Here is a 288,358-nt window from a genome sequence, read left to right on the forward strand (position 1 = left end):
ATCTCAGAAGCAGGGAAGCATTTCCACAAGCAGCAGCTGTCCCTGCTGGTGGTGTGTACATAACTAGAAAATAGGATCTGAACGTGTACTCGCCGACTCCGTAGTCTTTCCATGGGAGCATATCTGATACCTGCCACAGGCTGTAACCATTCCTACTGCAGACCTGAGACTTTGGTCTTGCAAATTCCTGTGTCATGTTGCCACATTAGAATTATGGCATTAAAATTGTGTTATTTTGTCAGGAGATGCCACACGTGTACATCTCATTTGCTCACTTGCAAAGGCACCTCTGTAGCACTGAAAGGACAATTACTTCTATAGCTTCTGAAGTACTGCAGCTAGTAAACAGGAACAGAACAAGCGTTTTGGTTTTCTATACAATGAAAAGCTTGAACTTGATTATATTAAAAATATAGAGGTCCTGCTGAATGTTTGGCTTGCATCCCAGCTGGTGGAAAGTGCAAAGAAGTGCTTTAGCTGCTTCAGCGTCAACTTGAAATTAATTTTCTCTCTCCCAGCTCCATCAGCCACTGAAGGTCATCTTATTTCATTCGTTCCTAAAGCATCCTGCATAATACAGAGTACATACACAGGGGTAAATGGGGTTTTCATTCACCGGGGAAATGATTTATAGCTATTTATAATGTAGTGTTGTAATTTATTATTTGAATACTCTTGCCTAGATTGAAAAAGTATCTGACAGTCAACTGGAACCAGCAGTTCCATTTTAATTCCACAGGGTAATAATTTTCTACTATTATAAAGCCTTATTCCAGTTATTATACATATTAGTTGGTGGGGTTTTTACAGCACCGCAACGAGAAACTTGCCAAGCAATAAATTCCATTGAAAGGTTTCTTTGTGTCTTTAGGAAAAGCTTACATGAGATACTTCCCTACTTACATGTAATAAAAAGAAATAATGAAGTACACAAGCACACAAGTAACCATTAACTTGTGCTATTGTGTATTTTAATGGTTTTATTATGGATAACTTTCCAAACTGTAGAGACTCAAACGAGTGCCTTTGCATTTCTCTGAATCTATCTTTTTAATTTACAGAAAACCTGATTCATACAGATTCTGGAATTAAATCATCACTCCAGCTGCTATGCTTTAAGTTTCCCAGACCTTTGTGAATCATTGTGTGGTTTTGAACAGCCTGGTTGTTGTGACATAAATATTTTTCTAATTGATCAAATATGTTTAGGTTTGGTTGGTTTGTATTTTTAACTAAAAAAATGTCATTTTTAGAAGGATTTCTTTAATTTTTAGGAAATGAGATTAATCATGTTTTTAAGGCACGATTTCCTTTTAATGTCTCAAACTAATTGAAGCACAGGAATTATTTTGATTTTTGTCTCAGACATTACAGCTTTGTTGAGCTTTGGATGTGTTTCTTCTAAGTCCTCCTTCAAAAGCTCCGGAGTTTTTACTGCTTGGCAGTTGTTAAGCTACCTGCCTCCTTGTTTATGTTCTAGGAAAGAGTTCAGGCCACTTATGTCTGAGATCAAAAAATAAAAATAAAAATCTGATGCATCGGAGTAGATAAGCAACAGGACAGAAAGCCAGATGTGGCAGTCATCAGAAGCAAAGCCACGTGTGTTAGCTTACAGCACAATTTGGAGCCTTTATGCATATTAATTCTAGGAGAGAAATGATGAGTGAATGCTGCCAGGTACTGCTTGGGCCAGGCAGGGCAGCCACAATGCAGCTGGGACTGGGCGTCCTTGGGAGCTGGAGATCTGAGAGATCTTACAAAAGGGGGGGGTCATATAATCCTATGCACCTTGTTCTCTAGTGACTAACTGCAAAAATTCCCGAGTGTCTAAGTTTCATTCAAATTTCTTGAGGACATAAAGCTAAACTGGATACAGAGACACCTTCATGTAGACGAACAATGTACAACCAGACCCTGGAGAAACAAGTAAAAAGCATCCATATAGGCTTTGTGCTTAGCCCAGATCAGCCTCAGAGCGGTGCTAAACGTGCCACTGTGGTGGCATGGCATCCAGGGTTTTTCCCGTGTTTGCAGAGCTTGCTGTGACAGAGGAGAAGTGCAGGGGCACCGGGGTGCTCGATGCTCATGCAGGAGGAGACCCCTGGGCTGCCAGCTCCTGGGACTGGGGCATCCTTAAACCTGTGTCCTGCATTTCTGGGCTGGTTGGTGCAAGCCTTTCTCTGTGACTGACTGCTGGTTGTCCTCCAGTGACATTTTTGTTGCCTCTTTTCTCTCTTTTCTCAGCTGCCATCCCAGCACTTTCCTTTGCAGCAGTTTCCCCTGCTGCCCTGTCTGGGTCTCCCTCCCGCTCCACCTCTGTAAGAAGTGCCCAAGAGAGGCAGGGAGCTGTTGGCTGGCTTCTGGGGATAGCACTTTTGGAGAGGGCTTGGTCCCCCAGGAGAGCTGCCATTCAAGGGTTGTCTGCAGGTGTGGGACACCCTTATTGTACCCTTCTGATTCCGTACAAGATATATGCCAAAGCCAGAAACTGCTAAGAGTTATAGCCGGCATCCCCTGCTAGGGCTGCAAAGGACACATAAATACACTGAGTGGCTGGGGCACTGGAGACCTCCGAGTTTATCCTGCTACCGTGTTTTCCCCGGTACTTTGACTGCTGGGTTCACACGTTGACACCAAATTGTGCTTTAAAATATATATATTCATTGTGGTTGTATAACTTTGTGACCGTAAGGGGAACCGCAGTCCTGTGGACCCAGTAATGCCACTTCTGCGAATGCTGCCAAAGAATCACCCCATTCAGCTTGGGGCCTGCTCTGTGGATTCTGATTATGCAGCTGCAGAATGTGGTATTTTCTTAACCTGCCACTGAATTTAGCATTTTTTTTTCCTGTGTAACTTGCTATTTTGCTGAAACCAGGTGCTTGACATTTTTCTGTCAGTCCTTTGGGGGGGTCAGGGTGGAGCAAGAAATCTTCCAGCAGCTGCTTCTTGTTTCAGACTGTTCTCTGGGGAACAGCTGATTGGATTACTGAAGAGATGGGGCTTGGCACTGGCATACCTGGCATGAGGGAAAGTCCTCGACAGTGCTGTGTGGGTGCGCCACTGCCGAGCAGATCCTGGTAAGAGGGAGAGGAAAAAAATAAAATACCGTCCTCAATCACTGAGTGGTTTCAGCCCAGTGTGAGCTGTTCAGTAACTTTGAGCTGTAAGTGAAGGAGTATTTGCCAGACATCGACTGATGCTCAATCTGGGCATCCTTTAGTGAATGGTGAACATTTGCCTAGTGGTGACAAACTTCCAGGCATCAGCAGGGTTCCAGGTTTGCTCCCCTGGCTTGGATGCGCACAGGACAGTCTCCTCGGGCTGCCATGTGCCTGGCATGGCACTGCTGCTGCTGCAGACATGGTGGTGTGGGAACAGCTTGTCAGTGGTGTAGGCATGGTGTCCTTTTGCAGACTTCACTCTGGAACCTGCTGAAAATGTCCTTCAGCCTTTTCACAAGAGCTCTGTCCTGTGGCCAAGCTCAAGCCCTCTGGCATGAGGTGCAGGAGGCACAGCCAGTCATAGCTGGACACTGCCAAGGGCAGCTATGACAGTTATTGTCATTTGTCTCCATTTATATTACAAGAGCAAAGTTGATGTTATTGCTGAATATCTTCCCAGGGACATGGCACATCATCCTTTAACCCAAACCGCCTGCCTCTCTTTTACCTTCGTGAGGCTGTACCCACACCTGCAGGACAGCAGCATTTCCTGAGCTTGGGGTTTGTGTATTAGACAGAATAGAGCCTTTCAAATAACCATACATTGCTCCTAGGGTGCCTTATTAAGCCCAACTAGTAACGGTTTGCAAATGAGAAGGGGTTTTTTTAGTTATTTTTTTGTTGTTCTCCCAAACCACCTTGGGACATTTTCAGGAGCTCACGTCTACCATGCCTGCATTGGCACACATTGGGAGTGCCTGTCCCCTGGCAGGGTGCCTGTCTCTCCCAGGAATCACGACAAGGCTGGGAAATGCAGCCCAGTGGGGCCACAGCCACAGTTACAGGGAATCAGGCTACTGCAGGTGACCTTTGGAAGCCACTGATTACAAGATCTTTGGATGGAGGAAAGCCCTCCGAAGGTGTCCTGCTCTTCTCTACGGCGTGTGCCTGAAGTGGAGTGTTCAGAGTGGCTGCCGGGTCTTGTGATTGTAGAAATCAGGCGATGTGCCCCACGGTCAGTGTTTGTGCAGCGTGAATGTGCCATGGATCTCACATGGGATGAGTTTGCACATTTACTTGTGGAAGCAAAGAGCCAACCGAGCTTCATTTAATTTTCCCCTACACTGCTGGGACGGCTTCATGTGCTGATGTACCCACCATGGCAGGGACAGGAGGAAGGCTGGGAGATGGTGCTGGGCTGGTGGGCATGCAGTGCTGGGGAGCCAGCCCATGGTGCTGCCCCACGCTGGATGGCTTCTGGCCCTTCACTGAAAGTCTGCAAGCACCTTGGTTGTCTTCATGTACACTTGGGCTGCTTTAATTTGACAGTTACTGAAATGTCACTGCTTTGTTTAAATCACTCTCAGGCATCTTAAGAATGTAATATTGGGATTTATCAAGCAGACTGATTATGTTAAGAAATGACAGTACACTTTTTTCCAGTTTTTAATGCTTTCTTGTAAAACTGAAAATATAAAACCAGCCGAGCAGATGAAGATCTTTATATACATGAGGTCTGTGATTAAAAAAATCCTTTTAGTTAAAAAAAAAAGGCAAAAAAAAAAAGAGATAAGAATTGACCAATGAGTTAAATGAAAACTGATTAAAGGGAACAACATTCTCAAATTGAAACATACTTTTCAGGAAAAAAACCAAACCCTTCTTTACAAGTTTATTATATAACTTACATTTACACTTTACTGAGAGAACTTACAAAACAAGCTGCTTGAAATGCTCCTCATTCCCTTAAAGCATGAATTTCAAAGTGCCACAGCAAAGGAACAGGTTCCAATATTATCTTATACAGACTATTCGTGTATAAAATGGTTTGGTAAATGTGAGGTGTTTATTTAAATGAGCACATATAGGGATACAGACTAAATAAAAGTACTTGAACAACACCTTTGTTATTACATACACAGTTATAGGTATATTAAAGGAAACAAGGTCAGCACTGCTCTTAGGTATCTGTATAGATGGAAGGAATGTGATTCAAGCAGTGATCAAAGGCGCCGTTTTGGAAGAATCCATTTTCATCAGTTCCGTTGGAGACCATGTCTTCAGATACACACTGTGCTTCAGAGATTGCATCATAGCCTGAAAGTGTGACAAGTTATATGGACATGATTTAGTACCACGGTACATATAAGGAAGGAAGCATAGTTTGAGGCCTGGGATTATACAGTACAGCACAGTATTAATGAAAAGACAATAGGGTTTACCATCAAAGCCTTACCCAGGAGATACACAAACTAATCTCCATGGGCATTTGTGTCATAGTAGATGAAACTCCCATTCATTTCTGCAGAAAGCTACCCATCTGCAAGTGCAGTGCAAGTATCAATGACTCTCTTGGGACTTTACAGTCATTATCTGAATAGGATGTCAAAACAATGAGTGGGCAAGGATCCTAGTTAAGTGTGCACTAGAAGTGATGTAGTCCTCTTGTTTTATGTGTTTTTCCTTTTAATGGCACTTAGGAAAAATGTTCCATGTGTCTCACAGCTGCTGTTAAGATCCAGTAGAAATCTGGATCCTACATTTATCGGATCCTCACATACTGCAGAAGTGAGGTCTGTGGAAGCATGTCTGGGTCAGGTCAGGCTCACAGGACACGTGGAAGGAGCTGCACACCACATTGTCAGCCCACCAAAGCCCACCGTACTGCTGGCTCCTCACCTGGCCGAGCTGGTTGGTGCTTTCCTGGCTACCAGAAAGCCACTATGGTGGGGAAGAATTTCTCTGTCCTTCTCCTTTTATAATGGAAAACTTCCACACCTGTAACGACCCTCCCTGAGCTGTCCATCCCTGTGGAAAGGAACAGGTTTGCTTGCTGTTGCTGCTTGCTACCTGGTGCTATGGCAGCTGGAGTGCCAGGCAGTCTGAAAAAATAAGTTTATTGCCTATCCCAAAGGACATGAAAATTTCCTATTATGCCCCACTATAACCTGGTTTTGCAACTGGCCAGTCAAGACTCACGTGCACATAGTCATTTTACTGCAGTCCAGCTCTGTCCTTCCCCCCTGCTGTGTTCACCCCTTGCCCTGCCCATCTCTTTTTTGTATCTATCCCTGTGCCCACACTTCTCACACCAGCCAAACCCTCCTGTCTGCCCCACGGCCCTGATGTCTGCCTGGGGACTAGGCAGCCTTCTCCTTTAACTGTTTTCTAACCCACCCCACTACCCCCTGCTCAAACTACTGCATGTAACATTGACCCCTTATGTTCATCCTTTAACCTACATATTCTGTTTTACCCTGTACCACCTGATTTGGCTTGGGTCTTTAGAAAAGTGTCTGTGTGAGCTTCACCGCACAGTTCTGACCCCTGCACACAGCCCACCTACCACAATTTTAATAATCGGCAGCAGCATTAAGTCAGCTGAGGCAACGCATGAAACAAGAGTCTTCTAGTTGAGAACATGCCTGTGAACTAAGTGCCTGATGTAGAAAATAAATCTCTTACAAATCACATTTGTGTGAATGGCAATGTGCGGGTGGCTGATCCTTGTGGTTAAAGCACTGGGACCTGGCTCCATCCTCTGCTTGGCGGAGGAGCTCTGTGGAGCCATTGGGAAATAACTGTTTTTCTGTGCCTCAGGTTCCCATCTGGAAAATGAGGCTCTTCATTCTCTTAGGCCTTTCTCTCATCTCTTCACACTGCCTAACGCTGCAGGAAAATGTGTCTAGGAATGGCTGAATAAAACACTGCAACAGGCTTAACTGAGGCCTCCAGGCTGTGCAGCACCACACCACCAGCAGTAATGGCAGATCCTGTAGTCTTATACAGCCAGTCCTGATTTCAGAAACAACCGTCGGCTCACTCCTTAGAATTTAATTATAGGTATTTTACTATTAGGTATGTTTTTATTATTTGAGACCAAATTATCTACTTATTTACATTTCTGCATTTTCCTATGACGTAGTAATTTACTGTTAGTTTACAGGTCAAATTCTGCTGTCTGCAGAAATCTGGCATGCAGCATATGTCCAAAGTCTCTGAAGACGAACTCAGCCTGTTTATCTGCCCTGTGCTGTGTCGGTCCAAGTGGAGTGACCAGTATTTTGATAAGTTTTGCGAGTGTTTATGTTATGCTAATTTCTGTTTGATGAGCTTGTATACAGGGTGGTTACACAACCACACATAGACAAAACCCAAGATAAGCATACACCCCAGAAATCATTATTAGATTCCAGATAGAGTAAACTATCCAAAGTCCTGAACAGAAAATAAAAATTTATTGACTGTTAATGTGATTCATGGAACAGCTGTTTGCCAGTCACATTTGGCATTCCTGTGAGATGAGATCTCATTTAATATTAATGGTGCTATAAAAGCCTAAAAAAAGTTAATGCGTAGCCTTGATGAATCTTGCAAACCTGAATGGTTCTATTTTACACATAAAAAGATGAGATAAGATTTATATATTTCATATATATTTATGTTTCAGTCTTTTAAGTATTTGCATACCTCAATAACCACTCTGAAAACAAAAATATTCCACAGAAACATTTCATAATAGTTTAGCCCCAGACAGAAAAATCAACTGTTGTTGAAGTTGGTGTCTTGCCATAGTATTATTCTTTGCTCCTACGATTTCTTTTGGAAAGTTTATTTAGTCTGTTCTTTAAATATTGCAGGCTGTCAATCTAAACTTGAAATTTGATGTTAACATGAAAAAAACTATGTTTTAGTAACATCAAACTTATGAATAACACAAAAGAATTCAAAGTTGAAGTTGAAACTTCATCTTAGACTTTTCCCTTGCGTTCATTACTGATGCATACACTTTCTCGTATGGAACAACAGACAAATGCATGTACGCTCTCTCGGAACAGAGTCTCCTTTAATACAAAACAAACAGGAAAGTCAACTCTAATTTTGTGGTCTGACTCAGGCCCCATTTCAAAAAGCATTTAAACATATGTTTTCACTATCGTTCTTAACCGAGATGCCCTCCTGAATTCAGACACGAAGAAATATTTCTTGGAGATACGTAAGTAAAGATTGCAGTAAATGGTAGCGTTTCACGGCTCTGACAACACTCACATTTTGCTTGATTTCAGTAATTCTGTCAATTCTTAACTGTGGTTTCAAAAGTAGAAAAAATGCTTTATAAAAATGAATTATTTGAAGTATTATAGTAATCCAGCTATTATTACTTGTTGCAAATTTTACATTACGTACATATGTAGGTAAATGGGAAAATGCAATTGCCATAAATATGCAACAACACAAACACAGAGGAATTCTCAAACGAATAGGAACTAACTAATATTTTTATCTGAATTTATCAGAGCAGCGCCTTTCCATTTTGTAAATGTCAGTATTGCAAAACAAAGCCATCCTTTTATTCTTACGTGGACAGGGAGTCCCTGCTGCTGCTGCTTTCTTCAGAGTTGTGTTAACTATCTTCTCAACTTTGATCTGATTATAAAAGCCTGCCTGCACATACCTGAAGAGGTGTACAGTGAATAGCCCACACAATACATGTGAGAAGTGTCTTGTTTGTCAGCGCTCCTGAAGGTATGTGTTGCCTATGACATCCAGTAGAACGAACGGAAACTTTGTCCATCAGTCAAATGCAGGAGGATAAAAGAAAATGAATTTGCTTTCCTTCTGTGATTTTTCTAGATGCAAATGAATTTCAGTGACTGAGTTTTTTATGCAAGCATATTTTTGTAATAACATTGACTATAAAATATGTTCTTTACCCCTCCTGCTAAAAATATCATATGAATAATTCTTTATAGGAGGAATAAATTACCTGTTGAAGCTAAAGGTGCATTGAGTATGTGATAGCCATTCTGTCTCAGAGGATTAAAGCAATGGGATTCCCCTGTTAGCACATCACTGGTGACAGACTGGTCCATTGTTCTGTAGCAGTCTCCATAGTGGAAACAGTTTTGTATTGAGTGAAAGCTGCCTTGGTAACCTGAAAACAGATATTGCACACACATTTTAACACTACTGCAATGGTATTAGCTCCATTTCTGTCACGGTATTTCATTACTATTGTGGGGGTTTTTAGCTCCTCGCTTTTAACTATGGAAAAATGATCATGCTATTCTGTAAGGCGTAATAATATAAAAGCTACATCAGACTCGGTCCCACAAGGTGCTGTGGACTGTGATCCCCATCAAGCAAAAATCTCAAGGATGTGCTTCATTTCAAGCAATAGATCAGCTGGACGCAGTCAACAGTCCACTTGTGTTCAAAGCTAAGTAGTAAGCACTCCACTGGATCAGGTCCAGGATGCTCAGCTCCTAAGGGAATGTGTCTATAATGAATTACTTTTAATTTAAATACAATAATGCAATATTTAAATGAACAACAGCACTGCTTTGTTTTCAATTGAGTAAAGTTTTTTCCCATCTATTGTGCATTATGTACTACTGGAGACAGGGCTATTTATTCCAAATACCTGTAAGAGTACCTTAAACCTCTCCTTTTGCAGACTGCTCTTATTTAAATGAAACCCCTTTCACTGAACACAGGGGGCCACAGTCTGCAAGTAAAACTGAACTAGAGGTGCAGGACTGACTCCAGACTGAATTCAGCTAGAGGCTTTTCTTGCTTCTGAAAAATGACAAACTAAATCTGTATGGTCTCTGGCTGCCTCGGCCACTCTGCTTTTGGGGCATGTTTGACATTTGTCCCACGCATACCCTACATTTATTATCTCCTGCCTTTTTTTAAAGTATTATATTACCAACCAACCAGCAGTCTGGGTTTTGCCAGCAGAAGTTGTGAATGAGAAGATATTTAACAGTAAAGGACAAATGAATTGCTGAGGAAGGAATTTTACAACTTACAAGTTTGTGCCAGCATCCTAAAAGAAAATGTTACTTGCTCCCATAAGGATGACCTCAAAGCACACCACAAGATTTACACCGACCATGGCCTGATTTAATTTTCTTCCTTCCTTCTGCCTCAACAACCTCTTCCTGATTCCAGGCACATTGCACACTAATTGCACATTCATATTAACAATCCCTTTTCCTACCTTCTGTGAAAGTCCCTTCTGAAATGATGCTCCTTCCCTTATATGCTACTGAAGTCAGCCAAGTCAGGCTTTAAGTTTAGTGGAATGTGCCATCCGGATTTTCCTCTAATTGCCAGAAAAAATATAGAACTGTTGTCTTTCTTCCCTCAGTCCTACTCAGACTGTAACATTTTCTAAGGATCTTCAACTGAGAAATCAGTACAGCTCCACTCACCAGTGGAAAACTTGACTTGCTGGGCCAGTTGTGCAGCTATTGAGTCTGTTTGTTTAGAAATGAAATACCTGTGCCTATCACCAGAGCGCCTGGGTGCCGAACAATGTGGAATTTGTCCCTGAGAAATCATGCAGTGTATAAGCTTTCTCCTGTGAAGCAAGATCTCCTGTCTTTTTCTACATTTTCCCTTTATTACCAAAGTTTGACCAAGTAAATAGTATCGGGCGAAACTCGGGGTCTGTCTGTTCAGTCTGGTCATGTTTTCTAAGGTGGTAATAAATAAGGCTAAGTGAGCCAATTCTTTAGTAGAAATGCAATGAACTCATCGAGCGGTGAAAGATTTGCTCTGAAGTTTCACAGTTTAATATGTGTTTTGGCAGAATTGCAAGGATTAGATGATTCATTTCTTGAGAACCTATGATCCTCCACCACAAAATACCTAAACTGTTGATATTCATGATTGGTGAAGTACTAATGGATGACTATATTAGATAAAGACACTATGCACACTGTACCAAAGCTGTTCATATTTGCTCCTATGTAGAAGGCGGCCCAGAAATTTGGAAAGCTGAGTATTAAATGATGCATGTCCTTCCTCGGAATAAATACACAGCCACCTCTATTTACTGCCTGGAGAGCCTGGCTCAAAAAACCAAAGAGCTCTTATGAGAGGCTGCAAAACCATCTTTTGATGTGGTTTTAGGTACAGTGCTTTATTGCTTAGCTTTTGATAATTATCCTGACTTTTCTGTTTACAAAACATGAACTCTTTGCTGTAAGCCTTCTAAAAATATATCCTTTTGACATGAGCAGTGAGAAAAAATGAGACACGGCATCAGATGAGGTATAACTGTTTGCAGAGAGCACATATATGCATTGCTAGAGAAGAAACTGAACCTTTTCCAGAATGTCTGCTATACACATCATTTCTAGGGAAGGCATGACGTGTATTTTCTCTGTCTGTGTAATTGCTGCCCTTTCGTCATGCTCCCAGCCTTGCCTTTGTTAAATCAATTAAATATCTTTATGATCTACTGGCTGGCACAGTGGCTTAGAAAATCAGAGAACAGCCAAGCATGACAGAACTGGATTGAAACTAGTTGGATCCAGGGTTTTCTCAAGACCTATGGGTAAAGGTTTCTTTTAAAGTCTTTTAAGTTACACTGTCTAGTTGCTCAGGAAAAAATACCTGAGGCGGAGAACTGCCTCAGAATCAAAAGTCTGGAAAAGAACTGCCATAAGCAGTCAAGTTCTCCTCTGGATTGCAGTACCTATCCCTCAGCATCTGAAAAGGCAGCGCAAAAAGTGATACTGGAACTATCCAATAAAGAAACGCTATGTAGGAAAATTTACTGTTATTGCACTGTTGTATTCACCAGGACCACATTTCTGCTAAGTGTTTCCCAAAATAATAGAAAGAAATACACCAGCCCTGTTCTAATGTGCATGCAGATGTGATAAATGCAGGTAGCAAACCAAAGAAAAAAGATGGCGTGAGGAAAGGAAAGGTTGCAATAGGAACACTGGTCAGGTAAAACAAACCATGCCACTAAAAACGGGACTTTTAAGCCGTCTGATCTGAGCTTCATAGAAACGACGAGACAGCAGGACCCTGTCTTTATAGAAGGCATTCTGTGTGTGTGGAAAAAGGCACAGGGATGGCTATGGGAGGAGTGGACTAAAAGGCAGGTAGCTGCTTCTTTGAGGATGAAAAGTGATGGAGAAAGGCAGAGACTCACAGTAGCTTTTGCAATTGCAAAAGGTGAGAAAGAGGTGGAGACTCAAGACAGCTCTTCTGCACAGACAACAGCACTGAAAAGAATCCTGAGTTAGACAGTGCCTGCTCTACCCCTTATGCAGGGATCTTAACACCAGATAGTTCACTGCCTGGTTGGAGACCTGTCAGCAAGCACTTGTGTTTCTCTTCTGTGTGTTTACATGACTCATCCTCAGAAAAACCTCTCACATGATTGCATGGAGGTTTCATGGGGAGTGACAGCGGCAGCAGTTTATCCAGGAGGACTCTGGCCTTACATCTGAAACACTAAAGAACTGCAGTTGCAGCTGGTGAACCTCATCTATAGTTCCACTACTAGGATGTATAGGAAAAATTTGGTTATGTTCCCTGCACTTAAACTGGGCATGAAACAACACTTGCGTAGGAACAATTGTGCTTTCAGTATTAAAAGCTGTATTTCACAACGTAGCGAGCTGACTGTTAATCCTGGAAGGTGGAAACGAGTCTTCAGTGACTGAAATTGCATGCCTCCAGGCTGAAGGACTGCAGGATCAGTAAGTTGCTATGTCAGTTAAGATTTTTATCATGACTTTTTATATATTTTCTATACTACTGCCCGCTGCTTCAGAGGCACAATCAGAGAGTTCCTTTTGGTACCAGGTAGGTTGGCTATTGCTGATGGCCTTCAGTAGCCTGGCATCCTCCAGAGGCCAGTCAGTCTGTTCCAGAGGATCTGAGCCCCATGCATCTTTTACACTATTAAAAAGGGAAAATTGGCAGCTTGTTTAAATGCTGAGTGTTCCCGAAAACCAAAATAATTAGACAAGAGACAGAAAGGGCATGTGAGTTAAAGCAACCAAAGGGCTTTTGTAACAACGGGCGCTCTGGCCAGATAAGGTTTCATTCACTTTACACAACCACAGGAAATGAAACTTGTTACTTGCAGGCAATACAACGTTTGATTTGCATGTGCAATACAAGTCCGAGCTTTACTGCATTTATACATTTTTAAAATGTGCAGTATGAAACAGAGGTGCTTTTGGTTCATGCCATTTAGTTGTGGTTCCTTTAGATTTTTTGAAATTCTTTACATAGAAAGTATTAGAAATTAAAATATAATTAAAATCCCATAGCCAATGGTTCCATTAACAACCACGGAGCATTTTTCATAAGTTCTTAAAAAAGATTCCCTTCAGTGGTTAAAATATGAAGTAAGCAAGAAGGATTGTCTGCTGCAAACATCCCTGCTCCTTCTAGGAGAGCAAAAGCGTAGCACCAATTTGGCAACAAGTGTTTCACCAATATTTTTTTTTCCACTTGGATTTGAGGTTTTCCTTCGGCTTTGATTTAAATCAAAAATTTTCTGAGGTTAATTTTCAAGTGAAGAATTTACTAAATGTCCTGTCAGTTTAAATGATCACTATTAAATGTTTTATGTACAGTAGATGTAGAAATATAACCATAATAAAGGAATAAACCGTGTTCCAAACATAACATTTAGTTAAAATTTTGCTTTGAAATAATTTGTGACAGAAAAGCTGCAGTTAGCCACTTCACACAGGGCACTGGCTGCCTCTGTTTCTCTAAGGTATGGCCTAGAAGTCTTCAAGCAGCTTTAAAATGAATGATGTAATGAACAAATAATTGGAATATGCCTATTAAATACCATCTTGTTATGCCATGCCATTTACATGTATGTGCAAATAAATCTCAGCTTTTCAAATTCCATAAAATTTCTGACAAGAAATCATGTCAGGTATAAATAACTACAGGATTTCATTGCCTGCAAAATTCTTTCGGCATGTAATAATTTCCATGTGATCTTATTACAACTAGGTTTAAACATATAAATAATGTCAGCGTATTCTTTCATTATCAATATTTCTGCTACCAGCTTGACGAAGCTTGCTGTCTTCTGAAAACTTCAGCTCCACAATGTTTATATGCTTCTATACAGACGCCAAGTTCTACAGCTAGACTTACATAGTGTGCCTATTTTCAGCAAAAATTCAAAACTCCTAAATTACTACAGATTCCATTAGAAAAATGTGCTATTAATGAACTGAGATGCAAAAAAGATGTAGAGCAAGTACAGCTGAGTACAGGTTACAGATCAATTGATTTCAAAGGCTGCTAATCAAAATTGATTTTTGAATGACCATTTCCATAATGAATTTATAATAATACTTCAACATTTGGCCAAAGTGGAAAAATATTGCTTTTTCAAAACCACATGACATAACACTTAGAAAGCAACAATTCATTCAAAAGGAAATGTGGTTTTCTTAAGGAATAAAGTCAATTTATTTAAGTGGTTCAAAACTTGTTCTGCCTATGCATTTGTTTCTGCCATAGTAATGAGCTGCTAAACTTTCCTCTTGTGGTTTGTAGTTATTTAGCTCATTATAGTAACATAATCATATATCATTATATGCTATCATAAATCTGCCACTTTTCCCTTACAGAGTTAATCTTTTTAAATTGAATAATCTGTTGAGCATCAGGTTGAGTTAGTTTTTCCTTCAGCACAAATCATTTAATATAATATGCTTTAGCTTTTTCAGACTAAGTCGGTCCAACCAAAGAGCAAAAATACTCCTTGGAGAATGAAGGGCAGAGGGAACGGTTGGGATACCGAACCCCATTAGAGCTGTGAATTGCTCACTGGGTTTGTGTTCAGCTCCTGTGCTTCAAACGTAGCCTTAGCATATATTGAGAGAAAGCAAACCTCCTATTTTGCCCACTGGTAAATTGATCACATGTGTTACTTTGCCAGCCAAAAAATGACCTTATACAAATGACAATACAGATGTGAAACGACTTTCAAAAAGCTGGTTATCTGCCTGTATAAACTTACACACTTGGTTATACTTGCAACCAGACAGATGTCCTGCACACTTCTTTATTGTGAATATTTACCACACTTAAGCAGCATACCATCTGGATTATAGAACATATTTCTTAAATACGCAAGCTCCTGTTACTGGAAGAATCGGTGATGATAATATCTTTTGCTAATTTATACCTCAAAAATTGCAGAAACATTAATTAGTTCCCACAGCAGAACTCCGGAATAGGTAAATAAGCTCCTGATTAAAAAGGCTGTGTAATTGAGAACAAAAAAATGTTTTAAATTAAGCAGTGGGACAGCTGCTTAGCTGCTCCCATTCCCGTCCTCAAATCCCACTGGCACACTATGGCTGTACAGAGTGCCTTTGCATATTATTATATAAAACCATACAGATGCCACACTTCCAAATAATAAATAGCAAAATATTTTTTCTTTGTCTAAGCTCGTGTCTAGTGTATCATTATCAGTGCATTGAGCAGGACATTGCCAAAGGGTGCTTCAGCCCGTGTATTTTGGGACTAGATGGCTCTTGCTTTGGCAGGGTCACTCTCTCTAAGCTGGTGGAAGGCTGGGGACCAGTCAGATGAGGTGCATAGCTAGTAGCCATCTACTGAAAAACTTAAATCAATGCAATAAATCGGCTGTTGTGATAGCTTTCCCCATTATGATAATGTATCACAGCATGAACTGGTCTGAAAATTTTGCTCTGTCTGTATATCAAGCCACTTTAAAAATTGGAGCTCCCATTAATATCCTGTCAATCCCTTAATAAGACAGAATTCAGAAAATGCAAAAACCGAAATAAATTATTTCTCCCCAACTAGGAATTAGCAACGGTAAAAAAATAAAAGGGGGGGGGGGGGGGGAAGGGTTACCTTGAGATCCTTGCTGTACAGACTGGTTTTGAAACTGAGCATAGGGTTTATTTGGTATTCCAGAAAATTGCTGCCCATTTGGTGACTGGCTGTGTGATGATGGAGAGCCGTGTTTCTGCAATAGGGAAGGTGGAACTAATGCTTTCAGGGGGCTGACAAGTGGAGAGATTATGTTGGGAGCAAGCCTAGAAAAAGAAAATAGAGAAAAACTTCACATATCACATCACAATATGGGAAAATGAAATACCCTATTTCCATAATGGCTGAACTATAGAAACATTTATTTTGCAGGTAGAAATTATATTGTAAAAAAAGAAAAATAACAATGCAGTGCTGCTTTCAGGTATCCATTAGGAGAAAAGGGAGTTAGAAAAGGATTTCTGTTCCTTTACACTGACTTCCTGTACTAGCCATAATGACAGGATCAAAGTTACACCACTCCTCACTAAGCAACTTAAACACAGCTCAGTTTTAATTTAAAATTTTGTGATACATGAAATACATGTCCAGAAAACAGAAGTGGAAAACAGAGTTAGAGTGAGTAAATGCAAGTAAATTGTTTAAGTGCCTTTGTAGCTATTACAGGGTAAAGCTTTACACTCAAGTTGCAGCCAAGAGAATGAAAAGTATTTGTTCCAGTTATTCCTCGTGTAGGATTTTTTTAGATTTAGACATACTGCTTCAACTGCAACAGATGGTACCGTCCTCTCAGAGAAAAAGCCTGAGTAAGTGTTTGCTTGTGGCGGCGCTGCTCAGTGCAAGACTGAGAAGTGAAGTGGTTGTACCTGAGAGATGGAAAATCCCCCCCCCGACGTCTGGGCCTGGGGCCAGCACAGAATGCGGGGGCAGTCCCGCTCGGGGAACAGACCCGGACCAGCACTCCCACAAGGAGCTGGAGCAGCTGAGGAGGAGCCTCACTAACCCACTTCCGTGAAGTCCCTGGGCATCCTCTGCCACCGGTGGAGCAGAGAAGCTTCAATGCTTCCTCCCTGCCACAACATGACCGTCCCACCAAGGGGTGGTACAGCAGCTGGCCCAGAAGGGACGAACCATTTGCCACAGAACTGTCTTTTGGCCATTTACAGCCAGAAAGATGGCACAGTGCAGAAGATGGGACCAAAAACCTGGCCATTCATGTACAAGCCTCTCTTAGAGCTGCATTAAACTAACTCTATAAACGAGTAAATAGGTAGAAGCTGGATCTTTTACCCTCCTATGGCAGCTGTGACAAGTGGCCTTTTGCTCCACAGCCCAGTGTTACACTGTCAATGTGTGGGCTGTGTGGGCCATATGTTTGTGGACCGTATGTTCACCATATACTCTCTGCTGCCTCTGGAGCTTCTGCTGAACACAAAAAGTGGTTCTTCGAGCAGCACTGGAACCTCCAGATGCTAGAAAAACCACCCGTCTGTCTGAGAGCCACCTTGCTGAAAATTCACAGCTACAGGTCCTGAGGTGCAGAAATAAAAATACCCCTGCAGGTTATAATACGTGTCACGTAGCTGGAAAAAAAATACTGAGCACAAACCATTGCAGGCGTACAAAGAGTCAACTAAAAACCAAATTAAATCTCTCACTGGTGTCTTCGTCTACTGCTGCACAAGCCGTTCAAACACCATAAACCATGATTTGCAATAGCAGTTCCTCGCCAGTTTACATGACTGCTTCTTGGAGCAGTTAGGATTAAACTTGGGGAGGGAGGCTATGCTTGACTTAGGGCTAAGCACTACATGGGAGCATTCAAGAGGTAAATATAGATGAACTGTGAATTAATGGTGACAACAGCTTAATCAAATTTAACATAAGAGGCAGAGGAACACTGCCAAAAGCTGTCACAGTGACGCTCTATTAAAAGGGACTTAAATAAATCAACCAGTCAAAGCCCATCCTATGCTGAAATAATTCCATCTCCCAAAGCAGGAAAATAAGGCATATAATACAAACCACAGAGACTCTGAATAAAACCAAACTAAACCAAAGAAATAAACCAGTATTGTTAAATGGGTGAAGGCAAAGATAATTTTCAAGTCAAATACGTAAGAACTGGAAAATAATTTTTTTGTGAGAAAGGTAACACCCCTCCAATAAGCGATAATCAGTAATATGTAAAATGAAGAGGACTAAAGTCGAATTTTAAGAGCCAATATGCAAAGAAAAAAAGATATTATCTGGTTGGTTGTTTTTTTTTTAAAGTGCATATTGAAAAGAGCTCAGTGCCAGAGCTGGGATGGCCCTTGCTCTACCCGAGGGGAAAGGCCTGGGGCTGCAGAGTGGACAAAGGGATGCGGGGAATGCAGGGGCCACCTGTGCCCTCTTCAGGGCAGAGACAGAAAATGCTCTCCGGAGTCTGAACTGCTGAAGAGCAGATGCTCGGGGGGGAAAAATACCGAGTTTATTTGCTAAGAAGCAGCTAAACGCCAAGGGCAGCTCCCATGTGGCTGTAGTTTTTCCTCAAAGGTCTCAGTAGAGAAATAGTTTAACACAAATGGGCTGTCGTGCAGCCCAGCTACAAGTTTTATCTTCTGCAAACGCTCTCAAATGCCTGTCTGTGGTGAACTATTGCATGAAGATGGGGCTGACACGATCTGCTGGGACCTGCAGAAAAGCCTTTGCTACGGTCTCTTCCGAGGCTGCAAGGGAACGCCGGCAAAGCACAACCACAAATTACAAAATGGTCACCAGCCCCTCCAAACGGCACACATGGAGACATTGTCCTCGGCATGCCAGAAATGCTATTAGAAGCCTGGAAATACTTCTATCTGAAAGGAGATTAAAAAGATTGCAGTTGTTTTCATTGGAAAGATAATAGCTAAAAGAGATCATGATAGTGACATTTATATGGATAATGACCACACACACATTTAAAAGAGAAACAAAAGATGTACTAAAAACTCCAAGGGCTGGATGAGCCAGAAACCACTCTGAATGAGGGAGGAAAATACTTCTGGTGAGCGAGAAACTCTGCAACTGCCTGTGCTGGGTTTCCTCTGCCTGCGCTTGTCTTCTGGCTACTGCTGGGAAATGCAGCACCCCATAGAGACCTGCCGGGCCGCTCTCTGTGGAAGGCTTTGTTAGAATGGTCAAGTAATTGCATTTTTCAATTCTATGCAAATATGTTGCACGTCAAACAAAAATGGTACATTTAAGGTGTCCAGCTGTGGGAATACTGAAAACCCCAGCTTCCCTACCCAGTTTAACTACTCCAAAAGGCTACTTAAATCTTAACCATGTGAGAAGAATTTGACAGTTTGAGACACTGGAACAGGTTGCCCAGAGAAGCTGTGGATGCCCCATCCCTGGAGGGGTTCAAGGCCAGGTTGGACGGGGCTTTGAGCAGCCTGGTCTAGTGGGAGGTGTCCCTGCCCAGGGCAGTGGGGTGGAACTAGATGATCTTTATGGTCCCTTCCAATTCTAACCATTCTATGATTGTTATTTTTAAAGCAGCGCTTCTACCCGTTCACACTCTTTTGCATTCCTGTTTTTCCTCTGTGCGAGCTCACCAGTCATGATAGCATTTGGGCCTTTGAAATGGCTGGTTAAGAGCAGGTGAGATTGCCCGTGGGATGCAGGAGGGGTGCGGAGGTGTGCGGGGCCCTGCTCCGGCTGGGAGAGCCGAGCTGCCAGCTTGCTGCTGCCACTCACCACCACTGTCATCATGCTGGAGCTCAGCAAACATAGCTGTCTGCAGGGAACCAGTATCCTAGCAGCCTGCAGCACGGGAACCTGAGCTGAAACCCTGGAAGCTCCATGTAACTCTTGACCATCACTGCCTCCTCTGCATGAACAGAGTTTTGCACAGTTGAGCAGGTCACTGTAAAAATCTACTATATTCTGCTCGGTCTCTCACAAACAGGGAATTTAACATGTTTCCTGTAAGTTAAAGCACAGTTTTAAGCTAGGGAAGAGCTTTGCTCATGAGAAAAATCTGGCTTTACTAGCATAAGCAGCCAACACGGCGATTTGTTTCCTTAAAATGGTCATCACAATGCCAGCTCGAGCTGGTCCCTAAAATACTGTTTTGTGTGTGTGTGTAAGCATGTGTGAATGTGCTCTGGCACGCTCAAGGAGAGTTTTTTCATCGGCGAACTGTCCAGTTCCCAGTGCCGTGTTTTTAATTTTCTCCTGAATATCTGCCTACTAATTAGGTTGCTGCGATACTCGGGTTGTTAACAGAGAGGAGGAATCATTCCTAATACAAATTAAATAGATAATGCATTAGCAGCAGCAGAGAGCTTAAAAGGAGATGCCTTCTGTATGGAAGAAGAAACACTAAACTACGTACACCAGGAACTCAGCTGGATACATTAAAAATTCCCAGGCAGTAGCTCAGGCATATATGTTTCAATAACTAATAGCCTGGACATTTCCTGTTAATACTCTCTACAACCACAGTTTGCTTTGGTTTGGATATTAATAATAAATATATACCTTGTATTTTACTTTAATTGTAACTTGTATAATTCGGTAAATTTGCAGGTCCTTTTGGGGCCTTTTAATATCTATCTGTGCCTATATATAGCTATATAGAGAGATATATAAATAAATACTCTTACACACATCTAAAAAAATCCTTATCCTTGCTTAATTCATTAAATTTGAGGGCTCCTGGCTATACTGAACATTTCTGCTCAGGAGCATAAATCTTTTTGCTATCTCCCTAACCTTGTGACAAAGCTAAGAAGAATCCACAGTTCTTGCAGATCGCTTGCACTGATGTAGTCTGACTGTCGGTATAATCTGCCCTGTCTTACAAGGATGCTTGATGGTAAAACACTTAGTAACTCAAACAACAACTTAACCCACTGCAAGGCTTTTACTACTCCATTATCAGAAACTGTATGTCCCTTACGTGAAAGGTAACCTGTTGACCATGCATATACCTTGCTCCTAGCCATTATCTGCTACAAACACTAATGAAGTTCTTAGCAAGCCCTCTCTGATTCCAGATTTCCAGTTGCGTACCAATGAAACTGCTATTGCGAAAATATGATGCAAGCAGGAAAGATTTTTCACCTGAAGATTCATTTTGGTGGCTTCAGACCTAATGGCAATAGGTGCTTCTCAAACCCTCTCATACAGAGAGATACGCACCAAAAGGGTCTCTTCCCTGCATGGGTTGGCTGGGTTTAAACTTAAGTACCTTTTGGGAACAGCACTGTTGTAGGAATAATGTACAACTTTCGTGAGCATTGATAACAGAAAGGGAACTATATGGTTGGATGCAGTAAGAATCTACTTATTAATGACCATATATTACAAGTGGTAAAAATAGAAGAGCTGTATTCAGTTTTCATGCATTAAGTTATTGTGGGAAACAGCTGAAGATATACTAGAATAGTACGACAGGGGTTTTTTTTACAAAGTAAAACTGCCAAAACTAGAAGCATGCCGATGAAAGAAGAGAATTTAAAACACAGTTTTTCCTATTACAAGGGTGCAATGGAGGAGCCAGCCTCCTCTCCACCCTGTCCAAGGCATGGGAGCAACAGGGCATGCACCACAGAGAGAAGCAGGTCAGCTTAAAACAAAAGGAACATTTTGCTCACACAGCATGCCCTGGCCTGTGGCATTCATAGCCACAGGAAGTCACAGAATCAAACAAAATACCTAGTTTTTTTAAAAGGGACCGAATAATTTAATGGCCAAAACCAACATTTCCATGCTAAGCGAGGGGTAATCAAATCTTGTGCTTCAGGATGTAAACTGATCGGCCAAGGAGGCAGAGAGGAATTCTCTCTCTTCACTCATCATACAACTTTGTATGATTGACCAGGTATTGCGGTTTTTTTTCAAATTCCCTTTGAAGCACCATGTGTAGGATGGCGCTGAAGACATTATAGTAGTCTTGAGGGACCTGTGATTTCAGGTGGAATTGCAAAGCTAATGTGTTCCTCTCCTGAGGATGCATCAGTGGACAATTAAGTAAAAGGACTAATCACAAAAATCTTGTTTGTGTAATACCTTAATCCACACAACCGACGGAAAACTATTGGAAGAACCGATCCTAACTCGGTAACATACCTTGTCTGTGGTACTGCACACGTTTCTCTACCATGCTAAACACTGTCTTAAAATACTCAGCTGCAGAGCCCTTCCTAAGGGAAGCTCTCGAAGTCAGACGGGATACTACCCATGAAGAGTCATTAAACCAAGCGTTAGACATAGACAATGAGCTAATTCTTCACCTCTAACGCAAAGCATTTGTCACTCCTATCAATGGGAACACTCAGAAATTGCAATCTTAACAGAAGGATTTTTTAAAAAAGAAAATTAAAAGTCAAAACAGAAGATAGCAGCCTGTCTTCTCTCTCATAAAGTACATAACTTTAGGAATTTCAAACAGAAATCCCAATAAGACTTCCACATAAATTTTCTTGTGATCATGTTTTAACAATATATTTTGGATGGTGAGAGTTCATATTAAATTCTAAGTAAGGCCTATGTGAGGGAACTGTCTAGGTATGCCACGACCTAGCAGTGATCTGCAGAAACGACATCTAACAGGATACAATTACCATTACCTTGGTTTAGAATTATTTATCCTGCCTCCACTTTCAGCCTCCCAAAGTAGGCAGTGGTGTATCAGAATCCGTGTATTTTCGCAATGCATACCAAATGTCTTGTTCCAGTATTATTGCAACATAAAGAACCAAAAAATAAATACATATCGACATTGATTTCTGAGCTTTCTGTCAAGACGTACGTTTCCTATATTCATCCACAGTACTTAGTCGGAGTAAGGAAGTTTCACACTTTGCTTTAGCCAGTCTTTGTTCAAAAGCAGTTCCTGGACAAATTAACAGAGTAAGACACTGTAAAGCCAGATTTTGAGCTCTTTTAAGATGAGCTTTTTCATGATCTCGTTCATCATCTCTTGACTGCCAAAAACTACACGCAGTATACTTAATTAGCAAATATTGAATGGAATTGAAAATTGAAAAATAATGAAAATAAATTTAAACTAAGATTCTTGACTAATAAGTGGGAATGAAGTGTTACCGCAAAATAGAAATATGTAATATAGGGATGTTTCCAATATGAAAACTGTCTGGGTTTTTTTTTTTTTTTTTTATGATGTGATGGCTTGATTGGCAGATTCCTCAGCTAGACAAAGAACCTCAACCCATATCCCATTGAGTTCAGTGGAAACAGGACCCAGTCCAGACTGGAAAACATCTGTCCTTTATCTCAAATAATTTTTTGTATATTTTGGGTTATAAGACCATTCTGTAATACAATTCTCATGCGTAGCATATCGCCATATCAAACAGTCTTGACTTTGAGAATTATGTTTAGCTCATGTTAATATGAAGAAAAGTATATAATAAAGCACTAGAGAAGTACAAAGCAGAGAAGCCCCATGCTTTCTCTTAAGTGACTCGTACAGTATTGCAGCAAGTTACAAAAACAGATTTTCCACGAAACCAGGTTCTACCATAAAATCCAGCATGCCGACCATTTCATTCATAAAATCTCTCCCCTAAGCATTATAGTTACTTATATTGTGAGAAAGTCCAATTCAGTTCCAGGACCTGGAGATTTTTTGTTTTTTCATGAAAAAAAAAAAAACACTGATTTTCATCTCTTCCCATAATATTAAAAATGATGTGTAAAGCTCTGCTAATCTGGTCTCTGGATAGCGCCCAATCTCTTGCCACGTGTTTCTGTTCTGGGTCTTGCCCTACGGGAATTTCTGTCAGCACATGCTCAGGAAACAGTTATACCGTTCACTTTTTTTTACTTTTTTTTTTTTTTGAGAAGGACTCTATCTGAAGTTTGGTGAACCTTTGCACTAATCACTGCCAGGTGCCTCTGGCTACGTTTCTGGAATGCAAAGAATCTTTTCCTTCTCTGCCTCTTTCTTCCTTTCTCCTCTCCCCCCCCCGCCCCGATATATAATAAATCCTTCATTGCAGATCAGCTTGCTGGGCATCATTGCATTTTATTACCCTCTTCTATAAACAATGAGCAAACAAGTTACTGGCCTGTGACACACTACCCTTCTTACAAGGCCTCAGTCTCTGCTCCGTGACTGCAGGACGTGACAGCGTGTTTCTGTTTGTCTCTTTTCTCACTGTGCTTGTGGCCAGGGTGAGTCCCTGGCTGCTGGTATGAAACTCAAGCTCTATTCCTGGCTCTGCTACTAATGTAACGGGTGACACACCTCTGTGTGTAACACCTTTAAAGTGTGGCAATGTCAGCCTTTTCCTATATTCTAGATAAATACAAGATACTATTTTTAATTCAGAATACTGCCTTGGATTAATGTAATCCAGTTCTGCATCTTCGCTCACCCACACTCTGAGCAGTGACAAGTGCCTGTACAACGAGCGCAGGAGCTAGTTAGCTCTGAGGAGTAAGAGGGGCTTCATAAACGTTATGGCGGACAATATCGATGGGACCTTTATTGTGGCTGAAGAGTCTTAGGTCATTTAATTGCTTTAGAATATTTGTAATAATACCAATCAACAGTGGTATGAAAGTAGCTTCAGGTTCAAAGTGACACAGGAGCCAAAGGAGTCCTTTCCTGGTACACTCAAAGGCTTTCTGTGTGGGCCTTCTCTTTAGGTACAGAGCGATTTACTGAAATACTCACAATCTTTTCTAACAAATACACATGCAAGTCTCAGTTGGGCATAAAAAGTAACTCGGTATTTTGTATTGCGTTTCATTACCTACACAAACTCACAAATGTACCTAAACACATTTTCTTCTATGTTAAGTGAACATCTCTACAATTGTTCCGACCTCGTATTGCAGTTTCTGCAGAGCATTTAAGTATAGTGATCATTATGAGAACGGTGCCAATCTAAAAGACACCTTTATTTATAGGGTTTGTTCAATGACCTCCTTTGAAATAAAGCTGATGGATCACTACAGTGGAAGGTGCTACATGTAAGGAAAATTTGAAAACTTATTATCGCTAACAATCTAGCAGGAAAATATATTTCCAAAGTAAAAAAAAAAAAATCCTTATTAATGTGGTCAAAGAAGTATCAAAACATATTTAAATACAGAGCACTGCCTTAGGTTCAAGTGATTGCCAGAAAGTCAATTACAAAGACATGCAATCACACACAGATATTGCCTCCTCAGGATTATCCAGCATGCCCTGCATGCTTGACTCATCTGTCTTATTTTAGTCATTCGAGGTCATTATTCCCTGGCACGTGTGCAGCAAGATGCTTCCAGGTGCAGGTCGATTCTGTACAGGTAGCTGATGCCTGCTTTCTTCAAGTTTACAGTCTAAAAGGTACTATACCAAATAGTGGGAAATGTGAGGATAACTTAACCGCTTGTTATACCATGATAAATTATTGTGTTTGGCGTATATGATTTACATGTAACTGCAGAAGTTTCACGTAAAAAGCAAAACAAAATTAAAACAAAATCAGCTTTACAAATGTTAAGCGTAAATTTAACTATAGCTAAAACCCAGTAATGGCTAAAATAATTAATATAATGCAGAAGAGCTGCAGTTGAATCCCCCTTAAATGGTTCCTGAGTTACGCTGACCAACTCCTTTCACCTCCCACCTTCCTGTAACTCTCTTGTTTCTTACTCTGAGGTCGTTTTGCTCACAGCGTCTCCTCTGGGCAGGCAACACAGCACGCACTTTGAGATGCACTGGTGAAGGCGCTCTAATGAATGTCAATCCAGCCCTTTTAGAAACACAAATGAAATACATGCCTACCTATTTCCGCTGATGGCCAAACAATATTTTACCCCATGATCACCCACTAAGTTATTCTTAACCGTTTATTGTTAAAGTAAGCCTATGCTAATGCTAGTTTTTCTTTAAGGGGGGGAAAAAACTGTATAAGCCTATCTGGACATGATTATAAATGAATTCTGATCACATTTTCTACAATGAGATAAATGACTAGGGATTTGAAACCAGATGCCTTTAATTACTGATTTTCTTTGTTACATGAACCTCAGCTCCGCACCTGTACATTGTTCTTTCTTTGGACAGATGTACTGATGCCCCTTTTGCGTGCTCAGATCCATAACACTGAGATAAATTATGATGGGTTCTTGGCTTCCTCCATTGAAAATGTTTTCAGCTGTCAGAGATATCTGTTTCTTGTTATTGGTTTTAGTGCTTTTGAAAGAAAGACTAAAACACTGACTTGTGTATTCTATTATAAATGAAGAGTATTCTCCAGTGGAATCCACAATGAATGAATGATCTATCTCCATGGTCCTAGGAAGCGTTACAAAAACTGTGTAGGTGTTTAGTTCTCCAGAGCACTTCTAGAGAGTAAAAGTTTGCTTCCTACAAAGATTCTAGCAACATGCCAGTTACTACTCAATTTATTTATGTGAGCTCACAAACTTAAAGATTAATAAAAATTAGACATAAGTAGTTAGACACCTAATTGTCACTGAAAGTAATGAGAATTAGGTACACAAATGTATTTTCCTATCTGGCCATGGATTCTGGCAGTTAAAGGAGATAGGAGGATTGAAAAGAATCTCCCTGGTTTCCTTTACTGGTTTGGGGGCAATTTCTTAAATCTTATCCCAGAAACAGTTACGCTCCAGAAGACTAACTGCTTGCAAACAACAATGAAACTCTTACCGCCATAATTTGAGTGTGGTCCCACCTGATGAGGAAGCACCCACCAGACTCTTTTATGCCATCATCAGCTACCAGCAAAGCTGAAGCCAAATCAGTCCCCCAGAGCAGAGATATGGGGTTGTTGGGGGGTGCTTTCTCCCAGCTCCGCAGCTCACTGCCAGCAGTCAGGGGACTGGGCCAGATTCTTCTTTGAAATGGAGGCACCTGTCAGGGTCCCGGCAATGTGTGTAACAGGGATGAAACGTGGGTACGAGCTGCCTTACAGTCTCTTATTGCCAAAGGATGGCAGGGTATCAGTACAAATGAAAGTCCAGCACACAAGATTTTACCCTACATATTTGTTTCCAAGCTTAGAAGTATCAAGAATTTCAAATCTAGTGTTCCCTGGTTGAGCAAGAAGGGAGGCTCTGTGTAGCTTGTGTTATTTTAGGTAGAGAGAAAGGAAGGACTAAATATTTAATAGAGGTCTGTGGTACTTGAATTAACAGATCCTTCTTAGCAAGTAAACAAAAATTCTAATGTTTAAGCAGCCTAACTAAAATGTCTCTTTTCATGTGATTGTTTTTAAGTCCTGTTTCTTGTGATTTGGAATGGGTAAGTGGCTCTTCAGGGGCGTCTGGAACATGGTTTGAACTGGCTGCAGTTAGCCGGTGAGAAGCCTGGGCAAAAGAGAGTTGTGTCAGCTCCTCCCTCTAACCCTGATTACTTAATCCTTTATATTAAAGGCTCACAAGACTGGTTTCGGAGTTCTCATTAATCATCACCTGTGGACATCACAGATGTCTTACTCCCACTAGTTCTTCATTTACTGTTGTGTTTACAGAGCAGAAATGACCTAAATTACCACAGGAATATAAAACACTAGTTTCACTTACCTTTCCCTTGGAGACGCATCGCCTTCCCAATAAAGTTATTATTTGTCAGTACCCCCAGCTTCTTTTGAGAACATAAGTGCTTTTTGTTATGGGTGACACAAGTGACAGAGGGCCTCACAGTCACACATAGAAGGACCGTGTTCAGGTCCTACAAAGTGACCTTGTTAGGTCATTAAGCTAAATTGGTGCAAATCCCTAACTTGGTGCCACCACTCAAACTCACTTAACTTTAGTCATGAGAGTTTCATTTAGGCTGATAATTTATCACACTAAATATTTTAAACTGAAATTTACAGAGATAGTTTACAAAAGAAACGAAGCACATTTTTAGATGGTTTAGATAATAACAGCTAAAAAATAGCAGAAAGAAAGACAAGTGCAAAATCCACATAAGATTAAATACTAAAAGCTGTTTTTCTGTCTTCATACTGCTACAAATCAAAACAGAGTATTTTTGCAATGGGCAAAATGAAACTGAGTTAGACATTATACATGGCATATGCTACCAGAAATGCTAAAATAACACTTTGCTACCTGAAATAAAACACAAATATATATTTAAACCTGGATCATGACAAGCCCACTTTCTGGATGCCAAAACATTTCTCAGTCACACACTTTTTAGTTTAATTAATATCAATATAAGTAAAATTTTTTGGTCGAGCATACACTTCATACCAGAATTTGAAAAAAAATACTCTCCATATTGTATAAAGCCAGTATAAATACATTTGGTAATGAAGTCAGATTTTGTTAGAACATTTTCAAGTGAATTAGATAATTTTGTCAAACTATTTAAATGTCTTAGCAAACCATTTGGGAAAATTGACTGCTGCACTTGGTATTGACTTTGGCAAAGGATGGTATAACATAGAGCTTTTTTTAAAAAAAAAAAAAGAAAAAGCCTTTAAATCAAATTCTGAATCTTATGTCAAACTTGAGTTGAATATTTGTACTCTGCATCATGTAGTTTTTGGCATCTTGCATATCTGATGACTCAGTAATTAGATTTCTTGATAGTAGTCATTTGGTTCGTTCCACAGACTTAAACTATGCAATGCAGTCTTGTCATTGTCCTGATTCACAGTATAGAAATTCTTCGCATTTACTTAAAAATTAATACTGAGACAGCTGACAAATGAGGCAAAACATTATATGTGTGCCAGAAAGCTGGAGCAGTTAATATGAAGAAAGGTAGTGTTAGGCATTTCTTTCCTATTGTAAACCATATATATTTTATATGAGTAATGGCATATTGCTATGAAGTGGCAAAAGTGTAACAGTTCTACAATTCAGTGACTCCAAGCATTAGATTATTAAGTGATTTTGCCCAGTTAAATGGATGAATGCTTTAAAAAAAACTGTGTTAAATGAAATTCAAGGACTATTAGTTCACACTAAGTTTCTGTACTTGCAATTAAAATGTCATGTATGGGCTTTATTTCAGCAGTCATTAATAATGTAAGCATAAACAATTGAAAAACAGCAAAAGGCTCTTGGACTGGGTATGACAGCGCTGAATACAGATTATTTTGAGTTTAGAAAATGGTATTTGAGATGCTGAAAAATTCCAAGTAATTATGTCATGAAACTAGATACCCTGTTTTAAAATAACTATTCAAAAATACATTCCACTCTCCATTTCCTGATGTTTGGTTCATGGTTAGAAATCTGTTATCATCTCACTTTTACATTTTGTCGTGGTGTTTCTGCAAAGACTTTACGTTACTTAAGTATACAAGCACTGAAATAATCAATCGGCACTGTTGTCTCCTCTGAGAAAGAATACCTGTTCCACTAGAACTGGGAACAGCAGAGACAATTCTGATGTAAACTTTGGCCTAAGCAAATGATCAAAACGTCTGTAGAAGGAGCTCAGTGAGAAACTTGCTTCACTCAGCACAGCATTTCTGCTGAAAAGAGAAGTGCTGTACTGTGGAATGGAGACACGAGGGGCAGCAAGGAGAATTCATCTGGGAGCTTCAGACCCCTCAAACTGGAAAACTGTCTGTTGCCCTCATTCTGGTCAAGTCTTTGCTTTCATTTCTTATTAACAGTACCAAAATGCAAAGTGCCTTAGAAACAAATCCTTCTCATAGTATATCCTCAGTTTATTTTGTTCATGGGAGTTTTTGCCTTAACTCCCCTAGGAAGCCCATCCTAGAACCAACTCGAAGAGGAAATAGCTGAGCAGTGCACCGGGCGGCAATGAGAGGAGAGGATTCTACTCCCCCAGGCTCAAGTAGCCCCATTCTGCAGGTAAAGAATAGCTCGTGGATTACCTTCATTTTGGACTGTCTGTCTCCATTCCTCCCGTTTGTGCTCACTGCCTTCTCTGCTACAGAAAACTTCATGATCATCTGGTATAACTTCCGCCTGAATCGGCATGCCCAGTGCCTCCTGTTGGCCATGACTGTGCCACGGGCATGAGTCTGCCAGCAGGAAGACAAGGTCGGGAATGTGGGTGGCAGGGCAGGGAAGGAGGAGGGCTGGGCACAGGCATCTGTGTGACAGGGACGGGATAAGTCTATTCCTATGAGGGGCAGATATGTGTCGTGCATTGGGAGGGAGCACTGGTACCTGCTACTGGCATAGGTCAGAAGAGATGGCTGAAGGAGGAACTGGGTATAGAAGCTAATCTCGCTACAGCTGTCGTCCCCCAGTTCAGAAGAAAAATTGAGTAATTTGTTCCTAATTGAATTTCCTTAATCAGATTGTTCTTCAACTACTACAGGTGTAATTTTCATTACTGTTCCCTTTCCATGTCACTTACACTCTGCCTCTGCTCTCGCTTAAAGCATACAATTAAAAACTTTCTGGGCTTTCTTTTCCCCATAGAAAAGAAGGGATGGGTCAGTCACTGGACTAGGATGGAAAAACTCTACATTCAATTGCTGTATTTGCTAAAGAACCCCAACATATTTTTAGGAAAAAAAAAAAATCTCTTAATCTCTCTGTATCCCAAGTTCCCATCAGTAAAGCAAAATCAGAGTCCCCTCCCTGTTGAAAGTGCTGGGAAGAAAAGCTGTAAGTTTGATGTTTAATTTGCATGAGTCTAGGCACCAAAAGAAATTCTGAGCAAAAAGATTAGAGCAGAATTTTGTGGCTTACAGAGATTCTTTATTGCTGAGAAGATGTTACGAGATCCTTGAGCAAACAGTGCTTTACAAATATCAGATACTGTAACAATGCAATGCAATCCATACTGTAGCAATGCAATCTATACCATCAGTGTGATAATATACTCTTCCCTGATGAGTATCTTACTGGTTAATGCCTGCTGCTGAGAGATGTATTACAGAAAATCTTATCAGAGAGCAAGGAAGTGAGAAAGCCTGCTGATCTGACACAAAGTCTTACTAAGGCAAATGCTGCCTTATTCCTGAGTGACTCATAGTTTGGGTTTTCACCCTTTGAGAGTTTTCTCATTTTAGCTGAGAAAAGTTCTCTCACTTATCCAAAGTGAAGTCATCAAGGAAGAATTTAAAAAAAAAAAAATTAAAATCTAAATGCAATTGCATTCTATGAAGAAAAAAAAATCTCAGTGTGTTTTGTTGAAGACAAGGACAAGGCCCTGAGCAACCTGATAGTAATGTCAAAGTTTGCTCTGCTTTGCACAGGGACACAACCTTCTGAGGTCCCTTCAAAACTAAATTATTCTATGATTACAAAACAAACAAAATTGCTTAGTTTGAGACAGTGTGTTTCATTCAAACAGCATTCACGCAAAGAAAAACAAACAATCATTCATTATCATGGCAGACAGAGGCCAAGCATGTTTCATACACATACCCTTCCCTAGCACTCTCCAGCGGCGACTGATGGTGATGTGGACTGGAAAGGGCAGAGTCGAGTGGATGGTGTCTTGAAGGGATGTCATGAGGAGGCGGCAATATACCTGGTGAGGGACCGTTATGGTTAGCGCTGGAACCACTGTACATGCCTGTGAACACACGTCATTTTGCAAAATAAAATAAGCAAGGGAAGAAGCATCCGAGTAAGTCCTTGAGAGTCCCCAACTCCTTCCCTATCCCGCACCCGACCCTGAGACACAAACACACAGCAGCCCCCTTCTGTTGGGGGAGTCATCCTGCCAGGGGAGTCCCCCATGCAGAGACCTAGTAGGTTAGGGAATACTGCTGTGCTTGGAATAGCACTCAGAGCAGCAGCAAGGTATTCTGACACATGTGTGCCCCCCCTCCCGCCCTCTCAGGTGGTCCATTTCTTCCTTGCTGTGACCGCAGACCTGTAAGCACTTCTCCTAGCAGCTGGCAGGACTTGGCAGGACTCTCACCCTGCCTTCACTATACTTCTGAGTGAGAACTCGCAGTGCTCGTTGCTTGCAGAATGATGGAGCTCATATTGACAGCAGAGTGGTACGTGACACCAACATCACATCAGACGCTGAACTCAGAGCACTGTGTTTCTGTGAGGGGGATCAGGATTTGGTTTTTTTTGTTATTCATTTAAAACTTTTTAACTTGACTTTCAATTAGTATGCTGCTGGACATTATAGACTATTTAAAACTCTCACATACTGATACAAATGAAACCCCAGTGAATTAAATGTGAAGAGGATTGAGGATAAATGTTTAACGAGACCATGAAAACAGAAGCTTTACAAGTACACAGAGGCTGAAGGACTGTTGATGCTCCTGTTTTTTAGGACTCCAGCTACTCTTCCCTACCATAGCTCTGGTGAGACCCCACCTGGAGTACTGTGTCCAGCTCTGGAGCCCCCACCACAGGAAAGTCATGGACCTGTAGGAGCAGGTCCAGGGAGGGCCTTGACACTGCCTTTTGGCATGAAGGCTGCACTGAGGGCAGTCATCTGCAACGAGAGGAGATCGCAGAAGTGCTCGCTGCCTGGCGTTGCGAACACTGTTTGCAAATACCACCCTATGGCAGAAGGGAAAAAGGACTGGCTCCTCATAAGTGCAATTCTTGGAAAAGTCTAGTCCTTTTCGCAGCTTCTCTGCCCTTCTCTTCCTCTTCTTAAAGTTTGCTTACAACACATCTCCCAGAGTTTTGGCCCACCAGGGCGTGCCTCCAGGGAATCTGCACCCAGAGGAGGACTAGAGCAGCCACTGTATTCTGAAGGCTGTGGAGAGCAAATGAAGTTTGCCAGCTCCCGCAGTGTCCAGCTATACAGCACTTAAGACCTCACACCCCCTCTGAGGTCTAGTTTCTTCACCTTCTCTCCTCCCGTAGCATTCACCTTTCCTTTCCCACTCATTGTGTGCAGAGCGACACGTTCAGGAAGAGCTGTGTGTCAGCTCTGCTTGGACGTGTCCCGTGTCATTGACAGGGTTCTGGATGGCACTGCTCCCAAACCCTCGCAGTGACATGGAACAAGCAGAAAGCATCATGAAAATCTGGAGCCGTGGGGAATGTGTGACAGCCCTCAGGGTGGATAAGACACGGCTGAATGTCAGCATCTGTTTCTGTGTGACTGAAGAGCAGAACCACTAAGGCAAGATTCCAGCCACCTTTGTCAGAGACTTCAGATGAGTCAAAAACCTCTCATGAACAATGACTCCTCAGCTGTTGACAGATCTAAAGCAACAAAAATGAACCACATCATCTCTGTCTCCGCTAGACAGAACATTTGTCAACCAGCCAGTGAAACCAACTTGCTTTCTGCACTGAAAACCAGACAGAAGGGGCTTTAAGTAGTCAGATGTTCGCAGGTTATGCTAGGATTTATTTGTCAAAGCCTCTTCTGATAACAGTAAGTCAGTAGCTAGGATGCTACATTGTGAAAATGTCATTTTTCTACTGGTGGCTTCAGTCCGTTTTATGACACAATAGTTTCCACCTCCCCCAAATCCTTGCTGTTCATACATTCATTATCAGGCTTGGAAGATGTGCCAAATACCAATTTGACCTTGACTGTACAGTGTCATTTCACACTTCAGCTGTATTTCCTACAACACACAGTTCAGGTATATTCGCAGCACAGCCTGGAGGAAACCGCTAAACATAAAAAGACGTGTTTATGCTCTCTAAGGCTAGTAGACTATTACTGGATCCTGTCAATAACTCGCCCAAAAAGCTCAAAACCCCTCAAAAGGTAGTTTTAGCAGTGTGGTGGCCAGTAGACACACTCATATGTTCTATCTTACAATTCCACCCTGAACAGTTCATGAATGTTTAAGAGGTCTCTCCTGGCCCCTTCCATACTGTCTCAGTTGCTGAGAATAGTTCAACTCTTTGCTTGGGGTGGATGAGAAAGACAGAGTAGCAGAGCACCTACCATCAGCCTGCTGCTCTGGAGAAGCAAGAAAATGTTAAAAAAGAACACCCCACACATCCATATGTCCAGGAGTTGAGTCCTGCATGATCCCATGCACTCAAACCCACCCCATTAGAAAACCAAATGAAACCAGAATCCCTGTCACCCTGAGTTTCTGCCCTGCCCAACTGCTGTGCAGGGGAGTTTGCCCAGCTGTGGTGGAACTACTAGAGTGGACACCCATTGCCCACTCTTGCGCTTGAAAAGATGTATTGCTGTGGATCTCCTCTGCTATTTAAAGTAGGGCTTATTCCAGCCACCCTGAGTTTATCCATCTTTTGACTTACTGATCACACCTTCTCCGGAAGAGGCCCCTGCTTGGAGCACATGTGTGCTGAGGCTTTTAGGGTTTGTTCATCAGTGAGTTTTCCTTTTCCTGCATCTTTATTTACCACATTGCCCTCACTCACGCTCAGTTTGACACGTGGCGTCTCTTGTTCCCCCAACCCCTCTTCCACACCACAGCTTGTGCTGCCTCACCCCAGGAGCCGCTGGCTCCCCAGGCACTGACACCCCCTCTCCGTGGCATTGCTAGATCAGCAGCTCACCGCAACATCGGCTGAAGCATGTCAGGGCAAACCCAGCCGTCCCCATGTCCTCTGGGACACTGACAAATGTGGCGCTACACGTGTGCTGCCTGCTGCCAAGCAGCGTGTGTCCCAGCTGAGCCCTGCCTGCCTCCCCCACAGTGGGAACACTAATTTTGGGTGCCACTCTCTGGTAACCAGCTGCCAGTATTCATGAAGACTTGTCAGAACGTAATTATCTCTGAGGCGTTTGTCAAATGTGGTTGAGTTTGGCTAATGGATTTAAAAAAATACTGTGGGGAAGGGGACTGACACACATGTGGACAGAGAGGCGAGCAAAATGATTACAGAAGCCTTGCTTCCCAAGGAAATGAGACTCGACCCGGGGTCCTGATTTGTAGTGTTTATCCCTCAGACATGGGGCTAGTGGGAGGAATGGGGGGAGCTGCAGGGCTGCTCTGGCATCAGACAGAGCGATGTGTGCTCCTGGGCCTGGTGATGAGGCTCTGAGACTGCACAGCCCACCATTTGGATGAGGGCTGCATCCGCCCCTGAAGCTTCTGGATAGTGAGAAAGCCGAAACGCGAGCCAACGTAGACAAAGAATCGACCCTATTGTTCACTTGCTTCACTTGCATGGGGTGTCTGCCTGCAATTAAAGAGTAGTTCAAGGGCCATGTGGCACACACAATGGGAGATGGGATTTACTACAAGATTCCATGTGAGTCTGCAATGAGACATTAGTCATTTCTGTTGAGTCACTGAGAACCAAATCGGTACTTACTTAACATTAAAAGCTATTTATCTTACACAGTGCAAAACAAGGGCACTCCAACAGAACATTAACTTTATTTCCTTCAGAGGGACAGACCTTTCTCTGGTCACGGGCACTCTGCAGGGTGTACTACACTGGGCACCATGAATGCTATCAGCTCTCAGCCATTTATGCTGCTACTGGAATTCATTTTGACTGTAAAAAGTTTGATATGCATGTTTTCATTCCAGACTTAAGACACTCAAAGTTTGGAGTTGCTGTCACTCCGATTCCATGATTATGGAATGGTATGTTCATGGGCGTTAAGCCCAAAGACGGTGCTTTTAGAAGGAAATAGTGGCAGTGACAGTTTATCAGGAAAGAGAGTGCAAACTGCTTTGTTCAGGGAAGCAGGAGGTATCTGCTGATATGAGGGTGTATAAGGTCCTGCCCACTGCCAAGTCCTAACAGAAAGGAAGAGTTGTCTGAGTGGAGAGAAATCCTGTCTTTGCTGCATGGATCCCTTTACCCAGGAGATCAGGTGCCTCTACAATGGAAGAAGTCAAGAGGGGAAGAGCAGTTGCTGTTTCAGCCTCAGTATCATTTTCAATACTTCTAAAATGTCTCTTCTTTTACAGTTTTTCTTTTTTTTCAGCAGTGAGCTGTAATATTCTGAGTACCTGAAGTCACACAGAAGCCTTTGGAGCTGTTATGAATGACTAATCCTGCAAGTGCAACCCCGTTCAGGACTGTGCACCTTGGGCCTCTTCACGCATTGACCATCTTAGCTTGTAAATATATGTCATCAATCAGTATTTTAAATGGCTTGGCCTTTAACCTTAACATCTGTTGCCAAAACGGTACTCTGAGCATCTGTGACTAGCAGCTTTTCTTTTCCCCAGCTTTATGCCAACTGAGACCAGAAAAACAATAATAAAACATTCCCAGAGAAAATGCCTGAGCGGAATTACCTGAGTGGAGATACTGCCTTTGTGGAGAGAGTGGTACCGGTTCGTAGGCACAGCTAGAGTTGAATGTGTGCAGCCATGAAGCATCTTAGTTATGAGGAGGGAAAAAGGAGGAAGATCTAAGCAAACAGTGGGTTCCTCTGCCTGCAAAACATTCTTTTGCTCACTGTCTTACTCATTCCCAAGCACAAACCTGCTTTGAAGTCAGCCACAAGGGATGGGAGCTTTTTTAATATTTCATTTTTTCTGTGATTGGCTTTCATCCCTGACATATTTAAAATGTGCTTTAACTTGGAGAAAGACAAAACCGAAACTCTCCAGGAATTCAAGTGATCCCTAAAGCCCAGTGCTCTGCACATTAATAATATGGTTTCTTTGGAAAAAAAAAAAAAACAAAAACCCAAAACAAAAAAAAAAGGAAAAACCCCCAAACTCAAAACAAAAACCCAAACCATGAACATTTTCATATTTTCAAGTGGAATCACGAGGACATCATATACTATATTTATCCATATATATCCTATATAGAGTATTATACCTGATTTCTCCAGAAATATTACCTCTGCTTATTTGAAAGAGCAAATGTGCAATCATTGCAGACTATAGGTGGCAGCAGGAATGTCCTTATGCTTCGGTTCTGTAGGGATCAGCACTTTAGCTTATATGCCCTAAATAATGACAGAGGAACAACTTTGCCTATGGAATTGTACTACACATAGTATGAAGCAAGTTCTGTTTCACTGCAAAACAGTCATTCAAATCTTGATTTATTTTCCCTGGCTTTTTTTATACTGTGCATGTGATGGGGTCTCATATAGGATGACCCGATGGAAGTATCAGGGAAGATTTACTACGTTTTTTACAACATCCTGGTGATGGATTGATATAATCAGCAAAGAAATCATATCAGAGAAAGCCAGTATTATTGATAGATAAAATCCTTAGTTTCACAAGAGGTTCTCAGAAATGACACTGAGAGGTTAGTTTATCTCTAAGTGAATAACTGTTTTCCTGTTTTATTTTTGTCACTTGAAACCTGAGGCTATTTCTGAGGTTCTTAAGTGCAGCCTGTTCTGAGGGAAATGTTGCTGGTCTTTCCTGTCCTGCCTGGAAGCGAGAGGCCAAGCCATGCTCCAGCTATGCCGGACTGGCAAGGGTGGAGAGCAGAGGCCACGTGCTGCCCTCACAGATGTTAAGAGTGCAGATGACAAAGGCAGAGGATGGAAATAATCCCCCCAACTCCCTTCAGCTTTCTGACACTTTTCGAGGAACAACATATAAACTGTGAGTGCAGATTCCCAGGGGAACAGTGTTAGAATGATCGGTTATTTCCCTTTCTACTCCATTCTGTTCACATTACATTCCAACATTTTATTGCAACTTGAACTAGAAAGGAGAACAGGAGATGTCAAGCAGGATGCATTTTTTGTTTTTAAGATTTGGAATGAGAAAAACACAGAAGATTCTTACCTAAGTAATTTTTAGTAATCTATTACTTTGCTCTTACGTGGCAAAATATATTATTAAAGTGCATCAGCTCTTCCCTTGGTGCAGGGGAACTAGCACCAGGCATTTTCGTTTCTAACCCAAATTTTCCATTGGATTTCTCTAAGCCTCAACAGAAACAAGCTAGGGTTTGTCTGGAAAGCTCACACTCAGTTACTAAATGACCATAGGAAGTCCCATCTAAACATGAGGAGGAGCTTCTTTACTTTGAGGGTGGCAGAGCCCTGGCACAGGCTGCCCAGAGAGGTGGTGGAGTCTCCGTCTCTGGGGTCACTCCAAACCCGCCTGGACGCGTTCCTGTGCAACCTGCTCTGGGTGACCCTGCTCTGGCAGGGGGTTGGACTAGATGATCTCCAGAGGTCCCTTCCAACCCTATGATTCTATGATTCTAAATCAATTTAAAACTTATTTAGAAATACCAAGTCAAGCCGCTCCTCCACAATGGAAGTGCATCTTAAATCAAGATAGATTTAGCTCTAAGCTAAATAATTTTATGAATAATTTGGGATTTTAATAGTGCTGGACATTTTCTAATATTGACCAAATTTGAAAATAGTCTTCAAAAATGGCAACCCTGCCTTTTTTTGTCTCACCTTGGCTCTGCTCTGCAATCTGAAGGCTTCCTCCTCTGAGGACAGGCTGAGAGAGTTGGGATTGTTCAGCCTGGAGAAGGCTCCAGGAGACCTTACTGTGGCCTTCCAGTACTTAAAAGGGGTTTATAAGAAAGACGGGGACGGACTTTTTAATGGGGACTTTGTGATAGGACAAGGGGTAATGGTTTTAAACTAAAAGAGGGAAGATTTAGACTAGATAAAATGAAGAAATTTTTTATAATGAGGGTGGTGAAACGCTGGCACAGGTTGCTCAGAGAGGTGGTCAATATTCCATTCCCAGAAACATTCCAGGTCAGGCTGGACGGGGCTCTGAGCAACCTGATCTGGTTGGAGATGTCCCTGTCCATGGCAGGGAGCCATGGATAGAGTCCATGACTAGACGGCCTTTAAAGGTCCCTTCCAACCCAAACTATTTTATGATTCAAACTGTCCTTCGCTCTGAGACATAGCATGTGGTATACCAGACTCCACATTCCTGCCCCCAAATTAGGAATAGTCTATCCAAAACTGGATTTAGTATGCATTATTATTTAAACAATTATAGAATGAAAAAGTGATTAATACTTGTTACATCTTTTTTTTCTGGATATTCTCTCCAGACTAGATACAGAATGTTGCCATATATCCATCCCATTTCTAATATGCAGCTGCCATTTAAAATCAATAAGATACTGAGATGAGTCATGACAGAGAATGACACAAGAAAACACAACAATGATGGCTTATAAATCAAGCGCATTGCATAATCTGGAGTTTTGTGTGCAGTAGTGGCTATACCATCCCACAATTAAACTGATGGCCTTTGAGAGTTCCTCTTCCTCTTTCTCTCTGCTGCCTAAACAAAGAAGCTGAGATCCCCGATTCAGGATCCTCTGCTGAGGTTCAAAAGTTGTGAATCTAGATCTTATTTTCAGCAGAAGGGAATGGAAACATCTTTTTCTCTTCCTATAAAATGTATAGAATAGTCTAAAGTCCCAGAAAGGGGCCAGCTCTTGTTCAAACCACAAGAAAGAAAGAAAAGACAGACAAGAAAGAATGAAAGAAAGATTAAATACTAGAAAAGAGAATTAAAACAACATGTTTGACATTTCAAATTCAAGCTTTTGCTCCATTCATACATCACCATATTATCTGCTATAATCACACAGCGCGTGACAATACACAGCCTCATCAACTTTCCTGCAGCTCCTGAAGAGCTGGAAAACCTTACTGCTGCGTGCCTTTGTCTTTGCTAGAGCGCTCATTTGGCTTTAGCAAAGCTCATGCACCTGCATTCTGCTGAAGCCAAGGCAAACTTTTTAAAAAAGAACAAATGGATAGAGGCTGACTTTCAGCAGGGCTGCTACCCCCTTCACGTGAAATTAATAGGAACTATTTGGCTGCCTGACTCTGAAAAAACAAGTCAGGCTTTAGCAAACAACTCACAAAATTATTTCATTTCGTTTGTTGGTTTGGGTGTTTTTTTTTTCATCTTCCATAGTGGCAAATCAGACCCGTAAGCTTTTCTGTTTTAAATCCTGTATTAGAAGAGACATTTAGCACCATACTTATTAGAAGTATTCTTACCTGTAATTAAATCATGATGACCTACAGATCTACCACATTTCCCATCCAAAATGTGTTGTGAAGATGTGTGGAGTTGTTGTATAGCTAAGCATTCACTTAGTACATCTTGTTCGATATCAGTACATGAATTTAGCTACAAGAGGAGGATAAAACAAACATAAAATAAAATGTCATTCTTAGGAACTTGGTGTAATTAAGGATGTCTCTATTACTTGGGTTTTTTTAATTAGAGATAATTCTGGTTTTCTTAAGTGCAGCAGTTAAGCGTGCTAATCTTAAATCAACAACAGTTTGCTTCAGAAAATAGTGTACGCTGTGTTTCTTCAAACCTTCCTCAGTAATTTAACTGCATATTTTCCGGCTTTCTGTAGTTTCTTGGGTTCTGTGGCAAAAGGATTGCATCACCTTATAGCCGTGACACGTGGAAAGACATTTGATAGGGACGGAAAAGCGTTTGTGCTTATCAGATTAGAACTGGTGGAATAATACGCTGTCAGTAATGTGTAAGAGGTATCACCGATATGTCAGCTGTTCTCCATGTAAATTAAAGCTCTGGCAAAAGTGTCCGAAGCAAACTCTTGAAAACCACAACGTCGATCATATTAAAAACAGCAGGAGAGGAGAATTAAGAAAGAAAAGCATTTCTAATTCTCTTTCAAACACGCTGATGTTGCCAAGCTTTTGTCATAATATAGTGCTCACATTACACAAACAGCCATCATATTCTATAGCCATTAATAAATAGTTATTGTCTTTACGTTTACAGTTTTGCATACCAATCTCCCCCAGGTTTGGTTATTCTAAATAAAAGGTCCAGGCAAACCTATTTAGAATTCTGCTATACAGCCATTTGTTGCTTCAAGATAAACATCTAACATTTGGATCACAAAGTGCATCTGCAGCCAATTAAACTTAAACTACTACTAAATTAACAGCTAACTTTCTCCTATTTTGTTCTTGTAAAGCCTTTCAGAACAACCAATTATTACCTCCGCAGTCATCTTCTAGGCTAGGAACTAAACATTCAGGATTCCTTTGATGTAAGTCTAAGTGCAGGCATTTTATTTTATATCAGAGATGGCACATTTTGGTAGCATATCTCAACCAAGACATGTGGGCAGAGCAGCCTGTTAATTTTTCTTTCTTGGCTAAGTCATTTCCAGTCAGAACTCCTGGGAAGCTGATACCAACAGACAACTGCCTTTGTGGAGTTATAACCAAAAATGAGCAAATGAGTATAAACAGTCTTTTCCCCCGTGGACTGTCACCGTTTCAATAACACTGAGATTTAATTAGTTGTGAAAGGGTGGGGGTTTTTTCCTATAATACGTTTAAGTGAAATATTGGGGGGATTTTATTATTTCTTTATGAGTCAGGTTGGCTTTCGTTCCTTTTAAGAGAGCCTGATCAAAATGCACTTTAAATCTGCTGCTTTTTCAGATGTCTTTTAAGTTCAAATTAAAAAGACACAGGATCAAGTATTCATAAAGTTATCACGGATAAATGAGACAGGAAATCTGAAGATGATTTCAAACCACTGGAGAAGTGCAGATTTAGACTGGTCTCCCAGATAAGGTGTGGGAGGCAAGGAACTAACATTATTTTAAAATGGAGTTGATAAGTCTATGGAGGGTATGTATATGCATGCAGGAACATTCCTCAAGCTAGGAGATTAAGAGATATGAAACCCTGGATATTTGACGTCTTGGTACATCCAAGCAGCTTGAGTTTGCAATTTATGTGTACTGCATTTGTCCTGTATTGATTCTACGCTTAAGGCCTCCCACGGCTCATGTAGGAAGTACTTTGTGCCCCTTAATGCAAAGTTTGGATTTAGGGTTTTTTCCCCATCTTCCTCCCTAGAACTAGAAATAGGCTTCAACAGGTGACAGAGTATAACAGTGGGGACTGTCCCTTTGTCCAGATGTAAAGGATGTTAACGTGTTAATGCATTTAGCCCAGTACACAGAGCTGAACAAATGATACCCATGTTTGGTATCAGGAAATAATTCCCTCCTTCCTCCTCCCAAGAAGTACCTCAGCAACCACAGGAAGGAAAGGGGGTGTGTGTGTGTGTTTCTCGCCTTTGGAATAGGGAGCATGGTTGCTTTCCACAATCGTGTGAGAATTTCATATAACAAAATCTTCCTGTCACAAAGATCTTGCTATTGCAAAAGATTTTGGTGCCACAATCAACCTCTTCCTGTGGCCAATTACTGCTATAGCTTTCTGACTAGTACTCTCATTAAGCTTGCTCTAGGGGAGTGTTGGGAATGTTGCGACCTGCAGTGTGGGAGGCAGGTGCGCGGCACACCCTGTGGAACCTTCTAGAGAGCTGTAGTGAAGCCACATGGCCTGATAAAACAAAATTGGTCTTGAAAAATAGGTGGTCCTTTCCAGTCTTGCCAGGCTAAATGAGAGTTCTGACTGGACCTAACCTCAATTCTGTGGGCATCTGGATGGGTGCCAGGTATGAATAGCGTTACTCCCAGGCACAATGTTTCTAGACTGACTATTTGAAATAGCGTGCACAACTCTGGACACTGATGTTCTAGAGACTGCTACTCAGATGGCATACACCTGATGCAGAGAACGGTTACAAGAAGAATTGGGGGACAGACAACTGTCCTTGGAAGGGGGAACATAGGTTCAGATTGGTGAATCTAGCCAAGTGAAAACTGTAGGGGATATAATTCAAACTGAGAAGTAGCAGGAGGGAAGGGGTGTAAGACAGGGGGCATGGCTGACACAAGGACAAGTCAGCATGAACTCATCACAGTTGTATTCAAGCAGGAAAATTAGGCCTCTTTGACATCCATCTCACTTCTCCATGGCTCATCCCAAATTCTGCAACTAAGATCGCCTGGGTTCTGCTATTGTCTCTTCTCTCTGCATGTTCCTCTCTTTGCTCTCCAGTACTTCTAGTTCTTACCTTTGACATTTTTGAAAACTAGCTGCTCCCTAAGCTCTATCTTGCCAGGCTGTCATTTCTGCTCTGTCCTCCATCCTTTACACATGCCTTGCTGTCTCATCCGTGGTGCTCTTGGCAGTGGCGAGGCAGCTGGGGGAAGACGTCATTGCTGCTTATTGAGCTAATCGTAATTGCTTGATAAGGCTTGCACTCCCTTCCTCTCCTGGGCCTGAAGTATGCTCATGGTCTGTTCTGTCACAGACCAGCTCTGTGGGGTCCCAATCAGCTTTTTACAAACTGTGTGTGCAAACGTGTAATAAACAAGTCTCTGATCCGGGGCTGGTGCCCATAAGTATCCCCATTTAATAATGAGTTCAGGATTTAGCCCACAGAAACCAAAATACTTATTTGAATCTAATAGTAGTGAAAACATAACTAGCAGTCTGGGTTTGGAATGATTTATAAATGCATTTAAAATACAAATGTGGTGGGGAAAGTGAGGGTTTTTCATTCTCATCTATTACAAGCGCTCCTTTCCTGACATTTCCATAGTATCCTGGCTTAGTTTCATTTGTGTTTTAGATGATCTGCCAACATGTATTTACTAGATGACTGCAGAGACTCAATGCGCTGGACGGGGCTTTGAGCAGCCTGGGCTGCTGGGAGGTGTCCCTGCCCATGGCAGCGGGGTTGGAACTAAATGATCTTTAAGGTCCCTTCCAACCCCAACCGTTCTATGATTCTATGATTCTGTGACATTTTGTGTGAATGACAGCAGAATTTGGGCTTGTGTATGAAAGATGAACAGGAAAGAAATGCTTGGAGAGAAAGTGTGGGGCAAACTGAAATGACAGGCTGGTAACCTGGAAAGGGTAAAACTATACAGTGGACTGGTTAACAACAATGATTAAAAACCAAATAGGAAATTAGCTCTACTTCAGTTTTCTTCTAGCGATATTGCAGAACAACTTGAGAATATTTGAGAATATATAAACTAAAGGTAAATTAAAAATAACTATATCAAGGAGGTCTGCAGATGTGTCACTTTTTGCCTAGTGGGTCTTACCTTCTTACGCACCTGTTGTTCTTTGGCTGAATGAGCTTTCACGTGTTTGCGCAGAGAGCTGGGGTCGGTGTAGCGTTTGGAGCAGCCAGGAATCTGACAGGCATAGGGTTTCTGTAAATGTGAGAAAAGGGAAAAGATTTCCTATTCCTCTGCATCTCTACAGTCAGCACACAGAGCTGAAGGATGGCCGTTTCTGTGAAACACAGTGTTAAGCCTGTGCTGTTTGCTCTGTTTGCTGTTTCCAGATTTGCTCTGTCTCTCTGTGTGCACAAGCCAGACGTGATGCAAACAGAATAACCGCACCGATTGCTCTGATTTGGCACTCCATGAGGCACTGAGAGCACTTGACATAACTATACTCTGGCACGTTGGATATTGATTCTGGGCTGAATTAAATGCTAATGGGACGTAACTGGATGGGTTTTGACAGCATTACTCTTTTCCTAGCCTTTACAGTAGGCAAATGATCATGAGATCACCCAGTATAATTATAAATATAGAAGCTCTGGGTTTGAGTTCTGATTTACATAGTTTTTACAACTGCTCCATATGCAGCAGAGCAAAACTTGTGGAATAGCACACATTTGTTTTCATTCATACCTTGTTCCCGTTTTGAATAACAGCAATATCTTTCTTTTTATAAGTCCTAACCAAACAGCCTGCATCAAACATTAACATCTGAGCAAATCAATACAGAAAGAAAAATCCACTATTGTCAATTTTGTTGGGAAGATCTTTCCAGCTGATTTTGGCATGCGGCAGAGCTTGCCACTTCTATATGGCACAGCATGCGCGCTCTTTCCTGGGAAAACCACCTGGATCTGGGCAGGCAGTTCTACTACACTCTTCTCACAGGAAAATAAAAAAAATAAATAAATAAGGATGTTCCAACTTCACCGCTGATTCTGGAGTCCCAATGACCGAAAGCCTCAGCAAGTTCTTCTCTTAGTTATGCCTACTCCCAACAAAGGAAACACTATCTCCCCGTTACAGTGCAGCCTCCAAATTAATGTGCAAGTATCAAGTTGAACAAAGGGACTCCAGCACTTGTTATTAACTAACCACTGACTTAAGTGATAGCAAAATAGTGCCGCACGTCAAAGCTCACAAAGTTTTAAAGATGAGTGGAACATTCCTTTTTTCTCTTTTTTCTTGCCTCATCTTTCAACATTACCTTTGCCTTCTCACTTGGACTAGTAAGTCCATTTGGTGTCTTCCCAAAGGTAGAAAACTGGTTTGTCATGACCTCAGTGTCACGTTCTTTAATCCCCTCAGTTTCAGAAAGTGGATGCACAAAAGCCAAAAAAACCCCACCGGTTTTGGGAGAAGTGACTGTGAGGTCCTTTAAACAATTTGCTGTGCTCCTGCAGGAGTGGTGACATACCCTTTGTACCACAAGGACAGATACGTTCCCTTTGTTCTCCTTCTACCTAGGAGAAGGATCTACTTCCAGATGATTTAGTAGAGACTTGATCAAACTAGCATACACCAGTAAGTCTCTGAAATGATTTACAGATTCTCCTTTTGGAGAAGATAAATGATGGAGTGACCTACATTGAGAAGCTTTAAAACCAATTCCAAATGCACTCAATAAGGAATACGCAGTCTATATAAACCCCTTTTCTTTCTGAATACCTCCAGAGGATAAGTATTGCTGCTCTGTCCAGCCAGCAGGAAATTTCTGAAGGAATAATAGAATCATTCACCAATTCATGACCTTACAGGCTAACACAGCACCTACCCAGAAAGTTACAGGGCGAAGCAGATTTATTGAGAGTGTCTGGAACACAGAGAACTGACACCTGAGGAAAAACTACGGAAAACTTTAACAAATCCCGTAGCAGAAAAAACTAGCAGAGTATTTTTCAAATCACCGATGTCATTCAAATTAGTGACAGAATCATTCAACTTCGTGATAGGGAAACTAGATGAAAATCTGACTACCCTTAAAAAGGTTCAAGGCTATTTGCTCTGACATTCCCGGCAGTTACTTTGCCCACTGAGCTAAGGCAACGTGCAGTCTTTACAGTAGCACCATCTCGTAGCTCTGTTATTTTTCACATTCACTTAAAGCACACAATACACTGAACTAAACCACCAGACTTCAATTAAACCAGGTGAGTGGAAGTTAGTTACTGTGTTGTAGGACCACAGAAACAGTTTTAAACAACCTGCAACAGAATAGCATGGAGGACGTTTTTAGACATTTAGGAAAGTCAGTAGAAAATTATTACTGTACCTTTTTCCTGATTTATGAGCATTTCAGACAATAAAGACAGAGATAAAGAGAGAAGAAAAGAAAATAGAAAGTTAAGAGACTTGTCTTCAATAATGCACAGATCAACAGATATAAGCATTTTTGCTTATTTTGGTAACTATTTCAATTCTCTTTCGAAACTAATAAATGGCATTCCACATGTGACTTTGGCTAATAAAAAATATATCTGTTAGATTCAAGCAGTTACATTTCAAAACTGTGCACCCAATTTAGTATATCCACTTTCAAAAGAGACGCATTTTAGAACTAATTACAAATTCAAATATCTCAGGTTGACTTTCAAATAAATAAAACATTGTTATTGTAAGTGTGCTTTGGTTTGGAAAATGTGACTGACTGGCTTTTCTTACTTGTTTGTTTTTGCAAGGCATAATGTACATTAGACATTCCTTAATGCTGCACTGTCTGAAATGTGTAACTGCTTAAAAAGTAAATATCAATTAAACTCAAAAGCTCTGCCCCATAAACACTTGGCCAAACGTTAAAACATATATTCACTTCTTTGCAAAAGACAAAGGAACAACTCTGCCTGTTATTCTTTACAAGCTTTACGCTGAGGACTTAACTGGTCTACAAAGTTGTCTACTTTCTTTCCCCATAATACGGTGATTTAATTTTATCAGAGCCTAAGACACTAGACAGGCTCCCATCTTCTCTGCAAGACAAGTGAGAGGACTTGTCGAGTTGAGCCAGAATCTACCCACTGTTCATAAAAAAAGAATTTGTTTCTTACGTGTAATTCTGATGGTGGATACTTAACAAATTTCCTACAGTTATAAGACAAATGTATTTTTACCTTTACAAAATTATGTCCAAAATTGAGATGTGTTTACCTTTCACTGAGATGTCTGAACTGCTTTTGCATTCATTCAGAACAGGCTTTGTTGAAGCAACACAGGATAGGAAGCAAGACAAAGACACATTTAGTACAGCAGCAATGACTCAGCTTTCACTCATACTATACCTTATTCTGCTGCCTCCTCTTACTGGAACAAGAACAATGGGAGAGTTTGCTGAGTAATTTATTCCTGAGAAACCTATTCTTGAGTAACTTATTGCTCAGCATGAGTAAGGCAGCTGAATTTGCCTTTCTGTGATCAAGACTCTTTCATTTCTCAAAGCACATACAATTCAAAACAAAAGTACAGTTGCCTATAGCTGAGTTTTCTGAGACGCTCCTTGTGAAAAGTCACCCTCCAGTTGCAGAACAGACTGTGTACAAGGACCACGCGAAAACTCAGTGCAACTCCCAGTATGAAATCATGCTTACGGTATCCAGGTGTGTTCGCTGATGCTTTGCCCGGTCGCTGGAGTTGCTGAAAGCTTTCTGGCAGCCAGGATGCTGACACAAGTATGGCTTCTCCCCAGTATGACTCCGGAGGTGAATCTTAAGGTTCTCAAGCCTAGAAAATGCCTTGTTGCACCCTTCAAACTGAAAAACGTCATAAAAAATCGTTGTAAAGTACTGTTAAATAAACCATGTGCAGCCACAATGAGAACAGTGTAAGAACCAAGTTGGACATGCAATAAATCAACTAACATTCAAACATCTGTTGAAATTTATGGATGAAACGTAACATTTTGTGCTCTTCATTTAATCTGTCACTGAAGACATGGTGTGTAGCTCAATAATAATACAAGGGTTATAAATATCTCACATGTTCTGTCTGAAATACTGAACGCTTAAAGACATGGTGTCAGAACAGAAAATTTAAAGAAAGAACAAGTGTTCTGATGAGTACGCTTAGATGTTAATTGGCACAGGAACCACTGTGAGCAATAACAATTAGCTGCTACAGACAGAGAGCAAGAGAAGCTATTTGTGGCGGGTTAGAACCTGGTTTCAGATGTCTGAAATACTATACACTGGAGCAGATGAGCACGGACTATTACAAGACCTGATCCATTTGAAGATCAATCCAAAGAACTCTGCTGTTATTCTGCACCCTTTTCTTTACTGGCCGCATCACACAGATCTGTTCTCAGCATTTATACAAGCAGTAACCTGAGCAACTCTGACTTCTTAAGCACCCGTTTCATTAGAGAAAACGCTGCATAGCATTCATAACAAAAGTCACTGTTTCAAATTAAATCTGAACAAATAAATAATTAACATTTCCAGCTACAAGGCCAAGGGAAGGGTGTTTTGCATTGCTCAGAGATAAGCTTCAGTGTTACAGATAACCAGTGACTGCAGGGGTGGCACCATCTCTGAGATGGGCTTTGGGAACTAACTCAGGTGAGCACAAACACATGCACATGCACATTTGTGCACCAGCAAGCCCATAAAATGCATTCAGATACTTGTGCAGGTGCACAAATACTTCCATGCACTCATACGTGTGGTGGTGGGCATATACTTTGCCCACTCTGCATTGTAGTTTCATGGCACTGCAGATCTTCTAGTGTCCCTATACAGATAAAACCCTGGCTCCTCTATGATTAAAGAGCTGCGCGTATTTGAGAAACACAACCCAGTTCACCTTCACCATCAACACTAACAACAATTTTGAAAGAAGGCAGGTGTGTCTTAAAACTGCTATTTCTGGAAGCCAGCTGTTTTTGTCCAATCCTTGCTCATAAAGAGTGAAATCCTGACCCTCACAAAATTAGTGAGTGCTTTGTCACTTCCTTCTGATGAGTCAGGATTTTGTTCAGCAGCTTTCCATTCACTACCTGTGATTCCCCAGATGGCATCACAGAAATCACAGTCTCGCCAATCTCTGTCGCAGTCTATTTGTTATGCACAGAGCCCTTATACACATCGGTGTGTGCAAACTTCTGACTCGGCTGCTGCATCCAAACTTCTGACTCGGCTGCTGCATCCAGCATCGCAGGCAGAGGGATGGGAAGGGAGAGCAAATGCAGATGGAGCCTAGAAGATGCTGTAAACTGGAGGCACCTGATCTCCTGGTGCCTGACAAAGGCAATTTTAACTACTGATGGACAAAGGTCCATCACATCCTGCTCAGACCAATGTGTTTTAAGCATCTCAACACAAAGTGATCTGGACTCTCCAGCTAGCACTTCATTTTGCAGGCTGGGTTCTGTCTTTGGGTGCAGATCCGCCGTGCACACTACAAATTAAGCACACCAATGCACTCCAACACACAGGCACCCACACCGAGGGTTTCCTGGCAAATTGCAAATTTCTGCCTACCACCCATACATAAAAGGATCGCTATAGGTTTTACTGCCTTAAATATTTTACTGCCCTGGAGAGATATTTAATCTGTCTGAATGGCATATATAGGTCTATGTGTGCAAACAACTATCTGATATGTCTATATTTCCATCTTTCCCCATCACAACTATCATGATAGATCCACAGTCACCTGGAGACATGCAGTCTATGTCTTCAGAAGTTTGTTTGGTCATGACTCTCCTCTGAACACTTCAGTTGGTGCAGGAAGCAGAGGGAGTTTTGGAAGTGACCAAGCCACCAAGGCTTAAAAAGAAACAAACTTTCTTCTTAATCATCACTACAAATCTGGCAAGGATTCAGAACAAAGGAATCTGAAATGTGCAAATATGCTGAAGTCCGTGAAAAATAAAGAGTTTGGCAAATCCACAGGTGTCATAAGACATTCCATAAGGCCAGTCTCTAGCAAACGGAGTGAATGTTCTGAGGCCCTTAAGATCATTTGCTTCCTCTGTTCCCCCGCATCCTCTCCCCTCCCCTCCCTTTATTCAGTCTCCTTTGATTACTGTTGTGTCCACAGTGTTGTATCATCCCCTTCGAACTAACATCCCCTTCATTTTCAGTTCAATAGACCAGCTTTTCTCAGTTTTACTCACCAATATTTAACCATGAGGGAGGGTGAGAATCAAATGCAGAGTCTGCAAAATTATTCTGCAGCTCAGCTGTGTGACCTCATTCACCTGAATCCCAGGTGAGGAGCAAGACCAAGCTTTTCCCTTCAGTTGTTCATGCTATCCCCCCATGTGTGCCATTCTTTCCCTCCTACCTGAGCGGACTCTCCCCTGACTCTGTTAGGAGTTCTTTCTACATGCTCCACTCCCCTCTCTAAAGGATTTTCTGGTTCTTGCATACAGGCATCAGAAAACCTAGCCCAGAAAGACATTATATAGCAATGTTCTTTGTTATTGGGTCTTTGGGACACTTTATACCCCGTCGGCACCAGAATCACTACAGTGGCACTCCACAAGATCCTCCTTGTCTCCGTGTCGTCTCAGGACTGGAAGACCTGTTAGATCACAGAAGTAATTTCTCAGTTATTCAGTCACGAATGGAGAATCTTGACCCTCAGAATGTTTTTCTAATGGATTACCAGTCTTCAGCTACATATCTACAGCCGAATGCAAAGTAGGAAAGTATGCAGAATAATCCGAACAAATTAAAGGTCCAGCTCCATTCTCATTGATGTCAGTAGCAAAAATTCCAGTGGCAAATGTCCTAAAACATCTAAACACAAGCTTAATTTAAAACACATGAAAGCACATATGTTTAAGAGCTTGCTGGATCGAGACTACAGGAAGAGAAGGTACAGGCCCTACCATAAATGCTCAGAGCTACAATGTAAGCAGCAACACTCAAACAAATATGGGGTTATTATCCTTTTACTGTGGTCAGCAGCCTTTTTTTGGTACTAACATATAATCCAAAGGTGTAATGCCTTCAGCAGTAAGGTTCCTCCATTACCACATATGCCTGGACTTTAAGGTCTTTTCTTATTTATATAATTATTTCTTAATTTGCATTACTTATATTATTCAGCTGGATAACAGATAGTGGGACAGTCACAATGCCGTGATAAATTCAGTCTAAACATGTAAGGTGGGAGAATACACCAGCAAAGAGAATGATATGACTCCAACGCTCATATTTTCAAGGAGGCAGGGTTACAAAAGGTAGGGTTGGCTGAAAAGGAAGAAAATCAACGGAAAAGGAGTAAGAACCTTGCTGGTAAGTGATAAGAAGAGGGGAAAGTGATGTACAAAGGTGAAGGGCCTGAGAGGGAGGGAGGAAAGGAGCTGGTGCAAAGAGCTGAGTGAGAAGCATGGGGCTGAGAGAAGCCACTCAGAGCTGCAGAAAGGTCTCCGCTTTTAAGGACTCCAAAACCTATTTAAGGACTCCAAAAACCTATTTCAATTTGGTTATTTCTTGCTGGATCTGCTAACTGTGTCCCTTGCAGTTTTTTCCTACAATTCCACATGTGGAAACAGCACTGCTTCCCTAAAGTGGAAGTGTCTCACCTGTACAGTTGTACAAGGACAAGACAACTTCAACTGGGTTACTGAGGAAACTTGTGTTAGGATGACTTCGTAAAGTAATTCTTGGGCTTCACTGCTACTCACCAACGCTTTTAACCCTTCCACCTACCCTCGCTACTTGGAGTGTATTTATATTTATATATACACAAAATAAAACCGCTCCTGGAGAAATGGGGCGCTCGTTCTCCTTTTCAAATAACGTCCAGGAAGATCCATCAATCCCACAAGTGTCTCAGCTTCAACTACAAAGAACAAATGTTCAATTTCTAAAGGGCTTTAGGATGGTAAGAGCTATTTGATCAACTGAGAAGGCTACTTACAGTATCTCCCAGACATCTGGCCCCAATCTGTCACTGCTTAATCCTACATCTTAAACATTTTGTTGCCGTTTGATGCTTGGGATAACTGTAACAAACTCTGCGTGATCCTCAAAGTCTGTAAATGTCAACAGAGCTCTTAAACAAGTTCATCAATAAAAATAATAATTATATTACAATTACTACTTTTGTCTTTTTTGTGAGATTGCTAATGGGGGCCTCAGACACTGCCATGCTACACACATCTGAGCACAGACACAAAACAATGCCACATGATTACAGTAAATAGAATGATGCAATTACTGGATTTTATAACTACTGCTGCTTTTAGAATAGGGCTTCTACCAGGAAAAAATATGTTGTACAAATTTACGGGACTAAATTAGTTCACTACCATATGGAAATACATATGTTATCTTTATTTTACTCTAAAATCTCGCTGGAGTGTAACTGCTGCAATATCATGCATTTAAAAGGCATATTTATGAAAACACTAAGTTATCTCACAGTGATCTAAACACATCACAATTTTCCTAACTAAACAATTTAACCTAATAACTGTAATTGCTTAATATGTTTTTTCTTTGCTTCCACATTATACTTCGAATGCACCTGAGAACGTTGCCATGCAGAAATAACAGCATATTCCTAAGAGGGTTTATATTATCAAATGTTTACCATTTTCATAAGCATATTTAATCACAGTCTTGTCTAGAATATCTGTCAGCGGTACAGATCAGAAGAAATAAACTAGAAACCAAACAGCTCAGACCATAAGGTGAAGCAATAACTGACATTTTCTTAGGAAATGAGTTATGACTGAAAAAAAGAAGCCTTCACAGTTGTAGTGCTAAATAGGTCCAGTGTGCCATTAGAGAAAGCTCATTAATATACACCTCTGCTCTCTGCTGCAAGATCAGTGAAACAAGCTGCCTTTTATTTATAGACCTAAAAGGGAAAGAGCAGGTCATATTGGCTGCTGACATCTCAGACAGCCTACAGATGGAAACCCCAAAACATTTCATTCCGAAGCATTTATTACTATCAATAGGAAATCTTATGTCTGGTCAAAACATCTACCAGCCTTATGAACATTGTGAAATGTTCTTTCTTCCCAACTGATTACAAAATTGGGAAAAATTTATTGAAAAACATGTTATGAGAAAAAGGATCCTGTGAGGATATGTATCCCTTCTGGAGGGGAGGAAATAGTCACAGCACTCTCTTTAAATAGCATCAATGTTTTACAGCACACTGAGTCTAATGTTGGGGACATGGCAGGAGGCACACAAGGCTCCAAACTCTTATGAATGTCAGTAACTTAAGCACATGAGTTGTTCCATCCAACACACGAAGCAAAATACCTGATTTGGTGCTTTGTGTTGTTTTTTTTTTTCTAGTGAACTCCTGATTGGATTAATTTTTAATTTTCTATTTTAGGTACAATATAAAGCGCTGATCCTGCAAATGCTTGCTCGTGAGTAACGTGACTCATGCAAGGAGTGTTATTAAACTCAACAGAACTGTTTGCATACATAAAAAGCAGGCCATAGGACTGAGCTCCCAACTGCCTAAAGAATATAGCCAGTTCATATAGCCAGCTTACAAATTTAAATTGTTAGAAGATGCCTTTTTCCCCTTGTGCTAGCAAAATAATGGAAGATACCCGTAACAGAAAAAGGACTTGCCAATTTCTATGTTGTTTCTTTTTTCTAAGTCTGATCAATTTACGTTTGCAAAGTGACATTTCTACATGATATTTCATTTGAGTCCTGGGAAAAATTGCTTATACTTGTTTCATGATTTATATTACAAAAAAAGCATTCAGGGCTTTCACCAGACTATGGTACAATTGCTGGTGTGTAGGAGAAAAAAAGATAAAAAGGTTCAGAACAGGAAAAACAAAACCTAGAAAAGTAAGCCACAGTATAAATGCAATACATCCTTCATGTTGTTGGGTTTTAGGGTAATAACAGCCAACCATTTGACATCAACACATTGTACACCAGCAGTTCATGTTTCTCTATGCTGTTCAACAGGTTGCGTATTTCCCGATTAACATGAAACTGGGAAATACTAATACACTGAAAATCCTGGAGGAGGCGTTTGATCAGCATACGTCATTGAATTAAACAAGACTTTGGGCTGTCTCTTTTATTTCAATGTTATGAATTTTATAAGCCCCTAAGTCTGCATTCCTGACCCCCCTATCTCTGGCAGTACTAGGAGTTATGGGTGCACGAGGAATGCAGGCCTGGCCCACGCACAGCGTAACAACAGACTCATTGAAATCATGAGGCTTTCAACAGCAACCAGCTCTGATTCTGCATGAGAGGTGATTTCCACACACAAATAGACTTCTCTGCCTGCAAAATCCAACCACCTGCCTGCCAGCATCCCCAGAGATGCGATTCCTCTGCTCTCACTGTAGCTGTCTAAAAAAAAAATGAACAGTCTCATTGTTTGAGCTCCCCGAATCCCTGGGGAGCAGCAGGTCTGCCCAGCATGAGGTAGGCAGCTCCGTGGGACGCATCCTGCTCTGGAGGTGCCTGTCCCTCTCCCCTGACTACACAGGCAGCCTACATTTGGCTCCTGGGTTTTGTTTTTTAAAGGTAGTTTTACCTGTGCTCCTGGGGAAATCTGGCATTAAATGTGAGTTTTGCTGATAATGTCTCAAGGTCTGCTACCATACCGAGCACAGGAGACCAGCTCAGGACAGGCACTGAATCTTAGCTTGTCCCTAAGTAGCACTGGCATGTTTTGGCTCTCAGAAGTCGCTCATGTAATTGTAAGTTATCACCTGTCAGAAAAGGGGTGAATGTCGTTCAAAGCCCTGAAATATTCATAATTTATTTCTTCTAATACTACGAGGTCAAGCACTTCAGTGAGCATTTCAGTGAGCAAACAGAGCTTTACATACGTACTCCAGCAAACCCCCAAAATAACCAGAAAACCATCAGAGCATACTATCATTTTCACAAGACCCCATTGCTAGCCTTAAAATTCTTTTTAGTAGTCTTCTTTAATCAAGTAGAGGGATAAACATTTGTCAAAATAGGGGTACTTGCATTTATTTACTGCAACATATGAGAATGAACCAGGGAAGTCGGGGATATCTTATTATCCGCAGCATGACAGCCACAAATTTTGCCATAAGGTTTTGCTAAATACGTAATTTGGAAACCAGAAAATTTTCAGAAACGTCATTACAGTTGGACTGAATGCAGTATTATGGCTTGCAGGCAAAAATAACATTGCATGGAGCAACAATTTAAAAAACAGAATGCAAAATTCATATGGTCATGTAATAAGCAAAGATGACACCCGTCCTGAAATCTACATGTCAGTCCCTTTATTTCCTCGTATGTAATTGGAAAACTATTATTTATTTGGGATTTTTTCAATAGCTTGCAAGCTATTCGAAATTAAAGGACATCACACAGTCCACAATTTGCTGCTCCGGTATCTGAAGACAGATCTGTTTATTTTGGGGACAGAATTAAGATTGAACAAAATCAATTAAAGACCCTCTCCAGCTGTGCCAGCGAAGAACCATAAATAAAATTAAAATGTTTCCCTCCAGTTCTTTTTTTTTAACAAAAAATATAGTTCACTACACATACTTCAAAACTGTTCCTCTGGATTGGCAAGTCATTGTCTTACCTCACTTTCCAAGGAAACATTTCAATTCCAGTTTGCATCTAACGTATCACCTATTTACACCTATCTCAGCTGAAACTTTACTGAAATCCTGTCCTACACTCTCGCCTGTATCATTGTATTCTGGTCCACATTTTAGTCACATCTTTAAATTACAGACTGCGCTGGGCGGCCAGTTACACTGCAAAGAGTTCTCTACAGAATGCACTTCCACTGACATGCAAGATGGAAGAGGCACTCAGGATTTACCTACAGGCATAAGAGTTTGCAAGTTTGGAGTGAAGAATTAATTCGCTTAAGGTAATGAACACAGATCCAGGACAAGGGGAGAATCCATTTATGTGGACTAAGCAGTTAAAAAATAAAATAAAATAAAGAGAGGACAACAGCAAGAACACACAAAAAAAGTAATTACAAAAAGAAAAAAAAACCTCCCCAAAACTTATGGCTGATTAGCATAGCGTAGCATCTTAAAAGGCCAAAATACCACATGTGTGGCATGTTACAAAAGAAGATTAAAATAAAAGAAAAAATATCCAGAGAACCATGAAGTCTCAAAACATCTGGAGTTTTATGGTAACAAGGAGGAAAAAATCAGAAACATAATTGAAAAAAGTCCACTGCGATACATTATTGTACAATGAAGCTTAATGGAATTGAAAGGAGAAGAGATGAAAAGGCAAAGTAAGGGAGGGGGGAAGAAATAAAAGAAACAAGAAAAGGCATTTATATTTTAAAGATGTCACTAAGGGTTTTTTATCCCAGTTATTAAAAATTACACACCCTGCTTCTGTAAGCTGTTCCTGTAACGTGTTGAGCGCTCTCATTCAGCGTAGGACATTCATGCCTGCTGGGGAATTCATCAACCCTTTTGTGCCCGGTGTAGGGGCACTTTTGGCTCCCGATTCTTTGAGGGACATCTGCAAAGAGAACGGCCGAGAAACTGCCTGCCCTGGTTTACATTCTGAATCCAATGGGAGATTTGAAGAGAGGCAGGACAAACATGTAAATTAAAAATGTTTGCTAAAAACAATGCACGCATTCAGGAATTAAGCAAACAATCTTAAGCTGTTATATTGGCATCAGACACTAGAATCAACTGTAATTGAAATAGTTTGAATGTATTCACTAACAAACATTTATATGGAAAAGTGAAATGAAAAACTTCCCTCTTTTTTTCATATTTTTCTCTTTTTTTAATGAACCAGTAAAGGAAGAGAAAGATCTGCACATAGTCCCGTCTGCCTTTGCACCGTGCCAACGGCCTGTCTATAAACAGGAAGGGTTTCCAATGCACCACAGGCCTGAACATCCTGGATTAGGTCTGTGCTGTCTGTCCCCGGTCACAGGAAGGTTTGAGACAAGTGTGTGTCAAACCCCGTCTGTAACAAATACGGTGTAATCTGGCTACAGTGAGTGTCCATCCTAACTTCCCACTCAACCTCCGGACTACGATTTTTATTTTTTTTAATCCTGGGAAACACATCTCATACCTTTGTCAAGACCAAGAAATAAATGTTTTACAGTCATAGATTGTCACATGTCATCGCAGCTAACAAAGTGGCTCCTGTCCTTGGCAGATCAAAGAGGGGAAGATCCTGTGGGTGAAAAATGATCTACAACTGGAAATTGCTGACGACAGCTAACTGAACTGGCCAACCACAATCAAATTCTCTCTTAGAAAAGACGAAAAATAGCAGCAAGGTAACTCTTCACCCACCTACCTGGTTTTTTGTTACAAATACCACTTTTTGTATGTGGTTCAACATACATCATTAGTTTTCCTCACAAAATCTGTTTCACAAAGTGAATAGCTTTATTGCTGGGGTTTCCTGTTTTAGATAGGGTGTATTTTTTATCTTAAAAGGCACTGCCCTTCTCATACTCTTCCTATATACCCTCTTTGTTTCCACATGCACATAATGGAATTTCTACCTCATATTGCTGTTTCTAGAGATCGGCTAAGAAGAATAAAAGGTTCCCTGCAAATTAACTAACTGCATTAAACATTCAACACCGGATGAATCTTTGCACAAAGTGGTAAGAAGGAAATTTCTCAAAGATTTTCCTTGGCATGGGAGTAGACAACTCGGTGTGATTTTCCATGCTCAGATAAGCTCCTGCTCTTTTCTATGCCATGTTGGGCCAATTTGATTATCCACAAATGAAGACTGAGGTTCAACCCATCATCCAAGAAGGACAAGGGATCTGCTAAGATGTGTGTGATTTGCCCAACATTTCCTTATGTGTGTAGAGCTGAGCTCTGGTAACGAGCCCTGTTGCTCGTTAGCTGCTGGTGAACCACCAGGAAAGAAAGATTGTGCAATGTGGTGGGAGCTTGTCATCCTTTCAGGGCTGGTTACTTTATCCTGCTTTCCCTCGTGCCCTGGTTGTGGAGTAGAACCTCAAGAGACATGCTTCCCTCCTTCCCCCACTGACCTGCTCCAGCCACACTACAACAGAATCCCACAGGGTGACTTTACACTGGGGAAAACTAGAGATGGAGAACATGGAGAACAATCATTATCTCTTTCTGAGAGAACAGGGTCTCTTCTCAACAAAGGAGGAACTTCTCCTCATTTTACCCAGTTGTTAACTTTAGTCCTGCAGTGTCTTTGTTTCATCTTGCTTGGCGATGTTCAATACATGAAGGAAAATGTTAGATGTATTCCTAGGAAAATGGCTTCAAGACGTCATCTGTTTTAAAGTAAGTCAGTTTTCTGGCTTTGCCAAAATCCAATCAGTGCCTAGGTGCTGCATTGTTGAAAGAGCCACGTTTTAGAGTTCGGAAACACAATTCTGTTCTTGCATTCTGTAAATGACTACCATGCTTCAGCTGAGCTCCAGCAACGGTCCTTGCCTAAGCTCCTTCTCTCTGGCAAATCCATTATTATGTGATGCCTTCCGTTAGAGGCTGAGCTCACTCCTGTTACCTCACATTTCCATGGGCTAAGTGCATGTCCTTCAAGAGGCACAGTGGCTGATGCACACCAACCTGTGAAGTGCCTGAGCCTCCAAAGGAGATGCTAAATCAAGGTTTTGCTAACAAACACCCCCAAGCCCGTTGCTACTTTTCACTCAAGGTGACTTAGTACGTCCTAGCACAATGAGCTACCCGCTCTAGTGTGGGTAGTTACCATCTTCACCAAACCCTGCTCCAGTTTTAAGTGGTGGAGTTGCCTTCTAAAGTCTATTGTGAAGATGAGTTTTCTGCTGAAGAGCAGACGGCGTGGCAGCAGTGCCAGGTCCCTTCATTCTCTATAGCACTGTGGGATCCTTTGGATAAAAGGCAGTATAGCAATGTTCTTTTCTGAATAGCACTTAATGTTTTCCCACAGTCTTATTGTTTACAGGGAGTTTAGCAAGTCACTTCACTAATTTAAAATAGATTGTATCCCACATGGGTGCATAACAATAACACATATTGGTGAATCATATGGCTTTCAAATGATATGTATGAAAAAGAAGTGCTACACATATTGTCTGAAATTTTATTGTGTGAAACCACAGCACTTAGCTCCCTACCAGCTGTGTCAACAATTCAGTGTAATAAACTAATACAATTGTAGAATAACAGCAAGGTTAGTTCTGAAAAATGAAAAGCCAAGATTAAAAAAAATATATGCTGCAATGAGAAAATGAATACAGATGAACACCATTTCAGGTGGGAACAAGCACTCTTGCAAATGATGCGACCTCACGAAATTTAGATTCTATGGTTATAGGTTGCCATTTAAAGCCTAAGAGGAAAAGAGATCATATGGATGAAATGATTTTTAAAAGGGAAGAAGAGCAGGTTTTGATATCTGAGGAAACCGGTGTGTTATGCTTAGACCGTAAAACCACTGCTGAAGCATCCTAACTTACTACAAACTACATGTACAGGGTCAGCTTTAGAATGAAAGGGGAGTAAGAATCTTTCCTGGACTTTGCTTCCTAGGTTCAGATCAGCCTCCTATCCCTGCCGACTCGTTCATACAAGTTACCCTACATACATGACGTAGCTCCCGAGGATGCTGCCAAAGGACATTCCTGACATACTTGACCAATAGCGGCCCATGTACAGGAACGGCTGAATGAACCAGGCTCAAATAACAAAGGGTTTACATTGAGCTGTCTCACATAATTTTTAATACGCTGCTAAATAAATAAATAAATAATGGAATAAAAGACATTTTCTAAAATAATATTTTGAGGGAAAACTGGAAATTGAACTCAACGGAAATAGGTTTTAAATTAAAATGTTGAACTGGAGCCCAGAAATGACAAGAAAATTAAATCTCTTTTTTTCCTGAACCCCAATAAAAAAGTCTTAAACACTCTCGGTAGACCACAGTTTTGAAAGAAATGAAATTATGTTATTGTCATGCATGATTATCCAACATTTAGAAGGTATCTGCAAGGTTTTCCTGAGAGTTGTACCTCCGTTCCATAACCTAGCAGGAAACCACAATCACTTCTGTACCTTACGTGAAGGACTTTGAAATGAAAGTGCCTCAAAATCAAATATAAGCAGCTTTCAACATGTGCGTTTAATCTTCCTAGGTTAAGAAACACCCTGTGGCCACCACACTAAAGAACTGAAAACGTAAATTGAAGAAATTATATCCATATGATTAAGTAAGATTCTTAAAGAGAAACATGTTGTCAAGTACTTCATTGAGAATAAAATGAAATGCAGTAAAATAGAAGCTATTTGGAATAAATCACTGACGCACATGCTTTCTATGCAAAATGGCAGCGTTCAGCTCTGAGTGGACATCTGGAGCAAATTAGCATTATGTTGAGAATAATATAAAATTAAAACATTTAGTTTCAGCTTCTAAAATTAAATATAAAATCGGAGACCAATGTTGTGTTGGACAGCTCGCCTTGTGACTCTGATAGCAAGAGTTTATTTTATTTTTAAAGTTGTTTATGCCTCCTACCACTGTTCTTGGAGCCCTGACACTCCCAGATACTATCTATGCAAACAGCACCAGGCAGAACCTCGTATCTGGAAATGTGCTGCCGAGTCCTGCATTGGAGGTTCAGAATGAGGACTCCAAGGCCAAGCGTGGGCCAAAACAGCTTGGGTAAAACAAGAGGAAATGACCCAAAACTATGGGCAGAACTCGGACCACACCCAAGCCAAACCTCCCAGGGCCTGAATACGTTTGATTTTTACATTTTCATTCTGACTCAGCACTTTCTGGTTCTGGAGAGCATCCAGGGTTGATGTGTTGAAGGTGCTGGGTGACTTTAAGCCCTTGTGGGGCCCCTCTAAAATATGCTGAGCTCTTCCTGGCAGCTGCTGCTGTAGCTACTCAATTCACATGAGATCTGTAGTGGCCAACTGGGAAGCTCTTCCAGCTCCTATTGAGGTGAGGGACAGAAGAGAAGACTCTGCTCCTGGTGGGACCTGCCCTATTTGTTTCAGGGACAGAGGCTGTGCAGGAGGCTACTGCACAGTTCCTTATTTCCAAGTTCAAAGAAAGCTTCTGTCGCTGTTCCTGTCTCTTCTGTGTGCTAACTCCAGGAAGACAACCAAGCATTTGTAATGCTCTTCCTCTCACTTCCTAGAGAGACTAACCACGATAATGGAAGCTGTAATTTGCTATAATCACTTTCCTCTACAACTGTCCTCTATAAAAACTCTGTCATGTGAAGAGAAGAGAAGCTGCCTTCAGCCTGGGCTTGCCACAACTGAGAACCTGGCCTGTCCACTTTGGTCCTGAAGCAGGAAAAAAGAGTGCTTCTGCTCCCTCAGGATGCCAGGCTCTGGTACTCACCAAGACCACAAACTTCAGGGGAGAACTAACTTTTCTCCTGGACATCTTTTTAGATGTCCCATTTTGGTGCTCTGCTCCACACAGCTTTACAGAAGTTACTGGCTTATAAAACCGTCCATCTCCAACTAGACAAAACAGCTACTAGCAATGACATTTCTGAAAAACGTCTGTAGCCAGAAGCCATTAGCATCCCTAGCACACTTTTCAACAACTGCTGCCTGCTTCAAGGAGGCATGCCAAGCACCCCTTACTGCTCCTGTCTGCCTGTGAGATCTACCTAAGGGATCACTTCTGATCTGCCAGCAGCCCTGAGACAGCTGGGTGCCTAGGAAGTGCTGAACTGGAAAGACACTGCAGTGCAATGGCTATCCCATGGAGCTCAGCTGGGGGAGATTTGGTGTTTTTCGAAGTTCTGCGATTGGGTGACCCTTAGTAAATCACTTCATCTCCTGTGCGTGGTTTAGTCCTTCATACCTGCTGAGTATTTGTACTGAAATGCCTACTGAGCAGGGACTGTGCAACATCAAGAGCCTCATGAGATGCTTTCAGAGCATCCTGAACTCATCAGTCACTGGTGTAAAGCCACGGAGCCAGGAGCAGTGCTCTGGAGAATCAGGCCTCCCAGCAGAAGATCAATAACCATAGCACTGGAGAGAATATCAGACACATAATCGTCCTCAGGTAGCTTGCTAATGCACCTTTATGCTTTGAAATACTCTCCTAGACATTTGAAAAAAAATAACGTCAAACAAGCAACCAACATTCACTTTATATAGCATAAAAATAAGCTCTTTATAATATGGTTTATCTCCTTTCTGATATATTTGGGAACATGCCAACCTTGCCACCTGTTCCTGGATTTCCTTTAAGGTAGCCCCGTCTTTCAACATGAAACCTAAATTGGATGTGCACAGACTTGCTTCTGCACTTTGCAATGTAAACACCTGCACATATGTTTTAAATAGTCTCACACCTCTATATGTAAAATTTCAGACACCTGTGAATTGGCTTTAAATAGCCCCACTGGGTTTTGTGGATGGAGAACAACTTCCAGGTGCAGATGAATAAGGTTATTTCAAGGGCACAGGCAATGTACAGCCTCCAGTCTGAGTACATACAATACTGCATTTCCAAATTTAAAGCAAGGCTTTAAACACTTGTCCTCTCTGTGACTCATTAACCATCTACAAAATGGGGATATAAATACATTTGTGTCTCTCTGGATTGTATTGAGCCTTCATTTGTTGGGGTTTAATTCTCTAAAGCACCTTGAGATCTTTGCGCTTCCGTGCACGCTGCGCGTGCACTTCACAAGCAAGAATAGTCTCAGTCTTGCTCTTCATACAGCTGCACAGGAAAGGCTAATTTCCATTGCTCTTAGGCTACACTGCTTTGTGATTCTTCTGGAGAGAACTTTCTTTCCATGTCTGTATTTTAACACTGAAAAGATTCTGTTGGTTTTTTTCCAATTCTGCCAGCACCTTCATTCACATCAGATCCTCACAGATGATTTCTTATTCCAAAATTTTGGCCTGCTTTGGCCCATCATCTACTCACACAGAATTCTGATAAACACTTCCATTATGCTTTTTACCCTATGTGAATAAAGGCTGGGAACTCTGAATTAATCTACAGTACGTCTTTTTAAATCCCTGCTTTTCCTCTTCTATTTCTTCTCCAGTCACCTCATAATTGAGAACAAAAAAAAGATGTTCAGTTTATTTTCCCATTTAAGAGATGAGTTCTGGAGAAAACTTGCTTTGATTTCATGGTGATCTATGTGACCACAGTGTATTCTTTGAAAAGAAGAATAAACTTTGGCATTTAATGAATGATTAGAACTCTTCCAAAAGCTATCATCATTTTTTTTAAAATGCTGTGTCTTTTTCTCCTTCCCCTGAAGAATGTCCAAAACAACCTCAACTTCCCATATGCAAACAAACACATATTTTAATGACAGTGAGGAAAGTTTTGCAGGGAGAATTAGCACCTTTTATTAAACCAATTAATACAGTTGAAAAAGACAGACAGGCTCTTGGCATAAAAGCCCTTCTTTGGATGTAAAACTCTCTGCAGACTGACCACAAAGAATTGTAGCCAGAGACTAAAGAAAAGATACGTGCATCAAATTTCCACGCTGCTTTATGAAGAGAACTCTAATGGGCAATGGGGTCTTTGTGGCATATCTACACTAGCCTGAACAAAGAGTGGCATGAGCTCACTTCTGCCTTTCAGAACTGATCATTAATTCAGACTCAGGCCACCACAGCTGGGCCAGCGAGCTTCCAGCTGTGGTGCAGGCCCGAGCAAGGGCACAGCCAAGCTTCCTAAATAGGCACTACGTAGTGCACAGGCCCAAGTAGTACATAGACCCAAGATGACCGTTGACACAGCCATTCTCTGGGGTGGAATGGGTATGCTTTGCCTTGAACAGAGGAGGCCACTTAAAGACAGCCTCTGCCTAGCCCTGCTCCACTTTCTTTTCTACTTTTTACCCTCGGGAGCAGGGAGGAGATTTTGTGGATCCCTCCTACTCCTCTCCCACTGGTTGCAATCCTGGAAATGCCAGGGCCCGTGGGAAAGGAGAGATGCAGCCCTTCTTTCTGTCCAATCCTGGATCAATGCTTTTTTGTAGAGAAAAAAAATGTCACATCCCTCCTTGTGAGCTTTCTGTGTTCTTTTCTCACTGCCAGAAGTGAGCATATGAAATAAGAACTCTTTAAATTTCATCTTGGAGGCTAGTGCCTTTTTAATTAGCCCCTAATTACAGAGAAGCTAAAGAGCAAACAGGTGAATATGTGATTGGAAAATGTATGCAAGGAAAATAAAAGGGGCACAAGTGGTGGACCTACTACTCTTGTCTGTTCTCATGATTTTTATGTACACATGACCTCACCAATTACATGATATGACATCAACAGTACAGCGCCATTCTCTGTGCGCTGAATGTCTTCAAAGCTTTCCTGGCCTGAGAAATTAATCTCTAAAACCAGTCACTAGTACGAGCCTTTTGCATAGCCTAAACCAGGGACTTCATATACAGTTGTGTTTCTTCCAAATAATGCAAAGCATAACAGGGTACGAGGTTACAGAGCCCTTGTATGTGTGACCACACACACAACTACTGATGCATGCATGCATTAAACAGCTCTCTTGAACTGCTGGGAAAACTATATTGCCCCCTTCAGTAGAGAATCTCTATAGAAAACTGCCTTAAAAGCTTGAGCTATTGGCTTGCAGTCTGTTACAGTAACACAGAGGACTTGGGTTCAAGACAGCACAAATACTATCCCTTGCTGAGATATCGCGCCTACAGGTATTCAAAACTATTCTTTAGCTATGTGACCCAGGCTTATCTGCCATTAAAACATAGCCAGACTGATGGACTCCTTAAGTTCAGAATGGCTCATCACCGTTAGAATGCCTTTTCCTAATCCTCACCAGGAGCCAGTACCTGTGTACAGCGAAATAATCCACCTCATCAATCTCCTGACATTTGCCAACCAAGCCAGGCAATTAAAAGACCTAGCCAGAACTCACAAGCTAAGGACAACCTAAGGGTTTCTATACACTTGAGGTGCAGGGTTAACTTCTGTGAGGCTTCTTTAGCCAAATGCAACAGGGTAGATGAAAATACTGATTTTGAAAAAGCTAGACTACTATTTTTTAAAATGATGGAAAAGGTGACTTCTTCAACGGCCTCTAAAATAAAGGTCTAAGAGAAAATATAATGGGATCTTTTCTTTGTCTGGGACAGAAGAACAAAAGGGCATGCAATGAAATTAAAAGACGGCAAATTTTAAACTGAGGAAAGGGAATAATTATTCACAGAACACGGAAGATTTCAGAGTTTGTTGCTGTGGGGAACTGGTGTGGAGAGGAAGTGAAATTTAGAAAACTTCTGGACTGATGCATGTGTAGCAAGACTATTCAAACCTGTCAAAGTTCAAGCAAACACTATCGAAAGGATACTAAGCCTCCTTCTTCTGGACTTACCACCACTCTCTACCATTTAGATGAGTACTATGTGACCACATCTGTCTATTCCAGTTTTCATACCTGTTGTAAAGCATTTGCTGCTGGCCACTGTCACCTGTTGTTACACTAGGTACCTGTTGTACTATTGCGTTTCCTACCCTCTGTTGGTGGGAGACAGCTTTAATGTTTTAAAGATCACAAACACCTCAAAGTCATGTTAACAGCCATTCTGGAAGGATGCCTCTTACCCACATTTAGACAAGAAACAGTCAGTGACACCCTCCTCATAAACACTGAGACAAAGAGGCCTTCCAGAAGATGAGTGAGCCCCCTCAGCTGTCCAAGACAGCTGGGGTACACTGCCACCACGTTCCTCCTTATTGACCATTAGGAGATCCTAGAGAACAATAAAATTAGGAGAGGTCCTGAGGAGGTAAGGCCTAAAAGGTAATGCTGGGCCTAACAGACACCATGCCAACAAGAAGCCACTGTGACCCTGTTGAACTGCTGGTGGCAGGACAAAATCTGAACTCAATTTGGTGGAGAAAATAAGGTTTGGAAGGACAAAGAAGATAATGATGACCTCTGGGAGAGCAAGAGCAAAGTCTGACTGGGTGGGAGGGCAGGGAAAGACAGGGTGTGGGAAGATAAAATCTAATGATTTCAGCTAAGCAAATGGAGCAGCCAAGTTTCAACACAGTCAACTGCAATCACTATCTTGCTTTCACTGTGGGGTCACCAAGAAAAACAGAGCAGCACAGAAGAGCAAGACGGGGAAGCAGAACAAATGCTGAGCAACCCGTGTGGCAGATTGTGCCCACTGAACTGAAAAGATTTTAAAATGACAGCACAGGATGGGCATGAAAGAAATGATAAAAAGGGTACAGGATGCTCCTTCTGCCTCTGAATCCTATTTACAGTGAATAACGCGTTATTGATTTTGACATGTGAACCGAGTTCTGCTTAGGATCAACCAAGTCCATGTACCTAAATATCCCATGTCAGGCAGCACAAAACATATCCCAGTTTTTTGTTATTTTGTTTGGTTCTCCATTGATATTTTTTACCATGACTAACACATGATTTTCCCTCCAAACTTACCATGACAAAATCACAGCTCTTAAACGTAAGAATACAGCCTGCAGGCTCTCTGAGTTAAAGCAAGCGCTGGCACAACAGCAGCATGGAGGACATACTCGGCCACAAAGGATCACGCCAGCAGATTACCACAGACACATTTGGGCACTCACCCTTAAAAGCCACACACACCAAACTTTGGCAAATAATGTCAATGACAATAGGAAATGACCCTTCATCAGGACACAGAAAAAATTTGGCCAACTGAGGAGAACCTCTAAGAGCACTGGGTGAAATCATCTTCTCCCCTAGGCTGGCCTTCTCTGCAAATCAGCCGAATCGTCGTCACACTGCAAGGCAAATAAATCAGATCAGTGAGTTCAAACCTTAACTAAGCTTGCAACCATTTCTTAGAGTCCTTTCCCCCTGCATTAAAATCAGTTTTCTCAGCATATAAAATGTTCTTGGCATACGACAGAAAAAAGAAAGGGTAAAGTATAGTCATGTAGTCGTGGCTGAAAGGGTACCTTCCCACAGCCGTATCTGCAAGGAATATTTTGTGTTATCTCTAGTTGCCTTGGAGACACTGTGCCAATCTGATGGGCCAGTCATGACCTCAGTTGTGACCTCTTAAACTGAACCACAAAAATGCAATGCATTTGGGCACTACAGGCTGTCCATCTAGCCTGTGATGGCACTACCCTGACTGCCGCTCTCTTCTCAATATCGCTGTGTGAATTTAGAATCATCCTTGCAATTTGAATTCCATCTTTCTCTCATTCAATGGCATGGTCCCGCATGGTGCCACAGTATGTTAAAAACTGACCAGACTGCAAAGAACAAGTGTTTGGTAGAGAGCTTAACTTCTCCAGAGAATCAAAAACAACACTCCAGGGGCAAATGAGAACAGAAAACCAAACCCAAGACCATTTTGGAGTTATTCTGTGATTCCACCAGTACAGATACCACACAGGCAGAATGCTGACCTCTTTCTGGAGAGCCATCAGCCCTCCAGAGCTGATGGCCACTGTCATCAGCTTGTCAGCCATCTCCTTTTCATCCAGGTCTGCTCTCAAAAACCTCAGTCTGGAAATGGCAGCATCTTACTCCAAATATCTGCTCCTTTTGCACAACAGCCACATTTTTCTTTCTGCCACCTGAGCTATTGGTTTCAGAATGGACTGATAATCAGCTGCAAGATGAGCCAGCTCACCCCATGGACCTCAAAGGCAGACAGGGCTCAACGGCAGCATCAGGCAGCTGTAGCTGCTGGTCTGATTTGACCAAGAGAACTTTCTTCACCGTGATGAAGAAACAGCTCAGAGTGAGTGTGCTGCCAAGTTTAATAGTAGGAAGAAATGATTTAGCTTTTACCAAAAGCATGTAATTATTGTATCCACTTGCAGGTTGTTTTTTTTTTTTTTTTTTTTTTTTTTTAGCAAAACAAGTTCTGTGAATCCTTTCTTGTTCAAACAGTCAAGTTACTCAGCTCTCCCATCTCAGACAGACAAGGATGAATTGGGAGCCAACTCACAGGACTGCTCTCTTCTCTTCTGTGTGTAAACCCACTGACAAATAGCCCAGCACAGGAACAGCACTGTAAAAAAAATGCAAAATCCACTGATCTGCAAACAATGTCAACAAAGCCAGGCTCTCACCACTTCACCTGGGATATTCTGCCTTTGTCCCCTTAAGTTGTGGGGTTGGACTATTAGTAAAAAGTTGACACAGCTGTCCCAGATGCAAACCTACTGGCACCTTCATCTGATACCTTAAAATGACACCAAGCAAACAAAACCAAAAAGTTTTTATGCCAAACAGAACAGTCCAGATCCAAATGCATGCTAACATTTTGGGGAGGATAGGAGATCTGGAGGCAGGGACCACAGTAAGTCAAAACTGTATTTGTTCTTGCTTTTAATGCCAGCTGAGAAGTTGTGGAAAACTGGTAAATTCTAAACCCTAGGCACAACATAATGGTGGCCAAATTTCATGCCCTTCCAATGCTGGGTAGGTGATCTAGGATATAAATGGCAATATAATAATGGTGACGATAAACAAGATAAAAACATGTAATTCTGCATAGTAAAGTCAAGTCATTATGACCCACTTTTTGCTGTTGGCCACTGTTCAATAAATGGCAATTTAGCCACGAAGGAGCTTTTTGCTATGCATCTGCCATCTGTCAGAAACAGTTCTCAATTGAAACATACAGTTACTGCCATTCTTTGATCTACTGGGGTGTGTGGGACTTTATATTCCGTTTGTGCGCGCAGCAACCCTAACTGGAAAAGTGTGTGCTCTTATAACACGAGGGCCATACGCTCTCTGTGATGCAGCACGCTGGTTCATTTATAATATTAACTGGTCTTTTATTTTGCTTTAATCCTTCAAATTGACACTACCAGCACGCAACATACATGATACACATTTCATCTGGTACCAATCCCCCCTCCCAAACCCCTCAACCCTAAGTAATCCAAAGGTTTACAATCTACTAAGGTTTTCAGGTGATAGAATCTGAATCAAATCCCTTTAGATTTTAGTAGAAAATTTGGATAATGATTTTAGAATTATTAAAAATAATCAGATTTTTTAAAAAACCTCCTTATTAAGATTTCTCATGTGTCCCCTTTTTCTCTACAACAACAAGTTCATTTGAGAAAGAAACCGAACTGGCTGAAGACAGTACAAGCAATTCTTCCATCAAATCCTCTTCCAGATGAACCTAAAACCACACCGCACTTTTTTAGTAGCTTTAAGTGTCCTTAAGAAAATCTAAGACTTTCATTTTTAAAAATTCTGTTTTCTTGTTCGTATTTTCCAAATTAACTTTGTTTTGTTTTGCTTTGAATGAAAATGTAGATTCTGGCAATCATGTCTGTGCCAAAGGACCTGGGAGCTGGCATAGGAATTTGGCCCATTGTATGGATACCTTTTAAGTGCCTGTCTCTGGTTTACTTATCTCACTTCCCTCTGACCTAGTAATTCCTATTTCAATACAAGTATTTAATGGATGTATGTGTAAAAGAGAGAAAGAGAGATGTACATATTTTTGAATCCAGCCCAGTATGAAGCAATCATTTTCAATTAGCATGTCCTTAGATGAATACAATAAGCCAGTGTTTTTCATTTCCAATTTGTTTTGTTCCGTGCAAAAGGAATTAAAGAGATAAAGGACATACAAAGACTGGTCCCAGATGCAGCTGTAAAGCAAGATTTATCAACTACTATGTCAGAAGTATCAGGCTGGCCACCATTCCTAAGGCATCAGATTCCCGTCTTTTAGTTGTATCAACTTTTCTGCTTTTAATTAACTATCGAACATCAGGCTGGTTACTTGAGATAGCATCAAAATGCGTAGCTCCACCCCAACACTGTTGTATGACTGCTAGATTTAGCGGCATACAAGAATCTATTTTAACCATCACAATTAAAGGAAAAAGAAGATGTACTAAATAAAGGCCTCTTTCCATTTCACTTCTAGAGGGAGAAACTTTAAAGGATTAGGTACTCAATATTGCATTTTACCAAATAATGCTGTTCTTACTCCAGTACACTGCAAAGCCATCCTATCTCTGCCCTCTCTGTGACGTTCCTTAACACTGGAAGTCACGCTCAGCACTTTTGTAGTTTTCTGTTAGATCAAATGTAACTTGCCTGAGCTGCACTGAACACAAGTCAACTGTATTTGTCACGTATACAAAGCATGACCAAAATCCACTGTAGGTGTGTTCATCGTGTGCCATCTCACTGGAACTCAGGGCCCAGTGTCACAAAGAAGACACTTTGGTACCAACACTGACTTAAGGAATTCTTGCCACTAATTTCTACCCGTTTTAACTCATTGCTACTTTGTTTTGCATGCCTTCAGTCCAGCCAAGACAAGTGTTTGCAGAGCCATGCTGTGAACCAGACCAGTGATTTTATCAGTGTCAAAAACTGAGAACTTTAATTTTAATCAGGGTCTGTTCAGTTCAAACTGCGGATCCCATAAACATAAATAATGGAAAGAAGAGAGCAACATTCAAACCCTGGTGCATGAATGAACAGCCAGGGGAGAGCTTTTTAAACCACGTTTGCTGCTGAAAGCCCATGCGCTGTGAAACTACATTTGAAGCAGCAATGGACTAGCCCAGCCAAGGTAGCAGGGCACTAATTGAAAGCATAGAGAATCACTTCCCAATCTCTTAAGTAAATACTATTTATAGAGTAAACCTGCAGCCCACTGTGATGATCTTATCCTTGCTTAGCTCTGTATGGTCTCTCCCTTGCTACCCTAAACTGCCAGCAGTGTCCATGCTCCACAAACAGTGTTTCACAGACAAGCAGCCTGACCTATGCCTTGGTGAAGCAATCTCTCACTTGTTGAAATAAAAGACTCTATACAAATATAAGTGATTATTAGCATTACATTTTCCATTCATTTTCAAGAGCTTACATTTTCACAAGTACATCGCATCCTATAGTCGGTGCACATGAGAAATGTCTGCTAAATTTTTAAAAAATATGTCTTGATAACGTTTATCATTCCATACAGTAACACAGAGGGAGAGAGAGCATTTCATTATCCTGACATAAATCTTTGCAGACAAACAGCATTCTGTGTGCCCCTAGTATTTGCTGACAAAATCTTTTAGTGCTGTCTTCTCAGCATCACCTAAAGAGCAAAGCCAAATTTCCAAAAGCCAAGAGGAAAAACAAATGTAAAGAGGGTCATGATTCATACTCTAAAAAACCAGAGTGCTCAGCCCTCCTGGCTCTGCCCTCTCCATGCAATAGTCCGTAACACTGGAACACACCTGTGCAGAATGTGTGCTTTTCTGTTAGAGCAAATGTAAGTTACGTGAACTGCAATGAACGAGTCACCTACACTTGTCACATATAGAAAGGCTGAGGTTTGCCCATGAAAATGAACCCTATCACCTTACCATAATTTCTCAAACACTAGGCCTATACCCACAGTGCTGTTTTAAGCAGCTGGTTTATATATGCAGGGTCACATAGAACATTGTATGAACATAGAACATGTAACATAGGGAACATCCACGCATTGCCCCCCTGCTGACCATCTCAGGTAAGAAGTGGCCAGAATACCCCTGCTTACACAGCTCAGTACTGAAATAGGGCAAGCCCTGTGAAGACCTGCAGCTGCTGCCTTCTTTCCACTGCTTCGTCGGGTGGGGAGAACATGAGAGGCCGGCAAAGGTAACTTCAAACATCCTCCCTTGACTGTGGGAACGAATCTCCTCAGCTTGACAGCTATTCTTGGGGTGGTGAAGGAAGTGGGAAGGCAGGCAGACAATGCCCAGTGGCTTTTGCCAGCTCCTGCGAGACAGCTGAGGCTGCACTGGAGTCTGTGTGAACCATGTTTTTTCTCAGTCTGGCTTACATTAACCTTTTCTTTCATGATTTCCGGATGCCTGTGCCTACCTGAACTGGATATTCCAGAAGAGAACAGACAAGTTCTTGGTAGGTAACTTTAGCTCTGGGTTAACTGAACTTTGGGCTGGCAAATTTCTAGTTTTGTTCTGTTTGTTAATAAAATAATAGAGGGGTAGTGTTAAAACAGTTGAGACTTGCATATAAATCTGCAGTTAAGTCTCTCCTGTGGCCAGATAGCGATCAATACTGCTAAGTAACTTCTACACATCCCTGTCCTCTCCTGTGTTATCTTAGAAGAGTGAACTAGGGATAACTGGCGTCAGAATTCCTCATGTCTCAAATCTCAAAGGTGTAAGTTTAGCCACCGGGCAATCTCAACTGTGTGTTAGCAGAATTGTGTGCCATTTAATTTCTTTGATTATAAAACAATAATTTCTCATCGCTCTCATTCACTATCCCTCTACACTCCCTCAACCCCTCGGCAATGACAGCCCCAGCCACACAATGCCCATTCTGTCTTACTTCTCTGCTTTTCTCTGCCTCTCCAGTGCTGCTTGGCCCTCCGTCCTCCAGCAGCTTCCTCCCAAAGAGAGCAGAGGAGCTGGGAGATGGCACAGAAATGGTACAGAGCATGGTGCAGTCTGTGAGAACGTTGCTGATTTTTTACGAAAGCAGTCATAGAAGGAAGGACAGACGCTCCTCGGTAGGACAGGCAAAGCCCAGTGAACTGCGCAGATCTGCCTGTGCCACATCACCCTCACCCCAGTAGCTGTGCTGCCACAAAATGCCCTTGTGCAGCAGCACTTACCACGCTGGCTCTCCAGGCCCCACGCACCGACACAAGGAACAGGGACATTTGCCCTGCTCAGCCGTTTTCCCTCCAGGAAAATGGTTTCTTGGCCAGTGCTTCCTGCCTGCCCTAGGTGTGAAGGCAGCGAGGCTGTGGGACATGGGTACATGTCCCACCACTGGGAAAGGAGGTGTCTGTAGAGCAGCACCCCATCGCCGCTTCCTGCTGCCAGCAGGTTTCAGACCCCCTTCCTTGGAGGCAGGTCACACAGGAGGCTGGGGAAGGAGGAGCAGGGCCCTAACAGAACACGCACCCTCATCTCTCCCTCCATGCTGCTCCTCCCTCCCATGGCATCTTTTCTCCAGCACACCAGTGCTAAGGGCTCAGTCTATACAATCTCCCTGCAGTAGCAGTCCGTGAGTGGAAGAAATAGCAAATGCGCTGATCGTTCCCAAATACATCTGTAGAGACTATGCCATCTGTAATTTATTACCTTTCAAGAAGAGCCTCTCTAATGTTAGCTATGCAAATTAGCATGGCAAATCCCGACACACACATACACAATCTGGAGAGTGAAGTCTGATCACACACAGTAGAGGACAGTTGCAATGGGATGCCAGAAGACTGTCAGTGTTCTGCCAAGAGAAACAGATATGGCAGTGGAGTAATTTGTCCACTTGATTTGCTGAAGCACTGTGACCACACACAGTCTAAAAATTCCTTTGCTTGGTCTTTTTGCTACGTACCTATATAGCCAAACTTTTTCTTTAGAAAAAGTATTCAAAGTTGTATCCCCAATAGCGCACTACGAATCTTGAATTAGCCAAGACAAATCTCAAAAGGGTGAGATCAGTCAGGGTGGGAGGTACAAGAAGTACAATTTTAAGCTTCATGAGAGTACAAATACCCTGCAATAGTAAAAACACCTTTTGAGATTGTAAAATTAATTTTTCTGTGCAAGGAGGAGAAGTTCAATATGACACCTTGCTACTGCGCTTCAATTTTGTGACATTCTACACAAAGAATTCAAGTATGACATAGGACTTATCTAGCAAGCCCAAGCCTGGTATCTCCATTACGACAGGTAAAGATACAACCAGCTTTTCAACAGGTCCAGTGAAAAGCCCAGGAGGTCCCAGCAGTTGAGTTAATGAAATGCCAACCTTCCCTCTTCCTTGACATTACCACAGTATGGATGCAAGATATTACAAAAGCATTCCAACTATGTTTTCAGAAGTGTATTTTGTCAAGAAAGATACTGCTTCACATTGGCTTAGATACTGAAAACCTAACCAACCACAAACACTTGCTCTTGCTTAGATCCAAAAGGTGTGCTCGGACATGGCAAGAAAGCATTCTTCCATATGTGCAACATCAACCTGCTCAGGCCCAAGTTCTCAAACATTAGTACGGATCATCTGCAAACGTGGACATGCATTTAGCGTATTTTTACTTAATAGGATTTAATACAGCAATGGCTTCAACCGTAACTGCAAAATTGTTTTCCTTCCTACCTGTATTCTCCAGAAGAGTAAGACAATACCTGAAAATCTGATCCACATCATCTCTGTTGTCTTTTGAAAGATGCATTAAATTGAATGGCCTGGCCCCAGTCACAATCAGTCCTGCTATATAGGGCTACATTAACTGCTTCGCTTTATCCTGCTTGATAGCCTTGATATCTCTATTTCAACTGTGTTTTTGTATCTGGAAAGCTGCACTGGCATTATTCAGGCTGAAAGATGCTATACGCTGTAAGTATAATTACTCAATATGCACAGTTGCCACTATTTAAACGTGAATTTCTTAACTAGTTTTAATTCTTTGTAATACTCAAAGGCACTAGTAGATGTTTAAAGCTATTTTGGGTCTAGAGAGTATTAAAAAAGCAAAAAAAAGTTTCTGAAACAATTAGATTTCTATTTCACTCGTCACTCTCTTGCAATCTGAAAACAGGCCCGTCAATAAACCAAATGTAGTTTAAATAAGAAAAGCAGTATGCTCTCAGGCTGGAACCCTGTGTGCCAAATTATAGCTTGCAGTAAATTTTTATGAGCAAGTTATAAACCCCTGAAAAATGGAGCTTACAACAGAAAAACTGGAAGAGCCATCACTGCAGCAGCCCTAACATATGCTGCTTGTTCTTGCCTGGTGAAGCTTCATCCCAGCTTAATCTCTTCCTCCTCTTCAACATCAATACGGCTTCCCAGAGTGACTGTGAAATCAGTAGCCATCTCTGAAACGGCCATATCTTCCATCTCCATTGCTGAACTCTTGGCACTGAAACACATTGCGTTATCCGTTGTGTCAGGCACCCTGCTCTACACTCTGATTTCTGTGGCTTATCCTAAGGGAACATCTCCCTTGCAGATTTGTGGTTTACCCTGTGAGGCTAAAGCCTACTCTTGGCCTCTCTCTTTCTACCTTGGCAGAGGAAATGTAGTTCTATTTCATGCACCAGTGACTGCTTATAGGGCTAATCTTGGGCTAGCGTTTTCAGAGCAAGGGGTCGGTGAACAAAAGTGGAGATTCAGGAGAAAGAGAATTCCAGAAGGAAGAAAAGCATAACAGAGAATAACAAAATAACAGATGAGTGTTCATTATGTAGTTATGTTGGCTGTTTCATGAACTTATCAATAGAAAAACTATAATGGGAATACACTAAATTTGACCACTAGGATTTTCACCTGAGTTGAATGGAGAACCTTGCCATTACAAATTTCTCGTGAAAACTGCAAAAACGAAAACTTGGGTTCCCAGCCACAGACTGAAACCAATGCAATTGACTTCGTTGGAACAATCTCTACTTACACAGCACGCGTAAGTATGAAAATACACCTCTAAACTGATCAAAAGCAAAGACGAACACAAGGGCAACACCACAGGCTGATGAGGAGAAAAAGTGCAGGGGGAAAGGCAGCTGGAACTGCTGATCTCATTCAGAAGTAGCATGCGGTCTGTTAGTTGATGTACTGACACAGAGATGGGTGAAAAATACATCAGACAAAACTACGCACACTTAACCAAGACACCTTCAAAGCCTGAAAAAGACCTATCTAATGGAAAAAAAAGGAACGGTGGTCACATAAATAATTCCCCTCACTGATACCTTGCATTTGTTGTGAGAACTGAGATTTTTAAGACCTGCAGTGGTCTGCTTTTTCTTTTTCCATCTCTGATTTAAAATTACATTTTCCTGAATCTGAAAATGTTCATATATTTTAGATTTTTCTAACTGTTTCTAAAAGGATTCCCATAAACTTTTAAGTATTCTGGGCTGTTTTCCCTTCCCCTTTTCCTCTTCTGTATTTTTCTTCTTACTGTCTGCTCCTTCTCCTTTTCCTTTTTTTCATTACTGAAAAAGGTCTGATGGGAGACAAAATGAAAAAAGCTGTATTTTGCATTGGGCAATCGGGATGTTTTTTGGTCAGGAAATGCTGAAGTTTTTCATGAAGCATAACTTGACTCTTTTGCCAGCTCCATTCTGTGACCTCCTTTTTCACAGAACGGAGACTTTCTACAACATCGCCCTGTTCTCATCAGGTTCAACAGCAAGTTGAACCATTTTTTTTTACTTTTCCTGTTATGCCACCACAATGAGCTGGTTTTATTCCCTCATATAGCATGGAATATATAGCTTAAGTGAAAACCAAACACAATTAATGGATTAATACCAACTGTCATGACTGTACTTCGAAACCTGTTTGACAAAAGTATAGTCACTGTCATGAAAAACTACCTCCTTCAAGACTTCTGTGGTCTCTCTGCTAACAAACACAATGACAGTTGTACGCGGTACAGCCTACAAGAGCACTCCCTCTTTTCTCATTGTCTCAGTACACGTCCATGATTTAATTACAGATTTTGGCTCTGCTTTGATTTCAGTTTATACTAATGATATTTGATTGACAGTAACTTAAGAAAAATCACAAACTTATGTTAAATTACCAGATTATTTATGTATTTTCTGCTGTACTGGTAACAATGACTTCAGTGAAACATATGGAACAGATAATGGGATATTTAGAAATCAGGAGTTTATAAGAAACTGGAAACAACTTGATATAAACCATTTAAAAACTATATTGTGCTTCATTAAAAAAGATATATATTTACCTAGTCTGTCTGGTATTACAGGAAACAAATAAGAGAGAGGTACTTGCAACTGTAATTGAAGTGACAACATATTTCATGGTAGCTGGAGATTTCAACTATCTCTAAAGGCTGGATTCACTTTAAAACTACACAGCCTACTCACATCACTGTCCAATTTCAAAACACACCTAATATTAAGAAGAGTTGGCAATATGTTCCTCAAGCCAGAAAAGTACTTTACGGCATTAAGGCACAGTTGATTTTGATTACCCTGTTGTTGAATGTCGCCCTTTAGGCACAGCTGCACAGCCCCAGGCCATCATTCCTCCAGTGAGCGAGGTAATACAGAGCTTCCACTGGCACGGGTTTGGCTGATCTAGTTTAGTATTGCAGTGCTGCTGAGTCAGTTCTGGTGCAGATGAGGGTATGACACGTTTCTACTTCTTCTCACCCTGTCTGGTGATCTTCACAATCGCTGTACCCGAATAGAGCTTCCCACAAACGCTGAGACTGTCCACAAAACACATCATGTCAACCTCCTCAACGACATCCTGTCCCCCTGGGCCGCAAAAGCAAAGAGATCACCAAGCACATGCTAATAGCAAACATGGTAGAAAGCCAATAGCAATTAAAGAGAGCACTAAAGTGGTGTGACAGAGGACTGATTAACACACTGCCAGACGCCAATTAAGGTGAAGCAATAACATGTTGGGAAGTTACATAATTAATAAATAGCTTGGGATAAATACAAAGTATTAAAAAGCAGTTTATGTGCTCTGTCATTTTTAATCACCACATTTACGAACAATTATGAATAACGATGCCTCACAACACTATGAAATAACAATACTGCTGTGGTACAGGCAAAGCAAAAGTAGCCCATCATTACTCCTGGCTGATAGAGATGTCAACAGATTCTACAAATTGCATTTTCCTTAAGTGGCATCGCCTACTCGCACTGCAATCCAATTTAAAAACATACCAAATAGGTATCGAGGATACGTTTCCCACAACAGTGCAGTTTAAGTGCGTTACTTGTGGCCACTTACAATCTCACTAGCAAAGCTGGTCTACAACTAGTCTCTAGAACTAATTCTCTGGGCTTTTTGCTAGCCAGTAGATAAATCCCCTCCACTTCCCAGTGAGAAACTCACACGCTCAACAAAGACTGACTTCTATTTGTAACCGTTGTTCTTCTTCTAGGAAGGCTGGGAGGAACAGTACTGGCGGAAAGGTGTCTTTACTATGTATTCCTGGGAGAAGACAAATCTTGCTCCTGGGTAGCTGGTAGGGAATATTTTATATTACTCCACAAATTATTTGATAAGATGAGACATTAAATAGCAATTAAATAGCCTTGGAGAGGGGTCGCACTGTGTAGCTCAAGACACAAACCTGCATTTGTGCTTGAAACCCCCAACGTGAATCCTCCCCACCACCTGTACACCACAGTACTGTGTGCGGCACTGGGCACAGCCGTGGGAAGGCACTAAAGACTCTGTGTCCTACCCTGTCAAGTTTGAACAGAAATAAACTCAGAGTTTATGACATGGGCCTAGTTCCTGGCTCCGTGAATACAAGGTACATTCCACTCTAATTATTCCTAATTGCCATGACTTAATGTGTAAATATTTGCAACACACGGATATAAAAGTGCTTCCATACTGTTAGCTACAGACACATTACCAGCTGCTAGCATGTTTTCTAAGCCTTTGCAGTTTCTCCAGATACAGGCCATGGAGCTTGGCTCCTCAGCTGACGTAAGCCCTTTGAAGTGAGGGGCCGTCTTGTTTTGTTGAGGTTTTCAACAGATAGTTGAATGGGAACCAGTGCAGTTCTGATGCCCCAGTTTGCACACACCATCTTCCCATAAATCTTTCTTTTATCCATTTGTTATTGTTTTCCACAGCTGTTGGACATCTATCATTGTGCAGCCTGAACCCCACCTACCCTAAATCTGCCTTTGCCCTATCCTGACTGCTCCCCTGGTACTTAATATTCTGCCTCTCCTCCGCCCTGGTTACACTGCTCTGGTTCTTCTAGTATATTAGAGAACTTAAATTGGCAAGATGAGGCCAGCTGACAGTAGGGTAGACATGACCCAAGTGTGTTCTTCTCAATTTAGTCCCTTTTCTTGGTAGAGCCAAACCTGCAGAGAGAGTCAAAGACAAATTCCAGGGTGGTCGGGGAGGGGGCTGAGCAGTGGGTGGCACTGGGAACAACTGGGACTTTGGCTGCCAGTTCCAGAAATTTCACAGGATGGTTCTGGAGGCAGCCGCCCAAAAGGCCAAGGCAAGCCTTTGGAACAGAGTCAGAAAAATGGATGATTCTTAAGGTTACCCTGCAATGTTGCAATCAAGTTTTCCATGTCCATCAGCCCTACACCTCAAGTGGGTGTGCCAGAGCAGTCTGGCAGCATGAATCCCTGTCTACAGAGGTCAGATTTATCGACTGAATGCAGCGATTGCCATCAGCCAACAAGCTCTCCTGAAGCTGTAATGATTCTTAGCCTCCTTCCACTTGGACCAGTAAATCGGAGCAGCTGAGACACTGTACGCAGACACAGTGCTGTAGCTCACTACCAAGTCCCCTGAGGCATCTTGGGCCATAATTTATACAGCTCTGAGTACTTTTATATTATATAGAACTGAGAGTTTGAAGGAAAACCAAACCAAATGAAACAAAGCAAATGCACATAATGAATAGCCTGAAAAATTAAAATAGCCTCAAAACTTGAAAAACCCAAACTGTCCCCCTAAATGACTCACATTAAAGAAGCTCCCTCATTTATTAGGCTAGAAGAATTGTAAAAATAAAGACAGATTTAAAGAAACAGCAAACTCTCAGGGGATTCATAGGTTACTCATTTTTTCTTTTAATTCTAATCTCTTAGGACATATTATACTGTAAAGCCACATAGCTGTCCCAAGGCAGGGGCTTTCACTACGGTGGTGACAAGGTAGCCTGTTCTTCCTCCTTTCTTTGGGGGTAGGGAAGGTACCACAAAGGGCTAGGTGTTGTCACCACCTAACAATCCGTTTTTTCTTTTCCATCCCCCAGGGCTAAATGCCTCTTTCCCAAGATCTGACACAGAACCTGTCCCACACCAGGCCCTTGCTAAGAGGCTGGAGGAAGGTGCAGCACAGGTCACAGGATGACTGAGGATGACAACAGCCTGAGTCATCCCCACTGAATCCTCTCCTTGTCCACTTCCACTGCAAAGAGCTCACCAGGTTTAGGCAAAGTTGAAATAATTTTCAACGAACGGCAACAGCAAACCCAAATTAGTGTAATAATGCAAGCTAATACACATACAGGTCATACTTCTGACAGATAATACAATGCACACACTCTCCTGTTAGTCTCTTTTATCCGTGCAATTTTCCCCAGCATTTTTCTGCAAGCCGAATGCGAGTTTCCTTCTGGGACTAACAGTCCTCAGCAAACTGAGTAATAAATAATAATAATAATAAATAAATTGCAAAAGCCCTGGAGCAGTCTGCTTAGTCATCTTATTAAGTGTTACCAACACTTTCACAGCGTTGAACAGGCCTTAGTCATTCACCCATTCCTGTAAAAGACACGGTTTTCTCATCACTAACCCTCTGCAAAAGTGCCAGAACGTCACGGCTGGAAAGGAATTGCTGTGAGCAGAGTAAGGAGCTCCCCTCTGACCTCTCCCACTGGCCGGACAGCAATTAAAGGTTGTTCTGCACTTTGGAAACTTGTTCTCTTAGTGTTGATTTTAACTATATGACAACATTTCATCATTTCTGATTATCAGTCTGCTCCCACAACAAAAATGGCTGCAGCTCTGTCTTTGGCTACAATAAAAGCAAGAGGAAGATGCTGGATATGAGCTGGTGAGGCACTGCAATTCATTTTTTTACAAAGTTGCTTTTAAATACGAGCAAAAGCATTTCTTATTTTATGCAAAATAAAGGGGGATATTATAATGACGAGGTAAAAAAGAAATCAAATAGTAACCCTCAAGGGTTTAAATTTCCAGGTGCTTTGAAGAGAATTTTCTTAACTGTTCCTTGAATTTTAGAGATTGAGTCACACGATCATGCTGTATCTGACCAGAAGTGTTAATCAGAATGAACAGTAACAGCCTATCACAATGGCAGTAAGTACATAAATATTATTTGACATACTTTTTCAATAATCTTATACGTGCTTTTTAACAAGCCTCCATAACACAGAGAACATATGAGCCCTGCTAGTATATACTGTACGGCAAGGTAGTTAAGAATATATTGCATTTATAAACTATCCACAACTTTATGAGTCTCTAGCTATAATTTCATCATAGCACAGTAATTGGAAAGTCTGCATAATTTTGGAAGGATATGTGTTTTAGTTAAAAGAACGCTATTATTGCTAATTGGATACCAAGCTTACATTGTAAATCAGAGCAAAGTATGGGCTCCTAATTACAAAAATTTTTGAAACAAGCACTGTATGTCTTTACATTATTTTTGGCTAACAAGTGACTTAAATAATTTTAGTGTTACAAAGTCCATAAATCTTGTCTTTAGCTGTGGCTGATGAAATGTTACAGGATAAGAATGTGTGCTCCCAAGGTAAATAGCTGGCTTGGCAGCCTCATCTCCTCCAGTGAATCAAGGTAAAGGGGTATGTAAGTGACTGGCACTGGCAGAGCTCCAAGCAGAAAAGGTAAAAAGTAGAAAACTGGTATTACCTTATGTAGCATGTTGCAGCTTAACACATTTTAAACAGGCTGGGCTCACTTTTTGGCATCTGGAGCTAAAAACTTACAGCCGTGTTCTTATGTGGAACGAACTTGTGTATTAGAATTTTACAACACCAGCAACAAGCTTTTATGAAGTTGTTAAGGTCCTGAATCCAGAGCTGTTATGCAAGGCTATTTTTAAAATTATTTTTTTCCAAACGGCTTTTCCTCCACATGCCCTGATCCACTCTTAGCACACCTGTGTCAGCGGAGACGGCACTCACCACTGAGCTGGGCGACAAACACCAACGGAAATCAATATGCTCCTTGGATACGATCCTTCATGAACTCGGCTGGGCTGACAGAAAGTGCCAAAAGCCTCAACTTCCTATCAAGAGTCTGTGGGAGTGGAGAACGTTCAACAGAAGCTATGATCCTCATGGGATCTGCCTGCTGAGCACACAGGGGCCAGGACATCTACCCCAATCCTGGAGCCAAGGCGCAGGAAGGTGGTTCATTATTCAGTGTTCGATTGTTCACCATGGCCTTAAAGATATGCTGCTTATCTCCATGATGGACAGAGTGAAAAGCCTTGTGCATTAAAAGGAGGCAACTTAAAAAACTGGGCCTCTTGGAACACGTAACGCGGCCCAGGAAGATCAACAACGCCAAGTCTAAAGCCTGTCTTTCAATCTCTCCCCATTGAAAGGAAATTCATGCCTATTTTTAAAGTCTGTTGTGAAGACAATAATGTACTACAAATCTCTGGAAATCCTTTTGATTTTTCCTTTTGATTTTCTATGTATGATATATATTTATTAAAAAAAAGTAATGTAGACTCAGCCATGTTGATGCTGTTCAAATGTCAGCCTGCATAGCATCAAGACAGAGGCCATGTGTTCCAGATTTAAAAGCTGTATTCACTTTTTGATATACCATTCAGCAAGGACTCACTGTCAGACAAACCTTCTAATCTGTTCAGCATGTTTCCACCTCTTCTTCTTCAGGGAATGGCTGTGCCAGGTTACCTGGTAATTTTAGTGTCTTAACAACCAGTTGGAGCAGAAGAGGTCTTTAACAGTCTCGGATAGCCTATGTATCCCATCTAGGCTGAAAAAGTCCCCAGGGTCTTGGAGTTCAGCAGCTCTGCAGGGTATATGCATTTAACCTTTCATCCTCGCCAGGTTATTAAAGTGAGTTCACCGAACTTGATTCCGGAAGAAAAAAACAGGAGCAGTGTGCTTGCACTGTTGCAGATGAGTAAGTACGGTCAAGTCCTGTTTTATGACTACCTTAATTCCTTTCCCATAAATTCACTAACCTCAAATCACAACTGTGAATGCCTCTGACAAACAAGACCTGTCTGCATGGGAGCAGAATATTGCAAGCTCCACTTGGCTTGTACCTGTTTGTTAATGCAGGACCTGAAAACTATTTCTGTCACAAGTTCAACCACAATCTTCTCCATCCACCACAGGGTTAACCCAAGTTCAGTCTTGCAGTGTAGATGACTCAAAACGTATGATTAAAACCATAGTGCTCCAGGCACATTGGCCATGGAAGCTGGCTTGTAGCCTTCTTGCCACCACCACACAGTAGCACAGCTGTATCCAAACTCTGTGTATCTAGGATGGTAAGAGATGAATGAGAGACAAAAATCAAACTGCACTGCCAGGCAGAGAGACTAAAGATGAGTTTCTCTGTGTTGATTTGACCACCTTGTTCAGGCTCAAGCCTTTACTATTCAAAATCAGCCTTTTAGGACCCTCCTGATAACCTAAGATACTGTGACAATACTGTTTCTCTCCCAGGGTGACTGGCTGAAGTACTACAGTGTGCGAAAAACTCTCTTACGGAGATTTTCCTCACTTTCAGGTTGGCAGGTGTTTCCCATTGACCAGAAGAACTCAGAATTGTTCTGGAACAGGAAACAAGTCCTTTGAGATCTGGAGTAAAATACCAACTGGAAACTTTTACCAGGGCAGGTGTGGCAGAAGCTTTAGACTAAATCATTAGCGTGTGATTGTTAAAGGAGAGAAAAAGGGGACGAAGTCAGATGTGGACATGTAGATTAGACAGGAGAACATGACTCATCCTCTTCTGGACAACTTAAGTTCTTAATCAGAAACTCCACTAGAGAATTCACCAACTTCAAGCAAGAACACATTCTTATGAAACTGAGCACAACATGTGCTCTTCGGAACACCAGAAACCCAGGACAGACCGGGCACATAGAAATGGGATGCAAACATACATAGTTCAAACCTCATTGTAAGGCAATCTGTAGCCACCTTACATCAGATGGGCAGATGGAAATGCTCTCTGAGAAGCTCTTGTCTCAGCAGCAAAGGAAAGATTTACTAAACCTGGCAAATAATCTTTCTACAGAGCACAACAGAATTTGTTGTACTAAAAACATACTCAGACACCCACATACTGCACCATCCAAACTTCACCTGCAATGCATTTTTTGAAACTTTCAGGTAACTGCATTTTACATTTTTATTTTTGTTCTGCCATTCTGAAAATCCTGATGTTTCTGTTTAATGTTGCTTGCAGTGAATCATTAATTTCAACTGAAACTGGGCCGAATTTTTCACCTAAATCCTTATTTAAACACCTTCAAAAGTAGGCTGTTTTTAAAGGTGCTGAGCACTTCACACCTTGGAAAAAATCAGTGCTCTTCCTTAGACACCATTTCTCTCTGGACTCAAGCTGACCGCATATTTCAGACAACTTGAAATACTTTGTTTTCAAGTAAAAATCTGTCCTCTTTCCCTTAGCACACTCTGACACATGATTCGCTGCTTGTTTCTTAACAGCCTTTTGGGGGCACAGAAATTACAATGTCTCCTCTGTCAGGATGAACTCGTTCCTTTTCTTACTGACCACCTGAGCACAGCAGTAAGGCTAGGTTCCAATTAAATTATCCAAAGAATTGCTTCAAGACCGGGGCAGGTGAGCAGCCCTGCACGCAAAAGAGCAGAGAAATAGCAGGAACTAAGAATTTGCGCAGGATATCCTGAGAGCACTGACCACTAACTCTGCTTTCAAAACAAAGTGAAACAGTCTGGTAAGAGTGCTTTAAAGCCAACTATTAGATTTCCCATGTGCATGTTGTATGCGCATGTTTTAGACTATCCCCAAGTAACACATGACATTCCCATTAGCTTTTGTTAACTTCTACATCAGAGTAAGCCAGAATCTTTGGAAGATTAACCTCTGTTCCTTCTAACTGTTCCTTAATTTTTATTAGAACAATTTTTAGGGTAGTTTTGTGGGCTTTCTTCTCCTTTGGATGGATACAGAAATTTCTCTGATGAAAGCTTCAGACTTTTTTAATTAAAAACAAAACAAAACAAAACAAAAAAAAGGCCCAAAACCCCAACCCTGTAAAATTATTTTCCTTAAAGAAACTGCCAAAACTCTAGGAATCAAATTACAGAACAGAAGCAGACGTCACAATTCCAGCTTTACTCTACCTACTCAGGGAACCTGAATGCCTCTCTGAGGTGATGAGTTGATGGGAAACAGCACAATTCTGTACTGAGGAGGGAATTTCTATTTGTATTTAATGATCTTGGTGAAAGCGAAGCTTATGAGCATATGTAATGGATTTCTCTGTTCTTAAAAGCTGGAAAATAATTCTTTTGCCTACTGATGAATAACTCCTACGCACAAACCTACAGCTATCTAAGAAAAAGACTGGGGCTTTCCATCTGTGGTCTGCAAAGTGTTAAGGTTAGCTATCTGCAAGGCTGCTGTAAAACATACTTACAAAAAGCTGATTACTAGTGGACATACATTTGCTATCCCAAAGTCTGCAATTCCACTCAACCATTTTTTAGAAATCTGCAAACTGGAAACTACTTCAGGGTCAGAGGGCCTGATTTTGGCCTTCTCCTTCACTTATGATACTGTTTCTGCTTTTTAAATTGACAGACATTCTTCATTCATTGTTTAAATGGTCATTGACTTCAGGAAAATAAGTCTCTGTTACACTCAATAACTGCTAACCCCATTTATCCAGCCAATAAATAATCCGTCACCCTCTCCCTCCTCCTCAACCCCTACATTATTATAGTGCAACATCTTGGCTCTACGCCTATTTAATCTTGGTAATAATGATCAAAACCAGAGCGCACAGATCTCAGTACCCTGATTAGGATCACCATCCAACTATACATAATGCACATACTTCATTAGAAAAAGAAGGTTCTGCCAGAGGTTGCCATATTCGATTGGAACTTTTACATTTCTCAGGATTTAATATTATCATCAGCAGTTTAGATCCCACTGGACTTTCGATGGTAAATGGGAAGTTTATTAGCTTTTTCCATTGTTAGAGGCAAATGAGGAAGTGGGTTTTTTTCCTTTTTGCATGAACTTATGTCAGGAATGATGACTCTAAAAAGTCATTAGACAGCAGAAAATGGAGGGTGATTGCAGTATAATACTTTACAACAGACAAGGCTCTGTTCCTGCTCCAGCAAATAAGAAATGTTGGAGGTCACATGCACTAAGAAAGAGGACAGTCCATATTTAATGTCTGGGTGATGTCTGTCTGAAGGTTTTTGTAGTATACATTATAGAGTCCACTCACAGAGGACATGACTCAATTCCTATCTGCGACAGTGGCCAAACATCTACTGACCAAAATCGTACAGGGTAAAGGTTTCATTTGTCAGTCTCATGCTATAAATAACCAGTCTCCAGGTGTACAGCCTAGTTTACCTCGGCAAGGAGAAGACGGCATACTGATTTATACAATCCAACTATCATCAACATGTCTTGCACCCTGATGTGCAACAACAGTTACCATTTAAACAATAATCCCCAACGTTTGGTCCCAAAACAGTGGATAAACAAAGGATTCACTGTAGTTATGTGCTGCTTACATTTTAAAGTAAATTCTACCTTCCAATATATGTGGGAAAGCCAGGAATTAATTTGGTTTTACTGCACACTTACTGGCTGATTCCTCTGCAGATGGTGATGTTGTCAGCTAGGAGAGCCTTTTTTCCACTGATGTGCTGCTACATAAAAAAAATGTAAGGCCCGAGGGGTTAAATGCAGTTGTTTAAAGGGAAAAATGTAAAGATATAGTTTTAAATAATGTTTTGCCATGGCTCTGCCTTAAGTTGATGAAAATCATCTTAGAGCCTTATTCTTTTTTGCAGGGAGTCAGTGTCAGTGAGGCTCAGAGCGTGGACAGAAATACCAAACCTCCAGCCTTGGCTGTAGACAGCTTGAGATTCCCAAGTTTGTGCTGACGTGTCTCTGCTTCATGGCCATTTTATAAAAAGAACCATTTTCCTTCCCAATAGGTTACGCTAAGGAAAGCAACCTGCCTTTCCTGAAACACCTCGGTTTGCAAGAGAGAGACTTCTGTACAGAAAGAAAATTCCAGGCAAATTTGACAGATGATTGCTGGTTGCAAAGATATTAAGTTCCTACTAGTTTTTATGAAAGTTGGCAGCTGAGTAGGAGAGAGACTGAAGAAAAGACGCCAATAGGAGACTATATTTTACTAGACATCAGAAAATCCTGACAGGCATTCAGCCTTGAGACAACCAAAGGAAAACAGGCTTAATTAACTCTGCTGTCCACCGACTTGTTTTCAGGTTAACTAATTTCTCTCCTCTACAGAATGCTAAAGAATCTCTTACTATAAAAATGTCTATAATATAGGACGATACTGTGCAAAGTGTTTCTGTCTATCTACTGTCTCTGCCCATAAAAGACATTAAGTCCTTTTGTCCAGCATGGACAATGATTGGGGGCTGGGCAGGAATTGAGGGAGGAGGGATTTGCCTGTGCATATGGGTTAAAAGACATTTAATGAATCACAGAAAATAATAGCTTTACACAGTAAAAGCATTCCCTCTCCCTGCTTCTCTCCCCCTACTTTTCCACATAAATTATGTGAACATATCATCAAAACATGATGATTTTTATTTTCATAAATGGGGCCATATGTCAGTTAAAACAGAAAATGTGTGCTGAACTGTGATGTGGGTTACATGATACGCTTTAATTGGATGTCACTTTAATGTAAACAGCTTTACATAAAGCTCAGCCTAAAAGAAAACTTTTTAAAATTGTCAAATATTAGTTGCTAAAACAATTCGATGTTGCATGAGTCTTTTGCATTGTCTAGTCAATCAAAAGATATCTGTCACAAAGGGGCTACGTTCCGATCTGACTTGCACCAAAGCAGTCACGGAGAATTTGCTAGAGGTTTTTAGAATAGGGAGCCAGGGACAAAAGATTTTTTTTGCATAAACAACTTTGCCTAAATTTTCCATGTAAGATTTTTTCTTTTTTATTGCAAATGTCATTTGTTCACCTAAACATTCAACAAGTGCAATTCACTTGTGGTCAAGTCTGTATGCCAACATCCCTTTTTGCAGTGGGAGAAATCTTAATCTGAAAAAAACCCCAAACAAACCCAAGTACTACACACACACTTATATAGGCGAAACAACCCACTTTCCCTCATACAACACACAACTTCGGGTACCCACATGGAAATAACCTCCATAACAACACATTACCGTAATAACGAACAGCTGAAAATAATGGGATTTTAAAAAAAAAAATTTAAAAACCAGCTTTGGTAATGCTGATAAAACATCAACCACTTATACTAGGAAACACTAACAAGTCAGTATTTGCTAGCAGATACCACAGGGTTACCACACTCAATTTCTGTGTATAAACATGGGGAAAAGCAGCCACATCTCACCTGCTGCTCTGGGGTAGCTGCTGGCAAAAGCTTATTCTTTGATGCCGCTGTGCTCTACTATTACAGCAATACTCACAATGGGACCTTTTGAATGATGCTGTCAAGTTGAATTCCAAGTGATGACTGATTCTTACTACCTTGCAATAAAACCCTCATATTTTAATATCAGATATGCAGCTGGATAGCACTTGCTACCTTTTAAAGTACTTCTACAAGTTGAATAAAACTGCTGACATCAACCCATATTCACAGTAAACCACTGATGGGTTTATCAAATATCTTTGATTTCTTTTAGCAATTAATCGGACCTGCAGGCACATACTGCTGTGTACACATGCTCTAATCCTAAATGTTACCCCTGACAATTAAGGCAGAATCCCATAGCATGGTTAGAAGCATCCCCTATAAGCTACCCCACCAGAATCCAAGGTCTGCTTTGTAGGAAAAATAACAGTTATCGTTTCTTACTTTGCAGCTTCCTACAGTAAGCCCACTGCACCTCAGAGCCATGGCAGGAGCCTCCATGATGCCATCTTAGGCCTGGACTTCTCTTAAAACAAAAAAAGCTGCATGCTTCTCTCCGAGAACCATCTAACACGCTTTGGAATTACATCTAGACCACCAACAAAGCTGTTGGAGAAAAAGAGGAGCGGCGTTATATTACAAAGCTTTTCCTTACAGTTCCTGTTACTAGTTATTGGACATCATTATGGCTTTTATAACGACGGCAGCGTAAATCAGCAGGCGAGGGCTGAATAGAATGTTCTATCCTTGTCTCCTGATGAAAATTCCTGTCCAAAGAAGGGATAAAATAATAAATTTGTTTTAAAGAATCACTTTTTTCCTCGGGTTTATTTTGGTTTAATTTAGCAGAATGCATAAAAGGAGGATTTAAAAAAAAATCCATAAAGCCAAGAAAACCACAAAATCCCCTTAAAAAATGAGATTTATGTTCAAGTTTGAAATGGCATAAACAGGCATTACAAACATCATCTCTGTTCCAATCAGAGTAATAAAAATTGTCTTACAAATTATAAGGCTATAAAAATGGAAGACGACTGTTTCTGCAGTCCAGTTGGCTGGCGCTAACTTCAGCATTTGGTGTTTGAATGTAAACAGCACTGCTGATTCTTCACGTGCTGCCTGTCACTTAGGCTTGCCACAACGTATGTAAGGAGGAAGCATGTCTGCGTGGCTGTAAAGCACTCGAGCTGACCCCGTACGCAATGCCAGGGGACAGAAACAACCAGAAAGACACTTCCAAAGCCATGTGCCTTTTGCACTGGCTGGTACTTAAGGGAAATTTACCCTCATCACAAGGAAAATTTAGGGGAAGTCGTTTTCAACCACATATTGTGGAATGAAAAAAATGTTTCAGAACCTTATTTTTCTGGCTGTACTGAAGCTGGCTTCCGCTATCTCAGCTCATAATCTACAAAAAAGGCATAACTTTCATAATAAAGCTGCTGTAGCTGCAGCAATGCAAACAGAAAAATCCAAACCGGAACGGCTTTTCTGCTTTGTATTGGGAAGACTTTGGATCTGCTGAGCAGGGCCAGGACAGCCCTGCACCCCTAGTGTACCCAGTTTGTTCCACATAAGCCTGTCTACGTATATTTATGCAGGACAGCCCAGCTGCCTGTGCAGCAGCACGCTGCCCTTTCTTACACCTCCCATCCCGCCCATTAGTCAGATGGATTATTTAAACAACAGCCTATTTACACCAGCAGAATATAAATCCCGTGCAAAAATGCTCACTGGGGTGGGCACTGCCCCGAGCAAAGTCTCACCAGGGATGGCTGTTGGACACAATATTTATCCCAGACACCCAGAGCCTGCAGCACTCATACCCACCCGGGGTCTGTCCCAGCAGTGGTGCCATGGCTCCTCAGAGGGGAGGGAGGCATTTTGTCTTTCTCCCTCTGGCATAGGCCTGGCAGGCCACAGCCCTGCGATTCTTTTAAATACCTTTTCAGCTAGGCAGTATGATCCAGTGTCCCATTGTCAGCAACTGCTAGGGATGTAAATCCCTCTCAAAATGAGCATTAGGGTCCAGTTCTGCAGTAGTTCCCATGAAAGGTTAATTCAGATGCTGCAAAATCAGCTCCTTACAGTTATCTCAGAAGTACAGGAGAAAACAGTACATATTGGACCTACAGCTATTCACTCCCTGCCGCCTACATTCAGCTGTAGCGTACAGAAGAGAATGAGCACATTAAGATGTTAAAGGTGCCTGGCAGCAGGTGAATGATTTAGCTGTGACTTGGTAACATGTTTTGCACAGGTGATGGGATTTTGTATGTAAAGCATGATCCTGGTTCAGGGAACATATATAACCTTCCTTTCTTGAAAAACCAGGCTGGCGAAGGGCAGTGGAGGGAGTATTCACACATACATGTACGTATATACTTACACATACATATATACACACATACATGCATGCACGCACACACACATATATATATATATATATAAGCTTTAAAACGTGCCCAGAATGAAATACAGTTGCCTAACGAAATTACTAAATTTTGTCTCCATTATAGCCGCGCTGTCAATCTACCACCAGGCATTCCATCTTTCATATAGAATTCGGTAAACATTTCAATCCAAATCTAAGACCCATAGCCAAGGTATCAGTAACAGTGACATATTATGAAACTTTCATTCCCTTTCCCCCTCCCCTTCCACCCCAGTAATAACTGTCAGGCGATCCTGGCAATTTCACAAGCATAGCAATGATTCAGCTGGCAGATTTCAGTGGATTATTGTGGCCAATTTGGAAAAACACTCTAATAAGCATTACTTTCCAGAAACCAATATAAATCTGGAAGAGGGGATTATTAAACCCAGGGAAACTATAACAAAAGACATTAACTGCATTTTTGGAAGGACCTTTTGAATTAAATTATTACCTGCTAGTTTATAAGGCAAATATATAGATAAAAACCACTACCGTGACAAGAATTTATTTATATTGGCCATATATACTGTAGGAAATTTATATATAAATATAATTTACACACAAACACTATGCTCATTTATGGCATTATATAAGCAATACATTGTGTTATATGTCCATATGTATATCTTCAGACAATTAGGATTAAGTTATTTACTCTCACATACACACATATGCACACAAGTGATGGTAAGTAAAACAAAAGATCAAAGGTAGAAAGTGAGCACAATGAATTATATGCCATCTGTTTGTGTATTTGTAAGTATATTTTAAGGTTTCTAGATAGTCTTACAAGAGAATACAGCAGTTTCTTAAAATGGGTCTACAGGACTTGGAAAGATTCTTGTAACTTGCTTCTCATTTGCTGCTTATGCTTAATATTTAAAAATCACCGGCCTGCTCCAAAGTCCATTGAAGTATATGAGGAGCTTTCTCTTGACATCAGTAAATGCTAGATCAGGCCATTAATGCAGAAAGATTAATCAGTGCCTCGAACTTTTGTGTCTTTGGGGATTGTGTGAGAACGATGGAACAACCACAAGCCATTTTGGAAGTTCAAACACTAGATGACTCAAGGATTCATCCCACTGTTGAATAACAGTTTTGAAAACAAAATAATGTATTCTTACAATAATATGATGTAACCTCTGATTTTCCTTTTTTCCCTGTTGTGAGACTGTCCACCTGTATATATGTTCTCATTTTGTCTGCATTCTCTTTCTATTTATCTTTCCAAACACATCATGAGTAGCTTTGGAAGTAAAGGAGAAACACTTTCCCTTCACAGTGAACTTCATTCCTGTTGGAGCCAGCGCTCTAGAAGGTTTAATAAGGCAGCAGGAATGTAGCGTGATGAGCAAATATTTAGATAGCACTGATCATATAGCCTAAAACTGGTCACAAAGACTGCATTTATTTTGATAACTCAAAAAAAGAGCTAGGTTTTTACACTCCATTATTATTAATGAACAGACCCGGAACAAACACACAAAGCCAAGCTCCAAAATAACTACTGCATAGGACACTGCTGCTAAAACCCGAAGTGCAAACCAAAGAGGTAATGAGATCAGAAATATCCAAACAAAACACACACAGGGACTGTGGCTGAGCCACAGGACTCCCACACAGCTACCTTTTGCCTTCCTGGAGGGGAAACAGAGCTTGTGTCTCAAACCCGAACACATTCAGCACCTCTCCTGTGCCAAACACCAGCCCCGTCTACCCCGTCTCTGGTCTTTCCAAGTCTGCATCCTACTACCACAGGGGTCTGAGAAATCTCTAAGCTTCTATAAATGCAAGTGCTCTTCACAGGTCCTTTCCTGTTCTCAACCAGCTCCCTCCAGAGAATGACCATTACAGAAGACAGGTGAAACTGGGGTATTTGAACGTTCTGCTGACCTTGGCAGTTGACAAGGTCTCCCCACACCAGCACGGGGGTGAGACTGCCCCTCATGGATGCTCACTTGTTCGTGATGCTGTGGCCACCTTGCAGGCCTGACTTTGACACCATCAGAAGCATGTTGAAGGGGATACAACTAACACATTGGCCTAAGCATCACTATCAGCTGTCAATTTTATTAATTCCTGAATTAACTAATACACTGTACTAATAAATAATGAATGGTCCTTTTTCCACTAATTCCTATCTTAATTTTTAATTTCCCGGATACCCCAAGACCCCAAATTAAAATGATCACTATATGGTAAAATTAAAATTCTGCATCCACCATGAAACAGAGAGGGCCAGATTTACAAAGGAAGAAAGAATAAAGGAATTGTCTCCCTTTCTTCTCCTTTTAGCACTACACATTGATACATGCAAGTAAGACATGCCCCCTCCACCCCCTCCAATCCCCAAAAGACAGGCAAGCATGAGTTGTTTGCTTAATTTGACAAACACTTGGCTTTTAGTGGGATATGACTGTCTGTAACAAAAGGCTCCGATGTCTTATACTGTTTTGCCCTAAACATCACTGTAATATGCAATTACCATAGAACTCACTGAGAAAAACAAAGCTCCCGGATGATTCATGTTGCATATTTTCCCTAAACCTGAGCTAAAAACTTTAAAGCCTCCCAAACTAAATCACCCTGTTTTCAAACACGTGGAGCAACCTAGGCAGAGCAGCATTCAGAGGTACTGTACAATGGAGCTGTGCGCAGTACAGCAAAGCCCAGGGAAAATCATCCACCTCTGCAGCAGAAGCACTCAACATCTTGTGAACTGGGGCTCGATTATTAAGCTTGTATCATTCCAGCCTTGGCTGTGCTCCCGCTTGTTTGCGGTCTATGGGAATTTTGCCCCTGCTTTCAGCGCAGCTGAATTTTGCCTTTAGGAATTGGCAGAGGCTTGAGATTTGCAGCTGGGAAGGCTCCATGCAGGTGCACAAAGGATGGAGACCCTGCTTTGCCTGGAGAGGCCACGGCTGAGGGCCACCACGCGGAAGCAGAGGTGTCTCTCCCTCCCGCCTTTGCATGGTCGCTGGCTGCTCGAGAGCGGGCAGGCCAAAGCAAAGCGCAGATGGGAGGGTGGGAGAGCAGCATTAGCTACAATCCCACCTACGAGTTGCAATGGCCACTTCACAGATGCTCCAGCGCATCCAACAACAGAGAGCTGCCTTCTCATCAGCAGACATTTCTACATATTTAGCAGAATAATCAGCCTCTTTGCTCTCAGCCTTTTCCACCAACCTCTCTTCCCCTCACATAAGCCCAACAACTTGATAGCTAAATGATGTGTCTATTATTTCTTTAATAACATTATGAAAAATTTATCAAAATTTATCAAAACCAGACTCGGGTCATGAATAAAGCCACTGTACACTGATAAATGTTGTAAAGAACAGGGAATCAGGATTTAAAGGCTTGCTGTTCTTTCATAGTCTAAATTAAAATCGGCTGCAATCAGTCCTGGAAACTGGACAGTCCAGCTACAGTTGTTTACTAGTAACTGTATTTAAGCTACGTTTGCCAGTATTCTATATTTACCATTTTCTTAAGTATACACTGGTGTCTTTGACTGCATGGAGGGACAGAGAGTTGAAACAATGACAACATTTCCAGTGCAACGTTGCAATCAAAAGCACTCAATTTAATATAGAGGTTTGATAGTTTGTTTTGTCTAAGGTGGCTATTTTGCACACTGTTTTTTTTGCTTGAAATGGTTCCTGGGCAAAGCACCATAGATTTAGAATGATACGCTGCCATGTTTTTAAGGAAAATATGGTTTTGTTTAGGCTACAATTAGATGCTTTCACAATTCGTCTCTGGCAAACTGAGACTGAAAACTCCAGAGTCAATTTGTTTAGTGTGAACTGAAGTAACATCTATCTTAGTTAAGAAACTTTTACAACAAAAGAGCCTTCATCATAGTAAGACCTAAGAGTTTTCTTTCTAAAAATGTAAGGCTGCAATGCAATTCTTAACGCACACCAATTCACAAGGCTACGAGCCATGTATTGTTTGGAAGCCACGGGGGTAAATCAAATTATCATGAATGACACTAATAATCCTACACTTGCCTGAACATAATGCACGTTATATAGTCTTGCCTTTAGGGACTATTTTTTTGTATATATAATTGGTATAAATGGCTCGCTCCCTCTCTTCTGTCGATTTTAAAAAGAAATGCACTCAGGTACAGAGCCTGCCTTTCCCAGGTTAATTATGTGAGCCCAATCGGCCATGCCTATCATGTGAGAAGTCCCCAGGTAATGCCTTGGAAAGACCTGAGTGCAATAAATGGAGTAGCATGTCATAAAATGCATATGACTACCCTCTACTGGATGGAGCTAGAGCAGCCGAGCTGTGTCAGTGGATCCTCAAAGCCATGACTTAATAGAAGTCCTTCCACACTGACTGGGATGGGTTTGGGTTTTCACAGAAGTGGATCTAAACGCAGTTGGCAAAGAGAATTCCTGGGCACTCAGGGTATGCTGTCCTTGGACAAAGCAAGCATTTCTGCTAAGTACAGGTCAATTATAAACACAACATACAAAAAAGCAAATGCTATATAATGAGAGAAGACAACCATCACAGACTTTCAAAAATCCAAATGGTTTCTTTGCCTTGCACTTTTCTTTCCCAGCAAAATCAGGCCAGATCCCAGCTGGTAAAAACTGGCAAACTTCCATTAGCCTGTGGGTCATTAACTCTGAAAAAAGGGCAGTTTCAAAACCAGTTTTGTATATAGTGTTAGTTTCTGTCAGTGTTGCTATAAACAATCAAAATTGAAAGTATTTGGGATGACTACAATACCCATTTCTTTCTCTTGCCATTCAGAGATGTGTTCCAACACAGATTTTCCTGAAACAATTTACACGTATCAGAGCCTATATCTGACAAGCTGAAATACTCAAAACAAGCTTTATCTACCTTCTACATTTGCACCACTGGTGTCACACAAGGATAGTCCTCTGTTGTCCATCTGTAACCGTTAGACAAATTCTTAATGGAGGTGCTTTCACATGCTAAAGCGAACAACTCATTTCAAAACGGCTGGTGCAAGTACTAAGAGCAAACAGAGAGCTGGTGTGCTCTGCACTTCCTGATCAGCAAACGCCTTTGCAAGGAATCTCAATCCATGCCAAATGTAAAACAGGAAGGCAGCATTATCATGCTTTTCATTATCTTTCTTTTCTGCCATGTCTACCGTGTTCAAAGATGCCAAAAACTTGACAAACATAAGCCCAGGTACGGATTTAGCAGAGGAGATGCCTAAAAAGGAGCTGGCTTCTTTCCCTCTCCCCAGGTTTTGCTTAGCATCCTCTGATTGTGATCCCGTATCTGGGCAGCTCCCACGTCCCCCTGTGCAGCTGTGCCCTGCACCCTTCCCCAGCCAGACACAGAGCAGTCCCTGGGGCTCTGGGACACTGAGCAAGGCACAACAAACAAGCTTGACCAAAAACTTGAATTTCACTGCCTGAATTTTGAGGAAGTTGTACCAGGAACCTGCATGTGAAGCTGATGTGTTCAACAGTCTTTATCTGCTCAATTGCACAGCAGAAATAAAATATCTATGCGTCATGGCACAGTCATTTCTGGCACAATGGTCTATGCGGTACATTAGCATTCACTGGAATCAATAGTGAAGCTTTCATTCATGGCGAGGAGAAACTTTTTGTTCTCTAAAGGTCAAATCTGGTAAGGGCAAAACAAAACAAAAGGTATCTTGGCAAACTGACTGCTCTAGCCACTGATCCCTGATTTCATACTTGCCAGTGTGCAAAGCAAGCATCCGTTTCTGAAACGGTCTGAGAAGGACAGGGGGGTCCACATCTCAGGGGACGCTGAGCACCACCTCTCTGCATGGTGACTATCCCCAGCAACATTGGGAGGACAAAATATACAAATAGTATCTTAAGAGTGCAGCCACCTGAAGGCTTAAACTGTACTCCTGTGCCTGCTAATGCAGTTCCTTCTCTTACGCCTCATGATGCAATCAGTCTTCACAGAATAGGAGAAATGCAGAATAAGACAGTGTAAATTCAAAATGATTCTCTACAATGTATTTTCCAGTTTTTCAGACAGTCTATCTTATATTAGTCGTACAGTTGGGCATCTTCTATTTGCACTACAAAATTATTCCACTTTAAAATATACTTTATTTTTGGAAACTTTTACTGAAAGATTAGCTTTAAATTTTCTTTTGCTTGATTTTGCCTGATACCCCTACTTATTCTCTAGTCTCTTCTAAACAATCCCTCCCTTTCCTGTTCTCCCCAGCCCTTGTTTAATTCCTTTAATCTTTCCTTAAAAGACCGTCTCTCTCTGCCCCCTTAATCATTTTTTAATTTCCCATCCTTTAGCCGAGTGCCAAAGATGCTAAAATGAGAAATGGATGCTTGCCATAAAGGAACAGAACTCCTGTAACTCCAAAACAGTTGAAATCATGAGAACTTGCAGGTCATTACCCCATTATGTGAACGGTATTTTTACAGCACTAGAAATGAAGTAATGCAGCTACAAATATTCGTGTTTTAAACTTGCTGTCATTCTAGTGGCCCAGCTACAACTTGCCTGAGATGTTCTGATGGAAGGTTAGGGGTATCACAGTCCACAGCGAAGAACTCCCATTCTTCACAAAGGTTCCTTCCACTCTGATCCCTTCAACTTTGCTCAGTGTTAAAAAGTCTTTCCTTTAAAAATTCCTAAATTTGCTGCTTTTCAATATCCATCTGTGAGGAGAGATGATGCAGAATCCCTCACCTGGCCTTTCCTGTGATGGTCACTGTGTATTTCCGACACCTCTCCCTCTAAATTCAGCGAAGTCTCTCCACACCTGGAAGTATTTCTGAATGCCTTCTTTCAAAATCTGAACAAAAATGGTCAATGACCATCTGAGATAACTTTGGCATATCATTTCAGCCCAGAAGTGTGACGTATACAAGAGGAGTTTGCCAATCTGAAGTGTAAAGCATGCAATTTAGCCGCTACCTGGCTAAAAGATTTACAGTGACTAAGCTAGTGTGCTCTGTGCGTCTGATGCATATGTTTGGTTTCTGTGTGTTTGCCGTCATCTTTTCACTCCTTGGCTTTGAAGACAAAGCACAAGCTCAAAATGTTCAGTTAGACCAAAGCATTGTAAACAGTGAACTCCGAGATCACCACAACCATGCAATTAAAAATGTCATTATGTTTGAGGATATGGAGGAAGATAAAAGCCTGTGAATAACTGTGATGCTTTTAAATATTTTCACATAATCTGCCTTTTTCTGCTCTCCCCATGTCTTCTCTGAGGAGTCAATTTATTGCATGGAGGCAAGTGGGCAGCGTGTCAAGCATTAGATGTGGTTTTGTTGAGAGCACCCCACACTGAGTCAGGTCTGCTGCTGTTTTTCTGTGAGTGCAAGCAAGTATCGCAAGGTAGATCTCTTGCCAGATCCCTTCTCCCTGCAGTACTAGAATGTGTTTTCAGGCATCACGACTTGTGCCGTTCCAGGAGTAGCCTCCTGGGCCTTGTTTGACGTGGAGACAGTGTGCTCGAGATCTACGGGGAACCGGGTTGAGACTGTATCTCTTCATAAGGGAAAGCAAAGCGATTCCTACAGCTGGCCAGTTCCTGCACAGAGGCAGACAAATCACAGAATCACAGAATGGTCAGGGTTGGAAGGGACCTCTGGAGATGACCTAGTCCAACCCCCTGCCAGCGCAGGGTCACCTAGATGAGGTTGCACAGGAACGCGTCCAGGCGGGTTCTGAATGTCTCCAGAGAAGGAGACTCCACCACCTCTCTGGGCAGCCTGTGCCAGGGCTCTGCCACCCTCAGAGTAAAGAAGTTCCTCCTCAGGTTTAGATGGAACTTCCTATGCTCGAGTTTGTGCCCATTACCTCTTGTCCTGTCACCAGGCACCACTGAAAAGAGCCCGGCCCCATCCTCCTGACACCCACCCTTTAAGTATTTATAAGCATTGATAAGATCCCCCCTCAGTCATCTTTTTCCAGACTAAAAAGACCCAAATTCTGCAGCCTTTCTTTCTTCATAAGAGAGATATTCCAGTCCCCTAATCATCTTCGTAGCCCTTTGCTGTACCCTCTCCAGCAGTTCCCTGTCCTTCTGGAACTGGGGAGCCCAGAACTGGACACAGGACTCCAGGTGCGGCCTCACCAGGGCAGAGTAGAGGGGGAGGATGACCTCCCTCGATCTGCTTGCCCCATACTTCTTGATGCACCCCAGGATGCCATTAGCCTTTTTGGCCACAAGGGCACACTGCTGTGAGGCTGTATCCATTTTGAAATCAGGGGCAAAAAGAGCAGGATTTGTTTCACATGACTTTGAAAAGATCCTGACGATGCACTTTTCTCAAAGGCACGGACATAAAGGTGTTCTGTGCCTCTGGGAGCACTGAAGGGATTATTGTAAGGTGACATGGTACCTGGGATCGCAGAGGCTGGGCTCACTGACCCAGATGGCCCTACCAGTTTTGCCTTGTGTTTTCCTTTTTGTAATACTCCATCTTCCTCGTGCTCTCGATGAAACAGAGTAAAATCATATCAACATGGACACAGCAGATTAGCTTTACAAGGTTCCCACCAGTCTGACATTCATCAGCTTTCTAATCTAATAGTAACACAATACCCTTTACAAGTACATGTTGAAGCAGCATGCTCTCAGTCTGAGGCCAAGGGCTGCAGGTTAAATTGATACCCAGGTCCTGCATTCTACCAGCCGCTGATTGATTAACGTTATTTTTCTGACATTCCCAGGGCCTGGCAGCCCTCCATGCAAGGGTTAAAGGAAAGTTGTAAGCAACGGTTCTAAAACACTTGGAAGAATCTCCTTGAATCAAAACCATTTCATAAAAGGCTCTCTGCCAGGCAATAAAATATTTTTGATGGACTCTTATTTTATCATTACCCATGTAAGAAAAATGTATTGCAAGAATCCCAACACAATTCAGGGAAGTAATCATTTGCAGATTTAGTAGGCATTCTCAATTGGCAAAAATGAAAGATTTATTGTAGGGATGATGAAACAAAGAGCAGTTGTGCAAACTTTACTGAGCTGGATTATGAGAACATGCTTTTTCCATTTCCCACTTTTAAATGCCTTGGATGCTGTTTCAAAAGAAAGATCAAGATCAATTATTTAACACTGCAGCTACACTGTACCTGAGTGTAGGATCTCTTCACACATGTTATCTGTACACAACAATAAAAGAAGGAGATCGAGGGAAGACACTGCTATAGACAACAAAAGCAGACTTTGAAATAAAACTCATATTGTTCCTTGATTCCAGGGATGTAAATAGAAAAGTCAGGCAATGACAAATGTCTGTGATGTACATGCACAGCTATTTGAAATGAAGCCCCTTTTGACTTACCCAAACACAGAAAATAAAGTTCACAGAGCACAGAATACTCTACAACGGTGACATTTTCTTTGAAAACCACTGTAGAGCTGACTAAAATTGCTGTCTTGCATACCCTTACGTGAATAAGGCTCTGAAGTAGAAGGGACCTTCTGGTCAGCAAAGGTGCATCACACCAACTTTAAGAAATAGATGGAAGGAAAAACACTTTAGGAAAAGGAGGTCTTTTTCTTGCCTTTTCTGCCAGGCACTCCATGCATGACTTCTGGCACTTTGTGGCCAAGCCATTCTGGGCTCACGTACTCTGGTGTAAATTCAGGGTTTCTTTACAATTACACCCGTGTAAACAGGGACAGAAAGTAGCAGAGTAATTTGTCTTAATTCAACTGTATCTGGAACTTGAGCACAAGAAATGCCATAGGCAGGCAAAAGCTTGAAAGAGCTTTGAGATTCTCAACAGAAGGAACCATCAGAGATGCAAAATAGCATTACGGATGCGTTATGTTATTGGCCTCACTACCTCGCTGTGATTATTCACCCTCACTGTGCACCAGAGAGATTTATTTCATTGTACTTGTGGGGAAATGGAGAACTAAGGTCAAAATTTCCAGAAGCGTTCATGGAATTTTAGTAACTCAGTTACACACTGTCTGTTACGAGAGAAAGAGGACCTCAACTTCAGAGGTGCCTTATTAGAGCAGGACACCTCCAAAATAAAGCTATCCAAAACCAGGTCCTGCTTTTGAAAATCTTGCTCGATGCGAGTTGTCAGATGCCAGAAGGTCAAGTTTTGATATATTTAGTTTAAATAGCACATTATTTTTTTACTAGGCCCACTGGACTACTCGCTAAACAAGTGAGTGAAGGTTTCAGAATCTGGCCCTTTGTGAAGCCCAGGCCGATATAAACACCCCGCGCTGTGGAACGATGGCTTTTTATTTCTCATCCGATTGTTAAAAGCTAACTGTTGCTGGTTTGCCCCGAAGTAACAAACAAATGCATCATATTTAGAACTGAGATCCAACTGCATAAATGACTGTATAAAGTTTTTAATGTGCACTAAATTCCTCTTTCTCCCCTGAGACTATACTATACAGCCTCTGTGCTGCTTGCAAATGCAGATTAACATTTTTATTAAATGACATATGTTTCACTAATACAGAGTATTAAAATGTATTGGCCTAATAAGAAACATTAATGAGTATATCGTTGGCACAGTTTTTAAACAATATTTAATTTTACTGCTTTTTAATTTGACCAAGCCTTCTGCCAGGTGATTGCAACTATTTTTCCTTCTTGGAGTTAATCGCTGTTCAGACAGGCTAAATCACGGAGAGTTCAGAACAACTCCATGCCATTTTTAATAATCCCCACAGAACACATACATAAAAATAAAACAAAGCCAAGCACTTAACCTCAAGAACACAATCACAAAGGCTTTGTGTAAAACTTTAGAACTTTCAAGCTCTCCACTTTCTAAATGACAAGGTTAATAATATTCAGATGAATTTAAAAAAAAATAATTGCAATTTCAGGGGGAAAAATATCTTCTCTCACTGCTACTAGATATTAGAAAACTGCAGACTGCCTTCAAATCACTGAATACAACCTTCTTTCCCAGTTCTTCTGGAGCAAACTCACCTTGACAAAATGATGCTGGACCCTGCAGAATTATAGTTTTAGGACCCGACTGCTGGACACATCTTTGAGGTACTCTTGAGGTGTATTAAGACATTCTTACAGGAAGCAGGTAGTTCCCAATTATATTTACTGCTCTGTAAAACTTATGACTAGAATGGAGAACGCATCTGACTAGCTGAGGGTGTATCACTTTTTCTTTACTACTGTGCAGATTCATATAGTGAAACTGATGGACAATTCGCTCCCAGACAGGATGCATAGTGAGAAAGAAATCTTGTCACACTTTTGCTACATGGGAAGTGGTGAGCTACAGAAATACTTAAGAGTTATTGCAACGCCAGTGCTTAGAGGTTGGAAAGCCTTTCCGTTTTTTTGCATCTTCAGATGTGATTATTTGATAGAATTCATTGATCTGCATGGCAAAGAAAGTGATCTTGTGGTGCAGCTGGAATGAATTGGGAGTTAAGAGGCTGCTTGCAAGATATCTTCAAAAGGTGATGCCCCATGAGAGGTTTATAGCTCTGTGCTGAGGCTGGGGTTTGAATAAATCTACATGTGGAGCATCACCCAGAGCCAGGCCACAGCAGAGCTGGAAATAATTCTGTGTCTTAAAATGGGAAAGAATCACTACTTACTGAGTTTTGTGGGACAAGAGGATAACGATAAAAACATGGTATCTAGATGTCATTTTTGTGTGCAAACTGGGCAAAGGGAAAGGAAAGGAGCCTAGGAGAAATTTTCCCAAAAGACCTGGGAGACAAACCTGGCAGCCAGACATCGTAGGTCACAACTAATAAATTTCATTTTTCTAAGCTGGGCATACTCTAGCCTATATTATGTGACAAAGAATATGAATGACTTTGCTCAGCATGGAGGAGTTCTGATACAACTACCTCTTCTGTGTGCCACAATGGTGCCAAGCAGCACAGTCACCGTGGAGAACCATTTCTAATACAAACACATTCCCTTCCTTTAAGATGCTCTCTGTCAATCAGACCACTGTCAGGTATTTTTCAAAAGCTCAGCGCATTTAGGATTCTGACAAATATCTGCTGCTTCGCAGGGAAGTGGATCATTTTCCTTCTACTCAAATCATGTCACAGTTGGAATTGTGGTAAAAAAAAAATATGTATTTCAGTAGCCAAATCAAAACATTGAAGAATGAAGAGAAGAGAAATCAGTCCAGGATGAGCTGAAATATAATTGTTTGGGGGACTGTGCTAAAAAAATAAAAACACTGAATAAATCAAATGGGGAGAGCTTTTAAGCAACAGAAAAGCATCTTTGCTTAACAGTTATTCATTCTGAAATGGAAAGTAAAAAAAGATGGGTTAAAATACGGAAACATTTCATTATTTCCAAAACAGTACACTATTTAGAAAATGTCAATAGTAACAAAAACCTCCAGTCCTGTTCCCTGTCTCCCCATCATTTTGTTTTCCAAATTGGAGGTGACCCAGATTCACTAATGGTTTTCTTCTCCAAACTCTGTTTTACAATGATATTACTGCTGATTGAAAAAACTGGCATGGAATACCTAGTAAAATGTCTAAAGTGGAACACGGAAATTAATATCCATCCTTGTGTCAGAAGGCTATCTGCTCCCTAAACCACTGTCTGCTTAGTCCTATCACCTTACCTTCAGTAGATACTAAGTATTATTAGTGAAAATTATCCAACACTGTGATTACCTTAACACTGGTAATTCATTGCATTATATTCCATGGCAGTGAATTTCATAGAGTGAGTTCCCACTTTGTTGTGGTGGTATTACTATTACTATCCCACTTTGTTTCTTATTTAAAAGACTGAACGAACAGCGATATCTACACACAGCGACCAGCCCTGTACAAATATGCCAGGAAAACTTCAGGATAATCATTGTTTAAACCAGCTCCCAAATTATTTAATAATTTATCAAGTCAAATGAAATAAAACCTTGTGGAATTACATGCTCTTCTAGGATAAAAAAGTATGTATTTGAAAGTCCCCTCAGTGGAAGTTCCATGCTATACCTCTAACTACCATATTCCATTTATCACATCTCTTCAGTGTCCTGTATAATATGTTTAAGGCACACAACTGAACTTGAAAACCGTTGTGGTTGCTGGCAGCAACAGTCGGAATTTATTTCATTTGTATTTATTTAGATTTATGTGAACAAAAAAACCCCGAGAGTATGCCAGCCAGACCTAACCCATACCAAACTGCTGGAAAATAACAAAAAAGGCAGCCAGCTCTGCTTGGTCAGAGCAGAATTCCATCTGGCCCAGCATTCTACACCTTTTCCTATCAACCTGACAAAACAGATGCACCTCACAGAATGACCTGAAGGTCAGCAATCCCAGGACCAGTTGATAATCCCTCAGGGAAAACCCTGGCAGCTACTCCGTCTGCAGCTCAGCTCAAGAAGGCAGGTCTCGGGGCCCTAAGGGCACCATACCATTGTGCTGTACCCTTGCGCTGTGAGCTGCAGATTTGCATTTCTGTCCTACTGCCCTGAAACATGGGACAGTCCCACCCACAGTGCAATCTGGGCCGTAATTTCTACATCTTTTGCTCTGCAAGATCTACTCCTGTGGACAGACAAGAGTTCAAAATCCCCAAGTGCCATCGAGTATGAGCTGACACGGTGCCAAGCCTAAAGCCATTTGCCAGCCTGCCCTCCAGTGCTAGGGCATGCTTCAACCCACTTGTACTGTCGTGTAATCTGTAGTGGTTTTTGTAAACAAACAAACATTGTATTTTCACAAAACCACTGAATTGCTGTCTGTTCCTCTGATCAGAGTGTTTTTAACGCTGCAGTTCCTTGACAGTATCGGGAAATGCCATCAGAGACCTAATAAAAAGAGAGATCTCTGGTGAGGCAGCTTTGATAGAATGGATGTTTCCTACTATTGACTTCAAAGGAAAGAAAGTGAGGCTAATATTATTGTTGTTTTTTTAAAGCACTCCTTTGGCATCAGTGCATGACACCCTCCACTCCAAAAGCTGAAAATATTTTCCAGACTTGCACAGCATTCCCTTGAGTCAGGCATGGAAACTTATTGTTTTGGTGAAGTAACTCAAAAGCACATAAGCTGGTGCATGCAGACCTATTTTCCCTGCAGATGCAGGATTGTCCCTTAGACTCATCTGTAGATGTAGCCTGTAGAGATCTCATTACTCACCATCCATTGCTAGACACATGCTCCCCACTGACCGCAGACAGCATAATACTTGCTATCTACTGGGAACGGAGATTCCACATGGGTTTCCTTAGCAGCAGAAGCAATAATACTAATCTGCTCAACAGGCCCCTTTCTCCTGTAATCGTGATAACCAGGTTGCTGCCCATGAAGTGTTACAAATGTAGCCGAGCCTTCTGATGAAAGTTTTCACAGGTTTATGACGTGTCAAACCACCTGCGTCAGAGATGTACAGTAAAAATAAGAGAAAGTTCAACCAGACCACTATCTTTTGCATAATCTGTACAAAAATCTGTTTCATAGGTAAATTGCAAGTAGTTAATTTGTGTCATGTAGTGATTTGAACACAAGATCTGCGCTGGAATGCTGGAATTGCCTAAAGATGCCTCTAGGCAAGTTACTTATCTTCTCTGTGTCTCAATTTCCCCATGTTTAATGCAGTGCCTATAATGTCTCACCCTTAGGGATTCAAAAGAACCGCCTACAAACAGCACAAGTGCTGAATTTCACTGTGTACAATACAGCACCCGAAGACACCATCAAGACTTTTCCCAAACGGACTATATTGCATATATACAAGAAAAAAAGATTCTGCTTCAAAGTCTTAACCATCTAGGCAAAACCACGATGTGACAGACAGGTCTAGAACACACTCAGGAGGCATCTGTTTCTTTGAAATACAAGAATTAGAGACACTAACAATGGTTATTATCACCATCCAGCTCCATTCATGGATATCACATACATTATGATACCTAGTTTCTAGAAACACTAATTGCATATGTAGAAATCGCATAAAGATAAATGTATTTACCTTGATCACGTCTGTGAAGGCCTGCAACATAGGTTCCCCAAGCATGTATGCACGCAGTGATGGGAACTTAATTTTCCACGCTTTATGAAGCCACAAGAGTGCAAGAGGGTAAACTAATAAGCCAAGTATGGATTTGTCCAAATCAAACAATTCTGGACAACTAAATGAGCAGCTCTATATTTACATTTGCAAGCAGAGGCTTAAACTGAGGATGCAATATCTGGAGATCAGCAGGGTTCTACCCACCAAAGTAGTGGAAGAACTTAAAGACAGCAAAAGATGCAGCTATGAGAAACTTTTTTTAAAAAAATAAAAAACATTTAAGCTTGCTAATTTTTGCTGTCTCAGACAATCAAAATTCCAATTGTCTGGGACATCAAATCTAAAGAAGCATGAAATTAATCTTCAGAAGTTAAAGTCTTAAAGGCATTGCATCATTATTTTTGTTGGATATATTTTTGATTATAATGCAGATGAACCCCAAATTTAATAAAACTAAAATAACATGAGTTAAGTATGAAACATAACAGGATATTGCAAAGAGATTAGGTAGTTTCCTTTAGACTACTTGCAGAGCCCAAGGAAAAACCAAACGGAGGGACACAATGACGAGAAGGCACCACTTAATTAGAATATTTAACTGAATATGAAAACAGAATACTCATAGTACCGGTTTTGGCAATGAAACACAGCGAGCAGAATATGGACTCGAAACGTCAGTAGTTCTCTACACCAGATACTGTTTTGCCTGTCGACTGTCTGTAGCAAAGAAAGAAGCAGGCTTGCTAAATTTAAACCAGCTGTAACGATGAGAGTGTTACAGTTGGACTGAAGGAAGCTTACCTCATGAAAGTATTGTGGAAACTGCTGTTGGAAAGATAATAAAAGGATTAACTGCAGTTTTAGTGAACCATTTACTTTTCAATCAAAATGTCTCATGTATTTCCTGTTCTCAAGTAGCTTGAATTCCAAAATTCCTTTGTCTATTACAGTACATAGTAGCAAAGCCTGTCATAAGAAATTAATAATTTTACATGGAAAAGTACTTTTATGTATGAGGGTGGGGTGCTGCTCACTGTTAGCTTCTCCTGAGCAGTTCAATACCTAGGCAGCCAGTAATCTCACAGAGAGGAACAAAATCAAGGGCTTAAAAAGAAAGTACAATGGGTAATTGTGAACAGTGAAAGAAAATCTCCACTACAAATACCCAGAGACGTAAAGTTACTTTAACGGGGCTACAGCAAAAACGAAACAAAATCTCAGACCTCTATAGACCGAGAATGAATTGCCTTCTTAATTTGCAGGAATAACAGCACAATTATTACCACATCAAAAGAAAAGCCATCATTTAAAATGACATGACATCACTGCACAATGAAACACTGCACAGCAACCCTTGTTTAAAGTGGAATGGAATTTGCTGGGCAAATAATCCCCACTTGATATTAATAACTTTAAGGAGCCGTGTTGCAGCTTTGGATCTTGTCCCTGCTAGATCAAGGTCTTTCCAGGGTAGAAAACTAAATTTGCAAAGACGACATATTTTTCATGTGCTCACTTGGATCCAGCTTTACTCCACACAGGATTCCAGGTTGTATCATTTAATATATGGATACCTCTGCTGACAGTGGAAGGCTCTTATTTTGGGAATAGAAGAGTTAACTGCAAGTTGTGCAATTTAAAGCTCCTAATTCTGATTGGGCCATTCCATGTATGGGAACAACTACAATATCTGCTCAAATAAAACAGATCTTTATGTACTTACATGCCAAGGCTATAGACATTGCTATAGACATGTGCTATAGACATTCTTGCATACTTGTACTTTTCTGCTAGCCGCCCCCGACACATGTGCCATGAAGGCTGTCTGCAGTATCACATGCAAAGGTTTTTCCAACCTATTCACAATGCTAAACCTTGAGATGTTATCAAAACCAGGTTCTTTAATGCAGATGAACATAATTGCAAGGAGGAAATTTTTAGCATTTGCTAAGATATTACATGATTTAACGTCTCTGGTTTATCCAGTTTCCTGTAGGAATGGGACTGTAACATTAGAAATCTGCTATACAATACCTGTCAAATACGCATTTTGCAGAAAAAGACAAAAGTCACCTCATCCTGGACTCTACTGAATCTTTCAGCATCATAGTAAAGCTAATCAGGGTTTCACATTTTAAGCATTTCTTTTAAAAAGTGTGAGATAAAAGTGGGAAGAATATTGATCTCATTCCAGATGATAAAAACACCAAAACCAAAAAGTAGGCTGAAATAAAATCTGTAAGTATGCTTTCACAGCTTACTTATATTTTTGCTTGGAAAGAAGCAATTAACTTGCATTATCCTTTGGTGATTTATGACCAAATAAAAGATATGGTCATATCGTTGTACTTGTGCAAATTGTGATTGAGCTACTTCTGGAAAAGAGCAAGTCAGTTCTTTCTCTCAAAGGAAAAAGAAACAGGTAAGTCTTAGAGCATTTCCATTTTATCGTGGACAATTTGATGGTGTTGTCTAAATATCTGCATTGTTTCCAGTATTACTTTAGGGAATACCCACCGAACGGTGCAGACATTAAGATAACGTTTTTCATTTATCCAATGGAAGTAAAAAGATAATCAGGATGACCACTTACAGAGAACATCTCTGTAAAAGATTTCAAATACAGTTGTTTTCTTCCTTCTCCTTTCCATAACCACTGCAGGCCAGCAAGCTTTTTCTTGAACAAATGAGAAAAAGGAAGCTTTTTATATAAACATTTTTTCCTATTCCTCCATAGAAAGCTACAGTTTGCCATGGAAAAGTTTGTCGTGATCTAACTTCCTTACAAGCATTTTCCATTATATCATTCTCTGATCAAAACAATAAAATAGACATATAGTCAAAAATTCTGCCTATCAAGAACCACAACCTGCGCCCATAACCATTCCCTTTGTACTTAGTGGTGCGTGTGTGCCTGTGTGTATGTGCATGCCTGCACACACGTGCACATGTGGGTGTTACAAATAAGATGTTCCAAATTTCATGGCCCAATTTGGAAGCTTATGTCAAACTTGTTTTGCTTCATCTGTTTCAGTCAGGGTCTTATATCATTGTTGTTTCAAACATGTGGAAAGCTTAATGGAAGTCATTAACTTTTATTTTAGTTTGGCCATATTGTCATCATGGTAGGCAGATGCAGAGATGGTGTTATTCCCAAGATCCTCTTTTTGGAACACTGAGGTTGTTTACATCTTCTTGATCAGAAGAGAACAATGGTTTTTACTTATTTTTAAAGCTCTGTTTTGCAAATTAAAAAAGCCCCTAACAACCTTTGAAAATGTAATTAAAGATATTCTCTTTATTCTTTTAACTGTTTAAAATCCTTAACAAATTTCTTTTTCTTTTCTAAACTACTATTTGAAACTTCTGCACTCACAACCCTATGGGTTATTGTTCAGCTGAAGGAATGAAAAGAATTTCATTAGATGTGTTTTATGTTTCTTGATTAAAAATGTCACCCGAGGCTCAGTGACTTGTTTTACGCTGAATGACTGCTGCGTGCTTTGATCATCACTTTATTAATGCTTTAATGAATATTAAAAAAAATAAAGCACTGTATTAGAAGTTAAGCTCTCGTATAAGGAAATTGAATCCCTTTTCCAAGAACTACAGTATTTCTTACTCAAACATTTCCTTCTAGATTAAGGTTTTCTCCGATTCCCCTTTAGCCTGCTGCAGACTAAGTTACAGGAAAGCACAATTATATTGGAATAAGATTGAAGAGAGGGCAAGAAAGAGACCAGAGTAGTATGTTTCTATTCAAACAAATATATTCCAGACTTACCATGCACTTGTTTGGTTTTTCTCCAGAATGAACCCTCATATGAATCAGCAGTTTGTAACGAGCATTGAAGGGTTTATATCGGCGGACACAGCCTGCCCAAAAGCAAGTGAAGTCCTCTCCTTTCCGCTGGTCAATGTGAGTCTTTTCTATGTGTCTGACCAGTTCGTCTTGTTGGTCGTAAGTGGCACTGCAGTCAATCCACCGACAGACCTGTTTGCCATTGCTGAGCTCCTGCTCATCCCCGTCGCTGGGCTGAAGGGACTTCGGAGACATGGAGGTGTGTAAGTGAGGCAGTGTCCCTTGAGTTTGGCTTAGTTGCTGGTGTAGATGGTAAGGGGGAGGCAGCCCCTGCTGATGTCGAAAAAGATCAGCAGTGGAGGAATAATCATCAGCTGGTTCTTGTTTTAAGAAACTCACCTTCTGGGTGCTGTGCGAGGTGTTTTGATGAGGAATGCTAGTGCCATTCATCATAAGGCTGAGGCTTCCATTCTCCTCGACTTGCTGCATTTGTATCTGCTCACAGTCACCTCTGTCACATTCAGCAGAAATAGGTACAAGACATGCTGGAGGGGAGGGAATACTGCAAGGGTTTCCAGGCTGAGAGCAAGACTGGGGCCGAGAGGATTTTTGAGCACTGTGATGACTGGTCTCCACAGGATGAGAGGAAATGCCAGCTGAATTAGTTCGCAGTCCATTCACACAGGTGACCAGTGACGTCTGTGATGTGCGGATGATAGCTGTAATATCAATTCCTTCAGCCGAAGACGGCACAACAGAGATGCATCTCTTCTTCAGGTTGCTTGTTTGTAGCCTGGCCGAGTGCTGAGGGGTGCCAAGTGACAAAGAACCCAGGGAGGAGCTATGTTCATTATTAAACAAGTAGGATGAAAGTGAATTTGTAAAGCTATTATTCATTAGGTCTATTTCAGGATGCAGACTACTGGAGGCTCTCAGCTCCATCCCCTCCGTAATCCTCCTATGTGTGGATGCCTCAGACAGAACCTTATAATCACTCGGGCATTCTTGTTTAATGTGCTGAGCTGGGTGACTTCCATTCAGGCATGGAGCAGCAGAATCTACTGAGTCTTGAAACCTTGGTGACCTGTAATACAGTTTTCATTAAGCATCGCTAACTACCACAGGATTTATGATTTTTGTACAAGAAACAACACTTGTTAAGCCCTGGAGAATGGAAGCACTTGCTCTCTGCTGAATATAGCCTGTCTAACGCAGCAATTACACCAAAAAAATCTGCAATGCTTCCTCTACAACCCTTGTAAAGGCAGCATCGTTTTACACAGGATTAATTTTACACACTGGGTTACGCACGGAACAGACAATCTCCCCTCCACTGCTACAGACTGTTCATCAATCACAATCTAGGTTTTCAATGCATAATAGATTGGGCAAAACAATAGCTGAGAATGAAGTTTGAGAGCTTTGGGCATTTTTGAATTATTCAAATATCGGCATTTTCCTCAGAGCACACTGGGAAAATGCCTTGGCTTCTTGTTCACACAAATCAAAAAAGGCTAGCTGAGCTTTGCTTACATGTCAGAGAGATGCTTTCCTTCACTGAATTAAAAAAGGAGCAAGATCAGTGTGGAAAAACGGCATACAAAGAAAGAACAGCTTGCTTTCCACCAGTGATCCGGAGTCGATGAGAGATCAGCTGAGTATTTGCTTCTAAGAGGTCTACAAAAGATAACTAAGAAAAGTTCACAACCAGGAGATTTAAACTGGCAGACTATGTATTCCTATTTCCATTTACCCTATTAAAGTCTACATGGGTCTGCAAATCAAAAGATTGTTCTGCAGAAGTGATTTTTAATCTTTTTTGATGTGTGCTGGATCCAGCCACTCAGGAAGCGGAACCCTGAGGAACCCCACATGGACATTTCAGAAAAACACTGCATCTAGGAAACATTTCCTCCTAACATTTTCTTCCAAGCAGTTAGCAATTGGTTTATGCCTTAAAATAAAACACTTTATCTCAGCTATAAACATTTACTGTGGATGATCCAACTGTGATTTTTTCTTAGGACCAGCGGGTGTTCCTTACATGTCCCTAAAGCGCGGTAGGGTTTAACTTATGGCTTCATCACGCAGTAATGTGCCAGACCCAGAAGAGGAAACAGTACATCTGTGTGCAGGAAAGCTGTACCTGGACTAATAAACCCTCCAGAGAGGTGCTCCATGGCTCTTATGCTGACATGTTCCACTTAAATGAATTTTATGCTTTTTTGATGCTAGCACCACAAAAGCTGAAAAAATCCCGGCCATTTGGCAACTTGTGTGTGACACCACAGCTAAGACAAATCTGACACATTTTAACGCATGGAACACATACGCATAAGGTATTTTGGACATATACATACATTAAACTGTGAAGCTGCTGAATAAATTGCATTTATTTTACGACTTGGATGATTTTATCACTATTATTTCTATTAATCCACCACTAACATTAAGATGGGAAGCTGGGACAACTTCTAACACTTCATTGGTAACAGCTCTCAAAGAACTACCAATTAGAAAAAAACCAAAACAACAACAAAAAGCTTCAAAAAGGCTTCCTTCCCATGAAATTAAAGTCAAAAATTACACCTGTCTAAGGCACGTAACTGTCAACACTGCATTCACTAGTGACAGGTTTCTAAGCTCCAACAGTTTGCAGCCAGTAGGGCTTGATATTAAAAAAAAATGTTAAGGTCATGAGAGGAAGTGAAATTCCCCACCATTCATTGCTACAGAACAATCAGATCTTGCATTTGCCACCAGAAGTTTAAAAAGACTACATTTAAAAAATTTAGAAGTTTCCATAATCCATTAGTTATAATTCCTCCCTTTAGATTTCCACAGTTGGTCTCAGGGTAAACTTAAAGCACCTGGTTTTGCAGATGGTAAATTTAAAAAAAAAAAAATTTAAGATTTTAAGATTTACAGAACCATGTGTCTGTAAAATATGTGGCATAGGCATACGTAAAAACCTTTTATTGCACATATTTGGGAAACCCTGCCCTGCTTGCTTGTAGCTTCATTGCTCAGTAGAAAGTGTGCTGGTTTACACTCATTCTGAGAAAGGTTTTATAGCATACCGTGCAGGCACAATATTTCCTATTACTTAGTTTCTTCTGTACAAGAACTCTTCTAAATAATTCCGTTTGTATCATAGTTCAGTGGTCCCAAAGCCTCAGGCTAAAGTAAACACAACACATTTCTTACATCATATAAAGCTAACCCAAGCCTTGCGTTTCAGCCTGTGATAATTGGTGTCATATTATTAAGCTTTACGTAAAGCTCCCATCTTTCCAGAAATCCACGTGAGGAGTTTAAGCTGGAGGGAGCGCAGAGTACCTGCAGGATGGATACAAACATCCCTGTCCTGGGAAACAATACATTCCCGAAACTCCCAGCAACATCAATCTGCATTTCCAGCACAAGATCGTACTCGGACTCAGGACTGTATTGCTCTGATGCTGCAGTGCAGAACATGAGACACACTAAAGAGGGGAGTTTTGAACCAAAAGGCAAGTTGGAATACCTTATTTCAAAAGCAAATGGGATGGAGGCCCTGAATTCATGCTTCCCATTGCCACAGCCGTGTCTTATCCATGCTCTGCCTACATAATGATAAGCCCAGGCTGCTCGTGCAGATCAGAAGCAAGCCTTTTCTGGGAGCTACAGTTTCCTCTGCAGCACTGTATATTTAAATACATTATATACCCTGTGTTAGCTAACTCTGCTGGGAGAATCTGGCATTCTTTCAATCTACCAATGTTTGAGTGTTGGGGCACTTCATGTCAAAGTTGCATTAATGCAAACTTTCTGTATTCCTGGCAGAATTTTGCCTTCACTGTTGTAGGGAAAGCCCTGCTCATTCCTCCCAGTCCTGGGGGGTGGGGGGAGAAGGGGCACACAAACAAAACTGCTAGGAAAGAGAGACAAGGTGTCTGGCATCCAACCTGCTGGGTGGCTCCTCTTATACCCACTGAGTATTTGCTCCCATAATGGCATCTTGCTGTTAAAGCCAGCGATTGGATTCCAGGCCTGATACACGCAGGCAATACTGGCTGTAAGGATTTCATAATCTCTGGACGGTAGCGAAATATAAATTCATATGAAATAAACAGCCAAGAGGTGAGCGAGAGGGACAAGGGATAGCAGAACAGTTTAAAGAGCACTGTGTGGACATGTGGATCAGCATGAGCAGCTCTGGGGGCTTCCAGATGAACGACCCTGGGAGGGAGTGGGGTCAACAGGAGAATATGCCCCACAAACCTCTCTTCACAGGGAGCATCCATGTACTAGGGATGGACAGTCTGAGGCACCAGAATTGCTGCTTAAGCAGATGAAAGCTGAGCGTAAGGCCTTTGAAGAGGAACAACAGCCTCTCAGAGGATACTGAGGCAGTGTTTCCAAAGAGACTCCCTTACGTGGTAATTGGAGCCAGAGCACGAGGCCAGTAGCACCATGCCAGAAGTACTGCAGTTCCCAACTGCCCTCAGAGGAAAAGACGACTGTATCTGAAATCTCCAGATTATTTACAAAACATACATGCCTTCAATTGCCACTGTAAATGTGCACTCAGTGATAACTGACAGTTTTAAGAAGCTGGAGGGGACTGTTCTGCTGCGCATCCAGGGACCCTTTGCAACACTATCTGACGGCTCTGATGTCTTCCCCGGGTTCTCTGTGCCGAGCACTGAGCACAGAGTGGGCGGGTTTGCCGTCTCTGATAATGGATTATTTGACAAAAGGCCAACACTAGCTGTGTGCTGACTCCAATTGTGGTAAAGAAGGTATTAGGACTTTTCCAGTCCCACACACATTGCATTCACAGATAACATGTAGCAGCAATTACGTTGCACAACTTAAAAGCTATTAACTGAGTGGGGAAAAGGGGCCAGGAAGAAGAGGGATGGTGATTCTTGGAGTACGGCAGTCAACCCTAGAATACAGTTTCCAAGAGAAAGTGATCCAGGGAAAAGCTGAAGGGGATAACAAGTTTCAGTGCACTGAGGGGAAAAAAGGACAAAGCCAACCATAACCCCAAATCCTGAGGGAGATTTTGGATTGCTAGGGGAGGTGCCATCTCATTTGTTTGGGTTTTCCTCGGACATTGCATGTCCTAGAAATGCAGAGTCATTCAAAGCTCAACCCAGAGAGATTGTTCGAATTTGTACCTCCCTTTATTTCTGTGCTGGTCACTAGAGCTGGACAGAACACCAAATAAGAGCTTGCCCTGACTTCTGTGTGCTCAGATATCTGCCCATTCCAGCCCTGTTTCTCTCACCTCTTTTGATTTTTCCCATCCAATGCAGGCTGAAATCTGGGGGGCACAGAGCACCCTTGGCTCCCATTGACTCCACTGAGACCTGATGAGTGTTCAACCCCACCTCAGTTATGTTCTCCTGTTTTCAGATCTTCAGGGAAAGACCATGTTTTCTGTTACTTGCTTGTTAAGAACCCTTAGCATCACAAACACCATGAACAGAAATGGTCCCAACTGCTGTCCGTCTTCTCTCACATGCCAAGGTTTTGGCTCTGTACCATGTGTCTTGTGAGTAGCAGGGTGATCAAATTAGACACTGTGTCTATGAGGTCCATAGAGCAGAGCTGGGCATTGGCTTTACCTTGCAAATCCCATGCAGACAAAAGTATAGGCCAAGCGGACATACAAGCAGAGCACGACCAGTGGGACACAAACAACCCATAAAGGAATGGAACGGTCCTTCGAGATATTCTCCAAACATTTCCAAAGTGTTGCTTAGAAGCAGCAGAGCCTCAAGGTTTCAGACCATGCTACAAAGGGGAGGGAATTGGGCCTATCACCTGCTACTTTCTCATGTCATGCAGCAGACAATCCTTTATGTTGTTCTGGGAATCCTCTTCAAATGGGGGCTGGAAGGGGTTCATATTTCTGAGGGTGGGTACTGTGATGCCCGGTATGCAGGTATCTGTCATTCCCTCATTATAGATTTTACAAAAAGGTTCAAAAAGATCTAAGCAGAGTACTCTCTTCCTCCTTTTGTTTGCTCCTGCCCTAATTATCTTTGTTTCGTAATTGTCCTCACTGACAGAATTAAAAAAAAGGTTGATAACTGCCAGTCCCACATTGAGCCATAAAGAAGCTAGGAGGGAGCAGACTTACAGCCAGCTGCAACAGCATCTACAAATCTTTGTAGTGATAGCCGAATATTTTGTTATGTGGCATGGATATTATTTGTCCTTTTCAAACAAACAAGCAAGCAAGCAAAAAGCTCTTTCCACTTGCTTGCCACATTGTTGTGCTGCCTCCTCCTGAAAACACAGATGTTCTTACCCCACCAGTAAATGGAAAAGGGGAAACAAGACATAAATATGTATAATAAAATCAGAAACAGTCAGATTTCCAGTACCAAGCTATAGGCCATATTTCCTCTTGCTGTGACTATGGAAATTTGGGCTTGATAGTTCCATGCACAGAGTGCCAATTATTCCAAGTATCTAAGATAAAGGCTGCAACTTTATTGAGGTTTTTCTTTTCTACAGCTCTTCAAAAAGGTCAAGATTATTCTGTATTATATCCCCTGCCAAAAAGCAGTGTAATTAAAATAGATGGACAGATTTTAATTTGTAGCAGGCTTCTATTCACAATGGATGTCTGTTTAGGGTACTTGTTTAAAATCTGGTAATGTTAAATTTGTAACAACAACAAAAAAATAATGGAGTTCTGTGTTTTCATATAATTAATTTATAGCAAATGTTTAAATAGAGATTCTGTTCATAGCATATCCAACTACAGTGTATATATCAAAACCAGAGACCAAATTTTCACATTACGGCCTTAAAAGCAAATACCAAGGATGTGGCTGTATGGGAACATTGAAAATACTTCATTAAAGGAAATGCTGTAGAAATAAAAGTGGCATTGGCTTCCTGTAGGTTTGATGGTGGAATGCCAAATTGCCATATGGGAGACATTGGTTTGAGAGTAAGTATCATCCCTGCCTTCCACGCTGCAATTTGGAAACAACATGGCATTGGGTTGGAGGGTGGCGGTACAGAGGAGGCAAGTCTGACCCTACTTAAGCCCCTAGCAGAACACTCATTGACTTTGGAGCGTGCTGGAAGAGCCCCCACAGGGAAGCTGTATTTCAGCTTCAATTCAGGGGGCTGTGGCTGCACACACAGTGACTCCTCCTGGCACTGCCTTGCACAGTTGTCTGTGCATATGTGCATGTCCCTGCAGCGCGAACCTGCAAACGAGCAGTGCAGTTGAATCAGCATCCAAAGGACTTCCAAAATGAAGTAAAAGCCAAATATAGCACCCACGGATGCTACCGGGAAATAGTTCCAACAAAGAAGCACTCGAGAAGAGCAAGGTATATCAACTGATAAAACTTGCAGTGATACCTTATATCCGAGTGCGTCAGGTTCAGCTGCCCAACGTGAAGCAGTCTCTCACAGGACAGTGGGTGGTCTCGCATAAGTGAGTTTCCTGTGTGGATGAACAGACCTTGTCTGCAGACAGGTACCGAGCTACTTGTCATCTCCATGTCCATCATGTTCTTCTTCTCAGAGATCAAATTACAATGACTGTAGCCACCGTTCACTGTCAAAAAAAGAAAAAAGTCATAAGCCATTGACTAAGAACTCCTCATTCTCATTACTTTGTATGCTCATTTGCATATTTTGTATGCTTATTTTGGATCTCCTTGTAAAATTCTTGTAAATAACATGGCAGTGGAAATGAAAGTTTTGACAAGGAAGCAAAAATTAATTCCAAAGGAATGTGGATCTGTGAATTATGGTTGTTTATTTCTCTTTTTAAGTCTTGTGGCTGTTTTACACTTCATAATCTAACTCAAAAAAACTTAATCTGATAGTTTGCCTTCCTTCTGTGTATTTTTATGGCAGAGACTTGCCTGTGTTAGATTTTGCAGAGAGATGTTTCAGAGTCCCCTTATTTTCAGGGAGAGGAGAGCTCTGAAAACAGTGACGTAAGTGAAGTTTTTCTTTGCAGACAATTATCTCTGTGATTATGACTTTAGATGGGCATGTTTCTACTTTACTGTCAGGTCAAGAGTGTTAAAAAATGTAACTAATTTTGTTTCGATGTATACATTTAACTGTTATTTTCCAAGTAAGCTATTATTATAAATGCTAATGCTAATAATAATAATATATTCTGCTCTGGTGAATATTAAATTTGACCAGACTTGGAAAAACAGACTAGAGGTATAGCAATATTCTTCAGAAATATAAATATAACCACAAATGATAATCTATCTAAAAAGAAAGGACAAAGAATGAACTGAGAATTTAGATTGCATTGGTCAAACACTAGCAATTCCATTTAATTTAAAGTATATTATATTCATCTCACCATAGTTTTGCTGTCTCTGAGTTTTACCCAGACAATACCTATGTCATTAAGCGATCCCAAAATGGGTATCTAAGATGAGCTCATGCAACTTCAGGACATGTTTTCTTCTTCCCCTTGACTATAGAAGGTACCTAAACTAGTAACTTAAACTGAGTACCTGACTTTTAAACAGCTGCAGTTGAGTGAAATGAATAGTAGCCATATGACTTACAAACATCCTTGTAACTAATAACCTACTTTACATTGCTCTCAGGTCTGGGCCGCCTTCTACTGAAGCCCACATTGGACCTGCAATTTACAGCACAACTTCTACCATTTCGACACATAATTTGTGGTATTACCCAGAGCAGGTATATGTTGATAAAGACTCACAGAATCAGAGAATGGTTTGGGTTAGAAGGGACCTTCAAAGATAATCTAGTCCAACTCCCCTGCCATGGACAGGGACATCTTTCACTAGATCAGGTTGCTCAAAGCTCATCTAACCTGACCTTGAACGCTTCCCTGGGGAAGCTGTCCCAGTGTCTCACCACCCTCATCATGAAAACTTTTCTTCCTTATATCCAATCTAAATGTACCTTCAGTTTAAAACCATTGCCCCTTGTCCTGTCATTACAAGCTCTAATAAAATGTTTTTCTCTATCTTTCTTATAAGCCCCCTTTTACATATTGAAAGGCTGCTATAAGGTCTCCCTGGAGCCTTCTCTTCTCCAAGCTGAAGAACCCCAACTCTCTCAGCCTGTCTTCATAGGAGAGGTGCTCCAGACCTCTGATCATCTTCGTGGTCCTCCTCTGGACTTGCTCCAACAGGCCCATGTCCTTCTTATGTTGGGGGCCCCAGAGCTGGACACAATACTCCAGGTGGGGTCTCACCAGAGCGGAGCAGAGGTGCAGAATCACTTCCCTCGACCTGCTGGCCACGCTTCTTTTGATGCAGCCAGGATATGGTTGGCTTCCTGAGCTGTGAGCGTACATTGCCACCAATACCCCAAGCTGCTCTCCTCAGGGCTGCTCTCAATCAATTCATCACCCAGTCTGTACTGAGCTTTACACCTACATAATATAGGTATTACATAGATTTATAGGTGTAATACTGTATAATTAACCAGATATCACAGTATCTAGTTAATTATATTTTCATTATATAAGGGTAAGTAAAATTGTACTCGTGAAGTTTTGCAATCACTGCAGTTTTGTTACCTTGTTTATGAAGTTCCAATCAGAGATTGTGCTCATTTTAGTCTATTACTGCTTCAGCACAGCTCCTCAGAGCAAAGGTACCCTTAACATACTTGAACACCAGTTTCCTCTTTTGGAGATCTGCTAATGCTTGCGGACTTGGCAGTGTTAGGTTTACAGTTGGACTCAATGATCTTAAGGCCTTTTCCAACCCAAATGATTCTATGATTCTAATCCTATAGCAAACGAGAGCCCGAACTGCTGTGGTCCTCTATAATTACAGTCAATGAGGTAAGATTCTGATTGCTTTGAAAGCAATGAGAATCACGTTCAGGGTATAAATGAGAAGAAACAGGTGACTGGGGAAGGCAAAAAAGTCTCTGGTAACTGGAGAATATGTGAAAGGGATCACAGCACAAAAGTCCATTCTCCTCCACTGGCTGGGCTCCACAGCCTCCCCATCATGCTCCACGGCACCATTGTAATAGCGAAGACCATGGCAGATGAAGACGTAGTCCAGGCAAGCATCCAGACCCATAGAAAAGAGTGGGTACATGTGACACCCAAATTACAAGTCTCATGAGGCATTATTGTGACATTTCCAGAAGAGAATTCCATTTCCAATGAAAAGTTTTCAGTGTTTGGCTGATACATTACATTTCTTGACCATTTATTTATTTGATTATTATTTTTTAAGAAGTCAGAATCTTTAAAATTGGAAAAACAATAACGGATTTTTCCTACACAGCTCCATCACAATACCAAGTCATGTGATAAGTCTGAGGAAGTGTAGGCCAGCATTATTTTATATAAACAAAAAGCTCACGTAAGATTTTTTAGGAATGATACATGAGAGTTTAAAGAGAAACCAATTTGTATTTAAACTACACAAAATGGGTTACTAGCCTTCTTCATGGTAATTAGTATATATGTTCTAGTTATTTCAGATTTATATTCAGAGACCTGAATTCACTGATATCCTGTGATTGTTCTGAATGACTCCAAAGAGACTCAGAAGCTGTACAGAAATGTAGCACCTTTTGGCCTGCGCAGGGCAGTCAGTTATATTCGGAGGTTTTGGACCGAGGCATTTAAGATCACTTTGGAAGCCTCTCAGCTTATAGTGGGCATTTGTGACAATTAGGTCTGCCCTGCTTGTAATCATGACATAAATTATCACTATATCCTCTGGAGTCCACAGCTCCATCGGGCTTTATTCCATTCCTATTCTGGTTCCATCCTGTCATAATTTAACTCACTTCAGGGGTAATACCTACCTTAGCAAGACTGTATAATCAGACTTGTGGTTGTTAATTTGGATACATTAATCACATGTAAAGGGTATCTAAATACACTGTTGAACATCAGTGAAATAAGTTCTATACACTTTTAAAGGCCACACCGCCAAGAGAAGTTGATAAATCAGTCATACCTACAATACCCAATCCACATTTCCTCACTTTTTCCACCAGCAGTGTTACCTGGAATATATTCAAGATGTATCTTCCCTCCAAAATACTGTGGATTCTTTTAAAATGTTTAAGATAAGACTCATAATAAAAACACTTTCCTTCTTTCATTCCAGCCAAATGATACAGGTCTGAAATTCATTAGGGCTCCATTAGGGCTTTCTAAATATGCATTTTATCAATTTTATCATATTATCAAAACACAGAAACTTGAAGCTTCCACCAAAGTTCCGCAATACCAACTGTAACACACACTGATACCTGTTTGTGTGAAGATGGAGATTTCCTAGAATAACATGAACATTATCCCTGTGCTGTCAAAAATTATTATCTTCTCTTGTAGCTGTCAAATCAGAAAATACATTTCTCCCCGCAAAGGAATAGAACACTTATGTTAAATCCGTGAAATTATGTGTTCAGCCAATCCACCGTGCATTTGCCTTCACAAAGTACCTTACAGATTTATTAACAAGAGCTAAAACAACAGCGCCTTGAGTGAAGTTGCACTTGCATCAAAGCCCTCCGAAATGTGCCCACCACATGGGAGTTGGAACAATGACGGACAAGGAACAACACCAGTGGCACACTTTTTTTTTCCCCCGCAGCAACTAAAACAAGAACCGAGAGATCATTTCTGAACACAGAAAACCAGAGTCTACGTTTGACTGTCCAAGCACATGTGAAAGCAAATTCATTACCTCTGAAAAAAAAAGAAAAAAGTCTGGTTTACACCAGTGTAACTGAGAACAGAATCTGGCCCTTTGACAACTGGCTGTTTTATACAATATTAATATCACTGGCTGGCATACACAAGATTTAAGCATTTTCCATGTCTGGAACTAGATCTCTCCTTTCACTGGTATCGAGGGGCCTTTAACCTACATACTCTAACTTACCAATAACAGATGAAAAGAGCTCATACTCCCTGCCTTATACCAGAGGGTTCACCCTGCTTTCAGTACAACCGTAGCTATTTCATAAATCCCTATAAAAAAGTAATCCTAATTTACAGAGAGTAAATCTAATAAAAGCAGAATGGTTTCCAGAAGGATCTCGTGGAAGTAGAATCCATCAAGGTAACTTTTGTCTTTCTCTTTTTCTGTCCTGCAGTTTTGATTTATATCTTTACATTTAAATGCTTGTGAAGGGAACGGAAGAGGTTGATGCAGTAGTGTGCAAAGGCTGCAATCAGGCAATTCCTTCCATATGAGTAATCAAGTTAGTTCAATTTTGGACATCTTGCTTCTTTCATTCTGGGGTAACTGACTTTGGGGGAGTTTTTTCTTGAATTATGCCAGATTAAGTCATGAGAGAATTGGTCCCATTGATTGTGATGAGGCTACACACCTCAGGAAGGACACTAGGAACTGCAGAGTCAGCCCTACATTTTTTGCTAGGGGTAAATTCTTCTAGAGGAAAACAGAACATCTCCTCACACAAAGGGAAACCTGTCTGTGCAACAATGAGACCAACCTTTAAAACAACCCTACTAAAAGGCAATAGCTCTCCCTCCTCCCTGGGGAACATCTTGTTTACCATTCAGGAAGGCTTCACTCTTACTGATAAAATTAGCTATTAAGGCTGTAGATAGATAAGAGCAAGAATTTACCCAAAGGGTAATTATTCAACAATAAAGATGTGTTGCAGTGCTTTGGAGTTTACCTAATTAAGGCCAATGAACAAATAACTAAAATGATGTAAAATTGAAATGACTCACATTCAAAATAGAGATAGATTTGAAATATTTGCCTAACATACTTAGATATCCCCAGAGCATTGTGGGTTTTGCGGCGAAGACCAAACTAGGTCATTTGCTTTTTTTTCTTACTGCTTCATTCTCTTTAATTACTTCTTTTTTAAAAAAATTTTGCCATTCTTGGTTTTGTTTGGATACGATGTCCAAAATTTACCACGACAACACTCAGAAACGGAACGCTGTTACTGGCAGCTGGATGAGTCACGTGAGATGAGTGAAAGATCAAACAGTACCAGATTTTCCTCAAACAAGTGAAAATCATCCGTGCTGGAAAAGGCCATCAAAGCCCTCCACTGAGAGAAAATTATTAACTCAAAAGGTGCCAACCCAGCAAAGCCATGTATCGTAGGGAAGGCACTGCACCCATACTCAGCAACCCATTCCACATAACTAGCGCTGAATAATCTCCATTGCTGTATGGCTGGAGTGACTGCCACAACTCCTATACAGTCAGTAATTTAACAGCGTCAAGAGAGATGCACAGCACTACGCTGCCCGCTTGAAGGCTCTAATGAATGAACAGAATGCTTCAAAACACAGAATCTTCCAAATGATTCATGAAAATACAGCATTTTCAAAATTTTCAAAAACAACAAAAAATCAACACTTTCTCAAAGTTTTTTATGCCTGTTATGCCACTCTCTGCTGTGAATGGGAGGGCTTGCCTTAATCCTACAACACCAAGCCTGAGGGGCGGAAATGTGGCATAAAAGCTGGAAAAAAGATACTATAGTTGTTCTTATACTTCCTAAAGGCAAGTGCAACTCTCTGAGCCAGATTTCCTATGCCTGGTGAAAAAACACGGTTTCTCCTTTAGTTTCAGTGAAGCACTATCAGAAGGGTTTGGGGCTATTTTTTTTTCTGTTGTGGGCATAGCTTAAGAGAAGGGAAGAAACTTTAGAAGTAGGCTGGTGTGATTAGCTGTATATGACATTACAGCCCTACGCAGACCATACCCAAATGTAATATCGTTATTTTCACTTAGATCTTCAAGTTCATAACAAGATAACCTAAACACAGACTTCCAGATCTTGGCCCAGAGACCCAAAAGATGTTTGGATCTTCTCTTGACCTCTTTACAGTCATTTGCACCACCTGGTACACAACAAATCTCTAGACATTTGGGCTTCTCACCACTTGAAAGAGGAAAGTTCTGCACTTTAAGAGATTTTTGCAATAATTTCTAATTCATTACAGCACTTCCAATAACATGTTATTATTAAAGATTATCTTTTTTTAAATTACACAAACAGTATGTAGTCTCAGATTGTCCAACCATGACTCTTTATGTAGGTAGATGTACACTCTCACAAAGCTTTGTAAATTCTACCTTTTTATTACAAGCTATAGTTTTACCCTGTGTATTTCTGGTAGTTCCCTCTGTGTTTTGATTTCACCTCTTTGTGGTATCAGTACTATGCACCCCTAAGTTTCTCTCCTGGGGTAGAAGGAGGCAAGAAACGCCTTAGAGCTGAATAACCCTGGAGCAGTGCATTAAGGTGCAGAATTCCTTCTTTGTTCCATTAATTATCTGAGTCTTCTGCAATACACAGGTAGCAAATGCAGGATGTGAACATGGTGCTGAAGAAACAACTACATAGATAGTGACTATCAAACAAAATCAATGTTACACAGAAAAGTTACTTAAAACATTCAAATATAATTGTGCAGTTCTTTAAACCTGTTGGGCAGCCCATGGGGTCAAGTATATTGACTTTAAATACGACCATTTATCACGTACAGCTCCTCTGGTTCATTTAGACTGGCAAAGGAACAATTCTTTTTCCAAGGCATCAAGACAAGAGATCTGTTGCTGTTTGTCCTTACTTGAAGACTGAAGTGGCTAACAATAACAGCATTAAATTTTCACTGCTGCATTCAAGAGTTCATATCGCAAAGAAGAACAAGGCAGCTCCCACCACATTCCAGGTTCACCCTAGATCTCTGTATGAGTTACAACCTGTTCACGTTTTAAGGCCTGTTTCATGCAGCTGGTAGAGACTTGGCTTCACTTTTTTATAATGCCTGTACACTATCTTAATAAAAACACAGTAAGTGAGAGCCAAAAGATTCTTTATTAGGGAGCAGACCTCCCTGTATAGTGAGAGTCAGGTGAAGACACAAATTGTCCTACATTTGTGTATCGTAACAGAGGTGACAGGTCCTCTGCCCATTTGAAAACAGATACAGCTGATATGAATCTATAAAACATTAGGGTTAAAACCAGCAGTATTCAATAAGATTAGAATAAAAAAGAAGTAACTCTTTCTTCCAAGTTTTTTTGAACCATCCTATGAAATACTATAACAGAAATACTTATTTCTTTACTTTCACATTGATATATGAGTGAAGACAGAAGGGCTAAGAAAACTCTTGTAAACTAAAACAACCCAGCTAGGGAAATAAATTGTGGAGTATTAATCTTAAAAACTTGTGAAAGATAAATATAACCCATGTGTGTCTTTCCAGTAGATTCTGGACCCTAAGTGTTGGCTACATCTATATTTGTTATTTCATGTTCAATTTATTTTTAAAACAAGTTATTTGGATTGCATTTTATTTCTGTTCTGTGGAATTTCTTTTTGCAGACTACACACAATATTTTAAAAGAGTGAATGAGTAGGGTTGGTATTACTGAATAAAGAAGCATGGTTGATTTTATTACATCAATCTAACTTAAAACAATCTGACAACATTTCAGTAATTTAGAGATTTGTAACCTCTTCACCTTTGAGCATGTGGATAGATATGTCTCCCATATTTTATGTTTTCATGATATTTTAAAGATAATCTTGGAGTCCAACAGGCAGTTGAAGAAGGCAGTAACAATACATTACATCTTTCATTGCCAAAATGGCTTGCAATGTTACGTAGTTTAGATTCCCAGCAGAGACCTTCACAACACTTTTTGAAGTTAGCGAGCATGGCCAAGATTCAGGAAAACACATGCCATGTGCTCAGGTTCCAGCCACTTCACAGCCTTAGCTGATGTTCGGAGTTAGGCTTTAGATGTGTAAGAATATAACCATTTTAGGCAACAGTGAATAGATTGTCAGAGAAATAAAATAACTGCCTGCTATCACAAGAAGTCTTTCACTGCACTCAGGTTTGAAACTCAACATTCTTGGCTTCCTATTTGGATCTCAGACCTCTAAGTTATGCCCCCAAACAGAGCTGAAAGCAGAGTGAAAATGACCGTTGCCCTCTTTTGTGGCAATCACGACAAAACCTTTTGCAGCCTGATGAAACACAGGTCTTGTCATTAAATTCATTGTTACAGAGTCTTCTCATCTTGAAATCACCTTTTGCCTGTTGCCAGGCAATCTGAAAAATATTGTTCTCAGCACATCTGGCCTTTTTTGTGGTCAGTTATCCTTCCTCACAGCTTGGGTTTTAGTAACAGGGGGAAAAGACATTAAAATAAATGTTTTAGGAAAATATTAAGCCCAACAAACATTATTTTAATTAAAAGGAAATCCTAAAACCCTCCTAATGGGCACTTGGAGAATATAAGCTCTACGTAATGAAATTTGATGTACTTTTTTTTTTTTTTTTTTTTTTTTTTTTAAGATGACTGCGCTTGGAATAGGTCTAATTCTCAGTATTTCTGTCAGGTAGGATATATCATTATGATTCTCCTCGCCCTGCCAAACACGGAAGATGGGTGCCTTTGCCGCCTTATGAGTAAACACGTTTGAAGGAGACGCAAATATAGCCATTGGCCCCATTCTCTTTTCCCACTTTTCCACTCCTCTCCATTTCGATTTCATTTCTAGGTTCGGTTTGAAACCCTCTCTTCCACTGACATCTTTAACCCTTTCCAACCTGTGCCTCACCTTTTGGTACATGTTCCAGGATGACATAGATGCAAGACTGCCACCACACTGTACTAAGCTGGCTCTACCAAATCCATTGTACTATATAGATGCACAAATTTGAACCCTAGTTGACGCTGGACACACTATGTGGGTACCAGACAACTGTATTTTTCAATGTGAGCAACACGCATAACACACAGAAGCTGCTGTCAATCTGTTTGGTTTAAACTCCCTGCTCTCACACATGAGATTGATCAACAACCTGTGCTCTCAGGGACCAGCTGAACCAAGATGAATCAATCCACACCCCCTGAAAAAAATGCCATTGTGCATATTGGTGTAAGGTATAAGACAACTCTACACCATTTAGGGTTATGTACACACTCACCTGCCCTTGTCCCCTTTGGTTTGTCTTTTTTGTTGCTCTAAATGGACACCACCAGGGTATTCACAGCAGCCTGTAGTTAGATGGGGCCTGTAGGTTAAAAGAACTCCAGAGTGACTCTTTCAAGACAGAAGTTCACATATTTTGTGATGAGGGTACTTGAATTGTTCCTATTGTAAACATGCTTTCATCATCGATTATGTGACTCCATTGAAAAGACAGGATCTTTCCATACATGCACAGTTTGAGATTATCTATTCCTTTTGGTTTTTTCCTCTAAGTCATTTAATTCACTAATAGCCAGAGCATGCCTACTATGAACTGCACGTGGGTTATTGCTTTCCCATTTACTTATTAAACCCTGAACTTTTAAACTACCAGATCTCCACTCCCCTATATTTTACGTAGTCCATTTAGTCTCTCTTTTCCATGGAAGTTCTAGCCAGCAGACCATGTAAAGACTCCGCAGGGGTATATGCTCTCCCAAACATTTGAAACACAAGGATGTGCAGGGAATGAAAGCTGGGGTTTTGCCATATGGCACCTTGCATGTGTCTTGTGTAAACATACATGTCTCTATGTCCCAAGAAGGAATTTTACGTCTGCCTGGCTCAGCAGTACACTATATATATTAAAAAGGAAAAAAACAACCACCCATACTTACAATGGAGCACAACAAAAATTATTTCTATCAAGATGTTGAGCTCAAAGATTTAGAAGCCTAGAAGCATCACCAAGTCAGTAAAAGCCACAGAAGCTAATTACTACAAAGACAGAATCACTGTAGATCATACAAGGTCATGCAGGAATGGTAAACTTTAAACAAAGGGGAAAGCTAATAACTAAAAAGCATTTTGTTCTTTTCAACGCAAGTTAGTTGGAGGAAAAGGTCTGGTGGGATGCGGATGCCCAACATCTAGTCTTAAGGACCTAATTCTGATGCACGTATTTGGAAACCAGTCTACTCATAGTCAAAGATACAAAAAATGACTCATAATAGGAATGAAAATGCACTGGGAGTCTAGAAAGAAGCTTCTACGTTGCTGTGTGATGGGAACACTCCTACATGAAAGGGAAGACAATGGAGGGGTGATAGTAAACCTGCACTGCACATCAGCTTCCAGCTATGGGTCATCTTCCATTTTCTGGCCCTCCAAAAAGTGCGAAGTAAGCTCCTTTCCTATGAGAGCCTTCATGAGTCTCTCCTCTCTACCAATATCTTTGCTCCAAGCTCACTTGTTACAGGAGCTTCTTCCAGACATTTTTTCCTGGTTCTTTATATATCAGAGTGATTAAGAACTACAGTGAAAAGGCATTTGAGGGCTGAAGACTACACATTCTCCTAATGGAACTTGCATTGGTTTCTCCATTCTCTTATTAAAAAACAGACATCCTCACATACATAACCTCCATCTAGACTCACTGCAGATCTCTCACACTTACCAAGTAACCTACATCTCCAATCAACCTCTTTGTGCTCTTGTGTAAAACAAGTTTTTACAATGAAAACTCAAATTGCTACCACAAACAGGCAACCATTTCACCTACGCGGTCTCCTTGATCATTTAATGCTTGATACCTAATACAGTAATGGCTTCTTTGCAGCTTAGAATTAACACTGCCAGAAAGAAAAATTCAAGACAAACAAACAGTTTCCCCAATATATGCTGAAAAGAGCAACAGCCTACCCCTGCTACTTTTCATTTGCTGTTTTCATTGTTTGACATTTCTTTCTGCCAAGCTTTTGGCATTATTTCAAGGATTGATTTGAAATATATTTAACACCAAGTGATTTGCAATGTTGTTTTCTATTTTACCAGAACTATGCTTGGGACTAATTCTATTTAAATAGAATTTACCCTTCTGCACTCATTGCCAGTGAACGGGCCTCTTGCAGGCTCTCCACAACAGAGTGCACTTCTCCCTAACTTTACCTAAGTCTGAAAATAGCAGTAATCTATACCTGCAGTCTCAGGATTGTAGATATATGCAGTGCCTGTTAAACACACACCTTAATGTTATCACCAGCGATAACAGTCTACTGAACGACAGTGTCAAACATACAAGTTATTGGTGCAATAAATACCTATATGCCATGAAATACAGTAAGAAGAAAAACTCTCCTCTATGACTTAAATACAACTAATTCAACTTTGCAGCATAAAACACTAAGCAAAAGCTCTCAGGAAAGTGCACCTACTTGCACACTGTCCACATTCCAGCATTATGGCATTCTCAAAACTCTAATTACAGTCAACTCTTCAGATTTACAGCATTTTTTCTGCTGATCATCCCCGCCATCAAGAATACATGAAGAGCATGAAATCATTCTAACACGCTGATCTAACTGATCCAGTGAAACTAGAGTAATGCATTAATCATATTGTCTTCGGGTCCAGGTCTGGTCTGGTTGTCAATCAGGAGTCACTGCCATAGCCAGTGAAATAACACTGCTAGAAGGTGAAAGATCAGACCTATGAAGTCTTCTAGAACTATCTAAAGATGCACACTGGAGGGATGAATTCTAACATCTCCACTTTAATAAAAGCTTCCAGTGCTCCATCAGAGATACAAATACTGCAGCCAGCAACTCAGTAAATATTGTTGACTAACCAAACTGAGCAGAGAGCCACAGACAGAAAGGTCGTCTTCTACTCAGACTGCATTTGAGAGCCTCATATTGAGAAAGTTTAGCTTCTTACAGCTCTGGGCAGATGTCCCATTCCTTTCTTCTTTCCCATCACCTTGGGACACTGCTAACCTTGACAATGAGGGTGAGGATTTATATCTGGAACATACATTTTATGTGACTTTAGCGCTGGAAAAAAAAAAAGCCAGGTTAAAAGCAGTGGATATGGAAATGTTCCCATAGCAGGTAAAGTGTGTTCAAAAGGTGTGCAAGGTTCCCTCAATCTCAGGACAAAAGAGCCAGAAATGTGCCCTGTAAGAACTACTACTGAGTGGGAAACAGAGACCCTATGGTGAAATGACCAAGTTTGTGAATAGCAGGCATAGCACAGGAATAGAGAGTGACTTCCAAAGACCACACAGTTTACAGGCTGAACCCAGAAAGAATGCCAGTGTGCTCGGTGCATTGTATTTCCTGTGGGATATCTGCATCTAGTTTAACCACACGCTGTTGGATCTAGAGTGTATCTTTTAGAAAGACATCAAATCTCAGGGTGGAATGGAGAATTGCTTCTGTGGCAGTTTGTTCCATGGCTCTCAGCATGAATTTTATATAGCTTGAACTTGTTTGACTTCAGTTCCCAGGCCCTGGGTCTCGTTACGCCTTTGTGTGCCAGATTAAAACACAAGACGTACCTGGTACTTTCTCCCACTGCAGATAATTTTAGACTTTGTTCCTACCTTTTCTTCAGTGACTAGTTAGTCACTGGCCTTCTTTTTTCTTTTCTCACAGTATAGTATATTCTCCAGATCATGAATCGTTTGTGTGGATCTTCTCTTAAACACAGCCAGTTTTTCCACGGAACCTTGTTAAATTGTCAACACTAGAACAGTACAGTACTAGAATCATTAATAACATAAGACAACAGTGTTGTTTTGCTACTTCTTCCCAATATGTGCCTAAACATAGCTCTCCAAATTTTTTTTTATTTCTATTCTGCTGTAGCATCAGAACAGGAACTTTTGTTTAGCCAGCAAACTCTTAACGTTTCACCTGAGGCTACCTGGCTGGGTCCTTTAACGCTCCCAGAGTTTGGGGGAAGGGAGAAGGATGGTTATTCTGGTTTTGTGTGTGCGTGACTAATACAAGTCTCTGCTAAGAAATAGAATAAAGTCACCAAATTATACTACTGTGTCTCCAAACTTAATGACCCAGAATGAGTTCTGCTGTCGATGGGCCTAACTCAATAGGCACCACTGAAAACAATGGAGTCCCCCAGTGTGCGACCAAAAAAGAAATAACAACTTTTTAAGGAATGTAGCAACTGCAGAAGCTCAGTAACCACTTATGAAACTGAGGGGGGAAAATCAGCCATTTGAATTTTTTGTTTACAGGCAAAAAGGGCTCCAGTAATAGAGTCAGTGAGTGTGAGATTTCTGTTGTTTTAATTAAGCCTTTCTTAGGTTTGCCTTGTTTGGTTTAGCACAAGTTCTGCAGAATACATCTAAACCCTATGGCTGGTTTGCAAAAGACAGCAGAGAGGGAGTAACTGAAGCCATTTGAAAAATAAAGGAGCTGGAAGCTGAGTGTGTGTGTCATCCGAGCCCCACGCTAAGCCATGGCCTTTTACAGCTAAAACGATTGCCGACAGAGCAGAGTACAGCTCACAAAAATCCATATTTACCTGGCAGAAATCCATGTGATCCTGAGCACGCTGACTAAGAAATTAGCTGAGATGAAGGGGGAGAAATGCAACCTCTGGAAGTTCCCAAAAAGAGAAAACCAAGGAATTTTTCCTTCTCATTGTCATAGCCCTTCATTTACATGGATCCTGGCAGACAGCAAGAAGGAAAAGATGAGAGCAGCCCAGCTCCAAAATCACTACTCGTGTACAACAGGAGCAAGTATCATGCATTATTTGCACTGTAAAGCATTAGGAGTAGTTTTCCAAAAAGAAAAGGAAGGAAAGAAGGGACTAGCAACAGCAAAGCTGGGCCACCTCACAGCACGCTGCAGGGATCTCTAAGCTGGCGTGACTTGAGCTACCAAGTTCTCACGCTGCAGGGTAACACTGGGGGGCGGTTCCCACCCCCCAGTAAGAAAGGCTGTCTCCAGAGGCTGTATTAGCCTGGGTCCAGGGCTGGCAAAACGGCTCAGAGCCTGGTTCAATGGCAAGCCCAGATGTCAGGCGCTGTGCTGTTGTCCATGTGCGCTTACTCAGTGGATATGCTTAGAAAGCACTAAGCTCTACAGAAACACCAGGACGTGTACTGCAGCGACTAGTCCCGCACAAGCTACTGTGGCTTTCCAAAGCTCAGGTCTACTTTCCCTGTACGTCAGGGCATTTTCCTCTTCTCAGTCACTGTGGAAAGTACCTTGTTTCTGTGTAACTGAATCCCAGCCATGTATATATAGCTAATGACTGGTTACACCACACATACGAAGAGTCACATTTTGCTAACTGCATAGGAAATAAACAAGCTAAAAAAGAAAACAATTACTGGCTTTAGTAGGAATCTCTCTTGACCTTCCTTTTGGACTCAGACCCTTGATGCTAAGACTGCTATGCATTACAGTCGCTGTCAGGCACAGGTACCGCCTTCTTCAGTTTTGCTTTCCCTTTAATGCCTATTGACTTTTCTTAACTTCCTTTGCTGCAGAACATCCACCCAGCAGAGGCCACGGCATCGGAATTACCATGGTCTGCTTGGGATCATCCATGGCCTCATTCCTCACCCCCAGCTGACTGAGGTGCAGCCATGGCAAAGGAGCTATCCCCACCTTTTACCTCTGAGACACAGGTAGTGGTTGTCCAAAACACCGAGACATGGCAGAGCTGTGAGGGAACCTCCTCAGCACTGGAGAGGGACCATTCTTTCTACATACAGTGAGAACTGTGCAGTTCTACTGCTATTTATGTATTAATACTGCCAAAGCACAAAGGATTATAATGCCATTGCAGTTTATTCTGCATATGAACGACCAAAAATATGACTTCTGCTTCAGAAAGTTCACAGCCTAAGAGACTGATGGATACAAGCAGCAGAGCACAAAGGAATGTGGAGCCAGTGCCACTCAGCACAGCAGCAGTGGCCTTGGCACAACTGTAGCTTAAGGTTTCTACATCTTTTGTCTGCATCATGAGCCAAACACAGCATGTCAAACCTCTTGACATGCAGTAGAGACAACTGCAGTGCTGGGCTTAGGTTGTGGTAGTAAAGACCAGAAGTTAATGGTTGGCAGGAGAAAGAATGGGGAAGGGCGAGACCATGAGAAGAGGCAGAGAGAGAGCTCACACACACACACTATGTTCTGTCCCTGCAACCCATGCTAAGAGCTAAGGGAACCCGTCATACTTTAACATCAGTGCTTTGAGTAAAGAAGGAAAACAAGTTTCTCGTAAACATCCTGCTGTCTGGTGACTTGTGTCTCCCTCTGCTCCCCTATAGTCTAAGGCAAGCCCTGGTTGCAGCAATGTCTCCAGAGGTGATGTGGTGGCTTGCACACCCCTGTGTGTGTGGGCACTGTGAGTCTTCTCTTCCAGGGAAGCAGTAGCTAATCAGTTTTTTCAGTCGTGGTTGGACAGGGACATTTTGTATGGAGGAGTAGAGACAGAAGGGGGAAAAAAGGAAGAAGGGAAAAAAAAAAAAAGAAAAGGAGAGACTTACGCTGACAAGTGGCTGGTGGGGATAATGACCCCAGTCAGAGTCCTTGTGTTCTTATAAAAAAACTCTTGACAAACCCCAGCATCTGGTAGTTCAGCTGTGGGTTTCCGCTGTTTATTTTTCTATTCCAGTGCTCTCATCCCTATGCACTGCCTGTGCCTAGCTCTGTTAAGCATTCCAAGTGCTACAGAGCATAATTGAAAGAATAAAAACCCCAGGCTCGGCATCAGGCACGTACAGAAAAAAAATGAAACTGCTTAAATCCTTCCTTACATTGATGAGAATGCAGGCAATAGTCCCCCAGTGCCACGCCAGGCAGGTCTGTGGTGAGTGCAAGCTAGGACTGCCAAACCCCAGCAGACTTCTCTGAACTGGTGAGCGTGCACATGAACACCAGGTTATTTTGTTCTAAGCAGTGGGAACCATGGCCAACCCCTGTGATGCACAGGGAGAAGCAGTTTCTTCGATGAGCTAGCTAGAGGATGGATCCTGTTCATGCCCTTGTCATTTCAAAGAGTTTAGTTCTTTCTCTATTTCTCTCCTCCCTCTTCACCTTCACACTGATACTCTCAGTTACAAAACCCAACATAACCATCCTGCCTCTGCTGACTATCGTCTGCCTACCACCACTTAAAAATTCAGTCTCTGAAAACGCTTCCTGGATGATAAATCATCAAAGGTAGCTCCACGCAGCTAAAAAACAGACCCCTGCACCTTCAGTCTGCTTCTTCCTTTCAGTCTTACTATGAATAGTCCCTGTCACAAGGTCTTCATAACACAGGCTTCATCTCTGACTTGGATCTCTCAGCCCCCACTTCACTTCCAGGCCTTTCTGCAGAATATTCCTAAGGCAATGCCTTTCTGATATACCCACACGTCCATCCAGCCCCCCATTACCCTGTGTTTCTATTATTAATATATCCTCTTATGTGATCTTTACTTACGTGATATTCCCCTGCTAGATGATTCCCCCCCGGATAATCATCCGGACTAGTGCTGGAAAAAAATAATATACAGTGACTGTGGGGCTGGGGCGGGGGGGGGGAAGCAAGATGGGTAAAGAATATTCTCCTGGCAAAAAAATGCATATGCATACTCCATAGCGTATGCAGCTATGATTAAAAAACATGAGGATTACAGAGGAACCCTGAGCTATATATGTACTTGGAGAAGATTTCTCTCTTATAACTCTGGCAGAACTAAACCACTGTTTATTGTAGGGCTCACCGCCTCATACCTCGCTCCTTCTTGCTGTACCACCCCTCCACCTGCAATGCACTATTTTCCCACTACTCCATCTCCACAGCTCAGAGTCGGGAAAGGAGCGGTGGTCAGCACCTGAAAGGCAAAGTCTGGAGCGAAGCCCAAGGTTGATGTTGTGCTCCTTTACAGCGAAGGGGGAGCTGGATGAGCTTTATCAGCCCCAGAGATGCAGCTCCTCTGCTGCAGGAGGTCACCTATGCTGTGAGGTGTCTGTGCAAAGCCTGAGGGGGCCGTTAATGCCACATGCTCAGGAAAGCGGCCTCTCAAAGTAATTAAAAAAAAGAAAAAATCTTTTGAGAAATGGCCTATCTTTCAGTTTGGGGAAATCACATTCTGCATCTAATCAGCAGGCAACCAGAGCTGTTAACTGTAATTGGTGATAATCACAGGAGAATTTTATTCAGTGACAATTCATTTTCTGTAATTATTACTCTGTTCTTATAAAAGTTACCTAAATGCTATGCTCACAGCTACAAGAACATTCCCAATGCTAACTCTCAAATTGTTTTCACTTTTAGAGATGCATAATATTGAAAGCAGATGTACCAAACTGAAACTTTTTTTTTTTTTAACATACTGTAAATGTTTTTAAAATGTGACTCTGGTACAATGCATGTCAAACAGTCGAATTCAAGGTAAAGAGTGCTGCCAAAAACAGAAGACAAATGAAGTTTAAAATCAGTTTTGACAGATTAAATGGAGACACTTTGAAGCCATGAATCAGATGGCCAGTCTCTAGGAACTTAATAATGAATGTATCTTTTCTCCGTATTTATTATCCCAAAGATATACAGAAAAACAAGCCAACATCAAAAGCAAATTTGTACCTCGGTGTCTAAAATACTTCACCTAAGTGGCAGTGAAAGTATGAGCAAGTTCATCTCCCAATATTTGCTTGTTCTGAAGACAGATGAAAGACTAATATTTGTAAGATACACAACTTCCCAGTGTTCAGAATCATTGTCTAAAGTAAACATTTGAGCCTTGTGCATTTTCAGTGCGTGTGACTCCGCATTCACAATGTGGTGGATATCTGGATTATTTTTTTAACACTGCTTACGAACAAATAAGCGTCTGTTTCAAATTGTATTTTTGGTAAAATCATGTTCCAGAAGAGAAGGGACATAAAGGAAACAAATTTTGCTTGTAAGACCTTATTCTACCTTCTGTGCAATCTGGTTGGTTATATTGGGTTAATTTCTTCACATGTAAAATGATGCATGCAAATAAAATCAAACCAAAACAAAGAAGGCAGAGCAAAATGTTTTCCAAGCTTTGCAACAGAGTGCTTTCAGTGTTTATACAAATAGTAAAGTCTGGCTAAAACAAGCATCTGACAGCTCTGTGCTGCTTTCAGACACATGACTCCTATTTGCCATTTATTGCATGTAGGCAGAACTGGGTGCCCAGGCAGAGCCCCAGTGAAATCCCTGGGGCAATGCATGAATGCAAAGTTTTGCTTGCGCACATGCCATCACTAGATTAGATCTTGTGTGGCGTGCACTCCGTTCCATGCTCACTCAACACGCTCCCACTGAAGCTGGACAAATCTAGATATAAACTGTCCTGGAGGAATTAGTTACTACAGAATACATAATAAACAAAGGCCTAAGAAATTTGTGCACTAAAACATACCTTTCACCTCCTGGCTTTTTTTGCATTACAAATTATATTCCACAATCTGCTGGCATGCATTCTGCTCGGACATCAACAAACTCCCTAAAGACAGCAAGCTCTAGCCAAAACGCAGCACCCGACAGTAAACTCAGCAAGGATTAAATGACGAACTCTCCGCAGGTCACAGAAGAAATACCTGTCACAGCAGCCTCCTAAATTTAAAATCAGGAGGGAGAAGACTGGATTTGCACATGCATCTGTAAACACGTATCTGCCAATACAAACAGGAGCATTTGGGAATACTGCATGGATTCAGGGCACTCTACCATTATTATAATCTAGACACACAGGGAAATAAAATTCTCTTCTAGTAAGTTTGATACTGGTTCATGAAAATGGCTATGCCGTTTCTCTCAGATCATTATTCTGAATTTTAGTTCATCTGTGAAAGAAAATAATGAATAATCATTAAATCTCATCACACTGTCTCTTTTGAAATCATAGTTTTGAATTAAAATGGGCAATATTTTCTTTCAGGCGCTTAAGATTACAGAAACCCTCTTAAGAGATCTCATATATTAGTTTCTCTTACTTGATTTTTATAAACATGATCACATGCTGATTTTATAAAAGTATATGTATGCAGCAGCCTGACTTCGCCATCGCACAGCTGAAAGAATGGCCAGAACGCAATAGGATGGGCAGTTCTCATGGGACTGCATGGTGACACTGGGCTCAGCCACTGGCCACCTACAGCAGTGAAGAGCCTCTCACCAACATCTGGGTCTAAGAAAGAGCGATGCAAAGTCATCCATAGCCAATTTCTATTAAATACAACTCTCTTTGCTTTGACCCTGATGTAAGACGGTGTTGGTTCTACTCCCAGCACAGGGCACTCAACATCACCCATTACCTCAAATCAGTATGCACCATCACTGGCTCTGGTAATTACGGCCAAGTTCTCCTAATCCAGAGATATTAGCATTTAAATGAGAGATACTTGAGTTTTAATCCTATCACACACATCTCTATATAAGTAAAGTTCCTTTGGAATTCAACAAAATGCCGTGAGGCTTGTGAAAGTCACTACATAAATCATCTGGAAGAAGGGGGAAAATACACAACAGAGACAAGCAGAACTTGTTTTCTTTGTAAAACAGCATTTTCCATAGTTTGTGGTACCACATTCCTCTGTTCTTTAGAATATTATATTTGAGTTAAAACCAGAATTTTAGTCAATGCAAAGTTTTCCTTTGCAAGTTCTTATCTTACGAGACAATTTACTTTATGTGTCACTGAACCGCTGTTCATAAAAACAACCCTAAACAATATGCTTTGTAAAATAAAGAGAGCTCAAAGCAACCCCCTCATTGCAAGATCCTATACCTTGCCTATAAGCAATACAAGTACACCGGAGCGCAAGGAAGGCAGCAGGGCCCCATTTCATTAGTATCAAAATTAATTGTTTTGCAACACTGAAACCTCCTCAATACTGTTGGTTTAAGCTATTTTATAGATACAGCAGTCAAAGGCAAAACTGGGAACAAGAAGTGTTCCTTCTATAAACACTGTTGCTTAGAAACCCTGTATTTTTAATAACCTAGCACTCTAAATTCAGCATGGCCTGTCAGTAAGGGATTTCAGCACAAGACACTAAGGTATTTTGAGGCCAGTTTCCCAATTTGCACTGTACCATACACAGAGCTGTTCTTCATAGCAATACAGTGACATGAGCAATTGGGTAAGGAGACAGGAAGCTGAGTACTTGTTCATTATTCATATAGTGCCTGAAATCTCCAGTCCTAAAGCGATCCTTTGCTAGTGATGTGCAAATACAAAACAAGACAGACAAGCCTTGCACCCAGACAACTTAAACGTAGAGAACAGGAGACCAAAAAAAGATGCAAAGGGATAATGCATTTAAAAAATAACACATTCTACACACTAAATAATTAAGAGATAAAATAAATAAAAAAATAATGCAAAAATTAAGTGCTGTATTTGGTTTTGCTAGAATAAATATGGTATATTTGCTTGAAATACATCCTTTGTTCTTACAAAAAACAAACCACACAGATGTAGCTACTCTCTCTGCTAAGTGGTACTTGATGGCTTACAGGATGCTGCTGCAGCACAGTCACATCTGTTCTTAGTATCCTCATTGTGTTTCATTATCTCTATCCTGCTGTACGGCTTCCTCGCCCGTTAAACTTTTAAAAAGTTTTCTCTTATTTAGAGGACCCTAGAAGAGTTGCTTCAGTTCAAGCAGTTAAGTTTGTACTAAGGGAAAAGTGATTTTTATAAAATCAAACATGATTTCTCAGAAACATCTGTATTTTTTCAGAGATAGGCAAACATCTGCAGATGAGATTTATATTGGTAACGAATTTTTACAAATGGGGAACACTGGACAAAATTCCCTCTAAAAGACAAGAATGTGAGGCAGAATCAAGGACTAAATTCTGAGCTCTCCCAGACTTAACCATCCATGTTTTTATTAGAAACTAATTATGAACAGTAATTTTAAATACCTAGCGAACCAAATCCTGACCTTGCAGCCAAAATCTTCTTTGAACTCTATGAACTTTTCACCTAAAAAACAACAAAATTAGAAAGAAGTATGGGTATTGGAATTTCACTCATGAGTTTTACCTTGATTGTACCTATTTTTAATTGCCATTATTTTCCCTCTGGCACTTCCACCCATCACAGACCTTTGGTCCCATCCCAGCAACATGACTTCACCTCCCTGTCATCTCTCTTGTGCAGCTGGCAAACGGGTTGTGCTCATGTAGAAACACACCATTCCTAGCCCTAAAGGATGCACTGTTCTTGCAAGGATAAGCTTAGCTCTACCTATAAATGTCCCTTCTCCTCCTAGTCCAAAGGGATGGCGAATCCTGCTGTCTTGCCAGGAAAACCTTACGTCTAAGAGCTGACACTTACTATGACCCTGACCCTCTAAGGCACATTACATCTTGTTCTCCAGCCATCAAGTTTTAACATCTATTGCGTAATTCCATAACAGCGACGCTTGCAGAAGATACCAAAGGCCACGGTTTTATTGCAATATGACGTACACTGAAATCAATGATGGGGCCTCAGTTTAAACAAAACAATACATTTTTACATATAGTTTATAGGGTTTAGCAGAGGGGCTCTAACTTCCCATGAGTGAACATGCCACGGACATTTCTGAGCATTTCACTGCTTCAAGTTTCCCAACGATTCTCCACTAAAGCGTTAGCGTTCATTCAAACAAAACTATGCAAAAAAATCTGCAAGACAAATTCTGTATTAATTATACAGCAACGACAGTCATTACCAAGATGTGTGGGTTTTTTTAATTCTCTCTCTACCGGTGCAGTGCTTGAGGTTGCTCTACTGATTTTTTCATAAGGATACTGGAAGAAAAGTTTATAGTCAGTCAAGGCAGCTTTTAAAGATTATCAGGCTATTCCTCTGAATCAAGTTAATTGATTTACCTGAATCTAATCTTTTAATTAAGATTACAGATTGGCTCAGTGATCAGAGTACGGTTTGTATGACAATTGCTTTTTCCTGAAAGCAAGTAGCAACAATGGACTCACAGATAAATGTAACAAAATGCAAAATAAAAAGAGTGCCTCCTGCCAGAAATTTCTTCTTTTTCCGTAGGTTTTCATCTTCTCAACATTTTAGTAGCTTGGATAAGTCTGAAGATTTTTTTTTTTTTTTTTAGTAACTCAGTTGAAGTTCAGCAGAGACCAATATTTTTTTAACATAGTCAATATTTTTTTGAAAAGATACTTTATGTGGAGAAAAATGACTGCTAATTCCCCAAATGTTTTTAAAATCTTCAAAAACACTCGTAATCTTTTGCCAAAGCCAATGGAGCCAGAATTTCCATGGATGCATCGGTACTGTTGCCATACTAACTCATGCTTTGAACTTGACAAGTCTCGCAAGCAAATCAACATTGAACACAGTCAGGTTTTGGTAGAAAATGTCCATGAAAGCCTCAGGCACTAGAGAAACCGCTCCTGACACCTAGCAAGCTGCAATGTTCCACTGCAATCGTGCCTTCCGGATGCTCTAGGGTGGTATTAATGCTACTAGCTGCTAGGATACCCATTCTTAATCTAAATAGCAAACAGAGGCCCTGCTTAGACAAAGTAAGTGCACATGCATGCACAATTAAGTACTATTTTTGCAAATCAGCTTTTTAACAGCAGCTACCAACTGCAATGCAGGAAGACTGCACTGCTCTCTAAGAAGAAGAAAACCTTCTGATCACTTTAAGTCATGTCAGATTACAGGAGCGAGAAATGACTTCTGTATTGGCGGATTACATGCTACAGAACAAGCAAACCAAGCAGCAACACAGACTTTCCAAACTGCAGATTCTGTAAATGTAACTGTCCAGTACAAACTCCAGCTTAGACATATACCAGCAACAAGAAATAAAACTTACAAATTCCTCTGAGTTTTACTGGATCATCCTGGTGCAGAAAACACTAGTGTGGTCAGCTAACATGAATGGCTGATAGAACTGATATGCTTCCAGGGTTTAATGGAACTAATCTTCCATATAGTCCATATATTTTATTATTGTTTCAAAAATGACCCTTTACTGTCTGAATCCTTCAGGCCTCGCCATCAAGCTCAACACTTCTATCGCAGCTGATGTCTCTTATTGTTTTCCTAGGACACTTTAATTAGGGTAAGGTTAGGGCACTTTTAGGTTTTCCTCCAACACTGTATGATTTATCTTAAAAGACTGTGTTGCCTATGTCCATCTGAAGGCCTGGAAGGAAGGGTGGTCCTTGGATTAGAGTAAAGACAGAAACGTTGGAGCTGCTAATTCACATTTTGGATGGCCCTCAGGCAAGTCATTGAATTCAGCCTGCATTTGATGCCTTTCTGGTAAAATAGGAGTAACAACACTTCTGTATCTCATAGGGTTACTAATAAAATAAATATATTAAAGGCTGAGAGGCATCCAAGTTCTACAGGACCATACAATCATCCTATATAGAGAAGTTACAGTCAAAGTGTTGCTGCCTGGCCACCCCCATTTCAATGCTTTATGTATTTGCTGGCAAGACCTAATTTGCTGGCCTCCACAAAAACTGTCTTAAAATATAGCCAGAGAGTACACAGGGGATTGCATGATCTTTGTCTGGAAGAAGTCTGGATAATTCAAACAGGCTCCAGAATTGCATATATATTTTTGGGGGGAGGGTACTCACTGGAGATAAGCCTGAACTCTGAACCTCCTAAGCCTCTGCTGTCACTGCCAGACAGGAGAAACCTTGGTGGTAAATTTTAAAGCAGAGGGAAGGATCTTCAGAAGCATCTCAGGGAATCGTCAATACAAGTGTCCCCCACAGACAAAGCTCCTATCACAAATAAACTGATGCAAAGGCAGAAGAAAAGGGAGAAAGTAAGCTCTTTAGAGTAGGTTTCTAAACAGATAGACTATATCTGATATAGATATAGATAGACTATATCTGTCTTCATTTTTGGTAAATTAGCCCAGACTGCACTGCCTCGTGTGCTGCAAGTGTCATTCCCCAGGTAGGACAGGTAGTCACATCACAGCCCTTCCCGAGCACATTTCAGTGAGGTTTTCTGGGGCAAGTAAGTTGGGTTTAGTGCTCAGAAGATAGAAAGATTGAGAAATGCTTTCTGGGAATTAGGGTTTTGATGGCAAAATAATAGCTCAGGCCAAGGAACAGCCAGAAATGGGGCACAGTGCAGTTAGCCCCAAGGCTCAATCAAATCTGAGATCTGAGCCCATGTGAAAGCCAAGTTTAAGACAATAATGTAACACGTTTCCTTGTAGTGCCAGATTTCAGTCATTTCCCATTCACCTTAAGTTGTGGCTTAGTCACATTTTCATGGTTGCATCCACAGGAAAAAACAATAGGAAGGGACAAAAGGAAGGGGAAGAAGAGGAGCCCTGGAGTCCCTGTCACCACTTTCTCCCTCCCTTTCCCCAGCTTGTTCCCTGTTGGGTCATCCCAGCTCTCTCATCCCATCCCTCACTCTTATTTGCAAGGCTGGGAGGCCTGTCATCACCAGGGAGGCAAACTAGCACACCCCTCCCTCCAGCCTGCCTTGGGAATACAGTATATTTGCAGCCTCCTTCCCCATCAAAATGACTGCTGCTAGCAGACCCTCATAGGAAGGAGGAATGGCTGCAGGACACGCTTCTGCTCCATGACTCTTCAGAGACTAAGAACATACCCAGGCCTGGGCCTCTAATCACAAACCTCCCATCAATCATTTATTTTCTAGATTCCAGCTAAGAGTAAAGCCCAGCATCTCAGCCTCACTCAAACACAGCCTTTGACCAGAACTGACAATAGAGATCTTCAAAATTGGTGACATGAGGGTAGGTGGGAAAAGAGACATCTCTGCTGGATTGATTTGGTAGTGCTCATGGAACAAAAACAGCTGAGAGAAAAATACTTGCTTTAAAATGAGGACATCCCTCTCCTGTCTCGGTTCCTTTCCTTCCTTCATCCATTTTAGAGGACTTGTGTGATTCTGGGATCAATATTGAGTTTTGGGTCTTACGTTCCTCTGGAGAAAGGCCATAAGGAAATCAGTCAATTAAGTCAATAAAGCCCAAACCTGAAAGAGAATTGCTAATTCTTTCTCTTTCCTTCTGAGTACTCAGAGAAGGAGAAGAAGGACAATTTTTCTGAGGGGAATGCTGTGGCTTGGGAGAGACTGGAAATTAAATTTCCAAACTTTCATTCTACTGGAAATCCTCTAAGGAAGGATATTTCTTCAGTGGAGCGGCAAAAGCATTTTTGAACTTCCAAGGAAAGTAAAAGGGAGATACCAACATGTTCTGAAGTCAGAAACAGATGAAGATTGTCTTTGATTTCTTTGTGAAATGGGGAAAAAATGCTATTGTTAAAGTAAAAGGAAACTGAGAAACTCAGAGATCTAGAATTCTCCCACACAAATGAATTTCTGCAAGGTGGCGAATTACTACTTATCAACCACTTCATATTAACTGTCTTGTATAGGCACTTCCCTTAAGTAAGCGTAACCTAATTTAAGGTAGGAAAAGAGAGCTAAAGTACCTTTCATTGACATGGAGGCGCTGCAGGGTAAGAGTGTGTGCATATGGTTACTCACAACCGAGCAACTGATGCATTGTGATTTGTAACTCTCTAATAATTTATCCTGATGCCAAAGCCCTGAGGCCCTGTGCCCCGCATTGAACACCTCTGCTCCTATCCATAGGCCCTTTAAAAGAGCTGAAACATCAGCACAATAGTAATCTGTCTCCTAGTAGAATCAGAGGCATTTATGCACCTCAGGAGCAATGACTGTACACATGGAAGGGATATTCTTGGAAAACCTGTAAAGTTTAGAAAAAATCTTGGGAAGGAAACACTGTCTGTCCAGCCATTCTCATGCCGTGCTGCTTGAATGACTGCTTGACCTGCCCAGGATGGTTCTGTTAATCCTGCTACAGATCCCAGTGATTCCTGCTGGTGCCTAACTTGTCCTCCATTTACAGACACACATGCACAGCACAGTCAAATTCTACTGTAAAGAGACCATGGGGCAGGTTCTCAGCTCATGCAAATCATCAAAACTCCCTTTACTTCAGTTCAGCTCTTTAGTGAATGAACTACAGTGATTTACACAAATGAGGGCCTATCCCTCAGATAGAGGCAGTGATAGAATAAGAGGCAAATCCTGTGCAGCTGAAGGAGGCAGGGTTTGATCTGTTATATCCTTGATGGGGACTAAAGAATGCTTTTAGGTAAGCAGACATCACCTTAGCTAAGCTAAATGGTCCATCCATGGGCTAAAAGGATCCACCAAGCCTCTCTCCTTTACAGAAAATTGTTTCAATAACTTTTCAGCATCCAAGCATGGAATGGGGAAGGAGTCTGCGTTAAACACGTTTCCTGACATACCTTGCTGTACAGAAGAAATGAGAGACTAATGGGAGAAGATTCCCTTTTGCTTCTTTAAATAACTGGATAAACCGAGGAGACATGATGTTTGGCAAAGATGCATATCTTAGAATATTGCACATAAATGCTTAACAATTGTCAGATGAAAAAATCATGTAGCTGCCTCACACAATTGAGGAAAGGGAAATAAACAGTTACGCTGACTTGCTCTGACTCTGCATCAAGTGTTATGGTGTTATTCAGACGAAGTCTGCACAATGAATGAAAATAGCTACAGTGGCTGTTCTGGGAAGGACTGGCCTCATCTGGCTTTTGGTGAAGCATGAAATGCTGATTAACCATGGAAACCTGAAACTACAAATGAGGAAATAATCTTTTGATAAGAAAAGTTTCTTCCTAGATCCTTTGCTAAAAGGCTATATGCAGAACCATGAGGTTTCGTATCCACTCCACAATTCACATCAGCTGAGGACTCAGCTCCATTTCCAATGCTGACAAAAGTATGCCACATCCATACATGTGGAATAAGCTCAGTGTGATCCCTGACTCCTGCAGACTTTGTCTTGGCCATAAAATCTGAGATAGTCTTCCTTTTCCCATAGGACACTGAACTTGGTATCACAGATATCCTATCAGCCCAGGGGGGAGAGTAAGGAAATGGGAAAGGATCTGCTCATACATGTTTTAAAATTCATGGGAAAAACAGATTTGAAATTTGAAAAGGAAAAAAAACCTGGTTTTGGAATTCCTCATTCCTTTCTTACAAATTGACTCCAGTTCCTTTTGCAGGAACAATAAGTTTTAGGACCAAGGAGTAATTCAGCTCACAGTTTCAAGTGACTCCTGACTGCTCAAGTTCTGTGATTTCACTGGAGTCTTCCTTAGATACAGACTGAGGCGAAGGGTCATATACTATCAATCGGCCAAAATGAAGCCCTGAATCAAATAAATCAACCATTGTTAAAGGCAAGGACAGGTTTGCTTACCCAAGTTCAGACAGAAATATAAGCTCTTCACATTCCAGGACAGCCTCTCAGTATTTTCCATTTTCATTTACATACCTTATAAAAATAGCCAATGTTTCATGATATATAGTCATAGAAGTTAGTCCCTGAGGACAGATGCAATTCTTGTTTACACGGAAAACCTGTCATAGGCACTAGGGGATACATGAGCATTACTGTTAGCTGTTTGAATTGTGTCCAAAGAAAAAAATTAACTCTGTAATTAAAAAAACAAATCCTGCCTGAGGCTAGGCAAGGAAACCAAACAACAGCAGAGTAGATGCTCTGTACTGGGGAAAGGAGCACACTGTTCAGCGCGGCATCTGGCAGAGCCATGATAAGCACAAAATGGAGCTGCCTACAGAAAATGGCAAAGAAGAAAAAATCCAGGGAAAGCAGTAAAACACACAAAGAACAAAAAGTGCCCTTAAACTCAGCACATTTTAAATGCACCAGAAGTCCCTTCAAATATTCAGCCTTCTCCAGTGAAGTCCCACAGAGACAAATTAACTCACTCTGGAGCCCAAGTCAGTCTTCACATTTCTCCAGATAGTTCCATCACCAATGTAACAGGGCGGTGCTCTTCATTCCGCAAGGTAGCAGCAACTCACAGCACTTATTAATGACAACGTGAAAGTTAATGACAATTTCTGGCAGATGGCAGCAGTTAAGAATACCAGTATTGCAGCTCCATTGGAGCAGGTGCTGTATAACATAGTACACGCTCTGAGAGGTACAAACCAAAGAACAGTCTGAAGATAAAACACAAGCAAATGTCCTGTCCTGCACTTCTGGAATCATTTTAAAACAAATAAAAACATGTTTAAGGAGTTCTTTATACCAGTAAAATGTTCCAAATGCATGGTAGCTTCTGGGTCAACCAGAAACTTGTGATGCAAAAACACGCAATAAGATTTTTCCTTCTCATTAAGTAATATCTATTTAGTATCTAAAGAACAGTTTTGACATGGCACTCACCATATTCTTGACTTCATGACAGGCCAGAAAATATATCTCTTTGCAAGACAGGACTGCACCAACCAAACTACTTCCTTAAACAAAATGCAGCAATACAAGCTCTCAAAATATAAAAAGCTATTCCAGAAGTATCTGCTAACGTTCAGAAATGTTAGCTTTCTGCACTGCTTTATATGGAACTCCTTGACAGACCCTCTGTAAGTCAAAAACCAGAATAAAATAATTTATGGTCCTTGTGTATCTATTGGCAATAATACTTACACAATTTTAATGAATTTGCTGGTAAATCAATAGCTCTGTTTCTGTTCTGCATTACAAGTATTGCTGCACGTCAAATAAATCATTGTAATGAAGTTTGATGAGCAAAGGGTTTGATGGTGGTGTTCCATAATTATAAACATCAGCAGAAGGCTTTTTCAAATCATGAAAGGAAAAGTGCTTTGATGATGGCAAGTAAATTCCCTGATTAAAATTACTTTAGACATTTCAGGCAATGGAAGTCTTCAAATCTGGCCCTGACCTTTGCTCTTCAAAATACATCTCTTCATTAGTAAATTGCAATACGTTTAATCATCAAATAATAAAAAGACACTGAACATCACAAAAGCCACAGCACACAGTTGATTTATTTATGCAAATTTTAGAGATGCCGTTGCTCAAACCATTTTGAAGGTATCTGACTTCTAAGACAAGAAACAGCCATATCAACCTGATGGAAGTATTTGTTACCTTCATATGGAAAGAATCAAAGGACTGAAGAAATAAAGTATCAGCTGGAACAGACACCACATTATCGAGACTATAAAACATGATTTATTTTCAAGTTTCTCCTTGACACAAGCATTATAAATTTAAAACTCTAGCTAACATTGGATCAGGTGCAAGACTCAACAGAAGTAAAAAAATCACATTCACCACTTACACAGTATTTAATCAGATTCCTTCCATCTGCATATCAAATGAACGCCTGAATGGCTTACATGCATGAGGAAACCAACTGACCCCACTAAATAGCTCTTGCTGTGAACTGTAAATAATTTAGGTGTTCCCATCAAAGAATAACAGCAAACAAACCTGGACAGTAACATCAGAACAGGTGTGCAAATTGACTGCTTGGTAATAAACAGCGTTTAGGTCATTATCCAACGGAGTGGGGGGGAAGCTTTTACAGGACAAATAATTTTAATTTTTGTCACTTCCTAACATCCTGAAATACTTCTATGTAATGTCAGTTATTGTTCTTGGTTACAACAATAAACTCCAACTATACACCAAAGACATCTTCGCAAACTCACAATAACATGAAACATTCCCATTGCTCCTCCCCTCTCTGTATTTGTCCCTGCCTCTAACCTTGCAGGTTGTATGTAACTCTGAGGACACTTTGGAAATGGCATAGGAGAAGAGCTGTTATTTCCAGCCTTTCCGCAAGACTGATCATGGGATTTCAAGGGTCTGACAAACTGCACGTGCTGGGGAAGAGTCGCCCTCTGCTCCGTTAGCTCAACCGGCACCTTTGCAGGCTCAAAGAACTGGGATGAATACAAACCTAATCCAGAGAACTGCATTCAGGAATGTCTTCTCTTTCACCCTTATGATCCAGAAAGGGAATACAGGAACTCAGCACTCCTCTAGCTTTGTACCTTTTTTACAGGTCCCTCTGGGATTTGGGCAAGGACAAGAGCAAATCTCTCCTGAAAGCACCGTTATATACACAGTGATGATAGAGAAACGCTACTTGAAGCAAAGCTTGAAAGAGAATGCAACATTTCTGCTGACCAATGAGATCGAGGGCTCCAGGGATCTTTTTTCACTAACCATAAACTGGAGGAAAAAAACAACCTATGAGAGAATCCAGTTGCATATAAAGGACAGTATCTATCCTCTGTCATACATGTGTACCCTTTGATCTTCAGCTGTATTTCAAAGATGGAAAAAGGAATTAAATGTTTATTCTGAGAATTGCTCCACAGGCTCCATGTCTGGAAGGTTTCTTTCCAGAACAGCCACAAGGCCAGCCCACCACCAGCCTTAAGGATGGTGCTATAGCTGGAAAAGTGGAGGGACACATTCTTCATTCCTAAGCCCACTTTAGGTGCCATTCTACACAGCAGAAGTAACCCAACCATAGCAAAACCAGAAGACATTTCAGAACACATCAACACGAAAGTCAGAGACATTCTCCTCACAGATAAAATGTCAGTGACAAAAAACCTCACTTCAGAGGGCAGAACATACACCGAACTTGCAACAGCCCTATAAAAACAATAAAGGACGTGATATATGATGGGTTTGTGGCATGAATTCCCTACCACTGACTGCAGATATGATTCAAATAACCAAACAGAAAACAGCACTTGTAAATGGGACCAGACAGATGGAGAAAGGCAAACATTGAGGGATTAGTTGAGATGCTGATCCCTGAATGCCGATGCCTGGGATGCTCAATTAAAGGAGGGAGATGTTTTGCTGGACACAAGACTGGCCCTGCGACTGGATGTAAAGGCAAGGCAGGCAGCTCACCCAAATGGTGAGGGCAGCAGATTGGAACGGATAAAGAGAAAAGGGGTGTGGTGCTTTGGATGCCAGAAAACACTGGAAATATATTTTTAAATACCTTTAACTTAAACTTGGCTCTTTTTTTCCCCTCCAATCAGAAATACCAGTACAATGAGAGACAAATTAAAACAGCTGCCTATATTGCCACATCCAAGACATTCTGCAGAGATCACGTCAGAGAGTCAGTAGGCCAAATCCAGAGGTGAGTATAAGCAAGGCTACAGGAAACCTATGGTGGTGCGACTTACTTCACCTCCAAGAGCCCTTGGCCTATATGTCATTTCCACTCCATCACAGACTCCCTTCAGCGTGGTCTATGCTTATCTGTGGCTAACTCATACATCCTCATACTCTCTTCATGCCCCACCTCTGAATTTGGCTCTCTGCATTTATATGCGTGTGAAGGATGTTTTGGGAAGCCCAAGCCATGGGGTCTTAAAAGAAAGCTGAACGTTAAGCATGTACTGAAACCTGGGGGGGGGGGAGGGGGGGGGGGACGCGGCGGGGTTCAGGGAAAGGGTGCAGCTCTTAGAGAAACTAACAGGAACGTAAAAGGAAGTACAACTCGAAGAAGGGAAGGGACTACTTGAACTTACAACATAATATGATATATACACACACACATACATATATGTATAAATTAGATCAACCTATTGTAAATATCACCCTAAAAGCACCTACGTTAAGAGGGAGGTACCTGTGACACGTCACCTCTGGGTTAGTCCCAACTTCGGCCAAATAACAGGGAAATCAAAGTTTTCCCGAGGTGGTTCCCAAGGACACTTGAGCATCTAACCCAGCGGTACCCAGGTGCTGCCTAGTGCAGTTTCCCAGGGAGTAGGCAGGTGGCCAGTCTCCATGTGTCCCAGACCCAAACCTTTCCATTCACCTTCATAAAGTTGTGCAATTCTAACTGAAAGTCATCACAACCTCTTACACTCTACTTCCAACATCCAGAATCATTTTAAGTAGCGCCCAAAAGTTAGCCAAGTGAGCTAACGTTTTCCTTTGAACCCATGAGCCTTTCGAAAGGTTGGTAAATTTTTATACAGTATAGAAGCATGGTGTGCTTGCTACTTAACAATCCAGTTCTGTGCTGGATCTGTCACCACTACAGTAAAAAGTTTAAGTGTACAGTGTGCTTATAATAAATACTTTGCACAAAATTATTCATTCCACAGATGGGCAAAAGGGACTTTAATGCTTACTTTGTTTGCAGAATGCTATATAAACCCTGCTAGTTACAGGGAAGAATATGGAAGTCGTTTTGTTCTATTAAATAAAGGAAACAAGGTTCTCATTTTAAAATTAATTCAATGAAAACTATTAAGTAGCTGGCTGTGAATGCTTTGGGAATTTATATATACACACAGACACACATATACATTTTTACCTGATACTAATTTCCCTCCCCACTTACCTTTTAAACAAACACACTGTTAACCACATCGTTTCCAAGGAGCTCGGCCTGGGAAGAGCTTGCAAGTCAAGACAGCGTGGTAACATTCACTACCCAAATACTGCAGCCCGACACCGTATCTTCCAGCAAGCACAAAGGGAGCATACACCAGGGGGTTTTCTCCCAAACAGATGCAATCCAATCTCTCCCATGGTCATGCTGGTTTAATACTAATAGCTGAGGAGGAACAGCCCCAGCCCTCTTGTCTCTTGGCAATATCAGCATCACCTGGGGAATTAGCCCAGAGCGGACTTTTGGCAAAAGCATGAGATCTGAGAGCTTGTCTGTGCCGGGTGTTTGCCTTGACTTCAGCTCCCCTTCGATGGTTTCAGGGCAACCGAGCTTTTGTCCTGAGCTGAGAAGGACATAACGGCCCCATGCTTTCTGCAGCCCATTGCGAGCTTATGATACAAACCTAAGTAAGCATTTTAACTGCTTTTTCTGAGGGGTTTTCAGCTTTCCAAGAACAAAGGTGCTATCTATGAAGTTATAATATTCTTCTGTGAATACAAGCTTTCCCTTTTTCTCCTCAACTGCTTCTTTAGTTTTTCTACTTAACAAAGGCAGGACATGTGATAACATTATTCCTGAACATCCCCATAGCGAGTGTGTGAGGCCACAAATGACGGGTTGTGTACCCAACTCACAGGGAGGCTGAGGGTTTGGGGAGAAGAGAGCTTCAGTTTAAATAAAACCAAGTGTTTATCAAGAACCACAGAACAAAGCAATAGCCAAAAAAAATTAGAAGAAATTAATGCATATAAGTAGGAAATGTCACTCATGTTTTTAAACACTTTCATGGAACTCGTACGTATCTATGCCTCTTTGAGCTTCCAACAATATATTTCTAATCTGTCACAGCACAAGTCACACATCATAAAAGGCAATAATAACATGGCCGAAGTCAGACATCTCTGCACCACTCACAGATACCCTACTGTGGAGCTTTTTATTCTCTTGAATGGTGCTTCCCATGTCTCCTCTATCTCTCAGGGCTGCACGCTAACTTCAGAGACAAATTCTGGCTTAAATTAAGATGGTTGTATCAGGATGAAATGTGCATGTCTTTGAAAACTATAAGGATAATATATCAAATCTTTAAGCTGGCATGTTTTTTTCTACAGCTTCACTGCTGATTTACACTATCTAATGATCTGTTTATTCTCTGGATTGTGCATAGTCCACAATGGTTTAAATTACTCATCTGCTTGCACTTAAGCATTTGGCCTCTATAAAAGACATGATAGGTAAGTGCAATGCAAATGTACTTTCCAATAATCAGTGCCACCCGGGTCAAAATTTCAGCTGGGTAAACACAGTTGAAGCGCACAGATTTATGCCACCTTTAATAGAACCCTTTGGTGAGGATCTGTGGAAATCTCTAAGAATAATGTTAGCTTTTACTCTTGGTTTTATCTGCAGGAGGTTTTAGCATAGCAATCTCCGCTGACATATTTTGAAGCTCAGTCTACTAAGCCACATGAATATTTTTAATGATGAAGCGGCAACCTCTCTACATAGTTACATTAAAAGAAGCAGGATATACATCAGATACTGGCTTGAACAAATGCAACATTTGGATAACCGTGTAAAACTGTATTCACTTCAGCTGATCTCACCAGGTAGCTCATGAGTATTTCATGGGGACATCAACACCTGCAATTATAAGGTTTACAGTTGGAGATTAAGGCAAGGCCCCAGGTTATTTTGCTCTGTGTTGCTGGGACACCTTGCCATTGGCACCAGAAACTTCTGCCTGGAGAATGCCCAAGAGACATATATAAAAATATATATACACACACATGCGCACACTCAGACACAATACCTCGGTAGAGATTATCTATATTCTTACTGAGGTATAGCTCAGGATACAAACAAAGTTGAATTAGCACATCCAGGGAAGCTTCCCAGCAGTAAAGACATACTCACCACAATTACAGCAAAACCCGAGCATCTGGAAGCCGGACTGGATCATTAAGACCATTAGGAATCTTTCACTATCCATAGGGTAAACACGCTGTTCTTATCAAAGCTAAAATCATACAGAATCTTAATGTGATGCTTTTTTTCTGGAATAACCACATGTATTGCAGGTCAAAGTCAAACTTATGCAGAATGACCTGGAGTCTCACCATAATATCTTTCTTACTGTGGCAAGCCTGACAGATGCCCTTCAGCACACGAGATGTATCAGTAGTTTAACTTCTTGAAACAAAATGGCAGGGAGAAGCAAATAAAGGAGAAGGAACAAGAGAACTATTGTTAAGATCATTTAGCTATTCAAAGAAAGAAAAAGAAAATGCAAGCATGTTTTCTTAGGAAATAACAATAACAATTGTCTTTGTCATCTAATTCCCTGTTGGCTTTATTGGTCTCTAGTAGAGACTTAGATGAAGAACATCGTGCAGATGAACTCAGTGAGGGCCTGGTATGCGTTTGGGAAATCCAGCAGAAGGGAGGGAGGGAGGGAGGTGTTTCGGACACAGGAAAATAACCTAATGTGTGAAGGCATGACAGAGGGAACAGGGGGATAATAGGATTAGTGATGAAGACAAACGATCACCGAGAAAGCAAATTACCAACTTTCCTGAAAACAAAGCAAGATTATACCCAAAGTAGAGGAACATTGGAAGCAAACAGCAGGATTCATTCAGGACATGATGCGATCTAATCAGTGGGAGGAAGTGCTGAAGATTTACCCCATCCGTCATTTACCCATCCCACCCCACCACCACCACCCCCGACCCCCCCCCAAAAAAAACCTCACTAAAAACCAAGGGGTTCCAGCTCTTCCTGACTACAACAGAAACCAGATTTGCCTCAGTATAATCAGGGACAAAATCTGGACAGAGTGGACTGTATCAGTGAATAGGAGACAGGCTTGACAGATGTGAAAACACTTTATTAGTAGAAGGTCAAAGAAGAAAATGAAGGTAGGTGCCATCGCAGCTACCACGCACTAGTATTGTTCAAGACTGACATAAGAAAATAAAAGTATTGCTTTAGTGTGTATGCTTTGGAAATACTAAGGGACAAAAACATGGAACTCTTCAATGCCGTTTTAAGAGCTGCTTTTCAGGGAGGAGCTGCCCTTTAAGTTTGAGTGACTAATGGCAACGAGTGTAATCTGTTTTTTATTTGCAGTGCCAGGCTCATTTGGCTTGTGTAAAATGCAACCCTTTGTTTGGTAAACAAGCAAATTAAACTGGTGATCCAGAGAATCTTGGAAACTTTACTTAAATAAAGGAGCCTCTCTCTCTCAGAGACATGGCTTAAAACCCATGGGAAGGTGTGTTTCCAGATGTTTATCATGGGCTTTGCTGTCAAGATCAAATAGGTAATCTTTGCTAATATAGTCATGCCATATTAAAAATAAAAATAGTGAATAAACACCTATTTATTCATACAGTCACAGTGGCCTCAGCTTCTTGGTCAAGCCATAACAGTGCCACCCAATGTATTATAAACGAGTTAAAATACAGTCAATTACATCATTGGGAATAGCCTCAAAAAAAGACAAATAACTATACCTATGTTATGATAGGAAGATTAATATAAAAAAATAATCAAACAGCGCAAGAAGAAAGAAAAATATGCACAGCACGAATTGTATAACCCCTCAAAAATCTCAGTAAGTTTTTTCAAATCTTAGGAAAGATGAGACATATACTGAACCTTGGGGGAATATTCCACATGAGAGGCTCCTCCCAGGGAATGAATAGGTCCACGCCAGCCAGGGCTACACACTGGCATCCCAAAAGGCACAGGGCAGAAACCACACAACATCAACCTGCTTCAGTTGAATTATGCCCATCTGCTCACGCTCCAGACTGCCTGTTGCAGAAGTGCAAATATTCCCCAGGATTCATTGGAAGCACTAAGCTTCCCATGTAACTGGGGCATATGCCATGCCTTGTTGATAAAGTTGTCTGTCCTAAAATCACCCAGAGACGTAAATGCAAGTGCAGCTGCTCATGCCAGTAAGAGCAAGTTGCCTTGCTCCCACCAGATCTCAGCATCCCTGGGCAGAGCAGAGGTCACAGTAACAAAGCCTGCTAGTTTTAAGTGTGTCTGCAGCTATTGCATGGAGCCTCCTCATTGGCACTATTTTCAGACGATGGAAAAGCAATACTGAAAACAACACATTGATTCTCATGCTGCAGTTCTTCTAAAAGATAAATTATGCAAAAACGTCACTCTCTAGCTCCCTGGGCAAAGCCGTTGTTTAACATCTTAGACTGGACTGCTTTCAGGTACTGACAGAATTTGGAAAATACTTGCTACAGAAACCAAAAGCTAAACAATACTGAGACACTCTAAGGACATTACTGGCCAAATCGCTTCTTTTTCCCCTTTCTGCAGAACTAAGGGAGCAAAAGCAGGATTCCCTCTGATGCATTATCAACAGACCACTGTGTTGAACTCCAGGCAGTTGCACATACTTAAATTCACAATGCGTGTTTGAAGGAACTGCAGAAGATCTAATCTTGGCCCAGAGACGTACAAGATGAAATAAGGCATTCTTAAAGACCAAGGTTAGCTTGAGAAACTGGCAGTCAGAAAACACATCTTTTTATCTACAAACAGAATACACTGTTAAGCAACCAGAGACATGATAAATCTAGAAGCCTTTGCCATTATTTTCACAGACCTACTTTTCACAGCAAGGCTGGAACTGACCCTGAATTATGCCCAAACAACACGAAGTCTGACAAATTGAAATATGCAAAATGAGATAAATTAAAGCAGGTTCCTTCTGAGCTGAGACACCTCTTCCATCTCTGGCGAGTAACACAGTGGAGTACAGATGTAAATGCATTTTATCTATTCTTTCTCATTGTGAGGTTAGGCTCAAGACAGCAACAAACTCCATTGTGAATTGTTTTGATTTTGTTGGTTTAAACTTGATCCTCAACATTCGGAATTTTTTTTATTTGATTATACACACTCTTCTCAGAAAGGAATGCGGAGGGCTCTCTCCAGCTTTCAATTAGGATGATGAGATTACCTTGAATTTTGTAATGCTGCAGCAATGCCTTAAAGTCAGGATGGAGTAGCCCCTTAGTCCCAACATCACCAGAGGAACATGTGATTTCTAAGAATCTACATATGCTAATGCTTGCTGTTTGGATATTAACTCGCAGTGCAAAACCAGCAGCCAAAACACAAATTAGAGCTGGTGGTAAATCGACTCCTGATCTGTTTGGGACTGTGCAATGAAATCCCCCAGGAATTCGCTGTAATATTTTGGCTGCTCAGTCTCTCGCCTGCGTACGTGGTCACAAGCAGACAGTAAGACCAACACCCTACTAATGAGCAAAATATGAAACACCATGATAGCTGAAGATAAACTCTGCCACAAACTCATGCACTCGTCGTTCTTTTTCCTTCCCAGACAAATCATCAGCTGTTAGGGGGAGGGGGGAATTTATACCTTTTTCATCTCCTGGATCTTCCCTAACCCAGCACATTGCCAACACCATGTTAACGGTTTTTGAATATGCCCCTGAAGAACAAAGATACTGCTTTTGCCAGATCCCAGTATTTACAAGCAAGCCCAAATCTGTGAGAAAATTCAATTGAACGCAGATGGCAGGAAATTCCTCTAAAATGACAGTGGCCAAATTCAAACCACAAGACATGAAAATAACCCAACGTACTAGACATGAAGAACATATCTTATAGATTTTTCCTCATGCAATTCACAATCTGTGATTGATTACTGGGAAGACAGACTGCAGATTTATTGGACTTCTGTAGAACAAGTATTCCATTTGCAACAATTAAATCTTATGTGGTTGAAAAATAGGTTGGAGGAACCAGTGGATGGCTCTGACACTGAAGAATGCATTTCTAGGTTGTCCGTAGACTGTTGCTTGTTTAATTTTGCACTAGACCCCACTGTGCAATGATTTGTTTAGTGTAATTAACAGAGCTGACTCAAAAATTTTGTCATTGTTTCAGAAAACCAGACCTGAGAAATATTATTTGTAATGCTATAATTTCTTTTAATTTTTTCAATGACAGATGTCAGTCTTTTTGTGATTTAACAGCTAAGTTAATCTTTATGTGCCCTTCCAAAAAAATGTTGCTATATACATGGCAACATGCAGATGGAGCCTGGACAAACTACAGTGATGCCTCAAACTCAGATGTGGACAAAGCTGAAGCAGTCTTCCACACCGAACGAACCAACTACAAGTTGGTGGATGGACTAAGCTAAATCCTGTTTCACTGAAACTTGAGGAATTTATACTTTGCTGTGTATCTGCTGTAAAGCTCAAGTGGCAACCTGAGGACAGAAAGGCACAGTCTGGTATCAGACAAATCCCAACAACCTGCATCAGAGGAACTGAATCGCTATCTTCTCTTCTTTTGCAATGCCTCAAGTCCAAGGTGACCAGGGAATTCTGGAGGGTGGCATAAGTCCTCATAGGAGAGATGCTCCAACCCTCTGATCATCTTCGTGGTCCTCCTCTGGACTCGGTCCAACAGCTCCATGTCCTTCTTACGTTGGGGGCCCCAGAGCTGGACGCAGTACTCCAGGTGGGGTCTCACTAAAGTGGAGCAGAGGTGCACTCACCTCCCTTGCCCTGCTGGCCATGCTTCTTTTCATGCAGCCCAGGACATGGTTGGCTTTCTGGGCTGCAAGTGCACATTGCTGTCTTGTGTTGAGCTTGATCCATCCAGCTCTACTTAGCTTCCCTGAGCCCAGGGAGTCCAAAACAGCTTTCCTGGTATTCTCTTAAACTGACAGCTCTCTCTTCCTTCTCTATTCTCATGCCTAACCCCCGTTCCTTTCCATTACTCTGCTCGCACCTCTCAGTTCAGAGTATCGAGGCAGACAAACAAGTTTGGTCTGAATGCGGTGGCTTCTGGGGGAACAGGAGTATAATGAGAAACAAGCAGCTCTCAGAGCTGCAGCAAGCCATCGGGGCACTACATGGATCTCTTCTCCACAGGGCACTCCTGCCTCTCAGCAGCACCCTGCCTGGGACCTGACAGTCACCAGCCCAGGCCTGCAGCTCCTCTTCCCAGGCAGCAACAGCCTGTGAGGCTCAGGTGTACTGTCCCCATTAGGTACCGCTCCTCCCACTGTCCCTCTAACAGCTTTTCTCTCAGCACCTAGAGGAATACAGCTCCTTCCCCTCAATCCCTAATACATCCCCCCCTGCTAAGACAAGATAGGGCAGCCGAGACTTCATGCTGGCCTTCGTGGCACGCTATGTCTGCTTTCTGGCTGCAGCGTGCGTTGTGCACACAGCAACAGACAGAAACTTGGCAGTCCCTTTGCTCACTGCACCGACCCGCAAAGCCCTCCCCGGCCTCTTCCACTGCATATCCATTTGCTTTCATGGGAATTTTGCACGCGCATCGAACAGAAAACAGAGATCCTGGCTGAGAACCACAAAGAATACTCGCCTATAGCACGCAAACAAACAAACACAACCTATTTTCAAATGAAATACCATCTTCTCACAGTCACCGGGAAACAGGTAGCAAAAGCAGCAGTTTGGACCACAATCAGGAATTGGCAGACTCTCCTTCAGGCAGAAAGAGATACACAGTGCAGATAATCCTTTATGCAATAACCTGGTGCAATGCTCAAACAAGAGCCGCCCAAATACCTTGTTAGGCACCACTGCCTATGCCGGTTTTATGAGCGACAGTAACTTCTATGCTGGGGCTAGGAATACCTCTTTTTTTTTATTTGTCTCCAAGTACTTTTTAATATAGCTGTGAGAGCCTGCAAAAAAATCTGCCTTGCAGACAAGCTTTCTCTCTCTCTCTGCCTTTATCCTCCCCCTTCTCCCTGCACTTCCTTTTTTGAAATAATTCTTCAAACTCAAAAGTCCAAGGAGATCTCCATGGAAAGAACACGGAGGACACGAAAGCAATTACAACTGAATCATGCAAATATAAACAAGTCTGATTCTGATCTTTCAGTTAATTTATATGGGCAGGAATACATCAAATTTATTGCAGTTGTTTCCAAATGGCATTGGAAAATGCAATATCCGAATTCTGATTTGTGTGTTAGCTCTTGGAAAGATAATCAATCAAATAACTATATTTCAATGCCTTAAAACTGCACTCAAAAGGGCTGTCTCTAGAAGAATGTGCTAGTGAATCCCTTGCACTTGATATCTTGAAATGAACACTACCAAATCAGAGTGCTGATTTAAGAGTAAAAGTAATGCTATTTTGACTTACTCATTTTCACTGAAGCCAATGAAAACCCTCCCACTGAGCTAAATCAGACCCTTTTAAGGATGACAAAGAAAATCTGGTGAAAGTTAGCAGGAATGTGATATGATTAACATCTGCCTTTACCATCCACAAGAGAAATCTGGCTCTGTGCCTGACCCCATGCTTTAGGTGATACAATTGTTCAAGACTTCTTTTTTTTAAAAAAAAAAAAAAGAAAAAAAGAAAAAAAAGAAAAAAAAAAGAAAAAGAAAGGACTGCTGGACCATTGAAACCCATTGCCTGACCCCGAATTTCTCTCTTACCTCTGGTCCCATAAACTCATGTTCTAGGTGAAAACAACTGCCAAAAAAGCATCCAGTCTTGATTTCAGGAGGCCAAGAGCCTTCACTTGTTCCAGGGATTCTTCACATCTTTTAACGTACAGAGTTTTCTTGTCATCGAGTCACTTAACCTTTTTGATAAGCTAGAGGCTAAAGCCCTCAAGTCCAGGAAGGTTTCTTCCTCTTTAATGCCCTTTCTCCAACCTGTCATCATTTCTACTGGGAGCAGCACAATGCTATGCAACACCTCGCTGCACATATTGCCACTGCTCCCCACAATCATCTGCAGAGTTCAGGCTTTCCAGGACAAGGTGCTCCTCCTTTTCCAGATATTGCCTGTCTGCCTTCCTTGCTTCCCCAGGAGTTGCAGGACCCAATATAAGCTGTGCTAAAAATCGTTTTCTCTCTGTGGGGTCCAACTTTTCGAGGGATTGACAACCAACCTGTTGCAATACTCTGCTCTTATCATTATTTGGCATTGGATCAACCTTCACAACATGTATAAATTTCTATCAGCAATGGTTTTGAAGTTCTAGCCTCAAGTACTAAAAACCTAACCACTCCATAGGCACACCCACTGGATCCACCTACTTTCTACTTGCTACTGTCAGCTACTCTAAGCCAGTACTTCATCTGTTTAGTAGATGTTTCTGCAGTATCACATAATGTGTGTTGGGGTTTTTTTGGTTTTTTATTGTTGATGGGTTTTGGTTTTTTAAGAAAACCTCAATCCATTAACCTCATAACCTCATGGAAATCTGACGTCCAATTTCTTGGACACGATACACTTTCCTTACAACCACACTAAACTAAGTGTATGCCTATTCTTCAATGCTTCATCAAACCGTGATATTGCCAAATATGAAGTCCCACTAACTGGCCTGTCACCATCCTCTTTGTTCATTTCTGATATTGGCACAACATCCATCTCATGCTACCCTTTCACAGTGATGCTGCCAGTAAAAGGTTGAAGCATAAGGAAAATGGCCACGCTGCTGTGCTGTCTGCTTACTCCACCGTGGAGTCACTCAGCAAATTCCTGAGTCTAGTGATGTGACATGTTAACGGCAGTGCCCAAGAGCAATCATGGAAGTCAAGGCTCCTTTGTGCCAGAAATGGGACAGATACCCACTGACTTTGTACACGCGGATCAAACAGAAAGGTAGGTGAAACGGGGTGAGGGAGAGGAAAGGAAAATGAGTGGGTTCTGTGCCTTGCCCACAGTCAGTCAGTCAACAGCTGCTCTATATCCAGGGAATGTATTGCAGCAGCAGCTGGGGCTGTCAGAACCTATCACGGCTATTAAACACCTTGGGAAAGTTGTCCTTTGCTTGCTATAATTACTTTAACAAGATAAAGAGGGCTCTGAGAGATCCCCATTACCCTTTAATTTCTTCCTCTGAAGCACTGCTTCACAGTGAGCCTCGGAAGAGACTTCCTCCCATGCGCTGCTCTCCTCTGCTCTGAGCATAGGTTCTGCAGCAATCTTAAATGCACTGCCAGCACTGCAGCTGGAGACAGGATTCAGACATCTCACAGCTGTGTGCATCAATAGGATGAACTCACTGCAGATCTCTGGGGTCAGCCTGGGCTTCATTCAAACTTGTGCAGGAGTCAGCAAAGCCAATTGAGTCATATGCAATCTGTTTCCCACACAGCCATCAGTCTTTGAGGATGACGCAGCTGCCACTGCTGCAACACCGTTTTGTGTCACACTTCTGATCCCCTGTGACTCACCCCCACGTTCCCTCATGCACCCAGCTATCTTATCCCTGCAATTTCTTTGTCCCAGTCTCTCTGCCTCCTGGCCGTGCTGAGGGCAGCACAAGACAGTTATGTGGCAATGGTTATCCGGTCACTCACCTCCCACCGCTGAAGCAGGGAAAGCGCCAGGATAGCTCCTGTCTTCAGAGCAGACACCAGGAGAAGGAAGAGATTGCTCCACCTAGTCAGAGAAATAGTGAGAAAGGAGAGGAAAGGCCTGGAAAGTAAAAAAATGACATTTGGTTTGGAAAAGCAGAGTTTCATTAACCTGAGGAGAAAGAATGGGAGACGCATCCTAGGAAGGTGGTTGGAGGGAGGAAACCAAGTGAACAGCAATGGTTCTACAGAACACACTGCTATTTCCTGTTTAAAAAGGGACGCAGAGGTAAATTCACAGGATGAAATCAAGGACAGAAAACAGGAAAATACAGCCTGATGAGGGAGATATATTCCGCTACACAGAAGTTTCTTGGGAAAACGCACCCTTGGACATACAGATAAATCACTAGTAAATCTGCAGTACTGAGAAACTCCACACTGGAAGGAGGAAAAGCATTTGGCCAAACAACTCTTCAGTCTTTGTTTCTTTCCTTGGTGGAAGTTGGAATAGGGCATATCGTACAACAACTTTGTATATAAGGTACACAAAGAAGGGCCAAGACATCTGTGGACTGATTCTCAGTGCCTCTGTTTCCCCACTTGCAAATAGTGATAACTTCATCCCACAAGGGTAATGTAAACTTCAAAAAGAGTCAAGATGGCCTGTAATAGAAGGTGCTGTTAAAAGTACAGAATTCTGTTTTTAAAATGGGAGAAAATCTACAGTAGCAAAAACAAGGACTAACACTCAGCAGCAGAAAGAAAATGAAAGGCTGAGGACCTCACATGACAAGCCCTACAACATCATTGCTGTGTTTGCAGAATTGCCTAACTAAGCTCTTTAAAGAAAACACACTTACAGTAAGTGATGTCTAACTCGTGTGAATCACCCCTCTCCCCATTTCCTACTTTTTGTAAAATAAAAATAAAAGGTACATCTGTACTGCTCTTCTTTGCACAAATAACTCACTCAGAGCTGTGCTGGCTGGACATTCACAACACAAATACTTAACATTAACATTGCTCATGATGACAACTTCTCCAGCATCTAGCTGGAAGCTCTACTGGGGAGCTATTCTACCAGGAAAAGTGAAGGTAAAGTCATCCTCTGTGGCCTACTGCTTGGCCGTATTTTTTATTTTGTCAGGTTTTTCTTTCTCTTGCCTTGAGCTGCTTCCTGCCCAGGTACTGTCAGCATACTCATGGATCTTGGTAACCCTGGTAAACACTCAGATATTACTGGAGCAAGAAGGGTACAAATACATAATTTGATTGACTGCACAGGCAATACTCAAACACCTTCCATTCCCAAGTGAACAGAGATGAAACAGTGCCTGTACCCACAGTGGGCAGGATCGCCTGGAGCCAAAAGACACTTCGTTTCATGAATTACAAATTGTTCTATAGGGAAAACAAAAGAAAACAAAACAAAAGAAAGAAACAAACAAAACTACCTCAAACCAGAGAGGCTAGAAACCGTTAACAAGTACTGATGATGCACATCTATCAGAGGTAAAAAAAAATCAGGGGCAGTTACAGATCCCTGGAGGGGAGTAGATAAAAGTGAACAGGAAATAACGAGAGGAATTCCAAAATTCTGTAACTGGAAGCAAGATTTCTACAAAGTGCTGTAAGAGGGTCAGCGTGCATTAGTACAAGCAACATTGTGGCATGTAAACCTTCACACATTACTGACGATCTCAGACAATTCAGGGCACATGCTGAAGCGCTGAAATAGTCAGGTGAGCTTGATCCACCAGCAAAAGACAACAGCAGACTCTGGACATGCTGTCGAGGTCCGTGATGTTGTGGAGCAGGGTTTGCTTTTACTGAACTGTGAGTCGCTTTCCCTGGGGTGACTGGGCAGCGTGGTATGTACAGCCGTGTATTTAGATGACAATGCCTCCCTCTGTGCCTAACAGATCAACTGTTTGATGGGGCGTTTGCTCAGCAGCTCCTGGAACTGTCTCAAGATCATGAAAATTCTGCCTAGTCACACTGCAACCCTGTTTCAGTCATAATTCAAAAGCTAGATTCTCTCTCTAAGTACTCCTGATGCCATTCTCCTTTTCACAAGTAAACAACAAAGAAGTCATTTCAGTTTCTGTAAACATGTTTTTCTTCATGAGCTAGCCTGTTTGGTGTGCGTTACACGCCGTGCTGGCACAGGCTGGGATGTCTTACAAAAACGCTTTCCACTAATACTGGAATCTTGCTACTCTGAGGGAATGCTGGGTTGCACAAGAGAGGCATCAAGAATCAATTCTGCTTTCCTCCCCACAATTTCAGATAAGAATTGGTTTTATGTTAATTGCTCATTCAATTTTTACAAAGCCCTTGGGTGTGAGTCGAAATTTCAAAAGATCTTCTCCATTTTTTCAGAGGAGAAGAAAATGATAATATTTAAATTAAGCAAAATGAGTACTTACTAGGCTGAAGTAGAAAATATTAATTTGTTACACAATGAAGTGGCCACATTTTGTTCTCACTAACTGAAACTAGAATAAATAGAGTGCACAGCACGAGAGCAAATGAAAGGAAATTTTACACTTAACATTTTATATAGGTAATAGATTAGTAGATGACTGGTGTGGGAACTTGAAAATAAGCAAAGCAGGAAAATCTTATGCTTAGCAAATGGGATTTTTTTGCACTCATAAGCTGCAATTACGGTTGATTCCACTGAAGTGTATTTACTTTCCCCTCTGGCCTTCTTTGGGCCTGATTCTTACAACTCCTCCAATGGAGCTGGCAGAGGATAGAGTCCCTGACATGGTTTTGATGAAAACTTCTTGTTAAAAATAATTGTTTCATTTTTGCTCTCATTTATCTATTAATGACTATTCCAAAGTTTCCATTGGGGATTTCTTGTCAGACTATTCTGAGGAGAATCCCTGTTTCGCCTAATACTGCATACAATACTTACTTCAGAATTATATGTCTGTTATGATCTAGAAGCCGAAATACAGTCACCACCGCAGCTTGTCTGTGAATCTTCCAAATGATGCCACCTCCCAGGATCAACGTAGCATCTAACTCCTTGTCTGTCATCCCTCCCCCTGAGCTCTCATTCACCCTCTTTGTACAGTTTCTTATTAAGCCAGCAAGGCTCTCCAAGATGCTTCTGCAGTAGCATACTGATCAAGAGGACATTTCAGAAAAAACAAGTATAGAAACTGTTGCGTACTATGGGCAAGAGATCACAGAAGGAAGCTGAATATAAGGTTCAATGAAAGTCAGTAGGATTTGTACTATTCCAAAATAATTTTTGAAGCCAGTTTTGATTAATGTGGACTTCCCCTCAGCCTTTATTGAGATTCTTCCTGTCCACAAAACCTCCGTATCTGGCTTTTTGGGCCCAAAAGTATCAGGCTGGCTCCACCTTGTTTTGAAAGCTAATAAAAATCAGTAGTTCAATTCACTACAACCTACCTAAAACTTTACACTTAAATTCACTCCGGAAATCATTCTCTTTAATTTGTGAGCATCTGAGCTTTGCATGATGATCAGCAGAGACACACAGGCAACTCCAGATCTTACGTGGCTGAATCAACCTTTGGGAAGTATCTCTGTCTTTTCATTAACTCCAGAAAAAGCCTACAGACTTGTCCTCTCAGCAGAGATGGTTTTAATTTGAAAGTCTAAATTTAGCTAGGATGCCACTGGTAAGATGTCTTAGTCCAGAGGGACCTTATGATGCATTCGATTCTTCATCTGGAATAGATCCCTTATTTTTATCTCCAGAATCACTGATTTATATATGATTTTTAATTTATAAATACAGGCTACATTTTTCAAATGCACATTTTGCAACCAGACACCTACAGGCATCTAAACATAAAGAATTTTGCTTTCCAAGCAGCTGGCTTTTCATATAAGTGCATGAATGAAGACAAAGAATGTAACTTCACTGCATTTCAGTTTGAAACTGCCAGCCCCACTCTCATTTCTCACTGCTAAAAGTTGCTTTAGACAAATGGGAGAGCCGGCAACCCATTGTATGCAACGGAAGAAGCCTCCTGTGTTTCAGCTGTAGCTACCAGCAGCCTGTGCACAAATGCAGAGCGGTGTGACTGAGCTCAGCAAGTGAAAAATCCCTCTAGTGGGGTGACATCGCAATCGTAAACTGAGCACAAGAGTGGCCCTGCTCAAGCTGCATCGCTGCGGAGGGTACAGCGCAGCTGGTTCCCAGCAACATGCACTCACGCTCTGCGGCACCCTAATAGAAGGTGTTGCTCTTCGCTTGTGTAACACAACCGCAGGGTCCAGCTCATTTTCACAGTACGAATTCTTGCCTCTTCATATTTCAAGACTTCACACTGCCTGATGGGAAAGTTTCTCATGGACACGATGTCAACTCTTAAAATGAATTTGACTTCTGTTTTGAAAATGTCCTGAGTTCAGAATCTAGGAGACAAAGACCCCATCAAAGCTAACTACAGAGAAGGTAAAGAAAGGCAAGTTTGTTAACAAAGTTCTACCTCAGGTAACGCCCTTCTTGTATTCACACTGTGGTTATTATCCAAACTCTCATTGCACTTACCCAAACTCCTATCAGCTTCAACAAGAGCAGGATCAAACCATTAGGTTACTACTGTACATGTATCTTATAACTGGACGCAAAAACTTTACAGCCCAAAGCATTTCATGTTGCTCTGAGATGTCACAGGCCTTGTAACTCAGCTTAGCTGAGTATCACATTTCTAGCAGCCTCTATCTTACCTATTATCTCTGCCCTTTAGTCTTAAATGAAGTTAACTCCAGTCAGACTGCAGCATTTACTCCAAAAGCATCTCATTTCTTGCTAAGCACGTTCTTTGGGCCACCAGAGTGCTTCTATGCCAGATGTACGGTTCTGTACGCAGTAATGGGCTTCATGAATTATAAGCCACTATGAAGGAGCAAACCAGTCTCTCAACTGCCCCTTGGAACAGTGAATGAAACGCAGCAAAAGAAACATCCACCCACTGGGCTCATGTCCATGCTGTGCTAGAACATCTCACCAAGATCATCTTGGCACTGCATACAAGAAACAGCTGTAAAATGCTGAAGGAGAAATCCTTGTTTAGAGTGCAATTAGAATGTGCTTTTCTTGCTTAAACAGATTGTGACGCGAAAATAAATATACACAGGAAAGCTCAGATTTACTGCTCTGTTGACTAGACAGGTCTCCTATGGCTTGGATCATTCAGTGACAGCCCCTGCCCTCCCCCAAACTCCCCTCTGTTCTCAGCATCAGTCTATAGATGTGCATCACCCTGTTTCAAAACATCATTACTTCCTCTCTTTTTGTCCTTAAGCATGACGCAGCTCCCTTCTTGCAGTCCAATTCCTTTGCTTCCCAACCTGCACACCACTTGTATCTCCCCTCAGGAAGGCCACTGAATTCCCTTGAGGCAGACAGGAAACAAAGTCTTACACATGGGACATGAATAACCCACAACAAAGGCCCTTATGTACCCCTAAATGCCCCATAAATGGCATTTATGTACCCCTATAGAAGAATTATTAGGTTCTCTCTCATTTGTTCAGAAAAAGGGCACCTCCGATTTTCCCCACCTTATGCCTGCGTGCTAGAGAGTATGCATACGTAAACTCACACACACAGTGACTCTGATGCGTCCAGAGTGTGAGAAGCTGACCATGTGTCTGTAGTACTTCTCTGAGCATGTCTGGTGGCCAGGAAACCTAAATTGCTAACAGCATTCTAGAAAGCCTCAGACAAGCCTCCTCTCTTTCTTAAAACGTCCTGGAAAGGAACAGGGAAAAAGTGGGGATAAAAGCCTGATCTGGAGAAGCCTGTCAAGTACAGTGCATGTATTGCAGCAAGAATGGGACTGCACCACCACTGCTGCCAAAGGCACTGCTTCTCAAGCAGAAAGGAAAGAGCTGCCCACTTCCCTTCTCCTCTCACCATCCTTAATGGGAAACACTTTGATGACTGGCCATTGATGTGTATCAGATCATTTCATCTCAACCCATTTAACATGTATAGCAAGCTACGGCCTCATCACAGCACAAGTACACTGAAATAAGTGTGCTTGGATCTTCATTTGTATCTCCCAGCTCAGTACTGAAAGGAGCCTTATAGGTCTACAATTATTGTTTGAGACAGAACAGCCCATTAGTCTTACAAATAAATAAATAAAAATAACAATTAAAAAAAATCCCAGTTCTTGAACCCAGACATGTCAATACCGCCACTACTTAGCTTTTTATCTGAGGCCTCCCTCCATGTTGCTGAGAGCTGACATTCCCTACCGCACAGCAGCATTACAGCCGAGCCAAGAGCCCATATCTCCTCACACTGCAGCTCGCTCAGCCACAGCTCAGCACCACCAGCCCAAACTGGTCTGCCTTACTAGTAACCGCATCCTTAATAAATCAGAAAAGAAATCCACAGTCTGGCCGCATCCTACACAGCACAGTCTACATGAGGAGTTCTGGTGAGGACTACTTTCATACTAAACACTCCTAAAGAAAAAAAGGCAAATAAGAACGTGGTGATAAGATCAGACTCTCAGGTAACTATTCTGTCTGTTCAATCAGAAGAGGTTTTTGGAGAGAAGGTGATCATCTCATAAATATATCAAGCTTACAGGTCATTCATAATTGCAAGATCACGTCTTTTCTTTGGGCTGATCTTGTCTGAAACTTACCTCTTTCCTGAAGAAAAGTCCAGTCATATCTGAACAACAAAGAGCAACCAAAGAATGGCTTGATAAAGAAAGGCTGAGGTGATTTATGTAAGGATGGAGTTCTTACATAGGATGGAGTTCTTCTGCCATGAAGAGCTTACAAACGAGAAAAGAGTAAGAGACACATCAAGCCTCTGGAGACTTCTTGTCCTGCCCAAACCACAACACCTCTGCATCAGCTTGAGGAAAAGTGCTAGGTAGCACAGAGCAGAGTTGAACTCTGCTGAGAAATCAGTGGTCATCAGTCTTTAGCAGTGATTGTTAAGCCACTTTGAACTCGTTTTTGCCAAGCTCAAAACCATTTAAATAGCAAAAGATACAGATGATGCTATTTTCAGAGCTCATCTTGCCGCTGATGTCCACAAATTTCTGCTGCCACCTGGTCTCCACAGCTGCTCAGCACCTTATGAAGAAATCAAGCTCCTCTTACAGATGTTTTTGTATGATTTTAGAAGTCTCAGTTTATTCTATTTTCTTTCAGACTTGACACCATATTCAGTAATTCGCAGTTTAGCTGTAGCTACCTTATTTCTCAATTATTTGAAATATTTCCTCCCTCTTCCCATGCAGTTTCAACCTGAAACGATCTGGTTCTACACTCAGACTAAAAGAAAATACAAGGATCAGGGCGGATGACGTATGAATGGAATAAGTACACAAAAGCATGCTTAACTAAGTACCTATTCAGATGAGTACTTGCTCATCCAAGGCACAATGTTTCCATGTACTCCACCAGTGCCACAAGCCGCACCCATGATTTTCTAACATCTGTGCTGGTAAACAGACTCCACTTCCAGTCAGAAATCATTCCCTTTTCAAGTATCTAAAGCCAGTCCTATTGGTAAATCTCAGATGGCACATCACCATACTACAAACACAATGGAAGAGCACTTGAGGGCAGTGAACAAATCGAAATAGAAAAAGCTCTGTTTAATGTATCAATGGCTACCTTTTATCAAGAATATAGTTAACACTCAAGCCAAAAGAGACACTGTAGAAACAAAGGGAATGTCAGACACAGATGGTAAAGATAAGCAAAAGGAGAGAATGCACCTCAGATTAAGAGAGCCCAGAGAGATCTGGAACGTTATCTCAAAACCAGAGATAAAGATGAGGTGACCAAACTACATTATGAATGGTATAAAGCTAACCATGGAATAGCTAATGCTCACCTCCTTATATCATGAGAACTTCAGTAGAAACTATCCCATAACTAAGCTGCTGCACTATCTCCTTCTCTGAAGCATCCAGGACTCACTGCTGCATAAGATGGGACTCTGAACTAGACAGACCAATGGTCCAAATCATGTTGGCAAGCCCTTTGTTTCTGCTATTGTAAGTTGTCACTCCTGCAAGGAAAGGGCTTTTCTTTATAATTTTCTGCGTTGTTTTATCATTGTTTTAAGAAAGCAATTGCAAAGCTAACAGGGGTAGAGAGCACAGGGTTTCTGTCACCCAGGGAACAGACAATATCCTCCCAGGAGCTGGTGTATAGTCATAGCTGTATTAACTGGCATCAGCTAACAGTTACCTTAAGCAATAAAACAGTCTCAAAGCTGGAAGAGTCCATTAGAGAGCAATTACTCAGAATAACAGGGAAGGTAATAATTTTCCATATCATACCTTCAAACTTTCAGACACATGGCACTGAAATCCAGTACAGCTCAGCTGTAAATCAACTGTGCATCACAGGACTATTAAATGCTTTCAAACTGTTCAAAAAGTGTTTTCCCACCACTTGGTACAAATTGAATCAAGATGTGTTCACATCTGTATGAATATCAGAAGGAATAATAATTTATTTTTTCTCCATTTCAAAATCAATTCTTATTGGTGTATCTAATTTAATAGATTTTTTTGGTCCAATTTCACAGAACATGGCTGAAATGCAGGAAAGAAAAATGGTTGTTGACGCCTCAAGCAGGCATCTTTAGTCATGAATGGAAGCTTATTGTGCAATTAAAATAAAACTCCAAAAAGATCTTTAAAATAACTTATAATGCTTTTTAGAAATCTCATAGTGATGAATTTGCTGCTTGTTTACTACAAAAATCCAGCTTAGATTTAAGATGAAAGTGGTAGAGAAGCCAGATGTTAGGACAAATATCTGAACCTAACACAGTGCAAAAACAATTTATTACTCATGTTTTTAATGATTTTCCCCATTTCCCACTCCATTTTGGCTCCCCTGAAGCAAGATGGCCTTTTAAAATTATCTCGTTCTACCCTAAAGGTCATGCTATAAAACTCAAGTTTGTGTCTGCACCCAGCAAACTGAGTTCAATCCTGTGACAAGTTTCCTTCAGGACAAGAAATGACAAGTTTCCTTCCCTAACATGTCTTTAAATATTGTGCAATCCAACCAGTAAAATAATACTAAGCAGCACATGGATTACGGACCATGCCACTCACTCTCCTGCAAGATGCAAAGCAGAGTAGGTGCCAAATAAAACCATCATGTGGCAGTTTCTATATAATCAGAATGGGTTAGCTTTTAGTGGGGAGGTTAACTAACATATAGGTGAAGTTATGAAACTCACCATCAGAGGATATTGTGAATATTGTCAATGCATGTGTTCAAAAAGTGATTAGAAAAAATTGTGGTAGTAAAACTGGTCAAGGCCTATAAAACAGAGTAACATGAGTTTTAATTAAGTCCCTAGACTGCACACTGTAAGTGGCTGGGAGAAAATACTCAGGAAGTTTGACTACATGCTCGCCCTCTTCTTTTGCCCTTCCTTCAGCATTTCTCCCAGCTCCAGTAAAATACAGAATATTGCACTTTAATCCAAAATGGGTGTTTTACGTCGAGAGGACCAAGCAAAATGATCAGTCTTATGGAAGAGAGATTAGAAGGTTCCCTGAGATGTTATCTATACAACCCTGCCTCAAATCAGAATAAATCGTATCCAGTTCTTCCCCGACAGATGTGTTTCTAAGGTGTTCCTAAATATGGTAAGAGGTGGTGACTTCACGAGCTCTCTGCTCTTAAACAGGTCTAGGTCTCACTTTGATCTACAAGGGCTGATGTAGCTGCATGTGTGGGACAGACACAACTATGTCATACCATGGTGCTAAGAGTAGTAGACTAAGACAGTAGACTTCCTACTGTCTTCCCTCCTCAAGTAAATCCATGTCCATCATCTCATACTAAGTAGCTAGGCATTGCCTCCTATACCTAACAAGTAAAGCTGCAGTCAAATCTTGTGCCTTGTTACATAAAAATCAGGAAAAAAAACCCTCACCAAGTTATTTTAAACTGATCATTATTAAACGTAATTGTGGGTGGCAGTCATGTTTACTGACAGAAACATCCTTGAATTCACCTTTCAAATCTAGGGGAAATACTGTAGCACAACAGCACTAAACGGTTGTGTTGGTTGTAAATCAAGGCTGTGGGTTTCTGAAACCCCACCTCATTTTGCACTGTAACACACGCAGAACAGGCACAGAGTCATGTACTAACTCTCACGCCAAGGAAGCGGTAAGTTCTAAACCACACTTACATGATCTCAAGCCCTCATCTTGAAGTAAAGCATTACTAATCGCTCAGTGTTGTGGAAGAGTAACAAGAGGATTTGGTTTGCATCAACCTCAATCAATCTGGGGTCTAAACCTCAACTCTTTGGAAGCCTGAAAGCATCTGAACAGTTGTAGATATGGCTTATCTTTGCTGTACTAAAGTACAGCAAGAAAAATGAAATTCTAAACCCAGACTCTGCAGTTTTTCTTAAAAATGTATTCCTGAGATACATCTAGGAGAGAAAAAGAACAGGAATTCCATACAAACATCTTTACAGTCTCCTTTTGAACAAAGGCCTAAACCCCTGTGTTACCTAGATGTACCATAAATACAGATTTGAGGCCTCTTTATTGTGGAATGATGTAATGTAAAAAAAAAAAAAAGCCAAGTTGAAATTTTGTGCTGGAAAATAATCCTGTCAAGTACAGCTGGGAAAAAAATACTTTATTTGTTTGCCATCAATAGAGTCTATTTTCAGCTTCAACAATGTCACCATATGATCGATCACTGTAGGTTCATGAGTATTAATTAAGTCATAGCAGACATACTAGCTGAAACTGAGCTTTCACCACCTGCGCCATAAACATAATCATCCCATGGCTGATGATATTCCATTATAGTTAGTAAGAACATGCACAATTCTCTTTTGATAAAGGGTCATTTGATACAAGTTCCTCATGATCTTTCAGACCTCTACTCTACTCCCCAAAATATTTCTTTAAAAGGAGCAGGGTTATTTATGTCAAAGGCAGTGACAAACCTGTGCCCCTACAGGGGATTGCATGTGTACAGACCAAATTCTCTCATGATTCATGTCTCAACTTCAGCGAGTTATGTCAGCAGAGAACATGCCCTTTGCTCAAAGGATGCGCTCTTTTCCTTTGGTTCTCAGGTATTTTGCATTTTTCCATGATAATTCTTGAGTCTAACTAACAGATGGGCTTGTTGCATGTGTTGCGTGTTTCCAAAATTTGATGCACACTGCTGGATCTGTTACTCCATCCTCAGGAACACTGGTGGCCATTGCCATTAGTGGTGAGAAGGATTTTTCCCTTTTTTCTGCTTGCAATCTCCCTCAACAAGGCTGGCACACCAGACACTAGAAACTACCTTCTCATCCTTTCATATTGTGCATACATAAAAGGATATCACACTGATAACACTCCTCTTATTACCCTTGCATCTATTCATAATAGGGGAAATAACTCAGAACAAAGTGATGCCTCTGTAGTACCAAGCATGTCATTATTGTCTAACTGAAAATCTACACAGCACCTCATGCCCTCTATCTCCTTCTTATGTATTCCTTGAAATTACCTTGTATCTATGTCATTTTCCCCTCAGTGACCATGTACTTCATTTTCTCACATAGCTCTACAGACACAGTCATCTCAAGCTAACAGTTTTAGCCAGTAACAGTTAATAGGATCTGATCTACTCTATTTTTTGCATGAATTACATAAAACAAATCCATCTTTCATTACTCTTTATTATTCATAATGTCATACTTGGTTTTAATTATACTTTTGAAATGACATGTCAATATTTTTTTAAAGCTTTTTTTCCTGAATCTGCATTTTCAAAAGGTACTTAACATGCAGATTAGACTGTGCCTTTTGATACTAAGTTTTCTAGCTGTCGCGTTGCTTTGATTATTTCTAACATCTGGGATCAGCATGTGCCATTTCAAGATATGAAAAGGTTCCTACAATAGAATAGTTAGTTCTGAGTTAGAATTCTGCAGCTTGCACTATTGATACTATGTACCTCAAAAAAGACGAAGTGCGCTGAAAGCACTCCAAAAGCACATTTCTTCCTGGCTTTTCTCTAATTCCAAGCTCTGAACACTTGAGCAGTCAGCCAACAAAGCCTTCTAGCGTCAGCTCCTAAATTCTACCAGAAAGGCATGTTAGGTGCCTAAGCATTTTTCTTACAGCTGGCCCTCAGAATCTGTCTGCTTTAAATGAGCAGTGCTGCATTTGGACTCAATGATCTCAAAGGTCCCTTCCAACCATGAAGATTCTGAGAGGCCCTGACATGTTTCTTTTACCACATACAATTTGCCATGAGTGTAGACGCTTGTTTCTACGTGAAATAGCAGGGGAGGGGAGAGACAGCTTGAGTAGGAAAGCTGATAAACCATTTTTTCTATTAATTACAGTTAGCAAGATCAGTCCCCTGGATATGCAGTTTGCTCTTTTCTTTAGTTAAGATGCATAGGTTTTCAATAGTCTCAGCTGCTTCTCCCACATAGTCAACGGGGGTTTGGAAAACTGTTGTGAACGGATGGGCCTTTTCTGCAACAATATCTAGATTCCTCTTTTTGTCTGGCTGGAAGAACAACCCAACGTGGCCTTCCCATTTGAGCCTGGCTGAAGTTTACCTTTCTCTATTTCTCCCATCTATTCTACACTATTCTCCTGCTTCTCTCAAAAAGGGCTTGTCTTTCACTGTTCACAAGAATACCCACTGCTTAAGGAGGCATGGTATAGGTCCAGCCAACTTTCTCTGCTCTGACCATTTCTTCTCTTCTGTCTCCAAGCTTCAAGAATTATCTTTCCATGAGGAGCAGCCAGCTAGCCAACAGTGAGACCATGATTTTTTAGTGGGTTTTCTGCAGCTTGAAATCCCACACCCATGAAGTTAAAGGGTTTCTTGCTCCCCTCTTAAACACAGTTTTTCTATGGCAGAGGAAAATCCAAAGAGTTACTAGCCCATCACTTATGTTTTGGTTTTCTGTTGTAAATGATACATCACAGGGATTGTTCCTCACCTTCTACAAACACTGCAGTAGCTATATGAAACTTTCATTTTTCCAGACAGGATTACCTAAGCAATAAACAACCTACAAGTAGTGACTAAACAAAGTACAAAATTAGAAAGCATAATTTCAAGGTGCCAAAATGAAAATCACTTAAAGCTTTCTGATTGCTGGGGAAAAAAAAAAAAAAAATGAGGAAAAAAAACCCCACCAAACTTTCAGCAATATGCGATTCAGCTTTTGCTGGCTAAAGCTTTATCTGACGTTGTCTGCAGAGGAATCCAACTACAGCTCACCAAGAAAAATGTAATTCCTTTATTTGACTGTGTGCTCAGCTCCCTGATTTGTGAATTTTTAATAGTTCTCCGACTCTCGAGATGGTCATAGCACATGTGGTTTCTACAGTTGTAGCCTGCACCCAAAAACTGAACTTTTGACTAACTGCACAGATTAAGCTCTTATGCCATCCATGTTTTCCACTTGGGAGAAATAACAATCTTAAAATCCATCTGAGATCACTGTGAAGCAGCTGATACCATTCAAAAGACCACAAAAATGTAAGTGAAATGCTAAATTTTCAATGCGTTCTAAAGAAAAAACAGGAAGACCCTTATGAAAATACCAAGTAGGAGATACTATCTTCCCTGACAAAGGCTTGCACTGTGAGACCACTAAACTAAAGAAACTGAAAATATACCCTTTAGCGAAGAATAAAGTTGAAATCAATCTTAGCTGTCTTGTTTGCAAATGGAATCTGATCCTCATATTTCAAAGTAGCTGAAAATGACTCAAGACAAATTCACAAATCCAGTTACTCAACATGAGATAATGGAAATTATGGCTCTACGACTCATGAGGGATGCTTCTGAGAAAATTTCTGGAAAGTGCTGTACAATTATGAATGATGAAACAATGGATTTCTCCAAAAGACAGCTAGCGGTTTTATGTCTCCAGTATGTGGATGACAACATGAACATTCATACAGAGTTCACCAGATTCTGCAATCCATTCTATACTTGTGGTGAAATTGCATCAATAATTAGAATGTTGTGTGTGGATCTAAGGGACATCCAATGTTATAGATAATGCTACAACAGTGCTGTTAAAGTGGCAAGGTTTGCATCAGCCTGACTACAAAAGGAAGAACTACAAGCCATTAATACTCACTACTAAAGATTTTCCCTTTACCTCTACAGACATTTTTGAAAATGCTTAACTTTTTTGGAAATACCCAAAAGGGATAAAGGATATCAACAAGGATATATTGCATACATCACCTAGCATCTGTGTCCTCTATCTAGCAAGAGGAATAGCTTTACTTTCTGATACCTGCTTTGCCCATGTGAAACTTTGGAGGATGTAAAGGGTACAGTGAAAGATCCCAAATTAATAGCACAGCAGCTCAGATGGGAAAGACTAATATCCTTGTTGGTACTGAATTAAGGAAGAGAATCCTAGACCTGGTAAACAACCAATTTTTTCACTGCCCTGCGAGGGCTGGGTATGTTATTAGAGAAGGCCACTTTCTTACACAAAGACACTAATTTCCTTCAGTCATCCAATTGGGATAAAAGTTACAACTTGTTTGTATCCAATGGCTTTTCACCAAAGATTACTGGAGTGCCTGAACGCAGTTACCAAAAATTAGAAGGGAGTTGTGTAAGTGTATCTGTGCTGAAGTAATTGTTTTTACAGCATCCAGTATTCAATCAATTTGAATGCACAGGCTTAGAAAATGATTCAAGATCTTTAAACTCACATAACAACTCCAAACATAACAGAAATGCAAAAACAAAACAGGCTTCAAGTGGCTGATTCTGATTTCAGCTGCAATTGCCCGATTACTCAGCGTCTTCTGTTGCAAGCCAACTGTAAGCTCACAGAAAGGTTCTTGTAGTCAGTTCAGAAGTATCTGAGCTGGCTCAGACAAGGGCGGCTTCCAGAACAGCACAGTTGATAATTTCGACGTTACCAACCATCAGTGCTATAAGCAGGTGCAGTTTTAACACCCTCTACCATATTAAAACCGTTATTTCTCCAGTGTTGCATGGTTTTAAAAAATGAGAACAGAACTGATGACTTACAGCTTACAGATGTTTTGGAAGGACTCATCAAGAAATGGAGGGCAAATATGGGTGACTAGAACTTCTCTGGGCCTGCTTATCCTTTCTTTTATTCACATTTTAAAAACAGCCTTTAGTTTTCTTCTCACAAAGCAATGCTGATGTGTCTCCTCATAGGCTCAGGTGGCCTGTGAGCAGTTGCTTCATTTTTTCCTACAGCTTTCAGAAATAACCTATTCCACACATGCATCTGTAAGACAAGGCTCCTCTTCTTCCAGAAGACTCACATACTCAAAACAATCAGCTGGCCCAAACCACTACTTGTTTAGAGAAAAAGTTGCCTTTCCTCTGAACACCTCTCAGGGGCATGACAGTAGCCTTGCCTCACCCCAGGACCTTACACGAAGAGGGCCCGGGTTTCTCATGCTTTCCCTTCTTCCAACAACAGTTTCAAGTCTTTTCTTCACCTTCCGTTATTTATCCCCTGGACAGGAAAAGTGTCCTCACTAAATTAACAGGCTCTCAAACTACTATCTTGAGCTGTAAACGGCTAGGCCCCCCTCTTACAGAGACAGTTTGCCCTTTCAGACTCAGCATTTCCTTAGGTTAGAATTATAATCGTATTTTTGAAAGGATTACAGGCCCCAGAACCTCAAATTATTTGTGCCTATGCTGGTTCTAGAGCTAAAGCATTTAAAGTTCACACATACTGTGAAAGGGACATTTCCTCAATTCTTATAAAAGCTGCAGTTATTAACAGTTAGCCTGAATTTTGCATTGAGATGATCAACTTGGTCTATAGGCCATGTATTACTATTTTTAGAGCCATGATGAATACTCAAAAGCTGAGATCAGAATGTCTTTCAAGGTATTTTTGTTTAAAAATACTGGTCTCGAGTCCCTCATTCCCTGCTCAGCCTGACACCAGAGGAAACCTTGAGAAAAGGCCAGACTTTTAGCAATAAGAGCATCCATTACCTACCCAGTATTTCTCTCCCTGTAGGACATCCTGCTAGACTGATGCCTTGATTCTGTTTGCCAAATAGTGAATACTTAAGATATATAATGCTTGATCCCTCTGCATCCCCTAGGAATTACTTCAACATTAACAACTTAAGGAACTGATTTGCGTTCCCTCCTCCCTTTCAGCAAAGAAAACAACAAATAAGAAAAATCCTCGTAAAGTAGTTTGTCAGAAACCTTTGGCTTTATCACCAGCACATATATTCCTATGATTTGCAAGTCTTCCTTCCTTATAAGAAGTCTGACTTCATAGTTCAGCACAGTTTGATCCAGAGATAGTTGGCATCTTTACAGTGAGTAGATAAGTAATGTTTTCATGCAATGTGACAGTAGTTACAGTGCATATAGCAGGGTAAAGATTTATTACAAATGCTATCAACACAAAATTCACAGTAAGACTTTCATTATATTATGTTTTCTGTATAAACATCTCCATGGGTTTTGCCGATCCATTTTACATCCAAAAAAACGTAACAGCAGGGATGCATAAAATATAAATATGTCTGAGTCTGTATTTTGACTATTTCTAAGAAATACGCTTTAAGCAATTAAAATGATAAATAGAATAGGAAAGGAAGCTACTTCATTGTTTAAATCCAACATTTCATGCTCAAATGATTTCACAGGATCTGTCCTTCAAATCGTCCTTCCATCTACCTGGATTTACCCCTTCCCCCAACCCCAAAGGAAATTAACTACAGACAGTTTGGGGGGAGATAAGATTTATGTGTCTTAAACACTATAAAGACTTATTATATATTGCAGACAAAAGTTAGACAGTTCCTGCCAAAAACCCAGTCTATACATCCCTAGCTACAGACTGAGTTGGTGCCGTAACCTGCAGTTTGGAATGTGTTTAAATCAGGCATTACCCAAGGTACAGATCAGGTGTTTTCAACCACCCAAAAACGTCTATACTGAGTGTTACCATGTTGATCCTGCTGGCTTTACAGAACAACAGCACAATGGAAAAATTTCCTATCATCTGGTTTGTGACACCATTTGTACTATCCAACACTCCAAGGCTTTGCCAAGAGATGGACCACTCCTCTACTAAAAGGCAACTTCAATTCAAAAAGCTTCAGTTCTGACTCTCTCTAAACAAGGTTAGATTTAAAGGTGAGCTTTCCAAGAACAAAACTGGGGGCCACACATAAAATGTGTCAGTATATTCACACACCTGTCTTTGTCTTAGATGTAGATGAAAATCGAATACTTGACGATGTAGAAGTCTAGTTAGGGTATTTACATGAGCAAACTGGCTACGGTTCTGCCCTCCTACTTGGCCTTCAAGGTGTGAAGATTCAGTCCTCAATGAGATAATGTTTTTTCCTTAATTATGGAAAACTTTACACAGCATTTGGGTTAGATATTCAAACATCACTCCTTTGGATGGCTAGACATGAGACATTCATTAACTGAAGTGTCAAACAAGAGCAGATGAAAGTTCTATCAGTAAGTATTTTTTCCAATTCCATGATTCTTTCAGCAGCTTAAGCAAACAGTAGCACTCTTGTCCATCAGGAAGAGTCTGTGGGCCAGACAGATCCTATTGGCTGCAAATCAAGATAACTCCCATAGAGATTAAAAAAAAGTAAATTGACTCTATTCTAAAATCTTACAGACATTTTTGGCAAAAAAAGAGTATACATACATAAAAAGCAGATTCTGAGTTTGCATCTGAAAAAAGATCTTGCAAATGTTTACTTTGCAAAACAGCTATTACTTCTACTCCCACCCTTAAGTCTCCAGTATGCTAGCAGTAATTTAAAGTATTTCTTTGCAAGTTATTGTTTTTAAATACAGGTAGCAGGTCGTATACATTACTGCTGCTGCTGCTACAATATACTTCTAGAAAAGCAGGGCTTCCATAATCCCCACTGACTCTACCTTTAGAAAGAAGTCCTAGGACACCTTAAGGTCTCATTCCTTCTTAACTGGGCTAGTATATCTACTTTCTTACACATCTGAATAAAATACAAAGATGGTAGTTAGCTAGAAATTCCTGTAATTATCAAGAAATATAAGTCCAACAAAATACCACTTTCTGTATCTTTCCATCTTTGTGATATTACCATGCCTTCTGTGGGCCAAAACTTAATTTAACCCTACCATGAGAGGTAGGAGGAAGAACAAAAATTCAGTGGGTCTAACTAGAAGATTTCTTTATGCTTCAGAGACAAAGACTGAGCTGATAATATATAGTAGTAAAAGTCCATTAGTAGATCAGAAAGGTCCTCCTTGTGGTAGGTCAATAAGGCTCACTCCGGCACTGTATAATTTATTTACACAACAGGTCTGGCTTAAGATTGTCATGTTATTTTTTTTAAATACTTTCATATGATCTTCATGAATGATCACTGTTGTGTTACTCACTCAGATCTCCAGAAACAGGAGTTGCAACAAGAGATCTAATTACCCATTGTTGAAAACAAAACAAAACTCTCACTTCTGCAGTGCAAGTAACCGTAGGCAGGCTAATCTCCTTAGCTCCACAGGTGTCTGCCGGTGTGATCTTAAATGGCTGTCTGCCAAGCACATGTAATTTGGTCTAGACCCCACCAGCCAAATCTTTCTGTGAAAACTAGATTAGCAACTGCCAAACTCTTCAGCAACTGCGTGGCGCACAGTATGCATATGTCCAGCAACCCATGTGTAACCTACTCATAGATAAACAGCTCTCCTATCACTGCCTTGTTTAGGCTTAGGTCCAATGACAAAACATTCTGCTAATGAAAACAAAACATGACACACAATCCTGCCTTCCCACTGGCTGAGAGTGAAATACTGCCTTGCAAAGAAGTAGTCATTGCCACCATTTTAATGATGACAAAATGCTACTTTGATTCCAAAAACTAATCCTTGGCTTGAGTGAAGTTATCTAATCTGTCTCTTGTGTCCCTTGTGTTCAGAGAGGAGGTTTGTCTTTATTAGGCTGTAATGTTGAATCAGATACTCATAGGAAACAGCTTCCTTATCTATTCCAACAGCCAAAATTAGCACAGACACAGAAGTGGTGCTCTCATACTGGGAAATGTTATAGGGCTCATGCTCAGAAACAACTATTACAGGATTACAGAACATTTTCTACTTCTAAATACATGTAAAATGGCAGGAAGGACAGTGACTTGCATTCATCCTCTTTCTGTCAGGCCAACACAGCTCTACTCCCTGCCCTCACTAAACCAAAACCTTTCAAGAAGCAGAGCAGACAGGGCATCTGGGAGCTCCCTTGCAGACTTTAAGCTTTGCTGAAGAACCTTAGTCCTGGTCTGCTGTCCTTAGGCCAGCGTAACTCGGCTGAAATAACTTCTGCAAATGCACTTCAGTATTCACACAACCAGAGGCCTTTATTATTCAAGTCCCCAACACAACACAACAACTAATATTAAGTCAGACTTCAAGGCAAGTGCCATCTTCAATGTTCTCTAGAGACATCGATGAATCTGCACAGAGTCCAGGGTAGTATCAGGGTAGCTGTGACTTCCTGCCTTTTACAGGTGATGGACTGGTAGCAAGGAGACTTGGTAAATCAGTCCAGGACAGGTTGCAGGACTGTGTTCAGAATAATGCTCTCCCTCAAGTTCACAGTCGTCCCGAGCTGCCTTTCCTTGTGTTATGCCTCACAATGCTTTATGAACTGTCCAGGAGGGTTTCTGAAGAGAAGGGATGAGAGAGTCTTGTTCTTAAGGAAGTATGCCTTCATCCAAACTTGTGCAAAAGTGGAACGGTCTTGCTAGGGACCAGGATAGGGATGGGACCAGCTGCTCTGAATATTCACATAATCAAGATGTCCAAATAAAAGCATGCGGTTGTAATGATTACCATTTCTGCTTGATAATTTTTCCCCTGTTACTGCATACATAACTCAGCTTGCCTGACATGCATATGTACATGACAGTTTTGTATTTGCCATTTGCCAGAACACTTACAAATATTTCTATGGTCAAAGTATCTCCAGGCCCCTACTGAGATGCAGTACCCTTTGTTCCCATAACATGCACAAGGCTTAAAGACAGTTCCTCCCAAAGGAATTTAAAAAAAGAAGTGGGTGAGGGAGGGAAAGAGGAGAATTGAGGCACAGAGAGTTCAAGTAATGTGTTCACAGTTGTACAGCAAGCCTGGAGAGAGTTGGGAATTAAAGACAGACCTCCCAAGGCCCAGCTCAGTGCATTAGCCACTAGACCCTCTTTCCTGAAAAGCCAACTCCCACTTTCAATTGCACAGCAAATTGGAGCATTGAACTAAATATTTGGCACCAAGCATCAATACTGATGGATCGCTTAATTTCCTGATACCTCAAATCATCACTACACACATCGTGGTCTCTTGCTCCACAATATATACAATATATAGCCTATTTTCACAAAGTCACAAGTAATTGTTGCTTCATCTGTTAAGAGTATTTTGGCAGAAAAGAGTTTTTTGTTTTGTTTTTGTTTGGAAATCCTGCCAAGAAACCCTCTTTGGTGGATAGTAACACATTTAGGGACTTGTTACGTTACAAGTTAAAACGAAAACTCGATTAAAAATTATATTCAACAGAATGGAGTTGGCTGAAGAATCAGAGCATCAAAGAATGGGAATCTTTCCCAGTAAGGCCAGAGTTACTGCCCAGAGTCCATGGCAAACAATGGAAGTATTCATCAGAAGTAGTGCACCTTCCCCACTGAATGTTTGCAAGAGCATAGAAAAGCAGAGCTGGCCCTGGTATCAACAGGCTAACTCTATCTTAGAAAAAAAATACACTCTAGAGTCAGTCACAATGTCCATGATATATTTCAAATTTCAACTGTGCTTCATAAGATCACACAGATCATGTTTCCCACACAACTTAAAGAATTAGCTCACAGGGCTTCCAAAAACGCTCTTTAAGGAGAAGTGAACCCCCGAGAGTTTTACATATATCCACGTATATACACACAGAAATACCTTGTGTAAATTTTCAAGGCTTTCAGGAGACCTGCATACATACAATGGGCTGCCAACGTGAGCCAAAGACCACAAAACCCAACTCTTAAGAGACAGTAAATACTACAGGCCTGTTTCACTGCTGGAACAGTAGACAGCGGCTTATCACAACTGACCAATTGACCTGGGGATGTACAGGTCACTGAAAACTCTTGAGAGGGTCTTCTATCTTGTTGCTGTCTGTCACTGTAATAACAAGGGAATGATTTGTATTTGAGTACATACAAGATGCTCTTGGATTAGAAGACCCCTTGGTTTAAAATGGAATCCAAGCCATCTGCAGGTAGTATCAGAAGTCACCAGCATTGAGCTAACACAGCACCATCATCTCAGTAACCTAGCCAACTCCTTTCACATTGTGGCTTAACCACAGATGCTAAAAATACTTCTCAATGGGAATGAATTTAGCAGTGAAAGGGAAGACAGACAACCAGAATTTTCTGAATTTACAGGAAGGCAAAACACTTCTGTGGAAACTCCTGCAAGTGTGTTACCTAGGGGTTGGAAAGTCATTTGCTTTTCAGTCATCAGAAGAACTGAGCCTACCTCAGAGACAAAGCTGACCTTGAAGAGGAATTAGTTGATGAAACACTATGGTCCCTTCCTAGCTGGTGAAAGAACCCAGTTCCCTGCATCATACAAAGTCAGTATTGCTGTTGGGAGCCAAAGCAAAGATCAAGGATTGAAAGATTCATGGTAAGAAATCTGCTTTCCTGCTCTATGAGGGAAAACAAATGCTTCAAGTCTACGCAAAAATACAATGGATTAATATATTGATCCATCAGACCTTCCATGTGGATACCTGGAAGACTGACTTGCTATACTGCCATTACCACACTGCTCTGCATTACAGACACGTCTCAGCTTTGCTTATCCATCCATGTGGTCAAATCACCACAGCTTAACAGCTGAGACATTCTGTCTGTTCATGGAGTAAGCATTTTTAGCCTGAAGCAGGTGTGAGATCATTCCTCTCAACTATTTTTTCCACGGTGAGCCAAACTAAGTTACATTGTCTCTCCTTTCCCACAGGCCAAGATCACAGTAGGGGACAGTCATCACAGTGTAGCTGGCACATGAGAATTTTTATTTTGCAAAAATGAACACAGTTATAAAAGCAGAAGACTTTCATTGTCCCCTGTCCCTGCAAAAAACCTCAAACCTGTCTAAAAAACAAACTTGTCCATTAAACAGGGATGTCTCCAGCCAAATAAAGTCACAATTTTAACCTGTGGTTAAAAAAAAAAATGAACATTACATTATACAGAAATTCCAAGCCAACACAAAGAAGAGAAAACAAAAAAACAAAGAGCACAAGCTGCTCCAAATGGATCAACTCAATGAAAACTGTGGGTGGAGTACGTGAACATTTCTTCAGTGAAAGATCAGGACTAGTTCTTCACAGCTCTGCTCTAAATGGAAGAAGACCTGGCTCTTAGACATGTAACACCTGAACAGCCACTGGTCTAGTCCCAGCTCTCCATTGTTTCTTTTCTCCCTCCTCCCCCCCGCCTTTTTTTTTTGCCCACAAAGCTGAGTTTATAGCTATTGAACAATTTTCTCAGCCCTGACTGCATGCTGCAAACATTGGTGCTACAGCATGGACATTATGACTTTAATAAAACTAGAAGCAGCTAATGGTTAACAATAAAAAATAATATTTTTCCTTCAAGCAATTAAATTGTAATATAGGGCTCTCTAATTCCTTCCTGTCTGGTCCCATGGGCCTAAGAATAAGGCAACATGAGAAATAAATAATGTGTTGCTGTTACACTGTTTCAACCAAATCTTAAAGTCTCTACAGGAGAAATATTGTCTCCCTCATTAATTCTGAAATCTCTTTTATGGTTTCATATATCAAGTTACCTTTCTGCTAACCTTTTATTTATACACTAGTTTACTGCATTATGTTTCCAATTCAGCATTGTTTTAATGAGTAATTTGGCTTTGATAAATCCACGACATCACAGACAAATTCATGTTACGTTTAGCCCAGGAAGCACTCCAAAATAAGCAGCCAGCCAACATTCAAAGAGCCTGCAATATTTTGCGACCGCACCTTAACGTTAATTTGTTTTTATTTATTCCCTTCCAAATGCAAATAACTTCCCAGCTTACTTTAACAAAGAAGTACTACCAGCAGACAAGAAAGGGATTATGTTAGAAGGAAGGGAGGGTTCAGTAAGAATTTAGACATGAGTATTAAAATATCAGAGTCTGATTTCTAAATCAGACCCTGAATAACATATGTGGAAGGAAAGAAACAACCCCAAAACTGCAACTTTAACATAATCTGGGACTATGTACTATTAGGGAAGCTGTAGAGGGTCTGGCCACAATCAGTCTTGCAGTGCTAGGCGCTGTATGAAGAGATGCAGTCCTCTTGTAAATGCTTTTATGCAATCTGGATGGTAGTTACATACGGGTATCAGAAGGCTCTATGAGCAAAACAGCCGCTTCACAAGTCTACAAAGTAATTGATAAGTATTTGCAAGATTGCACTTATGTGAAAGAACTAGGTAATGTACAGAGAACAAAAGGGAAACCTCAAAACATGCAGTGGAAATGCAGCCATCACCTCAAGAAATCTTGCACAGGAATCCCAGGTAAGAGGAGGAATCTGTACCTTAAGCTGAAATCTAACTAAAAGGGTAATCCACTAAAAGGGTAGAACTAAAAGGGTAAGATGGGGGAATTGTTTGGTTCTGTTTCTTTTTTTAACGTGACATTTTACCCTTGCTGGCGCACGTGAAAAATCACAGTTATGAAAGCATAAACAGCACTGAGTAGAAAGAGTCTGTCTTCCCATTTCAGAGGAACTGCATTAGGATACAGATCCTAAGGCACCAACTTAATGAAAAAATGAAGTTTTTCAGTGTTGGCAGATGTTTAAAGTACATGCCTGAAATGAGTGTGTGTTAACCAGCTTAGCTTAGCTTTACTTCAGAGAACTCTTCCGTCTGGTAAGACTCTCTAGTATTTTACAATGACAAACGTGCCCCCACACACCCCACTATCATCTTCAGTGATGATGTGTGTCCTGGAAATACTAGTTATTGTAGCTCCGAGCCCTGCATTTTATGAGCTCTGAGTAATTCTTAGCATTCAAAAACCTCATTCCAAAGGAGAAGAATAACAAGTTTTTTTTAAAAAAAAAAAAAAAAAAAAAGAAAGAAGGATGGGTAGTGGTTGGCATGAACAGAAATGGGCACCAGAAGTTTCTTTCTCCCTGCACATAATTTTGGTTGCACTTACAGGCTGCTGCATTCAATAGCTTCATCAGTTCCACATTAAGTGAAATGCTACTTTTGACTACTCTTCTCAGAAGTGGAGCTCTAAGGATTTCTGGGTTACAATCTTTATTTATACGCATTGCTCTTGGACCACATAATCTCCCCTCAGTCACTAAGCATTTTATGAAAGCAGGTAAGTATCACTAGCCTCATTCTGCAATCAGCGAGCCCAAGGCACGGAGAGGCTGACTGACTCATTTGAGATTGTAATGATGAACCAAGGCAGAGTCAGGCCTCGAACTCAGATCTGCCACACAGCCACATCGCTAGACTTCAGCACTGTAACCAGGGACAGATGTCGTTCAGTTGGGTTATACACCACGCGTTCATCATAAATTTTACTGGACTTAGGAGGCAAAGTGTATCACTTCTGTTGGCAAAATGAAAACGCTAAATTAAGGATTCAGTCTTGTAAACACAGCCTGTGAAACATTCCCAGGGATGTCTCAGATCCGCATCTGAGAGGGGCAGCGATGCTGCCGACTGGCCACAGGTCTTACACACTCAGTCAAGCCACGACATCTATGCAAACGATTTAGCCTTTACTGAACCCAAGAATCCTGATCAGATGCATCTAAAGCACTTCACAGACAGGTCTGTAAGTCCAAGCTCGCTAATAACACACTTGTACAAGCAGACCTTTGAAGTCAACAAGACTACTCAAGTACATAAGGATAATGTACTGGCCTACGAGATTGATCTTTCCAAAACTGAAATAACTGACTTCCAGAATATTTTCTAAAATTAAGAGTATCACTGGAAATTCTTAAATGTAAGGACATTTCATATCCACTGAATTATGCCTCCATTTACGCAGCATCAGGCTCATTAACTTCTTTTCATTTAAAATTTATAAAAGAACAATATTCACTTTTTGTCTTCCTTCTCCCTCTGCTTCTCGCAAGAGTTTACTTATGAATGCAGAGAAGAGACAAGAATATAAAGAAGCTGCTTTTTAAGAGAGATTTATTTGCTGCTGCTTTTCAAAACTCACTGTTGCAGTAACATGTAGGAGACTTCAGTATCTTTGAATCACGATAAAGGTTACTTATATTACACATAAGATATATTTAGTACATATTAATAAATAAGTATATAAACATATGTACTACAGTACACACTGAACTATTTAGATAAAACATTTGTCAGAAAGGACAATGTCTTAAACCGCACAGAGCTGAACAGAATTGTTTCTGTTTAATTGTTTCTGTTTCATGGAGTGTTTATTCCACTCCATGAAACTATTTTTTCTGTTGTTGTTCTCAATTGGGACTTATACTGGTATCACTCTCACCACCAAAACTATAGCTACAAATAATTATAATATCACAGTTTGATCAGCCCTAACCTGACTAGCTTAATGAGGAAAAATTGTATAAGTAGGAAAATTATTTATCTTGGGACTGTGAGGCAGGTAATTTTTGTTAATTTTTTCCAGATGGCTTCAAAATCTGAAAATTAGCCAAACCCTTTACCTACCTACTGAAAGAGTTGTTTCCTTCCCTGGATGATTCATAAAAAGAACATGTTGTATATACTCTGTGTGGCATGATACTCTCCATTCTTGGCCACCAGCACAGAGATATAATTAATCATTATTAGCTGATATGTTTTTCTTTCTGTTTCTATTAGAAATGCAAGTTAAACACAAACTTCTTACACCCTTTAGATTTTATATTCTTCCCTTCTTCTCTTTGATCCAGTAACCTCTACTGGGAGGAAATGGGGCATTGCTGCCCCAGGAGCACAGAGAGCTGGGATAATGCTAGTGCTGTATGTGTATGCACATGTGTATCTACTTATGCATATATATATATATATATATATAGCGCATAGCGCTAAGAACATGCTTGATAACGAGGACTCAAATATGGCTGTTTCTTACCATCTAGAAGGCACCACAAAAGACAGTGGCACATGTTAGACATGAAATTTACCTCAGTGATACCTACTGCTCAGTTATCCTGCTGTGACAGCACTCCCTGTGGCTGTCTCTGCATACCATCCCATCGGGGTTTTCTTGCAGTTCTCCTCTCTTTAAAAGAACCCCTCTCTTTACAAGGGCCCAGCAACACAACCAATAGGTCATACTTGCTTCCCAGGTACCAGCCAGGGAGATCCCAATGTATGATTTGGACATTATAGGTATCTTCTAAAGGCCTCCTGCCCAGCCTCCTTAGCTTCGTTCAGCAATGCCCCAGCACCATCAGTTTGCATCCTCCGCAGCAAGGAGATGCAGAAACACAAACTAGCAGTAAGCAAAAAAATATGCAAAGAAAAATCAACAGGTCAAAAGAGGAACAGCCCCCCTGGCAAAGCATGGCAGGACAGAGCAAAGGAAGTAGAGAAGCTGGGGGAGCCAGCAAGAACCTTTTCAGTAGGAAGACACGTTGAAAGGAAAGCTGTAACTGCAGGGCTTCCTCCCTGGCAGCCTGATACCAACACTTTGACTCCAACGACAATTCTTTTATGAGACAGAAAATCATTAATAGGATGACTTGTTTTCCTAGTGAAGCAATATCTGTTGGAGCTGAAGGAACTCAGGTTTCCTTCAAGTTACACAGACTTAGAAAAATTTATGTCAAGAGGAGGATTTCTGGATCCAGTTCCTGTCCTGTTGCTAGCATCACTGCATAAAACTCCAAATGAATTTTGCTGACATAAGAAGTCAAGCTTAGCAAATGAGACAGAGTTTAAACACCAAGAAGGCAGCTGTGAACGACAATAAGCATTAGAGAGGACACAGAATCTCTGTTCTTGGAGGCGTGTAAGAACAGGCTTGGCAAAGATCTACCAGAAATGGCATGGGGAGCAATGATCCTGGATGGGGAAGGGAAGACGTCTGTCACCTCTTGAGTGCTGGCCATCATCACCAGCCATACTCACTGGTGATTAAAAGTGCCCTTTTTCCAGGAGAACCTGATAATCCAGCTTTGAGGGCAGAGAGTTCTGATGCCGTCACAAAGCTCAGGAGTACCATTGCTAGTGTAAGCCAACACATAGTAAATACTCTTCTACCTGCCCTTTCCATTCAGCATCCAGTTTCCCATTTGAAGGTACAACCTTTCTAAAAGTGAATAAATTTTTCCATTTTATGTACAACTGAGGGACTAAGCTGCATTTTCTTCAATACCATCCATCCCCCCGCCCTTTTTTTTGCACAAACGTTGTGCGTCTCTGATCTGTATCAATTCCCAAAAAAATCATTCCCATTCTTTTCAGTCTCAATCCACTTTTTTTTTTTAAGTCTCTGATCTATTATTCAATCCATCTTTGAAGCCATTTAAAATTCTGCTAAATCCTTTAGGATGCAAAATATTAATATAACATTATATTACTTCCAGTGCTATTTTCTATTCTCTTCTTTTTTTCTCTAACATCTGTTGTTTTGGCTTATGCCACTATAAAGATTTTAACTTTCTAATTGGAGAGAAGGCTTATTGTAAAACTCAGGTAGGTAGGGATGGTTTAGTGAGTGAGCTGGAAAAGGGGGGGAAAAAAAGATAAGAATTTCCACTGGATTTGTTGGAAATCAGGGGTGTATTTTAGCTAACAGATGTTCAAACACAACTTGCTCTGATGATACCAGGTGCAAGGTCTTGCTTTCACTCAAATTAAATCACACAACATTTTATAAAAACACCTGTATTCACAGAAAACTGTATTTCTTACACAGCTTTCTCATTTTGCAAATATTTTTAGTTATCTATCGTGAGGAGTACAAATGAAAGCAAATCATAAATGTGTCTATAATTTGCATTCCTTCCCTGTAGAAGATGTTGAAGCATTTTATTCGAGTACTTGAAACCTATAATTCTAACCATATCTCACACAGAAAAGTTATTGCTTTTAGATGAAAAGTAAACAGCTATTAATTTGGCACAAGTCTTTCAGTTACAATGAAGAGGTTACAGGAAGGAGGTGCATATTGTACAATACGTAATTTTACTTTATTGTCATAAAAACTATAATTAACATTTTCTTATATTTGTAGTGAACAGTGCTTCTGAAAATCTAAGATGATGTGAGATAACAATGCAATACAAACCAGCTTATGAACTCAAGGCCATCTTCTCATGCAGCGATTTGTTTGTTTTAGAGAAGATGCAGATCTGAGGAGGATCTAGGCTACTGCAAATTCAGCCAGAGAAGGCTAAAACTCAGGACTGAAAATGCTGCACCAAGCCAGAGTGTGTCCTTGGATATAGCTGTGTAGCTGAAATCAGTAGAACTATTTTGGTTTGCACCTGTGTAACTGAAAACAGAACGCAGGTATCTGCTTCCCCTTTAGACTCAATATTCAGTAAGACAAGAAAACAAATTCAAGCTGTTCCCACTTCTTATGTTTACCAAAATCCTATAATTGCTCTCCACAGGAAATACTTAGAGGATACTCTTATCCTGACATGCAAAATATTACACAGGGCAATTACCAAGAACTCTGTACAAAGCCCCAGATATCAAGGTGGGGAGAAGCAGCTCCATCTGACTCCTGCTGATTTACACAATTTGCACCCGTATAAGCAGGGTTTAGCGCATGTTTACAGAGCAGTTTTTAGCAGTGTCAAAGGCTGCTTGCACAGATCTGATGACTAGGAATCCTGAAGCATACAGAACGCATGTAGAGCCAACAGTAAAAGCACTAGGCCGTAAAGGGTCACAAGTTCTTAAGCAGAACTGAATAAATTCACTTGAAAGACCAGAAATACGAGGTGGCCGGTGGCTCACAAAGGGAGAAAAACAAAACTCAAACTTTCCAAAGAGCAAAAGCTTATTAATCTTTTTCTGTTCAGCTTCTAAAGTTTTATAACCACATATCTCACCTATAAATACTCAGTCTAAGACCAATGTGTCTTGTTCCGTGTAAACTCCCCAATCAATGCTGCCTCCTTTTCTATTAATCCACCCTTTAAAATACGTTCTTTTATCAGGTTTTAATGTCTAACATGATTTAATCAGGAACACATGCCTCATAAATATCATCTGTCATGTTCCATTAGTTTCATGTGGAAAAGTACAAGTCAATAAACAAAGGTTGTGCCATAAATCTGCCTTGAACACATTATACCTCAAATAAGAAAATAAAAACATGTGTGTCCTTTGACCTGGATATTCTTAAAATGGAACTTCAGGTATTGTCTTATCCCTTTAAAAATGTCTAAAGCATTCACAATTAATTGCGTACCTAAGCAATTTCAATTTACATAATGTTGATATGGAGACGGTGATTAAATAAGCACTATGCCTTTAAGGCACCTGTTAAATAACATCACTGCCTCTGGGTTAAAACTGATATCCCGGACTGCACAATGAAAACCAGGTCTCTCCACCATGCAACTCTGCTGTAAAAATCCCTCATAACTCAGAGGAGCCATTGGGTTCAGTTATTAAAAGAGAGAGGGGAAGAAAGGAAAAGGAAAGAAAAAAGAAAAAAAGGCACCTTCTCTTGCGCACTGCATGGAAATATGGCTGCTGTAAACACCCGTGAGTCCAAACAGCACGCACGGGATCCTGGTGAGCTCTCCTCAGTCCCTCCACTCTGGAGTTGGTGGGCACCAGTTTGTCACCAGTTCTCTGATTGTCCAAGTACACAAAGAACATGAGGTACTCAGCTTTGATACTGACACCAATGTTCAAATTTGATGCTTGGGTCATCTGGGAATTTTTATTTAAGGAAATTCCCAGCCTTTCCAGAGTCGCAGGCCACGGTCAGTGCTTTCAGCCTTTCCTGCTTTTTACAGCAGTTTGTGGCTTTTGGTATTTTCCACTAACGATATCTGTTTGTTATAGGCTGTTGGGGAGTGCTTTGTGGCTTGCGGGTGGTGTGGGACAGATGCTCCCTGGACTGAGTGTTGATTGCCTGCAGTAGCAACAAACTGGATTCGATCGTCCATGTGGTCCTTCCCAGTCCCCTGGTCTTACCAACCCAGTGGCCTTTGGATCGCACAACCTCCCTGCCCAACCTTCTGCTCTACAGCAGCACAGACGAGAAGGGCCAGAGTTTTCACCAGAGTCCCTGTCCATCCCCCAGCACCTTTCTGAGCAGCATGCTGCCCATTGTGCCCTACAACTGGCCAACTTGCTAGGTGGCTCACTCAATTTAGCTCTGCCAGAAGCAATATTCTTTTCCTGAGGTGCCACTGACTTCTGTAGGATCTGGAAAGTGGTGAAGAGTTCTGATTCCTGTCTAAAAACAGGGAAATTGGACTTACAACAGCTCTAGAGTCCTTTAGAAAGGAAGTAAAATGTTTTCCTCTTGTGCATTGCGAAATCTAAGGAACAAGCAGCTCACAACTCAATAGTTCAATTTTCAAGCTTTAAAAAGAAAATAAAGTATATATATTCTTTTTTTCCTTAATGACTACTTTGATCACACACACTTTCTGCAGGTCCTGTTTGACCTCTTTGTGCAGATGGGCCTACACTCATGTCCCAAGTAGTTAATCCCCATTGGTTTCTATTTTTTCCTGTTCCTGCTGCCTTTGCCCAGTGTTCCCTTCCTTCCATGTCCAGTCCCACCTTCAGCTTCTCCCAACCCTTCATCTGGCAACTGATCAGCCTAGGATGTGCATAGACACAGATGGTCAGGGTGCCCTGACCTGCTCATCATTCACCTCTCAGAAGGAAATCGTTCGACACTGTCTCTTGCTGCCCAACTCTGCAGTTGGAGCATTTGCTCCTATGGTGAGCAGCTGAAGTTAACGTTGACCAGTTTTATGCGAGTCCCCACACAGAGTTTTCTAGATTTCACTCTTTTCTCAGATGTTCTCCTTTGACAAACAGGAGCTGCATGTCTACAACCTGAGTAACTCACTACTTCCTCTGCCTCTGGATTTGGAATTACAAGGTAATACTACTAGTCAGGATCTAGTAAAGGTACAGCTGTTGTGAGTCTCTGCAAGGAAGAGGCTGACAAGGAGGATTCCTGTTACCACAGAACTTCCTTACTCTCACATCACTCAGTTGGCAGTACAACCAGACCTGTGGGCCCATACTAAAACTGTGAATTGCACACTACAAGACTGACAGCACACAGTAGGGTGATCATCATCACAGCACCCAGCAGAGTAACCCTCACAGCACCCTGATGCAGCCCTTCCCAAATCAGAGTTTAGAGAACCAGCCCAAATGGCTGGGCAGTGACTCAGACCTCCGGAGTGTCTCACAGGACGCATTGGGAGTATAGAGAGTGTTTCATTTTATATGTTAAGTGAGAGGACACTTCATGTTTTCAGTGCCAGACACAGAATCAGTGTACAGTACACAGTTCCCACGTGCTTACTCCCAGGCTACATCTAACCTGGCTGACCACCAGGGCCCTTTGCTGGCAGAGGAACAAGCCTCATCCAAAAACCTGCACTAATTACAGCTGCTCTCAGGGCCCTTATAAACATCAGGGTCCACTTTCCAGCTCTCGTGCTTCCTTTTCTTTCAACAACAAAATTTTAAAAAGAAAGCTAGTTTTCTGGGTCAGGATACTCTACGCATCAGAATAGTTTGATAGCAAAGTCATAATACTTGTAATTCCCTGAGATCTTTTCTCTTGCACATCTCAGACGGGCTCCAATGGTATCACCTGGCAAGGAGCCAAAGGAGCTCTGCTACTAAACCAGCATGATAAGATCAGCACTGAGTGGAGGAAAAGCCAACAAAAATCTCCCACTTTTCCCTGGATTTTCATCCAAACAAATGAATATGTCGCTTTAGTTCCCCCCTCAACAAAGTCACAGTGCCTGAAGGTCAGCCCCATCCTCCCTCAGTAACACTAAATTAATAAAAGAGCAGTGTATTTTCTCTGAGTTGCTTGCTCACCCCACTGCTTCTCTATGAGGTCTCAACTCCGTGGTGGAACAGTAGATTATCACATGGCATAGCTGTCTAGGCAGCTGTCTGCATCATGTACTGGAACTCACGGTGGGAAGGATTCAAAATTAATACTATTGCACCACTCGCAGAAGATGCCATAAAAGGAGATCCACAGAAAGCATGAAGTATCAAACATTCAACGCCAGAAGACTAAGCACCAGATCCAGAGAGGTATTTAGGCACTGAATTTCCACTGATGTCAATGGTAGTTAGGTGCCTAAATACCTCTCTGGGTCAGACCTTTAGTAGAGCAAACTTTAAGGTTTGATTTTTCAGTGGTTCTACAGTTCCTACAAACTCTTCAGCACCTCCTTTGAGGAGCAAGTCCATCAAAGGAATGCCTAGGAGGCTCATCACACATTTATCTTGCCTGAAAACAACCATCCAGTTCTCAATGGAAACAGTGGACCCGATAAGTACATGAAAAAAAAAAACCCCACCTTTTATGATATTGTTCAGGTGTCACTATTTGGCTTCCTAGGAGCCATTTACTCTGTGACTCTCTAAGGCAGGATCCTGTCTCTACTACCAGGCTTATGGAGTGGCAATATGATATGACGCATCCGACAGCAATTGCATTGTGGAAGAATACCTGATAGACATGAGCTGTTAAGCTTATGGATCATTTTCAATTAACATAGGCATCACTGAATTTCACTGGCTCTTAAAACAACAATTAAAAACAACAACAACAACAAAATAAAAACAAACAAGAAACCTGTCCACAATAACATAAACCAAGAAACTGCACATGCTCTTAGTGGGCACCAAAGGGCAATCACTTGCCCTGTTTAGAAATATAAATCAAAGATACCACCCAAAGGAAAGGGGAAGGAAAAAAAGGCCCTTGTGATGACAGTTCAGATTGAAATTAATTTGCCCACTTGCAGAAATTCTGAAAGTGTTTGCTCTTGATTTTTCATCCCCACCACATGGCAGCTGCTTTCTTCCAAAGCACACACTTGCACTGTTGTGGGCTGCTGGAGCAAGACAGCCAACATTGGAAATAGACATGTCCCGCAGTGGCACGGCAAGCAACGGGCACAGTGGCCACACCACAGGGTGCGCGGAGCTGTAAGTACATATACAGACACAGACTTGTGTCTGGCCCAGGGACTGACAGTGGGGGAAGGTGTCACAAATATAAATCTCAGGCCGGGGAGCCAAAGAACTCAACCGAATTTTAGTCACATGGGTATCTCTCAGTTTGCCTTGGCTGCCTCGATCAACTGTGGCCCAAAGTTGTAAAACCTGCACACAGCTGCTCTGCTCACCCCCAACCTGATGTTTCACACTGTGACTTTATGCAGGCTTGTTTGGGTCTAACAAGGTCCTTATTTTTCTACAATGCAGGAAATAAGGAAACCAGCCATCAATTATTAGAAGCACAGCAGATCTGAGCCGCGTGGCTGTAAAACAGATTTTTCTTTAATGAAACTGAGCTGGCATTTGCCAGAAATAACAAGTGCCCAAGACCAAAATGTAAATCAAAACTAAAGGAGAGTTTTCAAAACTTTGAATCATTGGTAGCAACAGACAAGCTCAGAAGGAGGTTGGTATGATTTTGGAATGTCTTAAAAATGTGTGACTAATATGACTTCTAAAGACATTATTTGTGAGTTAGTATTTCAGTCTCCCCACAGAAAGAAAACATCATGACCAGCAAGGGCCATAATGTTTGCTGTAATAACTGTGTTAGTATGTCACTATTGCTATGCTAGGAAGGAGGCTAAGAACCTTTGTTTTCTTTTCAGAAAGCAAAGAAAGGGAAGACATTAATGGTGAAAATCATCAGTGCTTTGTAAGAGAAGGAAGATCACAGCTGTTACCCTCTCCTCATATGTCCAGGTTTTAAACCCAGCACTTGGTTTTAGTTGGTCTCAGCCCAAGACCTAGGAGACAGTAGGTTCCATCACAACATCTCTGAATGGAGACTAGTGTAGTCAAGGAGGAGTGGTGCTGTTTGCTGAAGGGAGACATAACAAGAGGAAAGAAAGGGCGGGTTTGGAGGAAACTTTAGTTGCTAGCGACAGCCTTACCATAATTACTGTCAAAACTGTGTGACTGTGGTGTGGTAATGCTGCTCCTTCCCCAGCCTGCCCACTACTCTTTGTCATGAAAACCAGAATGATGCCCTAAATTTGGACTCAGTATGGATACTAGGCCCAAGGATTGCAATGGAGAGGGCACATGAAGGAAGAGCACCAGGTCGAGCACCAGGAGATGGCCTGGAATACGATCTTTTACAGATTGCAAGTGGAAGCTGTTGGGATGGTCCAGCTTGTTCATCTAGTGATTCTACCACTGAATGCAATTGTCCATGGTTGAAATGAATAATTTCTTCCGTAGGAACACGCAAACCTGGCTCAGCAACTCCAAGTCCCAGAGGATTTATCACATCCTTTCCTAAGCTATGCCAGGGTTAATTATCCTTGCAGTCAAAAACATGAGTCTTTCTTCTTGTTTGATCTTTCTCAGTTTCCAGCCATGAGATGCCATTCTGCATTTATCTGCACCCAAAAGAACCCTCAATTATCACGTATTTTTCCCCTCCGGTGCATATCCGGAACAGATCATATTGCCTCTAATCTTCCATTAGTCCATCAGTACTACATATGGGTTGGCATCTTCCAGTTCTTCTCCAAATCCTTTGATTTTTCAAAGTCATTTAAGAAAGTTTGAGTGTTTATCTTCCTGCACCTAAAGCGATGCTTAAAAGAAAGATAACATCACTTCCCTATGCTTTTTAATAATGTATCATATCACCTCTTACCCCATTAGAATTTTATTTTCTCATACCAATTGAATATGACATCCTAATCCTTTTCAGCTTCACTGCTTTCCAGGACATACAGCCTCCCATCTATAAATACAGTTTATATCCTCCATGCCAAGGTAGAGGCGCTCATGTGCTTGACTATATGAAAATATTCATTGTCCAGTTCCTGATCATTGCTTAAGAAATCCATGTCACATGCCAGTCACTTCTGAAATTGTATTTATTATTCCCTTAAGCTGAAGCAACAAACTTCACTGGGAGTGGCTTTCTATTTTTTCTCAGGATTTCAGTAGAAACTATTAGATAACAGTGGGAACAAAACTCAAACTTTCAGAGTTGTATACAAAATACTTCCACTCTACAAAATATTGTTGTTTGTTATGCATCTCAATTTCTATAGATAAATCACTTTTTACTCCATTCAAAAGGCAACATTATTGTTTTCTATACCACTATTTTTCTGCCGTCAACATTGCATGTCACAATTCAAATTGTATCCCAGAAGCTTAAGTCTAATCTACCAACACATTTACCTCTGCCAGCCTCACTCACAGGCTTGTTGTAAACAAGAACAAGCTTGATGAACTCTTTTAGGAAGCAGAACAGCTTCCTTCAGCTGCTATGTAAATGCAGATTTTTGCTACAATACATCCCCAGTTCTAAACAATCTAAACTTCACCTGGACCATAAGGATGTAAGTATGACTGACAACTAAAGGCCAATAGTGCTGGAGGACTTCAGCACTGAAGCAGGACTTCAGTTAATTTTCATATTTGGAAAACAGGATGCATTGCGAATGAATAATAATAATAATTCAATGTGAGCCTAATTCAGTATCAATAAGGCTATTTCCTTCTTCAGAACAATGGTTGGCATTTTCTATCCCCAACAGGCAATCGTTTGTTAGCAGTGGCATGTCCCCAGAATGCCACAGAACATTTCACAACTGCTTTGCACATAAAAATCAATCATTTTCCATGCCCAGTTGTTCTACCACTGGCTCTCCCAACTGCTGCTCTTAGAGCCCTTCACTCAGTTTGGTTTTTATTGTATGCCTTCTCGGTGTTTTCTTGACAAACAAATGAGTGGCCAGAAACACCAATGTTAGACAAGGAGGGATTTGAACTTTGTTCTGTAAGTCAGAGAGGATAGAAGCCTGGAGTATTCCAGGTTGAGGGACCCCTTGTAACTCCTTATAGTGCTGAAGCAGTTGAGTGTGGGAATTAAAAATGTCACAGGAAAGATGGTCAGGCCCAAAGAGTTACATCCCACAGTAGGACTTCCATCCAGCCTGTCTTTAAAAACTTCAGTGACAAACAACTCGCAGCCTGCTTGGGCGCCATATGTCAAAAGCTAAGTATACTCCTAGTTAATATCTTTCCTAGTGTCAAGCCCACATAATCCCTGTGGAAGAATAAACCAATACAGAAGGGACAGAAGGTCCTGAATATCAGGTGCAATACACAAAGTACTTAGTACCAACAGGGAAAACCTACAGCCACACTCAGCTTCAGAAAGGATACAATAGGAGATTTTCTTCCATACCAGCAGAAGACTGGTGCCTCTGAGGGATGTGTGGGCACCATACACATGAATTATAACTTTCATCTATAAATCAGTGGATTCCATGTTTAGAAGGTCCTTGTCATATCTAGCCAATATTCTAGATCTGAGTTGCTCATCAAACTAGCAAATGCCGTAGTCAGGAGCCTTCATGCTGGAAGCTGTATTCAGTCTTCCAGATTGTTTTCTCTAGTGTTAGTTAGTATCATAATTCATTTTTACCTAAATGCCAGTTGGTTATAAGATGAGCCTATTTTTCACCAAGCTTCTTCTCAAGACTCCTATTATTTAGGCTATGAAACTGCCTCTCTGTCACTTCAGAGTGACTGCTTGCTGCCGAAACATCTACCCCATGCATAAAACATCTTTATCACCTCTAATGTTTACTGTTCTTAATTTTCAAGTCTCCCAGCAATTTCTCCAGCAGCTAATAAAAACTCTATTGTTGGCATTAACACTAACCCTTAGCAAGGAAAGTTCCCCAAGCAGGTTAGTCCCATTCTGAGAAATTTAACCTGGGCACCACTGAAGCAGCAAGCCTCTGAAAAACACCAGTGTTTTCACGCAGACTTGCCAAATAAACTGTACTTGTAGCTAATGCCACCATGCATTCGGGCTCAAAACACTACTGATGATTAGTCATTCCAATGGTTTGCTCTCACTTTCTAGATTTTGTTCCCCTTCATATTGGCTTTCTATGAGTAATCTTGCAAAATATATGCACTTGTAAAAGTATTTGTGGAAGTGGCAAACTTATAAGCAAATAGGCATAAAAGTGAATTTTGACAAAGCGGTATGAGTATTAATGCCAGTAATCTCTGTCTAACAGCTTCTGACAGGATGCAGTAAGAGAAAGGAGATCTTGTATGAATTATGTTTCCAATAAAAGCTAGACAAATCACCCTGACAGATTTTGAATATTTACACATTCGACAGACCAAAGGCTATTTACATCAGCTGCCATATTTCCACATATTTAGCCCACAGATTCAAAGAAGTTACAACCCTTTACGTATATTTAAAAATAAGCCAACAGCAAAGTTGCACAAAGTAAAAGACAGAGGCCAGGAGGCTGAGAGGGTAGAAAGAATAAGTTATTGAGACTCAAGGGCAGGGAAAGAGCAAGTGGGCTCTAGGGGTAAACATCCGCTTAAATTTCCTGCATACCCATTCAAATCAGAGAGATGCTGAAATGCATGGGGATTTTTGTTTTGAAAAGAGAACCATTCACACACATAGTCTGTTGCTTATCCCCACAAAAATACGACAAATCAGCAAACCTTATCAAATAGCTCAAGAACTCAAAGGAAAAGAATATAAGCCAATTTGTGGCGAGTTGGCAAGAAGAAAAATAAGAAGCAAAACCATTCAGATTAAAAACCTGAGACATCTTTTTATTTTGCCAAGTGAACTGAGTCTATACTTACAGGACAAACTTCTATGCATTAGCCCTCCAGGGCTCAAGTCTGCCTCCTTTTTATCCACTCTTGGTTTTAAAATGGTGTCACTTCAGATTTGCACCAGAGCTAGGGATAATGGAACCAGGCCAACTCAGTTTCAGTTGAATATAAACCAGCTCTGATGACTTCAAGGAAACTGAACATTACAACAATCAGATATCCAGAAAGGAGGAATTTAGTGTTGCTTTTTCTTCTTCAAGTCCTGGGAGACAGTCTTAGCTGCATGCAAAACCTGTTCTGGGAGAGTGATGAGCGTCTCAGGAACCTTGCAGTAGCTACCTGCACCTCCAGCCCAGGGGGCATACGATCCATCGGGTGATTTCTACCTCAAGAACAACAGCTGTTAAGAGACTTTTCCGTCTTCTGGAAGGCAAGGGCAACCCAGAAGTTGCTTCCTCCAGCAAACCTGGGGGGAGGGGGAAGATTTTTCTCCCAACAGGTACTTATTATTGGCTATTTCCAACACAGCTCCCTTACTGTAGCCTCCTTTCCCTCAGCTCAGCGTGTCAAGCACTAAAATAAATGGGAGAATTTGTTCCTCAGCAACAATTCTGCAACTGGCAGCATAAACCAGATGCCAAGCAGTAAGAAGCCCAACTAAAATGTTCCATTAAAAACCTTACTCTCCCAAAGATAACAAATATGTATTTTTCACTTTTCACGAGGAGACTTAACAACAAGGGCAAGCACCACGTACTCCAAAGCAAAGAGAGAAAAATCTGGTCCACACGCACACTGTGTAGAGGGAGTGCAGCCACATTCAAGCAAGTGCCACCCCAGGCTGAGACAGCCACATGTTGCAGTGCAGCATCTTGCCACAACACCAGATCAGATCTCAAACACAGCACAGCCACATCACCCAAACACTGCACCTGAACTAACAAACTGTCCCTCAGCGTAGAAAATGAAGCTGGCCCTGATGGTGTGCCGAAACAACTGCACTGTTTCTGACTCGCAAACTGGCTTGTCTTTCTCTACACCATACTCCATTACACTCTTGCAGTAGAAATATCATGAACAGTACACAGACTTGCCCCAAATAATACAAGTGGTCCAGCCTAGAATAGTGTTCAAGCACCCTAACTCTTTTCATCCAAAATGTTTACATACTTAGCCACGTCAGCTGCTGGCACAATCCTTCACCATTTTTGCCTGTTTTGTGTACGATGGCAGATCACACCAGCTTTAGACCCATGAAGGGTCTTAACAGGAAGAAAAATTAAAGTTGAACATGCTGCGGTGACTGACCTTGGCATCCAAGCTACTGGGCTGCTTTAGCTTGCACACTTTCCTCTTTCAGAGATAGTTCAACACTTAGATCTTCTCTTCTGTGCCTCAAAAGAGCATGGATGGGATTTTCAAAAACATTCAGTACTGGCCTCCTCCTGAAGTCAATGCCGCAACTCCCTGCAATTTCAGCAGGAGCAGCAGGGCAAAGCAAGAGTTATGAAACCTCATGTTAAAACCTTTCTGGGATTTTCCCAGAAAATACTGGGAAATAAAACAGAAATTTCCTCTTTTATCTGTTCTCACTTTAACTCTCTCTTCTCTGTCCAGCACAGCTGGGGGTTGGGAGGCAGGCAGGACTTACATTAAGGAGCAATAAGCGAGACCTGGTTTAGAGTGAAATGAGTCCTTCTAAATGCAGACTGATGCTTTCCTTGAGGACCCTTCCTGTCCTATTTGGTCTTCTCTCTGAACCGTCTGCCACTACCGAGATGTTCCATCAAAGAGCACAGTCATTGTGACTGATCATTTGCTCTCAGTGAAGGATTCAGGTTAAATCAAAGCCAGCTGCTTCAGAGAGGGGCAGGCGGCTAAAAAGAAGTTTAACAAAATAATAATAAAAAATGCAATCTAGAACCTACATGCATAGGAAATCTACTCTTGTATTTCAAATAAATAACTCTAACGTATTTAAGCCTCATGCACAGAAAACAATTTTGTAACTTCTTTTTTTAAGTCGTCCTCTTGCATTGTTGTTCTGCCCTAATAACTCTGAAACGTGCTACTCATCTCTCCCAGTTAAATATCCTGTTTCACAAGCCCACTCTTAGATATCTGAAACTGCACAACATTTCTATCTAGCTTTAGGCATCTAACATTCCAAAGAATTAATATTTAAACTTATTATAAAGGAATGGGGATTGCATTAAGCACATAGTATTTAGCAAAACATTCATATTAATAAACCGTTGTGTTGCTTGTTTGAAGCACATTTATCATTCTTTAAACTCAAAAAAAAGATTATGCTCCAAAACTGACACATGTATCTATTTTCCTTTTAATACAACCAAGACTTAGATAGGATTATACAGTGGAAGCTATCAAATTTCAATTTTTACAATATGCTTAAAATTATATTATCTGTCTTTGCCTAGGGGATTGTTGACTTCAGTATTTAAGTGACTTAAGCATGGCAAATTGTGAAAAAGCAGTGAATCGCAGCACTTTAAATAATCCTAGACCCTATACCTCTTCTTGGGAAGCACCTCATGTTAACATTTGTATGCATATTATTGCTCTTCTATCTCTTGATTACAGATAAATCAATAAAGAAACCCTAATTGGTTACAAGGTATCACTAATTGGGTTTTTTGGTCTTGTATTAGCCTTTGATTTACACCTCAGATACGCTCTCCCAAGCCAGCATGTGTAATTTATTTACAGCATTGGAAGGCAGGCAAAATACATCATCTACTGTTATACAACCTTCTACTAGGTATTAAAATACCAGGCCCCTGGAGACACACTTCATATAGTTCAGCAAGTTCCAAAATAAACCAAACCACCAACCCCTTAAGCACTTAAAACAACAATGGAGATCTGTATTAAAAAGTTAGTTTTACAGTATTTGATGATGTCGCCTTAGTGTCATTTTTCCCCTCTGGCTAAATATGCAAAAAACCACGAAAGAATGTATTTGCTTTCCCCTCATTCTAAGACAACTGACAACTCTGTAGCTCTCACAAAGCCCTCTTCTTATCACATGAATAAATGCCAGAATTAAATGCAGTTTAAGATCTTTTGCATTCATTTAACCCATAGAATAAATTTGATCGGGTAGATTCAATTACGGTGCTCCTTACCAATCCACTATACAAAATAATCACATATACATTCAGATGTAATGACAGAAAAGTCAGATAGAATTAAAAAAAAAAAAAAAAAAAAACACAAAACCAAAAACGAAAGAGAGAGCTCAAGCACTTTGTGATGATTTGACTGAGTTCAACCTTGCAATTCCTAAATGCTCACAAATTCTATGTTTTAGGTTATTTTAAAGTGTTATCTATTTCATATTGCAGCTCTGGCAATGTCTCATCCGTTTTTCGAGTAGTCTCCTTTTGACAAATAATTAACAATTATTAAGATTCATTTAATATCCAAACTAATGACCGTCATAAAAGTTTTAAAAAAAATAAAAATAAAAATCCTTGTTCCAGGTAACTAGTGAAGCGCAGATTCTAAGAACAGAAAGTTCCAGGTTCTGACTGAGATTTCACATACTGGGTGCCAGAAACGTAATAGGAGGGGAAGGAAAAGGGGGAATTCTTTGCCTCTATTCTTCAAGGCCTGTGCAGAAAGGTAGTACTGCAGTAGTCTGCACTGATTCTTATCTGAATGGAAGAACAGGCCCTTGCTTTTTTTACATGCCCCATTTAAACGCAATAAAACGGCATGAGTGGTTTTAACTGGCCGTTCTGTGTATGTCATTGTAACGCTCCCTGCTCTCAGGAGAAGATAACAGCTGGGCCATATTCAGAAACACATACTTTTGCTATTGTTTGCACATTTGTAGGGCAAGATTACACTGTACCACAGTTAGCTAGCACTGCCCTTGCTTTGGAACCCTGTATTCTTTGAGTTACATCAGTGTGCTGGGAAACAACGTTTGGTGCCCGAGAAAAAAAAGCAAGCAAAACCAACAGTCTATTAAAAGCCATTTCATGCACTGTGAAATGATTACTAGATTGCACAGTTTGTTCAAGCATGTTGACATATAATGATAGAAACCTGGAGTACAAAACAGAGAGTTTACATCTATATTCCCTCTCCAATTACCCTGCCATCGACATCTTCAACAGTTCTAAAATCACTAAACAGCAGAGGTTCACATTTCTAGAATAATGGTAATCATGGTACTGAACACAGAAATTATATTCACAGTACTACAAATTTCTCTTTATAGTCCATACGTTATTCCACTTCCTAGCTTACAGATGGATTTCATACAAGCTTGTTATTTGTCCTACAAGCTCTTCCCTGTACACAGGATACAGAACTTCTGTAATATTAGGATTGAAATAATGACCCAGATAAAGTTAGTGGCAAGACTCTTACTATTACTAATAATTTTGAGTAAAATGTTGTCCCTCCTATTTAAATACTGAGCATCTTTGCTCGCTGAAAGTGAAAAAAAAACCTCCAACCAACTCTGTTGCAATAAAAAGTTACTATATCCCAGAAGACACTCACATTACATTTAGTAGTTTTACCAAATAGAATCTTGAAGCACTTCCAGAATATAATCTCAAAACTACTAAAAATCCTCAGATTACACTTTAACAATTTATGTGTATACAGGGTTGAACACTAACATACATATAATCATTTAGATATAGTTGAATACATAATTTAGAATATTCTAAGTCCAAAGTGTTTGTAGTTGATGCGACTACTGACAGGAACACACTAATGCACATGCTTAAGCACTTGCAAGATTTAGATTTTAAACTTTTTCTTACTAGAGAAGAAAGGAGAAGATATTTTTCTTCCCATCCCATTTAGCAGAGTATATAATAATCTCAAATGTCATTCCACGTGTTAATGTAACATTTTAAAGCCAGAGTAAGTAATTTCTTATGTTACTTCTATTCCCTCAAGTAAAACTCAAGAAGTTACAAAATTTTTTCCACAAATCAGATTTATTTCCTGTAATCTGAAATTATTTGTTATTCCATATATTTCTACACAACATTAAGACAGATATAATATTTATTCTCTTCATTTTTTCCAATAGCTGTATTTTTTTCCTAAAGCAGATGCGTGTTTTTTGCTTTTACTTTACAAGTACTGAATGCCTTTGTATGACAGGTCGATTGTTAGATCTTCTCGTTTGTATTTACTAAGTATTCTCTCCTACCAATCCCTAAATAACAAAGAATTTCATTAGATACAATTAAACCTCTTTTAAATTAAATCCATTAAAGGGTCATCTTCAATTCAGTGACTCTGATTTTGCAACACAAATCATTAGAAGAACTTCCCTCAGCAGCAAGTAACTGAAAATTATTTTTCTATTCAAGACAGTTATGCATTGTAGCCAGTTTAAGGGAGGAGGGGACAGTCACAATTTATCCCAAATTACTTTATGCGCACATTCTCCAATTTGCAGTTTCTTCTCCTTTCTCTCCTTATTAAAAAAAAAAAAACAACAAAACACCACAGATCATGAAGTAAAAAAGGGTTCTGTAACTGCAAGTTCACTTCAAATAAACTTTTAAATTCCCTTTTGTAGTCGACAGTTCAAACGCATAATACAGCAAGCAAGAGAACTACAGTGAAAAGAAAAAAAAAAGTATTACTACAGCTCTATATAAAATTGAGGGACCATACCAGTGAGCCCATTCCCTGTCTCCTTATCAGCCCAGATAATATTTATCAGCTCTAGTCAGTCCCATTTACTTCAGTGGGATAATTCAGGTGAACACAGACAAGGTATATGAAAGAAAATAGCAGAATCAGGACAGTTGATGCACCTAATAAGTCATATAACAAAAACATATGCTTTTGCTTAAGATCCCAACAGTATAAGCTGCTACTTATGCAAGGACTGTCCTGCTAACCAAGGAAATAGTCACAGGGTGTTGCAACGGCAAGATTTAACCCTCCTTCTCAACAGCAGAATAAAATGAATACATTTCAATACATTAACTATACATTTGCTATAAGCAGCCACAGCTAAAAAAAAAAAAAAAACCAAACAACCCAACACAAAAAAAACCCAACCCACTTTCTCCTTGGCTGAATAAAAAATACTCTCAACAAGGAAATATCCAACTACTGCAACCCGAACAGCTTATTGTTTTGCCCACTGTAAGTTAATATCTGAAGTGGTTACTGCAAAGGTCTGGGCCATTTGGATGATTTCCCAGTGGCACAACTAGCAGGATAAATCTCGTCATTTCTACTGAGTCATGAATTAGGTACACCAAACAAAACTGGAAAAGAATGAAAAGAAGTGTTTCCTGGTAACAACAATAATCAATGTCATTAAAAAAACTGAGACATTTGACATCTTTATAGATTACTCTTTTGTCATCACTAAAGCTTTCTTTCCCAAAAGTTTCTTTCCTGTTGACAATAATTAGTTTGTCCTATGTTGCTTTCAAAATGGTAAGACCGTAGCACGAAATACAATGAAACAGAACCAAAACCACAGAATCCCAGGAAAACATTGTAAAATGGACTTCATACCTTATGGTACAGTTATTCTATGCTGAGCAGACCACAAATGCCTGTATGAAGCACTGTCTGGGTGCAAATACTCTGCCTTGTGCCACACAGGGAAACCAATGATCAAGAAAAGCGTGGTGTGTGTTACAGCCAACCATACCAGAAGGGGGAGGCTGGGTGAAAACTGGGTGTTTATTTTAAACAGTTCCCAAACGGAACAAAACATGAAGCACAATTCCAAAATACTGATATTTTTGATAAACAACCAGCAGCTCCATCCTGCAAAGTGTAGACCCAAATGATCTGATTCCCAGAAGTAATCCTCACCACCACCCCTCAAGTTTTTCTTTGTCTGTTCATGTAAAAAGACTTGCTCAGGCACGGAAGCATTTTGCAGGATCATAACTTAAACACTGTGAAGCAGTAGAGTAACACCACAGAGACATTACAACAGCAGGATGCTTTTTCTCCATTGTGATTACTTCAAAGCTGCCCTTTTTATTAGTAGGGTAGTGCATCATTTTGATTCATTCTTTTTTGAAAAAAATCCAAAAAAAAGTAAAGGCATGTTTAGGGAAAAAAAATATTTTTTACAGGCAACTATAAAAATTGATTTTGCTCTTGTTAAAGAGAGTCTTTTACCCTTCCCTATTTCAGCTTTCAACTGTGGATAAACCAAAACCAGGAGGCACATTCTGTAATCTAACCCAGATTGCAAAAGGAATTACTGGGTACACGGTACTCTGGGTCTGGAGAGCAGGAGACGCACAGCATGATGATCTGAAATCAAGCTGTCATCAGTTTCCTTCCTAAAACCTTTTACTGGGTAAATCTGAATATTTCCCACTTCTTAGCAATATCTTGTTGTATCACATCCACACACAGACATCCTTGGCCCTTTTCTTTATATTCCCGAGAGAACCAAGGGTGTTGGGAGATGGTTTACATCACCCCTTGAAAGATCAGCCACTCTCCCGTCTGCAGCATAGCTCACTTCAGATACACAGAGCTCTGATTTTACAGTTAGATCACAGTGAGCAATTGAGTGACTTCTGTTATTTCTGTGGAACTGACTCATGAGCATCGGGTGCTGAGCAGGGGCTGGCAGCTTGCAGTATTCAGCGGGAGAACTCCAAAATGCCTGAGTGGACGTTAAGGCACTTGCTGACACTGTACAGGTCAGGAGCAGCACAGCCCACACATTTTAAATCAAACTCTAGCCCAAAATTTTACCTTCCCTGACTTCTCCTGAAAATATCTTCACGGGGAAAAAGAAAAAAAAACTACAAAACCAAACAAAAAAACCCCAAAAAACAAAACAAAACAAAACAAACCAGTGCTGCCGTCTTTGGAAAAATCCAACATCATCCATCAAATCACCATACTCAGCAAATGAACACTATTCTGCCCACAGATACCACCTACTTATGCCCATGACTCAAGTCACCCATATGCTGAAGCAACCACAAGGTAATAACCTGAACAGAAAATGCATTAAACAAAAAACAGCAACAAAATTTAAAACACAGGGTTTTTTTTCCCAGTGGTGAAAAGGGGAAATTTCCCAAGCTGAAAAAGGGAAAAGCATCCTTCTCCCAGAGCCCACCTACACTTACTACAAGAAATCCCAAATGAATGGAAATTACACTTTTCTTCTTACCCTCCCTAGACCCCTGCCCTCTGCAGCACCCACAAGAGAAAGCATGAAAACAGAACTAAGTAGCTCAAAATGAAAAAGAAAAAAAAAAGGAAAGTGCTTCAACAGTCTGCCTGGGTAGGGCAATGCATGGGTAGGGTCTTAAGCTGGTATGAACCCTAGTCGAGTGGCACCAACCTCACTCGTGAGACCACAAGGGACTTGAACATCTCATGAGTCCCTTCTACAGGCAGCAGTTGCAGCAGCACAGCAGTAGTAGAGCTCGTAGCTGTCCCTTCATACTTTGTGAATCCTCCTTCTCCCCCCTCCAAACCTGGTCCTGTGTAACAGACCTTCATTTCATTCTTGCCAAACATTAACCACCACCTTTTTTTTTTTTTTTTTAAAATCAGGAGAGGAGAATTGCAGCATTAACAAACAGAAAAATAAAAAAGGTAATTTATAACCTGCTGCTCCACTCTGTCTGTATTCACTGGCGATGAACAAACACATCCCACAGTTTGCAGGACAGACCTCGCACAGATTGAGGTGTTCATTAACATAACTTCATGGCAGTGAAAGGTGCTATCACCCTAGGTAACGAGCTCAGAAAAGAAAATGTTACGAGTCCAAGGGCATGCAGTTTACTTTTATTTTTCAGAAGAATGGACAGAAAGTGATGCACTGAAAACATCCTACAGGGAATTGCCTTACACCAACAAGATAACAGCATGTACATCTCTAAAAGAGAGAACAGGAAAGGACTGAGAAGAGAAAAAGAGAATTACCTTTCTAACTTTACAAAAAACGTTGCTTTATTATTAATAAACTTAGGTGTAAATGTCTCTGCAATTGCCTTTGGAATGTAAAGGAATGCTTGAATTCCCTCAGAATCCATCCAGTGATACCTTAGAGGGATCCTTTTAAAACTAAATTTTGATTAACAACTTCCAGGTCAATTAACAAGTTCTGGCTCAAAAGGGTAACTAACAGAATTTAGTGGGCAATTCCTAACCTAACTTCAGCGCCACTTCTTTAACAATGTATGGATGAAAACTGGACATTTGTTAACTAGCAGAATTTAACCTTACGCCATGCCGTTCAGGCACCAGGAATCCTGAGTCTGAGGATTGAACTGCCTGAATCCAGCATTTGTAACACCTCCGTGAAATACAAACTATAAATCCAAGCAACCATGGTGAAACTGCTGAATAAGAACCAGGCATTTATTGTCAGTCAGGCGTACTCACAAACAAACACCCCACACGCACACTCTGGCGCAGGACAGACTAACACAGTGTTCACCGGTGTTCAGCACCATCCTCAAAACAACCACCTCTGAGAAGCAACCAAACCGAGCAGCAGCCGCTCAGGAGAACTAAAGAAGATGCTGGTCTTGGGATTTCTTAAAGAACACTGAGAAACACTTTGCTTCCCATTGGCAAAATACACGAGCCTGGTTTATCCCGCGCCTCCAAGGTGCGTAAGAAAAAAAAAAAAGTTTTAAAGCTTGCAGTTTAATAAACAAGTTAGAAAATATACTAAAGACCAAAAAGAAGCGGGAAAAACACACACGTAGACAAAAAGAGCTTGATGCACATTTTTGTTTGCGTGGTGGATATACATATATTTTTGGTGGTGGTAGTAGTGGCGGTGGTAGTTCATGCATTTTTAAACTCACCCTTCACGCTTTGATGTTTCTGCTGCTGGAAATAATCTTTGGAGCCTCTAGCGCATCGCAGCTCCTGTGCCCTGGGCAGCACCGGGATCCTCTCGAATATGCTGGGTCTTTTGGGGAGGAAATCCAGCAGAGGCGCTGACATTTCAGGGGGGCTCTGCTGAGGCTCCGTGTGCTCACCGCCGCTGCTGACAGCGATTTTAAAGGACATCTGAGGATTCGGGAGGGCTCCACCAGCGCTGGGACGAGTCACCCGCGGCGGTTCCCTCAGCGGCGCTGCCTGGCATTTATCGGTGACCTCGAAGCGGGCCGGCCCGGCGTTGCCTTTCTGACCCCCTGCGAGCTCACAGTGCATGTCCGCGGCCGGCTGGTGCCCGGGCCCTCGCCGCTCTCCTGCACCGAGTGGCACGGGGGGGGCTGTCAGCGCCGGCCGCCGCCTCAGCCCCCGCCGCCAACGGCCGTTAACGGCCGCCCGAGTGGCGCGAGGCTGTGGGCAGCCCCGCTCGTCCCCTCACGCACACCAGCCGGGGGGGGGGTGTGTGCCAGAGCTCGGCCCTCCCGTGAGGGACGGGGAGGCTGGCGCCGCGCGTCGGCTTTCCTCCCTCTCTAGGCAACACCGCCGGGGCTTCTCCTCAGCCCTCCGGCCGGGAGGGAGGGGAGAGGGGGAACGGGGTTGTGTCGAAGTCGGTGCCTTTCAAGCTGAGGCATCCAAGCGGACGCCCAGGCAACGGCGGACGCGGCGGCAGGGCACGCAGCGCCGCGGGGCGTGTTTGCCAAGGCCGGGCTCGTCGCGGCCCCTGGGTCACCGGTCCCGGCGACGCGCCGAGAGGTGCGGGAGGGAAAGAGGGAGGGGAGAGCCCGGTGACAGCCGCGCCCCCGCGCTCCTACCTGGGAGGGGACGCGCTGCCCGCCGGCTGCCGCCGCCCCCTGTCCTGCCGCCGCCTCGCCAGGCTCATGGGCTCAGCCCCGCTCCCCCGCCGCAGGGCCGGCTGCCTGAGTGAAGGCGGACCGGGCCATTACCCTGGCGCGGCGGCGGGGACAGCCCTTCGCTCGGGCCAGTCGGGGCGGGCAGGGGGAGGGCTGTGCCGCCGGGGCCGCCCCTCGGGGCTTTGACAGCGGCGCGGCGGGGAGCGGGGTCCGCCCGCGGGCCCGGCCGCCCCTCACGGCCTCGCCCCGCCGGGGAAGGGGAGGGAGCCCGCGGAGGGGGTCAGCACCCCACTGCGCCCCGTGCGGGGGCCCACACCTTCCCGGTGCCCGCCCCGGCCATGAGGGGTCCCCGCGCTTGGCCGTGATCCGTGTTTCCCCTTACACCCGCTGCCCAGGGCCTGTTCTTTTCCCCTTGGCCCGCAGGCCTCGAGGGACCCCCGGCAAAACCCACTCACGCCTCTGCACCAGGCACACGACAGGCAGGAGCAACAGGACACCCACAAACCACCCAGCCGCGGAACAGACGGCAGCACCCTATAAACAACTTGTGTGCAGAAGCCACAGCAACTGCAGCATGTCAAGGAGGAGCAGCGGGAGAGAGCAAAAGACTTGCCAAGGGCCTGGGAAGCAGGAGATGGGGCAGAGGCGTGTAGAACCTATCCACATCATCTCCTTGATGACACAGCTTCAGGTGCATTCAGTGCTCCCTCTCTATATGTTCCCATCCTACAGGTGCCTGGAGCTGGCCCACTCCAGCGGGGACAATTAAACTAGCTCAGAGCAAGCAGCACGGAGCAGTGACATTTGCGCTGGCTCCTTCTGGGCCAGCTCGGGTCTGGAAGCAATCTAGCTGGGTTTATTAGCTTGGGCCTGGTTCCAAGCGAAGGCAGGCTGAGCTACGATGAGCAGCTTTGCACCAGCAAGCTTTACCAGCCCACTCTCTGCTGGCTCGGGGGTGTCTGCACCCTGCTGCCCTGCATGCTGCTGTCGGCACAGGTGCAGCGCAGCAGGTCTGTCACATACCGAGTCACTCCTACCTTTGAACTGTCCTGGAGTCACCCCTGATTTACACGGGTGTAAATCAAGCAGACGTCTGGTTGGAAATCACGCCTGTTCACATCAAACCTAAAGGAGAGGCTTGGGAGATTTAGCACAAGGAGGAGGGACAGCTACTGAACTGGCGTCTTTCTACACCCCTCCTGAGGAGCATCCCGCTGCTAGACGACAGAGATCTTAATCTTGCAGCACAGATGCTGCAGAGTGCCTCACTCACAGCTTTATCCATCTCCTTAATAACATAGGCCACCCTTCGCAGTAAAGGAATGGTCAAGACAGGAAAGCACGACTTTTTTTTTGGCAAACGCTACAAATGTTGTGGATTTGGTAGGACAGAGGCAACACAAGACACAAGATCTTGAGATGGAACAAGCAGTTCTGGGGGCAGCAGTACTAATGAAGTCTCGTTTGCAGTGCATCTCCTCCTTCCTGCCCAGTGTGGATACCATGAGGTCTACTGAAGAAGGAGCTTGCCAGCCTTTTCCCTCGACAAGGGCAGTAATAGGGTCTTTTTCTTCTGTAAGGCCACATCTTAAGTTGTCAGAAGTTAATAGCTCTCTGTCACATGTGGTTGAAAATCGATCAATGTCCTCAGGAAATGTTAGTGGGAGCAAGACACTACAAAAAAGGAAAAATCCCTACCTTACCTTTACAGAAAGCAAACCTAAATATCAACTAGCTGGCACAAACACTGAATTTTAATGGTGATATCCTGGGGATTTATCGAAACAAAGTAAAAATTTCCTGTGTACGTTCTCCCCCTGCACGGCTGTTCTCTACAGCCACACACCACCTCTCAGTGTTCTGCTAAACTACGTCCGTTCCCCAGTCCCATCCATCTGTGGAGCCCTCAGGACCAAGCAGCTCTTCCATTTGGAAACGCTAAAGGTACCTGGCAGTGCTACCAGAAACAGTAATCATTTAAGATACAAATGCACTGTGGTAACGGTCTAAACCCCAGTGACGTGAAGAGGCAGTAAAATTTACTGAGGGAAATATTATTCCTGGAACACAATGTAACCAGGGTAATCCTGCTGCTGCCAGCGCAGGAAAAAACTAGCGTTTAGGTGCATCCTGACCACGGCCTCAGCTTGTGCGAATTATTACATCTCTATTGATACACGCTGTCTGAATATCTAAAACAGAGGGGGTTTCCTAGAAAACAGGTAGTTTTGGATATATTGTATAACTTCCTAGAGGGATTTTGTTTCATGGCTCGGGATCTTCCCACAGCAAGTAGGGAAAAGGACAGACTTCGGAACCTCGACTGCTCTGACTTCATTAACCCACCTCGTTCGTTCTGCATTCCCTACCTCAGGCCACGCGTGTCCTGCTCCGAACCGCTGTTTATCTTTTTCTCACCATTATCCAGAATATTCTGCAAAATACCGGCAGGTGCCGCCACTCGCCTAGCAATAGCCCAGGGCTGGGCTGCTCCGCAGGCAGGAGGGGGCACAGAGCCTCCTCCAACCTCTGGGGGTGGGAAATAAAGCCAGGAAGGCTTCGGACTGAAGCATATCACGACTCCGAGCTTCACCAGCGTAGAGGGCTGAAGCCTTCACAGCAAGGTAAATTTCTCCATGACAGGTCATCTCATGTAGACTGTGTAGCTCAAGCTGCAGGTACCCACATTCCTTCAAGAGGAGTTGAGGCCCCATGGACTCAACCTTCTCGCACACCACTATTTCCTCATTTTCAAGTGAGGCATTTGGCAGCTGTCCTATCGTTGCTGGGACTATCCAGCAGGGGATGCCCATCCCTGGGCCTGAGGAGGAGAAGCAGGCGGTGGATGGACGTCCTCCTCCAGAGCTAGCTGTGCCTGATAGAGATTTGACACATAGAGCTGTTCCAAAGCAATAACGTGTCTCCTCCAGCAAGTCCGCAGATGCAGGAGGAACAAGTGCTGGGAGGAGCCTCTGTGCTGAATCAGAAGATGCTTCATATGTTTTGGTTCTGGAACAAAGGCCAAGCAAGTGCAATCGTGGCTGCTAAGACTGTTTTATGCCCTGGGTCACCATGACTTCGCTGTATGCACAAGCTGTACAGCAAATACTGATTCACCCAATGTTGTCACTACATCTATGAGCTAGACGAGTGTCTCCCCTCCTTGTGTCCTTGAGAAAACCAATCATTGGCCTCTCCCCATGACACCAGTGCTCTCCCTTTTAGTAGAATAGGGGCGAGTTTTCCCCATATTAGCCTTCTTGTTCAACATTCCTGGTTGCTGAGGGCTGTGGTCATGGGTCATAGCACGACCCACAGTGAGCCCAGTTGCCTCTTCCCTCTGTTAATGAAGTTGCCAGCACCAAAGCAGACCTTCAGTTGAGGCAGACAGGCCATCTTCAATCCCTGAAGATGGTCCCTGGGGGTTGCTTCATTTTGAGTCAGATGTGAAAGGTGAGGTTGCAATTTGGGATAAAAAACATCCAGAGGAATACCACTGCTTGCCTGAATATCCTCTCCTTAGGTCAAGTGGGAAGAACACAGGTGATAAGTAACCAGAGACTTGCCCATCTGCCCATTGATTCCTACTTGTCAACCAAAGAAAGAGAAAGCAGATAGCAGCCTCAGATTAGCTCAGGCTGGGGTGAAATTGTACCTCACAGCCAGAAGATAAAACAATTGCTGGTGAAATGGTGCTAGTTGTGCCGATTGGTGTCCTTGTAGCCATAAAGTGCTGAAACACCAAGAAGTTCCCTGCCTCCATGGTTCTGGGCACTGGTGGTGGTAGAACAAGGCTGTGACACTAAAACCAGCTCCCGGACCATGTTAGCCGCAGAAACCACACAGTCCTCCTGCACCACCTAACTGCACCCTTAGCACACACAAGGCCATGTCACCCCAGGCCCAACTCAAAGCTTACACAGAGCAGCGAGGAGAAAACCAAAGTTTAAACAAGTTTGATACTTCAGGTTTTCCCTGCTGATACCAGCCAAAATCAGGTCATTGCCACGACAATGGTTTTCACAGAGTCTACAGGTGCTTTTGCAGACACACAGCCTCTGCTCCAGACAGCATGAGCCCCTGTGGTCACAGCTGCACAAGCTGAGGCTTGAGATGCTGCTGCCTGGGAGCCAAATACACATGAGGACAAGGAGACATCATCTGTAAAAGGTGAGGGGAACGGGAGGGGGGAAAGGACATTATGTGAAGGGGACCCCAGTTCACCAAATCCAGTCTTCAACATGTGCTCTTTACCTTTGTCAGGAACAGATGGTTGCAACTGGCCTCAGCATTATGGCTGGTCACAAATCGAATCTTCGAGAAACTCAAAAGAAGGTAAAAACTCCAGTTCCCGGAGCAGTTCTTCTGTGGAAGGAAAAGAATGAAGCAGAACGGACACAGGTAAGGTGAGCTGCGCAGAGCAAACAAGCAGAATAGAAGTATTAATCTCTCGTTCACATACTGAAATCCCTGCTTCTACTCCAGCAGGCAACAAAATTGAATTTCATAAGGACACAATTGAAATTGTGAGGCCTTTGTGTAACTGCTGCAGTACAGACAGAGGTGGGAGGTGTTACCGTAAGCATTTTGCTAATGCAGGGCAAAACAAGCTCTCTGGTGGGAGAAATAACAAACTTTGTTATAAATAACCTGGTTGCAAACGAGCTGTCGATTCACACACAACAGTTTATTTACAAAGGCATGCCAAGTCCAGACTTGTTTTTGTTTTAATTTACTGCACCACAGATAGTAAAAAAGAAACAACCAAACAAAAACTGAGCCAAAGGGATTGTCTCTGTAAGTATGCCCGTTTCTTAGAGATTGCCCATATCCCTTTAAGGCAGCACAAAGCCCTTCTTTATAGTGGTTTTAAAATGACCTCCTAAATTAAGACAGCAGGGTCAAACTGACCACACATTATCTAGCGATGTACTCAACTATTGCGTCATAATTTACAGATTAGTTTATAGCTCTTGCAGTTAGAAAAAAGAAATTCCTCAGATCACTGTGACTTATCTTTTAAAAACAAATCTCTCTTCAATAACTACCATATTCTGGGACAATCATACAGTAATCTTGAATCCACCTTTGTCTTGCAGAGACTGCAAGAAACGACTGGCATCTCCAAACCCCACCGTAACACTACAGATCTCTCACTCCCTCCTGCTTGCCCAGTTAATTGGCAAATCATTCTAGAGGACTTTGAGGGAAAAAAAACCTTTAAAGAAGGGTTTGACCAGCCTGCATTCAGGACATCGTTGTTTACACCTGCAGTTAGCTTCCTCAAACATTCATCTGTATTATTTCGCTGCATCAGTCCATAAACAGATCCATCTCTCACACCATGCCTACTCAACACAGGTAGTAAAATAAACTTAAGTCATATACCAACAAACAAAAAGAAAAACAGGACAGCACAACTTAAGAATGTTCAGCTCGTAAAATCCAGTCCTCATCACTGGGACATGCCAGGACTAGAATTACTGGTACAACCTCGATTCACGCCTGCTATAAATGAGTTATAGTACTGGCTTTATAGCATGGCCCCACACTTGCTTTGCCTGGGGATCCATATATTCACTGCACTGAAGATAGTGATTGCTGAATGAGCAGCTAGTCCCTCTTCTGCTCTCTCTTTATTGGCATAGTGTCCGGACCACACATTGAATATATTTTCTGCACATCAGCCAAGCCCTGCGCAGAATACAACGTTATTAATTTTCTCCAGCGCATTTCTTTGTTGACCAGCAAATTTCTTTGTCCATCAGTGCAGCAGCCTACCCACTGCAACCAAATATTTACTTATCATCATCGGAGGTGAGGGAGGGTGGGGTTAGGCTAAGCCCCGTTTTACAACAGAGGCCCAGAAGCCAAAAGCTTCAGTTTGACTGCTAAACTTGTGACAAAGACTGGCTGCTTCCCCCACCCCTCGCTCTAGGTTATTTAGCATTTCCCATCATTGTATATGGTAGAGCACATTTCCAGTTCCGTCGGTTAAACTCAACCCTTGGTGTCCCAAACAGAGCATGTGGAAACCGGGAGATTTGCAAAGAGTGGCCACCTGTGAAGAGCTGAAGTGCTGCTCAGGATCTTGGTGATGAAGGCAAGGACAAACACATTTCTCCCTGGCAGTGTTCAGCTTGCACTAACTGTGAGACTGGGCTTTCTCTTCCTACAACACTCCGTGGTTGCCGATAAAGCCTTCCCCAGATCTGACTGCCAGGGTCCCCCCAGTACCTAAGTTTGAGCTGCAACCCTGCGCTCAACCCAAAACTCTGTACCACCACTGATGAGGTCCACAGCTCGGTGCTTCCCCAAACCTGCTTTTAGCAGGGACCTCTACTGGTAAACAGACAGGGAACCCAGCGGTTTACAAAGCTGGTGCCCCCAAAAAAGCTTGCCCTAAAGGTAGTCACCCAGCCTGTCTCTTGATCGGAAACATCTAACATTAGTAAACCCACAACTGGAGCTTGCTGAATGTGAACAGAGATATAACCTGCAACAATCTTTGACTGCCAGAAGGCTGTATATTCCCACTACCAATTCCTTCAAAATTCACTCCAGGGCTCTCGCCATACCTTTTCAGCCAAGATGCAGTTAAATACAACAGCCAGCACCAGCATTGTTGTTTTAGTAGTCAGATTTAAAAGTTGAGTTAATGAAGAGGTGAAAGGCAAAGCCTGTATTTTTGTGTGTGTTTTGGGCAGGGGAGGGAGAGGGGCTCACTACTCATCCAGCACTTGGTTCCTTTGATGTCTGTCTGAGCACATACACGTGCTTTTTAGGCCACAGTTTTCTCTGAAATTCTTCCTATTTTTCAAACTGACCCTTTAGGGCAATTAGAAAAAAAAAAACAAACCAACTCCTATGCCATTACCACCTATTAGAAGAATCAGGTAGCATATCCAGCAGGCCACCCAGGGAACTATTCCCACTTGAACTTGTGTTTTGATCTCATGGCAGGTTCCGGAGACACCATGTTCATTTATCGCCTGACTGACTAGCTCTACTGCAAGATATTTGCAAGGGCAGAAAGGTGAGGTCTTCTCTCATTCAGTTTTTGTCTTCTGAAATCATAGTACCGTGTAGGTTTTGCTCTCTCTCAGGCTGTTTTCTCAGACACAAGGGAGCTGTGCAGTTTGTTTATATTACAGGTTTGTCCGAAGCTGATATGCCAGATGCAAATCCCTACCATGAGTCTGCAGTGAGGGGAACCAATATTCTGATGCGAGCACATCCCTGTACAACACAAGAGCCTGGCAAACCACACGCCAGGTACATCCACGGCACCCAAATGCATTTGATCCACATAGGAAATATGTTAACACTGTACTGGTGATGCAAAATGCCAAGACCACAGGGGGAGGAAGGTGTGTGGATAGTGGGGAGGGTCCTCAACTTGCAGCATCTGTGATTATTCCGCCCAGACCTTCATCTTTTTATTGCATCTTTGTAGACAGGTGGCGATGGGAGTGGTGGGAGCATGGCCGCCATTGATGGGGAGCACAGGCCCCCATGCAAGGGGACAGCACTGCACACAGCAAGAAGCACCTCCGCAGCTGAGGGTGCTCCTAGGGCCACCTCGTATGGATTCACATACACTCACCCCCCGAGAGGCATCAGGCCCTCCCCCCAGGCAAGCATAGGATCCCACACACGGCCAGTTCCCATAGCTGGGGTGGGTCTGGTGAGCACACAGCCCACAGACCCCACGACTTGCCTGTGACTGAGCAAATCCATCATCAAGAGACTGATACTTCCATAGCTGCAGCTGGATGCATCTGGAGGGGCGCTTGCCTTGCCCTCGGAGCCATACGTGTGTCTCAGTAGGTGGGAAGACGGCTGTTCAGGGCCCTAAGACACCGAGCACAGGACATACAATACAGCCTCTGTTCAAAGCAAGCAGCAACAGAATCGAAACCACTTCATGTCAAGGATGCATTCAGGCCCTGAGCTGCAATTGGCATCGAGACAATTCTCCAAAGTGGCAAAAGTGCTCCTGTTGAGGGAGCAGGTCCTGCCCAGCTCCCTCACATACGGCAGCGTGCAATCGTTTCAAGGACGGGCCAGCGCATTTGTCCACCCACAGTCTGAATTTTCAAAGTTATAGCTCAGAAAACAAAGCAGAAGTGGGTTTTGTTCATATTTATAAGAGAGTGCTAAAGAGCTAAAGCCTCTATTTCACTACTCCATTCTAACAGGAAAACAGATCTGAACAGTCAACAGCATTCCACTTCCAGCTGTGGTGGAAATCATTTCAGATAGTCCTGACTACCACCTTCCTCTAGGGAGAGGCAGGTAGTTCACAGGGTCACCAGAACAGCAATCAAACCAAATGCTATCGCTTCACTTGTGCGTTTGGTATGCAATCCAGCAAGAAGATGCAGCTCAGCTTTGAGATGAGAAATATTATCAGGCTTGAGGGATCCAATTTAACTGCAGTTACATAGAAACCAACTGTAAAAAGGCTTTTTTTTTTCCTCATTACCCAGAATGCAGAAATGAACTTGAGAGACCCTTACCGTACCTCACAGAGGCTTCGCAAGCTTATTATTTTTAAGACAGAAGTATATAAAAGGACCTGAAACATCAGCACAGTTTGCCAGAGGAATATAATTATTCCCAAAGCCAAAACTAGAATAAGATGTTATCCCTGTTTGAGTTGTGTAAGCCAGTTACTGCATCTTCAGAGGGCATCCAGTGTACGCTTTATATTCTTGTACTTAGATTCATGAGCATGAGATAACTGTTAAAGATGCACTTTTAAGTAAAGGCTCAAAAAAAAAAAGTCTACAGCTCTTTAAGAATTGGAGCTTTTAAAGAAACCACAAAGCAATCAGCTTTTGAAAGCTCTTCTGTCATACACAGAGAATGCCATGAATCACACACACATTAGCAGATGTCATGTGCAAATCTCTACTGCAACACCAGGAGGACAGACCTCAAGCACTTTGGCATCAAAAAGTCATCTGCATTTTAAGCCTGTTGCTGACAGCCGTAACACTGTTAATTACAACTTGCAGCTTACAGTTGTGGGAGTGCTGCAGAAAATACCAGAGCAATTAAAAAAAAAAAAACAACCCCCAAAAACCAACCCAAAACATTCTGCACCTGTTTAAATGCCTGAAAAATTTATTTGAAAATTTTGACTGAAGTATTTGGGTCAACAGGTAACACCTGAGGTACCTGCTAAAGCACCATTTTAACTCCAGGTGCACATTGCAACACCAGAAAATAAGCAAATTAAATTATTTAATAAACCAGGCAGGCAAGAGGCTTTGACATAATAGTCAAACCTGTAGTAGAAGTTAAGCTTGGAGAAGCTTTAAAAAACTTTGTGCTTAACCTTTAAATAGAACGAAAGGCTGTCCATCACCTTACGGTGTCTGCTGTAAGGCACCTCAATGCAGAAAGAACAATACAGTTCTAATTCCCACTATCAAATCTAACACACAGTGTCTGCACTGCAAGAAAGTTACATGTCTCTACTGAGGAAAGCAATGGGCAGGTCTCATTGTACACTTGAGGGTTTCTCTTTTACCTAAACCTTACGGCTCCCCTGAAGAATTGTTACTACACAACCACCCTCCACCAGCTGATCATTTCATCATACCAACATGACTGACACTGTGGCCATCTTCAGATCTTAAGCCCTCCATCAAAAAAACCCAAACCCCACAGGACTAACAGCACTGAAGAGAATGGAAGGAAACGATCCAAATTTTGTTTCCCCTTATCACACTAAGTTCATTTGCAAGGCCACTTAGCTTACTTTTATCTCAACGAAATGACAGTAAAGTACTGCAGCTACATCTACGCTCTTCATACATGTTTTCTAGTGTAGATATCACAGTAACGGGAGTCAGTTTAAAAACTGAGTAGCTAATTTTGAAACAGATAAAAAGTTTTTAAAAATGCTTTAAAAAGTTATGGTAGCTTTTGGTGAAAAATATAATGTATGTTATTTTGAAAAAGTTGGATGTGCTGCAAACATCCTTCCTATCCACCTTAAGAGAAAGCCATTGATCTAAACTTTAATTCACAATATCGTTACTTGGGAGTTTTCCTAAATACAGTAACGTTTCTTGTATGCTTCAGCGTAGATCAGAACTTAGTTTCCTGGGTCACCTTAAAGATAAAATGCAAACTGCTAGCTTTTCAAGCTGTATTTGTGTCATAACAATGCCTTTCAGCACACCCATTTTACTCTGAGGCATATTTCCATCTTGTAGAAGAGTAGCATGGTTTATTCCTGGGCACATCTGTTCCCTACACTTAAAGTACACACTTCATCTGCACTAAAAGTGTTATCAACTAAATTTATGAAACACTTAGGCACACTAAGTATCTATGTAAATCTCTACTCAGCCCTTTAACAGAAAAGCGTCAGGAAAGAATACATCATGAAAAACACTGAGGGATCTGAGTGGCAAAGTAACTCCGATAATCTCAAATGTCAGAGGCTTACGTAAAATAAGAACTGACACTTTCTTATTTGTAAGTGATATTAAAAGGAGGCAAGATGAATTTTAAGAAAGTTTTATTGTACAAAAGACGATCCAAACCCAGAAGAGCTCTTCTACAGCTCTAAGAGTTTTGTTCTGTGACTTGTACTTCCATATACTCTTCCAAAAAGCCAAGATAAACAGGCTCATTAGTCCCACTTTCTTCTTACCAAGAGTGTTGGAAAAAAATGATAGCTGCATCAGAATCTGTTTTTTATTCTTTGTATTCCAAGAACTGCTGAAGTCTTTTTTTGTGTTCTGTAGACACTTGCACTGCACTAAAAACAACAAATGCAGAACATAAGATTTTACAGTAAATGTAACACACCACAAAAAATAAAGCTCCACACCAAAATTAAGTATACATCAAAATCAACAATTACACTGGAGCTAAATTTTAGGAAACCCAGCTGTATGAAAAATCTACATTCCAAGAAAGAGACAAAAAACCGTATTAACCCTTAAAACTGTCAATTCTTACCCTCAACAGCTTCCACTACCAAGACACTTGACCCTAGAAACCTAGCCTATTTCCTCACCTTTAAACTCACACGAGCAATTGTTTAACTCGCATGCATGATTTAGGTAAGAAAGAATCTCTTAAAACGATCTCTCCTGTATATCTAGCACTTCCAAACTGAGTAACATTTCATCTCCACAGAGAGAGATGGGCAGATACTGCAGGAAGGTTCAGTCCCACATACGCAGAGGCCAAGAACGAAAGTCTGCCTGCTGCGACTGAGAAAGAGCCATCAGAGAACCAAGAAGCAAGGGAATTAGATTACTTGGACTGTTCATAGGATTCTCAGGATTCTCTCCCTACAGAACAGACAATTGTCTCTAGTTGGTTTACTTTCTTTTCAATAGCAAAGATTTATTAAACGAGTGGTATTCATGGACTGCTTCTAAAGACTTCATGAAAAGTCACTAGGAAAAATCGCCCAGATATCTATGAACAGTAAGTTTCTAAGCGGGGAGGGGGGGAAAGGTGTGTGTGTGTCTAAGGGGGAGGGGAAAATATCTATACAAGAATTTAAATCAAAAAATCAAAATCAAAAAATACTAAAATACCATGAATAATGACCTGAATGGATTTTTGCCCAAACTTCCCTTTTCACAGGTCCTACAATAACATTAATTAAAACCAAATTTAGCAAGCAATGATTAAAAAGTTCTTACTTTAAGTGTTCTCCAAAGACGGTAGTTATCCGGTATAGTGCTGTTTTCAGAGATGCTCTAAGTGCAAATCGTAGCGTTTTGTAGGATGTGTCCACCAGACTTCCTGAAATCCTGGGGGTCTTGCTAGAAACATGAGGCAGTTTGAAATACCTGTCTACAACCTGATGGAGAAACACATATGAGAAAAATGAACTTGTTTCGTCTGCTCAATTATTTCATAATGTAACTAGCAGTATGTTTATGTCAAATAAAGAAAAAAGTGCAAGTTCAGAAATTCCACGAAGACATACAAAAATGTACTGCGAGACTGAGCTTGACCTTGCATTCCCTGGCCATCAACGTGAACACAGAACTAAGTTCTGTGAAATAAACCTCTCTGTTAATGAGTCTTAAATGCTAAGCACAGCGCACACTGCAGTAAAAATACATTTCTCTCCTGTATTATGACTTGTTTCTTTCAGAAACAAGGGTATTGGCTTCCTCCCCCGGCGGTGCCTGTTCTTGGAATAGATGACTTGCACCGAAGAACTTTAATAACCTCTAAATTCTTTCCAAGAATCTCCATTAAGGCAGTGTAAAATGATTATGTCAATAGGACACGCATAGCCTTGGAAACAAATCTGGATTTTTTTCAAATACACATTACACAAACATCAGTAAGTTGAGAGTGACTTAGTATTAGCAAAGAAACACCACACAGATCTTATCTCCCGTGATTTGCAATGTCTCTAAGTGCTCCAGGTTTCACGAGGAATGGTGTACAGCCAAATAAAGATGAAGTCCTAACTATGCATAAAATATAGTATTTTAAGTGCGGCATCCCCAAAATAAGGTCTTGAACTGAGCATAAAGTAATTTTTTTTTAGAAATTAAACATTCCATTAAAAACACACTTTCTATGTCTACATTTTCAAAAACGAGCAAGGTCTTTATTCAGCTGTTTTACAATGAGATAGTGGCAACTAGCTGTTTTGTTTAGATTAACTGCAGAAGAAAAGCCATTTACAAACTTGAATGTTATGACTGGTCACCAAGGTCAAAATATAATATTAACAAAACTCCTTCTCTTCTTTTAAATTTGTTCTGGAGTAAGGACAAGTTAACAGTTTTTACCTCCTGAAGAGTCAGTAAAGTATTCAGGATATCTGGCAGTGTCGTTTGGACAACTCCAAATTGGTCTTCAGTAAAGGAGGCTGCTACCAAATGAGACAGACCTTTAAAAAAAAAGTAATTTACTGTAATTACTGAATTATCAGCTTCTGAAACATTACCAAAGATTATGGTTTGCCTGAAGATTCTACTAGTGCAGTGAAATTCTTCAGGACAGCCAGGTGACAGCTACCTCAGCTTTGCCTTGCTTCAGGACTGAACCAGTCCCTGGTTTGACAGGTGTACAGGAGTTTGAGGTTGATGACAAGGCAAGAGAGAGTATGTGTGAATTTTAAAAAAGCACTGGCTCCCTCTTTCCGCTGCTCGGATCAGAGCTGCACCTGACATCATCCAAGAGACAGGACCTATTTCACAGTTCTTCTCGCTATAAACAAACATTTCTAGATCACTTAACTTTTTTTGTTCAGCTTGTACAAGGAGAATGCTCTACTACTTTGAGGGAAACCTTGATTTAGCTTTAAATCCCTTCACAGTTTACTTACTTATCATATTTTTAAGAATTACAGCTTAGCCCTCTGCCCTTAGTTAAGACACGAATGGTATCGTCTGCTTTTCTGCAAACTGTACGTGTGGTTCCCATCCTGACTCTACATCCCAACTCATCACCTTCACTCTGACAGTCTGACATACCTGCCCATAAAAAAAATCTAACCTAGGAAAAAGATCAACTTTTACAGAGTCAAAACTAATAAAAGATTCCATCAATACTGGTATTTGCTCATGACTTTGAAACAAACAAGAAAATCCCGCAGTGCGACCACATGCTGTCATTGTTCTTTTAATTCTCTGCAGACCATCTTTTTCCATTTAGTTGTTAGGTCACTACCTGAGTGCCTCCCTCCCTCAACTCTGTGATTAGCAGAGAAAGGCTCAGAGCTTTTAGTCAGAAAAGCCGTTTTAAAGAGACATCATAAATCTATTACTGAAAAAAAAAAAAATATGTACAAGGGATACCTGGTTTCACGTGGGAGAAGCAACAGAAATCAAGTTTAGGAATCTCTACCAAACCTCTACAGAACACAAACTAAGAGATCTCGCATGGGATCTCAAAACTAACAAGTGAACTAAACCTTTGTTCATGTTGCTATCTGAAATGCAGTCAGGTTTTATCAAAATAGATTCAAAGATTTTTCTTCCATTGCATTTCTAAAGCCCCAGAAACCTGGAATTGAATCCTTTTAGTAGTAGCCTGGGAACAGAAGCTGCTTACCTCCCAAAGCCCAGATGTGCATTTGGGCATCAGAGAAGACAGCTTGGATGGAGGCTTCGGGGTGCTGAGAAGAAATCAAAGCATTCTGAGTGCACTTCACAAACAAAATCACCAAAATTACAGGTTTCAATTAAGGTATTACACATTTGGTGGGGTCATCCCCCTCCCCTCAGAAAAGACCTGCAAGGCTGACAGATCTCAGGGAATACTCAGAAAAATCAGATCTTTTAAGAAACTAAAATTCTTTTTGGACAGGAGCTGCCCACAAAGCCATAGCTATGACTGGGAGTTTTAAAAAAATAAGTTAGCTAACTAGTTTTCAAGAGTTATATAGGCAAGACAATTCCCCCATGCCCATTTAATGATCTTGCTTGCCTCCGTCTCCGCTCCAGTCTATAACTGATCAGAAAACACTGCTGTATATGTAAGCATAAACCATTATCACATACACAGAAAAGATTGCATATAAAAATATGATCTCTACTTGCAGGAAACATTTAAATCCCTGAAAAACAAAGTCCAAAATTAGAGGGGGATGCTTCTGTAAAATATAACTGAGCTGTTGTTCAATTATGCTAAGAGAAATACCCCGCTGTTTTTCTGTGTAAACACGACGCAAGTTTCATTTAAGTGTTCAAGTTCACCTCAAAAGTAATAGTAATATTTGTACCAGTATCTCATAAGGAGAAATTCCCAACGTTCTAGCTACCCTTTCTCCCACAAAGGAAAACTATAAAGAGTTTATTTGGTACATTGACCTAGCAAAAAGCAGTTAACTGAATTTTAAAATTAACTAGAAGCCATGTCATGTTACAATTAGTATACCAAGACAATTGCATTTAAGTTTTCAGTTGTGTTTTATTGGTACATGATGCTTCAAGCAAAATGCAGTTTATAACCAGATGAATTTAAACGAATATGATTATTCTTTTTTATGCAGGTATGGGATACTCCTGCTATGAAACTAATAGTAAATACAAAGTTGTACTTATGGAATACCTTAAATTAACAAGAAAGGTGTTAGAGCTGTTACTATATGCAAAAAGTACAGAGCGCCACAGCAGAACCCATACGCTCATGCACTTCTAGTCTATGATCAGTCACAAAACATAAGATCATGATTACCTTGCTGAAGAAATACATTATCAGCACCCGTTTGGACAAAAAGTTTTTTATCTGAAAAGAAACAAAAGATTAAAAATAGTTAAACAGTTGGCCCTCTTCAACCCTACCATCTCTTCACAGCGTAAAGGGATTGGAGGTGGGTGGAAGGATTTTCGTTATGTGTGCTAATTGGAGAAGGAAGTATTAATTAACAAAAATGGAAAGTTTTTTCCAAAAAGAGAACACCTAAGCTACGCTGCTATAACCTATCTGTACTGCGGCTTTTACTCTACCTGTTCTTGCTTGTTCTGAAGCCATGCGTAAATAAAGCTTGGCTGTACTGCCTCACTGCCAGCTCTCGCAGCAGAGAGCACTGGGATGGACTCGTGGTGGGAACCATTCACTTGGAGATCTACAAGAGAAATACAGCATCTTCAGAAAACTGGTTGCTCTCACTTTAATCCTCAAGACACAGATCTCTATTGACATGCCTACTACACTTAGGGCTACAAGGCTAAAAACAGCGCTGCGGAAAAACCTTTACCTGAACCTGATGTCCACAGCTTTGGTTGCCTTCTCATAACACGAGGACTCTGGACTGATCCATGCCAAGGAGAGTTTACATCTAGAATTCCCATCTTGCCATTTAAAGCAGGTGAGCCGAAAGGTGAACCGAGATCAGACCCAGGCGATCTCTTTAAAGGCGTTAGGGATGATTTAACCAGGGAAGACATGGAGGCTCTGGGAACAACATTAGACCTCTGTGACTGGAAAGACACGTCTTCTGTCACAACAGCTCCTAGTGACAAACAACACGCTGCGTGAAGACAAACAGGCTGGCACATATGAAATAAAAGACCGGTTTGTTATTTGATTGCTATTTCAACAACCTCGCTTGTCATTAGAGCTTTTACGAAAGGACGTTGTTTCCACTGTGGTTTTGCAAAGAAGTACGCATCCACATGAGCATGAAGTGTTTTAAAAGTTCATCAGTTTAAGAACAGCAAGTGATGAGAAGGATCCCCATGGATTTATTTATTTTTCTCCTTTTGCTAGCTAGCATCACTATGCCCTGGTATGTATCTACATAAAGTGTGTGTTTAGGATTAAGTACTAGAAAAAGGCTACCTATAGAAGAATGGCAATTCTTTCCGATTCTGCTTGGTATGTAAGAAAAGACACAGAATCCAAGGAACAGCAGCACTAGAAGAAATTCACCTCTGACATACCAACAGTCCCCCGCTGTTCCCAGGGCACTTGTATCCTAGGCACTGACTGCTAAGGGATTCAATTACCTGGCACCCCTTGTGCTAACACAGCTCTGCTGCCAGGAATGATGCCTACGTCTGGCACGTAAAACACCCGGAATGCTTGCAGGCGGCACACCGCTCAGGAGTCGGATTAGGTATTCTAATTCTACAGCGATATTAGTGAATATACTAATATTATATTAACAAATATACTAATACATACTACATATTCAAAGTCCCCCCGACAACAAAAAATTGTTTGACCATCTTAAACTAATCATAAGAGCAGCTATGCAAATTACAAAGCATCTCTTGGCAAGACTTAAATTCTCCCTCTACTAGGTTCGACCACTTACTAAAACTGTACTAATTAGACTTTTTTAGTTCATGCAAGTGCGGAAAAAAATATTGTGTTGAATATAACACCATGCAAAGTAAACAAACTGAGTAAACATGATCTTTCCAAGTTCTCTAGTTATTTTGGGATTATTTCAACAAGAATATCTAAAATTAAATCGGGGAGAGACTTTTTGTCTGCGTTTATTTGCAGAAAACCCTATAACTCATTTTCCCCATACAACTTAATGGAGACTAACGTACCTATGGAATCTATTGGTACTTTCATGCTTTACAAACTATTATGAGCGTTTCCCTCGCATACCTGGAGTCTGTGGAAATACTTTCAGCTCTCCTGCCGGCTGCTTTGCTCTCCCATTTGCTGCTGCAGCTTCCTGCTGTGTGATCAGCCTCTTGGTCAGATCACTCAGAAGACTCAAACACTCCCTTGATATCGCAGTCCAGTTGTGCGGGTGCCCACCTAGCAGTACGCACACACAAAAGGAAATGCTATAGATATGTTTAACCCAGATGCTCATCCCTGTATCTATCCTGACAGTGCCCGTGCGCTCTCAGCACAAGGCTCAGAGATTATAGTATTTCTAAAAAGACAGAGTGCATTTTCACTGTGACAATAAATTTGTATTGAGGGGAAGATGAAAACACAGACAGACTCTACCCTTCTGCCAGTGGCTAACTCTAAAAAGACTGCAGTGAAACCCGCTAAGCGAGCGGGAAACACAGGCAGCTCGGCCCATCAGATCTGAAATCACTAAACAACTAAAACGAACAAAGCAATATCAATGGTGATGGTAAACAATTTTGAAGTAGTACAAACACTGGAATTCCTGATGAGGTGTAACAAAAAGTTCCTGGAGGCTTTGACGCAGTTTTAATTTACCTTCTCTGCCATATCTTTGTATATAGAAAGAGGCTTGAATGCTAATTGAAATTATAGCCATTGTTTGCTTTCACTACTCTAGTGGTGACTCACCATTTAGGCTTGATTTCACCTCATTCACATCTGAGCATTAGGCTTTCATACACATCTGTTAGATTATTCACTTCAGACTATTTGACTGGTGGCATCAAGAGGACCCTGCTTTCAGTATCCTGAGACCTGTGTTTCCTCATGGCTGCCATTTAAATCAAGAAACAGGCACCAGAATTTCTTGAGTTTAGTAGATGAAACAATATGAATATAGATAATTACGCATCCTTTTGGAAAAGGCATCATAGGGACGAAGCCCCCTGGCTTAGATAGCACACCTCTCAGCATGAAGTACAGTCTAAAAGCATTTGACTAACAGTTTTAAAAAAAAAAAAAAAGACAAAGAATCAACATAAAATATTTTTTATAATTACCTGGCTGACTAAGGCTAAAGACTTCCTGTCGTCGAACAGGAGAATACTGGGAAAGTAACATCAAGTCTTGTAAGGCTAAAAACTACAAAGAAAGGAAAATGTTTTAGGGCATGCAAAGTCCAATATATTTCCTTAAAAAAATGTAGTTATCCATACAAAAGCAATCCCTAACAAAGAATGAGTTCACACCGACTAACACCAGCCACAAAACAGAAAAAGCAAGCAGGCAAATGACTGCGCACATCCCTAGAACCACTCTGGATGGCGCTGCTGAGTTAGTAAGAGCTTCCGAGAACTTTACTAATATGTCATTTCTCTGGAGTTAAAGAAGATCTAACACTATTTTTTATCTTAACAGCTAACAGCTCAGACAAAGAGCCTAAGACGCAAAAAAATCTCAGGAAAGAACTGTTTCTATAAGCCAGAGCTCAACTCCACAGTGTGCTGTACAGTACCAGACCTAATACTGCTTTTTCATGCAATTAAATAGTTAATGTGGCAAACCAAAAATAACCAGATTTCTTACACTGTGCAAGACCCAATTATAGATTAGACACTTTAGTAACAGCTAGGATCATAAATTAGACTTCGTCTCCTTTTAACAGTGCTGTGCTCGACCCTTCCTCACCCATCCTTTGATAACGCAGCAAAGCTTAAAAAAGGATTCAAATGGATTAGAGCCTATTGTATCTCCAGTCTTATCACAGATCTGTAAAATCAGTAAAAGTGGATTTTGTATGTGCAGAATATTCTTATCTTTATTTACATAATACTTATATGAGGTCTCCAATTTCTAAGTATTATAATCAGTAAATCCAATTAATGATTACCATAGTCAGACCAAAATTACTCCTTTACTCACAGATTTTAAGTAGCTTTTTAGTATTGTCTTTAAAAAAAAAAAAGAAACCCAACTTCCAACGTAAAAATTGAAATAATTTTTTTAATTTCAAGAGCGAACACACACTTAAGAACTCAAATACAAGTAGCAGGGGCAAAGTATTAATTGTGTACAAAGGTTTGACAACACACCTGCTTATCTGGCAAGATTTAAAGCTGAAAGAATTAAAAAAAAAAACCAACAACCCCCAAATGTCACTAGCCTTTTGTTTTTGCATCAGTACATGTTAATATACTTATGCTGCAGACAAACAGACCTTAGGTCTAACTAACTGAGTCTGTCTTCAGCTTAAAGTAACAGTGCAGTGAGCACCAGCAGATGTCACTACTAAACAAATTTTCACCATTAAATGTAATGCCTCCTCCAGTGTTCCCAGGCAGCTTTTTAAAGAACTAGCACCTGAGTTAAAATAACTGGTATCTAGAAGATCTAAATGCACACTTCAAGAAACCACCTGAGCACACACCTAGCTGGGAAGATGGTGGGAATTCCATTACCTTTATAATGAGGGGAGGATTGCTGCTTAAGATTTTCGGCAGGCACTGGTCTGTCTCCTCAGGAAAAGTCGGCTGGACAGGAAAATGATGAGTCTAAATATAAACATCAGAAATTGAGTTACACAGAGCAAAACAAAAGAAAACCTTACGAAAGGCCAGGCCTGAGCTGTTACTTGTCAGATGAATGACGAACTACAAAAGCGTATATCCCGTTGTTTCAACTCACTGTAAATTTGCCTGAATTTCCAAGATAAAAACAAAAAGACTTGACTCCTTACATTTAAAACCGAGAAACCTTAGAAAAATCAGGTATCTTTACCTTCCATGTACCAATTTAATTCACAGCTAGAGGCATCATATCATTATGACAAGAAATCCCTCTAACTACATACCCAGGGGAAAAATTAGTGACAACACATTCAGAAACAAGACTGAAATTTAAACTATAACGTCTATCTTTAAGAGTGTAACCACTCTGGTCAAGAACTGAGGGTTCTTTTACCAAATAATAAAAGATTTGTTTAATTTTTCTTTTGCACCGTTTCACTGATAAACTAATGAATTCTTCATATTCATATTCTGTGTTTTTAATAGAAATTCTGTTCTTGTAGCTACATTTAAAATGGAAATAGCAGTTTTTAAATTGTATCAAACATCACATTTTTAACATTATTTATTTAACATGGATCAGTTTGGCACAGATTACCTGTTAGTTTTGTGTTACTGCACTCATTTTACATATCACAGCTTTATTTTCCTGTTTCCAACTTCAAAATTGAAATTTGAGGTAGCAATTGCTTCCAAAGTGTTAGTAAAGTGACTTCATGTGGACTAATTTCTTTCCTGGCTTTTTTATGCAATTATTTACAAACAGCTTCGGAAGTTTTTTAGCTCTTAAAAAAACAAAATTATGTGGATAAACAAATCTTTTGTTTGTTTATCCAAGTCAAAAGGTCCTTCACAGCTGGATGTTTCTTTTGCCTTCCAGAGTTTTATAAGCAATACAACAGTTACAGCCACTGACAGGCAGTGTTCCCTGGTGCTGCAACTACTGTCCTTTAAAAAAGGTTGTTCACACCTCATAACTGTTGTTGGAGCCGCCCGCAGATTCTGACACATAATTACATCAGTTTTGTTTCACTCATTGTTAGTCTTTTCTCCATGCAGCCACAACTAGATCTTTTTAATTAAAGCCAACACTCCAACAAGCACTGCATGCCATTTCATCCCATAAGTGTTTTGCATCATTACTTTGGTCCAGGATTTAAACATCACTTTTCCCCCCCACTAACCTGCAGTCCAGTAATGTTATGTTTTGTTTTTAAAAATCAAGTTAGATGAACAATTTTTTCCTCTGTATTCTTACAAAGAAATATCTGGATTAGTCACAGATCAAGTCTCCAATTTTTTTTTGGCAAGACTTTTTTTTTTTTTCCTCTTCAATCATGGTCTCACATTTATTCTAATATAATTCATTATATATTTAAACGGTCTTTTTTTAGCTATATTAATTTGTAAATTTATGACTTAATGAAAAGGCATAAGCATCTTAATTCCCGAGATTACTCGAAGTCTATTTTAATACTGCAGCCTGAATTAGATTAACATGTTTCTGCTTTGAACAACTGTGTACTTTGATAGTTTGCTTTGAGATTTCTAGAGCTTAGCTCGCAGAAAACGGACAACATTTGGTTCTCTCTCCTACCGTAAAATTGCATTGAGAGCTATGTAGTTTCTGGATGTTCTCTTCCCATGTAACCTGTAGCTGTTTAGCTAGCCTCGCACACAAATACAAAACCACTGCATGGAAACACACGCAGAGACCATTAGTAAGCTCTGCCAGACACATACGGGCCCTGCACTGGCTCATCTGTCTTTACACCTAAAGAGGACCAGGAACGCGGTGCAGACTCCATGAAGCACAAAGTGGTTCTTTGTTAGGGTGGCCCCAACAACATCTGCACGAATTTAGCATCAAACATGAACAGGAGAAGGGGGACGTAGAAACAGAAGTAGAGTATAAGGAGGAGGTGGAAATAACAAAGCACTGCTGTAAACCCTGTTAATTTTGTAAGCAGCATAGTCTTGTGCTATAGGGAGAAAAGGGGAAGGTCAGTTAACACTCAAGGCCTCTCTCAGCTGTTCAGTTATCAGGTATTACCTGGGGTGCGTGCTTCGAAAATTCAAGAATTCATAATATGTTATTTCCTAGTAAAACTGCTTTTGAAAAGAAAGTAGTGTCTGTGAAACACTGATGTTACATCTTCAGCACTGACACCAAGTACTAACCTCTGTAGCATAGATTTTGAAGAGTAACCACGCGATGTACCAGGTAATCAGAAGAAATACGCCGCATAACCAGGCATGGTAAAACAAGGAGAGATCCAATAGGCCAGTCAGAGTGTCAAGAGGATGCAATTTACTGCAGATAAACCAACCAAGAAAATATAAGTATTTTTATTATGGAAGATGTCTATACTAAGCTGTAACAGGAGCAATAATTGCAAGAATAAAGTTGCATTCTTTTTTTGCAAAAACACTTCTTAAAGGTGTTTGAGATACCATTTCTTTAATTTTTCAGTAACTGTCATTAAATGAACTTAAGAAAAATTAAGGAAATTAAGGAAAAGAAAATAAGTATGAAATAAATAACAATAATTAGAGTTTTAAGTAATTACAGTAATTAAGAGTCCAGTTTCTCTATTTTAAAACAAACGGCAGTCATATAAAAACAAAGCTATGTCCCCCTAGAATGACACAAAAGCAGATAAAACACACACTCGATTTGGAGAGATTTGCCTTTCTAATACTTTAGAGACTTACAGAGATGAAGGAAACAGGATTTCTCAATGACTATCTACAAGATGGTTCCTACAAGGGGATGTTGGTTCCTTTTGGATCCATCTCAGAAGCACCAACTGCTCCCCACGTTCTGTGTGGGGACACAAGGACCCGAGTCCTACTAGACACACACAGCCAGCTGCGGAGCTGGACTTCTTTGGCAAAGGGAGCTGTTGTCAATATTCTCCTGCAAGTTTTCATCAGCGCAACGTACAACCCACCTGTCTACCTGAAGATCCATTGTGGTACTTATCCATACCTTTGGGATGTAACCTAGAGGATCAAAAAGAAACACTGAAACAGCTACAGCACTGCAAAACACATATGCAACATGTCAAAAAGACGACAGAAGTGGAATGCGCGTATAGAGACAAGAGACTGGTCTTGTAACATGAGCACACCAGGAAACAATCTGCCTTTGGGTTTGTTTTGTTGTGGTTTTTTTTAAGAAACAGAAACAAGAGAAGGAAAAAAAGCCTTCAGGCCAGCAAGTATACATTTAGAGATGTAGACCTAATCTTTTATTGCTAGCTTCCCAGCAAATATTTGGGAACATTTAAAGAAAAACGGGAATGTAAACTACAGACTAAAACAAACGATTTTTTTTTTATTGTTTTCAGATTTTTATTCTTTTTGCCACAAAACAGTGGCCCAAAGCACCAAGCTTTTAAATGTACACCTGTAAATCACCAGCTGATTACAATTTGGCAGCTCCTCTTCCATGCAAGTTATTTGACAGCTGCCTGCACCAAGATTTCCTGCACAGAAGAGATCACCCGAGACAACAGTCTGTGTTTTGGTACAGTGACGAAACGGCCTTCAGGTTAGAAAACTATAGTTCCCCACTCCCTTCTCCTTAGAATACTGTCACCTTCTGAGAATGCTATCAGCTAGACAATAAATTAATATAGAAAGCATTAATCTCTTCGTAGAAGAGACAGTTCTCATATGTTAAACAAGCTTCTGTGAGGCTGTAAGAACTGCCATCATACAAATATCGCTGTACAAACCCCATGTCTTTTCTTACTGTTTTGGAGAAGTGTTAGATCTCTTCATTTATTTATTTAAACAAGCCTACAAGCCTTTAGCAAGTTACCTGGAAGGCTGAAAAATAGCATAACAGGCCTGACTGATTAAAGATAAAGTTTTCAAAATACAGGAATTTAAAAAAAAAAAAGAATTTCAGGAACCCTTACCAAAAAAGTAATATGCAACACAGAAGTTTCTAACGAAATATAGCGATTCCACACAACTGTGTTTAACAAGGAGAGGCAAAGACCTTCTGAAACGTAAGCACTTGTATTGCTAAAAACAAACAAAAAACTAGTTTAGTATTCTGCACACAGAACATATCAATGAAATGGTGAAAAATAAAAAACGGACAAGGTACTTGAAAACCTGAAGTCTAGATGAATTAAAAAAAATAGTTTAAGGCAATTCCACATTACACCTACTATTTATTTTCCTGGTGTCTTTCTGCCAGCCTCTTTCCTGACTTTGTAAATCCGGGAATCATGCAGAGTTAACAGCTGCTGTAAGGCTACAGCAACAGAAGATGTATTTGTAAGACGATGTTTCACAAGCCATTCATCATTTCACATTGGGACAGATTTCTGTAGAACTGCTAGAGCCCCTCCAAAGGAATTAATGGAATTTCACATGAACAAGCTTTGGATGTTGAGCTTTAAGCAAGATTCTGGTTGCTTAAAGATATGAAGATCACTATCTGGTATCCAGTCACAGTTGATAATGTGCTTTTTTTCTGCTCAGGATTTTGAGCTTTTAGGTGACCCATGTTGTCAGTTCAGTTTGTGGATATTGTTTCTTTCCTGTAGTTCACTTTCTGCACAGAAAAGCTTCTAACGTGCATCAGAGGGGCATAAATTTTGGATCTCTGGATTTCTGTGTTCATTTGAAAGGGGCTGAGCAGGAAGGAGGAAGATGAGCAGTACAGCCATTTAAACCTGAGTGTACGCTTCATCTGTTAGAGAAGGCACGCCAACAGACAGCTGCTACTGCCACGTTCAAAAATCTAAACAATCAAGGCTTTTTTGGTTTACTTAGACATGTCTTTCTGCAAAGATGTTAAACCTCTTACCTGTATGATTGGAAATGGCAAATAATTCATATTGTTTATAAGATAGGAAAGACTATAACTGGATCCCAGGAAAGCTCCCGAAAGTAGAAAAAAGAGGTGATATTCATTTAGGCACATCTGAGGAACAGCATCAACTAGGCTAAAATAGAAAACCTAGAATTAATTCTGAGTTTAAAAAAAAATTAATAAAGTCATTCTAGCCTTCAGAAGTTCAAATCAGAAGTTTGATTTTTACTTTCCTGATCAGTACATATGACGATATCTCAATAAGTCTTTACTAAAGTAGGAATCCCAGCACCTGTTTTTGCAGTTTATACATGAAGATGCTTCTGATATTTATGAAGTATGTCACATTAACCAGAAGACCAAAACCTAGTTCAACCAATTTGTCATCATTCAACTTTCCATTAAGAATGCTGGCAATTTAGTTTCAAGCCCAGTTATTTCTCTGTGCTTTCTAACGTTTACAAAGGATGCTATTTCCTATCCTTTACTAAAGGATATCAAGATATAATTGCTTATTTTTGATAGTACCCAAGTTATAGTCTTTTGTTTGAAAGAAGCCATCAGTAAATACATTTTACACTAGAAGTTCTTTGCATAATTTATCTTTAACACACACAAATAATTACCTTTCTGAAGGCGTGCAGGGCACAGCAAGAAACTGGAACTTCCCTTTTGTCATAACTGTAGCACACCAAGCAACCAACATTCCCATTACAGCATGAACAACCGAATGGATAACTTGCCGAGGGTGAATAATTTTTCCTATCAGTGCTAATCGAGAGCACGGTATCGATGGCACAACTGCAAATAAAAGCCAAAAGTGAATTTTCATTTCTTATTAACAAAACCCTTTATTAGAGGGGAAAAAAAAGCCATTGTCATTAAAGAACTTCTCATAGTTGGAATCAGTCACTAGATAACAAAGAAATCAATGAAGTGTCTCAGCTAAGAGAGTCTCAGCCAAGAAGCAAGCAGGAATACGGAATGATTTACTTAAAAACAAGCTTTGTGTCTTGTCTATATTAATTTAAAAGGAAATCTACCAACGTCAAGTACACTGAATGAAAATACAAATCTCTTTAAATGGCCATCCTACTTAATTCAGGTATCACAGCAGTTTACATAACCCACCTGCATAAAATTCAACGTTGAAGACGCTTATTACTACTATCACCACAGACATAAGGAGGATACAAAAGATGACATAGGAAGTATATAAATCATTGAGAGAATCTAAAATAAAAAAAATATATTATTGCTCAGAAGATTGCAGTAACACAACAGCATCAAGTAACAGAAAAGAACACTTAAGCAGTGAGCAGTAATGCACTAAGTGCATAAAGGGGAGTAATGTTCAATGGACTCTGTAATCTCTCACCAGATCTGCCCAGCTACACAACATTTCTGCATAAAAGCATATTTAAATGCCATGGAAACTATTTAACACCCTTATAACTGGTTTTCTCATAAGCGAACAGTCAGAATTTTGTTTTTCAAATAATAATCTTTCAAAGTTAATTAAATTATGGCTCAACTAACACAGCTTCCCTTCACTTAATAAAAGCTACAACCATACAGCCACACTTAAGAGGTAAGAAAGTCCTTACAAAGTAAATTGCTTTTGAAAATACAAAAGCCCAAAAGAGCAAATCAGAGGGGGAAAGAAATCAAGTCTCGCTGCCCGGAGCAGCGGAATGATCCCAGGTATCCAGCTTTCCTCTAAACATCTCTCAGTTTTCTGTGGGTGCACTCGAGTGAAAGTGATGTTCACCACGCAGTGCAGCTGTTTCAGGAATTTCACTTGTGATTCAACGCACCAAAGCTAGAGGAAACTTAAGCTCTTTATGCAAACAGCAGCTGCATGGGGCAGGAAGGGGAAGCGTGTCCAAGTACTAAAAACAGAGAACTAAGTCGCTTAATTTTTTTCTCTGAAGGATATACTCACTTACATGAGCTTGCAACAGCTGTTTCTACCTCGAGGGAATTATGGTTATAACCAAGACACAAACTGACATTTTGTAGCTTACAGACCACCCCCAGCTGCCCCGCTCCCCGCGGCCGCAGCTCACAGCGCGGTGCCCGCCGCCTTCCACGGATCCCGCGCCCGCCCCCGGCCCCGACCGCCGCCTCGGGGGGGACAAAGCACCTACTGGAGATCCAGCGCACTGGGTGGAAGGGGTCGATGCCGCTGAAGACGACGAAGGCCGCGGTGCAGACAGGCAGCAGCAACACGGACCAGGCGACGGCGGCCGCCACCCTCCAGCCCAGCACCTGAGGGAAGCAGAGCGTGAGGGGCCGCGGGGGACGGGAACCGCCGCCTCCCCTCAGGCCCCGCACTCACCTGGCGCAGCAGCGCCCGCCGCCGGCCCGCCTCTGCCTCCATGGCCGCGGCCCGGCCGCCCGCGCCGGCCGTTCAAAGTCTCCGCCGCTCAATGGCCACCCCCGCCGGCCGCACGCCACTTCCGTCGGAAGGTGTGAGGGACAACAGCCAATGGGAGGCGCTCGGACCCGCTTTCCCCGCCCCTTGGACGGAAGTGACGCGTCGCGGGCGCGGGAGGACTACAAGGCCCGGCGTCCCCCGCGCCGCCGCTCCGGCGGCCATGGCGGCCTGAGGGGAATGGGGGTCGCAGCGCGGTGGCAGAGGCCCAGCAGGGCCCCTCAGCGCCCGCCTGAGAGACAAGGGGAGACGTTACACAGTCCCGCGGGGAGGGAGAGCGTGACTGAGGGGAAAGCAAGCGTGCCGACGACACCAAGTTGTGTGGTGCAGTCAACGTGCTGGAGGGAAGGGATGCCATCCAGAGGGAGCTGGACAGGCTGGAGAGGTGAGCCTGTGCAAACCTCATGAAGTTCAACCAGGCCAAGTTCAAGGTCCTGCACCTGGGTCAGGGCAATCCCAGGCACAAATACAGGCTGGGCAGAGAATGGATTGAGAGCAGCCCTGAGGAGAAGGACTCGGGGGTGCTCGTGGAGGAGAAGCTCAACATGAGCAGGCAATGCGCGCTTGCAGCCCAGAAAGCCAACTGCATCCTGGGCTGCATCCAAAGAAGCATGGCCAGCAGGGCGAGGGAGGTGATTCTGCCCCTCTGCTCTCATGAGACCCCACCTGCAGTGCTGCATCCATCTCTGGAGCCCCCAACATAAGGAGGACACAGACCTGTTATAGCAAGTGCAGAGGAGGCCACAAAGATCATCAGAGGCTGGAGCCCCTCTGCTGTGAAGACAGGCTGAGAGAGTTGGGGCTGTTCAGCCTGAAGAAGAGAACGTTCCAGGGAGACCTTACAGCAGCCTTCCAGTACCCAAAGGGGGCTACAGCAAAGATGGAGAGGGACGCTGGATCAGGGAGCGTAGCGATAGGACAAGGGATAACGGTTTTAAACTGAAAGAGGGGAGATTTAGATTAGACGTTAGGAAGAAATTCTTTGCTGTGAGGGTGGTGAGCCCCTGGCCCAGGTTGCCCAGAGAAGCTGTGGCTGCCCCATCCCTGGAGGGGTTCAAGGCCAGGTTGGACGGGGCTTTGAGCAGCCTGGTCTGGTGGCAGGTGTCCCTGCCCAGGGCAGGGGGGTGGAACTGGGTGATCTTTAAGGTCCCCTCCAACCTAAATCATTTTATAGTTCTATAAAGAATGCGTCTGGGCCTAGGAAAGCGGCAGGAACTGCTTTCAGGGCAGCATTTGGTACTGGGAGAGCTCAGTACACATTCGGCCCTCAGGGCACTTCAACTGTAACATGGCAAAATCCTGTCTCGCCTCCAGCCCACCTTCACACCTCTTATGAAACCTTCTCAACAGCTTTGGAGAATGAGTATCAGATCGTTAACAAAATAAGAAATCACCTTCAGAACACTTTATTCAGAGGCAAAATAGTGTTGTGAGTGCAGACAGACTTTTAAAAAAGAAAAACTGCTGTACAGGATTAAGATCAACAGTTCACTCCCCTTATGGAACCAGTCAGTCTCCAGTGAGTGTGGAGATGTCTGTATGTCCATGGGACATCACTGTCCTTTCTACTACAAAAAGCATTCCCTTTTCTTGCGGTTTCCATGTTCTTCAGTGAAAAAATAGTCTAAAATAAGATTACTGTACAGATGGAGAAACAGGCATTGTAACCTGAAAGAGACAAATAACTCCTATCAATATTACAGCTCCTCACAGGTACCAGAGGACACAATAAAGCACATATTTACATCTAAATACTAAAATTGATTACTATCATTTGGAATCCTAATAGGCACCTGGGATGAGAAACTGATTTTGCAGGAGTAAAGCTTCTAAAATTGATCTGCATGATTAGACTGTGTCACAGATGGTAATTCTTTATGATCATTTTTGCTAGGCATATTTGGCTTTTTTCTTTTTTTTTTTTTAAATCTAATAGAGCTTCTGCTCACTCAAAAAATACTCTGATCTCCACATACATGCTTGCGGCTGCTGTACTTGCAGGGGCCTGGCCTCTGCATGTCTATTAGCCTTTCCCTGGACCTGTTCCACGTCTCATCTCTCCAACAGAATTCAAATGTCATCTGCCGCTGGCAGCACTCCCAGCTACCAGGAAGCAGAACCTCCAACCATCCCACACAAGGAATGCGGTCCGTACGGATGGCTCAGGCTCTGAGTCAGCCTTGCTCAGGGAGTACATGGATGTCCCTGTACACAGAGCTGCTGCTCTGAAACATATTGTCACAAACACCAAGGGGGGAAAAAAATCCAATTTACTTTTAAGATTAAATGGATAGGAAAATAGGAGCATAATAGTTTATTGCTTAAGTTTTACTTGTACAGTACAAATTCTAACAAATATGTTTTGGCTTTTGTAAGGAATTGAGGGAAAAATACATCTTTGAAATTACCTATGGGACTGAGTAGATTATTTAAATGTGTGTTTCTTTGCCAAGAGTAAACTGAAAGAAAAGATAAGATGCCTTTGTTCCTCAGAGTCTTTCTGGCTATATTTAAAACTTACAACTGGAAGAAATGTTAATAAATGGTATTTATATATTATATAGGTGCCATTTAGCAAAATTGGTCTGTTAAACCCTTTTCCACTCAACTACAGTAATGAGAAAAAGTTTCAAGATGTCTTGTAATGATTACAAAAGTTAGTTTAGATTGGATTCTTACCTTATTTACCGACTCCTTGTTACTACTGTTGATACATTGTGAGCAGGGATAACAGGTGCAGGAAAATCCAGTTCAGGGGCATCAAAAAAGTACGCCTGCATTATCACAGAGGAGAAAAAAGACTGTTTAGGAAGAAACTAACAGTTCTGTGTCGTCCCAGCTCTTTCCTTCCACACTTGCAGTTCACAAAGTATAAACACAGCACCGAAACAGCAGATTTGAAGCTTTTCTGTTTTTGTCAGATTAGAAACGGTCAACTAAACTGGTGCTCTAAACTACACCTTCAAACATAACAGTTTGCAGCTGAGGCCTTTAAAAAGACAGTATGGGAAGGGACTGGATTGCAGATATTTGACTGTTTGCTTTTTTAACTGGTGAAGCTCCAGGCAGGCTGCGGTGACAGGAGCCCCGCTGAAGTCAGCTGCAAGTCTCCTGCTAACACGAGAGTTGCGTTTTGCCTTCGCCTCCCTGCACGCTGAGCTGCGGGGAACCAAATCTATCTACTCTGGAAGCTGGGAGGGCAGGGAACAGAAGCGAAGCCTGGATTATATCGTTCTGCCTACTGCAACAGAGACAAAAAATAATTTCTCATCACTGTGTATTTCCATAGTTTTAGAGTTTTTGTTTTCATACCGCTGCTATCGTGGAATCATATTTACTAAGTTGTAGCAGGTTTATGTTTTCATACATAAAACTCATAAGCACACGCTACATATTGAACATTTAATCATTTTAAAGGACTACCTAAGCATAGTACTCGTTGGAATAAGCTGCAACTGGATACAATAAAGATTGTAAAGATGATGAATTCCAGATAAATTTAAAGATGACTCTGTGAGTCATTTTGTGCTAAAGACTTATTCATTATTGAGTTTGTTACTGGCACTGTGAAAGTCAGATTGGCATCAATTTTCGATGTATTTGAAGTAATTGGAACTTTCACTTTGGAGGTTTTTCAGAAGTACTATTACTTTCTTTATCAAAAAAGATTTTCCAGCAATCCCCTTCCCTGCACCGTAACATGTCGCCAGTCCCAGGAAATAACGGATTAGAGAAAAGGAAAGGCAGTGTCATACCAAACAGCCGACAGCCAGCAGGGCATGAAGCAGAACAATGGTCCCCACGGTCGCCAGCGCAATCCTCCGGTTGTCATCTCGGACAGCGGGCCAAAAGGTCATCACCAAAACAGACCCCGAAAGGCACAGGGAGAACATCACCAGGACCCAGCGCACCACTTTTTGTGGAATAATCCATAAAATCTATACGAGGGAGTAAAACGATTGTTAAATAGACTGTGTGAAACAGGGATTCATTTATTTAACGCATTGTTCCATGACATTTCCTCACTTCCAGCCAATTTGTGCACAATTAATTCACGCCTTATCTGATATGTCTCTGTTATTTGAGGAAAGAATAACAGCAAGAGCAGACATGACAAGAGCATGTCCCCTGAGTTATGGCACTCCCTCCAAGGCCTGCCCCTTGCCAGAGCGGCCCAGGATGGTCCCTGCTAGGAGAACGTGTCCTCGGAGCCTGTCCATCAGCACTGCCAGCCCACTCACCAGTGTCTGTACCCTGGGGACACACAGCCCGATTCCTGAAGTTCCCCTGGACCGCTTATGCGGCTTGCCAGCAGTTTGGATTTGCTGCCGCTGCAGAAATGACCTGTCCTGGGCTTTTCCAGGACCCACAAGCCATCTTTACGTTACACAAGCTTAAACAAAAAGCCAAGCAAAAGCAGCAAGTGATTTGCCCAGTCCCCAAGATTTGGGCTAATAGGAACAATAGTGAATTTTCTAAAGCAGGACCTTTTTGCGGGGCATGTAATAGAGGTGCCCTCTTTAGGCCATACGTACCGCTGTGGGAATGTAAATGAAGAGGGAGTAACCATATACACACACGATCTCCAGGAACGAGTAGGACACAATGTTCATAACTTTACTGTTCCTCCACATCAGGAATCCCCAGAGAGCCAGGGGAACAAGCCAAGCATACGCATAAATCGTTGTCGCTGCTATGGACACTGGAAATACAACAAAAGGTTTCACATTTTACTCAGAATACCAGCCAGAATCAAACGTGTAGAAGCATTTAGCCCCAAAACTAAAAAACTATCAAAATATAAAAAGTTTGAATTATTAATAAATTGAGAACTTTGCATTTACATCCAGTTTACACCCACTAACCCACTACTTTACCAGCTCTTCAAGTTAGTTTAAAAGTAAAGACTCCAGAAAGTATTCTTTTGATATTTTCAATTTCTTTGTTACACCTGTGTAGAAAATGCTATCGGTTTCAGTGTGAAAGGAAGTGTCATGGAGGAAAGAAAGACTTAGTTAGAAATTCGGCTACTAACAGCTACTGAAAAATGAGAACAGACTGCAGACATGCTAAAAAATTTGGAGGAAGACACAGACACGAGTGGCAAATGTGAAATTATTCAAGTGACTGGATTCCCAAGCAGCAGCATTCTTCCAAGTACACTGGATTTTGGAAACAAACAGAAGCCATGTTCCTCGTCAGGGATGGCAGTGTCCTTCAAACTACAAGGATGGGCATAGACAATTGGCTCCTCACTCCGAGTTCTCTGGGGCACGTATCAGTTGAGCATCTTTTGCTTAGAGTTTGCCAGAAGGTAACAACTCGGTAGGTGATATAAGTAATATTCTAATTCAGTCATTTTCTGTCTGAGGTCTGCGGGCTTCTAGGAGGCCACAGAGCCAGAAAGGCACCTACAAAAGCACCACAGTAGCCACTGCTGGGCTGTCCCTCTCTGTACAGGGGGACATTCGCTAAGGCTAGAAAAACAACTGCTCTAATTACTCCTACCTGCTCTAGTAAAACTCTGTAGCTACTTCATGCTCTGGAGGAGTAGGGTTCTACCTGTTACAGCCCATTTTAAGGGCTCGTTTCACATCTCTAAGAATTTAAAGAGAGCAGTTAATCAAAAGACTCTGCTAAATCAAAGCTGTGACCTGTTTTTACATTACTTCACTAGCACATTAAAAAAAAAGAAAACCCCAAAAAACCCCACCAGAAACAAAGCAAAAAAAAACCCCACCAAACTCAGGACTGTATTGACTACTTACAAACCTTTTCTGAACTCGGGCACATAGTGGTATGTTGGTTTGCCCAGATGGATGAAGAAATTCGAGAGATTGCCACTAACAGCAATGGTAAAGACGAGCGTGGCACATATCCAAAAAGGACCTTAAGAAGAAACAAACATGTTCAATAACAACTCCTCTGCCCTCTTGTTTTTTAAGGCTAGCGAGTAAAAGGCAATACAAACTCAAAACATTTAGCACAGAAGAGAACTTCTCACACCTCGTACATACCGTAAAGGTCAGGATTGCTGCGGATATACAGCCTCACAAAGTTCTTCCCCGGTACTGGGAAAACCGAACCTTTGATTCTGTCCAGGACCTATGAATACATACAGATTTGTCCAACTCAAGATACAAAACAGAAAAAACTCAGTATCTGGATAAAAGATAGCTCAGACAATAGTTCTGCTCTGGAGTGAAGTATTAACCTGGTACGTGTCCACATCGAAGAACGTCTGGTAGTACTCAAACGTCCAGAAAGGGGCACTCTTCTTCTGTCCTGCAAGCAGCTGTACGGAGCGGAAAGGCAACACGAAAAACATTACAAGCATGCAATTTATGTATTACTAGTTCACTGACACAATAGTTAAATGATTTCTGTACCTGGACAGAAAACAAACTGAACAGGCTGGTGCTTACTATTTAATGGTTTCCCTTTCCCCTGCTAGTATTTGTTAGCAGCGGCTAGTCTTATCTCCCTGAAAGCAGAATGGTGGCCTGGCGTTCTAAAGAGCCGCCAGATACTACCTTCCACCACGTCATTTATAACCCATGCCGCCATTGGTATCACAAGTTCCCTCGCCCTGACAGCTGCATTAGCTGAGCCTTCAGACAAAGCCCTGGCCGTTTCCAGGTTTCCTGCTTTCCTGCCGGAGTCACCAACCCCACAGCAACAACCGACAGAAACAAACACCGTGCTGTTTTCAGCTGCTGCTGCACTCATGTCCTGGCGTATTTGAGTAGCATAAATCACCGCCATTTCAGTTCAATTTCCTAGGCTGCAAAGCACAACAGCTGAGGAGCCAACGCACGTTTGCTTCTGCTGACTCTGCTAATGAGAAAGTAACCTGCAATGGGGATGAAGCAGAATTTTAAGTCACCCAGCATGAATCCCTGGTGTACCTCCGAAATATCTCAGTGTTCCCAGCACTGTTTGTGTAGGTGCCAATGGAGGCGCTGTAGGTGTAAGGGCATTACCTCTGTTTTATCGGAGTCGTCGGTCCCCAGTAATTCATCATCCTCTTCTCTGCCTGGGTCCTGCCGACGGCTGTGCTGATTCTTGGGGATTTCAGCTGGCTCGTCAATGCTTATTGTAGTAGCGTCAGGATTTGCTGCAAGCAAATTAGCTGCATCGTCAAATTCTGCAAATAAGTACATTACAAGAGAGGCAATGATGAAGCTAACGAAATTTTTGCTTTTGTGGCTGAAAAAACTGCATTAAGACCCCTACACAGCCCAAGAAAGGATACATCACTAGTTTAGGCACGTCAAATACGACCTGCTTCTTAAAGCCCAAACTGACATGGATCAAGCTGAATACTTACTTAATTAATAAAGTGTGAGGATGTCTTTCCTGCTAACCTGCCGGCATTATGATAAACCCGCACCACTGAAACCTGCCATCAGCCCCAACCTGAGACTCCGCAGGTCTCTGCGAGGGCGGGGGGAAGGAAGCTGCCCCTCTGAAGCGACTGTAGAAATGGCTAAATTTCATCCTCTCCAAAAATTAGGTTTTTTTCCGACCTGAGTCTATGTTATCAATAAATCCGCTTAAACAAGTCTGAAGCTACAGCCCACCCCCTCCCGCCGGGAAGGGCTCCGGCCAGCAGAGGTGACACCGGGCGCACAGTCCCATGGCCGGACGCTAGACATCCCTGACGCTACCGGCGAAACCCCACGGCGGGTTTTCCTCCGAGAAGGCTCAGCGAGGCTCCCCGGCTCCGACCCCCCACCGGCTGGGCCCCAGCCCACCTTTACCTTGGAATTTGAGGTCATCCACCGCCGCCATCCCCCCGCCCTGCTGCAGGACGGGCGACAGCGCTGAACCCCTTCCCCGTGTCCCTGTCCGTGTCCCCGCTGCCGGCGGCCCCGCTGCAGAACGGGTGAAGGCCCCGCACCTCCGGCCGCCGCAGCCCAACCGCTCCCGGCCCTTAAAGGGCCAACAGCCGCCGGGCGGTGACAGCCAATCAGCAGCTCCGCCGCTCTCCTCGCCTCCCCCGCCCCTCAGGCTCGAAGGAGACGTCGCGGCGACGCTCGTCGCGCCAGCCAATCAGAGACCGCGCGGCGCTTTCGCTTCCGCCTCCGCCCACCTCCTTAAAGAGCCCGCGGCGCCCCGAGCGCTGCTGGGCTGGTGTTACGGGAGCGGGGCCCCGGCTGCTGTTTGTACGTGTCAGATACATACACATACTGATTATACGTGTAGCTATATGTTATATAGTCCATTATAAACGTATATTATATATTTTATAGACCACTGTGTAAAAATATAATATATAATAATGTATATTATAGAATTTATATTTTTATATATTATAGATATTGGGGTGTATATATATATAGGGCACCCCCAGTGACAAGCAGCAGCCACCAGAGGAGGCCAAGCTGTTGGAACAGGCAGCTGTTGGTGCAGCCCATGCGAAATGCAAATGGTGGCATCAATCCAAGGCCCCCAGCGTCACCATTGAGGGTCCAGCGCCAAAATGTGACCGCTCTGAGACCCGTGGGGTCCCAACGCGGAACCGCTGGCAGCATCACACCCTCACGTACCGCCAACGCAACTCGGACTTTCACCCTGCAGCTCTGCGAAAACACCCTGATTCAGCTGCTCTCCTTAGTAAAACACACAATATATTAATGAATAAGCCTTATAAATGTGCAATTAGCACCAAAAATCTACCTGTCACTGTAATTAATGCCTTTGGTGCAATGGAGACGGTGCGGCTGAGCAGCTTCTCGCTCACACAGACACTGAATTCTGCGGAGACGTGACGGCGTGCAAAAGCAAAGCAGAAATTCTGCCAAACGTGAACTTTTTTCCTCCCCCTCGACCTTTGGCCCTGCCGTCACTCCGTGTTCCCCGTCAGAAGCGGCCAGACCTCCTCCAGCACCATGTTCCGAGTCAGGGTATTCCTGCAAAAAATCCTGATTCTTCTGCATGTTACTACGTGCGTCATTGTCGGCAAAACGCTGATGATCCTGTTCCCCAATGCCATGAAAAGATACATCCTCAAACAGGGCGAAAAGAGCAGAATGAACACGAATCCGAAGTTCAGCTACGAAAACTGGGGCCCGACATTTTTCAGCTTCCAGTATTTGCTCTTTGTGCTGAAGGTGAAGTGGAAGAGGCTGGAGGATGAAGCCTACAAGGGACATCCCGCTCCCAACACGCCGGTGGTGACTGTCAATGGGGAGGTTCGTCACCTCTTGGATTTCATGCGAGGTCAGTAGATGGGCCGCGTAGGTGGCATTCACGGATGGGAAAGGAGCAGCACATTCACTCCAGCTGCCTCCTGATTTTCAAACACAACCCGTATTTATCATCCTGGCTACCATATCCCTTCACGCCAATAAGCTCAAGAACATCTTGCAAAAGGTGGCTCTGCCTGGAAATACCTCTTCACTGATTTTAGGGAGAGAAGACCCAGAATTGGAGCCGCGTGCGGTGATTCACGACTGTTGGCTGTCACTCCCTGCGTATGTACAGAAAGTCCCCCACCAGAGCCCTTGGCCAGCACAAAGCCTAGAAAGCGCAGTGGTTTTTTCCAGATTCAAAGTGGCTAGAAATAAAGCAGAAGAAGCTGCTTTGTACTTTGTCCACTGCCTCCCACGGAGATCTCTGTAGAACATGGAATTAATCATTAAACTGCAGTCTCAGTCCCCATGGGAGGGATTACACCCTTATCTAACTCTGCTTTTCTAATTTTTTTTACATATATATTTTTTTTTCTATAGAAAACAGGATGCAAATCTGGAAAAGAGACACACAATATCTACAGGGAGGTACCCCCTTTATTAGATTCTTTAGGATATGGATCTATGCTAGCAGCGGTTGTTGAATTTAAACCCAGCCAGAGGGAAGATCTTGAACAAATTTCAGATAATTTAGCATAACCACAGACTAAAAGAGTGCTTAAAAATCCTGCAAGTCCTCTTAAATGGAGGCCTTACAAACAGATGCTAACACCTGTGGGCACGTACCCTGATAATTTATAAGCAACTGCATAAACGCTTTTGCCAGTGGCTTTTTTAACACTAGTTTAATAAATAATAATATATAACCAGAGTTCTGTTTGGACATGAAATTGCAGAAATACACTGAATGCATGAAAGCCTGCGAGGCATGACTGAAAAGTGCAGCTTCCACTCAGCTCAGCTAGAACAGACGCCTCTGAAAAAAAAATCAAGACACGGCCACTGGGTTCATCAAAAGACGTTAAAAAAGGACTCTGTACTTACATGTCTCTCCCTCAAACACTGTCCTTTGAAAAACCTTGTGGATGATCATGTTGAGTATTTTTGAAGTTCCTTCGTACAAAGGATCTCGGGGAGGCTGTGATGCCCTACGCGCTGTATATCCATTTTAGACCAATTCCCTCTCCCAAAACATTGGTAATTTGAGTGCTGGCTCTTGTGATGCGGAGGCGAGGGAAGCCGTGGGACCACATGGTGCCTCCTGCCTTTGCCAAGGAACGGATCCCCTTCGGATGAGCTCCGTGCTGGACCCAGCACAGCTCAGAGCCAGGCGAGGGTTAAAAAAGCACCTTTGTGCCTGTTTTGCATAGACACAGATGTTCTGCTGATGATTTTAATGTCCTGAGAAAGTTACAGGGTGACGTACCTACTATTGCCCAGGAAACTCTGCACCTCAAGTCAGTGTATGTATTTAATTCTCTCCTTCCTCCCAACACTGATTTAACCACAAACTGTCCCCTTTTCTTACAGAAAACCGACCTTTAATCCTGAATTTTGGAAGTTGCACCTGACCTTCGTTTATGTTAAAATTTGATGAGTTCAACAAGCTCATCAAAGATTTCAGCTCAATAGCAGATTTCCTTATCATCTACATCGAAGAAGCTCATGCAGCAGGTACTGTACAAATATCACAGTAATGCCTACCAAAACTTCAGACGCGCATCATTCCCTTTAGGAAAATACGTATTTTGGCAAAGGAGGGAATGCAAATGGGAAAGAAATCTCCCTCAAAAGTGGCAACACCAAATCTTGGCACCAATTTGCGTCCCTAATTCTCTAAAGCTTTTACTCACGCATCTGACTTTACACTGAGGCACTCTGGCTGAAGGCTTCATCTCTCTGAAGCGAAGCACGGAGTTCTGTCTTTATAAAACTTCCTCTCAGTGTTAGTACAGCCCCTTCTGATATTAAAAAAAACCAAAAACATTTAAGAGAACAAAGGTTTAAGTATACGATGCCACGTGTTAACGTTTAAAAAAAAAAATAAATCATTTAAACACATTTCAAGAACAGGAGGCAGACTCTTAATTTGAAAAATTTAGCAAACAAACTGTCCACACATTGGCCCTGATTTTATCCCAGGGTTAAGGTGGTTTTCTACAACATAGCATTCAGAGTTTTCAAGTTTTCTAACAACACATCACTTTCAGTAGTTGAGAAAAAGGTAGTAACTCAGTCAGTCACCAAAAACTTTTACTAGTTTCAACTTTACTAGGAAGGGTTGTGTGCAAACGTGTGTTTGCGTATTTCCAAAAAAGGAAGCTGTGCCCTGGCTCAAAAATGTTTCACTTCTCACAGATCTGAAATTTTGTTTCATAGGCTCAGTGAGTACAATCAAGCAGAACGAACAGTACGATTGCTGAGACTCTGCTAAACGAACGGGTATCAGCTGATAGCACTACTTACCATTATAAAATCCCTTCCTCTGAGCCAGTAATTTTGGCAAACCTTACCTAAATAGGCTGTATCTCCCCCAGCTGATCTCTCTCTAGGGTGATTGACATAGGAAAATTTCAGCTAAAACACATCAAATATTTCTGAGTCCAGGGCAAGGGGAAAATAGTTTGCCAAAATTGAAGAAAAAAGAAAAAGATCTTGGAACCATTTATTTGAAAAGCTGTAGTGCTCTCATACTCTGAGGGGGGGCTTTCATTTCATGGCAAGTTTTGGTGTCAGCAATAAACTGCAGTACTGTTCAAACAGAGTTTTGGGATATGGCACGCAGTACATCTCCACCCTTGGCACCTATTCAGAATGTTCCTTGCCAAATCCCTTTCTCATTTGTTTTAGATGGATGGGCTTTCAAGAACAATATTGTTATTAAAAATCACAGAAGCCTTGAAGATCGAAAAATTGCAGCACAATTTCTTCAGAAAAATAATCCTTTATGTCCAGTGGTTTTAGACACTATGGAAAACCTGAGCAGTACAAAATATGCTGCATTGCCAGAACGACTCTATGTACTTCAAAGAGGGAAGGTAATCTATAAGGTAAGAAATATTGACAATAATAATGAGCACAATATATTGAGATTTTTAAATTTCAAAATAATTTGAGGATGCTTTACATTTAAGTCAGGATTTCATTCTGTTTCAGAACTAGTAATTTCACAATTTACTGTGACTGGAGAGAAAATGGACTTGTAGCAAAACCAGTCTGGGCCTTTATGAAGTACATATTTGATGTACACCTCAGTCCTGCTCAAATATTTATCCTTTGGCTCATTAGGAAACCTAAGTACATCTAAGCTGTGAGATCCAGGAACGCTGTCCAGCTCCAGGATCCAGAGTCTGGCCCTGTCCCAGTTACACAGCAGGGTGTAACCTGTGCATGCACCATCTCCCACACGACGGCTGCCATGCAAAGGAAGCTCAGGCACATCTGCCCATAGTTCTGGTGCAACTGCTGCGTGCCAGAGGACTGCCGCTTTGCCTACTTGAGCATCACTGTGTAATTTTATTGCCTCTGCAGGGAGGAGTGGGGCCTTGGAATTATCACCCCCAAGAAATACGCGCCATCCTGGAAAACATGAAAAAGAAGAGGACTTCAGAATAAAGACTATCTGGATAAAAAAGCTCAATTAATAAGTTTTCATAGATGTAAGTGTAAGAAGGGAAAAAAAAAGAATAATTTAAAAATAACAAGAGAGACAAGAGGGAAAAGAATCTAAAGAGCATCTGCAATGTGGTTCATTATGTGTTTGTCCAGAGGGTTTCAAGTCTCCTCACTACAACCCCAACTACTGCACTGTAGCATCTTCCTACACTTACACCACATGGAGTAATGAAGAGTAGTTGGGTCCACGGAGCTGTCAGGACTGGAAACCAGCATTTAAATTTGTAAGGAATATTGTGCAGGATAAACTTCAGGGGTGGTGACATTTGCTGCAAAAGTCGACTGGCATGCAAAACACTAATTTCACGTTATTAAGATTCTCTTTCTCTTGTATACGTACAATTTTCCTAAATGTTCACCTTCACTGACTTCAGAAGGCTTCTGAATAAGACAATCTCTATCAACATTTGTTTCTATTAATATTTGTTATGACAGTCATAGCATAAAGCATGGACGGCTGTGACCTGACTGTAGAAAATATTTATAGAAACAAGGGATTGATCTGCAATTATTAAAAATCTATCAAAGCACTTCATATGGCTTCACATTATTTCCCTCCCTGCCCTGCCCCTCTCTCCCCCACGTTATTTATAAGCATTGGTATATGTTTATATTCATCCTATTAATCTTGAACAGTTTGAGTTGATGAGAAATTTACCAATTTAAGAACTTTTGAAGGACTTGTTTGACAGTAGGAAGTAATAACTCCCATTTAAGTATTTGACACTTTTTTTTCCTATTTAACTCAGTGCAAGGGACACATTTTACAGGAAATCGAGTTTTAATTCATATATTAAGAAAGCCTGATACAAACATACTTATTTAAATGGACTCAGTTATGTTCAAGTGTTCTAAGGTAACAGTCTAGGTTATAAAATGAGAAAGCTGTTACTACAATTAACAAGAGTACTGCATTGCGGTTGGACTTGATCTTAAAGGTCTTTTGCAACCTAAATGCCTCTATTCTATTCCATACATTAAACCATCGGGGAATACATACTACATCTAAACCTTCAAAAAACACTTTAATACAAGGTTTTCATAATAAATATTCTCTGCACTACAGGTATCAAAATATAGTTTCTTTATATATAAAAAAAAAAAAAAAAAAGAGAGGTACAAATTTAAGCTGGACTTAAATGTTTTCTGCTGTGCCCTCTGCCATCACCCGGTGCACTGACACAAAATGATCAAAGGCAGATTTGATGATGAAACGCAAGTAAGTGGCTTGGAAATCAGGAAGCTGTAGAAGGAAAAGGAAATGTTATTGCGTTCTCTGTAGTAACATCACTATCCGACAACACTTGCAGCAGTTTGACAGAAGGATCTAAATATTTATGTATCTGTTTTTTGAATTACACATAAATCAAGCTCTTTTAATACATCTAGCCAGCTTCAGAGCTTCTTTAGATGACAGCAATTCAAAAAAGTCCCATTGTTCCTCAATAGTGCAGCCTTAAAGGCAACAACTGAGGGAGGAAAGACTGCCACACTTCTCGAAAGAGTTCCTTCACAGAATTAGGAGCAGTAGGCAGATGCAATTTCATACCATAATCTACAAAGGAGCAGTCGAGAAGTGCAATTTTATACCATGATCTACAAATTCCCATATCTAACATCAACTTAGCAATAACTGTAAATAAGGACATGTTTTGGGTTTTCATGGTTTCTCCCTAGTTGGTCTAGACATCCCATTTCATGAACAACTACTGATGTACACCATAAATACTCACCGGAAATTCTTCCATTTGAAGCTGTCCTTCTGTGTGTTGCAAATCTAGAAAATATATTTTAAAGGAAATAATGAAGAATAATGTGCAATACTGTGAAAAGTTTCCACTGGACGTCAGAGTTCACGGGAGTTTAAGGACCATGAACTTACACTGCATATAGAAATAAGGTGGTTGTTTTAACAAGGTGATTTAAGAGAACAAATACTTTTTTGCAATATCCCAGTGTATATATATCCCACCCACTACACTGTTTTAGAATATGTCACCCAAGAGGCATTAAAAACAAAACAAAACCAAACAATGCAGGAAATGGCACTCTATTATACTACGTAAGTCTGTTTTTAATTTTTGGAACATAAAAGCGAGTACCTAAGTAGTGCTTTTAGCCCTTTTACAGCATTTTACATCTCCAAACTGCTACAGAGACCACCAGTGTTCATAAACTTCATTCAAATGTGACTATTACATTAATGTCTTAATAAAATAATCATCAAGCCACACTTGACTACTCAACGAATAGACATGGGGTTAAAATGACTTACTGAAAAAGATCAACGTTATTCCCACAAAATCCCTGCTGCTTCAGATTCAGAATCTTACCTTTTTCAATGCACTGTTCAAAACCTACTGGGTCTTTAGATACGCTTCTTTCAATCCTTAAGGTCCGCACTAAAATATATATACATACACATTTAAAATATCAATATGAATTCTGACTCGTTAATAATATTTATTGCATCACTTTTCATCCACAAAGCTCTCTAAAAGCATTAACTAATCCATTCTTCGTCTGACTTATGGGGCAGGACTGTAATACAACCAACATCATGTACAAGGTTGGACGAACAATGATAAGTTTTCATGTCTTTTGCGTAGCCTCTGCAAATGGTCAAGGTGCTGTCTCCATGCTCTGACCTTGTAATAGTAAGTTCTGTTTTAGAACTCAGACTTCCCTTCACATTATTTTAAAAAAGTACGACTAAGAGAGTTCTGTCCTATGAAACTATTAGAATCAATATTCAAAATAAATCATTAAAAGAGTACGTTTTGTAGTCCTGTCCATTGAATTAGAACAGCCATCGCTGTGCAAGAGAACAATTAATTATAAGCTTCATATGAGTTGTTATAAGGACAAAGTAAGTGCAGGTGGGGCAGATTTTCCATCTTTTTCTGATTTATTTATGAAAAACTTTGAAGGCAGAGAGCCAATTGCTTTGTTAAGCTAAATGACGCTTTACAAATTAAATTAAGCTTTAGAAGTGACTACTTACAGAATGCGACACCACTGTGAGAATTTACATAGGCACGGACACACATTTTAACATAGTGCGTATTACATACCGCAATACATGAAGTCTTACCCAAATAACACTGGATTGCGACTTTGCTGATTTTTACGCATTTAGGAAAACCGATAATGAATTCCTGTGGGAACATCCCTGTCGTCGTCCAAAACGTTTCTGAACTTCTGTGGAGACAATGGGACAAAACCCCCACCTGCAGATTCGCTCCTCTAATAAACCTTAAAAAAATCTGCCACAAAAGAAAAAAAAAAAAAAAGGCTGCAAAGCCATTTTTATTTGGGGTATTTTAAGCAAACCGCTGTATGGCAATGGGGAAGCGCTATGGAGGTATTAATACTTTAACGTGCTCTATACCCAAGCAGCAACATAGGACTCAGAGGGTCCCAGAAACAAACAAAAAAGTTAAATTACGCGTTAATATGAGTGGGAAGGCAAAGGACAGAACGTGGCGGAGCCGGGCTGCGGCACCGGCAGCACCGGGAGGGATCCCCGGGGGGATCGGCCACCCCCGAGGAGCCGCTTCCCGCCGGGGCCCACTCCTCCCTCACGGCCCCTCAGCGGCCCCCTCACCCGTCCGCCATGTTCTCGGCCGGGTGCTGCTCGTCGCTGGAGGTGGCCAGGACGACGGCGGCCCCCGCCGAGCTCAGACACCAATCTGCGGCCCTCATCCCCGGGCGGCGGAGAGGGGAAGGCCGGGACGGCCGCTACCAGGCAACGGCGGCGGCCCCCGCTCCGCCCCCAGAAGCTGCGCGGTGCTTAGCGGTGCCCTGCGGGACCCGCCACCTCAGAGAGCCCCTCAAGTCCCCGGCTACGCCGCCGGTGCCGCAACCCCCCGGGGGTCTCCCGCCCCGCTGCCGCCGGTGGGGTTTCGGAGCGGGAAGTTCGCCTCAGGCAGGGAGGAGGGAGGCCAGACCGGACCCCGCCGCCCCTCAGCCCCCCGCTCCCGGCATGCTCCGCGCCGCCCCCGCCCCGGCCCCGGCCCCGGCCCCGGCCCCGGCCCCGGCCCGCTCGCGCTCCCCGCCCCCGGCGCGGCTCCGCCCGCCGCCCGCCGGCGCTGCGGGATGGGCGGCGGGAGCGCCGAGCCGCGGCCCGGCTGACGGCGCGTCGGGGCGGCCCCTCCTGGGGCAGGTAGGTGGGGGCCGGGCCGGTGGCCCCTGGGAGGCGTGGGGAGCGGGGCGCGGGGCTCTCGCCTCCCCGCCAAGCCGGGGGGGGACCCTTCCCCTTGCCCCCAACCCCGCCGCGCTCATCCCCGGGAAGAACCCGATCCCTTCACAGAGCCCCCCTCCCGCCCCCTCAGGGCTGGACCCGATCCCCCCGGACCCCTCTCTTCCCGGGCAGAGCCCCATCCCATCCGCTCCCCTCGCAGGGCCTAGTCCCCTCCCGCCCCGCAGGACCCGAGCGCCCAGGGCAGGAGCTGACAGGACCCCGTCCCTCCTCTGCCCCTCGCCGTGGCCGGGTCTGCGCCCTCCTGCCCCCCCTCACAAACCAGAGCCTCTGGGCAAGGCTGGCACCAGGAGCCTGCCCACCCTGCCGGGGAGGGAGATCCTCCAGCAGGCTCCGTTGCCCTGCTGCAGGCAGCCATTTGCCCTCCTCCTCCTCCCCCTCGCCTGCAGCAGAGCCAGGCCAAGCTGTGGGGGCCGCTTCCCACGCAGACCCCCCACCACTGTCCGTGCCTGTGCAGGTCTGGGACCCTGCCCCGTGCCTCTGATGGCCACCAGGCACCAAGTGGCAGGGCCCTGACAGAGCAAAGGCCCTTTGCCTCTCTGCCAGCCCTGCATTCTGCTCCCACTTGACCGGTGTTTGCGGTTTGATGGCAGACAGCACACCCCTGTGCCACACAGCTCAGCCATCCTTGCACCGTAGGGCTACGTGGCCGTGCTTGGGGCATTGAGGATGGCTGCCAGGGTTTGGGGTCTTTCCCGAGTAGTGTTTTCCCTTGTGGCTATTCTTTACCTGTCTACGGTTTGTTTTTGCAGAACTGGACGAGGGGAATGTCTTACTGTCTCCACTCTGAAAGCCATTTGGATACTGGGCCAATATACGTGCGTGAAAATGGGAAGCTGCACATGGTAAATCAGGGTGCAGGCAGCATACAGAATGTCACTCCCAAAACAAGACCTTTTAGGCTGTTTTCCAGAGGATTTTCGGTGGAGCTTTGTATGAACAGGGAGGACGATAGGGCAAGGAGGCAGAGGACTGATCATTTCATCTTCACGTACACTAAGGAGGGGAACCTCCGATACTCGGCCAAGTCTCTCTTCAGCCTAGTGCTGGGTTACATTTCTGACAATGTTGATCACATTGACTCGTTGATTGGTTTCCCAGAGCAGATTGCGGAAAAGCTCTTTTCAGCTGCAGAAGCAAGACAAAAGTTCACGGAACCAGTAACGGGACTGAGAGCTCTACAGAAGTTTACTGAAGCATATGGCAATTTGGTGCTATGTTCATTATGTTTGCGGAATAGGTAAGTGTGTTCAGTAACAGATATTGTCATCTGCTAGTGCTTTGTGTTAGCATGCTTAAAAGTTTCCCTTAAATTATTTTCTCTTAAAAATAATTTAAAAAAAATCTCTTGGGCCTTATGACACCACCTAATTTTAATGAAATGACCTGAGCCTTATCTCACTTTGCTGCTTGCTTACTTTTGTCCCATTCCTTTCCTACAAGTGCAGCTGGTGGTTTCATTCCAAGATGCAAATCGTAATACAGGTGACAGGCTACATCCGTGTTAACTAACAGGGGATTTTACGTGAAGGATTAAACTTCCAACTTTTTTTAACAATAATAATCAGCGCTTCCACAGCAATCTCTGTGTTTAATGCATTCTCAGGTATTTAATGGGAAGTTTTTATAAGTGCTGCTAATAAGCATTTCAACATACTTAGCTGACTGTACAGATAAAATACACCCTTGCAAACTGTCTGGGTTTATTTACTATAAGCTTGTTATCCCGTTTCATTTTGGGGCCTCAGAAGAAGATACAGTCTTGTAGGTAAGTTACAGGCTTTGAAGTCAGGCAGGTTTTACCTTAGTTTATTGTGGTTCCCATCCCCATATTGAACACACTTTAACGAGGTTCTGATTAGAGTCCAGCACCATTTTTTCCACCTTCTCAATGTCTGTGTTGTCTTTCACTAAAAGAGAGTCTTGCCAAGCTTAAAACTAGATGTTTTTAAAGCTGTGCTCCTACTGAAGTCTTTCCCAGTGATATAGCCAGTCTATCTTCCATCTGTACACTTGAAAAAGGGATGGTTTATCCAGTTTAAAATCAAAGTAGGGACATACTCATCTGAAGTGCCAAGGGTGTTTTGAGCACAGTAGGAATGTTTGAGCAGAGGTCAGTTATCTTTTGTTTTATCCTTTAAACCTACTTCCTTTTTATCTCTAGTACAGATACTTTTTATGGGCTTAATTCAGAAATGAAGTTACCTCTGGCATCTTTTGCCATTACAGAAAGCCGAGTTAAGTGCTGAGTCTTTGAAATCCAGGAAGTAAGATATTAAGACATTTCTGATTAATCTTATTTCTAAGAGAGCGCGCTCTACTCCTCACAACCCCCCTGAGCTAGTAGTGTCTCAAGAATTGTCTTGTGCTCTGCCTATATGTACCACCTTCTGCACAGCTGAATTGCGTGGCAAAGAGATTTGGTGGGGTAGTTTGATAGGTGTATACACAGTGGGAGGATATTAAGATCCCCTTATTTGCATGGCCAAAGAGGTATTCCTTTAGGGATCAAATTAATAAGCACCCCTCATTTCAGCAGTGAAGATGCTGACTTCAGGGTTTGTCTTGCCATGGGGAATATAAGGTAAATTCAGGAGAGATTAGTGAATGTGGGGTTTGCCTTGCCACGGGGACAGTAAGATGTAAGTGCAGGGGAGACTGGTGATGTAGAGACTGCTACGTGCTTATTACTGCATACTCATGCAGTGGTTTGTTCCCATCTCTAAACCTCCTACTGAATAGTTCCAGCACAGATGTTTGCGTGGCTGCAGAGTGAGTCAGATCAGGGAACCAACACAGCTAAAAAAATAACCCACTGAGTAACTGCTGCCTGGGGTGCAGTCCTAGCTCTACTCGGAGTCTTGCAGGTGTCCTGTAGGACTTTAATCTCTAGTGAAGTATTTTATTTACATATATAAAGTAAAATTTTGCTGTTTGACAAGATATCCTGATACATTTGAAGTAGATTTTAAACCTGGATGAATGTGAGTTTGTCTACACACTTCGTAGATACTGAGGAAGAACAGTTTGTGAAGTTGATTTACGATAAGATAGAATATACATTTTTGCACTATTTTGAAATAATATAATAATAATCTGTAAAGAAGTCCCTAATTGCAATGTTTGCAAGTTGAAGTTTTAATTGTTAGTCCCATATTTTGAATCAAAGCAAAACCATGACATTTGTTCAAGGAGAAAACTGGGAACTCAGCTGTTTTGTGTACTGCAGACTGCACGTAAACTGGTAGTTAGGACAGCTGGCTAATTTCTGTCAATTTGCACATAGGTACTTACAAGAAATGACTGCATTATACTTGTGACACTTGAGGATATAGGGATATAGGTGCTGCCTTATGTGCCTGAACACTGATAGCTTTTTATTTTTCTCTCTTTGCAGATACTTGGTTATCTCCGAAAAGCTAGAAGAAATTAAATCTTTCCGGGAGCTGACGTGTTTGGATCTCTCCTGTTGTAAACTTGGAGATGAACATGAACTGCTGGAACACCTCACCAAAGAGGCTCTGTCTAGGTACTGATTTCTTGATGCATAGCTAAAAATGACACTTTCTTTTCCTATCACTAAGCAATTCAAAGAATCAGGCTGTGACTGTAAAGGAAATTTTCACAGGCAGAAACGTGTAAGTTTGAAGATTTTGGTTGTTCATAAAACACGTTCTTGAGGTAAACAAAATACAAAATTTACTATATCCAAAGCACATACTGAATTGTAAGATGTGCAAGATAATTTACTGTCTCATATTTTTAAATCAACTTTTTATATAAAAAACACAAAACCTGCATCTTGAGCATTTGGAATTTTTACACTTTCATTTCCCTTTTTAAGAGAGAACTTTATCAGCCAATTTTTTTAACCAAACCAGCGTTCCAGATAGAGATTTCTGCAAGCAGTATGTGGAATACTTAATTAATTAACATTTAAAAAAAGATTTTTTGTAATTTTATTTAATACTAAAGATTGAAAAGTAGAAAATCAATAGGCAGGACAATTGCTAGTTAGGGGATATTATGTTACTATAAGATTTTGGTGCATTTTACTTCAAGGCTGTGTCTTGAAGTGCTCTGGAGAATGTTTTAATGATATGTTTTTCCCCCTGAGTTTTGTTCATCTATGTTATGATACCTCATTGCTAATTTAAAATCATTGCTGTATCTCTTATTAAATCTGCCCTCTCCCATTTTGCCAAGCATTTTTCTCTTTTTAGTTTTGACCGGAGTCGAGATTGGCAGCCTTGACTTAAATAGCTTCAGTGTATAAAGAACCTTATTGTCTCTGTTAGCAAATGCTTGTGCTCTAGGATCGGTTTGTCACGGGAGCTCTGGGAATAGCTGGTCAAGCAAGTGCGTCTGTTGAGCTAGCAGGGGCAATATAAAGGTATTTCTTAGTCCTACTAACCCAGGCTTCTTCCTTGCTGCTTTTTACTAATGTTAACAAAGCGTTTGCACAGGAAGACCCCAGCCTTCCGACACAGAGCTTTAGGACATTTTGCTAAATTATCTAAAATAATGACTATAAACTATGTGTTTATATCTCTCCCCGCAGTGTAAAACGGCTTCTCCTGAAAGACAACTCTTTATCGGATGCAGGCCTTCGCAGAATGACAGCACCAGTACGAGTATTGAAAAAGGGGCTTGAGAATCTTTTGGTATTAGACTTGTCTTGTAAGTACTTCATGGGTTAATATTAGAAGCAAGCTGTAGCCTTTCTGATTAAGAATTTCTTCTCCTTAATGTTGAAGGAATACATGAATTTAATGATTCCCATGAGCCAAGTACTCAACCCCAAATTTTACCAACAACTTTCCAGAAGGCGCAGGTCATACCTGTAGTCTCAGCCACTTGCTACTTACGTAAATATTTTTAATAGTTTGAGAAATTATATTGTGATATTTGTATTTTGATCATTAGAGGGAAAAAGTCAGTTTTGACTCACTTTCAAAACTTGAAGCATACTACAGAAAAAAGGCCCAAACCCCCTTGTTCCAATATCAGCTTTTGGAACAGACAGTTTGTTGGTATTCTGATCATCTTTCTCCACGTCTTGCAACTTAATTAACCATTCTTGACCTTACAGGTAACCCTAAAATCACAGATGTGGGAATTGGATACCTTCTTTCTTTCAAGAAATTGAATTGCTTGGACATTTCTGGGACAGGTCTCAAGGTAAGCATCTCAAGGAGCATCTACGTGTACCAGACAAGTGTCATCAAATGTTCTTCCCCTCTGCTTACTTTATTTCCCTTTTCACTAGGACGTTAATGCTGTCATTAAACGGATCCAAATGCAGATAGGCCTGGTTCACTCCAAAGTGCCTCTGAAAGAATTTGATCATAGTAACTGCAAAACAGAGGGATGGGCAGAGCAGGTACGGAGTTTTAAGTCTCTTTTACTCTCTAGAAATAGTCCTTATGGAGTATTAAAACACCAAATATCAAGGACTAAGGCATAGAGTTGTTTCCAATGATATTTCTGTAAATTTTACAAGAAATATTTTAACGCGTTCAAATGTTATTTCAGACAGTTTTGCAGTGGGAGCAGGCAGTTATGGAGGCCAGGAAGTCACAAGACGACTTGAGATCCAGAACAGCAGCTCTGCGTTTCTGTATGTAACTGCATAGAGATCACATAGTTTATTTGTTTTCCTTCCTACAAGGAGTATTTTCGTACTTCTTTTTTTATAGTACAAAGACCATCTCAGGTGTGCAATCTCAGTCATTTGTGTGACTGCATTACAACGTGTTTGAGTTTTTTCATTTGTTATAGCGCCGGATAAGTACAGCATGGCAGCGTGCTGAGGGCAACATATAACAACTGAGTTTTCTGCTTTTGAATCTAAAATATAAATGTTATTTTGCCTTAAGCAGTCAGTGTTCCAAGTTGGCTTGGCCAAAACACTTTGCAACACAAGTATGCATTTTAAAGCAGAATTCTGTTTTTCCCAAAATTTAAACTTGATATTTTTTTTTTCCTGTAGATGGCAAGACACACAGAATAGAGGATGTAGTGAAATGCAAGCTGGTGGAGGCAGAAACAAAAGCATCTGGAAACTTGCAGTTCTATAAGGAAAAAGTTCAAAATTGTCATTTACCTTTGAAAAAGGAGATTGCAAGCAGCCATGAATTAAGGAACAATAAAAAAAGAGCTTTGGCTGAACAAGAGAAAGAAAGGACTTCCAAACAGAAGCATCTGTGCCTCAGTGTGGAGGACTGGGATTTGTTAAATACCTACTGAGTCAGAAAGAAGTGGGTCTTTTGTTTGTTGTTTTCTTGCTGATGACAGAATTTAGACATATTGAGAGGGAGTAACAAAGGAGACCGGCATCGGCAAAGCTGGTTGCTGGGATATGCTTGTGGGTTAACCTGTGCTTGGGGAGGGAGAGTGTCAAGGAGAAGGTTGATGATACTACTGTATATTTTCAATACACAATAATTTTTTCAAATAAAGTTTTTGTTGTCATCCTTAACTAATTCTTCTGCCATAGATGTCATTCAGAAAAATAGCTGGTCCTATCCCTTCTCCTCTCTCGCCTCCTGAGGGGCAGAAGACTAATCACCGCAGCTTATCTGAAAGGAAGCTGCACTGGGCTGGTCAAGCGCCCTGGGACGTTAATAGTGGTGGTAGAACATAAACCCCAGCCTGTAAGCACCAGGCTGTGCCCGGAGAGCTCTGACAAAGGCAGGAAGCAAAGAGGATAAGCACCGGCCCCAGGGGAGGGAGGCAGAGAGACAGTAACCCCTCGCTAAAGGTTATTGCAGAAATCCAAAGTAGAACAGAAGTCCCCTCTCTCTCTCATTTTAGCCCAGGAAATGAAAGCTGAAACTGGGTCACTGTAGAGATTAGACTCTGCAGTTGTAATATGTTCTCCCTTACAAGCAAATTCACTGCATTTGAGAACATTCTGTGGTTTAAAACCCTTTCTCGGTGTGTATGCTTGCCTGCAATATACTTCCCATCTAAAAACAGGGTAGTGTTCACAGAATTATACATATTTGCCATAAAAAAAACCCCAAAACACCAAAAGCCTAGATTCTCAGACTCGTTCTGTGTTGGTCTGTCTGAAGCCAGGAGTACCATGAGTTGGGCACTCGACCATCATTGTGCTCTTAGGCCCACCAGGCCAAGAATTTAACTACAGGTTTCCTCTCCTAGTGCTTATTTAGAGGATATCTTCCTTTTACACTGTTGTCAACCATAATTCAGCAACAAGAAAAGCAACACATCCTTGGAAATCATGAAGTGTCCGAGAAAAGGAACTTGACCTCAAAAAATGCATAAAGAGCTAAATCTCTTTCTCTCTTCACTGTTAAATTGATGGATTTGCCTCAAAAAAGGACGGCCCACAAACAAAACGAGAATCCTTGCAGTCAAGCCCTACATTTTTTCCCAGAAACTCAAGACTATTAATAGCTTCCACCGACAACTACATCAGCCCTCCGTTGAGACAAATAGCGGCACAAACAGTGACTTAGCAAAACAGCGTCACAATGGGGAGGAAGACGACTGTGGTGCTCAAGCATAATCCTCCTGCAGCTGGCAGCTGGTCCCATGGCCACGACGGATTTCTTTTGCTAGCCCTTCCACCACTAGTGCGAGCACAGCGAGATGCGCGTCTCGGGGAATCGTAAACTCCATTTCACATCGGTAAAGCAGGTGGGAGCTGCTGCCTCGAGCCAGGAAATAGGCACACGGTGATTTGACATGAACGGTCTGCCCAGGTCACAGCCTTATTGGTAAAATAATACATTACAGCTTTCCTTTTCAAAAAGGGTGTTTTAGACCACTGCGTCTCTTACACTTTCCATCCCTGGTACTATTATTCCTTTCCTTAGGTTTCTTGCTGACCACAGCAGGCTTCCTCTTTTAAACGCGCCGCGGTGCAAATTTTATCCTAGGAAGACTCAGACACACTTACTGCTGTGTCCTCAACCCACTCATCTCCGTTTATTGCTCTCTGTAAGACACGCAGCCTCTGCTGACCGGGAACAAGGCAGTAAGTAAGAAAATTACAGGAGGAGACTCACCCTGCAATAGATGGGCTCAGCCAAGTGCCTGCTGAAACCGCCCGCTGCGTCCTTGGCTGTTTCCAGGCTGGTTACTGAGTCTTGCTGCCTGTGGACTGTTGCTTCCCTTGTCCATCTTGGTTAGGCTCTTCACAGGTGTAAATCCAGAGCAGGATGTGTCCCCGGTTCCTCTCTCCTAACCCGGGGACCATTAATCGCAGCTCTGGCACCCCAGGGACATCAGCCGGAGAGCAAGCCGGGGCTCTACCCTGCAGGTACCAGGTGGGTCAGTTCCTCTGACACCAGTAAACTTTTACTGGCTATCTTAAATGCAGAGATCACATTCCTGACCCCATTTCTTTGTGGTTTACCTCAATTACAAAGCTTCTCAGGAGAGGGGAGTGTCTGGTTTCCTCTTTCCAGCCATGCCCCCTAAGGCTGCCTCCATTTCCTCACCCTCCTGCTGAAGGAAAGAGAAGGTGGCACAAGAATCTTCCCTGCCTTAACCATTTGCCTTTTTTATCCGTCTCAAAATAAAGTAAGAATTCCCAGATCCCAACGTTGTCCCCATCCAGCCAAGGCAAACCACCACGTGACCTCCGCTGGGCTGGAGAAGCAGTCTCCCACACAGCAAGCACAAACGTCCGACTCCCCACGCTCATACGTTGCGTGCCCAGCACCCTTTCCTCCTCTCCCTCGAGAGCACCTCAAAACTTGGCAGAGGTGAGCTGTGACAATGATCGACAAATCTTGGACTGGGAGAACAGAGCAGTTGCCATATGGGTCAGCCTAACCGGCATCCTCTTCCCAACCACAGCAGACATCGGAGCCTCCAGAAAGTCATGGCTGTCCCAGTATCTTTGATACAAAGCAAATTTTATTTACCGATCACATTGGCTGGGCCCTATGCTGAGCGTGAGGGTTTTTTATATTTTTTAACAGCTTGTTAGTTCAGTCCTTACCAACTACAGTTGCTCTGTTATCCATATGTATTTCCCATCATGAGGGATGAGGTTCTTCTTCCCCTCCTCTCCCACCTTTCTTTGACCGCTGGCCCGTAGGAGCCTGCAGCAGTCACAGCCCACCTGCCCCCTGCCAACGGAGGGACCTTGTTGTGCTTCAAAGCCAAGGAACAGGCAAACAGTCGCTGCCTGAGCCCAATTTGAATCAGAAAGCTCTTCTTCCCTGGGAAGGAGAGGCTGATCTGGTAGCGCTGCCTCTGAATCACCCCTCCTTGAAATTTCCTTCAGAAATGCTGCAAGACTTCCTCATTGACTGCCCCAGAACACACTTTGGGGTAACAAGAGGAACAACAGCAGCTACAACAAGCCAGGCTTTATTTACCAACCCCGGCTCAGCCTTGTTGAAGTGTTAGATGTCTGTGACTCTCCAGCAAAAGCGTGCATCTCAGTTTCAGGCTTTGATGGAGGCTGGAAGCTTGCAAGTGAGAAATATTTACCGAGAAATCTCCTAACCTCTCTTCTGAGCTGCAGCACCGAACGCGCCACAGTAATGTTTTATGGGCACGGAGAAAGAAAACCATCCGTCCTAGCCAGGTGTGGAGAAGGACAGGTTGTTAAATGCGTCTTTAAAACTTTCTCATAGTCCTGGTTCCGTTATGCAGAGTTTTGCCATCTCATTCCAGGTGAAAGTATGAGTCAGAATACAGTAAAGCTATTTTTAAAAGATCTCTTAGCCCTACAGCTGTATCCCAGCTACAAATTAGAAGAAACATTCACTGTTGATGCAAGCCATGATGACATGCAGAGTTGCAGATCACAGGGCAGAGAGGAAATGATTGAACGGGGTTTTATTTTTAAAGATCTATGACCTGGGATGGTGGTGGGAAGAATATCACCTGGTGTTTATTTTGGGCCTAGAAAACTAAGCGCACTTACTGCAAATGTGGGCTTTTCTCAGAGATGATGTTTTAGACACAGAGGAGCTTTTCAAAGGAGCAGAGAAAGACGGCACCTTTCTTAAATTTCAGTGGCGTGGCTGTATCTACATCCTGAGGACTGCTTTGAAGGCTCGGCTGCCTGATCCTGCTCTGCTGGTGGAGGAATGAATCGAGCAGCAAACAGACCCTGTGTCATCCCTCACCGCCCCAGGAGCTGCACTTGAGTTTCTGCTGCTCCCTGCTCCAAGGCTGCGACTTTTTTTTTTTTCCCTCCCTTTCTTTGCCATCTTCAAGCGCAAACTCATCCCAGCCCCACGGCCATTCTCAACCTGCTGAGCTGCTGCTCCAGAACTGCACAGCCCTGAGACAAGTGCATTTTATATACGCGCCAGTTCCCTGTCCCTGACCTGCAGGGATGGCTACGTGGTCACAGGGACACGGGGATTTGTCCCCACAAACACTGAAACACCCACTGCAGTCTTCCTTGCCATTACACTCTCCACGTTGGCTTTCATGGATTGAGAAGAGGGCGGGAGGCGGCCTGTGCAGCAGCTCCCCACTGCGTCACCCTCAGCACAGCGTTCCTGAGGAAGTGTCCTGGGAGCATCAACGTGGAGCCTTCAGAGCTGCTGCTGAAACCACCTGCAGGTGTGCTTTGCACACAAAGACAGGGTTCTCCTCCTGCCCACGAGGATCAGGAGTGTGAAGACGTGTCAAAGGGAAACGCCAACCCAAGGGCTGGAAAGGCTCACCTCACTCAGCTCCTGCTCTTTAGGGTAGTCCTCAACGTACCTTCATTTGGCTGCCTGCAGAGGCACCAGCATGTCCATTCTGGAGAAGCCCCTCACCCAGGGTTGGCCAGACTCAGTATCTATGTCACCAGAAGCTAGTCGTCTCCAGCAGCCTGCACACAACCCATCGAGCTATGGAGTCAATGCTGCAAGATGGTGCTCTGCCCATGTAGAAAGGACTTGCCCTCACAAAACAGGAGAATCTGTGAAGGTGTCCCATAGCTGGTGTCTCACCTGCAGCATGGGCTGCCGTAGGCTAGAAGCACAGCACTTCATCCCTGTTCAGTGTCACCACATGCTGATGAGGACTTGCTTGGGTTGGAGCTTCCTGAGCAGTTGGTAGAGCAGGAGGACACCACGGCTCAAAGGTGACAACGCAGGAAGCACCCTGCGATCTCCAGCGCTGCTGGGTGACAAGACTTCATGGTCTGCAGATATACTCATCGGACCAGCTGTGGCAGTGCTGGATGCCGTCCTGGCACAGCCTCCTGGGGATGCAGGAGCAGTACTCGTAGAGCACAGGGCTGCAGTTCCACCATTCTGACCCACAAGGGGGGCAGGCAGCCACTGGGAGGGATGGAAAACAGGGAACAGAAATGCTTCTGCTGCACTGGCCCCTTCCCTCCTTTCTTAGGTGGGTAGCTACCCTTTCACCCCCCAGCAGCTACTGCAAAGCCACTGGTGATGACCTTGCGCCTGTGAACCCACCAAAAAGGACACTCGCTTGATGCTACTTAAGGGAGGCAACCACGGAGTGTGACATTGTGATGACCTTCATGGCAGACATGTCACCCTGGGAGGAACAACTAACTGTAGTTTGTACTTTTTTTAGCAAGCCACTCTAGAGAAAGCTGCTCAGATGGGCAGGTCTCGCCTGAGGTTCAAAACCAGAGGGGCGACTTAGGAACAAACCTGCTGCTCATTTTAGTGAGAGAAGGGTGTAGATGGCTTTGAAGCTGCTGAGGAGCGTTCAGTCCCCCCGACTCAGAAATGTACCCATCTCCTGACCAACAACCAAAGGCTAGTTTGAATGATCGTTGCTGCCTACAGCTACACATCCCAACGAAACTGCTCTGCGCTCAGCAAGCCACAGAGGAGGAATGACTTTTGGGGCTGGGAGCAATGCACGGAGCCTTTCCCCTCATGGTTGCCAACAGGCATTGACACAGAGCCCTTGGCAGCTGACAGGAGGGAGTCCGCACAGTTTGTACTTGTGTCCTGTCCCAGCTATTTTGTGTTTTAGCGGCGTATGCCAGCCTCCCAGCATTTCCAGCAGCAGCAGTGGGCACCACACTTAGACAACCTATTGCAATCCATCAGCAGAAAAGACCTTTTGCCCAACAGCAGCCAGAAGAGAGACTTACAGCTCCCTGTCTCGTCAGAGCAGTCTCCGCAGTCGTTCATCCCATTACACCTCTGATCGGCGTAGACCCAGTATGCGGGGTTACTGCAGCGGAAAACCAGGTGTCCCGGAAGGCTGCGGGGCAAGTCACCTGCACGGGCGGACACAGAGGACACGTGCTCAACTCCACTGGGCACGGACTGGGGCAGCAGCTACCAAAGGCTGCTGTCATGGGGGGGGTCAGTCTGTCCTTCCCCATGCGGTGTCAGGGCATGAATGCCACCGCAGATGGGGAAGCTGCGGTTGAAAAGGGAACGGGATGCTCATGGAAGAGCCAGAAGCAGAGTCTGGGTGCCCCACACTTCTCCTTTAGTAAGTTTTTTGTCCAGTGTAACTGGACTATAAATTAACAACGTAGGCTTACAGCTTAACCAATGGAGGAAAGCTACATCATGGTTTAAAAAAAGCCCTTGGAAGATCGGAGGAGCTTGGAGTCTTTGATTCCTGGCATTCCCGCTGGGTTTTAGGCAGTGCCATCACTGAGCGTCTGCCCTACAAAGGATCTACCAGGCTTATCTGCTCACGTACGCATCCAGCAGTGCGGAGCAGGATTAGAGGGACACCGGCTGCTCCGTCTCACGATAGGAAGACCAGCGCGGGGAGGATGGTAACAAACAAAACCACTCACCACAGAGTTCCTCCCGCTCGTCCTCTCCACTCCTGCAGTTGCTGACTGTGTTGCAGACCTGGCTGGCAGGGACACAGGTCACTTTGTCATCGCACAAGAAGCCTGTGCGGTTATTGGAGGCTGCGCAGAAGCGGTTCACTGGAGGGAAAGCCAGAAATACTTTATTGTTCAACATTTTTGTGGTATGAAGAACAGATCAAAGGGAAGAAAGGGGGATTTCTGAAATTGATTTGTTGTTATGGAAATAACCAGGGGCCAGGAATAATCTCTGCTATGTTCCTGTCAGAGTCATAGAATCATAGAATCATTTAGGTTGGAAAAGACCTTTAAGATCATCAAGTCCAACTGTTAACCTAGCACTGCCAAGTTACCACTAAAACATGTCCCTCAGCACCACGTCTACAGGGCTTTTACATACCTCCAGGGAAGGTGACTCAACCACTTCCCTGGGCAGGCTGTTCCAACGCTTGACAACACTTTAAGTGAACAAATTTTTCCTAACATCCAATCTAAACCTCCCCTGGCCCAACTTGAGGCCGTTTCCTCTTGGCCTATCAGTTACTACCTGGGAGAAGAGACCGACCCCCACCTCTCTACACCCCCCTCTCAGGCAGTTGTAGAGAGCGAGAAGGTCTCCCCTCAGCCCCCTTCTCTCCAGGCTGAACACCCCCAGCTCCCTCAGCCGCTCCTCACAAGACTTGTGCTCCAGACCCCTCACCAGCTCCGTTGCCCTTCTCTGGACACACTCCAGCACCTCAATGTCTTTCTTGCAGTGAGGGGCCCAAAACTGGACACAGCACTCGAGGTGGGGCCTCACCAGTGCCCAGTACAGGGGGACGATCACTGCCCCAGTCCTGCTGGCCACACTGTTCCTGACACAGGCCAGGCTGCTGTTGGCCTCCTTGGCCACCTGAGCACACTGCTGGCTCATATTCAGCCGGCTGTTGACCAACACCCCCACGTCCTTTTCCACCAGGCAGCTCTCCAGCTGCTCTGCCCCAGGCCTGTAGCGCTGCATGGGGTGGTTGTGACCCAAGTACAGAAGACGAGACCAGTAAGTCTGAAGTGTGACCATACCACCCAGAGCTACCACAGCCCTATGGAGCAGGACACCCGAGCCGAGGAACGGCTGGTGGTCCCTTTCCTTCTTCCTGGTCTGTGCTGGGAAACATGGTGATAGACACAAAGGCTCTTCTCATGCAATGCCATTCTCTGCCACCCTTACCAAAAAAAAAAAAAAAAACCAAAAAAAAAACCCACACAACTACTCCTGGGATACCAACCTGGCGTGTGTGACAGGAGCCCCAGCACCACCGCCAAGCCCACGGTGGACACAAGGACAAGCAGTGCCATGGCAGAGATGCAGACACATCTCCATGTGCAACTGCGTGGATGGCAGCGGTCTGTCAGGAGGCAAGAGCAAGAGGTGAGGGGCTGGGGAAGGGTCAAGGTGTTTTGGAGGGGAACAGCACCGAGCCACGAGGGTGATGTTTGAGGGGTTCTACATGCAGGAGTGGCAGGGGGCTACTGGTGTTTGGGTATCGATAGTTGAGTTTTAATAGCCAAATGATGATGTTAAACAACAACTTGCAGGGAATTACGCTGCTTGTATTGTGGCAGAGCCTGTGCTGCCATTATGGAGCACTGGGACCGAGCGGCACAAATGCCGTGTCTGCATCGGAGCTCGCCCAACGCACTCGGATGCAGGGGGATGGAGAAGACCCAACCCCATGGGACAGCAGTGCCCTTTGCACGGTGGGAGCAGCTGAAACACAAGGCAGGTCAGTGTAAGGCTGGGAAGGCGCCCTCCCAGAGCCCACGGCAAAACTCCCCAAGAGGTAAAAATTTCACTTGACAGTATTTTGGGCTTTCTGCCCCAACCAGGACTTTAACGCTCCCACAGGACGTGGCTGAATTATCAGCTCAAAATGGCGAGAACCGGATGAAGAGCAGCCTTTTCCCTCCCCAAAGATGTCTCCGGGGTACAGAGGGCAACAACCTTCCAGGGACTCCAACTTCCAGAAAGTCACGTACGTAAATAAAACCGGAAGACAAATGACAAACCCACAGTCATTGCAACACCAGGGCAGCACACGTATGAGCAACACGGAGCAGCTCGGCTCTCTGCAGCACCAGCGCTTTGTCTTTAAACCAACATCGTATTTTCCTTTGTATTTCCAGACCAACAGGAAAAAAATTAATGTCGTCACCCGAGAAGCACATAACTGGGGCACTTAAGACAACCCTGCTTGTATAATTGGATGTTGGTACTTCTGAACTTAAAGAGCTTTGATCGAAAAGTTAGAATTTGTTGTAGCTTCATCTTTATTTAGTTGTTGTGTTGTATGAATGCAGTGAAGGCACGGCCTTTGCTCAACGGCAAAGGGATCCCGGCTGCAGTTACCACCCCCTCCGTCACGCTCGAGCGGGAATCAAACACAGAACATTCCAGCTTAAAAGAAAAGTGGTGAATTACAGCATGTCCGCCTCTACAAGACAACACCTTTGACCAGAAAGCACAACAGCTGCAAACAGACACGGGTGTAGAATAATGGCAGTGATGAAATGTTGTTGCAACCTGATCCACAGGTTTGCTATTGATTCTGTTTGGTCTCACCGTCTCCTTCTTAAAGTGGTCAAAATTTGCTGAATTTAATTGGCTATTAAAAACGTACAGAAAGCCTATAGCAAGTTCACGATGAGCCTTTCCGTGGCAGCCAAGGATTACTTATCACGCCGCTCTACCACAAGACTGCCAACTCCAGGCCAACAGACAACAGCTTAAGTTTATTGTTCTTATAGTCTGGACGTTTCACTACACAGGAGCGGGGGGAAAATCAGTCTCAACAGACCAGAAATACTGCTTGTATTTTACAGTACCTAGATAGTTTCAATTGATTTATACTCTAATAATAAAAATGTTAAGCTCTGCGTTTTATTCATTACCTCTTTCTTCAGAGAAGGACTTTGCTGAATCAAAAGCGGCTACATCGCCATTTCTCTAGAAGGAAAGGAATAAAAGACGGTTTACGGAAGCAGCACGCAGTAGCCACGCAAGGTATGCCTTTCTAGTTCTCATACCACCTTACCCAGGAATATATAACGTATTCCTTTATTTTTACATACAAGCAAAAGTTGCCTTGGTGGAAACATGGCCCAGATTTAATTCACAGAGCAATCGACCAAACCGCCTTTTAAAACTTAGTGACCCATTCGTGAAACAAACACTAAGGCAAGTCCAAGCACTTTGTATCAATACTTGCCTTTCGTATCAAATTAGGTTAAGTAGAAACAACTCCAAAATCTCACAGAAGCCAGCGATAAAGAGGTCAGACAAACACCGGTACCGAGAACACGTGCACTTTAGGAAACAGCTGCACGTAAGGTTTTTCCCCCCCCGAAGAGAAGTACCGTACCTGGGGGTGAGTTTTGTTCATGCTTCCCAGAGCTACAGCCCTCACAGAGCTCAAAGGACCACCGGGAGTCTTCTGCACCTAACAGGAGCGATGTTACCAGGATACGAAACCCAACAGAGGTAGGAGAGCAAGGCAGGGAGCTGCTGCCCAGACACGCAAGCAGGAGGGGACGGGGAAGGCATGTCTCCTGGGTTGAGCGACACAGGACTAATTTCTCTTCCAATGCAGGGGAAATCTCCACTTTCGGAAGACTCTAGCATCTGAATTCGTGAAAATATTTACTTTATAGCCAGCTATGCCATGTGGGATTCAAGGTCTCGGTGCTCTCAAGCCTTGCCGGGGGCAGGGATGAGGAGAAGCGAGGCCTGGGCATTTGACCCAGGCTGGCCAACAGGATTATTTCATACCATGAACGTCACATTCCATATAAATTATAAAGTTTTCTGCGCAGTTTCTCTCTCCCTTGATGGCGACAGTCCAGAGAAACTCCTTGCCCCGGTGCCAGACCCCTGAGCCCTTCCCTTCCTCCCGAAGCCGTTGCGCTCGCAGCGTCCCACATTTGCTGTCCCCTGCCGGCAGTGCGTGGCTTCCTGCTGAGAGAATGGGCTGAGTATAATTCTTGTATATCTTATATTAGTGTTGGGATTAATACTGGTTCTTTAGTATTATTGTTAATTATTTAGTCTTATCCTATTAAATCTATTTATATTTCAACGCTTGTGTTTCCTTGCTTTCCCCGATTCCCCTTCCCGGGTGGGGAGAGGTCCATCAGGTGATAGAACAATCGTCTAAACGACAATAAGTTGTTATGAGTTTTCTCAAACCATAACACAGTGCTGAGCCCGTGCTCCAGCTCCAGTGGGAAGCAGGTTTTCTGGTTTGTTTCTCATTCCTCTGGCTCCATCTTGGTTTCACAGCAGGGCATTAGGCAAATCATAAAGGACACGGAGATTTTGGCTGCAGAGAACCCCCGTTTGGAAGACGAACGCTCACCTCCAGCCAATGCCAAACACATTTACCCTGGTGCCAGTCAGGGAGAACTCCCCTTCACAAGGAAAGCTTAAGGGAAGAGTCTGATCATGGTCACGCAAGTCCCTTTCTTCCCACCTCCTTCCAGAGAGCTGACACACTCACCTTGTAGCAGCATCAGCCCAGGCTCCTGCAAGATGATCAGATCTCAGCAGACCTGGGCAGGATACAACCCTCTGGAATAGCTTCCCTGCTTGGGCAACGAGCACAGGCAGCGCAAATCCCCCAGGGTCCTCCCTTTCACTTGCGTACTTGAATTTCCAGGCCTGCAGAAAGTCTTAGCGGCTCAGCCTGTAGCTAATATGAACTCACAAATCGGTTGCAGCCTTCTAAACTGGCAGCAGGCCTCAGCACAGCACAGGCAGAGCGGAGTTTTGCAGCTTCAAGGATAAGATGTCACGAGCGGGCAGCTTTGCCATGGGGCTAGGGGGGAGAAAAAGCACTGGCAGAGAGTCCTCGAGGAGCCTGTGTTCTTCTTGCTTGCAGGAGGCTCCACAGGACTGAGGTGCCTCCAAAGACAGTGATTCCTCCCCAAGCAGTAGCAAAACCAGCTCACCAGGGCTTTGGAGGAGAAGCTGGCAGCTATACTGCCTGTAAGTTGGCCCCGAGACAGTTGCCTCAACATGATTCAAAGCACCAAGTAACACCCAACATGGGAGAATAATTATTACAGCTACTTCCCTCTCCATCCCCACACACGACACGCACCTCACTCTCCGTTACGTTAACTTTGAGTTAATATACGCTTCTTGACACGGGCATCTGCCAACCCCGCACTCGCCTGCTCACAGACCAGCCAGAATGAACTACAGTCTCCAGGAAGGAGCTCCTCCTTCGGCGTGGCAACACCAGTTTGTCCAAAGCAGAAGCTTCTCACAGGAATACGTCACTGGTAAATGTGGTGCTCTCCTGTTCTGAGGGGAATTTTGGGTGAAAACACGAAACCCCAAGTAGCAAACAGCCTGCAAGCCTGGGCACCTGCCGCAATAGGGAAGAGTGACGGACTAAGGGTTAAAACTTGCGTTATCTTAAATTTGGGATCTGTTTATAAAGAGGAAGTTTAAGTTTCTAATTGGACTTGATAGAGAAGGACTATTTTGAGCCTTCAAAAAGCTCGTTAGGCGACTGCAAGTTTGCTGAGTTCCATGTAAGAGCACGGTTAAGCCGGCTATCCGTACCCCACGAAACAACCCATGTGTAAGATGTGGGGTAAACCCACTCTTAGACGCAAAGGTCCGTAAGACCTGACTTCTGCCACCATCTGCTTCCTCCACCAAGATGCTCAAGCTCAGCTGTAGCCAGCCGGGCGGTTGGGTTTTAGAACAGTTATCCCACATCAAAAACCACTAGTTCAGAAAAAATGAGCTCATGCGAATGAAGCAACAAACACAAGCAAGTCCTTCTGAAGTAGAAAAAAAAAAAAAAGAGATAAAATCTTTACCGAAGATCTCAGAGGCTGAAGAGGGAGCACAGATTAAGATATCCAGTATGACAGGAGACTATCGTTAATTCTAGCACCTAAATAAAACCTACCCCAAACCCCCCTAAACGTACCATGGCTATTTCTGCCAGCAGCAAACTGCACACACTTCAGAGGGTTGCCTCATTTGCGTCAAGATGATTCCATTTAAAATCTGATACAAGTTCAGTTGAACACAGGCCTAAAGAGAATATAAAATGCTTTCCTCCTGCCGTTTCAGTAATTCAAGGCCCTTCGTGTAAACGGTGGTCTTGGGCAGAGACCAAACCCAGGCTGCAGCCTCTGAAAACGAGGATGTCAGGAAGTCAAACAGTTTAAAAAAAAAAAAATTCATCAGACAAGCCATTTTGCAAAGCCAAATGCCAAGATAGCTTAAATACTCCACTTAGATTAGAAATCTTGAGAAACGGTTCAATTCCTGCAGCCTAGCTAGTATCTGATTTTACTGAGGGAAGACACTTTGACAAGAGCTTCCAAGTACAACACTTAACAAATTCTCCAGGCTCTGGCTCGCTCTGGAGACAATAGCGCCAAGTGACAGATTGCCGCAGGCACGGCGTATCCTGTGACCTAACAGCACGGTTACTGAATCACTGGCTTCACTGCACAGATTACTTTCGCTGGAATGTCATTAAACAGCGAACAAAAGACAAAACCCGTAAAACTTCTGTTGCGTTTCCTCCTTTTGTTGTAGGCAGATACAGCGCCAAACGAGAGCAGAAGCTGTTTAACTCAAGCCTAGGAATCTAAGCAAGAAAGTCAAAACGTTTTGGAAGAGGAAGTTTTGTGAAATCAAGCCATCAACATTACAGAGGCTGTACCGCACACATTGGAAACAGGCAAACAGGTTTTCCTGAAGCTCTAACACTCCCTCTGCAACTACACCTAAAAGCAAAGGAAAACATTTTAAACAGACTTGAAAACATTCCCATGACAGTCATTCAGTTAGCAAAACTGGGATTGATGAAGACTCTTCTGGAAAGGCAATCCCCAACAATATAGCGCTAAGACGACAGGCAATAATCACTGACATAGGGCCCATATTTACAAGGTGATTTTGGAACATCCTTCACACGCGTCACATTTGATACCGCTCCAAGCGGAACACTGGCATCCCGCACCGAAAGAGGGCTGCGTGCTGAGCTTTGCACTACGTGAGCAGAAACATCTCAACTGAATCACTGCTGCAGAGGGATTTCCCGCCCCTGCCATCGTGCAAGTGAACAGCGTTCCAAAAACATCAGCCCATCCATTTTCACCACAGTCGCGCTTGAGGCCTTTGCAGTAATGGCACCTACGCACGAAGGTACCCATCAACGGCTGCTGGCACCCACGTTTCTGGGCTACCACGTTGTCCCACTGAAGAAATTAGCACAAAAGAGGTACTCCTAATTTAAGACTTCAAATTGCAATTTCCGCACATTGATACAAGCCTGCTTAAAACAAAGCATCGCTCAGTGCTCTTAAACCTCATTAAAAGAAAAACCGCTCGAGTGCTCCCAGGCTCACGGCCCCTGCAAGGCTCCATCCTCTGCAGTTACACAACCCTCAGCGTTACAGCCGCATTAGGAATGGCTATTGAACCAGTTCTAACAGCGAGGGAACGCGTCGCTGTATCCTCCAGAACCTCTACGGCTCTCACCAGAATTCAAAACCTGAAGAGGTGGTGTTTGGTTTTGGGTTGGTTTTTCTTTTTTTTCCTTTTTTCTTTTTTTAAACCTTCAAGCAGTTCTGTGTAATCAACAAAACACGACAATGAGCTGGAAATCACGCGTTCTAGCCATCTTTCAAACACTTACAGAGACCTTAAACTAAATCACATATACCCCCCACTCATCCATGCTATGGGAACCAGCACACAGTAATCTCCTCAAAGAAATAACCACTAAAAATATAGCGGGGACACTGTTAAATAGATGAGAGACATTGTTGTTGTTGCGTTAGTGAATCATACAGCAAAATCAGGTCACGTTGCCCATGAGGGGAATGTCACAGAGAGGCTTTCATACTAAACACGTTGTGGTCAATAATTAACCGTAGCAAAAAGCTCTACAGTCAACATTTTCTATACAGTCAATTTTATTTGTCTCTTCTCATTTCTCAGGAATCAACTTGTTTCTGTAAATGAAGTTACAAGACTAGAATAGTTAATCAAGAACAGAAAGTAGAATTTCTTCAGAAAACACAGGTGCTAACTTTACAAGCAATTTAAGACTTAAAGGCTAAAGTTTGACAAAATAATCAATCATGTTATGTTCCGTGTGTGAAGGGATATGCCCATAAGTTTTAACAAAGTTTCCATCTTTCACAAACTGAGTTCTAGCCTGCGATACTTCACAAATGCTTTCCATCTTGGATATTGCCACACTGTAGAATAAAATATATTTCTGGTTTTGGAGACAGGGTTGTTTGTGCATGGACATTAACAAGTACAAAAATTCAGCAGATAATTTTATAATATTTTCTCTTAACTACAACAGAAAGTGCAACACTAAAAAGGCATCTCCTGCCTACTTAAAATTTCTTATACCTTTACAAAGCTAACTCTGAATGTACACATTACATCCTAGAACACACAAAGAAGTCTGAAAGTGGAAAGCATGCTTACAGCTTTTGTAAGCAAAGAGACACGTAGCAAACACCAGTGGAAAGTGATTATGTCTGGAAACAAACATAAATTCAAGATGTCTGAATCTTCACTACTAGTTGAAAACAAAATCCCATGACATTTGTTGATTCTGTAACTTTATTTGCATTTAAAGACTGGCTGCTAAGCTTCTTGTCTGAAGAACCACCACAAACAATCAGGAGTTGCTAGCTCTGTAAGAATTAGTCTATTGGATCCAATGGAGACGTATTTAAATGGCTGATTGAGCCAGATTGACTTTTGTAGGAAGAGGTCCTGCTTCTTCATGTTCCTCAGTCTTGCATCGAACCACAACAAGTGCAGAGGGTGGATATCTGTTCAGTTTTTGTTCATTCATGTATTCCAGATCTCCATAGATGCTCAGCTTCTGAAATATGTAAACAATTTACTTTAAGACTCTCCGTACTGAAGACAAAAATGCATTTCACTATGAAACTACATTCCTGGTTCCAATGGCTGCAGCCCTTCAACACAAGTGAATCCCCAGGCTTTCTGTAACGTCTGAAATTCATGGCTGGAACTAGATTTGAGTCCAAAAGAAATGTGTTAAATCTGCCAGAACAACAGCAGATAAGAGCTTGTGTAACAGCTCCTTTAGTTTGCCAATACCGCAAGCCTTGTTTGCACTAGAGATGCGAGTTCAGCCAGTTCCCCTCCAATCAGACTCTCTGCACTCACCAATAATACGCTGTCACTTCTGTTCTCACTATGGATCCTCCTAGATTAAACCCATACTGGGTTCCACCTACGCCACCCAACCCTCGGTATAGCTTTAAGCCCAGAGAAATTAGTAGCAGCCTCCATTTGTTAAGAGTAATCTGAAGGCTGTCAAGAGGAGAGCGCTACAAACCAAAAGACATCACATCTGGGCTGGCTGAGTAAGGCTCAGAGCACGTATCAGCCACAGGAATGAGCAGGAATTGTTTGGTTATGAAAATCAACATTCAAATAGGAAAATTGGTTTGCTACCTGCAAAAATAAATAAAAACACCACCACCTCCACTCCTTCTAGTTGAACCTCCCCCCAAACGTTTCTTAGTCTCTAGACGGCTGTAATGCAAAAGTAATATAACGAATAAATTCAAAATGTTTTAAGTTATAAAACAGAGTTACCTCAGATGGAACATATTGCTCTACAGCTGTAGCTACAGTTGCGCAACAAATCCAGAGCAGCACCAACACTGAGAGGACGAGCGTAGTGGTTAAAATCCAACTGGAATTTCTGAAATGAAAAGAATGTTACTAGATTTCATATACCGAACACGAGACAATGGAGCCTCTAAAATGTTTGGTTCAATTTTGACTGCATTTCCTGCTGATTCATTAGTCTCTAGCTCTTTCAGCTACACAGCCCACTTCAGACTCCTGGGTACTCTAAAGCCTATTTAGTAATCTGACTTCACAGACAAAAGACTTGCAGGATTCTGTTTATTCATCCCTAAGCATCCTCCCATCTACAATTTTAAAAACAGATTTTTCTGTTACACATTTTGGATACAATTCACTGATTCTTCATGCGTAAGTGTTTAAGGAGAAAGTAACTGGAGTAAGGGAAAGAAGCAACACGCTGATCTTCAGCAATGCTTTAATAAAGCTATACTGGGTATTTTCAGACTGAAAGTGAGACATGACAGTACCTTTCATATCAGACAATCCCAAATCAAAATACAAAACAAGTGCTTTGCCCTGAAACATAGCCAGAGCTAAAGAACAGGCAAAACAGCATTGATTAAACAGTTCACAGAACACATTCAAAAGACAGTGTAGGAAATTATCGATATGAAGTTCAACTGAAATGGGAAGGAGAATCAAAGTTGGCAGAATAGCCTGCAAATAACACGGGGCCAGCACAGAAAAGCCGCAATCGCAAACAGAGAGCCAGTTTTAACTGCTGTGCATCCTGACCCCAACAGACTTGTAGCACTTCGAGATCTTACAACATACACGCAAAGGGAAGGCCGTTACCCTCCTTACTAGGTATAGACATTCTAGGATATACATACATGGAAAGACACTTGAAAAAGCTGTCATTTTCTCGCTCTTCAAAAAGTCCTCGGTATGTCTGTGAACTTCCTGGACGTAGGTCTGCTGAAATACAACAGCAGAAACAGCAGTCAGGGGAGCAATAAAAGTAGAAGACTCAAATGCCACACAGCTTGTTTACAGAATGCATAAAAAAAAAAACTTTAAAATGGCCCTAGCTTGCATGTTTCTATTTCCAGCAGAGCCTTGTTTTTACCACAGACTTCGCTAAGCATGCATAGTGCAGTCTACACGGCAAACACAGTTATATTTTAGCTTTCTAAAATCTGCTTTCATGTGCCACCTGCAACTTCATTTTTTATTGCACGACAGGGAACATTTGCATTTGCTCTTCCAAAGCACAAAGAACAACTTACAGGCTGTTTTACTCAGCGACAAGGATCCTCTTGTATCTCCAGTTTCCTGATCAAGCTGTGGGACATACTGTACTTCTGGCTTTGACTAAAACAAAATAAGGAGTTAGGAGATCCTGCTAGCAGGCTTCCACTGATCTTAATCATTGACATTTTCAGAACTAATACGGAATTTAAGCTTAAGACATGCACCATTCACCCAAGTTTGACCCGCTCCCTGCACCAGTCCTAAAGGCAGTGAAATACTAGCAAAAACTAAACACTTCTCATAGTGCTCCACAGTCCTTTCTGTGACTGGAAGGAGCAGAGTTAAGGGCATTTAGCACCCAGAACATCTAGTTGCCTTAATCTCAACCAAAAAGGCAGGCACCTGGAATATGACAATTTTGCCATCATCTGCTTGAAGATAGAAAGTCCATGAGGATGTTATGAAGCTCTGAGCAGAATCCATCATGTCACTCCAGAATGATCTCACCAGTGTCAGAGGAAAGAGGAGATGAATCCTTGGCATCAGGGACATTAACTGCAAGCACAACATTAACTGGTTTTCCATTTGTTTTTACATGAAAAGGACAAAAGTCATGTTCCTGCTCACCCCTCACCCCACACCTAGATTTCAGTCCTTAGGAAGATTTGTCTTACATTTGAAGAAATTAAAAAAAAAAGAAGACACGCTGAACAGAAAACAAGTATGTGGTATTTGAAAAACATGTCATCTACTTACTTGCTCTTGCCTTAACTCAGCAAATGGCAATTGGTTCTGGCATCCAAGATGGCAAGCATATTGTTCATCAGATTGGGAGTATGCTTCCGTACAGGCTGCAAGGAAGAAATTCCCCAAATGAGAAGACAAATTCTGCGTTTTAGTTAAGAAAACATTTTCAGTATAAGTTGGATCAGAAACTAAGCAGCAGTTAGAAGACTGACAAACCCATTTGCAGGGAAAGATATCGCAATCACTCCACGGGTAGCATTTGCTCTGAGGTCTAACAAAGGCTAAGGAATCAAGTCTTAGACAGATGAGGCAGTTGAAATCTGAATGCAATCAGAGCAACTGATCAGCAATGTTACCCTGGAAAAGCTTACGGATGCAAGTTTTCATTGATCCTCCCACAACTACTATAGTTTTTCTTCTACCTAACACATAAAACATGAGTTTTTACTTCAGAGAACATAGGCTGGAATCCTAGAAGGAATAGAGGGACCATCAGTCCATTACATCCCTTAGAAGTAACAGCAGAGGTCATGGTATTACAGGAAAACCAAAGGAGTGTTTTCCTGATAGTGAGAAGAATACAGAAACTGCATTAGAAAGTATTATGGAATAATTTTTTTAAAATGAAAAATGAAGACAATGTTTTGTTTTACAGAAACCTTCTATTAATTGTTCACTAGAGACCATGAAGATCAAGAAATCTAGATTATTCAGAGATAATAATTTAGATTGTTCTGCCCATGGAGGTACTGGGCAGACAATACGTGGGCATAGCTCTGCCCCAAAACACTATAGCTTAGGTGGACAATGTTGCAGCACTACCCGAACCAAAGACTCAAGCCAAGTAGCAACACCAAGGACAGGAGCTCTCCCAGTTTTCCACAGGAACAAATGGACTATCATAAAGGCTAAGAACAGCACGGCATCAGCAGCTAAGCATTTGAGTATGCAGCTCATAGCACCTGAACAGCAATTCTATGGTAAAACTGCCACCCAACTAGTGTTTGTAGGCAGAAAGAAGCATCAGAAGACAGAATTGAGCAGATCAGCCAAGATATATCTTGCCAAGCATGGAATACTTAGTCAGAGCACCAACCAGTGTAACAGATTACAGAACATAAGCCAGCAAAAGACAACAGCCTCAGGAAGGAGTTAAACCAGAAAGTAAGCAACTGTTCAATTACCCCTACATGTGGTCTATTGCTACGTTACTCTTTTTTTATGGCACTCTCTCATGTGTGGTTTGACAACTAGACTGACATGCTGTATCACAGCTATACGCAGTGTATGACAGACTAGAGCATTAGCCCATTTCTGGAGTATTTAATGCAGTTTTGTAGCACATTAGCATCTTTGCATGTCAGGCTTTCTACTTGCGTACCTTCTACCAGCTCTCAGAGATAGCCACTAGCCCTCTTGTTTTTATGAGCTACTGAGAGGATAAAAACCTCCTTTAAGTGCTGTCTTGGTGCCTAATTGTATTGGAAATATTGATGGAGAGCTCCTACCTTTCCCGCTTTCCTCTGAATAAAACTGTGAATCAGCTGCCTCAATATTATTGGAGGAAAGTTCTATACAATTCCAAACCCAGTAATAACTGGCCTATGGTACACATATTTCATATTCACTGTGCAATTTTTGCTCTAACACGGATAATCTGAGAGAATTAGTCACAAGTATTTAATGGCCTATTTCAAACAAAACACGTACCTCATTCCCAAGAGTTTAGCTGTAGGTAAGCCTCAGGATGTAGCCTAGACCACAAGTTACAAGGCAGAGAGCACATTAAGATCTGTGTTCTTACTCTCTCCAAACGATTCACTTGTATATACAAGTTTGTCAGGAATTGTAAATGGCACTAATTGTCACATGGAATTATTAAAGGAAAAGTGTTCATTTGACTGGATTTTTTTCCCCAGCCATTTTGTGTTTTCTATGACAAACTGTTTGTAGTAAAACAATTTATTTCTAATTTGTTTACAGGGACTGATGATACTTAAGAAATTCGTGAAAATAGCAACACTGAGGCTCAGGTAAGGAGAAACTCACAGAAAACAGACAACCTTTCCCTAAGATTTTTTTTTTCATATTCTGTATATAAACTCTAAGAAGTTGTTAAACAAAACCAGAAAGCAACTGAAGTAATTCCCCTGATTTAACAACACCCTTTCAGACCTTCCTGCTCTCACCTCTGTTATGTCTCCACTTTACAGGATGTTGAAGGAGTACTGAAATCTTACCAGAGTCGCATTCCAGTTTGGTTCGATTCAAATCGATGCCATCGTCCACAAACTGACAAATGGAAAAGAGTCTGCAGCCTCGCTGGCACGCGTACAGCTCCTCTTCCTGGGAAGGCACAAGAAAAAGGCTTGCATCCCTCCATTCAAGAACATAGTTGTCAGAAAACAAACAATTTTTTTTTTTTTTTGGAAGTGCTATAAAAAGCCACCCACCAGAGCACCATCCTCCTTCCCTCTGCTAGACCGGGAAGCCAGCTAAACGTGACACTCTGGATCATCTGAAATAAAACCAAGCTACAGCTCTTTAACGCTGTAGCAGCAGTTACAACACAGTAATGCTATTGATTTATTTCAAACAGAGCTCTTCATTCTGTAGTGGGGCAGACCTTGAACAGCAAATTCTATTTTGTAATTCCGGTCCTACAACTCACAAGCAAAGTTGCACCGCGCTTTTTTTTTTTTTTAATAAGCATTGCTTTTAAAAATAAGAGATAGAGCTATAAAAGATTTACTGACATTTAACCCTACAAAGAGTAGATAGTCTTAATTTCAGAACTCAAACAGTAGAACCCAACAGGAGAGGACCAAAAAAAAAAAGACTAATTTTGACAGTGTATTACAATGTATCTACCAGACTCTATTCAGAACTACAACAGAATTGTCAAAATAAGAGATTATCTTCTGACGTACTAAAGCAGTTAATCAGGGTACCAGTAACTTGCCAAACCAGCTTCACAAGCACATATTTTTATTTATTATACTGAACTGAAGCGGAAAAGTGCTTCCTCTAAATTGGAGACTCTCTAAATTGGAGAGACATGGATTTGATGACGGACCACTCAGTGGATAAAGAACTGGCTGGATGGTCACACTCAAAGACTGGTGGTCAATGGCTCGATGTCCAAGTAGAGACGAGTGACAAGTGGCATTCATTCCTCAGGGGTTGGTACTGGGACCAGTGCTGTTTAACACTTTTGTCGGCAACATGGACAGTGGAATTGAGTGCAGCCTCAGCAAACTTGCCAAGGACACCAAGCTGTGTGAAAGGGTTGACATGCTGGAGGGAAGGGATGCCATCCAGAGGGAGCTGGACAGGCTGGAGAGGCGGGCCTGTGCAAACCTCAGGAAGTTCAACCAGGCCAAGTGCAAGGTCCTGCACCCTGGCACAAATACAGGCTGGGCAGAGAATGGATTGAGAGCAGCCCTGAGGAGAGGGACTCAGGGGTGCTCGTGGATGAGAAGCTCAACATTGAGTAAGCAATGCATGCTTGCAGCCCAGAAAGCCAACCGCATCCTGGGCTGCATCCAAAGAAGCGTAGCCAGCAGGGCAAGGGAGGTGATTCTGCCCCTCTACTCTGCTCTCATGAGACCCCACCTGGAGTACTGTGTCCAGCTCTGGGGCCACCAACATAAGAAGGACATGGACCTGTTGGAGTGAGTGCAGAGGAGGCCACAAAGATCATGAGAGGGCTGGAGCACCTCTCCTATGAGGACAGGCTGAGAGAGTTGGGGCTGTTCAGCCTGGAGAAGAGAAGGCTCCAGGGAGACCTGAGAGCCCCTTCCAGTACCTAAAGGGGGCTACAGGAAAGATGGGGAGGGACTCTTGATCAGGGAATGTAGAGATAGGACAAGGGGTAATGATTTTAAACTGAAAGGGGGTAGATTTAGACTAGATAATAGAAAGACATTCCTTACTGTCAGGGTGGTGAGACACTGGAACAGGTTGCCCAGAGAAGCTGTGGATGCCCCGTTCCGGAGGTGTTCAAGGACAGACTGGATGGGGCTTTGAGCAACCTGGTCTAGTAGGAGGTGTCCCTGCCCATGGCAGGAGGGGTTGGAACTAGATGATCTTTAAGGTCCCTTCCAACCCATTCTACGATGCCTCACTGAAACTATTAAAATTATGCAACTATAGAAAACCTACACCTAGTATATCTTCTGTTCACAATACCAAAGGGATGGATGTGCACTTTGCACATACAGTGCTCTCCATGTTGCAGAACTAAAAACAGACTCTATTACGTGAGATCTCCTACTTATGATCCCACCCTATCATGAATCAGACCCATCAAAACCACTAACTACATAACCACTGAAATGACTGCAGCCAGTTGCTACACAGGTGGAAAATGGACTCTGAATTAATTTAACAAAAACCAAACATACCACACCTTCTGTACAACCTACTGTAAACAAACTGGCCATTGTTTGCCTCTGAAAGCACAAGTTCACATGCTTTAAAGGCAAAAAGTAGAAGACTGTGAATGTAAATTAAAACTCAACTCTAACAACACTGACAAGGTGGCTAAGACAGTTATGCTGTTGCAAAAAAAGCGTTTGCAATTTGATATCCAGACAGAATTAGCTTTAGCAGACTGATTTCTATAGCAGTCTTCCATGGAAGTCTCAATGAAGCTTGTCTTCCTTTCCACTGACAACTAAAACTTCCTTCAGTTCAGCTGGTAGTTTTGTGACACATGGAACAAAGACTAAATGTAAAGGAAGAAATGGGTGTATTATTCGACAGCTCCAACACCAGACAACAAAGAATTCAAAAGTACAGTAAAAATCACAGAAGTATCAGCTTTCCCTGAGCTTGAAAGAGTCCTTTAACAGAAACAAGAGCACTGTGCCAAAACAGTATGGAAATATATTAGCATAACGTTTAGTCATAATTTCTCAGGTTTAAGTTATTTCTCCTCACTGTCATCACATGAAAGCAACAAAACATGCCGTAAGTACAGAGGTAAGTTTACTTATATTACACACAACTCCCTGTTACTTCCCTGTGGGGATACCCATATCAGTTAGAGTCATAAAATCCGATTTAAGTTTCACACGAAACAGACAAAGCCCTATTACCTAATATTGTCAGCGCTGCCCTTGCATGAAGTCTCAAAGATGGGGTAAGAGCTCCCATCATTTAGAGTTCAACCTGCCACACAGCTGCAGCTGATAATGAAGTATATTGCCAAGAACCAGGCAAGATGAGATTTTTGGCAATAGGTTTTCCAAATTCAAGCCAGTAGTTAAAAGTTTACAAAGCTTTGAACCAACAGTAAACTCTGCAGTATGAAATTAGATTCCCATTAGACGCTATTTCAGTACTTTATCATGAGATGGAAAAAAATTCCATGCAAGCAAATCAAAACACAGGTTGAAGGTTCTGACAAGCTTCTTGTTTATCATAATTTATACTTCATCTTTCAATATCCAAGTGTCACACTAGTGCCCTGACTCAGGATCTTTGGCCTGTAACGCACACAACATTGTTTTTGTGCCCACAAATATGGAGCAGCCTAAGTCAAATTACAGCTGCCTCTTTTGGAACAGGAAGGGAAGAAAAGCCGCAAAACTGACAAAACTACCCAGCACTATTAAATCTATACTTTGAAAGTGGCATTTCTTCGGCAAGCTGCAGCCTAACCATCTATTTTCAAAATGAAGTCTCTATCTTTAGAGAAGCCACTGCGTTCCCTACTTTGAGGGGACAAAAAATCTAAGCCAGATGAGAAACGCCACAGGCGTCCGGCAGCAGGCTGCCCCCGAGCGCTGCGAGCATCAGCTTCCTCCATGTTTATGCTTACTAAAGACACGTCCAACACCGCTTGAGCAAACACGGACTGGGACAAGCCTCCACAAGGGCTACCGTCCGAGAAACCCCCGGGTACGTCCTGTCACTCTGCAGCACAAGAAGGGGCTGCGAGGGGAGAGAGGCAAGCGACAGGCCGAGGGACGGGGAGGCCGGGGCCGTGTTGCCCGCCCGCCCCTCAGCAGGGCTGCCGGGGGAGGGAGAAGGGGAGCGGGGAGGGGCCCGCCCCACCGGGAGCCGTGAGGCAGGGCCCGCCCGTACCTTGGGGTAGGTGTGCAGGGAGTAGGTCAGCTGGCAGGCGCGGTGACACGACGCCGTGTTGCCCAGCACGGAGTCAAAGGCCTCGGACGAGGCGGCGGGAAGCGGCCCGGCGGCCGGAACACTGCTGCTGTCCCCCACCAGCAGCGCCAGGGCAAGAGGCAGACAGAGAAGGCCGCCCGGCCGCGCCGCCATCTTCCTCCTCCCGCAAGCCCCCACTGACGGCCGAGCACTCTCGCGAGATTAAGTGCCTTCGTCTCTCCCGCGCGGTGCCTGCTGGGAGATGTAGTCCGTGCCGCGGGGCAGCCCCGGCCACCCCACTGGGCCTCGCCTCCGGCGGGAACTACACGGCGGAAAGGGCGGGGTCAGCCGCTTCCGGGAGGATGGACCGGTTCGTGGTGCGCAGGGCCCGCGGCCCGGAGAGCCCCCGCCGGGCCGGGCCAGCCCCCCGCGCCTACCGGCAGGCCACCATCGAGTCCCTCAAGGCAGGTCACCGGCGCTGGGGGGGGAACGGGAGGGATAGCACGGCTCGCCCCGGCCTCCTGGGCCTGAGGGGGGGTCTGCACCCCGCGGCACCGGTGCTACTGCGGGGCCCGCTGCCTCCGAGGGCACGGGGCGAGGCCTTGCGCCGGGGCAGGGCCGCGCTGCTCCCCAGAGGCTGTGTGCCAGGGCGGCGGGAGCACCCCGGGAAGAGCCAGGATGGCCCTGAGGTGCCTCGGGCGGAGGAAGGGGGTGTCGGGCCTTCACCAGGCCGCCATCCTGCCTCTGCACGGAGCTGAGCAGTGCGGGGTGACAGCGGGAGGAACGTTTTGCAAACTAATCCCAAACTGATGTCTGTTACCATCGAGGAAGGTGTTGATCCCAGCAGCCTTCCCTGCAGTCGCTCTGTGCCCACCTAGGTATTCACCTGTGGCTTCAGTTCTTCACCGACATCTTTGCAGGGTTGAGGTGGCATCCTCACAGAGAGCAGGGAAGCCAGGTTAGAAAGGTGCAGAGGGCTCTACTGCATTGACAGGCCTTCCCTAAACCGAGATGGGTTATAACTTGGCTCCTTCCTGCCCATTTGGTGTGGTGTAGGGTCAGGCTGGGCACGCAGTTCGGGTACAGCCAGGTGACAGCACCATCTTCAATATTGCCAGCTGGCTCGCTTTTCTCCCCAGCAAGGAGAGCTCTTCACTTGGTTGCATGGTGGTCCTGTGCGAGACCTGCATAAGAGCTGAGCCCTCCTTTGCAGAAACACAACAGGAAAACATTCGCTGCACCAAAGAGCTTGTTAATGTAAGGCAGAAAGCAAAAGACTGGTGCATAAAAACCACCCCAGCTGTCTGACCATTGCTGAATCTTTCTAAGATGCCGCATATCCAAAAGATGAGGCTTGCACCGTTTGCAGCCTGTTCTGTGGAGCTCTGTGTCAAAAACGGGTCAAAAAACACTGCAGATGTCCAGTGTACTTGAGTTTGTGTTCGTGTTCCCTAATGCTTTGTTTCTCTCCGTGCTGGCATTATTTTAAATTTAAAGCCAATTTGAGCAGGATTCAGATTCTGCCAGGCTGCTAAAGATGAGTTCCCTCCCTCTTAATCCTTTTTTCTATTAAGAGAGATTTATACAATGGACTCCTTAAATTCAAAACACTTCTCTTCTAGCAGACATTCACTGTTACGTGCCCTAAGGTGGGCAGACCAAGGTGAAGCAGCTCGCTTTGCTTTCTAGTTTCTCCAGTCTTGATTTGCAGTAGGCTGCTAATCTCAAGCAAGTACCCATCATTCCAGTCCATCATGTATCCTGTGCTCCTGTTCATGCCATAATCAATAATTCATGTGTTGATGACATCCCCATTAGCTACAATGAAGCCAGTGTCCTTATTTATAAGAAAAATATTCTGCTTCCTTAATGGCTTTTCTATTTTCCAGAGAGTTGTGGTTGTGGAAGACATAAAACGATGGAAGTCTATGCTTGAGCTGCCTGGGCAACCAAAAGAGAATCTGATCGAAGCTTTGGAGGAGCTGAAGAAGAAAATACCTTCCAAGGAAGTGTTACTTTCAACAAAAATAGGTACATCTTGTCTGATCTAGTCTGTGAATGTTAGGCTGTCTTGTGTCGGCTTGGCTTGTCAGTACAAAAGAGACTAGATTGCAAGTTTTTTAAGAAACAAGCGTAGCTACCAATAAAAAATTGTTGATATCCAGCCTGCAGTTTTCAAAGCTTGTACTGAAAAAGTCAGCTATCCTCTAGTTCTTCCCGGATTGTCTGCTTATTACCAAATACTGCATCACCCGCGCTGTGTCAAATTTTTCAAGCGCTCTTCTTGGGCACCTGTGTGTTTTATTCCTTCTCCTGCTATCTGTTAGGGGCATGGCAGAGTGCGCTTTTGCCATCTGAGACATGGCTCGTCTATTTGACCTGGCCAAACACTCTGAACGTGTGAGAAATTCTCCTCGGATTGGCCCGGAACTGCTTACTGCATCCTCACGCTGAGAAATCCCCAGCAGACATGTAGCTGCATGCCAATGACACAGCCCGATCCTGGCTATTTTCCACAGGACTTGGGGGAGGGACAACGTGAGACCACATGGTCCCTGCCTCTCCTGTCTATGGAGAGCATCCCGGCATGAGAGACAGTCGTGCTGGCCTTTGTTTGCCATTACAGCAGCTGGATCTCTATTCAAAGAGCCCCCCTTGCCTTAGAAAAGGCAATGTGATCTGCCCCATTCCCCTTAACTTCTGAATTGTCATTTCATTTGCTGTGTTCAGCTTATTCAGGCTTTTCCCGAGATTTTCTTCCCCAGTGCCTGCCTGAACGCGGCTGGAAGAGCCACTGAAGCCTAACAGTGACATCTCCTGGCCAACAGTGCTAGTGGTCAGAGACAAATACCCCGCTGGAAGAAGGTCCCTTTTGTCTCCTCTCAGAAGAAAGCCTCTTTTGCACTGGCAGGCCCCGTCGATTGGGAAGGTTCTGCTTGGGGTCACTGTGGTGTTTGTATGTTAAAGTGCTATAGCCCTCACCAGCAACATCTGTTTTCTTAAAGGGGTTTTCAGGTTAAAACCAGCATTATTTGTAGGCCAATCTTACAAGCTTTCACCAGATCTGGTATCTGTGTAGAAAATTAATGTAGCCCTGTATTACCTAAGTGTTGCTCCACACCTTGGTGATGTGGGAAGGTAATTTTCACATGTATAGGTCAATTTCTTGCTAATTGCTCAGGAAAAAAAATCACCGCAGAAGTCAATGAGTGAGAACTTCGGACTTAATTCCTAATAATTATATATTTGTATTTCTATCAATGCTCTGGTTGTTTTGCTGATGCTGCTTGAATTAAAAATGTGTGTGGCTGCTTTAGCACCAATGTGATTTGACCGGTGTCCATTACATTTTATCCACCTACCAAACCTGAAGGAGCTGTTACTGTTTTCCAGGTCACACAGTGAACAAGATGCGCAAACATTCAGATCACGATGTGGCCAGCCTCGCCAAAGATATTTACACGGAGTGGCGAACTTTCATCAAAGACCATTCAAACAAGCCCTCTATAGAGGTCAGGAGCGATCCCAAGACGGAAGCTTTCAGAAAGAATGCGCGGAAGCTGCTTTGTGAAGCCCTGGATCTAGAGGTAGCTTTCCCGTCCATTTGTCTTTGGCTCAAAGAGTTACTTCTTGTAGGAACAAGTTAAACAAACTTTTTTCAGCCATAGCTACTGTAAGGCTTGTCCTGCCCGCAGAGCCGGGACAAAACCAGATGATCTGTTCCTATTTTCAGTGATTCACTGTGCGTCCCTATTTATAAGTAGCTTTGTTTTCAAAGTAGGTAATTATTTCTTTTTTGGTTGTTAATCAAGTAACCCTGCTAATTGTAAATGAGGTGTATTTGCACTCATTTACATAACCAGCCAACAGAATAGTTGTGTGTCTGCTGCAGTTGGGCTGTACAACAGAAGGAGGAAGTTAATAGAACATAAAGTTTTTCCTACGACTTAACAGCTGTGAAAGCAACACCAGGACCTTTTGGTTGTTTCATATTTAAGTAATTAAACATTTGTAAATTTAAATCTATTGCAAAAAGAGAGAGGCAAGGTTGACAGTATATAAAGTGATAAATACCAGATCCCTCAGGTATCTTTAAGTAAATGAACAGGGCTTTGCTGTAATGACTAGTTTGCTTGGTCTATGAAATGCCATGATAATTATCCTTTTTAATTTATTCATTAGTTATCCTTTAAATGGCAAGTCAAGTGATGAGCACTCAAGAGTTTCAAAGCTAGGTGTTTGCTAGCTATGAGAACAACCTCTCCAACTTCCAGTCCATCTGGACTGAGGCAGCACAAAAGGATGGTTTGCTGTGGGAACGGCAAAGTGGGAGCTCACCTTTGCCAGGCCGCTGGGTCAAGCTTGGTTCTTGGAAAGCACATCTATGCATGGTGGTAAGACTAGTAGTAAAGTCTGAACCTATGGAACATAAAGGCTGTTGTACCACTCTGAAATGAGTAGTATTGGGTAAAGCAGAATTGCCTCTGAACAGGACTTGCACAGCAAGGAAAAATATCCTTCTAGCTTGCAGCTATCACTGTACGTGCAAGCAGAGCTTACAGCAGCAGGTGAACAGCATATATAGGGAGAGGAGCCACAGAGGTCCAACAAATGGGGAGCAGGGACACCTGAGAGGGTGACAAAAAGGAGAAGGGAAGGTGGGGCTGAATGAATCCAAGGGGCTTCTAGTGCTGCCTAACAGAGGGGCAATGTAGTGATGAGTAGCAAAACCAAAATGGGCGAACGACTTTGGAGGAATACTGCTTGGCATGCTGGAATCTCCTGCATGCAAAGCATGGGAGATTCCCCATCACAAAAGGCAGAAGTGAAACTAAAACCATTTCTTGATGGGTGGGGGATTTTTTTTTCTAAGCTGTGCTAAAGTACAGGTTTTGGCACATGTTGAAGCAATAACTGCATAATTAACATTTAGCAAATCCCTTTCTGCATTCTTAATTGCACCTCCTTCTACACACAGAGAGCCCACATTTCCCTTTATAGCACCAGGCAGAGTTGCCAAGTGTTTGGCATGTCTTAGAGTTGCTGTTGGAATCAAGTTTGAAATAGTATCCAAGGTACCTTATATCAGCAAGATCAGAAGTGAGCTTTATGGAGACAGTACAATGTAGCTTATAATTGCAGTTGAGCTTGATACCCAAAGCTGGTTGCAGATTAGTTTCCTGTTGTGATGGCAAAGTACTGCCACCCAGCTGGAGATGTGGATGTTCCCTGCTACTGACCACGTTGCCTTGTTCCTTAATTGCTAGGGTGGAATTAAATTGCTTTTCCTGTTACACTTGTGATGGGAAGCAGATTTCCTTGAATCTAAGCTGATTAATGAAGAAACACTGAGAAGCACCAAACTCCAATTTCAGTCAGTTGGTCTCCTTATTAAATGTAAAGATCTAATTTTATACTTTGTTGTTTTCAGATTGATCACCCACTGGCTGAAAATATTGAGCGAGAAGCTTTTCATCTCTCTTCCCGTCTCATTAGCGCACCGTATCGCAGAATGGTGCGAGCTCTTGTCTTCTCATTAAAGCACAAACCTGAAATCCGAGCAGAAGTCAAGACTGGCACACTCGCTGTCCCTGCCTTTGTACAGAGCCATAAAAAGTGAGGTGTTGTGCTTGATCCTGAGTAAGAACTTCATGTGCCTACATCTGTGTGGAACTGGGAGCCCTCTCTGTCGTGAGGGGAGCGCAGAAGTGCTGACGGTGTGACTCACTTGGCACCACTCTATGAACAGGGCTGCTGAAGACAAGAACTACTAATGATGAAAAAGGTGCTGTAAATCTGGCTTGGTAGAAATCCGTGTGGGCTTTGTTGCAAGA

General features: G+C 42.0%; 9 protein-coding genes across 18 annotated transcripts in view; 3 read left to right on the plus strand and 6 right to left on the minus strand.

Annotated features, from left to right (window-relative positions):
* Nucleotides 1–4,828: 4,828 nt before the first annotated feature.
* On the minus strand, nucleotides 4,829–212,324 carry GLIS1 (GLIS family zinc finger 1). Of its 6 annotated transcripts, none has more exons than XM_054212399.1 (10): nucleotides 212,214–212,324; nucleotides 116,181–116,379; nucleotides 108,783–109,884; nucleotides 47,063–47,224; nucleotides 43,515–43,625; nucleotides 39,538–39,670; nucleotides 31,101–31,251; nucleotides 15,849–16,033; nucleotides 8,932–9,099; nucleotides 4,829–5,261 (listed from the first exon to the last, which is right to left on the minus strand). In XM_054212399.1, exons 2-10 carry the CDS (start codon nucleotides 116,330–116,332, stop codon nucleotides 5,125–5,127), a joined length of 2,301 nt encoding a protein of 766 aa, XP_054068374.1. In that variant the 5' UTR covers nucleotides 116,333–116,379; nucleotides 212,214–212,324; the 3' UTR covers nucleotides 4,829–5,124. The 6 variants fall into 6 exon arrangements, with proteins under 6 accessions (XP_054068374.1, XP_054068370.1, XP_054068371.1 ...); XM_054212395.1 differs by lacking the exon at nucleotides 212,214–212,324 and adding an exon at nucleotides 207,036–207,867 and having other exon boundaries at nucleotides 43,527–43,625; XM_054212396.1 differs by lacking the exon at nucleotides 212,214–212,324 and adding an exon at nucleotides 207,036–207,867 and having other exon boundaries at nucleotides 31,101–31,206.
* A 6,158-nt stretch (nucleotides 212,325–218,482) lies between these two features.
* On the minus strand, nucleotides 218,483–234,879 carry NDC1 (NDC1 transmembrane nucleoporin). Of its 2 annotated transcripts, XM_054212913.1 has the most exons (18): nucleotides 234,763–234,879; nucleotides 234,572–234,692; nucleotides 233,553–233,654; nucleotides 233,048–233,222; nucleotides 232,416–232,554; nucleotides 231,514–231,622; nucleotides 230,539–230,590; nucleotides 229,766–229,898; nucleotides 227,477–227,569; nucleotides 226,079–226,160; nucleotides 225,039–225,194; nucleotides 223,672–223,926; nucleotides 223,421–223,539; nucleotides 223,149–223,199; nucleotides 222,024–222,087; nucleotides 220,757–220,857; nucleotides 219,644–219,804; nucleotides 218,483–218,742 (listed from the first exon to the last, which is right to left on the minus strand). In XM_054212913.1, exons 1-18 carry the CDS (start codon nucleotides 234,802–234,804, stop codon nucleotides 218,679–218,681), a joined length of 2,019 nt encoding a protein of 672 aa, XP_054068888.1. In that variant the 5' UTR covers nucleotides 234,805–234,879; the 3' UTR covers nucleotides 218,483–218,678. The 2 variants fall into 2 exon arrangements, with proteins under 2 accessions (XP_054068888.1, XP_054068889.1); XM_054212914.1 differs by lacking the exon at nucleotides 234,763–234,879 and having other exon boundaries at nucleotides 234,568–234,627.
* Nucleotides 234,880–236,241: 1,362 nt separating this feature from the next.
* On the minus strand, nucleotides 236,242–242,827 carry YIPF1 (Yip1 domain family member 1). Of its 3 annotated transcripts, none has more exons than XM_054211375.1 (9): nucleotides 242,622–242,827; nucleotides 241,842–241,975; nucleotides 241,073–241,153; nucleotides 240,876–240,963; nucleotides 240,631–240,747; nucleotides 239,394–239,560; nucleotides 238,614–238,796; nucleotides 237,538–237,632; nucleotides 236,242–236,526 (listed from the first exon to the last, which is right to left on the minus strand). In XM_054211375.1, the coding sequence occupies exons 1-8, from the start codon at nucleotides 242,650–242,652 to the stop codon at nucleotides 237,543–237,545; spliced, it is 891 nt and encodes a 296-aa protein (XP_054067350.1). In that variant the 5' UTR covers nucleotides 242,653–242,827; the 3' UTR covers nucleotides 236,242–236,526; nucleotides 237,538–237,542. The 3 variants fall into 3 exon arrangements, with proteins under 3 accessions (XP_054067350.1, XP_054067349.1, XP_054067352.1); XM_054211374.1 differs by having other exon boundaries at nucleotides 241,842–242,005; nucleotides 242,622–242,826; XM_054211377.1 differs by lacking the exon at nucleotides 241,073–241,153 and having other exon boundaries at nucleotides 241,842–242,005; nucleotides 242,622–242,826.
* A 925-nt stretch (nucleotides 242,828–243,752) lies between these two features.
* Nucleotides 243,753–250,222, plus strand: DIO1 (iodothyronine deiodinase 1). Its single transcript, XM_054211378.1, has 4 exons — nucleotides 243,753–244,083; nucleotides 245,586–245,729; nucleotides 246,906–247,105; nucleotides 247,587–250,222. Exons 1-4 carry the CDS (start codon nucleotides 243,753–243,755, stop codon nucleotides 247,668–247,670), a joined length of 759 nt encoding a protein of 252 aa, XP_054067353.1. The 3' UTR covers nucleotides 247,671–250,222.
* Nucleotides 248,835–251,718, minus strand: IFT25 (intraflagellar transport 25). Its single transcript, XM_054211380.1, has 5 exons — nucleotides 251,338–251,718; nucleotides 250,825–250,931; nucleotides 250,064–250,132; nucleotides 249,464–249,507; nucleotides 248,835–248,973 (listed from the first exon to the last, which is right to left on the minus strand). The coding sequence occupies exons 1-5, from the start codon at nucleotides 251,433–251,435 to the stop codon at nucleotides 248,866–248,868; spliced, it is 426 nt and encodes a 141-aa protein (XP_054067355.1). The 5' UTR covers nucleotides 251,436–251,718; the 3' UTR covers nucleotides 248,835–248,865.
* An 82-nt stretch (nucleotides 251,719–251,800) lies between these two features.
* Nucleotides 251,801–258,472, plus strand: LRRC42 (leucine rich repeat containing 42). Its single transcript, XM_054211371.1, has 8 exons — nucleotides 251,801–251,895; nucleotides 252,744–253,231; nucleotides 255,389–255,520; nucleotides 256,553–256,671; nucleotides 257,084–257,172; nucleotides 257,261–257,374; nucleotides 257,527–257,611; nucleotides 257,984–258,472. The coding sequence occupies exons 2-8, from the start codon at nucleotides 252,759–252,761 to the stop codon at nucleotides 258,238–258,240; spliced, it is 1,269 nt and encodes a 422-aa protein (XP_054067346.1). The 5' UTR covers nucleotides 251,801–251,895; nucleotides 252,744–252,758; the 3' UTR covers nucleotides 258,241–258,472.
* A 4,649-nt stretch (nucleotides 258,473–263,121) lies between these two features.
* On the minus strand, nucleotides 263,122–268,167 carry LDLRAD1 (low density lipoprotein receptor class A domain containing 1). Its single transcript, XM_054211379.1, has 6 exons — nucleotides 268,147–268,167; nucleotides 267,677–267,731; nucleotides 266,014–266,133; nucleotides 264,731–264,868; nucleotides 264,065–264,193; nucleotides 263,122–263,267 (listed from the first exon to the last, which is right to left on the minus strand). The coding sequence occupies exons 1-6, from the start codon at nucleotides 268,165–268,167 to the stop codon at nucleotides 263,122–263,124; spliced, it is 609 nt and encodes a 202-aa protein (XP_054067354.1).
* Nucleotides 268,168–272,716: 4,549 nt separating this feature from the next.
* On the minus strand, nucleotides 272,717–282,731 carry TMEM59 (transmembrane protein 59). 2 transcript variants are annotated; one of them, XM_054211373.1, is made up of 8 exons: nucleotides 282,507–282,731; nucleotides 278,654–278,759; nucleotides 276,423–276,517; nucleotides 276,069–276,221; nucleotides 275,702–275,786; nucleotides 275,306–275,387; nucleotides 274,416–274,524; nucleotides 272,717–273,669 (listed from the first exon to the last, which is right to left on the minus strand). In XM_054211373.1, the coding sequence occupies exons 1-8, from the start codon at nucleotides 282,696–282,698 to the stop codon at nucleotides 273,514–273,516; spliced, it is 978 nt and encodes a 325-aa protein (XP_054067348.1). In that variant the 5' UTR covers nucleotides 282,699–282,731; the 3' UTR covers nucleotides 272,717–273,513. The 2 variants fall into 2 exon arrangements, with proteins under 2 accessions (XP_054067348.1, XP_054067347.1); XM_054211372.1 differs by having other exon boundaries at nucleotides 275,306–275,390.
* A 140-nt stretch (nucleotides 282,732–282,871) lies between these two features.
* The window catches only part of TCEANC2 (transcription elongation factor A N-terminal and central domain containing 2), a 6,092-nt gene continuing 605 nt past the window's right edge, over nucleotides 282,872–288,358 (plus strand). Inside the window, exons 1-4 of the mRNA XM_054212689.1 lie at nucleotides 282,872–282,992; nucleotides 284,418–284,555; nucleotides 285,918–286,111; nucleotides 287,956–288,358. The exon at nucleotides 287,956–288,358 is cut by the window's right edge and continues 605 nt beyond it. Coding sequence (XP_054068664.1) covers nucleotides 282,887–282,992; nucleotides 284,418–284,555; nucleotides 285,918–286,111; nucleotides 287,956–288,144 — 627 coding nt within the window. The 5' untranslated portion in view covers nucleotides 282,872–282,886 and the 3' untranslated portion in view covers nucleotides 288,145–288,358. The remainder of the gene's footprint in view (nucleotides 282,993–284,417; nucleotides 284,556–285,917; nucleotides 286,112–287,955) is intronic.

This window comes from Rissa tridactyla, chromosome 8 (assembly GCF_028500815.1).
Source record: "Rissa tridactyla isolate bRisTri1 chromosome 8, bRisTri1.patW.cur.20221130, whole genome shotgun sequence".
NCBI lineage: Eukaryota > Metazoa > Chordata > Aves > Charadriiformes > Laridae > Rissa > Rissa tridactyla.

Bases quoted from the DNA above. Each gene is read 5' to 3' on its own strand.
- LDLRAD1 (XM_054211379.1), bottom strand. From the start codon at position 268,167: ATGAACAAAACTCACCCCCAG. The intron at 267,732-268,146 runs GTACGGTACTTC...CTTTCCTTCTAG, and splicing joins TGAACAAAACTCACCCCCAG to AGAAATGGCGATGTAGCCGC. The intron at 263,268-264,064 runs GTAAGTCTCTCT...CATCCCTCCCAG, and splicing joins CTCTGACGAGACAGGGAGCT to TGGCTGCCTGCCCCCCTTGT.
- NDC1 (XM_054212913.1), bottom strand. From the start codon at position 234,804: ATGGAGGCAGAGGCGGGCCGGCGGCGGGCGCTGCTGCGCCAG. The intron at 232,555-233,047 runs GTAATTATTTGT...TTTCTATTTTAG, and splicing joins CCCTGCACGCCTTCAGAAAG to CCTAGTTGATGCTGTTCCTC. The intron at 220,858-222,023 runs GTAAGCAGCTTC...TTTTTTTTAAAG, and splicing joins GCACATCTGGGCTTTGGGAG to GTCTGTCTCATTTGGTAGCA.
- IFT25 (XM_054211380.1), bottom strand. From the start codon at position 251,435: ATGAGGGCCGCAGATTGGTGTCTGAGCTCGGCGGGGGCCGCCGTCGTC. The intron at 250,932-251,337 runs GTGAGGGGGCCG...TTGTCTCCACAG, and splicing joins GCCGAGAACATGGCGGACGG to AAGTTCAGAAACGTTTTGGA. The intron at 248,974-249,463 runs GTGAGTATTTAT...TTCCTTCTACAG, and splicing joins TTCAAATGGAAGAATTTCCG to CTTCCTGATTTCCAAGCCAC.
- TMEM59 (XM_054211372.1), bottom strand. From the start codon at position 282,698: ATGGCGGCGCGGCCGGGCGGCCTTCTCTGTCTGCCTCTTGCCCTGGCG. The intron at 276,222-276,422 runs GTAAGTAGATGA...TTGTGCTTGCAG, and splicing joins CTGAGTTAAGGCAAGAGCAA to TTAATGTCCCTGATGCCAAG. The intron at 273,670-274,415 runs GTAACTCTGTTT...TACATATTTCAG, and splicing joins AGCAATATGTTCCATCTGAG to AAGCTGAGCATCTATGGAGA.
- LRRC42 (XM_054211371.1), top strand. From the start codon at position 252,759: ATGTCTTACTGTCTCCACTCTGAAAGCCATTTGGATACTGGGCCAATA. The intron at 255,521-256,552 runs GTACTGATTTCT...CTCTCCCCGCAG, and splicing joins ACCAAAGAGGCTCTGTCTAG to TGTAAAACGGCTTCTCCTGA. The intron at 257,612-257,983 runs GTATGTAACTGC...TTTTTCCTGTAG, and splicing joins AACAGCAGCTCTGCGTTTCT to ATGGCAAGACACACAGAATA.
- YIPF1 (XM_054211374.1), bottom strand. From the start codon at position 242,652: ATGGCGGCGGTGGATGACCTCAAATTCCAAG. The intron at 240,964-241,072 runs GTTAATACTTCA...ATGTATTCATAG, and splicing joins TCGATGTGGACACGTACCAG to GTCCTGGACAGAATCAAAGG. The intron at 238,797-239,393 runs GTACGTATGGCC...TCCCTCGTATAG, and splicing joins TCATTTACATTCCCACAGCG to ATTTTATGGATTATTCCACA.
- GLIS1 (XM_054212394.1), bottom strand. From the start codon at position 207,387: ATGCACTGTGAGCTCGCAGGGGGTCAGAAAGGCAACGCCGGGCCGGCC. The intron at 116,380-207,035 runs GTGAGTTTAAAA...TTTTTTTGACAG, and splicing joins GAAACATCAAAGCGTGAAGG to TGAACGGTGGCTACAGTCAT. The intron at 43,626-47,062 runs GTAAGCATGATT...TCACATTTACAG, and splicing joins AGCGAACACACCTGGATACC to AAACCCTATGCCTGTCAGAT.